General features: G+C 42.9%; 1 protein-coding gene and 1 long non-coding RNA gene across 2 annotated transcripts; one reads left to right on the forward strand and one right to left on the reverse strand.

The window, feature by feature from the left end:
* The first annotated feature begins 19,666 nt into the window (after nucleotides 1–19,666).
* On the forward strand, nucleotides 19,667–189,961 carry LOC143960229 (uncharacterized). Its single transcript, XR_013270287.1, has 4 exons — nucleotides 19,667–19,741; nucleotides 180,588–180,762; nucleotides 185,575–185,683; nucleotides 187,669–189,961. It is a non-coding gene; the product is annotated as an uncharacterized LOC143960229 (long non-coding RNA).
* On the reverse strand, nucleotides 166,128–169,305 carry LOC143960227 (shaker-related potassium channel tsha2-like). Its single transcript, XM_077468575.1, has one exon. It carries the CDS (start codon nucleotides 168,799–168,801, stop codon nucleotides 167,356–167,358), a length of 1,446 nt encoding a protein of 481 aa, XP_077324701.1. The 5' UTR covers nucleotides 168,802–169,305; the 3' UTR covers nucleotides 166,128–167,355.
* Nucleotides 189,962–288,358: the final 98,397 nt, after the last annotated feature.

A 288,358-nucleotide genomic window follows, 5' to 3' on the forward strand; every position in this document is an offset into this window, starting at 1 on the left:
CACAGGCAGTATGTGGTGAAGAGGAATATAGAGGAATAGGGGGGGTATGACAATGGGCAGTATGTGGAGAGAAGAAAGTAGGGAGAGTATGACAAAGGGCAGTATGTGGAGGAGAAAAGTAGGAAGGATATGACAACAGGCAGTATGTGGAGGAGAAAAGTAGGGAGGGTATGGCAACAGGCAGTAAACAGAGCAGAGAAGTAGGGAGGGTATGAAAACAGGCAGTATGCAGAGGAGAGAAGTAGGGAGGGTATGACAACAGGCAGTATGTGAAGGAAAAGAGTAGTGAAGGCAGGCAGAATGCAGAGGAGAAAAGTAGGAAGGGTGTTACAACAGGCAGTACTGTATATGGAGGAGAAAAGTAGGGAGGGGATGATAGTGATAATAGCGGGCAGTAAATGAAGGTGGAAAGCAGGGAGGGTATGACAAAAAGCAGTATGTGGAGCAGAGGAGTAAAAAGGGTATGACAACAGGCAGCATGTGGAGGAGATGAGCGGGGAGGATATGATAACAGGCAGTATGTGGAAGAGAAGAGTGGGGAGGATATGACAACAGGCAGTATGTGGAGGAGAGGAGTAGAGAGAGGGTATGACAACAGGTAGAATGTGGAGTAGAAGAGTGGGGAGGATATGACAACAGGTAGTATGTGGAGTAGAGAAGTAAGGAGGGTATGACAACAGGCAGTATGTGGAGGAGAGGAGTAGAGAGGGTATGACAACAGGCAGTATGTGGAGGAGAGGAGTAGAGAGGGTATGACAACAGGCAGTATGTGGAGGAGAGGAGTAGAGAGGGTATGACAACAGGCAGCAGTGGTGTATTTTGGTTTTGTGCTGCCCTAGGCAAGACTAAATTCCAGCACCTCATCTACATTTGCCTCACTCCTCTCTGTTTAAGATCCAACCCTTCATCTGGACACTCCACCCCTTCCTCTTTAGGCTCCACCTCTTCCTATTAGCGCTCCACCTGAAGAATTGGTCAGAGACTGCAGACAAGATACAAGAGATGGTCAGAGACTGCAGACAAGATACAGGAGAGGGTCAGAGAGTGCAGACAACATACAGGAGAGGGTCAGAGACTGCAGACAAGATACAGGAGAGGGTCAGAGACTGCAGACAAGATACAGGAGAGGGTCAGAGAGTGCAGACAACATACAGGAGAGGGTCAGAGACTACAGACATGACTCCCCATGGTCATCAGAGTGAAAAGAAAAGTCTCCAGCCATTCACTGTAATCACAGTGGGGAACAGCTTAAGTTCTAAAACACGACAAGCAAGATAAGTTACAGCATCTTCTGTGACATAATCATTGTGCTTCTTCTAATAGTAATAATAATGCCGGTTACCATTACATTACTGTGACCGCCCCTGCCAGAGCACATAGAGCCGAGCCAAGCTCACCCCCTCCCAAACACAGCCGAGGTGAGCCAAGCCCGCCCCTACCCAGTACGCGCCATTAGCCGCCGGGGACTGTTTTTGTGCAGGAGCCAGGACTTTGGAGGAGGTGGGGGGGCTTTTGTTTGTGTGGGGAGTGGCTTTTAGCCGCCACCCCCCCCCCAAAGTGCCGCCCTAGGCTGGGCCTTGTCGGCCTAGGCTAAGACACAGCACTGACAGGCAGCACGTGGAGGAGAGGAGTAGAGAGGGTATGACAACAGGCAGTATGTGGAGAAGAGAAGTAAGGAGGGTATGCTAACAGGCAGTATGTGGAGAAGAGAAGTAAGGAGGGTATGACAATAGGCAGTATGTGGAGAAGAGAAGTAAGGAGGGTATGACAACAGGGAGTATGCAGAGGAGAAAAGTAGGGCGGGTATGACAACAGGTAGTATGTGAAGGAGAAGAGAAGGTAGGGGATGATAGTGGGCAGTGTGTGAAGGTGAATATTAGGGATGCTAGAAAAGGCAGTGTAGAGTATAGGAGTAGGAAGAGTATCACTGCGGGCAGTATGCGAAAAAGAGGAGTAGGGTGGGTATGACAATGGGTAGTATGTGGAGGAGGGTAGTAGGGAGAGTATGATAGTAGGCAGTATGTGGAAGAGAGTAGTGTAAAGAGTATAACAGGCAGTATGATGTACAAGAGAGGAGTGCAGAGGATATGACAACAGGCAGTATGTCCAGGAAGCAGGGTGGATTTGATTTAAAACAAGTAAATTTAAATCACAATTGAAATCTTGATTTAAATCACAAGTAAAAAGGCTTGATTTAAATCAAAATTTTTAAAGAGCTACTGTCATCTCTGTCCCGCAGTGGCTCCATCTGACACTCTGTTGACTCATCGACAGTCCCATTCACTTTAATGGGACGGCTGGTGATGCGGCAGTGACACAACAAGGTGAGGGACGAGTTGGCAGCTGGTGAGTGGATGCCCGCTAACAGGCGCTGCCATGAAGGATCTGAAATGACAGGTGCTCTTTAAATGTAAGGACTCATTCTAAGTGGTGGTTAGAATCTTTATTATTTGCAAACAAAATGAGGGTTTCCTATTTAGAATAATAAGCTGTCAGGTTAGTAAAACAGCAATATCAGAACCAATTCAGTCAGTTTGTTGTGTACATAGATTTAGAAAACAATGGGATAAAGGACTATTCCCAAACTTTGTTTTATCTCATGGTTACTGTGAAATTGTGTGAATGCATCAATGCAGTGCATGTTATCTCATCTTGCAGAGCTTGGATTTATTGAATGAGTTTACCAAAAATGTAAATACTACAGAATATACAGCCTCACGCTACATAACTAAGTTTCATTTCATGCTGAATAAATGAAATTATTAATGTATCCTGAATAGAAAACCATCTTCAGATTAGATTTTTACTCCAAAAGCATTTTATTAAAATAAACTTGATAAAAATCTAGGGATCTAGGGAGGGAGATGATTGCAATGGCGACTATGAAGTAAAAGGGGGGCCTTGTAATTTCAAGGGGGACTGATGTGAGGCAGGGGGTCTGTGCCATTAGGGTGGGGGCTGTGATTGCAAAGGGTCAATGGTGTAAGGGAGTCTGTGATGTGGGGGTGTTATTGCAATGGGGACTGTGATGTAAGGGGGGGGGGGCTGTGAAGTGAGGGAGGGAGCTGTGATTTCAAGGGGGCTGTGATGTGAGGAGGGAGGTTGTAATTGCAAAGGGGGACTGTGATGTGAGGAAGGGAGCTGTGATGTGGGGGGATCTGTTATTGCAAGGAGGTATGTGATATAATGGGGGGGGGGGGGTCTGTGCATGTAAGGAGGCTGTGATGTGAGGATGGGGGGATCTGTTATTGCAAGGAGGTATGTGATATAAGGGGGGGTCTGTGATTGTAAGGAGGCTGTGATGTGCGGAGAGGGAGCTGTGATTGTAAGGGGGTTGTGATGTAAGGAGGGGTTTTGTAACTGAAAAGGGGGACTGTGATGTGAGGGGGATCTGTGATTGCAAGGGGGGCTGTGTTGTGAAGGGGCTTGTGATGTGAGGAGAGGGAGCTGTGATTGTAAAGGGGTTGTGATGTAAGGAGGGGTTTTGTAACTGAAAAGGGGGACTGTGATGTGGGGAAGGAGGGCTGTGATGTGAGTGGGATCTGTGATTGCAAGGGGGGCTGTGTTGTGAAGGGGCTTGTGATGTGAGGAGAGGGAGCTGTGATTGTAAGGGGGTGGTGATGTAAGGAGGGGGTTTGTAACTGAAAAGGGGGACTGTGATGTGGGGAAGGAGGGCTGCGATGTGAGGGGGATCTGTGATTGCAAGGGGGGCTGTGTTGTGAAGACGACTGTGGACACTGATGTAAAGGGGGCTGTAATGTAAAGGAGGGTGGGGCTATGGTGTTAATGATCTAAGTCAGGGATCCTCAAACTACGGCCCTCCAGCTGTTGCAAAACTACACATCCCATGAGGCATTGTAAAACTCTGACATTCACAGACATGACTAGGCATGATGGGAATTGTAGTTCCTGAACAACTGGAGGGCCATAGTTTGAAGACCCATGATCTAAGTCATAGAAAAAAAATGAGCTTCAGATCACTGGAGGCCTAGCAGTAATGGCTGGTGCTCCTTTTTTTTGAGGGGGGAGCAAACAAACTACCGTACCCCCCTGTTCGGCCGGTTGGTCAAACCCCCCACCCTGTCGCTTGGTCAATCAGCGAACTACCCCCCCCCCCCCCGGTGCTCGCCCACTAGTGGGCGAGCACCCATAAGGGTCGCGGGCAGCTTCCTCCTGCTTTTCCTCCTCGGTGGCTTCTCCTATGCTTCTGCTCTCGGCCGGCCAATACAATCTCTTCTCCTATCAGCCATTTAGTTCTTAAGACATGCTTTCTGATTGGCTGAGAAGCAGGAAGACAATAGTGAATATTAATTTGCAAGTGTGTGGGCTCAGGGCACAGCGCTCTGAAGGAACCTTTTTTGAAGCCAATTAGAGCCTGAAGCTCTAACAACAAAAAAAACATTGAAATGCATGCATCCGGCGCCCTGCATGTAGATTAGCAGCCGCCACTGAGGCCCTGTAAAACCCCCTTTTATGATCAATCATCTGTTTTAGAATAAAGGTAATATGTTGGCCACCGCCTGTAAAAGGTGGCCCGGCAGAAGAACCCGGAGAGGGGGACAAGACCCCCGAAGTCAGAAGAAGAGGGCGGCAGTGAGGAAGAAAGTCGGGCTCCTCCGCTAGTAAAAGAGCTAGCAGAAGATAGCGGAGGAGTCCAGCGAGAAGACCCCCGGAGCTGTGCAATAAACTATTTTTACCCTGTGTTGTGTTTTTTTTTGTACTTTTTTTCACAGGTGAATGGGTAGGGGTACATTGTACCCCATACGCATTCACATAGGGTGGGGGGCCGGTATCCGGGGGCTCCCAGATTCCGATAAGCCCCCCGCCCGCAGACCCGGACAGCCAATGGCCAGGGTTGTCGGGAAGAGGCCCTTGTCCTCAACAACACAGGGACAAGGTGCTTTGGGGTGGGGGGGCCGCCGGCCCCCCCCTTCCCTAAGGCACCCCCCATGTTGAGGGCACGCAGCCTGGTACGGCTCAGGATGGGGGGGCGCTCGCTCGTCCCCCCCCTTTCCTGGCCTGCCGGGTAGCGTGCTCGGACAAGGGTCTGATGTGGACCTGGGGGGGACCCCCACGCCGAATTTTTTCGGCGTTGGGGGTTTCCCTTTAAGTCCATACCAGGTGGCGAGGTCAGCGACGTCTCCTTCACGGGCCCTGTCTACCTGGAGACGCGCTCGAAATGAGCGGACTTTCCTCCGCGTGTGTGGGCGAGTCCGTTCTTTTCAAAAGTGCCGCGGATAGTACGGCGGACTTAGTACGCTGTATTAGTCCGCTGAAAAAGTGCCGTGTGTGGGCAAGTAGCCCGTTCGGAAAGTCAGACGGACAGTCCGGCAGGAAGTCCGCCAGACTAAGTCCGCCGGATAGTCCGCTACGTGTGTACGCGGCATAAGGGCACGCACGAGGCCGGAGGTGCGCCCTGCTCGCCCATGGAGCCGATGCGAAAGCCCGGCGGTCGCAATCACCGCTGGTCTACCGCAATCGCAAGGGACACACCGTGAACCAGGATCTGTGTGTGTAAAAACACATTTTCCGGTTCTCTGAGGGGAGAAGAGAAAGGTCGTCTGTTCATACAGAGTATGAACAGCGATCTATCTCTTCCCCTACACAATCCCCTCCCCCCTTCAGTTAGAACACACACACTAAGGAACGCCATTAACACCTTGATCGTCCCCTAGTGTTAACCTCTTCCCTGCCAGTGACATTTTTACAGTAATCAATGCATTTTTATAGCGCCATTACCAGTAAAAAAAAAAAAAGTGAATAATAAAAATGCCATAAAACTATCCCCTATTTTGTAGACGCTATAACTTTTGCGCAAACCAATCAATATACACTTATTGCGATTTTTTTTTACCAAAAATATGTAGAAGAATATATATCGGCCTAAACTGAGGAAAAAAATGTTTGTAATATATATTTTTGGGGGATATTTATTATAGCAAAAAGTAACAAATATTGCTTTTCTTTGTTTATAGCGCAAAAAATAAAAACCACCAAAAGAAAGCTCTATTTGTGGGAAAAAAAGGGTGTCAATTTTGTTTGGGTGCAACGTTGCAATTGTCAGTTATAGTGACGCAATGCCGAATCGCAAAAGATGCTCTGGTCAGGAAGGGGGGGGGTGTAAAATCTTCCGGGGATGAAACAGTTAACTGGAAAAGTCACTTTTTTTTTTTTTCTAAAGTCTCTTTTACCTTTTCTCTTATTCTCTATATCACAGTCATACTGTCTTTGACTTGTCAGAGATATTTAAATCTGACATTAAGTACCATTATGCGTTCCTGAAGTAACTGTCAAGCATGTCAGTATCTGTCAATAGTGCACTTATTCATTGACTGCTAAAGTGAAATTCTGTTGTTTTTTTTTTTTTTTTTGCAGAGGAAAAAAAATCCCTTTTTGTATAACAATACTGAAATTATGTGCTGTATTAACTGGTTAAGGACCAGCCGCCGCAGTTGTATTGTGGCAATGTGGCTGCTTCCCACGAAACGCCATCATTGTATGTCGGCTCGTTCACATCGATTTGTGGGCGCACCCACTGGCCAGCGGGGGAGCCAATCAGTGGGTGGGGTGGACTCGATATCCGCCAACCACCTGCGATCATTCCCCGCAGTGACAGAACGGGGATCTGCCTGTATAAACAAGGCAAATCTCAGTTTTGACAGGGGAGATCATACAGATCCTGTCTTTCTACTATGCAGGAAAATGGATCTGTGTGTTTCCCAAATCACACAGTCCCCCATACAGTTAGTAAACACAGTTAGGGAACATATTTAACCCCTTGATGGCCCCTGATGTTAACCCCTTCCCCGACAGTGTCATTAGTACAATAACAGTGCATATTTTTAGCACCGATCATTGTAATAATGTCACTGGTTCTATAAAAAATGTCAGGTGTCCAATCTGTCCACCACAATGCCGTAGTCCCGCTGATCACCGACATTACTATTAAAAAATAAACATGCCATAACTTCTGCGCACACCAATCAATATACACTTATTGCAATTTTTTTTAACCAAAAATATGTAGAAGAAAACACGTTGGCTTAAACTGATGAAGAAATTCGTTTTTTTTACATTTTGGGGGGGGGGGGGAATATTTATTATAGCAAAAAGTAAAAAATAGTTTTTTTTTCAAAATTGACGCTATTTTTTTATTTATAGCGCAAACAATAAAAACCGCAGAGGTGATCAAATACCACTAAAAGAAAGCTCTATTTGTGGGAAAAAAGGACATCAATTTTGTTTCAGTACAGCATCGTACAACCGCGCAATTGTCAGTTAAAGCGATGCAGTGCCGTAAAATGGCATGGTCATTAAGGGGAAAAATCTTCCGGTCCTTAAGTGGTTAAATCATGGTAAAACGAGCATTGCGTTAACACATGAAAGTTACTTTGTATAGCCCCCCACGCACAGTACAGTAGGTGCATTTGAAATAATTGATTTCTCTGTGCTTTTACCTGCATTTTTAAAAGTGTGTGATATTAGCTGAGTACTGAAATCCTGCGCTGGAAGCTTCTTAGATGCAGCAAACAGCTTTACTTTTATGGAGAATGGCAGAACATATCTTCCAGCTTGTCTTTATCATCATGAAAAAGGAAGCAGGAATATAAGAGAACACATACACTGAGAAAGATAACACTTCCTCAGATTACATCATATCATCAAATACATGCTATAACACTGCAGTGCCACCTGCTGGACACAAAGGTATAAAAAAAAAAAAAAATATATATATATATATATATATATAGTTCACAGTACAAAGCAACTTTACATTACTTGCTGATGTTCTATCAACACCCCTTCTCACCAGCATGTGCTTTATCAAATTTTATTCAGCTTCTTCCGGAAATAACTATGACGTTCCTTCAACAAAGTTTGGTGAGTGCATCCACAGTCATCTTCTCTGAGGAGCAATATTGAATATTCAATAACACCTTGCTTTTGATTGTCCCTCAGTAGGTGATACTTGACGTCGATGTGTTTTGTTCTAGGATTGATCCTTTCTGATTACGTAAGCTTTATACATCCCTGGTTGTCTTCAAAAATGGGAATTGGTTTTGACAGGTCTATCCCAAATGTCCACAAAAACGTGACAAATCCACATCGCTTCTTGATATACATGTGTTGCTGCAAAGTACTCTGCTTCAGTTGCAGCTAGAGTGATAGTTGCTTACTTTCAACTAGACCAACTTATGGTTCCTTCCCCATACTGGAAGACGAATCCAAGTGTGGATTGCGGTCTGTGCAGTCAGCATCCACATATCCGACCAGTTCTGGATATGATGTTGCTGGTAACCGTAACTTTATCTGAATTGTTCCTTTGAGGTATGGCATCACTCTTTTTACTGCATTCGTCATGCTGACAGGGAGTTGAAACTTTCCAGTATAGTATGCCCACTGCTGCGACTATGTCTGGTCTTGTCACAGTGACAACATATAGCAGCTTACCAATTTCTCTGCGATACGTGTCATTGTTGGGTAGAAAGTTTTCTGTTTCATTGCTCTTTTGATAGCCTGGAGCCATAGGAGTTTTCAATTCCTTTGCATCTTTGAATGTCAGTAAATATCTGTTCCCGCCTGATGTGGGAGTTTTCATTGGACCACATACAACACTGTGTATAAGCTTCTGCCCCAGTCGCCTGTTCCATAAGTGAATACATTTGTTCTGTAGGTCATTAGAGACTATATTGGCTTGCTGGTCTGTGGTGATGAGATTGTATTGGTAATCATCCAATTTTCCTTCTGCGAGGAATCGCTTATTATTGTGAATTGTGCATTTATCACCCTGGAACTTAACTGTGCGACCGTTGTTTGCAAAACTTTTCACTGATAGAAGGCTGCCTTCTAGTTCTGGAACATACAGCACTTTCTTTACAAGGATACTATGCTTGCCTTGTGGTGTAATGAAGTTCAGAAATCCCTGGCCTTTACCTTCTGAGGTGATGCTTTTCCCGTTTGCTAGGAAAACGTTGTTTTTTGCACTGTAATCAATATTTGTGAAGAAAGTCTAGCTAGTCATGTCGCTAGTCATGTGGCTTGTTGCTCCAGCCACATGGTTTACTGCTCTGTGTCACTTTAAAGGTGCCTCTCCATGACGTGTCTTCAGTTTCTTTTGTAGCTGCTTTCACTCTCTTTTGTGGATAGCTCTAGCTTACGCTGCTCAGCTTTCCAGATAGAACAGTCCTTTTTTAAGTGACTGGTTCTTTTACAGTAAAAACAGGCTCTGCTTTCTTTGTTGTGCTTTGTGCCTTACTTCTTAAGAGCTTTGTTATCATAGTGCGTATTTTCTTTCCTTCTGTCGTATTCATCGTTTCATTTTCCTTTGACATATTCCAGTGTCAGCTCCTGCTCAGGTCTGGTTTCTAAAGTGTTAATAAGAGTCTCTGGAAGGCTGCAAAGGAGCAGGACAACAATATGGTTATCTTTTTATGTCCTCTCCGATGGCACCTAGGTGCTCTATGAACTCAAGCATAGATTTTACTTGGACACACATTTGCTGGCCTTCTTCTAGTCTCATCTTATATAACTTTCTTAGTAAAAACAGCTTACTGTTGAGGCTTGAATCCTCATGCAGTTTCTGTAATGAAGTCATCATACCTTTGGCTGTTTTCTCTATTCTTATGGGGATAAGCTGGTCATCTTCCACTAGTAAGCTTATAGTTGCTTTTGCCTGTCTGTCTTTCCTATCCTAGTCCTCCATCCCTCCGTCTGTGGGTCTATCTGCATTAAGCATTTGTCACAAGTCATCGTTGATGAGAACCATTTTTAGCTTAAACTTCCACAGCTGGTAATTGGCATTGTTCAGCTTTGCGATTGCAAACTTCACATCTGAATCACTTGCCATCTTTCAGCTGCTTGTATACAGTACTCACTGGCTCAGTGTAGAATTCGTTTCAGTGCCTGCATACCTGGGTGCCTGCTGGGTACGCTGGCTGTGCTGAGGTCTCCTCTCCAATGCCTGCGTGGATGGACCCATAACCTATTAGCTGAGTATTAACATCATGCGCTGGAAGCTTCTTGGATGCAGCAAATGGCTTTACTTTTATAGCGAATGGCAGAACATATCTTACAGAATATGTCTTTATTATCATGGAACAGGAAGCAGGAATATAAGCAAACACATACACTGAGAAAGATAACACTGATTACATTATATCATAGAATACATGCTCTAACAATGCAGTGCCACCTGCTCAACAGACAGGTATAATGCATATATATATATATATATATATATATATATATATATATATATATATATATATATATATATATATATAGATTGCAACTTTACATTTCTTTGCTGTTGTTCTTTCAACATGTAACAGGATCTCTTTAATGTTTTGCTGGCTAGAACTTTGACAAAGTGGAAGTTTGACTAAGTGGTGAGTTAAAAACAGGAGTTGTGCTTTTGACTGCTGGTGATTGCTTATGGTTGCAAGTGTTTTATCTCCTTGTTTGGGAACTTTGCTAGCAGCTTTTAAAACACTATTTCTGTCACTGTGCTACTATACACCTTTCTGTAGAGCTCACATTTTGCTGGCTGGAACTAATGAGTGGAAGTTTAACTGAGTGACGAGTTTAAAACAGAATTTGAAATCAGGAGTCTTCTAAGCTATAAGTAGCATCATAAATTACCTGTAAGTAGTATTACTATTGTAATTGGGATAATGAGTGCTAGGCTGCTAGCAAGGTTGAATGTTTTGCACAGCGCATAGTGTGCTGAATGTATACTAAAATGGAGCGACAGCTCCAGGGTGAATACTGCTGCGACAGATATGAGCAGGTTGTCCTTTTGTTTTGTTGGTGGAGTTGATGTGGAGGGGTAAATCTGCATTATCTAATAGGAAAATGGGTTACTGTAGTTAGAGGATGAAGTAGGGGCTCACAGAAAAGCAAGGACAGTCCTGGGTTTGAGCATCCAAACAAAAGTTGGGTGAAGATATGGAGGTGGCAAACTCAGAGGTGGCAGCGCTAGATGTCACTGCTACCCCTAACAGCTGGGAGAGCAGCCCATCTAGTAGGAGTGGCAAGGGTAGTGCAGGAGCGCTTAGACAGTTGATGGTAATAGGGGATGCATGAAGACAGAAGGGGACAGGGTAGAGAGGGGAGGGGGGATTCCTCCAACAGCCCCCCTGCTCTGCTATTATTCAAATGTTGAATACCTGAGTGTGTTCCTTATTGGGATTGGACAGTTTACCCCGCCCTGAATCCAAGGGAGGGGGGGGCACCATCACCTGTCACCAGACGCAGCTTGACATATGCCACGTCACCTGCCATCAGATGTAGCTTGTCACTTGCCACGTTCCTTGCCACCAGATGTGGATTGTCACTTGCCACGTCGCCTGCCACAAAATGCAGCTTGTCACCTGACAAGTCTCCTGCCACCAGATGCGGATTGTCACTTGTCATGTCACCTGCCTTCAGATGCAGCTTGCCACTTGCCACATCACCTGCCTTCAGATGCAGTTTGTCACTTGCAACGTCACCTGCCTTCAGATGCAGCTTGTCACTTGCCACATCACCTGCCACTAGATATGAATTGTCATTTGCTACGTCATCTGCCACCAAATGCGGATTGTCACTTGCCACATCAACTGACACCAGAAATGGATTGTCACTTGTCATGTCACCTGCCACCAGATGCAGTTTGTCACTTGACACGCCACTTGCCACGTCACCTGCCACCAGATGAGGATTGTCATTTGCCACATCGCCTGCCACAAGATGTGGATTGTCACTTGCCACCAGATGCAGACTGTAACTTGACACGTCACTTGCCACATCGCCTGACACAAGATGGGGCTTGTCACTTGCCAGTGGCTGTGTCCCAGAGTGACAGACAATGTAATCTCAATGCTGCCTACGGCGGCATAGTGAGGGTGAAACTGCGGTATACAGGGCTGGCGGTGAGAGATAATGTCATATCTCTGCTCGCTCGCCCACTCACTGACCTGCCTGCACGCTCACCCGCCGGCTCGTTTATTGGCCTGCCAGCCTGCTCATCGGTCGGCCTGCTTGCTCAATATTTTCTTGGGAAGAGCAATTTCCCCATTAACATGGTCCATGTTGGAACCAATGGTAACATACATAGAAGATGGAGACTCCTTAAAGCGGAGGTTCACCCAAAAATTTAACCTCCGCTTTTCGGAACCCTCCCCTCCGGTGTCTCACATTTGGCACCTTTCAGGGGGGAGGGGGGTGAAGATACCTGTCTAAGACAGGTATTTGCACCCAGTTCCGGGCATAGACTCCCACGAAAGTCTATGCCTCTGCCTGTTCCGGTGCGCTGTCTGCTGGGATACACGCTGTCCCAGAGACAGCGTGGGCCATTCCCATTGCACTACGCGGCTTGCGCATGCGCAGTAGGGAACCGGGAAGTGAAGCCAAAATGCTTCACTTCCTGATTCCCTCACCAACAATGGCGCCAGCAGCAGCCGAGAGCCGAGCAATTGCTCGACCTCGGCTGCCAACATCGCTGGACTCCAGGAAAGGTGAGTGCCCATTTATTAAAAGTCAGCATCTGCAGTATTTGTAGCTTCTGACTTTAAAAAAAAAAATTTGGACTCCCTCTTTAACCACTTCAGCTCCGGACCAATAAACATCTTAAGGACCAGAGGTCTTTTTCCAATTTCGCACTGCGCTGCTTTAACTGGTAATTGCCCGGTCATGCAATATTGCACCCAAACGAAATTTGCGTCCTTTTCTTCCCACAAATAGAGCTTTCTTTTGATGGTATTTGATTGCCTCTGCGTTTTTGCCAAAAGTTGCGGTGAATATTACAAACTTTTTTTTTTTTGCACAAAGTTGTCACTAAATGATATATTGCTCACACATGCTATGGGCAGAAGTCAAATTACACCCCAAAATAAATTCTGCTGCTTCTCCCGAGTACGGGATACCACATGTGGGGGACTTTTTGGGAGCCTAGCCACGTACGGGACCCCGAAAACCAAGCACTGCCTTCCGGATTTAAATATAAAATGCTACCAAAAAAACTGTTAGCGATCGCAGGGATCAGGCCTGACTCTGCGATCGCTGCAGTTATGTGTTTAGTGTTTTGTAAGTGACAGTGATCGATCGATACTGCACTTGGGTGGGCTGGGCAGAGGGGCAAAACGCAGGTGCTAGCAGGTATCTGGGCTGATCCCGCTAACAATGCGTTTTTTTGGAACCCTGAACTGCTGGGGACGCTAGTATAGATCTAATCAGATCAGATATTGATCTGTTCAGATTCTATACCACTACGGGAGGTGTATGCTTTGCGCGTGGGTGTTAGCGGTACTGGCACTAACCTAGCGCTGCCTGGGGCGACGCAGACCCTGACCCTAAAACCTAATTGATATCACCCGCCAGGTGATCAGGGGGTTAAACCTTTATTGGGTAATAAATGGTGGGTGCCCTGATGCTATAAAAAGCAAACTAACCAGAGTCACCCGTAACACTTATACGGTGATCAGTGGTGAAAGGGTTAACTAGGGGCAATCAGGGGGTTCAAATTTTTATTAGGTAGTATATGGGGGTCCCTGGCGCTATATAAAAACCTGACGGGGAACCTAAATAACTAACTGGCTAACCAGCGTCACCAGTGACACTTATACTGTGATCGCTGGTGAAAGGGTTAACTAGGGGCAATCAGGGGGTTAAAACCATTATTGGGTAGTATATCGGGGTACCTAGCGCTATAAAAACCAGGCGGTGAACCTAAAAAAATAACTAGCTACCTAGCGACAGTAGCGACACTGATGCAGCGATCAGAAAAATGATCGCTTAGTGACACTGGCAAAAGGGGGTGAAAGGGTTAACTAGGGGCAATCAGGATGTTAAAACCATTATTAGGTAGTATATCGGGGTACCTAGCGCTATAAAAACCTGGCGGTGAACCTAAAAAAATAACTAGCTACCTAGCGACAGTAGCGACACTGATGCAGCGATCAGAAAAATGAGGGGGGTTTGTGTACCTGTGTGTACCTACATGTCAGTGTAGTGTTGGTGCACACTTACTATTAGTCTTCTCCTCGTAGTCCGGTCAAAAAGACTGCCCCGAGGAGAATGACATCACTTCCTCCTTCCTGTGTAAACAATACACAGTGGGAGGAAGTTCGTCATTGGCCAGGAGCGATCCAGAGGGGGTGGCCGAAAACCAACGGCCATCCCCTCATCACTGATCGCTGCTGGAGGGAAACAGACTGCCGTATCCAGCAGGAGGGGGTCCGATCGGACCCCCCACCCGCTGGAAGGCAGGCACGTAGATCTACGTGATTGTGCCTGCCTGTGCCATTCTGATCACGTATAATGGCAATACGGCGGTCCTTAAGTGGTTAAGAATCAATTTAAAGAACTAGGCTGCAGGTTGAAGGGCAGGATGTCTAAGGCGATATTCTCTGGAATTTAGCCTGTGCCATACGCAACACAGGAAAGACAGGGGAGATTAGAGAACTGAATTCATGGCTAAAGACCAGATACAAGGTGGAAGGATTTGGATTTCTAGAGCACTGGGCTGAGTTTTTATTGGGTTACAACCTATATGCTTATTTAAACTACGATTGAGTGAGGAGGGTGAATTAGAATATAATGGGCAAAGTGGTGAGACTCTAATGGTTGGTGTAATGGGCGAAGATGTTGGGAAGGCTATGCTAGGTGATAGAATTTTCTCATGTTACAAACAATCATTGGAAATGATTGTACTAATTGTACTACAAAAAAAAATAAAAAACACAAGTGCAAAATGCGACAATGAATTAAAGTGTTTGCTCACCAATGCCAAAAGTCTGCCAAGTAAAATAGTAAAGTTGGAAGCTTTAGTGCATAGAGAGAATTATGATTTAATTGGTATTGCTGAGTCTTGGCTTCATTCTTCACGACTGGGCTATTAATATTTCTGACTATGCTCTCTTTCGGAGAGACAAGATAAAACTTAAAAGTGGTGGTGTTTGTCTCTATGTAGAGAATTGATCTCAAAGCAAGTGTGAAAGAGGACCTTGTTGATGAAAAGTAGGATGGTGCTAAAGCATTATTGGTGGAACTGAAAATTGGTGTGCATACTTTAAATATAATAATTGGAGTTTGTTTTAAGGCCACCCAGTGTTAATGAGGAGGTGATGAGGAGACGGAGAGTCAGCTCCTTGCACACATAGAGAGGGCTGCAAGGGCTGGGACAGTAATGATGATGAGAGATTTTACCTACCCTGAAATTAGCTGGAGTAATGGCCCTTGTAGATGTTATAGGGCAGAAATTTATAAACTTATTACAAGATAAATTTATGGTACAGTTGATAGAAGCCCAAACTAGAAATGATGCTCTGCTGGACCTGTACATCTCAAACCATGCAGAGCTTATTACTAATATTCATATAAAAAAGCATCTTGGTAGCATTGACCATAGCATGATTTAATGTATTGTTAGCTGTAAGCAACAAGCATATACTAGAAAGATTGAAACACTTTTAGAGAGCACATTTTGCAGGACTGAGGGCTGTTCTTGAAGACTTAGACTGGGAGGGAATATTGTCATTGAAGAACACAGAACAGACATGGAAATACTTCAAAATGACTGTATGCGAACTCACTGCAAAATATATTCCCATGGGCAATAAATTTAAAAGGCTATTAATAAAACCTGTATGGTTTACAGACAAAGATAAAAAAAATGTAAATGATGAACATAAGATGATATGTAAAAAGGAAATTAAGACTGCAAAAATTCAAAATGAATGACAGGCTGAAAAAGAGAATAGGACAAACCCCAAAATTCTTCAAATATATTAACAGTAAAAAGGTCAGGTCTAAGCATGTAAGAGCTTTACAAAATAACTTAGAACTGGTGATTGGGGACAAAGATAAGGCTAATTTATTAAATACCTTCTTCAGCTTTGTGTACACAAAGGAGTATGAGGGAGCTCAAGTCCATAATGCGAATAGTGCTGATATAGCCCCAGATGAACCACTATGGTTCAAAATTGATATGGTCCAGAAATATTTAAACAAATAAAAGGTAAGTGAAGCACCTGGACCAGATGGCATATACCCACATGTCCTAAAAGAGTTGAGCTCTGCTATTTCAAATCAATTGTTTCTAATATTTAGGGATTCTTCAATGACTGGCATAGTACCACTGGATTGGTGTAAGGCTAATGTGATGCCTATATTTAAAAAGAGATCAAAGTTTTTACCAAGTAACTATATACCAGTTAGTTTAACTTTTATAGTTGGGGAGATACTGTAGAGTGGAGTAAAACACCATAATTTTTGCTAGAAGAAAACATTTTAGACAATATACCAGCATGGATTCACAAATGGCAGAAGTTGGCAAACAGATCTGATTTCTTTTTGAGAAAGTAAGCAAACAAATGAGTGGCTGTGGATAATACTTGGCTTTTGGAAAAGTGTTCGACACAGTTCCCCATACATGGGTAATGTATAGGTTAAAGTCTACAGGCTTGGAAAATCAGTTTGTAAATGGATAGAAAACCAAAGACCATATTTAGAGAGTAGGGATTAATGATCCATACTCAATATAGTGTAAAGGTATTAGTAGTGTACCCCAAGGTTCAGTGTTGGAACCCTTACTTTTTAGTACATTTATAAATCATATAGCATTTGGGATTAAAAGTACTATTTCAGTTATGGCAGGTGACACCAAGATATGCAGTGGAATAGCGTCCTTACAGGATGTCTCCAACATACAAATAGACCTCAATGCACTGTTTAATTCGGCAAATAAGATTTAATGTTGATCAATTTAAGGCTATTCACTTGGGGGGTAAAAAACATGCATGTGTAGCACCCTCTAGTGTGTGCTACAACTAGTGTAGCGTAGGACTCATACTGTAAATTTGTGAGTCTTAATTGGGTCAGGGTTATTAGAGTTCAAGGCTGGATGACTCATCCTGGCAGCTCTCTGGTGCCTCCCCGAAGTGTCTGTAAGGTTGGAGAATCTTCTAGAATTAGAGGGTGGGGATTAGGAGAAGATGCCATAAATATTTATGTAGCCAGTCTCCCTTGAAGACAGTGGTGGGCTTAAGTCTTCTACCTTTTCCCTGAGAAATCTCCAGAGAGAAAGCCATGTGGGCTAGTGAAGAGTCAGCCGGGTGGGCTGGTGAAGAGGCAGCTGCAGCCAGGTGGGCTAGCACTGCCTGAAGAAGTGGTGCTGGGATCAGTGGCCACAGAGGAACCAGAAGGAAAAAGGTTACACACTGTTACACTCCACTCCAGGAGTCTGTCAGTTTCATCGGGAGTGAATCAGCAGAGGTTGTGCAAGAAAGGAACAAAGTGTGTGCAGGAGGAAAGCTGAAGAGGAGTCTGTATATAGGAAAAAAGAGTATAATACCGCTCCAGCAAAAACAAACAGATAATAAATCCTTCTCTTGGTTCGGAAGTCATAGGTGCTGGCAATTGCTTGTGTCTGTATATAGAAAGTATATAGAAAGAGTGAGCATGTATATAGGAAGCTGTCCAAGAAGTTTGTTAAAGTCAAGTGGGCATCCCATACAATTCTCTATCCTCATCCAAATTGTTAACCCCTAATAAACAACAAAAACAAAGCTACGGACTGTTTTCTGACTATGGCTGCCTGTGAAGATTTGGTGTGCCTGGCTGTGAAGGAGTGGGGGACACTGCAACTCCTACATGAGGTGTGCTACACTTGCATCATACAGTACATACTTCTAGAGGGAGTACAACAAGGGGCAATCGACGATGGAGAAGGATATGGGTGTTCAGGTAGATGGTAGACTTAAAGTGATTGTAAAGATTTATTTTTTATTAAAATAATAAAGAAAAGTATACTTATCTGCTCTGTGCAATGGTTTTGCACAGAGTGGTCGGAACCTCCTCTTTTGGGGCTCCCCTCGCTGGCATTCTCGGCTCCTCCTCCCTTCCAAGTGCCCCTATAATAAGTCCCCTGTTATGGGAGCACTTGATTTTGTGCCTTCCTCAACTGTGGGTTTAGGATTTTGTATATGGTTTTCTATTTGTGTGTGTGTATTTGTTTTTATTGGATGGACTTGTGTCTTTTTTCAACATGACTAAGGCCCCCTTCACTCAGGCAGACCATTTAGTTTCTTAGGCAGACCTGAATGGACGCTTCAGGTCTGTCAGCCTGTCAGTTTTTTGGGCAGACCTGAACGGATGCTCCATACAGGCTGTCAGCAGTGACATGTCCGCTGACATCCTACCCGCTCCGATCCGCTAAAGCGTGATGGATGGAAACCCTATTTTTCGATCTGTCTGGCGGATTGGATCGGATAAAAACGGACTTTAAGGTCTGTCTTCATCCGATCCCCAAAGAGGAGAGCACAGTGTGCAGAGACCGACCCGACCTGTCATCTGCCTACTCAGCGGGGTTCGATGGAGCAATCCCTGCTCAGCAGGCGGAGCCCATACATGGACACGTCCGTGTGAAATGGCCCTAACTATGATATTGTGTAACATATGTACGTTAATGCACCACAATGGAATAGGCAGATGTGGATTGACCCTTAAAGTGGAGTTCCACCCCAAAGTGAAACTTCCGCTCATTGGAACTCTCCCCCCCTCTGGTGCCACAATTGGCAACTTTCAGGGAGGAGGGGGAGTCTATGTCTCTTCCTGTCCCTGTGCGCTGTCTGCTGGGATACACGCGGTCCCAGAGACAGCGCGGACCATTACCATTGCGCTGTGCGGCTCGCGCATGCACAGTAGGGAACCGGGAAGTGAAGCCACAACGCTTCACTTCCTGATTCCCTCACCGAGAATGGTGCCAGCAGCACCTGAGAGCCGAGCAATTGCTTGACCTCGGCTGCCAACATTTCTGGACTCAGAATCTGCGGGTATTTATGCCACTTCCTGCGGGGCCCCCGCTGTCTGCTGGGAAACACACGGATCCCAGAGACAGCAGGGACTGTCCTTATTGTGCAGCGCGCCTCGCGCATGCGCAATAGGGAACCGGGAAGTGAAGCCGCAAGGTTTCACTTCCTGATTCCCACACCGAAGATGGCAGCAGCAGCACCCGAGAGCCGATCGACAGATCGGCTTTGGGTGCTGACATTGCGGGTGCGCTGGAGTGGTAAGTGTCCCTATTTTAAAAGCCAGCAGCTGCAGCATTTGTAGCTGCTGACTTTAAAAATGGCGGAACTCCTGCTTTAAAGTGTATTTTCACCTTTGCATTTGAAAAAACCCACTCTTTCCTTATTCTGTGTTCCTTTAAACACAGCATAACCCAAAAGTTCCATTTTCTGCACTCATATTTTGCAAACAGCCCTCCTTATTTTTTTCCTTTGGGGCCCCTTTACACTTTTGCATCCTAAAATGAATGCATGACTATTCAGATGTGCTGCATTAAGGCAATCCATTTACTGTGATGCAAAAAAGTTTTTTTCTGCACCATTTTTGGCAACTCAGTAAAATGCACATTTTAGCAAACGTTACATCAACTCAAGTGACGTCAGCCTTAATTGCATCCTTTATATCGCAACATTCAGCCTTTCCTTAGTCAATAAATAAGGAGCCAAATTCTAGATTTCAGCAACAGCCTGGCCAAAGTGATCTACCTAAGGATCAGAGAAAAGCAGAAGAGAGTAAGTGAAATGTCCCATACATTCTGCATTTCTACACAGGCTTCAATGCTGCATTTAACTGCATCGTGTAAAACCCCACCCCCTAAATATTCTTCCTGCAATAAAACCTCATCCAGGATCCTGACACAGCACACTGCAACATACAGAGAATCCAGCCTGCAGCACAGGAATCTGAAAGCATGGTAGGTACAATCACAATATTACAGTATCTATATAATGCATGCCAGTATTAATGTCCAACCTATATGCTCATTTTGAAAGCCTATGCATTGCTGTAATAATATTCCAAACAATCCATGGTGCTGCGTGCAAACTGCAGTAACCCATAGCAACCAAACACTTGCAACAAATAAAAATGTAGAGTTACCACGAGTTAATGCACTTTGCCCTAATTATCAGGTCAATGTGGCATCTGTTCAAATTGCAAGGGTGAATTTGCTGTAAGTAGCTGGATTCACAGGTATGTTTTTGTTTATTTCTATATCAATATTTTATAGTAATGGTATATTTCTTCATTATGGTGAAATAGCAGGTTGCGTGCAAGAAAGGCTAATACTGGAGCATGCGCTATAATAAAAAACCCATATACTCTAATATGCCCGCTTAATTAGATTACTTTAAACGAATTTTCTGTTTTAATGAAAACGTATCTGCAGAGAGAGGCAAGATGCTGACGGCAGTAGCGTGCAAGACTTGTGCAAGTTTTTGAACCGTGTAATATTATTCCTAATTTTGTTAAAAGACTGTGGTGAAAATTTGCAGTGGCTTCATAATTGAAGGTCTCTGTTCAACGAATATATAGATAGAATGACGTGTGAAAGGAAAAAAATATATAATGCATAAAAATAAACAAAATCAAGTTTATTAAAAATCCAAAGCCGAATATGACTTATACCTTGGCAGTAGTATTTATTAACTATTTAGGTTACATTTGTTTAATAATCTACTCTTTTTTTATTTTTTTATTTAGAGGGTATATTTACAGTAGTTTATTTCATTTAGTGTATCTTGTATTTGTTTTCTTTTTTTTTTTTCATGTGTGTATCAATCATCATTAGTGTAATGCAGCTTTCAATTTTTTATTTTATGATAATTTTTCACTTTCTTTTTATTTCACATTTTTTTTACAAAAAAAGGCTAATGATGGGCCATTGTTTTAGCCACTGAAATAGTTACCGGTAGTTCAAACAAGCCTCTGTAATCCATAGGATATATTTAAAGCCCATTGCACCCTTATAAACCACCTAAATCCTTAAAGTGGGTGTAAAGGAAGAAGGTTTTTTTTTATCCTAATGCATTCTATGCATTAAGATAAAAAGCCTTCTGTGTGCAGCAGCCCCCTTAATACTTACCCAAAGGCCCTCCAGATCCAGCGATGTTGCAGCAGTGTCTCAGCTTCCCAGGACTCCCCTTCTCATTGGCTGAGACAGCAGCATGGCACCATGGGCTCCTGTTGCTGTTGATCAAAGTCAGTCAGCCAATAAGGAGAGAAAGGGGGTGGGGTCGGGCCACGGCTCTGTGTCTGAATGGACACCGGGAGCTGTGGCACAGCTCGGGTGCCCCCATAGCAAGCTGTTTGCTGTGGGGGCACACGACAGGAGGGAGGGGCCAGGAACACCAAAGAGGAACCTGAGAAGAGGGTCATCTGGGCTTCTCTGTGCAGTGGATTTGCAGGTAAGTATAACATATTTGTTATTTTTAGCTAAAAAAAAACAAAAAAACAAAAAAACAAGACTTTACAATCACTTTAATTTTGCTTTCCCCCGTTGGCACCAATGTATGAAGCCAAACTCTCCAAATTTTCACCAAAATTTCAAGGACATCAAAGTTTTGATCATTCATCATTGTCCTGCAGACAATTGAATATTTGTTTCTTTTATATATATATATATATATATATATATATATATATATAAAATATAGTTATCACAGGTATTGCATCCTTATGTTGCATCACAGTGCAGGTGATCAAGTTTTTTTCAGGCACTTCCTATCTACATGCACTCACTCCAGCAACAGTTGCACACAGGGGCGGACTGACAACTCATGGGGCCCCCGGGCAATAGGAGATTATGGGGCCCCCAGGCAATCAGAAATTATGAGGCCACACAGTATACACACACACACACAGTATACAATCACACAGGTTACACATACATGTACACACAGTATACACAGATAGACCAAAAGGTCATCGGTAAGGGACATTTCAGAGACAGATGTAAAAGAAAAACAGAGATTTTTACATACTGTCCCTGGTTTTAATGAGGCTGGCAACCCTGATGGGGCCCCTTAGTGGCCTGGGGCCCCCGGGCAGTGCCCAAGTAGCTGAATGGTCAGTCCACCCCTGGTTGCACATCATTCCTAATAGTGAAAACAGAGAAGCATGCCTGTGTGACATGTGTCGGCATAGCTGCTTGTAGTCTCTACCAGGGTGAGCACAAGCCCATGTGATAGGGTGACAATGCAGAAGCACAATTGGTAGATGGTTGTCACACCATAACAGGCAGTGTCTGAATCAGGACATTCATAGGAGGCTTGTTTCAACTTCTTCAGCCCTGGAAGGATTTACCCACTTCCTGACAAGGCCATTTTTTGCGATATGGAACTTTGCCGTTTTAACTGACAATTGTCGTGCGGCATTGTACCCAAACAAAACTGATGTACTTTTTTTCCCACAAATAGATCTTTCTTTTTCATAGGAGGAGAATGATCATTCTTCATGAGTTTAGGCCAATATGTATTCTTCTACATATTTTTGGTAAACAAAAATTGCAATAAACGCGATCGCAATATTGATTGGTTTGCGCAAAAGTTATGGTGTCTACAAAATAGGGGATATATTTATGGCATTTTTATTATACATTTTTTTTTTACTAGTAATGACGGTGATCAGCGATTTTTAGCGGGACCACGACATTGCGGGGGACAGATCGGACACCTTTGACACTTTTTAGGGACCATTGACATTTATACAGCGATCAGAGCTAAAAATAGCCACTGATTACTGTATAAATGTCACTGGCAGGGAAGGGGTGAACACTAGGGGGGGATCAAGAGGTTAAGTGTTCCCTAGGGAGGTGTTTCTAACTGTGGGGGGAGTAGATCGACTGGGAGTAGAGAGAGATCGCTGTTCCTGATCACTAGGAAAAGCTGATTTCTCTCTACCTCCCTGAAAGAACAGGGATCTGTCTGTTTACATTGACAGATCTCCGTTCTGGCTCTCTGAGGAACGATCGCAGGTTGCCAGTGGACATCGTGTCTGCCGGCCCCACACATCGGCTTTGGCGTTGTGCCCCCTATAGCTCTTAAAGCGGCCGATGTACACCTACGGCGGTTTGCACGGCCATGCCAACCTGCCGCAGTATAACCACAGAGGCTGGTCAGCAAGCGTTTAATCAAAAATTTTAACAAAAATTATTTTTCTTACCAGCACATCTATCAGCTAAACATTAGATGAAAAAAAAAACTAATTAAACTGCCAAACCATTTGCAATAAAAAACAGAAGTTTTAGTTACACAAAATTTGCAAATATATGTGAAAGCCATACTTCCCTCAAGATGCAGGAACACATTATAAGCCCAGCCAAAGCACAATGGCAGCTGAAGGCATTCAATTTTATTCCAGCAAGCTAAACAAAAATAGCAATGTCCCCAGTTTATGACTAGCTATTAAAGTAAGGTGCAGTAAGTTGTTCCTCCCTGTGCTAGGCTTCTGGTGTATCCCAATACCTTAAAAAAGTACTCCGAGCAATTCGTTAAGGCAGCCATGTTTATGGTTTTCTCATGGGAAACAATGGGGGGGCACAGTGCACATGTCCAATATGAAGAAGCTAAGACAAGGCTGCGTGACTCAGAACGGGGCTGCATATTGAAGATCAGTGAGCTGGGTCAGAAGCTAATCATAAGACGAGGTGAACCACACTGGACTCAGAGCCATAGGAGAAATTATTTCACACACACACACACAAAAAAAAAATCTTCATGTAGCAAAGTCTTTTACCTCTTTTGGTCTAATGAGAACCTCCAAGGCCAAAGATAGCTGGTACCCTTTAATATGTGGTGGGTTGTGAGGCATAGTGGGTGCAAAGATGGTGAAAGTCATTGGGCGCCAGACACTTCTTGGATGGTATCTCCCTTTTGCTTAACTATGTTCCTTTGACTAAATGTATTGAAGTCTTTGGGGTTGGCAAAATTAAGGAGGTGTTTGATGACAGTGGCTGTGCATATTTAGCTGTGGAATAGATTTTTTTCCTTTTACAGTTAGCTTGCCTTACATACAGCAGTAGTAGGCATACCTCCCAACATTTAGAGATGAGAATGAGGGACACCTACTAACAAATGTATGTAGGTGTAGGACACGCCCCCTGCCGCACCCCCTTAAAGGAGAATTAACCAAAAAAAGGTTACCGTAATTAAATCCACAAGGACTTTTTTTTACCACTACTATTCCTTTATATTGACTTTTAGAATTGACAAATACAGAAATTTTTGAAATCGGATGAAAGGTTTAGCACTGGGGAACACTTTTTGAAAGATAAAAAGTGCATTTTATATACAACTATATAGATCAAACCAAAATGAGGGACAAATGAGGTGGAATGAGGGACAGAGGGACATTGCTCCAAATCAGGGACAGTCCCTCCAAATCAGGGACAGTTGGGGGCTACGGCAGTAGGTGACCATACTATCCAGACAGATTAGGTCTAAGAGGTTAATCAATGCATAAAGCGGCATTTGAAACAGAACGTGTCACATGATAATACATCATTCATGTCTCCGCACAGCAGCACAGTGCATTGGTCTGCAGTGCAGCGACATGCTATCCAGTGTGCCATGTTTGTCTTTTTCTGTATTGTACTGCACCTCACATCACACCAGTGTTACTGTGTGAACAGGGCACATAAAAAACAACTGTTTTCTATGTGCACTAGCACTGACCTGCATTGATCCAGTGTTGAGAAATGAAGGTCACCACAAATGTCCTGCTGCTTTTACACTGTTTCATCATCTTCATCAATTACCTAAACCTAATACCACTTGATGAAAGAGATGAAAAAGTCGCTGCTTAAAGCTATCTTTAATCACTTGTGGACCACCCACCGTACATACACTGAGGCAGAGAGGCCGCTCTGTGCCAGATCACATACCTAGTACATGATATGATACTTCCAGGTCTGGGGTACGCTGGTCTGTAATCACAGCAGGAGCCCAGCAGCAGGAACCGCAAACTTGATGATACAGTGCACTGGCAGAACGACGATCTTCCTATGTAAACAAGGAAGATTGTCGTTCTGTCAGTAGGGAAGGTATTGATCTTGTGTTCCTGCTAATCAAAGCCCTCCCATATAGTGAGAAAGCACAGTTAACCCTTTGCATATTTTTTACCACTCTTCACTGTATTAGTGTCACAGGTCCCCAAAAAGTGTCAGTTAGTGTCCGATTTGTCCACCGCAATATTGCAGTCCCGTTAGAAGTTAATGATTGCCGCCATTACTAGTAAAAAAAATTGTTGGTCTTTTCTTGTTTACAGCGAAAAAAACAAAAAACGCAGAGGTGATCAAATACCACCAAAAGAAAGCTCTATTTGTGGGGAAAAAAGGGAAATACATTTTATTTGGTTACAGTGTCGCAGAACCGCACAATTGTCAGGTAAAATAATGCAGTGCCGTATCGCAAAAAGTGGTCTGATCATGTTAAATCTTCCAAAGGGCAAGTGGTTAAAGACATTTTCCAGTTCCATTTTTTGTAATTATTACACCCACCAAGAGACACCCACTGACTGCCTCTATATAAGTCAGGGGGGTTAAACTCAATTTCACCATGGGCCACATTAGCACTATGGTTGCCCTTAGATGGCTGGTATTATGGGGTGCAGGGTTCAGGAGTACTTTACGTACAGAGTGCTCCTTGTGTAGTAGAGATAAAGTCTGTGGAACCACCCCCCATTAATCTCCTGTGCATTTTGATGGGTCACACGCTCCATACACCCTAGGACTAGCACTGGGAGCTGCCATTTTGTAGTGGATAACCATTTGAAATGCAAGAAAAGCTAATTTTTTCAGTGTTAAAATATCTAATTTTTTTTAGTGCTGTTTAAAAATATCCAAAAATGTCCACAGCACCACCAGAAATGTTTCAAAGGGATCTCAGCTGGGTGGTTCCAAGGCTTTCACCATGATCCTTCCTTCACTACCTAGTGATTCACTGACCTGGAACAAGCAGAAAGACTGTGATGTCTAAATTCTCATCCTGTATGCTTATCAAAAGGTCAGTGACAGATTAAAAAAGATAAATTAGTGCAGCATTTAAGAGAAATTGTTCTCAGAAGTTTACTTCCAGAAACATTTATACACTACTCCATTCTAGACAGACTGAATCAATTAAGTGAGCGTCATTTTAACTGGTGAGAGTCAAGGCTTTGCTGGGCCTGCTAAAAGTTCTACTCATTTAGGATTTGTGACAAACATTCACTCTATTTTGGAGAAGCAGACATGCAGTCTGGAGTTAGGGATCACTGACTTCAAAGATAAATGATGGGACTGGTTCCAAGGTTTCAGATGGAACGAGAGCCATTAATAATTTGATAAGAGAGATGCGGGGATGAGCTCTGCAGAGATGAAACTAATAACCACGGGTGGCTCAACACAATTTTTTATGTTGGTACTTTCTTCATGCTGGGAGTTTAAGTGGGGGAACTAAGTCTCTGAGCGTTAAACCCTTATTATAATAAAAGCAAAGATACCATAATGAGAAATGCTTAGCCATAAAAAATACAATGTTATATAGACATATAGTAATAAGAACACACTGTAGCCACTTGGCTTGTAGTATGCCAACTTTTTACCTTTTCTTTGCTATTGTTGGCTAAAAAAGGGCTAGGGGGTACATTAAAGGGATAGTGGGAGTAAAGTAAACCCAATTGTTGGTGTCAGTGTCAGCATTATAAACCCCCAGCATGTGTCAAGGCTAGCAATAACCCCCAGCACTCGTGACAGTGCCAGCACTGATAACCTCCAGCAAGTGTCAGGACCAGCAATGAAAACCCCCAGCAAGTGTCAGAACAAGCAATGAACCCCAACAACCCTCAGCAACAAACCCCAGCAAGTGTCAGGGAAAGCAATAATACCCAGCAATTAACCCCAAAAATAACCCCCAATAATAAACCCCAGCAATATCCCCCAACATTGGTGTTCTGTAGTTTTACTTACCTGAGCACCCACTTCAGCAAAGCTGCCTCTCTCCCACACAAATGGCAGAACTAGAATTTACCTGTCTGGCAGGAGATTGCTCCACCACGCACAGCAATTGCAGGTAGTGTGCTGGACTGCATGGCGTTCCTGGCACTTTTTTTTTTGCTAAGGCAGAAGGGGAGCCTGATGGTGACTTCCGATGAGTCGTTTTGTAAGTACAATTTTAATAAAGCCTTGAACTTCTTTCTTCTTACTTCACCATGGGAGTTCTTTATTTGTTATTTTGGTGACCCCTAAGTCATTAAGAAGCTGTCATATAATTACCGTAGAAATGCCTGTTCGAATCTACATACACAGTCCATTGATGTTGGTTGCCTGCTTGATGCTCATTGCTGAGTCGTGGAATTCACATATGATACATGTTTATTTTGACCACCTTTCTGGTAAGCAGACTTGCTGGAAACACTGTGGTGATGTGTGTAGCTCCTATCGCACTGAAGCTGATGTGGGGCCTTTCATCTGTCCTTCTAATACTCATGTGACCCCCAGCATGTGTCAAGGCTAGCAATAACTACCAACACTGGTGACAGTGCCAGCACTGATAACCTCCAGCAAGTGTCAGGACCAGCTATGAAAACCCCCCAGCAAGTGTCAGGACAAGCAATGAAATCCCCCAGAAAGTGTCAGGAGGACAAGCAACGAACCCCAACAAGTGTCAGGGAAAGAAATAATCCCCAGCTATTAACCCCAGAAATAATCCACAGCTATTAACCCCAGAAATATCCCCCAACATTGTTGTTCTGTAGTTTTACTTACCTGAGCACCCACTCCAGCAAAGCTGCCTCTCTGCCATGCAAATGACAGAACTAGAATTTACCTGTCTGGCAGGAGATTGCTCCACCACACACAGCAAAGCAGAACAATTGCAGGCAGTGTGCTGGAATGCATGGCGTTCCTGCCACTTTTTTTTTTGTCCAGGCAGAAGGGGAGCCTGATGGTGGCTTCTGATTGTGATGCTAGATTACATTTTGTAGGTGCTACAGCACACTCAACCTCCCTTTGGCATGGCCATGGCTGATAACATGGATACAGTAGTGAGTATTACATTCAATTATTTCTGTAATCATTTCTTAACACTGCCTTAATTATGGGTCATCAACTTAATTCAAATCCTGCATTGTGTTAAGCCCCGTACAAATGGGTCGAATGTCAGAAGACATCAGACAGTTAAAAAAACACAGCCCACATACGGCCAGTGTGTATGCCCACTGGGTTGAAGGGAAAAAAAAACTCATAGTGTGTACCAGGCTTTAGTAGGGCTGCCCATGACCATTTTACTATTGGGGGATTACATCATCCTTGTAATGAGGGGTACATATGATTGATATAAAAGTCCAGAAATGCACCACTAGTTCCCAATCTAAAATGACATTCAAATAACGTATGATAGCAGTAAATGTCCATGACATGAGTATTACAAGGATAGATGAAAGGCCCCACATCAGCTTCAGTGCGATAGGAACCACACACGACATGACAGTGTTCCCAGCTAGACTGCTTACCAGAAAGGTGATCAAAATAAGCATGTATCATATGTGAATCCCAGCACCGAGCATCAAGCGGCAACCAACATCAATGGACTGTGCATGTAGATTTGAACAGGCAGCTCCACGAATGGTAAGGATATGCCAGCTTCTCAATGGCTTAGGACTCACCAAAATAACAAATAAAGAACTCCCATGGTGAAGTACGTAGAAAATAGTTCAAGGTTTTATTAAAATTGTACTTACAAAAGGACTGATCAAATTGGACATCAAAACAATCCAACAAAATAGGCGCTGCTAGTGGCGCGCTTGCATCGTAAGTCAGGTCCTGCTAACACGTTTAGTCATCAGCACACATCAAAGGCATGGCCTGCTGACACAAGCACGCTCATAAATACATAACCGCAAATTGAAAAACTAGAAGTGCACACCCCAGCAAAGCATCCTGATCCCCCGAGAGGCAATCAGATATTCCCTGGTTTAATTTTACCTATGAATGGGTGTGGCCTTGACAGGAAGGGGTGGGGCATATTTAAATTAGGGGGTGCATGGCATAAGGCAGCACAAAACCTAAATACACTACTGCCGATATCCTTTTTGAGAACTGGTGCCCAAAACTGAACTGCAAATTCCAGATGAGGTCTTACTAATGATTTGTACCGGGGCAAAATGATATCTCTCTCTGTAGTCCATACCTCTCTTAATACAAGAAAGGACTTTGCTCGCTTTGAAAACTGCAGCTTGGCATTGCATACTTTTATTGCGCTTATGATCTACCAAAACCCCCAGATCCTTCTCCACCATTAATTCCCCCAGTTGTACTCCCCTAATATGTATGGTACATGCGTATTCTTAGCCCCAAGTGCATAACTTTACATTTATCAACATTAAACCTCATTTGCCACTTAGTTGCCCAATTAGTGCATTGAGGTCAGCTTGTAAATTGGAGACATCCTGTAAGGACGTTATTACACTGCATAGCTTAGTGTCATCTGCAAAGACTGAAATTGTACTTTTAATCCCAGACCCTATATCATTTATAAAGATATTAAAAAGTAAGCGTCCCAGCACTGAACCTTGGGGTACACCACTGATGACCATTCAGAGTACGAGTCATTAACTACTACTCTCTGAATTCTGTCTTTTAGCCAGTTTTCTATCCATTTACAAATTGATCTTTCCAAGCCTGTAGACTTTATCTTACACATGAGCCATGTGTGGGGAACTGTGTCAAATGCTTTTGCAAAGTCCAGGTATACCACATCCACAGTCACTCCTCTGACCATGGCTTTACTTACCTCCTCATAAAAAGAAATCAAGTTTGTTTTACAACTTCTGCCTTTCATTAATCCATGCTGTCTGTTGCTGAAAATATTTTTTTCCAACAAGAACTCATCTATGTGGTCTTTTATTAAACTCTCCAGTATCTTCCCGACTATAGAGGTTAAACTAACAGGTCTATAATTACTTGGTAAAGACTTTGATCCCTTGTTAAATATAGGCACCACGTTGGCCCTGCGCCAATCCAGTGGTACCATTCCAGCTATTAATGAGTCCCTAAAAATGAGAAACAATTGCCTTGAAATGACAGAGCTCAATTCTTTTAGGATCTGTGGGTGGATGCCATCTTGTCCAGGTGCTTTATCCACCTTTATTCTGTCTAAATATTTCTGGGCCATATCCCTTTTAAGCCATTGTAGATAATTTGGGGCTGTGACAATACCACTCCCATTATGGACATGAGCTCCCCTATGATCCTTTGTATACACAGAGCTGTGAAAAGTATTTAATAAATTTGCCTTCTCTTTGTCTCCAGTCACCCACTCTAGATTATTTTGTAAAGGGCCTACATGCTCAGACACCCCATTATTATCACTGTCCCAGCCTTTGCAGCCCTTTCCATCTATTTACTATTAATATTTGAATCATTTTTGGGGGTTTGTCCTACTATCTTTTGCTATCTGTCATTCGTTTTGAATTTTTGCATCCTTGATTTCCTTTTTACTTATTCTGTTATATTCTTTGTAACATTTAAACTATGATAGCGTTCCTTCATTCTTATATTTTTTTAAAAGCTCTTTTTTTAATTGTTTATAGCCAATTTAACTTTGTCCGTGAGCCACATAGGTTTTATTTTTAGCCTTTTAAAAATATTGCCCATGGGAATATACATTGCAGTGACTTTACAAACAGTCAGTTTGAAGAATTCCCATTTCTGTTCTGTGTCCATTGATGCCAATATTCCCTCCCAGTCTAAGCCCTGGAGAGCAGCCCTCATTCTTGGAAAATTTGCTCTCTTAAAGTTAAGTGTTTTTATCTTACTTGCATGTGTTTGTTGCTTACAGCTTACATTAAGTGAAATCATGTTAAGGTTACTGCTACCCAGATGCTCTTTTATATGAATATTGGTAATAAGCTCTGCATGGTTTAAGATTATCAGCTCCAGCAGAGCGTTATTCCTAGTTAGGGCCTCAATAAACTGAACCATAAAATTGTCTTGTAATAGGTTTATACATTTTTGCCCTTTAGCTGTCCCAGCAGTGGTATTACTCCAGTCAATTTCCATGTAGTTACAATCCCCCATTATTATCACTGTCCCAGCCCTTGCAGCCCTTTCCATCTGTGCAGAGCTGAGTCTCTACCATCTCACTAACACTGGGAGATCTATAACAAACACCAATGATAACCCTTGGAGTACGCACACCCATGTACAGTTCCACCCATAATGCTTCAGACTCATCACACTTTACATCAACTAGGTCCTCTTTCACAATCGCTTTGAGATCACTTCTCATATAGGGACAGACACCACCACCAACATCTTACATGCCCCGAATAGGACCAAGTTTTTAAAGACCTTAAGGGTTATTTTCCGTGTCGCAAATGTGCGGTTTGTAGTTTGAATAAAATAGGAGATAGACTAATGTGTAAGTTTAGTTCTTCGGTCACTTCCAAAAGTTATGATATTAAAACCTTTATCACTTGTGCATCTCACAATGTGGTTTATTTAATCATCTGCCCTTGTGGCCTTCAATATGTGGGTCGCACCACTAGGGCCATGAATGTAAGGATAAAAGAACACAGCCATCATCAGAAAAGGGTTTCCAAGTCATAGTGTGTCCAAACTCTATTTTCAGTGTCATGATAAAAATACAGTTTTACCCCACATTGGAGGGGGAATTTTGTCAAATATCCAGACTAGAGACCTTCTGGATTTATGAAATACAGTCTTACGTCCCTTGCGGACTTAATGTCGATTGGGAAGTGAACTGTTTTATCAATAATAGCTGAAATATTTCTACAGGGGTTTCATAAATTTGTCCATGTTCATGTTTTGTTGGGCTTGTCTTATATATTCAGGCCCCGTTTTTTTTTTTTTTTAGTTTATGTTTTGCTGTGTGGACCTGCATAATGGGCCCATTCCATGAGGGTGTGGGTCACTGCTGTTTCCAGTGGGTTTGCTTTACATGGTTGGGCGCACTGTGGATTGGTCTTCATAGTAATGGAGTTATGGTTTTATCGTATATTTACACATGTGCTGTATCTTTTTTAGGCTCAGCATTTTTATGCTGCTACTAATATTTTATATGCATAACATGCTGCACGACATTATACTGTTTAACCTATCTCTTTTTTTAGGATCAACAACTTTATGCTGCTGTGTATGATTATTTGTCAAACATGCTGTATGATATTTTATATTAGTTTGTTTGCTTTCCTCTAGATGGTGCTGTTACCACTTGTGATGGAATATTACAAGTGGTGATTTTTTTTTTTGATTTTCCACTGGTGGGTTGTAGCAGACACACTAGTGGAGATTGATTTATACACTTGCAGTTCCTTTTATATAATAAACATCGGATGTTTGCATATATTACATTGAGACCATGGGGCAGTGGCAGAACTGCCAGGGTCACAAAGGTCGCACTTGCCATGGAGTTCTACCACTGTGGGGGGGGGGGGCAGCTGGGGGTCAGGGGGGCCTTTTATGGTTTCTGGCACCAGGGCCCTGAAGGTTCTTGTTACGACTCTGCCATGAGGTATTCACATGCGGGAGTTGGAGTGCATCTGAGGCGTGCGCATTGTGTTTACCAGCCTTTGGCTATTTTGTGTTGTTTGGAGCACACCCGAGAGTTTGGGACGTTTCGGGGTGCGCACTTCCGGTTTTTCAATTTTTGGCTGTTATGTATTTATGAGCGTGCTTACATCAGCAGGCCATGCCTCTGATAATGACTGCTGATGACAAAACACGTTAGTAGGACCTGATGCATGACGTCACCAACCGCAGCTATTTTGTTGGATTGTTCTGATGCTCAATTTGATAAGTCATTTTGTAAGTACAATTTTAATAAAGCCTTGAACTTCTTTCTTCTTACTTTACCATGGGAGTTCTTTATTTGTTATTTTGGTGACCCCTAAGCCATTAGGAAGCTGTCATATAATTACCGTAGAAATGCCTGTTCGAATCTACGTACACAGTCCATTGATGTTGGTTGCCTGCTTGATGCTCATTGCTGAGTCGTGGAATTCACATATGATACATGTTTATTTTGACCACCTTTCTGGTAAGCAGACTTGCTGGAAACACTGTGGTGTTGTGTGTAGCTCCTATCGCACTGAAGCTGATGTGGGGCCTTTTATCTGTCCTTCTAATACTCATGTGACCCCCAGCATGTGTCAGGCTAGCAATAACTACCAACACTGGTGACAGTGCCAGCACTGATAACCTCCAGCAAGTGTCAGGACCAGCTATGAAAACCCCCCAGCAAGTGTCAGGACAAGCAATGAAATCCCACAGAAAGTGTCAGGACAAGCAATGAACCCCAACAACCCTCAGCAACAAACCCCAGCAAGTGTCAGGGAAAGAAATAATCCCCAGCTATTAACCCCAGAAATAATCCCCAGCTATTAACCCCAGAAATATCCCCCAACATTGTTGTTCTGTAGTTTTACTTACCTGAGCACCCACTCCAGCAAAGCTGCCTCTCTGCCATGCAAATGACAGAACTAGAATTTACCTGTCTGGCAGGAGATTGCTCCACCACACACAGCAAAGCAGAACAATTGCAGGTAGTGTGCTGGAATGCATGGCGTTCCTGCCACTTTTTTTTTTGTCAAGGTAGAAGGGGAGCCTGATGGTGGCTTCTGATTGTGATGCTAGATTACATTTTGGAGGTGCTAAAGCACACCCAACCTCCCTTTGGCATGGCCACTGATGATAACATGGATACTGTAGTGAGTATTACATTCAATTATTTCTGCAATCGTATATTACTGCTACCTTAATTATGGGTCATCAACTTAATTCAAATCCTGCATTGTGTTAAGCCCTGTACACATGGGAAGAATGTTGGGAGACATCAGCCAGTTAAAAAAAAAATGGCCCACTTTCGGACAGTATGTATGCCCGCAGGGAAAAAAACTCTTATGTCCCGTAAACATGATTGGACATTGATCGGACATTCTGACAACAAAATCCATGAATTTTTTCAGACGGATGTTGGCTCAAACTTGTCTTGCATACACACGGTCACATGAAGTTGGTCGGAAATTCCGAATGTCAAGAACGCGAGGACATACAACACGTATGACGAGCCGAGGTCAATGAAGTTCAATAGCCAGCTCTTCTGCTTGATTTCGAACATGCATGGAACTTTGTGTGTCGGAATTGTGTACACATGACTGGAATTTCCGAAAATGGATTTTGTTGTCGGAAAATTTGAGATCCAGATCTCAAATTTTGTCTGACGGAAATACCTATGGAAAATGTGTGATGGAGCCTACACACGGTCGGAATTTCCTATCGAACATTTTCCATAGGAAAATCCTGTCGTGTGTACAGGGCAATAGTGTGTGCCAGGCTTTAGTAGGGCTGCCCACTACCACTTTACTATAGGGGGATCACATCATCCTTGTAATGAGAGGTAAATATGATTGATATAAAAGTCCAGTACTGCTATCATATGTGATTTGAATGTCATTTTATATTGAGAACTAGCACTGCATTTTTGGAATTGTATATTTTATATTTGTAATCAACAAACTGGCTGCTTTCTTATTGTTCTTTTTTTATTGGTGGGATTTTTTTGTGATATTTGTGGGATTTTTTGTGGGATTTTTTTTGTAGTATTTGTGGGATTTTTTTATGGGATTTTTCTGTAGTATTTTACATATGATTTATACAAGGGGGATCCGAACTGATTTATATATAAATACTGTTAGCATTTATTTGGAAAATTCCGGGCAGTGAATAGTTTACTTCTGAAAATAACTGCATGGTGTGTAATAGCTAATTTATTGTTCATGAAAACAGTACTTTAGAGATTATAAAGTGGTGGAAAATGTAGAAGTTAAATTTACCCCCTCATAAATCCTTTCAAAGGTCAGTCTGTTAACCACTTTCAGACCGGACCATTTTGCTGGTAAATGACCAGAGGTCTTTTTACACTTTGGCACTGCGCTGCTTTAACTGGTAATTGCGCGGTCATGCAATGTTGTACCCAAACAAAATTTGCGTCCTTTTCTTCCCACAAATAGAGCTTTCTTTTGATGGTATTTGATTGCCTCTGCGATTTTTATTTTTTGCGATATAAACGTAAAAAGACCGCAAATTTTGAAAAAAAATGATATTTTCTACTTTTTGTTATTAGAAAAATCCAATAAACTCAATTTTAGTCATACATTTAGGCCAAAATGTATTCAGCCACATGTCTTTGGTAAAAAAAAAGTCAATAATTGTATATTTATTGGTTTGCGCAAAAGTTGTCACATCTACAAACTAAGGTACGTTTTCTGGAATTTACGCAGCTTTTAGTTTACGACTGCCTATCTCATTTCTTGAGGTGCTAAAATGGCAGGGCAGTACAAAACCCCCCCAAATGACCCCATTTTGGAAAGTAGACCCCCTAAGGAAATTGATAAGAGGCATGTTGAGCCCATTGAATATTTTATTTTTTTGCCTCAAGCGATTGAATAATGACAAAAAAAAAAATTTTTTTTTTTTTTACACAAAGTTGTCACTAAATGATATATTGCTCACACATGCTATGGGCGTATGTGAAATGACACCCCAAAATAAATTCTGCTGCTTCTCCTGAGTACGGGGATACCACATATGTGGGACTTTTTGGGAGCCTAGCCGCGTACGGGGCCCCGAAAACCAAGCACCGCCTTCAGGCTTTCTAAGGGCGTAAATTTTTGAGTTCACTTCTCACTACCTATTACAGTTTTGAAGGCCATAAAATGCCAAGATGGCACAAAACCCCCACAAATGACCCCATTTTAGAAAGTAGACACCCCAAGCTATTTGCTGAGAGGCATGTTGAGTTCATGGAATATTTTATATTTTGCCACAAGTTGCGGGAAAATTACAAACTTTTTTTTTTTTTTTTTTTTTTTAACAAAGTTGTCACTAAATGATATATTGCTCATGCATGCCATGGGCATATGTGAAATGACACGCCAAAATAAATTCTGCTGCTTCTCCTGAGTACGGGGATACCACATATGTGGGACTTTTTGGGAGCCTAGCCGCGTACGGGGCCCCGAAAACCAAGCACCGCCTTCAGGCTTTCTAAGGGCGTAAATTTTTGAGTTCACTTCTCACTACCTATTACAGTTTTGAAGGCCATAAAATGCCAAGATGGCACAAAACCCCCACAAATGACCCCATTTTAGAAAGTAGACACCCCAAGCTATTTGCTGAGAGGCATGTTGAGTCCATGGAATATTTTATATTTTGCCACAAGTTGCGGGAAAATTACAAACTTTTTTTTTTTTTTTTTTTTTTTCACAAAGTTGTCACTAAATGATATATTGCTCACGCATGCCATGGGCATATGTGAAATGACACCCCAAAATAAATTCTGCTGCTTCTCCTGAGTACGGGGATACCACATATGTGGGACTTTTTGGGAGCCTAGCCGCGTACGGGGCCCCGAAAACCAAGCACCGCCTTCAGGCTTTCTAAGGGCGTTACAGTTTTGAAGGCCATAAAATGCCAAGATGGCACAAACCCCCCCCAAATGACCCCATTTTGGAAAGTAGACACCCCTAAATTTAGGGGTACACTAGTGAGACTAGGTAATAAATGGCGGGTGCCCTGAAACTATAAAAAAATAACTAACCAACCAGCGTCACCTGTAACAGTTATATGGTGATCACTGGTGAAAGGGTTAACTAGGGGGCAATTAGGGGGCTTTATGCGGTAGTATATGGGGGTCCCTGGCGCTATAAAAAGCTGCAGCGAACCTAAATACCTACCTGCCTAACTAGCGTCACCTGTGACACTAATACAGCGATCAGAAAAACGATCGCTTATTAGGCTGGGTTCACACTGGAGCGATGCGGGAACGCCACGAATGCGCGGCGGGTTCCCGCATCGCATGCCTCCCGGCGGCAGTTCACACTGCCCTATACGAACTGCTGGGAGTGTCAGTGAAATGTTACTGACACCCCCAGATCAGTTCGCATATCGCAGTGCGATCTGCAAACTCGGATCGCATGGTGTGAACACCCATGCGATCCGATTCTGCTGCGGGCCAAAAAAAGGGTCCCGTGCGAATTTGCGGCGGGTGCGGCGGGTGCGGCGGGTGCGGCGAATGGCTGAACTCGAATCGCACAGAGATCGGATGTGATTTGCACTGCAGTGCGGTGCGAATCACATCCGTTCTCATAAACCGCTGCAATGTGAACCCAGCCTTAGTGACACTGGCGACGGGGGGTGGTCACGGGGTTAAACCTTTATTGGGGGGGTTAGGGGGGTACCTTAGAACTAAAGGGGGCTAACCCTAACTGCCCTAACAGTTATTAGTCACAAATGACACCCGCCGGGTGATCAGGGGGTTAAACCTTTATTAGGTAATAAATGGCGGGTGCCCTGAAACTATAAAAAAATAACTAACCAACCAGCGTCACCTGTAACAGTTATATGGTGATCACTGGTGAAAGGGTTAACTAGGGGGCAATCAGGGGGCTTTATGCGGTAGTATATGGGGGTCCCTGGCGCTATAAAAAGCTGCGGCGAACCTAAATACCTACCTGCCTAACTAGCGTCACCTGTGACACTAATACGGCGATCAGAAAAATGATCGCTTATTAGGCTGGGTTCACACTGGAGCGATGCGGAAACGCCGCGAATGCGCGGCGGGTTCCCGCATCGCATGCCTCCCGGCGGCAGTTCACACTGCCCTATGCGAACTGCTGGGAGTGTCAGTGAAATGTTACTGACACCCCCAGATCAGTTCGCATATCGCAGTGCGATCTGCAAACTCGGATCGCATGGTGTGAACACCCATGCGATCCGATTCTGCTGCGGGCCAAAAGGGTCCCGTGCGAATTTGCGGCGGGTGCGGCGGGTGTGGCGGGTGCGGCGGGTGCGGCGAATGGCTGAACTCGAATCGCACAGAGATCGGATGTGATTTGCACTGCAGTGCGGTGCGAATCACATTCGTTCTCATAAACCGCTGCAATGTGAACCCAGCCTTAGTGACACTGGCGACGGGGGGTGATCACGGGGTTAAACCTTTATTGGGGGGGTTAGGGGGGTACATTAGAACTAAAGGGGGCTAACCCTAACTGCCCTAACAGTTATTACAGTCACAAATGACACCAATGCAAAAAAAAAAAAAAAAAAAAAATGACATTGGTGTCACTGTGACTGGGGGGCAGGGGTAATTGGGGGGGTGATCGGGGGGTAAAGGGGGGGTGTGAGTGTGCCTGGCATGTTCTACTGTGTGCGTAGAGTGTTGGTGCAACTCACCGATCCGCTCTCCTCCGTGTCGGAACGAAAAATACCGACACGGAGGAGAGAATACATCACTTCCTCTCCTGTGTTTACATTACAGGAGAGGAAGTGATGTCACCGGGGATTTCTATTCGTCGGGAGCGATCGCGAGGGGGTGGCCATGAATGAATGGCCGCCCCCTCGTCCCGGATCGCTCCCGGACGAAAACCGACCGCCGCAGGCACCGGGCGGGGGCCCGATCGGGCCCCCGACCCGCGGGAGGCAAGGGACGTACATGTATGTCCTTATGCCTGCCCGTGCCATTCTACCGACGTACATCGGCGTGCGGCGGTCGGCAACTGGTTAATATATGCAGTGCGGAGAGCTTATGGATGTGCTTTTAGTATTCTTAGATAACACTGTGCTCCGAGAGCATTTTTACTTATTCCTATAATTAATCCCATTGCAACTGTTAAAAAGTAACACTCCGGTAACTTTTATCCACTGAATCTGAAAAGATTATAAATTAGGAATCATGTCTTGCCTAAACAACTAGGATTTGTGCTGTGGGCTCCCTCTAGTGGCCTCAGTAGTAAATGACAACTTTATTTGCTGGTTTATTACAATCAGCATAGCAGAAGGTTGGATTAAATGATACCCAAATGCTGTGTACACACGGTCGGACTTTCCGGCAGAAAAAGTCAGACGGAATCATTTCATCGGATATTCCGATCGTGTGTGAGCTTCAGCAGACTTTTCTTTTTTTCGAAAATTCAGACAGACCTAGGAAAAGAACATGTTTTAAATCTTTCCGACAAAATCAATTCCTATTGGGAAAACCGTTCATCTGTATGCTGTTCCGACAGCTCAAAAACGACAAAAGGACAGCTATTGGCTACTAGCTATTTAACTTCCTTTTTCTAGTCCCGTCGTATATGTCTTGTATGTCACCACATTCTAAACGATCGGACTTTGGTGTGATTGTGTGTAGGCAAGTCCGTGTCAGCGGAACTCCGTCGGAAAAACCATCAGAGTTTATTCTGATGGGAAAACCGGTCGTTGTGTACGCGGCATTACTTGGCTAACTTAAAGTGACCCTCCAGTCATTTTAACCACTTTAATACAGGGCACTTTCGCACCTTGCTGCCTAGGCCAATTTTCATCTTTTAGTGCTGTCATTTTTTAAATGACAATTGCACGGTCATGCTACACTGTACCCAAACTAAATTTTTATCATTTTGTTACCACAAATAGAGCTTTCTTTTGGTGGTATTTGATCACCTCTGCGTTTTTTATTTTTTGCTAAACAAATAAAAAAGGACTTAAAATTTTGAAAAAAAAGTTTTTCTTTGTTTTTGTTATAAAATTTTGTAAATAAGTAAGTTTTCTTGGGCACTGATAAGGTGGCACCGATGAGGTGGCACCAATGAGGTGGCACTGATGAGGTGGCACCGGGGATGGGCACTGATAGGTGGCACTGATATGAGGCATTGATAGGTGGCACTGGTGGGCACTGATGGGCACTGATAGGCGACACTGATGGGCACTGAAAGGCTGCACTGATGGGTACTGATAGATTTCACTGATAGGAATCACTGTTGGCACTGGCAGGCATTTTTCATTGGCACTGATTGGCAGCTGCCTGGGCACTGATTGGCATTTCCCTGGTGGTCTAGGGTGGCATACCTGGTGGTCCAGTTTGGTGGCCATCCCTGGTGGTCCTGGCGGCATCCTGGTGGTCCTGGGCGGGCATCCGAGGGGGGGCTGCACTGATAAACAATCAGCACAGAACTCCCCTGTGAGGAGAGCAGCCGATCAGCTCTCTTCTACTCGCCAGTGAGGAAAAGCCGATCAAGGGCTCTTCCTGTTTACATCATGATCCGCCATGATTGGAAAGAGACTCTTTACCTAGATCGGAGTTGCGGAGTGTCAGACAGACATGCCATAACAACGATCGCCACAATGCGCGCCCCCAGGGGCGTGCAGAGGCTTGGTATCCTGACAACGTCATATGCCATCCGGTCAGGATATCGCAACCACTTTCCTGATGTCATATTGCTATATGGCGGGTGGCAAGTGGTTAAAGTCTGTATGAATACATTCCTGACATGTCACAGTATGCAGCAAGAGCATATCTTTCAGAACGTTTCTTCCTTTTATAAATCTAAATCTAAATCTAGAGCTCCACTCTAGTGACTTTACCTAGTCTGGGATAATGCCATTAGTCTGATGCAGGCAGGAGGAATCATTTTCTCAGTCTCCTTTCCCCAGTGATCAGACTGCGACACTAACCTTATTGCAAATCAGGCTGCAGTAGGGGCTGAGCTGTGTCAGATATTTGTAAAAATGGGCAAAAACTGCCCAGACACCAGGATATACATTGCAGTGTTATATCTGAACCAGCACCCCTGTCTTGGAACTATATGCTTACCCTGCATGATGCCTGAACAATGATGGCACTGTCCATTTGGAGAGAAAAATTAATCTCTGTGAAAGTTAATAAATACCTCTAACATGTAATATGTACATACATTTAGGCTGGGTTCACACTATTGCGAATTGGATGCAGGTTTCCCCACAACCAATTTGCATAGCAGGAGATTGTGACTGGCACACATCTCCGCAGCGAATTGCATAGGAGCCCTGTGCGTCTTTTGGTCCCTATCAGGTCCAAATTCAGCCCAAAATTCGGTCTGAAATCAGACCTGAAACGGTGAATGGAGATGCACCGGACTCCTTTAAGGCTGGTCTAGTGTGACCCCCAGCCTTAAAGTTTGAGTAAACTCTCATGTACGATTTTTACCTATAGGTAAGCCTACAGGTGCAGCTCAAAAAATTTCAATCTCATCAAAAAGTTAATTCATTCAGTAATTCAATAAAAAAAAACGAAACTCATAATTTATATATATTTTTTTTGTACTTTTTGCTATAGTACATACCAAAAAAATATAAATATAAAAAAAAAGTATTCATCAGTTAAGGCCAATATATATTCTTCTACATAATATTGGTAAAAAAGAAATCGCAATAGTCATATATTGATTGGTTTGCACAAAAGTTATCGTGTCTACCAACTACAGGATAGATTTAGGGACTTTTATTTATTTTTTATTGTTTCTACTGGTTATGGAGGGGATCTGCTATTTTTAGTGGGACTGCGACATTGCGCTGGACAAATCTGACTCCAAATTACACTTTTTGGGGCCCAGGTAAATGATTGCAGTGATCAGTGCAATAAAAATGCACTGATCAATGTAAAAATTACACTGGCAGGGAAGGGGTTAACACAATGGGGTTAACTATGTTCTCTGGGTGTGTTCTAACTGTAGGGGGGGGATGGGCTGCCTGAGACATGACAGAGATCACTGTTCTTGATCACTGGGAACAGTAGATCTCTGTTATGTCATCTGTCGGAATGGGGATCTGCCTTGTTTACAAAAGCAGATCCCCATTAAGATTCCCCGTTCGCGCAGGGGAGCCAACCTGGCAGTACTTAAGCATTTAATCCAGGTATTGGTACTTTTGGCACTGTGGGCGGGTGCCAAGTCATGCTGGAAAATGAAATCAGCAACTCTATTAGGGATGGGCTCAATGTAGAAAAAACTAACATATGGGTCGCTCGCAGAGTGTTACTACTGCAGTGCAGAGTATATAGTGCAGTGCATAATATATACTACAGTGCAGTGCACAGTATATACTACAGTGCAGTGCACAGTATATATTGCAGTGCAGTGCACAGTATATAGTTTAGTGCAGAATGTATAATACAGTGTACTGCGGTGTGAATAACACAGTATAGTGTAGTGTGAATAACAGTGTTGTGGTGCTACTGAAGTGGTGGTGTGTCACCACTAATCCTATTTTTTTTTTTCATTAATCTTTTTTTTTTTTTTTGCAGTATCAGGTTCTGTTGCTGCATTATTAGTACTCCTCCTTCTGTGTCGCGGGTGTTATTCCTTCTGCATCAGCAAAGCAGTGGTATACCTTGGAGTTTTTATTTTTATTTTTTCTCCGTAGCGCAGCAGCACTAACAATATTTAGGGCATAATTGCTGTTTCCCTTTTCACTTTTTTTTGACCCTTCCTTATTTTTCCCTCCCCGTCTTTCAGGGCAGCCACATTGAGAGACCTTGGCTTCTCCTCTTCCTTGGAAACACTGCGCCAGCCCCCATAAATTTTCACCTCCCCGTCAGCCTCAGCTATTTATGTTTCCCCTGGTGGGGAGACACTGCGCTAAGGAACCAGGCCTAAACTGTCAGGGAGACTGAGGGCTACAATTTTTAAAAGTCCGTACTTAAGAGACAGGGGTTCTCTAAGGCAGAGGCACTGTAATTACCAACTGCATTTGGTCTGCCTCCCTTACTTCACAGAGTGCCGGTGGAAGTCCTGGGGGGGCTCTCTTTTACAGCCACAGGCCTGCTTACAGGTCGCATTTAGCTCTCCCCCGTTCAGGCCGCTGTTGGAACCAGACGGGCTGGATGGCGGGTGACGTCATTTCTAGCGGGGGGGGCAGATGTGATACCTTTGACCCGCGACTTCCGGGTCGCGTGGCGCTGATAGAGAGCCAGGCACAAGCTGGAGAAGAGTCGATACACAGCAAAGCCGGTGAGAAGACTCCACAGGCCGCCCCACCAGCATGTCGAAAGCCGATGCTCCGACAGCGCTCAGCGATTCCTGCACCAGCCAACCTAAGGTAAGGGCTTATTGATTGGTGTGTTTTTTACATGTATTTCAGAAATTTTTTGAGAAAAAAAACCCATATAGCTCTAAAAGAAAGTGCGCTTCCTGTAGGGATACCCTAGGGGAGGCATGGAAAAAGGTCTTATATAAGGACTGTATTGACGCATTGGTTAACGAAAGTGCATCTGAGCAGGAGTCAGGGTTAGTTAAGGAGATGTCCTCAACATTTCAATCATTTAAAAGCCTGTTTGAAGGTTTACAGGTTCCCGTTAAACCCTTACCTGCATCACAGAGTACAAACCCACTTTTAGCACACAGGCCTCTGCATCTTTCCTACCTAGGGCCAGAAGAAGGGGCAGGAGCTTCCAGGGAGGAAGCTAGGGAGGAACCAGACAGTGCTACCTTTCCCACGTGGGACCTTTCCCTGGTCTTGCAGGTTCTGACTGAACCCCCCTTTGAGTCTTTAGAAGTTTGTGCTCTAAGGGACCTAACTTATAAGGCAGTTTTTTTTTTTGTGGCAGTGACCACTGCCAGGAGGGTCAGTGAAATAGAGGCACTTTCAGTTAGACCCCCCTTTTGTGTTGTTTTTTTCGGATTGAGTCGTTTTTAAGACTGACCCAACTTTTTTTCAAAGGTGGCTTCGAAATACCATAGAAGCCAGGAGGTAATTTTGCTAACTTTTTGCCCTAATCCCTCAAATGAAAGGGAATGTAGGTTCCATACTTTGGACATTAGGAGATGTATCCTATGATATTTAGAGCTGACAAAGAGTTTTAGGAAGTCAGACTCTCTCTTTATTTCATTTTGTGGTGCAAGAAAGGGACAAAAGGCATCTAGACACACTATTGCCAGATGGCTCAGGGTAACCATTAGCCAGGCCTACAATCTGGTGGGTAGAAAGGCACCCATGGGAATTAAAGCACACTCTACCAGAGCTATCGCAGCTTCTCTGGCGTAAAGGGCAGGCGCAACGACAGAGCAGATTTGCAAGGCAGCAGTATGGTCCAGTTTCACCACATTTGTGAAACACTACAGAGTGGATCTGGTATTGGCAAGTGAACAGGCCTTTGGCTGAAAGGTTTTGCAAGCCGTTGTCCCGCCCTAAGTGGTAAGTGCTTGTCTATCCTCTCAATGTGGCTGTCCTGAAAGACAGGGAAGGAAAATTTGAGTTAAGCTTACCATTAACGTCTTTTCCAGTAGTCTTTCAGGACAGCCCTAGTTACCCACCCAAATTTTTGGGGGGTCTTGAGGAAGACCTAAACGTAGGCACAATAGTAATTTGTGATAGTATGTTATTAACGTGTTCTTGTGTCTCCCCAGCTGACTGGAGGTTCTCTAGAAAAAAACTGAGGCTGGAAGGGGGAGATGAAAATTTATGGGGGCTGGCGCAGTTTTTCCAAGGAAGAGGAGGAGCCAAGGTCTCTCAACATGGCTGTCCTGAAAAACTACTGGAAAAGACGTTACCGGTAAGCGTAACTCAAATTTTTTTACATTTATTTTATTTTAGAGATATTTTTGCAGCAGCAGTGAAAAAAAATTCTCCACAGTTGCTGCATCGTTATTTTATTTAAAAAAAATAATAATAATAAAACTGTTTATAGTGCACCAAGCACAAAAGTATTGCACCCAAGCACCATATTTCCTTCCCACACTCTGTAATAAAAAGTTATTAAAATAACCCCCCAAAAAATAAAAAATAAATAATAAAACAATAATAAAACGGTTTATAGTGCACCAAGAAATAAACAAAAAAAAATAAAAAATCATGTCTGAAAGGCCAACAAGGAGAGGCAGACACTCACGGGCCACTAAAAGAAGGCAAGCAGCGGACATGGTGCATCCTCTGCAGGTGGGGCATGCTTGTCCTTTTTTCCGCTGCTGACCATGTTATTGAGCCACACCATGCAGAAGAGTTGGTGGAGTGGATAACTAAGCTGTCCTCATCCTCTGTCACCCAGGCTCATACTAGTCTGCCTTCCACCGCAGCTGCCAAAGCGGCCTATTCCACCGCCTCCTTGTCCACAGCTATCCTGCCTCTCTTCCAGTACTAGTATGGCGGTGGCGGGGGAGGGGGGCCTGGTTAATAGGTTAATATTCGGACCATAAGATGCAGAGACATTTTCCCTCATATTTTTTGGGGGGAAAAGTGTATCTTATGGAGCGAAAAATAGAGTGACTTGTTATTCTCACAATTTTGTGTAAAAAAAAATGCATTTCTTAATTTTCCCAAGAATTGTGGGAAAAAAATACAACCTCATAAAAATCACTATGCCTCTTACTAAATACCTTGGACTGTCTACTTTACAAAAAGGGGTAATTTTGGGGGTATTTGTACTGTCCTAACATTTTAGGGCCTCAAGAATTGACAAGCCTTCAGTATATCAGGTGTGATCAAATTTTTATGATTTGCACCATAGCTTGTAGACTCTATAACTTTCACACAGACTAAATATCCACTAATTTGGGTTATTTTTACCAAAGATATATAGCAGTATATATTTTGGCCCAAGTTTATGAACAAAAATTACTTATGTGCAAAATTTTATAGTAGAAAATAAAAAAGTGGGTTTTTTTTCATAATTTTTTTACCTATATTGCAAAAAAATATAAAACTCAGTGGTAACCACTAGCCGACCAGCCATTATACTGCGGCAGGTCAGCTCGTTCTCGCAAATTGCCGTAGCTATACGTCTCTTCGACTCTTTAAACAGCTATAGCAGGCACACACGCCCACTGCACAGCGGAGGACCCGATGAGCGTGGCCAGCGGCCGCGATGTCTTCCGGCCACGTGCGATCACGGGCACAACAGCCAGAACGGGGATGTGTGTGTGTGTAACATCCCCATTCTGACAGGAGAGGAGAGACAGATTGTCTGTTTCTAGTAACATCAATATGTCTCCTCCTCTAGTCAGTCCCATCCACATACAGTTAGAAACACACATAAGGGAACATTTAACCCCTTGATCGCCCCCTAGTGTTAACCCCTTCCCTACCAGTGACATTTACACAGTAATCAGTGCATTTTTATAGCACCGATCGCAGTATAAATGTCAATGGTCCCATAAATGTGGCAAAGATGTTCGTCTGCCGCAATATCGCAGTCCCACTAAAAATTGCAGATCGGCGCCATTACTAGTAAAAAGTAAAAAAATTGCCATAAATTTATTCCCTATTTTGTAGACGCTATAACTTTAAAGCAATCAATATATGCTTATTGCTAATTTTTTCCCCAAAAGTATGTAGAAGAATATATATCGCCCTAAACTGATGAAGAAATGTATTTATTTTTATTTTTTTTAATAATTATTATAGAAAAAAAGTTTAAAATATATATTTTTTATTGTCACTCTTTTTTTGTTTATAGCGCAAAAAATTTAAACCGCAGAGGTGATCAAATACCACCAAAAGAAAGCTCTATTTGTGGGGAAAAAAAGGACATAAATTTTGCTTGAGTAGTGTCGCACGGCCGTGTAATTGTCAGTTAAAGCGACGCAGTGCCGTATCACACAAAATGGCCTGGTCATTAAGGGGGGGAAATCTTCCGGTGCTGAAGTGGTTAAGTACGACCAAAAGAAAGCTCTATTTGTGTGAAAATATTTTTAAAAATGTTGTTTGGGTACAGTGTTGCATGACTGAGTAATTGTCATTCAAAATGTGAGAGCACTGAAAGATGAAAATTGGTCTGGGCAGGAAGGGCTGAATGTGCCCTGTATTGAAGCGCTTAAGGGGAACCCTATAACAGAACTAATTTTAAAAACGGTGTGGGGTCCCCCCCAAAATCCATGCCAGGCCCTTTGGGTCTGGTATAGATTTTAAGGGGAACTCCATGCCAAAATAAAAAAAAAAAAAACAGAATGGGGTCCCCCAAAAATCCATACCTTACCCTTTGGGCCTGGCATAGATTTTAAAGGGAACGCCACCACAATTTTTTTTTTTTAAATGACATGAGGTCCCCCCCCCCAAAATCCCTACCAGACCTTTATCTGAGCATGCAGCCTGGCAGGCCAGGAAAGGTGTCAAAATGTAAAAAACACAACAGACAGTTTTTGACAATTACTTTATTAAAAAAGAAAAAAAAAGTGTCCAGCCTTCAATCATCCTGTGACGTAACAGAGTGACCTCACCCCTTCTGATGTCATGGGGTGAGGTCATCTGGTTACATCAGCGGGTGGCTCCGTCCTTGCCTATATAAGAGCTATCAAAGCGAAAAGAAAGCAGTCACTGGAAGGCCTAGTTTTCTGTATTTTTCGGGTCCGTCGGGTGGCGTGATTGACAATGGATTTACACTTTTTTTTCTTCTTCTTCTTTTTAACAAAAAGGAATTGTCAAAAACTGTCTCTTGTGGTTTTTACTTTTTGACACTTCTTTTGACGAATTGGTAGGGGTACGATGTACCTGATACCTATTCACATGGGGGGGGGGGGATCTGGGGCTCCCCTGTTAAAGGGTTCTTCCAGATTCCGACAACCCCGATCCTGACAACCACTGGCCAGGGTTGTCAGGAAGAGGCCCTTGTCCCCAACATGGGGACAGGGTGCTTTGGGGTGGGGGGGTGCAGAGCCTCCCTGCCCCAAAGCACCCACCCCCCCATGTTGAGGGCATGTGACTTGATATAGTTCAGGAAAGGAGGTGCTCACTTACCCCCTCCCCCTGTATCCTGACCTTCATTCTGCATGCTCGGATAAGGGTCTGGTATGGCTTTTGGGGGAGACTCCACGCCATTTTTTTTCAATTTCATTTTAATTTTCCCTTACAATTCATACCAGATCCAAAGGGCTGGAGGGGATCCCACGCTGTTTTTTTCATTGATTTTTCATCTATATTGCAGGTAGCCAGCAATACATTGCCGCAAGAAAGTTGAAATTACATTTTTCCATTCGAAATCTCAATATTGCTGCGGCACGTTCTACACATCGCAACAAATGCACCACTTTACAGGGACGGAGACTCTTTACCACGTGATCAGCCATGTCCAATCACTGCTGATCACAGTGTAAATAGGAAGAGCTGGTGATCGGCTTTTCCTCACTCGCGTCTGTCAGACGTGGGTAGAGGAGAGCCGATCGGCTGCTCCTCTGACAGGGGGGGGGGGGTCTGTGCTGATTGATTATCAGCGCAGCCCCCCGAGGATGCCCACACTGGACCACCAGGGACGCCACCAGACCACCAGGGATGCCCAGGACAAGGTAGGCCAACCTAGACCACCAGGGATTCCAGTCAGTGCCACAATGGATGCCAATCAGTGCCCATAATGGATGCCAATCAGTGCCCACAATGGGCATCACTGATTGGCATGCATTATTGTTTGGCACTGATTGGCATCCATTAGTACAGTATAATATAATACAATGCCACCTATCAGTTCCCATCTGTGCCGCCTATCAGTGCCACCTATCAGTGCCCATCCATGCCCATCTGTGCCACCTATCCATGCCCATGTGTGCCGTCTATCCATGCCCATCTGTGCCGCCTATCCATGCCAATCCGTGCCACCTATCAGTGCCCATCCGTGTCGCCCATCAGTGCCGCCTATCAGTGCCACATATCAGTGTCCATCAATGCCACCTCATCAGTGCCACTTCATTGGTGCCACCTCATCGGTGCCCATCAGTGCCACCTTATCATTGCCCATCAGTGTAACCCCATCAGTGCCCATCAGTAAAGGAGAAAACTTACTTATTTACAAAGTTTTGAAACTGAAACAAAAAAAAAACATATTTTTTTTCAAAATGTTCGGTATTTTTTGTTTAGCAAAAATAAAAAAACGTAGAGGTGATCAAATACCACCAAAAGAAAGCTCTATTTGTGGGAAAAAAATGATAAAAATTTCATTTGGGTACAGTGTAGCATGACCGCGCAATTGTCATTCAAAGTGCGACAGCGCTGAAAGCTCAAAATTGGTCTGGGCAGGAAGGTGTTTAAGTGCCCTGTATTGAAGTGGTTAAAATCACTGCTCCTGAAAAAACTATTGTTTTAAAGAATTTTTTTGCATCGATACATGTCCCCTAAGCACCCAAGAGCCGAGCGACAGATCGGCATCGGGTGCCGACATTGCAGGTACGCTGGACGGATAAGTGTCCATATTTTAAAAGTCAGCAGCTGCAGTATTTGTAAAAAATGGCGGAACTCCGCTTTAACAATGTGGTTTAAAGTAGATATTAAGGCAAAAATCATATTTCTTATTTTATTTTGATATAGTAAGTAAGTAGCTCAGGGACAGGACTCAGTGACACTGAGAGCAGTGTGCAGCAGCACAGATGATGACACCTCACCGACACGACACGTACCCACCTTACAGCGACAGTCTTTCTCCACACCAGGTGGTCCCTTTAGTCCACTCCAATCTAAACAGCTCTGACAGTTCTGCTCCCGGCTTGCCTTGCTCCTATCCCACAGACCCACACAAGAAGCTCCAGTCGCTCCACTCAGCTTCCTTGTGCCATGACATAACACGACACACTTGTCCACCTGACCCGCTACCCAAACACACTGTAGCAGGCACTCAGATGGTCTCAGCCAGCTCCGACCCTGAGCATCACAGACATATTTTTTTTCTGGCAACCTTTTCCTGTCACTGCCATTTACTGCCATGAGAAAGGTGCCTGTTTTTTACTGCCTGGCAGAAAAAATACTGATGGTTGCCAACACTGGCCATTACTACATTCAAGATTTGGAATCCTTATTGTTCCTGGGATCTTTCTGGCACTGTAAGTGAAAGCAAGGTAAGTATATTGTCTAACTTTCCAATTTTTTTTTATATATACTCTATATACAAATATATACATATATATATATATATATATATATATACCTTACCATTAGGCACATTAGGCTGTGCCTATAAGTGTGAGAGGCAAAGAAGTGGCTTTTCCCACCCATAATCTGTGCCATTACAAGACGTTTTTCACAGTCTGCTTGTGTGGCAAAATTCTTTATATTCTAGATTAATTTTCAAGTTAACCACTTCCGGACCGCCGCACACCAATATACGCCCTTGCTTTGAAGAGAGATATTGTTGTTATGGCAGAAGATAGCTGCCATAACCCTGATATCCTCTTGTTCGGCTGGCAGGTTCGCCGCAAGATCACTTTTATCGGCAACAGGACAGGACTCCCCCCCTCGCCGTTCTCCTATGCCCTCCCCTGCTTACTGGAGCCGTCGGCAGCGACGGAGGCAATTGGATCCTTTCTGCTCTGCGGCATGGAACCGGGGACGATGAGGGGACAATGTCCCCCACCAGTCTCCATAGCAATGAAGGGGTGAAAGCGACGTAAAAACGTTACTTCCGCCCATAGCTCTTAAAGGGCTATTTTTTTTATTTTTTTTAAATGACAATTTTTACATTTTTTATTGCATTTTAGTGTAAACATGAGATCTGAGGTCTTTTTGACCCCGGATCTCATATTTAAGAGGTCTTGTCATGCTTTTTTTCTATTAAAAGGGATGTATAGGAATAAAAGTGACACAATTTTTTTTTTAAAAGAACAGTTTAAAAATAAAAGGTAAAATAAATAAGATTTTTTTTCCCCGCCGAGTTCATGTGCAGAAGTGAACATATACGTGAGTAGCGCCCGCATATCAAAACGGTGTTCAAACCATACATGTGAGGTATTGCCGCGATTGATAGAGCAAGAGCAATAATTCTATCTCTAGAGCTCCTTTGTAACTAAAAACTGCAACTTGTAGAATTTTTTAAACGTCGCCTATGGAGATTTTTAAGGGTAAAAGTTTGTCGCTATTCCACGAGCGGGCGCAATTTTGAAGCGTGACATGTTGAGTATCAATTTACTCAGCGTAAAATTATCATTCACAATATAAAAAAAATTGGGCTAACTTTACTGTTGTCTTATTTTTTAATTATTATTATTTTTTAATTTAAAAAAGTGTATTTTTAAAAAAAGAATTGCGCTTGTAAGATCACTGCGCAAATACAGTGCAACAGAAAGTATTGCAACGACCGCCATTTTATTCTCTATGGTGTTAGAAAAAAAATGTATAACATTTGGAGGTTTTATGTAATTTTCTAGCAAACAAAAACTGTTTTTAACTTGTAAACAACAAATCTCAAAAAAGAGGCTCGGTCCTTAAGTGGTCCTATTGGTTGCAGCATCATTTTAACCACTTGGGACCCGCGCTATTGCAAAATGACGGCAATAGCGCGGACCCACATTTACGAGCGGCCTGCGCGCCCCCTGAGGGGCGCGCGCGGCGCGCTCTGTGATCGGCGAGTCCGTGAGACTCGCCTGATCACCGATCCGTGTAAGGGGTCGATCCCGACCCCTTATCACGTGATCAGCTGTCAGCCAATGACAGCTGATCATGTGATAAAACGGAGCCGGTAATCGGCTAGTATTCCTCCTCGCGCTGACAGCGCGAGGAGAAAAAAAAAAAGCCGATCGCCGGCGGCCGTGTTCGGGACATCAGTCCCGATCACGGCCAGCAATTTAAAAGGACACCTGCCCCCTGCCAGTGCCCACCTGCCACCCGCAGTGCCATCCTGAATAAAGTAAGTGCCCCCCTGTCAGTGCCACCCAGCAGTGCCCATAGTGCCCACAGTGCCACCCAGCAGTGCCCACAGTGCCACCCAGCAGTGCCCACAGTGCCACCCACAGTGCCACCCAGCAGTGCCACCCACAGTGCCACCCAAAATCTGCCTCAGGTGCTGCACCCCAGTGCCGCCCATCAGTGCCCAGCAGTGCCGCCCATCAGTGCCCAGCAGTGCCGCCCATTAGTGCCCAGCAGTGCCACCTATCAGAGCCACCTATCAGTGCCACCTATCAGTGCCCATCAGTCCCATCTATCTGTGGTACCTATCAGTGCCCATCCGTGCCACCCATCCGTGCCACTTATCCGTGCCACCCATCCGTGCCATCTTATCTGTGCCCATCTTTGCCCATCAGTGCCGCCTTATCTGTGCCCATCGGTGCCGCCTTATCTGTGCCTATTAGTGCCGCCTTAACTATGCCTATCAGTGCCCACCAGTGCAGCCTATCAGTGCCCACCAATGCAGCCCATCAGTGCCCACCAATGCAGCCCATCAGTGCCCACCAATGCAGCCTATCAGTGCCGCCTAATCAGCGCACTTCAATGAAGGAGAAAAATGACCCGTTTGCAAAATTTTATAACAAACTATTAAAACATGATTTTTTTTTTTTTTTTTTTTGCATCTTTTTTTGTTTGTTTAGCAAAAAATAAAACTCCGAGCTGTAACTAAATACCACCAAAAGAAAGCTCTATTTGTAGGAAAAAAATGATAAAAATTTCATTTGGGTACAGTGTTGTATGACCGCGCAATTGTCACTCAAAGTGCATCAGCGCTGAAAGCTGAAAATTGGTCTGGGACTGAGGGGGGTTTAAGTGCCCAGTAAGCAAGTGGTTAAAGAGGATTGATCCATGGAGATATGAGAGGGCTGTCAATTTGGACCAACCTTTTGAAAAATACCAGCTACAGTACCTGCCTGTACAAAAGATTGAGTAAATTGTAAGTCACTAATCTGAAGCAAGTTTACAGATTGGAACTTCTGAACTCACTGGTTATAAATGTCAGTCCCACAAAAAGTAATGACGTCAGATTGACATTTTCAGAAAAAGGTATGTAATGGAAGCCTGCATATTTCTATACAGGTTTCCTTTTAAAGTGGTGTTCCACACAAAAAAATGAAAAAAATAAAAATTCATGAGTGTGCCCAAAAAAAATATAAAATAAAAATTTGGAAAAAGTATTTTTTTTTTACTCACCTCTAAATGCCTGTTGCTAGGGGGTCCCTCGTAGTCTGCCTCCTTCAGTGCCTGGGCTCTTGATGTCACTTCACCTTGGCACAGGAAGGGCTCAGCTCTGCCTCCTCCCTCTTGTCAATCATCTGGGACACGTGACAGGTCCCAGACAATTGCGCAGCCAATCACGGCGGGCATCGCCGCTCGTGCATGCGCAGTGGGTGCCCAGCTGTGAGGCCACAGCTGGGCACCCACAGTTACAATGCCGCCGCCGCCAAACGGAGGGGGAGACGAGCAGAGCTTCGATCCGCTCCATCACTGGACCCTGGGACAGGTAAGTGTCCGATTATGAAAAGTCAACAGCTGCAGTATTTGTAGCTGCTGACTTTTAATAAAAAATTTTTTTTTAAAGGTTGGGAGCACCACTTTAAGCAAGCTGTGAAGGGTGTGAAAGGTTCTGATATATGTTACCTGCCAAAAGGGACTATGTTTAAACTCTTTTCTAAAATCTTTTAGCTGAAAGTCTGCTCCACAGAGTTCACATTGTTCATTCCTCCTATAAAAGCTACAAAAAATATGAGGCTCGGGTCATCTTCCCTTTCCACATTGAACTGATCTTTGACAGTGTCACGACCTGGATGATTTTTTTTTCCCTCTCGCAGCCTCTGTGCAAATGAAATCCAGTGTATCTGGCTCATTCCTCCACAGCAGGAACTATTTGTGCCAAATTCCATGAAAAGCTGGAGCAGTGAAGAAAACATGTTAAAGAGGACTGCAGTCTGCTCACATAATCTGTAATAAAAATGTCTTTGCCATTCTGAAGCTTCCTTTCCAACCACTTTGCATATTATTTTATATATACAGTGGTACCTTGGAATACGAACATAATGAGTTCCAGAAGAATGCTTGTAATCCAAAGCACTTGTATATCAAATCGAGTTTCCCCATAGGAGTCAATGGAAACTCAGATAATTTGTTCCACAGTGACTGCTACTGTATGCAGTACCGCATGTGGCCAGAGGTTGGGAGGCATCGGAGACACTCAGAGAGGCTCGGAGTCACTCGTGAATGGAGTGTCTCTGAGCGGTTCCGAGTGTCACCGGTGCCCCCCGCACCTCTGGCCACATATGGTAGTGCACACACCAGAGGCTTGAATCTTGCACGTCTTGCAAGACAACTGTCAGGTCACCCTAAGGCTAGGTGACAGATGCACATCGTTGAGATCAGGAGTGCACCACAAGGTAGTGGACCCTACACTGACTGCTGCGAATGGGAGTCAAGGTGGTAAGGAAGGCAGAGCCGCTGGAACACCAAGACGGATCCCACTGGGGTTAGAGCGTAAGATTCCCTAGGGCGCGGAGTCTTAGCCCTTGTGCACACGGTCGGAGATTCCGACAACCAAATCCGACGGATTCTGTCCGTCGGATTTTGTCCGACGGATCTTGTCCGAAACTGTTGCATACACACGGTCAGACGAAGTTGTCGGAAAATCCAATCGTTCAGAACGTGATGACGTTATTTCGTTACGATGGGACTACGTTCAGGCTAGTAGCCAATAGCTTTGGTGTAGGAATTTGATCTGGGCATGCGTGGCACTTTGTCCGATCGGAATTCTCTACACATGATCGGAGTATGTCTGATCGGACCAGTTTGTCGGAAAATATTTCCAGCAAGTTGGAAAATTTGGTCCGACGGATATTCCGACGGAAACAGTCCGATGCATACCACACACAGTCGGATTATCCGACAAAACGGTCCGATAGGACACATTCCGACGGATTCTCCGACCGTGTGTACAAGGGCTAAGAGCCAGCAGGTGTTCACCAGAGCCTCTAGTGGTGAGGATGGACTGGGCTGCAACTGGCTCCAGGTTGCGACCCACAGGGTCCTCCAGCTCACACCCACAGTAGGCAACAGGAGGATAGGGATAGTAAGGGAATAAGCCAAGGTCGGGGCCACAAGCAGACAAGGACAACAGAGTTCACGCCAAACTTTCAGGGTCACAGGCAAACAGGGATAGTCGGGGACACGTCAAAAGGTCAGGGTCACCAGCAGACAAGAATAGTAGAGAACACCAATAATACCTCACTTTGTGAAACACTCGTAAACCACGTTACTCTACATTACTGTACTGTGATTCTGTACTTGCCATAAATTCTGCAGGAATCTCCCTCCACTAAGTCTGGCTGCATCCATTATGACTGTGGGCAGCTGAAGCTGCTGCCTGTTCACTTCCTGGATTTACACAGACAGACAGAGGCACACCTCCAGTTCTGCAGCTCTCATTGGCCCTCTTATGACTCACCCCCCCCCTCCCTTCCTGGCAAACTCTCACGAGAGTGAGAGAGAAAGAGCTGTGCATGATGTCATAAGCCTAGGCTTTTTACAAGACAAGAAACAGGAAGTGGGCTGTATAGAGTATTTACTGGCAGAAAAAAAATGTTTTACTTTAAAGCTGGACTGTACTGGGGAAAAAAATATTAAAAGCCAGCAGCTATAAATACTACAGCTGCTGACTTTTAATAAATGGACACTCACCTGTCCCGGGGTCCAGCGATGCCGGCAGCCGAGGCCGATCGATCGCTCGGCTCTCGGCTGCTGCCGCCACCATTCCAGGTGAGGGAATCAGGAAGTGAAGTGAATCGGCTTCACTTCCCGGTTCCCTACTGCGCATGCGCGAGTCGCGTAGCGCAATAGGAATTGTCCGCGCTGTCTCTGGGACCCGTGTGTGTCCCAGCAGACAGCGCGGCAGGACAGGAAGAGGCATAGACTCCCACGGGAGTCTATGCCTGGAAGTGGGTGTAAATACCTGTCTTTGACAGGTATCTCCACCCCCCTCCCCCCTGAAAGGTGCCAATTGTGACACCGGAGGGGGGGGGGGGGTTCGGATCAGCGGAAGTTCCACTTTAGGGTGGAACCCCGCTTTAAGTTAAGGGCATGTTAAGGGCAGAAGATTTAATAGATGGAAAGATGAAAAAATGACTAAAGGTCCGCTTTAATAATGCTCAGATTTTAACTCCAACCTGCTGGAGAGATGTGATGCAATAAATAAAGTTCACCCTCTGCTCCAATAGATATGTCGGCTAATTACTAAAAACATACTAATCCTGACAAATGCACTATTTTTCTCTTAGAGGACACATTGTATTTTATATATTGTTATAGACAATTTTTAACAAGTTTGTATAACAGGCCATAATTATACATCATTAAACCTGGAAACCTTTAAAAATCAGCAAGAATCTTCCGGGTACGGGGCATGCATGTGGGAGCCGATCAGGGGGTACAGCAGGTGTCCGCCGCCACCCGCCAATCTGTCGTTACACTGGCAAAATGGCAGTCTGCCTATGTAAACAAGCCAGATTGCCGTCCTGTTAGTAGGAAAGGCATTGATTCTTTGTTCATGCAAAGCAGGGACTTGGATCCATGCCTTCCCCTGGTAAAAGCGCCTACCATAGTACACAGAAACACTTGCTAAGCACATAGTTAACCCTTTGATCGCTCCTGATGTTAACCCCTTCTCAGCCAGTGTCTTTAGTACAGTGACAGTGCATATTTTTAGTACTGATCACTGTATTTTTGTCACTGGACCCCAAAAAGTGGCAAACATGTTAATTAGCTGCCATTACTAGTAAAAGAATTGAAATTTTAAAAATAAATAAAATTATGCCATAGTTTGTAGGTGCTATAACTTTTGTGCAAGCCAATCAATATACTCTTATTGGGATTTTTTTTTTTACCAAAAATATGTAGCAGAATAGATATTGACCTAAACTATGAAGAAATTAGAATTTTTTTAAAAAATAATTTATTGGATATGTTTTATAGCAGAAAGTAAAAAATATTGTTTTTTTTTTAATTGCTGGACTTTTTTCGTTTATAGCGCAAAAAATAAAAACCACAGAGGTGATCAAATACAACCAGAATAAAGCTCTATTTGTGGGGGGAAAAATGGACAAAAAAATAATTTGGGTACAGTGTCGCATGACCACGCAATTGTCAGTTAAAATAATGCCGTGCCGTATCATAAAAAATGGTCTGGTTCAGAAGGAGATAAAACCTTCTGTAGGTTAAGTGGTTAAAGACACAGTGTTTCTAAAGGTACTGCAGACCCTTAAGGCCCCTTTCACACTGAGGCGGTTTTCAGACGCTACAGCACTAAAAATAGCGCCTGTGTAGCACCTGAAAAAACCCGGCCCCTTCCACTCCAGTGTGAAAGCCGGAGGGCTTTCACACTGGAGCGGTGCGCTGGCAGGACGGTGAAAAAAGTCCTGCTAGCCGCATCTTTGGAGCGGTGAAGGAGCGGTGTATTCACTGCTCCTAAACCACTCCTACCCATTAAAATCGATGGGGCAGTGCGGCTATACCGCCGGCAAAACGCTTTTAACCCTTTTTCGGGCGCTAGCAGGGGTTAAAACTTCCCTATTAGCAGCCGAATACCACCGCTAAAACGAAGATAAAGTGGCGTTAAAAATACCCCCACCTACCGCCGAAGCCCGCACCACCCCAGAGTAAAAGGGCCCTAACTGTATACTGCATTTTATTACCAAGATGAACTGTTTTTTTTTATACTGTAGCTTGCATTGTTAGTTGTGAATTTGGTTTTCCCTAAGCTCATTGTATTGTTTTCTTAAGCCTGTTGCAAGGTAGTGTTCCTCAGCAGAGAATGTAATAAAAAACAATATTGCTGACATATGAATTTGTCTCCCTGGCCAACCACTAAGGAGGGTTATTGCCAGTGGTGCATACTGGGGAAGAACATAACTATTTGGGGTGACCTTCCAGAAAGGTCTTTGCCTCCTGGGCTCTTGCCAGGAATGAAGGGTGCATGAAAATAAACAAAAGGAGGCCAAACACATTATCAGTGCTTCCAAAGCACAGAAAGAGTAGGAATGACTAAATCTATTAAATTTATTAAGAAATAAAATTTATTAAGAATGGAGACAAAACCTTTTTTAGGTCATCAGTAATAAACGGACAAAATACAATAGGATCACTGAAATGAAAACTGGATACAACTCTTCTTATACCTCCCAACTTTTTGAGATGGGAGTGAGGCCCACCTATTAGCAAAAGTATGAAGAACTAGGACACACACCCCTGCCACTCCCCTTTAAAGGAGCATTTTTTACCACTATTCATTTTTTACTGTCTTTTGAAATTCACAAATTCAGCTCCTCATTCCAGCATCCAGGTGTTGGTTGTTGCATTCTCCCTGCCTGTGTTTACCTGCAAGGTGATTGATATGGTCAGTCACCTGTTATAGGAAAACCGAACACTCTATCCCTTACTTGTGCTAGACACAGTATACTTGCATTGTTCCTATTCAAGCCTCTCGTTAGTCTGCCCTGCTTTGCTAGACTGTATTTCCCTGTGTATGACTTGGATCGGATATTGGACTATTTCTTGAACTCTGCCTGCTTTTTACCTGGACTGTCATAGAACCACTTTACCTGTCTGCTAACTGCAAGTAGTCTGTTTGTTTGCTCTGTTCGCATCTGCCCTGGTGTGGTGGTCAGGCACTATAGCACTGTATATAAGTCCTGGGGGCAACTAAGTACCGGTAGGTCTGCTTGTAAGCTTAAGGGAAAGTGGGCTGCTATAGGTGAAGCACACAGTAGCTAGTTATAGTGTCTGACCACCTGACCACCTGCGTTGGGGTAGACGTGACATTTGTGACACTGGCTCAGTTAAAGCTTGATAGTATTCATCCCAGAGTTTTTGGAGAATGTTGAGTTATAGTTGTTGGACCATTTTTTAATCAATCTCTTCTAAGAGCTGGTTCACACGGGGCAGCACGACTTGCAGCTCGACTGCCTCAGGCGACCTGCACGCAACTTCAGCGGTGGCTTGCAAAATGACTTCTGTATAGAAGTCCATGCAAGGTGCCTGAAGTCGCCCCAAAAGTAGTACAGAAACCTTTTTTCTAAGTCGGAGCAACTGGAGTTGCTCCTATTAGAACGGTTCCATAGTACAGAACGGGACGCAACATGTCAGACGGCTACGTGGCCTGACAAGTCGCCCCTGTGTGAACCCGGCTCTTACAGGAGAAGTTTCCAATGACTGGTGGACAGCTAATAATGTAACTAACCACAAGAAGGGTAGCAATAGTGACCAGTGGGGGTTTGGGGTAAACATTGGAGTAAGTAGAAAAAAATCTTACCTTGCACTGATGAAGTTTTTCCCCATGTTGTTGCTCTCTTCCTCCTCCTACTGTAACTTTTACCACTGAACTGGGAATGGACAAGACAGAGAGCTCCAAAGCTAGCTGAAAAACACACACAACTGTAGCTCTACCCTCTAAAATAAAATACGCTGAATAGAGCAAAGTCCCTGTGTAGCAAAAGGAATTTAGTGTCCCCTTTAGCTTACACCCAGTATGCTGGTTTCTAGCAGCAAGTGGAGGATTTTAGCAACAACAGTCTCTAGGATCCATTGAGGGGGTCTGTACTCACAAGGCCATGGCCGCAGGTCACCTTCCTCCGTGATACCAGACAGGATCTGTGGACATCCTCCCTCAGTCAGCTTGCAAGAGAACCATGGGTTTTAGCTTCAGTGTTTCAGGCCCTCAGGTCACTCACCTGAGGCCGCATGGCAGCCTGCACCTGAGGAGAGGCCGCAATCCCCTCCTCACCTGGACTCCTCTCTCTAGAGGAAAGACCCAGAGCCCATGTGCTCTTAAGATATAAATACAGTCACCCAGCATGCGTTGGGGCACCCCCTTCCCTCCCCCCTTTCTAATTGTCCAGTGCTGTATAGACATCCATGCTCTCATCTGCCAGGTGTCCTCCCACTGTCCGGTATACTTTATAGCAGGGTTTCTCAACCAGGGTTCCATGGAACTGTAGGGTTCCTCCAGAGGTTGCTAGGGGTTCCTTGAGCAATGAACAATTTCTGCCTTTCAGATAAGTTCCCACTGACGTCATTGATCTTTTTAGCTATCCGTAAGGGGCTAAATCTTCCCAATGACCACAAGTGTAATGAGAATTCTACTCAATGACCATCACACTAATGTATCATGAGTTGAAGATATAGCACTTTTTAATAGGGGTTCCTGGAGACTGAAAAGTTATTTCAAGGGTTCCTCTGTTTTGAAAAGGTTTACAAAGGTTGCTCTATAGCCACTGGATCAGTGTGAAACTTTCAAGACAGCATAAGCAGCACCAGAACACTGAGCAGACTCTCTGTTAAGCAGACAGCACATAAATTTGCCTAGCTGTTTCCCTGTTAAGCAGAGAAACAAAAACGATATACACTCTCTAGCACCTACCTAGGAGGGTGCTTCACAACTCTGCCCAGTGCAGTGAGGGGAAAATACAGGTAAGGGACCTGCTGCTGTGATTAGACAGCAAAGGACAGCGATGCCCTATGCATGGACTATGGAACTAAGATGGAAATGAGTGACGGTCCAGCACAAGTCAGGTACTGTTGGAAGGTATGATTAAAGGGAAATCTTGTCTATATGCTCCTGAAGGTATTATACTGCCTAAAGCTGTTCAGCAGTCTGAAAAGTAGTTTGCTGGTCCCAGCTCAAAGGATTAGTTCACCTTCCCCAAAAAATTGCCTATGCAGGAAAGGGGCGCCTGTAGATGAAAAACAACTGTGCAGCTTTGATTAAAGTTGAGTATTGCCCCTGTTGTAGGTGTAATGCCGCGTACACACGATCAGACTTTCCGAACGAGCGGACCTGCCCACACACATGACTTTTCCGGCGGATTATCCACCATACTTGTAAATGGACGGACTTGGCCACACACACGGAGGAAAGTCCGTTCATTTTGAGCGCAGCTCCAGGTAGCCGGGACCATCGAAGGAGGCGTCGCTGGCCCCGTCACCTGGTATGGAGTTAAAGGGGAAGCCCTACGCCGAAAAAACGTGAGTGAACTAACTCTTCAACCGGTTCCTGACTGGCCGCCGCAGTTGTACTGCGGCAGAATGGCTCCCCTGAGCGAGCCGTCATAGCTGTATGTCAGACCTTTAAGACGCTGTGGGAAGCACGCATGCCTGCAGCATGTGCCCGGAGCCTATGCGAGTGCCCGGGAGTGCGCAATGACCGCCGGGCAACTACGATCCCTTGTGACAGAGCGAGAACAGGGATCTGTGTGTGTAAACACACAAATCCCGGTTCTCTCAGCGGAGAGGAGACAGATCGTGTCTTCATACTAAGTATGAACAATGAGCTCTCTCTTCCCCTAGTCAGTCCCATCCCCCACAGTTATAACACACCTAGGGAACACAGTTAACCCCTTGATTGCCCCTAGTGTTAACCACTTCCCTGCCAGTGACATTTATACAGTAATCAGTGCATTTTTATAGCACTGATCGCTGTATAATTGTCAATGGTCCCAAAAATGTGTCAGAAGTGTCCAATTTGTCCACCGCAATATCTCAGTCAGGATAAAAACGGAAGATCACCACCATTACTAGTAAAAAGAAAAAAATTATAATAAAAATGCCATAAATCTATCCCCTATTTTGTAGACGCTATAACTTTTATGCAAACCAATCAATATATTATTCATTATTGTGATTTTTTTTTTTACCAAAAATATGTAGAAGAATACATATCACCTAAACTGAGTGGAAAAAAAATTTTGGGGAAAAATTGGGATATTTGTTATAGCAAAAAGTAAAAGATATTGTGCGTTTTTTTTTCAAAATTGTCACTCTTCTTTTGTTTATAGTGCAAAAAATAAAAACCACAGATCAAAGCCCTCCTCCTCTCTTGAAGACTCCTGGGATCTATGACCTCATTTGCCTAGGCAAGAAACCAGATAGTAATTAAAGAAATTAACAAAAAAAAAAGGTGAAACAAGTAAATATAATATGTTTTCCTATCTATTTACTAATGCTAGCAGCATAGGGTTTAAAAAATAGTCAATGTTGATAGAGAGAGTGAAGTTCCACTTTAAGAAAGTACCTTTTAACTGCCTATGATCTTGTTTACAGCGTATTTTATTTCCGTTTTATTTTCTGTCCCTGATTTACTGCAGGTGGTAGACAAGCAGTTAAAATTAAACTCTAGCGCGTTTCCGTTCTCTTTCTTGGCTCTTTCCGAAATTACAAGCTGACATTTCACCTGTCAAGCAAAATATATTGGGAATAAAAGTTACATTTAGAAAGTGAGAAGTGGAAAAAATATTAAATGACACATACAGCTGGAACGAGGGAATCCAAGAGGCCGAGCTGGTACCATCTGTTCATACAAGTCCTGATGAGGTACGAACCTGTACTTCTTTCTTTTTAACAGGGTGAAGTCATTAGTAGCATTGATGTTAAACAGCCTTTATAAAAAAGAATAAGAGAAGAGTGAATGGTTTATATCCAGCTTTCGGGAAATGATTTTCAGGGAATGATTATACCAGATGTTCTCATGCTCATACTGTGTACCGTAACTACTGCGATAGCAATGAGTAATCTGTCTCCATTTCACTGCAATTCTCGTCTCCACCTTGCTTGGTCTCACTACTGCTTCCCCAGCAGGCCAAAAGCCATTCTATTTTCTAATAAGGTGACCCGATTTTTAAAAGGAAATCTGGGGACACCATGCTGACCATGCTCAGTCTTAACCACGCCCATAAAAACATACCCCAAAAGTAGCCACATAACCAAAAATCACCCATTTTTACCCCCCCTCAAAACAATTGGTCAGAAGCTTTTGGAACAAGAGGTAAACGTTGAAAGGTATGAAGATAAAATAAATAGGTTTGAAATAAGAGGCACCAAGATATGCATGCATAGTTAGAAGGGATGCGTTGAAGGCATCAAGAAGAAAAACCTGACCCGTGTAGCGGTGGTTGTAAACCTCAGACATGAAATATGAGTAAAGTATATCCCTCTATAGTGTGTACTATTTAAAAGCACTAATGCCCCGTACACACGAGCGGACTTAAGTCCGACAGACTTCCAAAGGAGTTCCGTCGGAGTTCTGCTGGAATTCCGACGGAGTTCTGACAGACTTTTCGGCCGAACGGACTTGGCCACACACAATCACACTAAACTCCGACGGATTCGAACGTGATGACGTACGACCCGACTCGAATAAGGAAGTTCATAGCCAGTAGCCAATAGCTGCCCTAGCGTCGGTTTTAGTCCGTCGGAGTAGCATACACACGAGCGGAGTTTTCGAAGGGGACCGGGTCCGGCGGAGTTCCTTCGGGAAAATTTGAAGCATGTTCCATATTCTAAAGTCCGTCAGACTTTGGTGAATCAAAAGTCCGTTGCAGCCCACACACGATCGGATAGTCTGACGGACTCGGTCCTTCGGACTTTGGATGTTGAAAAGTCCGCTCGTGTGTACGCGGCATAAGTGTGATTTCTATCTGCTGCTTTGTTTCTCTGCTGTCATCATGAATCAGGCTGACAATTTTTCCTGACACCAAAAGCAAAATGGTGATAGGAGAAGGAGCTCCAGCAGATTGATAGCCTCAGCTCTGTTCCTGTGTTCCTGTGTCCTTTTCCCTCCAATCAGCTCTCTGAGCTCTCATTAGAGCTCTGCAGAGTGTGACTTCAACACTCCACCCCCTTTTTTCTGAACTCTCAGGCAAGCTTATAAATTCAGCACTTTGAACAGATGTAGAGAAGACTGTAGAGGTACAACTTATGTAGAAGGATTTGTTTAATCTCTGTGTACAGGCATACCCCACTTTTAAGTACACATTGGGCTTTATTTACTAAAGCTGGAAAGTACAAAATCAGGCTCCCTTCTGCATAGAAACCAATGAGCTTCTAACCCCAGCTTGTTCAATTAAGCTTTGGTAATAAAACCGGGAAGCTCATTGGTTTCTGTGCAGAAGTGAGCCTGCTTTTGCACTTTCCAGCTTTAGTAAATAAACCCCATTGTGTACTTAAAAGTGGGGTATGCCTGTATTATCTGAGGATAGTCACTTTACCGGGTATATGTAAGGGTTTACAACCACTTTAATCTATTTTCAAGGCCCCATATCAGCCTTTCTTCAGACTTAAGATCAGTTCCCTCCACCCTACTAACCCCTTTAGTCCTCAAACCTTTGCATCACCCCAGAAGAAAGGACATCTATCCCAGATTTAACTTGTGGCCCAGAGTCATGTGACGTTATCATCACTTGACCAGAAACAGAAAGTGGGGATAGGCTGTCCTCATTTTCCTGTACTTGCGCCGATAGATACCAGCACAGGGTGCTGAAACAACCATTGCAGTGCCCAGCGCCAGGGTATTGGCTGGGTCCTCAGGTATATGACCTGGGACAGTCCTGTGAAAATTGGGAAAGTTGGGAGATGTACAACACAGCTCCCGGGATGCAGGATGGGGATGGTGGCTCCATTCATGAAATGGGGACACATCCAGGAAAAAATGTTTCCTAAAAACAGTGTCTAGAAATTGGACACTGTCCTGGAAAATCAGGGATATCTGGTAAGATAAACGTGCTTCTCAACAGAAGCTAGTTGTCTGCAGTAAAGCAGTTAAAGGAAACTAGACATCCCTTTGCATTTTAACCACTAGCAGACCGGCAGATTTTCCCCTTTAATGACCAAGTCATTCTTTGCGATACGGCACTGTGTTGCTTTAACTGACAATTGCGTCGTGCGATGTTGTTCGCAAACAAAATTGACGTCCTTTTTTTCCCACAAATAGAGCTTTGTTTTGGTGATATTTAATCACCTCTGCTATAATAAATATCCCCCAAAAAAATGTAAAAAACTAATTTCTTCCTCAGTTTAGGTCAATATATATTCTTCTACATATTTTTGTTAAAAAAAAAAAAAAAATCGCAATAAGCATAAATTGATTGGTTTGTGCAAAAGTTATAGTGTCTACAAAATATAGGATAGATTTATGGCATTTTTATTATTATTATTATTTTTTTTTACTAGTAATGGTAGCGAGCTGCGATTTTTAGCAGGACTGCGACATTGCGGCGGACGGATTGGACACTTTTTTGGGACCATTGACATTTATACAGAGATCAATGCTATAAAAATGCACTGATTACTGTGTAAATGTCACTGGCAGGGAAGGGGTTAACACTACTAGGGGGTGATCAAGAGGTTATAGTGTTCCCTCATGTGTGTTTCTAACTGTGTGGGGATAGGACTGACTGGAGGAGGAGACATATCGCTGTTCCTAATCACTAGGAACAGGAGTTCTGTCTCTCCTCCCCTGTCAGAACGGAGATCTGTCTGTTTACATTGACACTCATAGAACTCTATGTCCCCGAGAAGCATATATGTGTGGATGAGTCCCTGGTACCATTTTCAGGCCGGCTAGGAATAAAACAATATGGATAAGAAAGAACGGGAAATTGGGACTTTGGATGAAGCAATTGAATAGTGGAGGTTCTACATATAATACCGCTATCCCAACTTCCATTTGATGCTTCTGGAAAACCATCTACTATTCATTTATTGATGTTTCATTGATCTGCGGTTTGAGTTGAGAGGGAGGGCTACCAATAACCATCGTGCCGGGTTTTGCAGATAAGCCTGTTAGACTTGGGGGGCATAAACCCAGCTAAGTCCAAGTCCTCTGCTAAGCCTCCTCCATTTTCATGGTGGTGGTGGTGTTGCCAGGGCCGTCTTTAAGGCAGGGCAAAAGGGGCAGCTGCCCTGGGCCCTGTCATTGTTGTGGGGCCCAAAGCAGCTGCCTCATACTTGCCAACTATCCCAGTGTAAATTCCCTTGCCCCTTGAAGTTTTAGTCCTGTGTTGTGTCCCGATATCTCAGTGTGAAATGATGGTACTAATGCTGCCCACCTCTGCCCTATTGTTGTGTACAGATGACTCACCTGCAGATCCTGTGTTTACATGTAAATAACCTGCATTCATATGTAAATAGTGGTGGCATTACTAAGTAAATAGATGCGGCCAGCAGCATTGATATGTAAATAAAGGTGGCATTCATATGTGTATCATGTTCCCCTGCAGTGAGGAGATTATGTGCTGTAACCTCTAGCAACCAATCAGTGAGCAGTATTACTTTACAGTAATCTCTAGCAACCAACTAATAAGCAGAAATCATTTGCTGTAACCTCTAGCAACTAATCAGTGAGCCATAATGTGTGATGTAACCTCTATCAACCAGTCATTAAGCAGTAATGATATGCTGTAACCACTGGCAACCAATCTCAATTGCTGCCTGATCTGATACAGTAAACAGATTTTAAGTCTAGCTTCTATTTATTGTATGTCTCAGAGCAGGTGGAGAGCAAAATTGCATGGGGGGGGGGCAAGAAGATTTTTGCCCAGGGTCCAATCAATATTAAAGACGGCCCTGGGTGTTGCACTTCTGAAGAGTACACTTTTGAAGAGTTTACCTGAATTGGGCACCGGAATTTTCTTTCTTTGGTGACTGTAGTGGCACTTGCACTTTAAAAAAGTGGTTTTGGACTACTTGTTTTTAACAATATTCTTCACTGAATTATGTTTCTGATCACTGTCTTTGGGTTTATATATCATATATGAGTCAAATCCAGATTTTGCAACTTTTGATATATGTATGTTTTCACGCATATTTATGGTCTAATACTATAGAATAGCGCTACACATATTTTCCTTGTTGTTTCTTCACGCTTTTTGTCTATAGCTGTGTTGGCCGCTTAACTATAGAATTTTTGGTTCACAGCGCAGTATATATACACAGATATTTCCTATTTCACACTGACCACTTTAGGAATGAGAGCATATCCATTCTAGTGTTGTCAGTTTTCTGGCTGTCCTCCAACAACCAGACTTGTGCTGACATTACCCCCTCCCCGCTCTGGGAAGATCAGTGTGCTGCTGCTTCTGCTCCCCCAGCTCTCTGAGCTTCTTGTGCAGCTGAGAACAGGTTTTTTACATTTCTGCAGTTACTTCCTGGTTTCCATGCCTAGGCAAATGATATAATACATCCCAGGAGTCTTTAGTAGGGGAGGAGGGGCTTTCTCAGCTAAGCACACAATCTCCTGCTTGCATGCTTGAGCTAAGGGCAGGTTGTTTCCAGGAAGTAAATGCTACATAAATAATATGCCCTTATTCAAGATGGCTACTGCCAGAAATGCTAGGGAGGGTGTTTTTCAAAGTGACCTCTCAACAAATAAAGCATGGAGACATGGATGGATGGGGGAGTTTGCTTTGAATATTAGATATGAATGAAATAGTGTTACTGGTTTGTGGCGCTTAGATGAATTGTAGTTCCACTTTATGTACAGTCGATCCCCATTTTGGTGGATGTGTTTCATTCACTGGGCACAAATGCCAGGGACAGTTCATCCCACGGTATTATCCCTGTCAGGCTGCCAAGCCTTGGCTGGCTGTAGAGAAGAGTATCCTTCATCAATAAGAGACAGTACGCAGGGCTTAGGGCTCTCTATTTTCGCTGTGCCACAAGTGTAATCCATTTGTAAAGTGGTATCCACAACAAAACAACAAGCTGTTGTCTTTTGCGCTGATTAATAAATCTTCACTGCTCATTTGTGCTCGAGCAGCTGTGTTTACAGCAATATTTTCACTACGAGTTTTGTGACAGTAACAGCCTGTGTATGCTCAGAATTCTCAAGTTGTCAGTATTATTATGAGAGTTAATAAAAAAAGAAAAAATATTCTAGGAACTTTCGTCAGATGCATTCCTAGCTGTGGAATTTAAAGTGGAACTCCGGCCAAAAATGTATTTCTAGTTTAGGAAAGAGTGAGGAAGGGTTGGGAACTCTGTTGGGTTTTTACTGCAGTTTGTGTTCCCATTGGGGAGATCTACCCTTGCTTTCTCTCCCAGTGTCCATTCTGTCACCATTGTCCTTTTTCAGACCAAGTCCTTCCGTCCTTCTTTCTAGTTTACTGCTACAGTGGTAGATGGGACTTATAGTCAACATTGGTAAACAATTGTCAGCCTGAATGGATCTGCCTGCTAAATTCAAAGGAAAACAGAATGCTGAACCCAAAAAGCACCCAGCGATTCAGGTGGGAGGTGAGGGGTGCGAGTTTTGGGGATGACATAAGCAACCATGTTTCATGTTACACGCTAAATATGGGTTTTACGGGAAACATGAAACCAAAACTAGAAAGCTAAATTTTGGGACTTTTAAGGTACAAATTGTGTATACAAATTATTTTGCTGCTAAAAATATTCTACTTTATTATTAGCCATTAAAATGATAATAAAACATTCTTATTGTACAGTATTCATCCACACCTTTGCCTACGACCTAGCAACAATATCTTTTTTCTATATATTTAAAGGGATAGTTCACCCTTTACCACAAAACTGCCTTTGCAGATAAGTGGCCTCTGTAGATAAAAAACAAACTGTTCAGCTCTGACTAAAGTTGAATATTGTCCTTCCTATAGGTGTAGGCCATTTACATACCCTATAAAGCTTGACTAGAATATATATAAGATAGAGACAAAAGGTTTCAATGCATATCTCTCTATACTGTATCTCCCCCTCTGTCTGTATATATTGTATCCCCCCCTCTCTCTCTCTCTGTATATATTGTATCCCCCCCTCTCTCTCTCTCTGTATATATTGTATCTCCCCCTCTCTGTATATATTGTATCCCCCCCTCTCTCTCTCTCTGTATATATTGTATCCCCCCCTCTCTCTCTCTCTCTGTATATATTGTATCTCCCCCTCTCTCTCTATATATATATTGTATCTCCCCCTCTCTCTCTCTGTATATACTGCATCTCCCCCTCTCTCTCTGTATATACTATGTCTCCCCCTCTTTCTCTCTCTGTATATATTGTATATCCCCCTCTCTCTCTGTATATATTGTATCTCCCCCTCTCTCTCTCTATATATATATATATATATATATATATTGTATCTCCCCCTCTCTCTCTCTGTATATACTGTATCTCCCCCTCTCTCTCTGTATATACTATGTATCCCCCTCTTTCTCTCTGTATATATTGTATATCCCCCTCTCTCTCTGTATATACTGTATCTCCTCTTTCCCCTTTCTCTTTATATACTGTATCTCCTCTTTCCCCTTTATCTGTATATACTGTATCTCCCCACTCTTTCGCTCTGTATATACTATATCTCCCCCTCTCTCTGTATATATTGTATCTCTCCCCCTCTCTCTGTATATACTTTATCTCCCCTTACTGTATACATATTGTATCTTCTCCTCCCTCTCTCTCTCTCTCTGTATGTGTTGTATCTCTCTCTCTCTCTCTCTCTCTCTCTCTCTCTCTGTATATACTGTATCTCCCCCCTCTCTTTCTGTATGAATTGTATCTCACCCTCTCTCTCTCTGTATATACTATGTCTCCCCCTCTTTCTCTCTCTGTATATATTGTATATCCCCCTCTCTCTCTGTATATATTGTATCTCCCCCTCTCTCTCTATATATATATATATATATATATATATATATATATTGTATCTCCCCCTCTCTCTCTCTGTATATACTGTATCTCCCCCTCTCTCTCTGTATATACTATGTATCCCCCTCTTTCTCTCTGTATATATTGTATATCCCCCTCTCTCTCTGTATATACTGTATCTCCTCTTTCCCCTTTCTCTTTATATACTGTATCTCCTCTTTCCCCTTTATCTGTATATACTGTATCTCCCCACTCTTTCGCTCTGTATATACTATATCTCCCCCTCTCTCTGTATATATTGTATCTCTCCCCCTCTCTCTGTATATACTTTATCTCCCCTTACTGTATACATATTGTATCTTCTCCTCCCTCTCTCTCTCTCTCTGTATGTGTTGTATCTCTCTCTCTCTCTCTCTCTCTCTCTCTCTCTCTGTATATACTGTATCTCCCCCCTCTCTTTCTGTATGAATTGTATCTCACCCTCTCTCTCTCTGTATATACTATGTCTCCCCCTCTTTCTCTCTCTGTATATATTGTATATCCCCCTCTCTCTCTGTATATATTGTATCTCCCCCTCTCTCTCTCTATATATATATATATATATATATATATATATATTGTATCTCCCCCTCTCTCTCTCTGTATATACTGTATCTCCCCCTCTCTCTCTGTATATACTATGTATCCCCCTCTTTCTCTCTGTATATATTGTATATCCCCCTCTCTCTCTGTATATACTGTATCTCCTCTTTCCCCTTTCTCTTTATATACTGTATCTCCTCTTTCCCCTTTATCTGTATATACTGTATCTCCCCACTCTTTCGCTCTGTATATACTATATCTCCCCCTCTCTCTGTATATATTGTATCTCTCCCCCTCTCTCTGTATATACTTTATCTCCCCTTACTGTATACATATTGTATCTTCTCCTCCCTCTCTCTCTCTCTCTCTGTATGTGTTGTATCTCTCTCTCTCTCTCTCTCTCTCTCTCTCTCTCTCTGTATATACTGTATCTCTCTCTCTCTGTATATACTGTATCTCCCCCCTCTCTTTCTGTATGAATTGTATCTCACCCTCTCTCTCTCTGTATATATTGCATCTCCCCTTCTCTCTCTCTGTATATATTGTATCTCCCTCCCTCTCTCTCTCTGTATATACTGTATTTCCCCCCTCTCTCTCTCTCTGTATATATTGTATCTCCCCCTCTCTCTCTCTGTATATACAGTATCTCCCCCTCTCTCTCTCTCTCTGTATATACTGTATCTCCCCCTCTCTCTCTATATATATACTGTATCTCCCCCTCTCTCTGTATATACTGTATCTCCCCCTCTCTCTCTGTAGATATTGTATCTCTCCTCTGTCTATATATACTGTATCTCCCCCTCTCTCTCTGTATATACTGTATCTCCCCCTCTCTCTGTATATACTGTATCTCCCCCTCTCTCTCTGTATATACTGTATCTCCCCCTCTCTCTCTGTATATACTGTATGCCTCACTCTCTCTCTGTATATACTGTATCTCCTTCTCTCTCTGTATAGTGTATCACCCTCTCTCTGTATATAGTATCACCCTCTCTTTCTGTATACTGTATCTACCTCTATCTCTGTATACTGTATCTACCTCTATATACTGTATCCCTCCTTTGTATACTGTATTCCCCCCTGTATACTGTACCCCCTCAATATACTGTATACCCCCTCTATACTGTATCCCCTCTCTGTATACTATACCCCCTCTGTATACTCTATCCCTCTCTGTATACTGTACTTCCCTCTCTGTATACTCTATTCCCCCATCTGTATACTGTACCCCCCTCTCTGTATACTCAAGCCCCTCTCTGTATACTCTATCCCTCACTGTATACTCTGTACCCCCTCCATGTATACTCTGTACCCCTCTTTCTGTTTACTCTGTACCCCCTCTCTGTATACTCTGTGTCCCCTCTCTGTATACTCTGTACCCCCTCTCTGTATACTCTGTATCCCCTCTTTGTATATTCTGTCCGATCTCTCTGTATACACTGTACCCCCCTCCCTGTGTACTCTGTACCCCATCTCTGTATACTCTGTACCCCCTTCTTTGTATACTCTGTACTCCCTCTCTGTATACTCTGTACCCCCTTCTTTGTATACTCTGTACTCCCTCTCTGTATACTCTGTACCCCTTCACTGTATACTCTGTACCCCCCTTCATCATAAATAAGTAAAATAAATTAATAATATGTAATAATACATTAATAAATAATAATTAACCTCTAACCTAAAATTTAATACATTATTATTATTATTATTATTAATAATAATAATAATAATAATAATAAAATAACAAAACTCTAACAAAAAATACATTATTATTAATAATAATAATAATAATAATAATAATTGTTATTATTATTATTTTTGTGTTAGGATGTTTAGTTATTTATTATTTTATCTTTTAAGGGGTAAGGGTTAAAGATAAGGGTTAATTATTTATTTATTGTTACTTAGTATTAATTTACTGAATTTATTTATTTTTTATTTATGATTTTTATTTATTTTTGTATTATTTTACATTTATTTATTCATTTATTATTATCCGAATAATAAATGAAATAAAATAAAAAAATAAATAAAATAATAACAAATGACCCTAACCCCAACTCCTAATCCTAACCCTAACCTAAACTGAACTTGAACCCTTTATCCTAACGGAAAATCATTACAATAAATTAATAATAATAAAAGAAGAAATAAAGGGTAAAAAGCTGAAATGCCTTGCAACAAATGATGCAACAGATAATAATTTATTTCTATTGGCTAATAAAAGAACACCAAAGCCCAAAAATGCTGCATACAAACACGCAAAAATGCGCCAAAAACGCCAGGGAAAAAAATGGAAAAGTGCTCAAAGATGCTGCGCTCAGGTGTGAATGCAGCCTAAGGAATATTTGCGATACCCACATCAATGCATACTTGGAAAAACAGATTTAATTCTCAACTCCGGCCTTCTCTTCAGTCTTGCATAGTAGTACAGGCTGATTTCACTGCACACTCTAATGCTGCGTACACATGATCAGAGTTTTCGTCTGAAAAATCTTGGTTTTTCAGACAGAATTCTGCTCAAGCTTGGCTTCCATACACACAGTCACACAAAAGTTCTCTGGACTTTTGACCATCAACACTACGACAAGCCAAGAAAATGAAGTTCAATGCTTCCGAGAATACGTCAAATTTTTTCTGAGCATGCGTAGGAATTTTGCACATCGGAATTGGTACAGATGAACGGAAATTCCCGACCGGAACTTTTTCCGTTGGAAGAATAGAGAACCTGCTCTCAATCTTTTGCTGGCAGAAATTCCGCCAGCTAAAGTCTGATGGAGCATACACAGGCTCGCAATTTCCAACCAAAATCTCACATTGGACTTTTGCTGGTGGAATTTCCAAATGTGTGCATGAGGCATTAGAACAGTGATTCTAAACCAGGGTTCCTCCAGAGGTTGCTAGGGGTTCCTTCAGCATTGAGCAATTTCTGCCTCTCAGATAAGTTCCCACTGACACCAATGATCTTTTTAGCTATCTGTAAGGAGGTAATTCTTCCCAATGACCACAAGTGTAAGGACCATTCTTCCCACTGACCATCACACTAATATATCATGAGTTGTAGATTTCTAATTTTTAGTAGGGGTTCCTCAAGACCGGAGAACTATTTCAAGGGTTCCTCTGTGTTGAAAAGGTTGAGAAAGGCTGCATTAGACGCTTCCACAAGCCAGATACAGCCTGTCTTGTTTCCTGACTGGAGGACGTCCAGCATCATCTAGCCATTTCCCAAGCATCACATGTGGTCATTACTTAGGGGGCTGTGCGTGAAAATACAGCCTACTTGGAAACATTCGCTCATCCAGACTGACATCAACTCATCAAGCCATTTTGATATTTGCCATAATCCTCCCAAGAGCCAGCCCACTGCTTGCATCAAGGTTGGGTGCTCTTGAGAGGAGTATTGAGACAGGGCGCTATGCTGTTTTCAGGAATCTACGGCCCCTCACACCAGACATGATCTGCCCACACTGCATAGCGCAGCACAGAGACCCCACATTTATATATTTGTCATAGAGGTAAAGATATTTTATAAAAAGTGTTTCTGTTGCCCATAGCAACCAGTATCTCCTTTTCCTCATTCTAGAGCAGTGTGAACCTGCGATGTGCTAAGCAAACTTTAATCAGAGTCTTCTCCATAGTGAAAGGCAGCGACAACCGTTTTTATTTTGATGTGTAGAAAACGGAAACACATTCACTCCATGCTGTAAAAATAATGCAATAAATATAATGAGCTTGTTACCTCAGCTATTTCTTTACTGCAGCCATAGTCCTTGGAATGATACATTTTTAATGAGTTTAGCACAGCTTTGACTGTGATTTGTTATCAAACTGCTTGGCGCTAATTATATTTGTTTTTCTATTATTATATTTTGCATTATTTTCTTGCCGTTTGGCACACAGTTGAATCTGCTTCCTCTCGGAGCTAAGAGACAATTACAGGCTAGATGACTGCTTGAGAAAATACTGAAGGCCTTATTCATCAACGTGTCAGAAGGAGTTCCTGTCCGCGTTGCTCGGTAACTATATCCGCATCCTTGGTTTAGGAGCTAAAAAGATATCCCACCATTTGTTTTCAAATAATAAAAAAATTATTACTGTGTATGGATGTTAAAGAGATACTAGGGGTTATTTACTATAGGCAAATCTACTTTGCACTACAAGTGCAAAATGCACTTGAAATTGCACTGAAAGTGCACTTGGAAGTGCAGTCACTGTAGATCCGAGGGGGACATGCAAGGAAAATAAAAAACAGCATTTTAGCTTGCACATGATTGGATAATAAAATCAGCAGAGCTTCCCCTCATTTCAGATCTACCTCTCAGATTTACAACGACTGCACTTCCAAGTGCACTTTGCACTTGTAGTTTGCACTTGTAGTTTGCACTTGTAGTGCAAAGTGGATACACTATTTCGTAAATAACCCCCACTGTCCCTTGTCTCATTCAGGGCTGAGTGACAGTGCTTAGTATAGCTCAACTTCCATTAGCAAGTAAGAAGTTATAACTTGCCATCCGCATTCTCTTGCCATCTCTCCGCTTCATTAGAGCCCCACCTCTAACACCGTAAGGCCCCTTTCACACTGGTGCGTTTTTGCCTGTTTAAGTCCTATGTAACTGCACACATTGCTACACATTGTGCTGCGTTTTGAAAAGTCCTACATTCTCCTGATGATGACATAGTGTCAAAACACGTAGGGAGGAGCTTGTTTGGAGTGACGTCAGCCTGCAAAGCTTGTCCACTCATAGCTAAGTTACACGGTTGGAGTCGACAGAGCTCTCGATGTACTTGTTTATGATGTGATGTGAGTGTCAGGTTAGACACTACCAAATGTAATGTTACATTTGATTTGGCAATAAATATATTTACACTATTTTGGCACTCTCTCTGTTTCTCATGTATGGTTGTTGACGGAGATAAAAGTGCACTGGCATGACCCCTTGTTTGCTAGAGATGCTTAACCCTTTTGACTACTGGAGAAAATACTCATGTTGCAGTGGTTTTGGCTGGAATGTTGGGGACTGGATACATGGCAGTAGTTTAGCTGCACACTAAATGCCAAGAATGATTTATTTATGACCTGTTGGTGAGTAACCAGTTTTTTCAAGGCGGTGGACACTAAGGCTTAATGTACACTGAACGTCTTAAAACCTCTCCTGAACGATTTACAGTAACTTGACAGATAGTAACCGACATTTAAAAATTGCAGTTTTGCTGCGTTTATATGCCACGTTTAGCCACGTTTGCATTTAGAAGCATTTTTTTTATTTTATTTAAAAAAATGAAAAACGCCTGTAACCGAAATGTGGCTTAATGTGAGTTACCTTGTTTACACACGTTTACAAGCTGTTACAGGCATTTGGTGCTTCAAATGCCTCTGAACATCCGTCCTGAATGCATTTATGCATTTATGATAGGATAACATAGAGGAGATTTCAGGGGCAGCTGAAAAAAGCACAAAACTGCTCCTAAACATCCGTTTACCAGCAGCAGTGCACATGAGGCCTAAGTGTGGAATGTGCACCATGAAGATCATATCTCTATTTTTGCACAGAACACTTTGGAACTTTATTGGTGGACTGGACTTTTGGATTTATTTATACACTGAGCAAAACTATAAACGCAACACTTTTGTGTTTGCCTCTATTTATCATGAGTAGGGATGAGCTGAGCACCCCTCAGTTCTATTCGCATCAGAACATGTGAACAGGCAATAAATTCATTCGAACATCCAAACACCGTTAAAGTCTATGGGACTCGAACATGAAAAATCAAAAGTGATAATTTTAAAGGATTATATGCAAGTTATTGTCATAAAAAGTGTTTGGGGGCCCGGGTCCTGCCCCAGGGGACATGTATCAATGCAATTATTTTTTTTTTTTAAATGGCAGTTTTTTCGGGAGCAGTGATTTTAATAATGCTTAAAGTGGAAAAATAAAAGTGAAATATTCCTTTAAATTTTGTACAGGGGTGTCCAAACTTTTTTCAAAGAGGGCCAGATTTGATGAAGTGAACATGCATGAGGGCCGAGCATTTTGCCTGACATTCTTTGAACCATTAAAATTCGGTCTGTGTGTTCGTTCGAGTACTAATACACGGCCCAACGAGAATTCTCTTGCCATTGTCGCGCTCGTTCCCGACACACAGACGAATGCTCTGCTCTTTAGGAGTACCGCTAATTCTTAATGGTACCCCACACATTGGAAAACGTGGGGTGGTTTTGGTGCTGTGCAATTTAAAAAAAAAATAATCTTGGGGACTTCTTTCTCTGCATTTTTGTGGGTAGGGAACCCATTGAAATGAATGGGCTGCCCTACACGCAGCACGCAGCCACACAGATGTGAACCAAAGGCTTGTTCACATGTCAGGTTGGAGGGGCAGTAAAACCACATGGTTAAGCTGTTTTTTACCACCCCCAACCTCTCCAAACTTTAGCTGCAGAGGGAGTAGCTGGGGTTGTACACATGCTGTGGCTGCAGCTGGAGGTATACCTAGGGTGAATAGGCCTGCACTTCAACTAACCCACAACTGTGTGGATTGCACAGTAGCGGTATAGTGATGCTGCATTTATGGGCTTAAAACAGGTGGTGAGGAGGCAACATAATTAGGGTTGAGCGAACCCGAACTGTAAAGTTTGGGTTTGTACCGGACTTTTGGGTTTTTGGGTCCCAGACCCGAACCCGAACAATTTACTGTATGTTCGGGTTTGTGTTCCGTGTTCGGTAATATAATGGCACTTTTTTAACAGCTGCAGGGCAGCCAATTAACATTCATTTTACTTGTGTGCCCTTAGAAGCCATCACAGCCATGCCTACTAATGGCATGGCTGTGATTGGCCAGTGCAGCATGTGACCCAGCCTCTATATAAGCTAGAGGCACATAGCACAGCATGTCACTCTGCTTTAGATAGTGTAGGGAAAGGTTGCTGCTGCTGTTTTGAGGGAGAGAATTAGATAGTCCTGATTCAGAAATCGAATTACTCAGCGATCTACCTTGATTTTCTTGTGTGGGTGCAGTGCACAATCTTTTCACACTGCCCTGAGCCCAGTGCCAGAGAAAATATAACTTTTATCCGTCTGTTAGTTAGGTTGGCGTCGGTGGGAATTTTATGCAAGCTCAGTGCACCAGGACTACATATGTTACTGTAAGATACACCCTTTAGATACTGTTGCTCTATTCTGCTATTCTAAAAAAAGACGTTTAGGGCAAAAAAATTATTTTACAGTGTTTTCTGCATATCTGTACGTGTGAGATACACACTTTAGATACTGTTCTTCTATTGTGCTATTCAAAAAAATAATAATTTAGGGGAAAAACATTTTTTTTGAATAGCATTTCCTGCATATCTGTACGTGTGAGATACACCGTTTAGATACTGTTGCTCTATTCTGCTATTCTAAAAACACCCATTTAGGGCAAAAACAGATATTTTGCAGTGTACATAATAATGTGTACATAATAATAATTTAGGGCAAAAACATTTTTTTTTAATAGCATTTCCTACATATCTGTACATGCGAGATACACACTTTAGATACTGTTGTTTTATTCTGCTATTCCAAAAAAAATAATTTAGGGCAAAGATATATTTTTTTAATAGCATTTACTTCATATCTGTACGTGTGAGGGACACCGTTTAGATACTGTTGCTCTATTCTGCTATTCTAAAAAAAAGCATTTTGGGGAAAAAAAATATTTTAGTGTTTTCTGCATATCTGTACGTGTGAGATACACACTTTAGATACTGTTCTTCTATTGTGCTATTCAAAAAACACCCATTTAGGGCAAAAACTGATATTTTGCAGTGTTTCCTGCATATCTGTAGGTGTCAGATACACACTTTAGATACTGTTGTTTTATTCTGCTATTCCCTGAAAAATTATTTAGGGCAAAAATATTTTTTTTTGAATAGCATTTACTTCACACCTGTACGTGTGAGGTACGCCGCTTAGATACTGTTGCTCTATTCTGCTACAGTGCCTTGCGAAAGTATTCGGCCCCCTTGAACTTTTCAACCTTTTGCCACATTTCAGGCTTCAAACATAAAGATATAAAATTTTTATTTTTTGTGAAGAATCACCAACAAGTGGGACACAATTGTGAAGTGGAACAAAATCTATTGGATTTTTGAAACTTTTTTAACTAATAAAAAAATGAAAAGTGGGGCGTGCAAAATTATTGGGCCCCCTTGCGTTAATACTTTGTAGAGCCACCTTTTGCTGCGATTACAACTTCAAGTCGCTTGGGGTATGTCTCTATCAGTTTTGCACATCGAGAGACTGAAATTCTTGCCCATTCTTCCTTGCAAAACAGCTCGAGCTCAGTGAGGTTGGATGGAGAGCATTTGTGAACAGCAGTTTTCAGCTCTTTCCACAGATTCTCGATTGGATTCAGGTCTGGACTTTGACTTGGCCATTCTAACACCTGGATACGTTTATTTGTGAACCATTCCTTTGTAGATTTTGCTGTATGTTTTGGATCATTGTCTTGTTGGAAGATAAATCTCCGTCACAGTTTCAGGTCTTTTGCAGACTCCAACAGGTTTTCATCCAGAATGGTCCTGAATTTGGCTGCATCCATCTTCCCCTCAATTTTAACCATCTTCCCTGTCCCTGCTGAAGAAAAGCAGGCCCAAACCATGATGCCGCCACCACCATGTTTGACAGTGGGGATGGTGTGTTGAGGGTGATGAGCTGTGTTGCTTTTACGCCAAACATATCGTTTTGCATTGTGGGCAAAACATTTGATTTTGGTTTCATCTGACCAGAGCACCTTCTTCCACATGTTTGGTGTGTCTCCCAGGTGGCTTGTGGCAAACTTTAGACGAGACTTTTTATGGATATCTTTGAGAAATGGCTTTCTTCTTGCCACTCTTCCATAAAGGCCAGATTTGTGCAGTGTACGACTGATTGTTGTCCTATGGACAGACTCTCCCACCTCAGCTGTAGTTCTCTGCAGTTCATCCAGAGTGATCATGGGCCTCTTGGCTGCATCTCTGATCAGTCTTCTCCTTGTCTGAGCTGAAAGTTTAGAGGGACGGCCAGGTCTTGGTAGATTTGCAGTGGTCTGACACTCCTTTCATTTCAAAATGATCGCTTGCACAGTGCTCCTTGGGATGTTTAAAGCTTGGGAAATATTTTTGTATCCAAATCCAGCTTTAAACTTCTCCACAACAGTATTACGGACCTGCCTGGTGTGTTCCTTGGTCTTCATGATGCTCTCTGCGCTTTCAACAGAACCCTGAGACTATTACAGAGCAGGTGCATTTATACAGAGACTTGATTACACACAGGTGGATTCTATTTATCACCAGCAGTCATTTAGGACAACATTGGATCATTCAGAGATCCTCGCTGAACTTCTGGAGTGAGTTTGCTGCACTGAAAGTAAAGGGGCCGAATAATTTTGCACGCACCACTTTTCAGTTTGTTATTTGCTAAAAAAGTTTAAATTATCCAATAGATTTCGTTCCATTTCAGAATTGTGTCCCACTTGTTGGTGATTCTTCACAAAAAATTACAATTTTATATCTTTATATCTTCGTTAGAAGCCTGAAATGTGGCAAAAGGTTGAAAAGTTCAAGGGGGCTGAATACTTTCGCAAGGAACTGTATTCTAAAAACACCAATTTAGGGCAAAAACAAATATTTTGCAGTGTTTCCTGCATATCTGTATGTGTGAGATACACGGTTTAGATACTGTTCTTCTATTCTGTTATTCCCAAAAATAATAATTTAGGGCAAAATTATTTTTTTGGGTGCGTTTTCGCTGGTAGACGCGCTGCTGGTGGCATTCCCACCTGACAGCGGGGGCACAGTGGAAGCACAAGGCGAAGGCAGAGGAGGAGAAAGAGGTCGCTAACGCAGCCGGGGCACCGCCAGCACCTCAGAAGGCAGGGTTAGCATGGCTGAAATGTGGAAAAGCTTTGTCAGCACGCCACAAGAACCAGCACCACCAGCTGATATGGAACATGTTAGCAGGAGGCAGCATTTCACCAACATGGTGGAGCAGTATGTGTGCACACGCCTAAACGTACTGAATGACGGATCTGCCCCCTTCAACTTCTGGGTCTCCAAATTGGGCACATGGCCTGAGCTTGCCCTTTACGCCTTGGGGGTGCTGGCCTGCCCTGCAGCAAGTGTATTATCTGAACGGGTATTTAGCACGGCAGGGGGCATTACACAGACAAGCGCAGCCGCCTGTCCAGAGCCAATGTGGACAAGCTCACGTTCCTTAAAATGAACCAGGCATGGATCCCACAGGACTTGCTGTACCTTGTGCAGAATAGAAATGTATACCGGCCTTACCCAGCCATTGTTGTGTTTTTGATCTTTCTCACTCTTTAGGGGTGTACCCTAATTTAAAAAAAATAAAAATAAAAACTAAAACCAGTGTTGGCTACCTCGTCCTCCTCTACCACCTACACCGCCACATCCACCGCCATCTCAACCTCCTACACCATATGGACCTTGTCTCCCTAGGTCAAGATTATTTTATTTTTTATTTCAAAGTATTTTATTTTGTATCACAACAAGAATAATACATTTGAAAGTGACATTCAGAATATGGATTCAGTCAAAACATAGAAAGGTTACAGGCAGCGCAACAAGATGAATCGAGTGTAACACGTCAGAGATATAAAATGTAAAATCATTTTAGACAGACATGGTAGTGTTAGAGTGAAGGGTTGGTATTCCTGTTAATGGTCGGAGGTATACCTCCTCCCTGGACACCCCCAATGGGAGCTAGCTGTGCTCGAGAGGAGGAACTTACCCACCGACCCCTAGGAGTGAATGTAAGGAGAGTGACGGAAATGACCATGTGTCTTTTTCCCTAAGATAGGAATCCGTGACTAGGCATCAGTGTTTGTCGTCTGAAAACAGGCCACGTTTGGGAACCTGAGAGCCCATTGAACTCCTTGTATGTTGGGGTCCCGGCGAAGGGAGATGGTGAGTGTTAAGGTCCAGGTGTGGAAGCCCGACTTGTAGGAGGAGACCTCTCTTACAACGCTGGTTCAGGAGCCGCTGGAATGGAGACAGCGGTCTCGAGAGCACAGTGGGTAGGAGTGCCTGCTGGATAGGACCGCTGGAGCTGATGGTAGAGCAGAGGATCCTCTGGAAAGGCTGAGCGACTGGAGGTTTGCTGGAAGGCTGAGAAATGCAGACAGTAGCTTCGGGAGCCGATCACTGAACAGGCAGAAGGCTGGAGCAGAGTCAGACGGTCCGGGTCAAGGTAAGTAGGCAGGTGGCAACAGGAGGCAAGAAGTGTCGGTAAAACTGGCAGAGGTCGGCAACGGAATCGTAGGCAGGAGAGGTAGCGAGGTCAGGCAAGCCGGGTCGGGTTCGGAGAAGGCAGAGAAGTCAAACAGGCCGGGTCGGTAACGGTAGCAGGTAATCAGGTTCAGAATCAGGTATTCAGGCACTCAGGAGCTGAGACGAAACAGCGCCGCACCAGCGCGCTTGAGGAACCTTTAAACGTTCAGTGGCGGGAAGTAGCGCACGAACGCCACTCATGACCACGCGAACGAGCGCGCGCACGAACGGCACACACGACGATACATATTAACGTGTAAACGAACGTGCACGCGAACGCGTACGCGAACGCGCAGGGAACACGCGTCGACACCTGTGTGAACGCAGCTGTGCCTGTCTATTGCTGGTAAGTTCCTGACATTGCCCCCTCCCAAGGGGCAGCCTCCGGATGCCCAACAGGTTCCTCTTTTCTGGATGGGCAGACAGGTATGCACGAATTAATCGCTTGGCATGGATATTGCTATCCGGCTCCCAGGAATTGTTCTCCGGCCCAAACCCCTTCCATTTGATCAAAAACTGAATGCGTCCCTGTCTTCTTCTGCAGTCGAGGATGGCCTCCACCTCATATTCCTCATTTCCATCCACTAGGATGGGCTCTGGAGGTCTAGTTCCTCTATCAGGAAAAGGATCAGGGACGGCAGACTTCAGCAGTGACACGTGAAACACAGGGTGAATTTTAAGCGACTCGGGCAGGGTTAACTCATAGGAGACTTCATTAATTTTCCTCTTAACCGGGAAAGGTCCCATAAACTTAGGTGCAAGCTTCCTGGAAGGACAAGCCATTTTAATGTTACTGGTAGAAAGCCATACCTGGTCGCCCGGTTGTAGGGTCAGTTCCCCTCTTCTTTTCCGGTCAAAGGCTCTCTTACCGTCTGCCTGGGCCTTGGCCACTGCCTCCTGCAACACCCGGTTATTGTGGCTGAGGAAGTCCACTGTCTCCTGGACCGCTGGAACTGAGGTTTCTGAAAGAAAATCAGGCAAAAAGGTTAAATGAAAGCCATAATTGGCGAAAAAAGGGGATTGACCGGTGGCCGAATGACAAGCATTGTTATAGGCAAATTCTGCCAACGGCAGCAGGGGCACCCAATCATTCTGCACGAATGATGTGAAGCACCTAATATACTGCTCAAGAGTCTGGTTGGTCCTTTCTGTCTGCCCATTAGTTTGGGGATGATAGGCCGAGGACAGGGCCAGCTCAATTTTCAGGATTTCACACAGGGCCCTCCAGAAACGTGAGGTGAACTGCACTCCTCTGTCGGAGACTATATTTGCAGGAACTCCGTGTAGCCTCACAATCTCCTTAATGAATACGTGGGCAGTCTCCACGGCAGATGGGGTCCCTTTTAGGGGTAAGAAATGGGCCATTTTGGATAGCCAGTCTACCACCACAAAGATAGTCGAGCACCCCTCAGAACATGGGAGCTCGACAATGAAGTCCATGCTAATCATTTTCCAGGGTCTGTCGGGCACGGGTAAGGGTTTTAGCAGTCCCCAAGCCTGATTCCTTGGTGTCTTGTTCTGAATGCAAACGGGACAGGAGCTGACGTACTTTTCGCAAAAGTCCTTCAGATTGGGCCACCAGAACGTGCGTCGTACGAGCTCAAGGGTCTTACGGACCCCAAAGTGGCCTGCCAGCGGGTGGTCATGAAGAAGGGACAACACTTTGACTCGGACATCTTTGGGGACGAAAACTTGACTTCCCCTCCAGAACAGGCCGTCTCTGGACACTAGGGTGATTCCGGGGGGTTTTGAGGAGTCAGAGGATGCTTCCTTGATCAGGGAAAGTAGGTCTGACTGTAAAAGTAAAAAATTTCCGGCAGGCAGGATTGTATCAGGGACAGATGAGTCTTTGGGGTTGTCATACATTCGTGACAGCGCATCTGGTTTCACGTTCTTCGATCCGGGCCGGTACGTGATATGAAAGGAGAAACGTGAGAAGAACAAGGCCCAGCGGGCTTGTCGGGGTCTTAGACGCTTGGCAGACCTTAGGTACTCTAAGTTCTTGTGATCTGTATATATTAGTACCGGGTGAGCAGCGCCCTCCAACAGATATCTCCATTCCTCCAAGGCAGCTTTAATAGCAAGCAATTCTCGGTCGCCCACGTCGTAATTTCTCTCTGCGGAAGAGAGTTTCCTGGAGAAGAACCCCACAGGGTGCATTAGGTCCTTGTTGCCTCGACGTTGGGAAATGACCGCTCCTATAGCACTTCAGAAGCGTCTACTTCAAGGATGAAGGGTAGAGACGGGTCCGGGTGACTGAGAATTGGGGCAGACGTGAAAAGTCCTTTAAGTTCTTCAAAGGCACTCTGGGCCTCCTGAGTCCAGCAGAAGCGAGAGTTCTGTTTGGTCAGTTGCGTGATGGGCGCAATTATAGCTGAAAAGCCTCTTATGAATTTTCTATAGAAATTCGCGAAGCCGATGAAGCGTTGTACGCCCTTCTTATCCGGAGGCGCTGGCCAGTCTAGCACAGCAGATACTTTCTGGGGATCCATCCTGATGCCCGTTGGGGAGATCACTAGTCCCAGGAATCGGATGCTCTGTAACTCGAATTCGCATTTCTCAGCCTTTGCGTAGAGTCGATGTTGGCGAAGACGGTTTAGGACCTTGCGGACATGTTCCTGATGCTGATCGAGGGAGCTGGAAAATATTAAGATGTCGTCCAGGTAGACAATCACAAATACATCAAGGAAATCCCTGAATACGTCATTGATTAGGTGTTGGAATGTGGCCGGGGCATTGCAGAGCCCGAAGGGCATTACTAGGTATTCATAATGCCCAAATCGGGTCCGGAAGGCTGTCTTCCATTCGTGCCCGGCCTGAATGCGAACTAGGTTATAGGCTCCTCTTAGATCAAGCTTGGTGAATATGATAGCGGACCTCAGTCTCTGAAAGAGTTCGGGTATCAAGGGTAAGGGGTAGCGGTTCTTAACCGTAATTTTGTTTAACTCCCTATAGTCCACACATGGTCGGAGGGTCTGATCCTTCTTGGTGACGAAAAAGATTCCAGCTCCTGCTGGGGAAGTTGAAGGGCGAATGAACCCCTTCTCTAGGTTCTCGTCCAAGTAGGTCTTAAGTGCCCCCTGCTCCTTTTCTGATAGAGGGAAAATGCGTCCGAAAGGGATCTCGGCCCCAGGGAGTAGTTCAATCGGACAATCATAGGGGCGGTGAGGAGGTAGAGTGTCTGCTCCCTTCTTACTGAAAACATCAATAAAGTCGTGGTAATGCTTGGGTACAGTCCGAAGTATATCTTGGTCAGAGTCTACACATAAAAGGGTGGCAGAAGGTTTGGTGGAGTCTGTTAGACAGTGCTTAAAACAATAGGAAGAAGGAAACGTGACTTCTCTAGTGACCCAATTGATGTAGGGGTTATGGGCTTGGAGCCAAGGTATGCCCAGAATGATCGGGAACATTGGAGAAGAGATCACATCAAGGGTCAGGAATTCCTTGTGCAGAGAGGAGATGGTGACAGGCAGGGGAAGAGTCTCTTGGATTACCTTCCCAGAACTGATGCTGGACCCATCGGCCAGGAAAACTGAGAGTTCATGAGCCTTGCCTCGTAACGGGATGCCCTGCTGGCCAGCAAAGGTGGAATCAATAAAGCAGCTGCACGCCCCGGAGTCAATGATAGCGTTGACTGTCACCGTCCTTCCTTGGAGCTGTAGTAGAAGAGGAACAGCAAGGTGGGTTGAGTTGGCAGACAATGCAGAGAGACTGGCAGAAGCAGGAGATAGACACTTACTTGTCTTGACAGGGCAGTTGAAGACATAGTGGCCCGAACCACCACAGTAGAGGCAGAGGTTCAGCTGCCGACGACGTGCGCGTTCCTCCGGGAGTAAAGCAGGGCGCATTAGTCCCAATTGCATGGGCTCAGAGGTGTCAGGAGTCGTACAAGGCGGAATGGAGCTGGTCGGAGGCACATAACGGGAAGCAGGCATTGGGGCCTTTGCTGTCATCCAAACTGGGCGGCCTTGCTAAACGGAGCGCTCTGATCTTCGCTCCCGGAGGCGACGGTCAATCTGGATTGCCAAGGAGATCAGGGCCTCCAGAGTTTCTGGTATGCCAACTCGAGCAAGTTCGTCTTTAAGCCCCTCGGATAACCCCATGCGAAATTGATGTCTCAAAGCTGCATCATTCCATTCCGTGTCTGCGCTCCAGCGTCGAAAGTCCATAACGTAATCCTCGGCCGGTCTGCGGCCTTGCTGGAGCGCAAACAGGGCAGACTCAGCCGTGGCAGTCCTTTGGGGATCCTCGTAAAGCTGGGCCATGGCCTCAAAAAAGGACTGCAGAGAGAAGGTCGAGACTGAATCTCCTTCAAGTAAGCGGTGGGCCCAGGTCTGGGGTTCTCCTTGCAGGAGGGAGATTACAAACCCTACTTTAGTAATTTCTAGGGAAAAAGTCTGTGGTTGTAGGGCGAAATACAGTTGACAAGCGTTCCGAAAGGCCCGAAATTTGATTAGATCCCCAGAGAACCTCTCTGGGATGGGTACCCTTGGTTCAGGTGGAAGCATGACAACAGATGGTGAGGCGGCAGGCTGTACTGGTGGGGAGGAAGGAGCAGGAGCCGCGTGACCGGTATCAGTAAGGTTCTGGACCTGTCCTTCAAGTCTGGTGTAGCCATCCTGCAGTGATTTTACAGCTTGGGTAAGGGCCGACAGATGCGTGCAGATCTCCTTCATGGGAGAGGTCTCTCCTGCGGGCTCAGTCATGGCTGTTTCGTACTGTTAAGGTCCAGGTGTGGAAGCCCGACTTGTAGGAGGAGACCTCTCTTACAACGCTGGTTCAGGAGCCGCTGGAATGGAGACAGCGGTCTCGAGAGCACAGTGGGTAGGAGTGCCTGCTGGATAGGACCGCTGGAGCTGATGGTAGAGCAGAGGATCCTCTGGAAAGGCTGAGCGACTGGAGGTTTGCTGGAAGGCTGAGAAATGCAGACAGTAGCTTCGGGAGCCGATCACTGAACAGGCAGAAGGCTGGAGCAGAGTCAGACGGTCCGGGTCAAGGTAAGTAGGCAGGTGGCAACAGGAGGCAAGAAGTGTCGGTAAAACTGGCAGAGGTCGGCAACGGAATCGTAGGCAGGAGAGGTAGCGAGGTCAGGCAAGCCGGGTCGGGTTCGGAGAAGGCAGAGAAGTCAAACAGGCCGGGTCGGTAACGGTAGCAGGTAATCAGGTTCAGAATCAGGTATTCAGGCACTCAGGAGCTGAGACGAAAAAGCGCCGCACCAGCGCGCTTGAGGAACCTTTAAACGTTCAGTGGCGGGAAGTAGCGCACGAACGCCACTCACGACCACGCGAACGAGCGCGTGCACGAACGGCACACACGACGATACATATACGATACATATAACGTGTAAACGAACGCGCACGCGAACGCGTACGCGAACGCGCAGGGAACACGCGTCGACGCCTGTGTGAACGCAGCTGTGCCTGTCTATTGCTGGTAAGTTCCTGACAGTGAGTGTCTCAATTGCTATTGCAAAAATTAGCGGAGATAAAGGTTAGCCTTGTCTGGTGCCTTTAGCTATATGTATTGGTTTGGAGTAGTGGCCTTGAAGCCTAATATAGGCTTTAGGATTTTAATAAAGAGCTGGGATCAGGCCCATAAACTTGTCGCCAAAGCCCCAACATTCAAGGATTGTAAAGATGTATGGCCAGGAGACGGAATCTAAGGCCTTTTGAAGGTCCAGTGATAAAAGCATGCCTGATTGTTTTGGACCTCCTGGCCAGTTTGTCTGCAGGATGGAGACTATGTCTATGGCTCTTCTGATCTGATCAGGGCCCTGTCTGCCTGGGATGAACCCCACTTGATCCTTATGAACATATCAATTAATGAAGGAAGCTAGACGATTTGCAAGGTGTTTGGTAAGGGCCGGTTCACACTGCAGGTGAGGCGAGGCGACACCGACTTGCCTCGCTGCGACCTGCCGCGACCTCAGCGGCAACTTGCAGATGACTTCTGTATAGAAGTCAATGCAAGTCGCCCCGAGGTCGCCCAGAAGTAGTACAGGAACCTTTTTTCTGAGTCGGAGCGACTCGAGTCGCTCCTCTCAGAACGGTTCCATTGTACAGAACGTGGGCGACTTGCCAGAGCGCGGCGAGGCGAGTCGTGTCGCCTCGCATCGCCCGCTGTGTGAACCGGCTCTAAGGATTTTTAAGTCGCTATTGATGAGGGAGATGGGTCTATAATTACTGACTTCTTCCGGGTTATTATCCGGTTTCGGTATTAGTGCAATGTAGGCTGTGTTTAGGTGAGGATCAAGTGGGGTTCCCTGTGTCTTTGTGTTAAAAAAGTATGTCAAATGTGGAGTCAGGGTGGTGGTAAATGTTTTGTAATAGGGATTAGGGAGACCATCGGGGCCTGGAGCAGAACCTGATTTGAGGTTCTTAATGACTTCCTGTACCTCTTCTTCTGAGAAGGGGGCCTCCAGCATATCATTTTTTATTTTTATGTATTTTATGTTATTCTTATGTTATTATTTATTTTTATGTACTATCTGTCATTTAAGTTATTTCCCTATCCACATTTGTTTGCAGGGCACTTGCCATGCTCTTAACAATATTTTGCTGTCGTTTGCAGCCCTCTAGTCCTTTCCATTACTTTTTTAGAGCCATTTTAGTCCTCAAAAGTTCGGGATCCATTGACATCAGGGTCAAGTACGGGTCAAGTTCGGGTCCCGAACTCGAACTTTTTTGCGAAGTTCGGCCGAACCAGTCGAACCTGAACATCCAGGTGTCCACTCAAACCTAAACATAATGCCTCTTTACCGCCTCATATACAGACAAATGCACGCGCACACATACAGACACATGCATACACATACATACAGACATACATACAGACACATGCACACACACATACAGACACATACATACAGACATACATACAGACGCATGCACACACATACATACAGACACATGCACACACATACAGACATACATACAGACACATGTACACACGTACAGACATACATACAGACACATGCACACACATACAGACACATGCATACGCATACATACAGACATACATACAGACACATGCGCGCACACACACATACATACAGACACATGCATACACATACATGAACACACATACATACACATGCATACAGACATACATACACATACATACAGACACATGCATGCACATACATACATGCACACACATACATACACATACATACAGACACACATGCACACACATACATACATATACATACAGACATACATGCACACACAGACATACATGCATACATATACATACAGACACATGCATACACACGCAGACACACATACAGACACACATGCACACACACACATACAGACACACATGCACAGACACATGAATAAAGCCCTTTTTAACAATAATCTAGCTTGTAGCACAGTATTGTACCTTTCCAGCTTCCTTATCCAGCCGGGTACTGCACTGTAGGGGGAAGCAGAGAGCACAGCACACATCTGACAGCCCTCTGACAGCTCTGATCCCGCGGCACACTGATTGAGATAACCAGGCTGTTCAAAACCGGAACACAGGTCGCGATTGGCCCGCGGGCTGGGCTTTGGACATGCCTGACCTAGGGGGTGTGTATAGTATGCCTGTAAAGTAGCGCTTGTTTCCTGTGCTTAGAACTGTCCCTGCACAAAGTGTAATTTCTGAAGGAAAAAAGTCATTTAAAAGCACTCGCGGCTATAATGAATTGTCGACTCCCGGTAATACAGAGAACAGTCATTGAAAGTCATTGATAAAAAATTTAAAGAATGCATGGAGGACCCCCAAATTCAATTACCAGGCCCTTCAGGTCTGGTATGGATATTAAGGGGAACCCCACGCCAAATAAAAAAAAAATGGCGTGGAGTTCCCCCCAAAAATCCATACCAGACCCTTTATCCGAGTACGCAACCTGGCAGGCTGCAGGAAAAGAGGGGGGACAAGAGAGCGCCCCCCCTCCTGAACCGTACCAGGCCACATGCCCTCAACATTGGGAGGGTGCTTTGTGGGGTAGCCCCCAAAGCACCTTGTCCCAATGTTGGTGGGGACAAGGGCCTCAGCCTTACAACCCTTGTCCAGTGGTTGTGGGGGTCTTATCGGAATCTGGAAGCCCCCTTTAACAAAAGGACCCCCAGATCCCGGCCCTCCCTGTTTGAAATGGTAACGGGTACATTGTACCCCTACCATTTCACAAAGAAAGTGTAAAAAATTGTAAAAAAACACACAGACACTGTTGGGATAAGTCCTTTATTAAAAATAAAAAAAATGTTAAAAAGATTCCAGCGGTGGTAATCCACTCTTGGCATCCTGCGATGGGTGATCACCTCTCTGGGGTCCAGCGATGGATGATCCTCTTCGGGTCCAGGGTCCAATGATGATGTCCAGCGCAGCGCATCCTGTCTCCACCGGAGACACCGCGGGAATCCCGGCAGCCTGACAGGTCTCTTGGCTGAGGATGGGGGCCACCCGTCATGTGACCCCACCCCCCTCTGACGCAAGGGGAAATCCGGGCTTCCCCAGTGATGTAGCGGGTGACCCCACCCCCCTCTGATGTAACGGAAACCTGCGTTAAATCAGAGGGGCGTGGGGTCACTCGCACATCACTGGGGAAGCCCAGATTTCCCCTTGCGTCAGAGGGGGACGGGGGTTACGTGACGGGTGGCCCCGGTCTCGGCTAAGAGACCTGTCAGGCTGCCGGGATTCCCTCGGTGTCTCCGGTGGAGACAGGATGCGCTGCGCTGGACATCATTGCTGGACCCTGAACCTGGAGAGGAGAGCTCATCCATCGCTGGACCCCGGAGAGATGATCACCCATCACAGGATTCCACCTCTGGAATCTTTTTCAAAAAAATATATATTTTTAATAAAGGACTTATCCCAACGGTGTCTTTTTGTTTTTTTACAATTTTTTTACACTTTCTTTGTGAAATGGTAAGGGTACAATGTACCCTTTACCATTTCAAATGAGGGGGGGCGGGATCTGGGGGTCCCCTTGTTAAAGGGGGCTTCCAGATTCCGATAAGCCCCCCCGCCTGCAGACCCCTACAACCACCGGGCAAGGGTTGTGGGGATGGGGACAAGGTGTTTTGGGGGGCTACCCACAAAGCACCCTCCCAATGTTGAGGGCATGTGGCCTGGTACGGTTCAGGATGGGGGGCACTCTCTCTTTTCCTGCGGCCTGCTAGGTTGCGTGCTCGGATAAAGGGTCTGATATGAATTTTTGGGGGGAACTCCGCATCATTTTTTTTTTATTTGGCATAGAGTTCCCCTTAAAATCCATTATAGACCTGAAGGGTCTGGTAATTGAATTTGGGGGGATCCCCACACATTTTTTTTCATCAATGACTTTCAATGACTGTTCTCTGTATTACCGGGAGCCGACAATTCATTATAGCCGCGAGTGCTTTTAAATGAGTTTTTTTCCTTCAGCAATGACACTTTGTGCAGGGACATTTCTAAGCATGGGAAACAAGCGCTACTTTACAGTTATACTATACACTCCCCCTAGGTACGAAATTTAAAGGAATATTTCACTTTTACGATGCAAACCGAACTGGGGGGAGTTCGGCTCATCCCTAGTAGAGACACCTTTTCCCTATAATACCTCTTATTCCGTGTACACATGAGCGGAATATCCGACAGAAAAAGTCTGACTGGAGCTTTACATCGTATATTCCGATCATGTGTATGCCCTATGGGACTTTTTAAGACGAAAATTCTGACGGACCTAGAAAGAGAACATGTTCTAAATTTTTCCTACGGAACCAATTGCTATCGGACCAAAAATGACGCATGCTCTGAAGCAAGTACGAGATGGAAGCTATTGGCTACTGTCTATTGAACTTCCCTTTTCTAGTCCCATCATACGTGTTGTACGTCACCGCATTCTTGGCAGTCGGACTTTGGTGTGATCGTGTATACGCAAGACAGTTTCAGTGGAATTTCGTCGGAAAAACCTTCAGAGTTTATTCCGACAGGAAAACTGGTCGTGTGTACATGGCATTACACGAGTGAATTTCCCTTCCTAGGGGAAGATTTCCTCTCACTTCCTGTTTCCGCCCTCCGCTTGTAAGTAGGAGTCATTTGTAAGTCGGATGTTTGTAACTAGGAGACCGCCTGTACAGGAAATATTTATTTATCATTTCTATACATTGTTATTTATGTATTTTTGGTAGAGTTTTTTTACCGTTATTTATTTGCGAGCACAGTCACATTTTGTAACGTGTATTAACTTATGGTTTTAGCGATTCCAGCTGCTAAACTAGTGTGGTAGTATACCTGGTGCAGCTTTTTTTAGTAATTAGTCATCACAGCAATAAACCATCCTGATAGCAGATGGATAAATCTGAGGTTTAAGGGCCAGTTCACAGCACATGCAGTTCTGTGCATTTTTATTCTGTATAAAAAATACATGGAAAGTAGGTCATATGATTTTCAATGGCATAGTTCACACCAGGGCCTGAGCTCTCCCTCTGACGTCTGCCGGGCAGTCACATGACCTCCCTCTGTAATACAAACATCAGAGGAAGACAGCGCCGAGCGGTCACAGACTTTTTAGAAAATGCCATATAGTATATACATCATATAATCCTAGCAGAGGGGCTGGCGGCGATTGGAAGCAGTAATGTGTGAGCTGCTCAGAACAGTGAAAGAAGGGGAGTGGCAGCTCACACAGAGAGCTGACAGGCAGAGAGGGGAAGGAGGAGGAGGACACAGGAGCAGAGAGGAGAGCTGCAGATATCAGGCTGCGGATGACAAAGGCGCATAAACTGACCACTGTGTCAGGGTTTAGCAGCCATGATACAACGTGGTCAGTTTACATAGGGAAGGGCAGAAACTGTCAGGATCAACTAGGTATTACAAGTGTTACAGGGGGCCAGATTACACAGCACATGTACTGTGCTGTATAACATGCTTTAAATAAACAGGATATATATTTTGGGGGGGTTAACAAACAATATAAGGTAATTAAAAAGAATTTAGCTAGGGATTTTTTTCAAACCGATAAGATAGAAGGAGGTGGGTAGGGGAGATGATTACCCTGGAGTAGAGAGCTTTAATGTGTACCACAAGGGAGGTTAGCATTTTTTTGGCTAAAATAGGGCTTCATAAACTAATCAAGTTCTTGCTTTCTTTCACTAAAGCTAATGTATGAGAATGAAATGGAGAATTTGACTGGGCACAAGAAAAAATAAGAACATTTCTTCCTTCAGATACATAAGGCTTTGGGAATGACACAGGCATTGTTGCATCTGCTAGGAATATTCTATACACACATACTTACATTCTGGGTATATTACACTCTCCAGATCCAGAGGAAAGACATTTTAACAGCTGGACCTGTCACTGCACAGCTACTTTACTACTTTATGTTAGCAGGCATTTAGGCATTATCATCATTATTACTTTTGTGCCTATTGCAAAACAGCACAGTATTATTTTATATCTAGAATAGGTTGTGAATTGTGAAGTGGAAGGAAAATTATAAATAGTTTTAATTTTTTTTTTTTACAAATAAATATCTGAAGTGTGGAGTGCATTTGTATTCAGGCCCCCTCAGTTAATACTTTGTAGAACCACCTTTAGCTGCAATTACCGCTGTAAGTCTTTTTGGGTATGTCTCTACCAGCTTTGCACATCTAGAAAGTAAAATTTTTGCCCATTCTTCTTTGTAAAATAGTTAAACTTCTGTCTGATTGGACTGAATGGATGCTTCTATGAACAGCAATTTTCAATTCTTGCCTCAGATTTTCAATTGGATTTAGGTCTGGACTTTGACTGGGCCATTCTAACACATGAATATGCTTTGTTCTAAACCATTCCATTGTAGCTCTGGCTGTATGCTTAGAGCAGTTGTCCTGCAGGAAGGTGAACCGCTGCCCAAGTCTCAAGTCTTCTGCAGAATCTAACAGGTTTTCTTCTAAGATTGCCCTGTATTGGGCTCCATTCATCTTCCCATCAACACTGACCAGCTTCCCTGTCCCTGCTGAAGAAAAGCATCCCCGCAACAGGATGCTTCCACCACCATGTTTCATGGTGGGGATGGTATGTTCAGGGTGATGTGCAGTATTCGTTTTCCGGCACACATAGCATTTTACTTTTAGGGCAAAAAGTTCAATTTTGGTCTCATCTGATCAGAGCCCCTTCTTCCACATGTTTGCTGTGTCCGCTACATGGCTTCTTGCAAACTGTAAACAGGACTTCTCATGGCTTTCTTCTTGCCACTTTTCCATAAAGGCCAGACTTGTAGAGTGCACAACTAATAGTTGTCCTGTGGACAGATTCTCCCTCCTGAGCTGTGGATCTCTGCAGCTCCTCCAGAGTTACCATTGCCCTCTCTGATTAATGCTCTCCTTGCCCGTCAATTTAGGTGGATGGCTATGTCTTGGTAGATTTGCAGTTGAGACATACTTTTTCCATTTTTCGATGATGGCTAGTGCTCTATGATATGTTCAAAGCTTGGGATATTTTTTTATAACCTAACCTTGTTTTAAACTTTTCCACAACGGAGGCCTTTCAATTGATTCAGGAGTTTGGGGATTACTCTGGATTTTCGAATTAATTGGAATAAATCCTCCCTCTTCCCTATTGATGAAGCTGTGGCAGTCCCATCGGATAGCCCCATTCCTCTGTCCACCTCTTTTAGGTACTTGGGGGTGGAGGTACAACTCCCCATATCTAAATTCCTGGAAACAAACCTGGCACCAGTAATGGCAAACTTTAGAGAGAAGGTGCAGAAGTGGCAGAATTTGCCAATTACATTGATGGGACGGATAAATCTATTTAAGATGATTTTTCTTCCTAAGTTCCTGTACATTCTCTCGAACTCGCCAGTCTTTGTAACGCTAAAATTTTTTAAGCTAATTGACTCCATCATTGTTGCTTTTCTGTTGGGCTCCAGGGCGCCCAGGGTATCATTGGCAGTCCTAAAGCTGCCAGTTAGGATGGGTGGAATGGCCCTTCCTGATTTGAGGTCCTACTTTATGGCCTCTAAGCTTATTTTTTTGCATTGGCGACTTTATCCACAAACACCCAAAGCTACTACCCTGTTGGAGGCAGCAGTTGCCACCTCACAGGAAACCCTACAAAACATGCTATATAGGAGGGGGATCCTGGGGAGGAAGATGGGTACGGTCGTGACACTTCCTGGGAAGGTGTTCCACATATGCTCTCAATGGAGGAAAGAGGAACCTTTGTGGTTGTCCCCTAATAGTCCCCTGTGGTATAATAAAACCCTAGAGGAATTTCTTAAGCTGTTTGATGGGCATAGCACCTGGGCTAAACATGTTATAAAGTATCTGCACCAGATCTACCAAGACAACCATCTCTGTACCTTTGATCAATTAAGAAAACAATTTGGAGTGCCCAGGACCTGGGTCTTTTGCTATGCACAGATGAAGCATGCAGCTACTACACAATTTGGGAAGGGGGACATTTTGGTACAGAATACAGAGCTGGAGAAGGTTCTAATTGATCTGGATCCAGCCAAGTGAATTTCCAGGTACTATGCGGCAGTGGGCCCAGGAGTGACGGTTACAATTTCTAGACCAGTGTTTCTCAACTCCAGTCCTCAAGGCGCACCAACAGGTCATGTTTTCAGGATTTCCACGATTTTGCACAGTTGATTTGATCAGTTTTCACTGTCTTAGTAATTACCACAGCCATTTCATCTGAAGGGAAATCCTGAAAACATGACCTGTTGGTGCGCCTTGAGGACTGGAGTTGAGAAACACTGTTCTAGACCCATGGAGCGGTGGGTGAAGATTGTCCCCGAGCTCTCGGGAGAAATGTGGCAGGAGGTACTTGACACGTATTTGGGATCCGTTGTTTCTTCCACTGACAAAACGATCCAGTTCCACTACTTGCATCAGCAATATTATACACCAGCTAGACTTTATCGAATGCAGAGAAGGGACCCAGCTAACTGCCGTATATGCAAGGGGTGGAGGGTACTTTCCTACATATGGTATGGGAATGTGAAAAACTGCTGCCATTATGGTCCCAGGTGACTGAGTTTATTTCGGATCATTTTGATCTCCCCAACATCTGTTCTCCTCTGAGATTTCTCCTGGGAATCTTCAAGGAAGAAGAGATGAAGGCTCACACAAAGCTATTTCTTAGGATCCGATTTTTTGGGGTAAAGAAACTCATTGCCAGGAGATGGATACACAATAAGCAGTTGACATTGGGGATGTGGATAAAAATAATAAATGCAGATGTGTTGATGTATAGAATGAATTATGAGGCTAGGGGTGCCCTCAAGAAGTTTAAGAAAGTATATGAAAGTATACATCCTCCGATACATTGGAGGAAGAGAGAGAATAGGGCGTTTTATTGCGTAGATTTAATCCTTCTTGAACTTAGACAGAGGGAAGAAGGTCTCTTTCCAGTAGGAGCAGAGGTGGGCTATTTTCATTCTACCTAAAATGGCACTGAAGGTGGACATCCCTTGGGATGGGAGTTTTTTTTCTTAGGGGTATTCAATTTGTTTTAGGTTTAAAAAAAAAGGAAAGCGCATACTTGGGAAAATGGCTGGGTTGGAAACAGATTTGGTTTAGATATGCCATGGTTGATATGTACAATGTTACTATTCTTAATGCATCTTGCAGCTGAAATCTACCAGTAATTACAAAGCAATCCTGCCCCTTGTCAGAGCAAATGAATATCTCAGGTGTCTCATTACCAAGGTGTCACACAAGAAACATCAAATTATGGGTAAAAGCAAAGAGCTCTCTTAAGACATTCACAACCTTATTGTTGTAAAACATACTGATGACATTGGTTATAGAAGGATTTCTAAACTTCTGAATGTTCCAGTGAGCACTTTTGGGACTATAGTCTGGAAATGGAAAGGACATAATTTCACCATAAACTGGCCACACCTAGGCCACAACTAGGTGCTCCTCTAGGTGCTCCTCTAGTAATGAAAATAATTATCAGAAGAGTTGTCAAAAAGCCAAGGACCACTTGTGGAGAGCTTCAGAAAGACCTGACATTAGCAGGTACAATTGTTTCAAAGAAAACAATAAGTAATGCACTCAACTGCCATGGTCTGTATGAACGCTCCCCACGCAAGTCTCCATTGCTAAAGAAAAAGCATGTTGAAGCTTGTTTAAAGTTTGCTGCTCAACATTTAGATAAGCCTGTGAAATACTGGGAGAAAATAGTCTGGTCAAATGAGACCAAAATGTAACTCTTTGGATACCATAATAGACACCACGTTTGGAGGTCAAATGACATTGCACATCACCCCAAAAACACCAAACCAATTTATAAATTCTTGATAAAAATCTGCTGCCATCTACCAAGATGATGAAGATGAAATGAGGGTGGACATTTCAGCAAGAAGATGATCCCAAATACAAAGCCAAGGGAACTCTCAATTGGTTTTAAAGAAAGAAAATAAGACTGAAGGAAATGCCCAGCCAATCACCTGACTTGAATTAAATAGAAAATCTATGGAAAGAACTAAAGATCAGAGTTCATAGAAGAGGTCCACGGTGTTAGATATTCTCTAAGACCCCTTTCACACTGGGGTGCTTTGCCAGGCACTACAGCGCTGAAAATAGCGCCTGCAAAGCGTACTGAAAGAGCCACTCCTCACACTTCAGTGTAAAAGCCTGTTTTTTCGGCGTAGGGGGATCTACTTAAAATCCATACCAGACCTAAGGGCCTGGTATGCTCATGGAGGGGAACCCATGCCGGTTTTTTTATTTAAAATTTGGCGTGGAGTTCCCCCTTGAGAGCTGATTATTCTGTGATTGGCCATAGCCCCAAGTCGCGCTGTGATTCATACTCAAGTCGTGTCCAAGTTGTCTCCCAAAGTCACATTGGAAGTCGTGTTGCCCCTGGTGAACCGGCTCTAACTGACATGTTGTGAAAAGTTCATGTCAATAGCACCTTTAGAAATATATTTACCTATAAAAATGGTGATGGGTTCAATACTTATTTTACCCGCTGTATATACCATAGTTTGTTGACTCCATATTTTTCCTACAGACTAAATAATATACTCTGATTTGGGTTATTTTCACCAAAGAAATGTAGCAGAATACATTTTGGCCTAAATTTATGAAGAACGATTATTTATTTGCAAATTTTATAACAAACAAAGAAAAACGCACCTTTTTCAAACGTTTTGGTCTTTTTTCTTTTATTTAGCAAAAAATATGTGGTTGTAAACCTTAGACATGAAATAAGAACAAAACATATCCCTCTATATTGTGTACTTGCTTTAATTAAGAGCACTAAGTGCAATTTCTGTCTGCTGCTTCGTTCTTCTGCTATCAGCATGAATCACTGCTGACAAGTTTTCCTGACAATAAGAGAAAAATGGTGACGGGGAGGGATCTCCAGCTGATTGACAGACTTAGCTCTGTTCCTATGTGCTGTGTGAAGGGGAGAGAGTGCCTCTTTCCTCCAATTAGCTCTCAGAACTCTCCTCACTGAGCTCTGCAGTGTGTATTGTCAGCTCCCGCCCCTTTTTTTTCTGAACTCTCAGACGAGCGTTATCATTTCTGTACTTTGAATGGATGCAGAGAGGAGAAGACTGTAAATAGACAGGTACAACTTATGTAGAAGGATTTGTTACATACATCTCTGTGTATCACCTGAGGTTAATCACTTCATTGGTTATATGTGAAGGTTTATAACCACTTTAAAAGCAATCCTTGAGCCACAGTCTCTCAGACCTCAGAATTGTAGCATACCACAATGCACATAATCTGTCTTTAATAATAAAAAAAAAGTAGAGATATGGTTTTCTGTACATTGCTGAGTATTCTAAATTATTGAGCTGCAAATTAATTATAAATTATTAATTATAATTATAAACTAATAAATTATACACTTTAGGAGTGGTTGTGAAGTCAAAGAGTTGGATTACTGCCATCCCCCTATGTTCTAATAAGGTATACTACACCGTGTAAATGTTTTTTTTTAAATGATGCCGCTAAATACCATATTTAAGAACGCCTTGTGTGGACCTCCCGCCGCTCTCCTTCCCGATCTAAGGGCTACAGCAGGAGGGCCTAAGATATCCCTCTGAGGTCAGATGGGAGGTCGCGTGACTGCTGTGCTGTCCGCTCATCCCCCTTGCTGTAGTGCTTAGATCGGGGGAGGAGATTGGCGAGAGGTCACATGACTGCACAGAGGCGATCTGAATTAAGTTATTTAGTGGCATCATTTTTTTAAAATTGAAAAAGCTCCTATGTCAGTCAGTTTGTCTCTGTTGGGCCTGATGGAGGAGGTTGTAACTTCCAGGGAGCACAGAACTTTACTAAATATATTACTATTTTAGGGGAGGAAGGCAATACTTTTACATTGGAAAAAGCCGGGTGCCCCTAGCATGTCCTTTTGGAAGATTTTGGGGAATTCAGTGATTCCCTACTACAAGGCGACCTATGTATCCAGAGGATGTGGGAAAAAATGTATAAGGTGTGGCAAGCCTGGTATAATTCTGATGTCACTGTAGGCTAATGTGATTGATTGGTTCCTAATTGCATCAATAGCCTACTCAATACACAGGCATTAGTTACTTTTCAAGAGTATATAGTAATGACAGACAAGGTGTTTCCAACCATCCTGTTTATATTGTTTATAATATTTATTGAATGAAGTCTTTTGGAACAGTCATTGTTGATTTCCATGTTAACATCTGGTGCATATTCTTTCCTAGAGTGGACAATATACAGGTACTGGACTGAGCTGGTGTTTGGGGTTGTTTAGGGTGAGAGGGGATGGTAGATTGGGGTGTTTATCGGGGTTATAGTCAGTCATGCTATGTTAGTTAGGTGTAATATGTAATATGTTGTATATTGCTTTTGGGCCCTGTGTGGTCTCAGAAGTGGGCTGGTGTTGTGCTAGTGCACCTTCAAGTGTTGTATGAGATTTATAAAACGTAATAAAAAGAATTTTCGAAAAAAAGAAAAACCATTTACACTAATAGCGGAAGGAGGGGATGGGAGGGCAGGGAGGAGAAAGCTCACACACTAGGAGCTGACAGGCAGGGAGGAATTGGGAAAGGGGGGAGAGAGGAGAGACTCTAAAGCCCCATACACACAATCAGTTTTTCTGCTGAGTTTTTCCTTCAGGTTTACCAAAACCATGTAGTGCAAGGGCCTGCCTGATTGCATAAAAATTGAAACTCCTAAGTTTTGACCTCATATTATATGGTTTTGGTAAATCTGAAGGAAAAACTCAGCAGAAAAACTGATAGTGTGTATGGGGCATAACACAGCGGGATGGCATAGGCATGTAAACTGACCACGATATCATGGATCAGCAGTCATGATTCCCATGGTCATTTTATCTAGGGGGACACAGGAACAGTCAGGATCAACCAGGTTTTTTTACAGATTAGAAAGGGACAGATTAGACAGCACATGCACTATGCCATTTAACCTGATTTAAAAGAACAACATTCCTTAGGGTTACAACCTCTTTAACACACAGCATTTGATTTAAAAAAAGGACAGTCCTTCTAAATGAGGGACATTTGGGAGCTATAGGCGTAGTGGTAAAAAAAAACCTGCCCTAACTCCCTTATAAAAAATGACAACTACCTCCCCAATTACGTCAAATAAAAAATAAACTGTAGTTTTACTCGTATTTTCCCCTCAGTCTTCCAGTAAAGACCTTCCCTGAAAAGCCATATGGTCCTCACTTGCTTATCTACCAACACCATCTCTTTCAGTCTCCATCAGTGGGAAACAAAAAGGGTTTTTTATTTATCGCTTCCACTCTCAGCTGTGGCGTTTTCTCAAATGAATGTTTCAGTGCGGCTGTAATGAAGCGTGATAATCCACAGCTGTAACATTCTTGGTCAAATGAATCAAGCAGGCTCCAAGCAGAAAGTGTTCCTTTGTTTTGTAGGTCAGGTTCAGAATTGGACCTCATTCAGTTTAAATTGTGTGGAAACATTCTTAGGCAATCCACTGTATCTTTTCCATTTCAGTGAGGCGGGCTGACCTATGATCTTTTCTGATGGATCAGTCCTGCTTAAAACGCTACTGAGCTGGTGATTAGATTTTTTATTTTCTAATTTTTAGGTGTGTTTTAATGACTGTAAAATAGACCATGAAGTTTAAAGCAGCTCCATTCAAAAGTTTTATTTGTTTTTTGGATAACGTGATAAAGGGTCATTGCTCTGTCATTATGTATTGTTATCTTTCTACCCAGTAGGGAGATTTCCCTCATATGCTGTCAGGACAGGAAGTAAATTGAAATCCCTACAATGTAAATAGACATAAAAGGCTTAGAATGTTTGAAAATGTTTAGATGTCCACCTTTTTTGTCCTGGTGACGACAGCTTCCCCAGATCCTTGTATGGGTGTTACAGTAACAGGAAATTAGATATTTCCTCTGTGGGAAGTAAAAACCCGGCAGAAATTGTTATTCTTTTACACACAATCTAATGATAAAAAAAAACACCCGTTGGGATTGTAAAATTGCCACCAACTACCAACTGTTGGTCTGTGGTAACTGGCGGATTTCATAGCTATGCAATCTGGTTCCTAGATATGACAGTCAGTGAGTTTTGAAGGTCACCTAAGATATGGGACATGGGCTCACCTAAGTGTGGCCAAAATCAAAAACTGTAAGTTATGTCCCTTGTTCTAATTTTTCTATCAGTAGGATACGTCCCTTCGGATGATTAGTAAAAATCTTTCTCCGCCCTGCCCAACTGTTATACGGTGACAGCGCTGTTTTCCTGTTCTACAATTGTGCTTCCACATTGCCACCCTGCCACTAGGTGCTTCCGATAGTCACTGCAATTGGCTGTCTCAACAAATGTTATGCAGGCATAGACCACTGTTGCCACCATCATGAACCCTGCCTTTAGAAATGCCTTGCAGCCATTGCTAGGGCATACGTATACAGGAGAAGGCTGCAGGAGATCAGCAACAATGAGGTGCAACAAAAATTCAACATTAGTTGAAAACAAGTATTTTTTGCTTATAACACACAGCACTTTAGCCAATTACATGTCAGCTAGTTAGGGTTTACATCTACTTAAAATATGAGCACCCTGTGTAACTAGCAATGCATAGTCCGCATTCCAAAACAAGAGCGCTCTATATTTTCCAGGCGTCTGGCACATATCTTTGAAAAAGGTTCCTGGGAACTTTGTTCAATTCCTATTATAATCCGTATCAGCATTCCCATCATTATTTGCTAAGATCAAGATTTCTCTTTCTAGGAAAAAGGGACTGAGAATGTACAGAAGCTTGAGTGCTGCAGTTCTATGACAGTACAGAAAAACGGAAAGGTAAATCCACCTGTCTCCTGACAGTATGGATTGTTTCACTTTCATTTCAAATGAACCAGTCTTGGATTACCAATAACTAAAAAAAACCCTGCTGCTATCGCTACAAACTAAAGTGCCATCTGCTCCCACTCAAAAAAAAAAATGATACCTGTCAACATTACCAGTTTCTGCCATCTCTCTTGATCTATTACAGTGCTCCAACATTATATAGGTGCCACACAATATTTCTGCAATTCAGCCTTAGATACAAGATTTTTGTTTGCTGCAGGGTAGATCCTAAGTTGTGTCCCACCTGTGTCCAGTGGCACTGCAGAGAAGCCCCATAATGTTTCCACAGCTCACCTTCAGCTGCAAAATGTCTGTCTGCTGCAAGGCAAATCCTGCTTTGCATCTCAGAGTTTGCAATTGTAGCACCCTCTAGGTTGCTAGATGTGTACAGATAGGATTTTGGTCAGGCTAGGAAAATTTAAGATGACTTGGCAGGTAGCCTGATCTGGGTTGGGAGTGACTCAGACAGGGCTGGGTGACTCACAAGCAAGATCACTGAAACCTCCCCTCTTTTTCCAGAATGTGCTGGACGTTCCTGCAACGGAAGGACGAGAGGAGAGGTGGAGCTGCCTGGAGTATTCTGAGGGGCCCTGACCAATCCCCAACCTGGATTGGCAGGGGGCAGGCCTCCTCAAATACTCAGAGTCAGCCTAGATGGGGGAGGAGTTGTTTGGGTGGAAGCTGGAGATAGAGTGCTAGGTTGTTGTGGACTTGGAGAGGGCTCCCCAGTCTGGGGAGGGGGGGTGACCTTGGGCCTGGGCTTGGGTGTGGACAGGATCTTCCTACAACACACAAAGGTGTCCTGCATAAGAGGCATGGGTGCAAGGAGAAGACGGCAGGAGAGCACTGCCAGGCAAGTCTCCAGGGAGGAACAACAAGTCGCAGCCAGGAGGGCTGGTGAGTGACACACAGTCAGGAGAACTGGGGAGGCACACCTGAGAGGACTGGGAGATTGCAGTGTGGGATGGGTGCAGAGCCAGTGGAGTGGACTGTGGTGTCACAGGCAGTGGAGAAAGGCAGCTTCAGTCAGGAGGGCTGGCAGGGCCTGAAGATGTGAAGTTGGGATCAGTAGCCATGTGGACAGCTAGCACTAGGACTATCTATATTTTTGCTTCACCAAATGGGCCCGTGGTCCCGGCCTGCAAAGGGCATTTGCTTTGGGCCTGGCTGTGCCAGTGTCAGGCCTAAATCACAGTGTTAGCTGGTCCTGGAAGTAGAGATCAAGAGTTATGCTGGAGTTGGAAGTAAGGAAGTGTAGCCAAGTGATGTGTTGGAGCTGGAAGTAAGGAAGATGTATATACCGGAGGTGTATAAAGTTTAGTCCCGTATACCTTTTCTGTGGTCAAGTGGGCATCCCATAACTACCCTATTCCCATCCAAGTTAAATCCCCTCAATAAAAATATAAAACAAAGTTCAAGGACTGGTTTTCTGCCTGAGGGTGAATGAGAACTGTGTGCCTAGCTGTGCAGGGTGAGAGACGGACCACAACACTTAGCAGCCCCTATGGTGGTACAGCTACACAACCTATTCTGGTGCTTTGGCACTGTAAAGAAATCACACAATGTTTCAGATGTTCGACTTTTACTGTAAATCCAGCATTGTGCCTTAGTTTGTGCCCTATTCTGGTGCTCTGGCACAGCAAAGGTGCAACACAATGCTCGATTATAGCTGCAAAATTGTAAAAGTTTGCTACAGGGCAAATCAGCATTCTGCTTCAAAGTTTCTGGGCTATTCTGGTGCTCCAGCACTCAAAATATTTATGGCTATTGTCTCTTAGATAATGCTGTCATAGCTATCTCAAGATAAAATCGGCATTGTTTCTCCCTCTTATATTGTGGTCTAACCAAATTGCTTACATACTGTCCAGCCACTGTACAATATTTGTAAGTATTGTCTCCCAGGTGCAATTTTGTGTTTATTTCAAGATAAAACCTGCCCTGTCTCTTCCTGTTATATTGTCCTCACCACATTGCTTACAAACTGCCCAACCCCTATTAATTATTTGTAGTTATTGTCTCTCAGATAATACACCCCAATGTTTTTTCAAGCTAAATGTTCTTGTTTCTCAATATTATATTGCAGCCTAACCAAGCTGCTTACATACTGTCCAGTAACTATACAATATTTTTGACTATCTTCTCACAGGTAATGCAATCTAATATTATATCTAATATTTCAAGAGAAAATTTGCCGTGTCTTGTCCTCTTGATTGTGGCCTAACCAAGCTGCATATAAACTATCCAGCTTCTAAAAATATTTGTGGTTATTGTCTCTCAAATAATGCACTCTAATTTTTATTTCAAGATAAAATCTGCCTTGTCTCTATATTTGCTGCATATTTAAGTGCTCACATACTACCCCAATTGCCCAAATAGTCACATAACTCAAGTCTAGATTTTGAATATTTTGGAAATAATTGGGGGCACAGGAATAACAGATACAGAGACATGAGCTTATCCTTTTTTCTTTTTTAATCTGACTTTTTTCCCTATAATTGACTGAAATTGTACTTTAATTATGTTTCCTTATACATGACTAGAGCTTTGATGGTTTACTTTACTTAAAGTGGTAGTAAACTCTTTTTTCAAAATTGCCTTATTATAAACTTACCTGTAGGTACAGTGAATATCTCCTAAACTTGTGATGTTCGGGAGATATTCCCACTGGATGAAGCTGGTAACATGACCAGCACATGCTCTCTGAAGGTCAGCATACCATGCCAGATCTTCAGAGCTCCGTGCTGGAGCCCAGGGCTCCCGCACGCATGCGCAGGAGTGACGTCATCGCAGTTACATAGCCAGAGCTCGCGAACCTGGAAGGGAGACTAGGGGAAGATGGTAGCCCTGTCAGCAGTGACAGCGCGCCACTGGAGGACTTTGTTCTAAGGTAAGTATTTCATAATGATACAAGCATACTAGCGATGCATACTAGCTCATTATGCCTTTACCTAGCAGGGGTTTTTTTTTTTTTTACATGGCACGGTTTACTACCACTTTAACTTTACCCTTTAGTAAATCCAGTCCTTGAGTTTGGCCAAAAGCCCAGAGATTGATAAAAGCTTTAGTGTTGTGAGGTAACCACCATTATGACAGGTTTACTTTTTAGGCATATTTTATCTTATACTCTGTGGTTTGATGACAAAAAAAAAAGCCCAACCTGTCACTTTATAATGTGTATGCTTTAGCTGTATGGAGATGTAAGGTGGGTAGTATATAGGTAGGAATTTGTTATTGTTGTTTTAAGCTTTAATTCCATCCAGTGCTATGCAGCACGAAAGGTTTCAAATTTCCATAAAGTAAAATTAAACTCTGAAAACCAACATTAAGGCCCCTTTTACACGATCGGCCTGCAAAGATCTGACTGTCCGTTTTTCAAGTGGATCTGAGAAAGCCACCCATTGACTTGTATGGGGAGGTAGATGTCAGCGGAGATGTGTTTACTGACACCCACCTGCCAACCGATCTGACAAGATCTGCTGAAAACAGACGGATGGTGATACGTTTGCCATCCGTCCAGCAGATCAGATGAAAACAGATATGCCGTCCGTTTTCATCCGATCTTCCCATAGAGAACAGCGGGGCTGTGACACATCCATCCCTGCACAGTGAGCAGAGATGGACCTGTCATCCGCCTGCTCAGCAGGGGATCAACGAAGCGATCCCCTCGCTGAGCTGGAGGAGTCCGCTGAATGGATCTGTCCCGCGTGAAAGTATTTTTATTTATTATGCTGCTAACATTAGTAAATAGAAAGGAAGGTATATTATATCTTCTTGTTTTAAACTTTTTTTTATTTTTTTACATTTCTTTAGTTGTTTCCTGATTTGTGGCCTAGGCCAAAACATCATGCATCCCAGGTGCCTTCATTGACATTATCTTTCTTTTATCTGGAGGAGGTTTATCTGTTAAGCACATGCTACTGCCTGCATGCCTGAGCTAAGAGCAGATGGATTTCAAGAAGTAAATGCTACATGAATCATCTGTTCTTACTCAAGATGGCTGTGGCTAGAAATGTTAGACCTGGATTGATGGGTGATTTTGCTTTAAACATTAAAAATTATATTAAAACTTAACTAATTAGTGTTTTCAGTTTGTTTTCAGATACAGTTTATTTCAGTTTTAAAGGTGCAAATAAAAAAAATTTAAAAACGGGCAGTCAGGTTTTTCATTGTAGATGAGAAATAATATACCGTATATACTCGAGTATAGGCCGACCCGAGTATAAGCCGAGGCCCCCAATTTACCCCCAAAAAACTGGGAAACCTATTGACTCGTGTATAAGCCGAGGGTGAGATATGCCTGTCCATCCCTGTGTGTGTGTCCATCCATCCATCCATCCCTGTGTGTGTGTCCATCCATCCATCCATCCATCCCTGTGTGTGTGTGTCCATCCATCCATCCATCCCTGTGTGTGTGTCCGTCCATCCATCCATCCATCCATCCCTGTGTGTGTGTCCGTCCATCCATCCATCCCTGTGTGTGTGTCCATCCATGTGTGTGTGTCCATCCATGTGTGTGTGTGTGTGTGTGTGTGTGTGTGTGTGTGTGTGTGTGTGTGTGTGAGGCCTTGTGTGTCCAGCCTACCTGTGTCCCCAGCCTCCGTCCGGTCCCGAGCCTCCGTCCGGTCCCGTCCCGTCCCGAGCCGAGCCTCCGTCCGGTCCGGTCCGGTCCCGTCCCGAGACTCCGTCTGGTCCCGTCCCGTCCCGTCCCGAGCCGAGCCGAGCCGAGCCTCCGTCCGGTCCCGTCCCAGGATCACCGCTCTTCGTCGGCGCCCATTTTCCTGTTCAAATGCCGCGCCTCCCTGTCTGTGATAGGCGGAACACAATTTCCCAGCAGTCTGTGTTCCGCCTATCACGGCCATCCTTTCATCCTCGTCCGTAGTACGAGGATGAGCGGATGTCCGTGATAGGCGGAACACAGGCTGCTGGGAAATTCAGTGTTCCGCCTATCACAGGCGAAGGCGGAGCCGGAGGCGCGGCTTTTGAATTAGAATAGAATGGCCGCTGTCTGTCTGCTCGACACGCTGATCGAGCAGGCAGACAGCGATGACTCGAGTATAAGCCGAGGGGGGCACTTTCAGCCTCAAAAAAGAGGCTGAAAATCTCGGCTTATACTCGAGTATATACGGTAACCACTTATTGACAATGGTACAGTGAGCTGCACATGTGCAATAAAATTGCAGAATCTTCCAGGATAAAGTCCCATGCTGGAGTTATTCAATTCTGGTAATGATTGTAAACCTGGTAGAAGGCCAGGCAAAAATGTAGGCACCATTGGGGAGTTTGCAGATTCCGCTGGGGGGGGGGGGGGGATATAGACCCGCTTTAAAGTGGTTTTAAAAGGCTTAAGGTTTTTTTGTCTTAATGTATTCTTTGGATTAAGGTAAAAAAACCTTCTGGTTACAGCTCGCTCCCCAGCCCCCCTTATACTTACCTGAGCTTCATCTCGTGCCAGTGATGTGCAAGAGAGCAGCGACTCTCCCGGAAAAAAGGAAAAGGTCTGGTGTCACCCACAAACCATCTCCATCCCAATATATGCAACAAAATACAGGAAATCGCCCGGGACTTTAAATAAGGTGAATGCGGTAAGCCAACAATTGACAGTAAATGCAGTCTTAAAATTTATTAAAAACATAAACAACATGAATCATAGCCAAGCCACTGAGATGATACATACAGTCATTACACGTATCATGGTATACATTGTAAATTGCACAGGCATGAAAAGTATTCCGACGCGCTTCACAAGACCATGTTCGCTTCATCAGAGGTAGATGCGTGTGTAGTCTGTAGGGGGTATAATGAACCAAATAAGTATCAGCACAGAGATGCTATCATGACAATAAGTCAAGAGGGTCCAAAATGCATGGTCCTATACTCACCAAAGGCTGGATCAGACTACCGAATGCTGAATACCCAGATGCGGCAGTAATGAGTGTCCAGCTCGGGAGCTGAGGAGCCAGAGGAAAAACCAACCCAACAGAGCACAAACGGGGGGCAGACATGGCCGGGATGGGGGTGGGTGTCACCAAAGATCTCCCAGTAACCATTAATAAAGTCAACTGAAACAAAACTGCAGCCCTCAAATTTTCCACTTGCCTACTTGCATTTTGCGAGTGGAAAACGAGGGCTTGCGAGCTGGGCTGCCTGGGAGTTGGGGGGCAAGAACCGCTGGCGGGTGGGGTTGATATGGAGCTGTTCTCCCAGTGATCGCCCCGGTGGATGGGAGCATGGAGGAAGAAGAGAGCTACAGGGTCACCAAGCGGTATAGCACGCTGTTACAGCTTACATTGAAATTGGGGCACAGTGAGGCTGCAATGGGGCCATGGTGAGGCTGCAATGGGGGCACGGTGAGGCTGCAATTGGGGCACAGTGAGGCTGCAATGGGGGCACAGTGAGGCTGCAATGGGGGCACAGTGAGGTTGTAATGTTGGCACGGTGAGGTTGTAATGTTGGCACAGTGAGGCTGCAATGTGGGAACGGTGAGGCTGCAATGGGGGCACGGTGAGGCTGCAATGGTGGGCACGGTGAGGCTGAAATGATGGACACAGTGAGGCTGCAATGATGGGCACAGGTCACGCTGCAATGATGGGCACAGGTCACGCTGCATTGATGGGCACAGGTGAACCTGCATTGATGGGCACTGCTGAGGCTGTGCTGAGGGGAACTGATAAAGTTGTTGTTAATATTTATTTTTGTAACTTAATTCTGCATAAAACCTTTAAGAGTCATTTCATGAGATAATTTACGAGGGAGTGATTAGGGGCAGAATTAGGGGCGGGGCAGGGTAGGGGTTGGGTGGGGCAACTGGTGGCGAGTAACCCTTGAGGCCTGGCTAGTAGCTCAGGATTTGAAATTTTGAGCCCTGATAATTGCATATGTATCAATAGATGCTGTCATACCAGCATAAAAGTAAAGCAGTATATGATATGTGTATAGTATATGCATGAACCAATCTGGTTTAATAATGGTATGGGCTTAGAATCTGGGGCACAAAAAAAATAAATAAATAAATAAATAAAATAAAATGTGTACATAAAAAAAAAAATGTCAAAAACAGGTTTCTCTCTCTCTCTTTATTGGCTCCCACAGCAGCTGGAGCCATCCTGCTTTTTTCAATCACAGCCAGTGAGAGAGAGCGGGGTTGGGGGCCCTCGGCAGGGGGAGGAGCTAAGACTGCCAGCGAGGGACCCAAAATAAAGAGGAGTAGGGCTGCTCTGTGCAAAGCCAGGGCTGGTAGGCCTGGCATGTTTGTTGTTATTCTAATTGTATTTTATTTTATTTCTTTTACTTCTTTGCATCCATTGGGCTTTCAATGTTGCTCAATGATCAAGGAGGTGTTTCTGCAGCAGAAGCACACTTGTACTGCCCTGCTCATGCTGCCTGCCTACCAACATGCAGCAAGAAAGGAAGAAATTAAAATAATGTATTCTTCAAGAATGTTACCTTCTCTTTACAAAGAGGTGCAAGAGTGTTATTTAGAACCTACTGGCAAAGCCCCCATTCAATATGACTATAATGTAATGTTTTGCAATCAGCTAGATTGAGTTTGGATTTTATAACAATGCCAATATTATCTACTTTTTTTGCTTGGGATTGGGAGCGGGGGTGTACAAATGAACACATGCATAATACAGCATTACATTTTATTGAATTACAAAAGTATTTATCCTGAAGCAGAGGGTGTTAAAAAGCAAAGACAATTATTAGCACAGCCATAACCGGAAACATTAGCGCCAAGTGGGTTAAAAAAGCAATTGCAGTAAGTAGGCTGTATCTAAGGATATTTTGCATTAGACTATTTACTTGTAGCCAATGTCAGGAGGCAGAGTGAGCTGTCTGGATGGGTTGCTATGGAAACAGCCATCTCCAGAGAGCAAGGCCTCGCTTTCACCGGATGCCTCAGAAAGGCTCGCGTAAGACTTAAAATGGAAAATACACTTTACTAGAGCCGTCGCTTAAATCAATTATTATTTTGCGTGTGTAACATTCATAATTTAGATCACACTGAGAACACACCCAAAGCTACACATCTCCCTTTTTTTTTTTTTTTTTTTTCGCTCAAAGAAACGGACGCCCTTGCATGATTTTCTCAAGCAGTGAAGCATAGAACATCTGGTGACCATCAGGGGCTGAGGCACTACAAATCTCAGCATGCACCGATATCAGGAGTACTTCCATTTTTGCCTTTTGCTTCTCCAGTTTATATTTCAGGTATATGGATTTCTAATAGACCTTGCTGTAAAAGAGGTTAAAGTGGAACTCTGTGCAAAAGGAAATATGCCATCTATGATGCAGTCTGTCAGTAGCATTAAAACAGCAGTTTTTGTTTGTCTGGGTCACTAGCTTATTAGCTTTCTGTGGAACACATTTAGGTTTCTTCCTGTTTATCTGTGCATGTATATACATCTTTACAATAAATCTTAAGCAAATATAAGCAAGGCAAATAAGAGGATTAAAGTATACAGTATGTAAACCCTCACCTTGTAAAACAACCCATTTAATTTAAAATAGAAATGAAAGGCAAAACATTTGTGTATAGATATAAAAAAATATATAAATACCCCCCCCCCCCCCTTTTTTTTTATAAGTGATCATATTCTCTCTGTTTGTAAGCTGCATAAGGAGCTCAGACAGCTGGGGGAGGAGAAACGTCAGCACACTAATCTTCCCAGTGAATTGCTGTTCATGTCAAAACAAGTCTGATCATTGAAGGAGAGTCGTTTCCAGCATAGCTAGAAAGCTGACCACACTATACTCTCATGCCCAGTGTGGTCGGTTTTTAATAGGGACTGGCAGGAACACCAGGTATTTCACACACAAAGCAATACAAAGAGAATAGGATACCTTTTTTTCATAACAGTACATGGTACAGCAGCCACCTATCAGGAATACGAAATGCTGAGTTTACGTATTCTTTAACCACTTTAATACCAGGCACTTTTCACCCCCTTCCTGCCCAAGCCAACACTGTACCCAGATTGCATTTTTATAATTTTTTTGAGACAGACTGAGCTGTCAATGGATGATTGAGCTGATCAGTGACCTGATTATCAATGTAAACAATGTACTCACTGTGAAAAGTGTGTATTAATAACCTTGCACCAAATTAATAAAAAATAAATAATTAATCGAAAAAATTAATTAAAAAACGATATACAGTGCCTTGCAAAAGTATTCTCCCCCTTAGCTTTTTACCTATTTTGTTACATTACAGCCTTTAATTACATTTTTTAAAATCTGAATTATATGTGTAGTGGCAGGCTCCTGAAGAGCATGCGATATACGTTTTTTCAAAGTTAAACTTTACCCAAACTACAGTTTGGTGTGGGTCTATTTGCCTAAATTGGACTTTTGTGTCAGTCTGACTGGGCTGTGAGATGTTCAGCCTAGCCACAGGGGGCACTGTCTCTTGTGGCGGGTGTGGAACTATGGTCTGGTCAGGCGCTTAAGTTACTCTCCTTCGGAGCCAGGTCAGTGGGAAAGTGTAATTAAGATATGGACGTCACGTGGTTCGGGGTTCCGGTTCAGTATGATGTGCTGACTACTTGATCCTGGTCCTCCTGACCAGCCCCCAGGAAGGCTATGGTCTGGGGTGCAGATCCACCCGACTTTGATGCCTCGGGGCTGGCTAGCCCAAGGCAAGGAAACTGAAAGAGGATTCTGAGATGGTTGGGTGCCGTCTCCGGTTCAGGAGAGACCCATTGTACTTCAAGCATTCCAGGGGAGAATTCTTTAGAAGAACACCACTTACGGGTTGTTTTTTTTCTCAAGAGCCTGGAAGGGCTGAAGTTACTGAAAAAATCCGGTCTTGTGCATATCGCCAAGCAGGCTAAGAGATCCAGGTATCATACAAGTGTTATACAGCTTTGTTTCACAAAGGGTTCTGCAACAACGTCTGTAACAAAGACTTTGTTTCTGAGTAAGCACCTTGTTGGCTGCTAGGCCTTATGAGAGAGGGACTGTCCAACCTGAGTGTTAATCCAGCTGCGAATGGCTATTCTCTGGATGCATTCAAAGTAAGCAAGTTCTTTAACGTTTTCTGGACTTTGACATTGAGAGTACCTGAACTACCTTTTCCAACCCTCTGATCCCAAGTTGAAAGACTGTTCAATGGTTTGAGTTTTTCAAATAAAATCCATTCAAGTGGATTTATTGTCAGTCTCAAGTTACTGGGTCATCTACCACGGGACATCCCCTAGATGTGTCACAAAGAGAACGGAAGGTAACAGTAAGTCCAAAAATAACCAGCAGCTCCTTCGGGGGTTAGTGCTACATGTGGGTGCTTGTAGTCCGGGATTTTACCATTACCTCGCAAAGGAACTGTACACGTGTTAAAGCAAGGACAGAGGGTTGTGTTTTGTAACTGCGCCATCTTTACTCGGACTCGCCATCTCCTTTGGGGGTTAGTGCTACATATCTGATGGTATGATAATTGGCATATGCGTATGTATTCACCCCATTTGGGGTGAATTTTTTTTAGCCCATAAAAAGCTCTGGTGCAACCAATTACCTTCATATGTCACATAATTAGTGAAATGATGTCCACTTATGTGCAATCTAAGTGTCACATGATCTGTCATTACACATACACACCTTTTTGAAAGGCCCCAGAGGCTGCAATACCTAAGCAAGAGGCACCACTAACCAAACACTGCCATGAAGACCAAGGAACTCTCCAAACAAGTAAGGGACAATGTTGTTGAGGAGAACAAGTCAAGGTTAGCTTATTGTCAGGGAAATTTTAAGCCTCTCTCTATAAGCATATAATTTCTTTGCGCTTAAAAGCACAAATACAGCTCTCTCATATAATTCCGGGAAAGCGCGCTTTTATTTCTCCAAGTAACACAGACAGATGGTGGTATCACCTTGAGCTTAGCAGAATCCTTGAGAGAATAGCCAGCTCCTTTTATTTATACTATAAACATGAATAACAAAGGAAGGCGGTGGCTTCAGAATCAGCCAATCAGACACTTGTATTCTTTCAAAAGAACCAATCACACACATATGTATATATTCAAATAGAAATACAGTAGTGATGTGTGCAGGCGGTCATGTTCAGGGCCATGTGGCAAGTCCTTTGTGAGACACAAATCACTCACACACAATTTGAACATTACTTACATGGCTCTGAACACGATCGTGTGCACATTCCCACTGCTACCAATCACGCAAGCCATACTCTACCATGGCTCAGTGGGCCATAATTTTGTATTTTTTATGCTATGGTTCCCATGTACGCAGATCTGCTTACTTAGGAGTTAGATGTTGTCACCATGGAGTGGCCAGTCCCTTGGTGAGGCATAAACAATTGATAGAAAGGATGAACCACCGCTCCAAAGTAATCCTTGAGGACTGAAGCTCTGTCTCCTATTGATGAGACCCAGGTGCTGACCATTACACACACCATGAGCAAACAAGCAGGACAAAACTCTGGAAAAAGACTTGAAATCCCATCTTTAATTAAAACAACGTGGGTCACATCAAAACAGAATCAAAAAATCCACAGCAAAAGAATAACAGGGTACAGGAAAACTGACGTGTTTCCCACTGGAATCAGTGCTTACGCATTTGGGAGACTCACAAAATGTATGGAGGAATGTGGGTGCTCTGGTCTGATGAGACTAAAATTTTACTTTTTGGCCATCAAAGAAAATGCCTGGCGCAAACCCAACACATCACATCACCCAAAGAACACCATCCGCACAGTGAAACATGGCGGTGGCAGCATCATGCTGTGGGGATGTTTTTCACCAGTCGGGACTGGGAAACTGGTCAGAGTTGAGGGAAAGATGGATGGTGCTAAATACAGGCATATTCTTGAGTAAAACCTGTACCACTCTGTGTGTGATTTGAGGCTAGGATGGAGGTTCACCTTCCAGCAGGACAATGACCCCAAACACACTTGAGTGGTTTAAGGGGAAACATGTAAATGGGTTGGAATGGCCTAGTCAAAGCCCAGACCTCAATCCAATAGAAAATCGGTGGTCAGACTTAAAGATTGCTGTTCACAAGTGCAAACCATCCAACTTGAAGGAGCTGGAGAAGTTTTGCAAGGAGGAATGGGCAAAAATCCCAGTGGTAAAATGTGGCAAGCTCATAGAGACTTAAACAAAGCGACTTAGAGCTGTGATAGCCACAAAAACTGGCTCTACAATGTATTGACGTTTTCTGGACTTTGACATTGAGAGTACCTGAACCTCCTTTTCCAACCCTCTGATCCCAAGTTGAAAGACTGTTCAATGATTTGAGTTTTTCAAATAAAATCCATTCAAGTGGATTTATTGCCAGTCTCAAGTTACTGGGTCATCTACCACGGGACATCCCCTAGATGTGTCACAAGGAGAACGGAAGGTAACGGTAAGTCCAAAAATAACCAGCAGCTCCTTCGGGGGTTAGTGCTACATGTGGGTGCTCGTAGTCCGGGATTTTACCATTACCTCGCAAAGGTAACACATCACACATCACTGGCTCTACAATGTATTGACTTTAGGGGGGTGAATAGTTATGCACATTGACTTTTTATTTTATTTTGTGCTATTTGTTGTTTGCGTCACAATAAAAAAAAAAAAACTTCAATGTTGTGGACATGTTCTGTAAATTAAATGATGCAAATCCTCAACAATCCATGTTAATTCCAGGTTGTGATACAACAAAACACGAAAAACGCCAAGGGGGTGAATACATTTGCAAGGCACTGTAGCTGCTCCCCAAATAGTGGACGTACCACTGTGCAGGTTGAATAGTGATGGTAGGGGGGCGCTAAATATGTCTACATAAATTCAACGTTTAAAAATGTAGTGACCCCCTACCATCACTATTCAAAATGTACTCACTGTGCCCCGTCAGCAGTGCCAGTTTTCGACTCTCCTTTCCTCACCCAGAGACAGTTTGTGAGAAATGAAATACCGATAAATCACAAGTCTGTTTGCATGTGACCAGCTGTGATTGGATTCAGTTGATCCCATGGCAAAGGGCCACTGTGATTGGCCATTTACTGCAATCTGTAATCAGCTGTGTCCAAAGGTACGAGGTACCCCGGTTTGAATGAAGTGATCGGCTACAAACTCTTTTTGTAACTGGAATTGCCTGTCGTTTTTATTCTCTCCATGCTCTAGATCTTGGTGTTAACACTCCAATAGGCACGACATTAGAACAGCAAGCCTTTCTAGATATTATGTACCAGATAACATGGGTGAAATTTGAATAATTATGTATAAACTTTTTATCTTTTGTTCAAGTTGAACAATGCCTGTGTATATATGGATGCATCAATCTGCCCGACAAGGTTTAATTTTGTCACTTATCATATTGACTTTTTTCAGTAATTCCCTTCTGCCCCCTTTTATTTTCAGCTATGGAGTCTGCCGATTTGGCAGGATGGGCCCTGCTGGTCAGGAATGCCCACTCGGCCTATGGATCCCCATACGGATGCCTGAGGGCATTCGTGGGGACGTGCGGGTAATATGGAGCCTTTACCCCAGCTTCTGGTCAGCTGGGGCCGGGTGTCCGCAAGGGGTATGGTCCTAGGGAGCCCCAAGCCAGTGAATACAGAGAGCAGGTATGCAGCACACCACTGAGATCCCCATTGAGTTTCTATTGATAGCTAAAGTATATTCTTTGGGAATCTGTGGCATATTTAGTTGGTACTTATTGTTTTGTAGGTTGGGGTGGCCATACCTCTTTGGGTCCTTTTGTTTTGCCCTTTTCGTCCCCTTTGTAGTAATACCATTTTTGGACTATGGACTATTGAGGAGGATAAGCTTTCTATGAGCACTGAGCAGGTATACTTAAAGACATGTTTCTTGAAGTTGAGTACATGAACATGGATATGTGCACTTAGGCCACGTACACACGGGCGGACTGTTCGCCCAACTTTGTCCGTCCAACAGTTTCGGCAAACAGTCCGCTCAAAATTAGCATGGACGGACATGGCCACACACGACGAACGAACAGTTTGCTGAAACCGTGCGCGATGACGTGAACGGCACGTACGACGGGACGCAAAATACGACGTCCTATACACTGCATTATAGCTTTCGGCGTGAAAATCCTTTCTGAGCATGCGCGCAACTTTGTTTGATGAACAAGCCTACACACGAGCGGGCTGTTCGCTGAAACAAGGTTTCAGCGGACAGTTTTTCGGAAATTCCGAAAAACCTTGTCCGTCCAACTGTCCGCTGAAACTGTCCGCTGAAAGCCCACACACGAGCGGACTGTCCGCCCAAACACTGTTCAGCGGACAAAGTTGGGCGAACAGTCCGCCCGTGTGTACGCGGCCTGAGTGTATATTTTCAAATCCTTTCTTTGTCTGTTTTAGTTTTTGTTTCACTTTTTCTTCTCAGCTCTAGCTATTGACCATTGGGGTAACCGGCACCATCTAGTGAATAATCAGGCTCCATGCATTCTTTGTTTGGGTTTATTAAATTAAGTAACATTAAGGGCCAATATTTATTTGTTTGATTAACATAAAGGCAAAATGCCTAAATGATTATAACATGTCTTATCGAACCTTAGGTTTCACCTTCACTTTTTACATTATAACCTTTGGTCATATACACTTCCCTGCGGGTGATCCCGCATGTGGGTGATTCAGGTGTAGCCACTTGGACAGACTCCTTTCTTACCTTGTATAATATGTGGGTCTCGCCCTCATCCATTTGAGGTAGGAATCCATTTGGGGAACTTTTGCCAGGAACTGGAGGGATGCTTCTGTGTGCATTTTTTGTATTCAATGCAATGATTTATAGAATGTTTACCCTGTATATAGTGTCACAATATATTTTTTTACAGTCTCACACTGGTATGTTTGTTAACTCATGCAGTGACTATGATACTACACCTGTTCCGGAGGAAGCCTCATGGCGAAACATGTTGAAACTGTAGTGTGGAAACAGCAATATAATCCATCTAATCATGTCCTTTATACTAAATGGACACTCATGTACTGTATGAAAAGTTTTTTAATATATTTTTCTGTGTGATTTAAATAAATATTAAATGTTTTAATCAAATGTGTTACAAGCATTGGTATTACTGCCCCCATAAAGTTCCAAATCTCCTATTCCATGTTTTCGCTTTTACAATGGGGATGTTGATATTTAATTCTGGACTTGACCACATATCACACCAGACTAAAGGTGAATATACTGAATAATATAATTATAGGCAATAACCCCTATACAGTAACCAGAATACAACCTATTTGTAATGGGCCTTTATAAAGTGGACTTTACATTTTAAAGATCATATACAAAAGTGTTTTCCATGCAACAGAAGATTTTGTGTGTGAAGTATAAAGCATATAGTGTTGGTATTTATTATTATTGACAGAATATAAGGACAGAAAGATCAAATTTCAATAATTATACCAATTAATAACATTGGCAAGAAGGGGAAAAAACTACTCTCAAACCTCAGCTCTTTTCTGATTGATAATTGATTCCATCTTGAATGACTCAGCACTGCCCGATCAATGATATCCTCAATGCTGAGAAATACAGGTAGATACTTATCCATCATGCCATACCATTAGGGAGGTGTGTGATTGGCTCCACATTTATTCTGTAGCAGAACAATCAAACATACAGCCAATGTCATTAAGAACTATCTTCAGCGTAAAGAAGAACAAGGAGTCCTGGAAGTGATAATTTGGCCTCCACAGAGCCCTGATCTCAACATCATTGTGTCTGTCTGGAATTACATGAAAAAACAGGCAGCCTACATCCACAGAAGATCTGTGGTTAGTTCTCCAAGATGTTTGGAACAGCTTGCCTGCCGAGTTCTCTCAAAAGCTGTGTGCAAGTGTACCTAGAAAGAATTGATGGTGTTTTGAAGGCAAGGGGTATTGATTTGATTTAGATTTCTCTTCTGTTCATTTAATTTCCATTTTGTTAATTGATATACTGTAAATAGACTATTAACACTTCTATTTCTGAAAGCAATCTTGCCTTGAAAAAATAGTCATACCCCTTGAAAGTTTCCACATTTTGTCATGTTACAACCAAAAACTTAAATGTATTTTATTGGGATTTTATGTGATAGATCAACACAAAGTGGCACAGTGGAAGGAAAATCGTAAATGGTTTCCAACGTTTTTTACAAATTAATTTGAAAAGTGCAGAGTGCATCTGTATTCAGCCCCCCTTAATCAATACGTTGTAGAACCATCTTTCACTGCAAATACAACTGCAAGTCTTTTTGGAATGTCTCTACCAGCTTTGCACATAGAGAGAGTGACATTTTTTGCCAATTCTTCTTTGTAAAATAGCTCAAGCTCTGTTAAATTGTATGGAGAGCGTCTGTGAACAGCAATTTTCAAGTCTTGCCTCAGATTCTCAATTGGATTTAGGTCTGTACTTTGACTGGGCCATTCTAACGCATGAATATGCTTTGATCTAAGCCATTCCATTGTTGCTCTGGTTGTATGTTTAGGGCTGTTGTCCTGCAGGAAGGAAAACCTCTGCCCCAGTCTCAAGTCCTTTGGAGACGCTAATGGACATTTTGAAGATTGCCCTGCATTTGGCTCCATCCACCTTCCCATCGACTCTGGCCAGCTTCCCTGTCCCTACTGACAAAAAGCATCCCCACAACATGATTCTGTACACCGCCATGTTTCACGGTGGGAACGGTGTATTTAGGGTGATGTGCAGTGTTAGTTTTCTGCCACACATAGCATTTTGCTTTTAGGCCAAAAAGTTCAATTTTGGTCTCATCTGACCTGAGCACCTTCTTCCACATATTTGCTGTGTCCCCCACAAGGCTTCTCGCAAACTGCAAATGGGACTTCTTATGGCTTTCTTTCAACAATGGCTTTCTTTTTGCCTACTCTTCCACAAAGGCCAGATTTGTGGAGTAGATGACTAAAAGCTGTCCTGTGGACAGATTCTCTCACATGAGCTGTGGATCTCCTCCAGAGTTACCATGGGCCTCTTGGCTGCTTCTCTGATGAATGCTCTTCTTGCCCGGCTTGTCAGTTTAGGTGGATGGCCATGTCTTGGTAGGTTTGCATTTGTACCATATGCTTTCCATTTTCAGATGATGGATTGAACAGTGCTCTCTGTGAGATGTTCAAAGCTTGGGATATTTTTTTAACCTAACCCTGCTTTAAACTTCTCCAGAACTTTATCCCTGACCTGTCTGGTGTGTTCCTTGGCCTTCATGATGTTGTTTGTTTGCTACAGTTCTCTAACAAACCTAAGAGGGCTTTACAGAACAGCTGTATTTATACTGAGTTTAAATTAAACACAGGTGGACTCTACTTACTAATCAGGTGACCTCTGAAGGCAATTGGTTCCACTGGATTTTAGTTAAGGGTATCAGAGTCAAGGGGGCTGAATACAAATGTACACCACACTTTTCACATATTTACTTGTAAAATAAATTGAAAAAATTTATAATTTTCCTTCCACTTCACAATTATGTGCCACTTTGTGTTGGTTTATCATATAAATTCCCAATAAAATAAATTTACGTTTTTGGTTGTAACATGACAAAATGTGGAAAATTTCAAGGGGTGTGAATAATTTTTCCTGGTGTCAAATCCCCCCATCCCCATGTCTCCTTTCTGGGCTCTGTGGTTCCTCCCACTAGCCACTACTTTGCTACTATACACAGCAGTGGTATAGAGATCGGCAGATAGAACCACAGTGTGCAGTGGAGGATGTAAATTTGACAGGTAGACAGCTCACTCATATGTATTTTATCTGTGTATTTAGCTTTAGTCTAGCCTTAAAGCTGAACTCCAGGATAAGCAAATATTTTCTAATAACAAGAGGCATGCATATTCATACTGGAATCTTAAGGGGAAAACTGGAGCATTCAGAATCTGGTGCAGCGGTGCATAGTAACTAGGGATGAGCCAAACCCTCCCCCCCCCCCCCGGTTCAGTTCGCACCAGAACATGCGAACAGACAAAAAATTTGCGCGAACATGCATATACTGTTAAAGTTTATGGGACACGAACATGAAAAATCAAAAGTGTTAATTTTACTGCCCCAGGGGACATGTATCAATGCAAAAAAAGTTTTTAAAACAAATGTTTTTTCAAGAGCAGTGATTTTAATAATGCTTAAAGTGAAACAATAAAAATGCCCCGGGACTGTAATGTCATAAGGGGCGGGGTCACCGGGTGATGTCACGCCCCATGCCTATATAAGTCGTTACGCACCTCGCATACAGCATTACAGTGGGAGAGAGCGTTGTGTCAACATCGGAAGAAGAGGGAAGAAGACGACGGAGGAGACTGGGCCAACGCTAGCAAAAGAGCGTCAAAAGAGTAGAAGATAGTGGAGACCGGGAGAAGAACTGGAGACCGGGAGAAAACACCGGAGAGTGGGAGAAGAGAGCAGAGAAGTGGGAAGAGACCCCTGAAGTCGAAAGAAGACCCCCGGAGCTGCCTAATAAATTACTTTAAAAACCGGTGTAGTGTGTTTTTTTTATTGACACTTTTTTCCCCCCCAGGTGAATGGGTAGGGGTACCCCATACTCATTCACATAGGGTGGGGGGCCGGGATCTGGGGGCCCCTTTTAGGGGGCTCCCATATTCCGATAAGCCCACCGCCCGCAGGCCCCGATAACCAATGCCCAGGGTTCCTCGTCCTCATCAACATGGGGACAAGGTGCTTTGGGGTGAGGGGGCCGCAGGGCACCCCCTTTCCCAAAGCACCCTCCACCCATGTTGAGGGCATGCGGCCTGGTACAGTTCAGGAGGGGGGCGCTCACTCGTCCCCACCCCCTTTCCTGACTGGCCGGGCTGCGTGCTCGGATAAGGGTCTGGTATGGATTTTGTGGGGACCCCCATGCCATTTTTTCGTGTAGGGGGTTCCCCTTAAAATCCATGCCGGACCTAAGGGCCTGGTATGTTCCTGGAGGGGAACCCATGCCATTTTTTTTATTAGAGAGGCGACATTGTCGCTTCTTTCTCGCGCTCGCTGCAGTAGGAAAATGTGTTTTTCCTATTGCAGCCAGCGCCAGACGTACAGTACCCTGTCGCCGAGAACTAGCATGATGGGATCGAGCTGGAAACACATTCTCGCGGGCAGGTACTGTAATTTATTTTCCTGTAAAGATGCCTCAATATAGATGGAGAGGCAACTTCCATTGAATTCTCTGGATACAAGTCGCCTAGTGTACATTAAGACGGCTCTCATTGACTATAATGGAATTTCTGATGTCAAGCGACTTGGGGCAACTTGAGGTCTGATAAGTCAGATCCCAAGTCGGGGTAATGTGAACCGAGCCTTAGGCTTAAAGGGTAACTTCAAAAAATAGTAGGGCTGTTACTGATTAAAAATTTCGTGTTCGATTAATTGATTTTTTTTATCGATTAATTGACTAATTTCGATTAATTATAACGCACATACCGATCCGACTACTTTTAGCTGATCTCCTTGCATTGCAACTCTGCATAAGTCAGTAGTAAATGTGGTATACGCTATATACAATCACCTGACACTAGTTAGTTTCCACAATCCATGACTTAACTTCACAGTTCACACAAACGTTTTAAATTCAAACTGTAGCACTGACGTAAGTAATTTTTTTTTCCACAGTAGCGTGACAATCCCTTCACCTCCGGTCTAACTTATCACTCTCACCTTATGGCATGGACCCCTGTGCAAACAGGTGGTCATGCATGCGGGTATCAAAGGGTTAACACGGACCATAAACTTCTCTCACAATCTCAGGTCATGGGTAGAAAGAAAAGATCAAAGTGCTCACCGCTTAAGTATAAGATTTAATTTTTGTGTTCAAACACAAACTACTCACATAAAGATGATAAAAACACAGCATGTAAAGCCGACAATCGTGTTAGTTCCGTAGGGCAGCAGCAGGTGGCGTCATGCGTAGCTCCTCCCCCGTACAGGTTACGTTCAATCAGAAACTTCAACGTCACCGGACTCCTCCCCCCCTTCCCTTTGTTAACAGACGGAGGCACTTGGGGAAGGGGGGAGGAGTCCGGTGACGTCACTGGATCTCCGGCGGAACTCCCCGAAGACCCGGGAAGTTGGCGGAGAGGTGAGTACCGGTCAAAAGAATTTTGATCGATCAAAAAAATTTTGATAGATCAAAAAAATTTACGTTTAATAGAGGAATTAATCTTTCATTTTCACTGCCCTAAAAAATAGCAAAAGAATAATAATGATAAAGCATATACAATTGCTACACAAGCTGGTTCAATGTAATATGGCAACCTAGAGGCATTCACTGTTGGTGTACAGAATTCCCTCAAGAATGCTTGTGTGATTGGCTCACTGATTTTCCCACACTACACTCTGTACACTATGATAGAAGTCAAACTTTAGGCATCCTCTGCAATAGAAAGGGTACAGACAGTCCATAGATCACAACTGTCCCTGATTTTGAGGGGCTGTCCCTCATCCTGAACAAAGTCCCTCTATCCCACTTTCCTCCTCACTTGTCCCTCATTTTGGTCTGATCTATATAATTGTAAATAAAATGCACCGCATATCTATCAAAAAGTGCTTTACGGTGTTAAACCTTGCATCCAAATTGTAACGTTTAAAGGCCAAGGTAAAGGAATAGTAGTGCTAAAAAGCACTTGTGGGTTTAAACAATCATTTTATTTTATACAATTTTTCTTTAACCACTTGACCTTCGGAAGATTTACCCCCCTTCATGTCAAAGCCATTTTTTGAGAAACAGCACTGCATTATTTTAACTCAAAATTGCATAGTCGTGCGATTCTGTACCCAAATAAAATGTATGTATTTTTTTTCCCACAAAAAGAACTTTCTTTTTATGGTATTTAATCTTTTATTTAATTTTTTTTGTGCTATGAACAAAAAAAGACTGACAATTTTGAAAAAAAAATATTTACTACTTTCTGCTATAAAACACATTCAATAAAAAAATTGAAAAAATCAAAATTTTTCATCAATTTAGGCCAATATGTATTCTGCTACATATTTTTGGTTAAAAAAATACCAATAAGCGTATATTTTTTAGTTTGCGCAAAAGTTATCAAGTCTACAAACTATGGGATATTTTTATTTATTTACTTTTTATTTTTTACAAGTAATGGTGGCGATCGGCGACTTATAGACAGTCGGACACTAACTGACACTTTTTGGTGACCAGTCACACTAAGACAGTGATCAATGCTAAAAATATCCACTGTCACTGTACTAATGACACGGGCTGGGAAGGGGTTAACATCAGGGGTGATCAAAGGGTTAACTGTGTGCCTAGATAGTAATTTTGTGTACTGTAGGCGATACTTTTACTAGGGGAAGGCATGGATCTGTGTCCCTGCTTTGCAGGAACACAAGATCCATGCCTTCCCTACTGACACAACGGCGATCTGCCTTATTTACATAGGCAGACCAGCATTCTCCCTCAGTACTGAAGGATCGGCGGGTGCCAGCAGACATCGAGTCCGCGGTACCCACCGATCAGCTCCTGCTGTGGGCCACTGGCAGCGCACATGTGCGCCCCCTACCTGGAAGTGCAGGATCACATACTAGGTACGTGATCCTGCACAGCAGTGCCACTTTGCCACCATTTATATAAGTAATACAGTCGACAAGGGGTTATAACTAAGGGCAAACTGTTTTATTTTAGTCTTGGATAGAGTGGAGAAGGATTAGAACATCTGCCAAGTTTTTATTGCAGTCTGCGCCCCCTTTAAGGAGATTTACCCTCTGTTTGTGCTGTTTACCATAATCATCAAAAGTGAAAGTAAAAGAAAATCCCAAATGTTGGGTTGTCCCCAGGAAAGTAATATAAGTGAAATCCTCCAATGGGGACTCTAGTTCTGGTGATCTAGAGGTGTCAAAGGATTTCCCTTAAGTTGCAGGGATTTTCCCTCACTTCCTGTTTGGTTTTGGGACAGGAAATGAAGGGAAATTGCCACAATGGGACACAGATGGTGGGAAAAAATCTGGCAGGTGTTTTAACCCTCCCTTGCTCTATCGAAAATTAAAAATAAAGGTTTTTCCCTAAACTCTACTTTAAGAGTCAGGTCACTGAAATCCAATGTCTGGCTGTTTAGAGGTGTTCTTTTACTTTACATGAGTTGTGAAATGCCTTGATCAGTTGACTCGAACAAGAATATATCAGCAAATGCACAAAAATGCAACAAACAGGCCTATTTTTCTCACGCATCTCAAAGTGATACATTAAGGTTAATAAAACCTACTAGAAACAATGGAATGGGTGAACTATTGCTCTAAAGAATTCACCTAGAATTGCTGCATTTTTGTTACTTGCTGTTACAGATCTGTCATATTTTATATTCCTTCTCCATCCCGAGACAAGTAAGAGAGTCATACACTAGCCAACAGACTGGTTTTTCCACTCTTCACATTCACCCTCTAATGCCGCGTACATTCCCGTCAGATTAAACTCCAAAGGATTTTCCGACGGAGTTCCGCTGAAACTGTGTTGCGTACACACGATCACACCAAAGTCTGATCACCAAGAACGCGGTGACGTACAACACGTACGACGGGACTAGAAAAAGGAAGTTCAATAGCCAGTAGCCAATAGCTTCCGTCTCATATTTGCTTCAGAGCATGCATTGTTTTTTGGTCCGTCAGAACAGCATATTGACGAGCGGTTTACCCGATAGGAATGGGTTCCGTTGGAAATATTTAAAACATGTTCTATTTCTAGGTCCGTCAGAATTTTCATTAAAAAAAGTCTGATGAGTCCCACACCCGATCGGAATATACGATGAAAAGCTTCCGTCTGACTTTTTCTGTCGGACATTCTGCTCATGTGTACGCGGCATAAGATCGCTGAATTTCCTGAACGATCTGTCTTCTGTATCAAAATGTCCGAGAGAGGAAATGTCTCAGACAGTCTCTGCTGCCCACAGCAAGCAATCACATTCTTTCATTCACAAGTTGAGGAAGGAAGGGGGGATTTGCTGTTGGTAAAAAGGCAAAAGGCTGAGATATACTGTATATAAGCAGTTATCAGGTGTTCTGACATTTTGTGGCTTAAAGCTAAACTCTGGGAAATACACAAAAAGCCCCCTTGCATCAGGGCCCCCCACCTTCCACTGCTAGCGTCAAATGCTCATTAAAGCTTCACTCGAGGATAAAACTACATTTTTACTACCCCTCCCATCCAACCTCCTCTAACCTACATTCACTCTCTTTTTTGCCCCCAACTTTTGAAACGAGCAATACTTACTTAACCACTTCAATACCGGGCACTTAAACACCTTCCTGCCTAGACCAATTTTGAGCTTTCAGCGCTGTCGCATTTTGAATGACAATTGCGCGATCATGCTACACTGTACCCAAATGAAATTTTTATCATTTTTTTTCCCACAAAGAGAGCTTTCTTTTGGTGGTATTTGATCACCTCTGCGGTTTTTATTTTTTGCTAAACAAATAAAAAAATACCGAAAATTTTTAAAAAAATAATGTTTTTTTTTTGTTTCAGTTTCAAAACTTTGCAAATAAGTAAGTTTTCTCCTTCACTGATGGGCACTGATGGGGTTACACTGATGGGCAATGATAAGGCGGCACTGATGGGCACCGATGAGGTGGCACCAATGAAGTGGCACTGATGAGGTGGCATTGATGGACACCGATATGTGGCACTGATAGGCGGCACTGATGGGTGGCACTGATGGGCGACACGGATGGGCACTGATAGGTGGCACAAATTGGCACGGATTGGCATGGATGGCCATGGATAGGTGGCACAGGTGGGCATGGGTTAGGCGGCACAGGTGGGCATGGGTAGGTGGCACAGGTGGGCATGGGTAGGCGGCACAGGTGGGCATGGGTAGGCACTGCTAGGCGGCACAGATGGGAACTGATAGGCGGCATTGTATTATAATATATTGTACTAATGGATGCCAATCAGTGCCAATCAATAATGCATGCCAATCAGTGATGCCCATTGTGGGCACTGATTGGCATCCATTATGGGCACTGATTGTCATCCATTGTGGCACTGACTGGAATCCCTGGTGGTCTAGGGTGGCATACCTTGTCCTTGGCATCCCTGGTGGTCTGGTGGCGTCCCTGGTGGTCCAGTGTGGGCATCCTTGGGGGGGCTGTGCTGATAATCGATCAGCACAGACCCCCCCTGTCAGAGGAGCAGCCGATCGGCTCTCCTCTACTCGCGTCTGACAGACGCGAGTGAGGAAAAGCCGATCACCGGCTTTTCCTATTTACACTGTGATCAGCCGTGATTGGACACGGCTGATCACGTGGTAAAGAGTCTCCGTCGGAGACTCTTTACCGAGATCGTAGTTGCCGGGTGTCAGACTGACACCCCGCAACAACGATCGCCGCGATGCGCGCCCCCGGGGGCGCGCAGCGGCTCATAATCCTGATCACGTCATATGACGTCCGGTCAGGATTATGCAACCACTTTGCCGCCGTCTATTTGCTATTTGGCGGGCGGCAAGTGGTTAAAGCAGAACTTTACCCATAACAACTTCATAAAAAAATAATGTACTTTAGCAAGGAACATACATTCCACATTATGCTGCCAAAATCCAAAATTAGTGTGTGCTGTAAATTGCCTCCAGCATTGCTCCTGTTTCTTTTTGCTGGAGGCTGCCATTTTTATGAAGCCCAGAGCCCCTGAGCTTCAGCAAATCTTTAGGCTGTCAGCAGATCAGCCTCTAGTGGCTCTGATTGTCAACACAGTGCCTAAAATAGACAGCAACTGAGCATGTGCAAAACAAGATGAGACAGTCTAATACTGGATTTTAACCAATGCCATACTGGGCATTTTGACCCCCTTCCTGCCCAGGCCAATTTTCAGCTTTTAGCGCTGTCACATTTTGAATAAGAATTGTGCGGTCATGCGACGTTGTACCCAAATTAATTTTGATAATTTTTTCTCCCACAAATAGAGCTTTCTTTTGGTGGTATTTGATCACCTCTGCGGTTTTTATTTTTTGCGCTATAAACAAAAAAAAGCGTAAATTTAGAAAAAAATTTTGCTATAATAAATATCCCAATTTAAAAAAAATATAAATTTTTCTTCAGTTTAGGCCGATATGTATTCTTCTACATATTTTTGGTTAAAATAAGCATATATTGATTGAATTGTGCAAAAGTTATAGCGTCTACAAAATAGGGGCTAGAATTATGGCATTTTTATTATTATTATTTTTTTTACTAGTAATGGCAGTGATCTGCGATTTTTATTGTGACTGCGATGTTGCGGCAGACAAATTGGACACTTTTGACACTATTTTTGGACCATTGACATTTATACAGCAATCAGTGCTATAAAATGCATTGATTACTGTATAAATGTGACTGGCAGGGAAGTGGTTAACACTAGGGAGTGATCAAAGGGTTAACTGTGTGTCCTAGGGAGTGATTCTAACTGTAGAGGGATGGGACTGACAAGGGGAGGAGACTGATCGGTGTTCCTCTATAATGGGAACACACGGATTGGTCTCCTCTCACCTGACAGGACGTGGATCTGTGTGTTTACACACACAGATCCACATCTCTGCTCTGTGATGAGCAATCGCGGGTGCCCTGCAGACATCGCAGCCGCTGGGCATGCACATTGGGTCCCAAGTGATGTGGCGGGCATGCGCGTGCTCTCCACAATGCAGGGAATTCCAGGACATCATATGACGCCACACCCTAATCACCCTGTGCTGGGCACATTTCCCCTGCTGCTTGGCTTCAGAGAAGGGGACTGGGGAATATCTGTCCTTAGTCCCTTTCTCTGTCTCAAAAGTGAGACATCAGGGGTCTGTTTAGACCCATGATATTTTACCAAAGCACCCCAATGGAGCTCCTAAAAAAAATGAAAAAAAGTAATAAAAAATTTAAAAATTTCCTCGGGCGTCATATGACTATACAGCGGAAGGGAAGTGGTTAAACAATATAGGCACTTATTTTTAATGTTTTACATAACTATGCTTGCAAAAGAGGCCAGCCTGAAGTGATCTAGTAGGCACACCTGGCACACCCTGTGCACACGCCTATGAGCGGGGAAGATACCTACCTTCGTATCACTTGTGTGGATGTAGGAATCTGAGAGTTTTTTTTTTTTCAACCAGTGGGCTGAACAAAAAAACGAACAAAAAAAAAAAAAAAAAACAATGTGTACTCAGCTTTAGTCAATTTACCCCTTGTGATTGGACAGTGGTGGAGCAGCAGGTGATGAGGTCTGCTCACTCTGCTCTCTCTTCTTATCAGCATTTTCCTTGTCATCGCATGTGCAGGCAGGAGAGTTTGATATCTATGCAACTAATTTGATTACTTTTAATCATAATCATTATTTTATAATTGAATTATTATAGTTATTATTTTGTTTAACAAGCACATAACTGCATTTACTTGTGTTTTTTATATCTGCCTGGAGTTCAGCACAAGTGGCATTTAGCCTTGGCATTCAACACACTCATACTGATATCAAAAGGATTTAACTTGCACGCGCGTTTAAGTGAATACATTGCTTTAGAACATGTAGGTTGCCATGGTAACTAGCAAGCATAGAATTAAATGGAAAAACACCAGCAGAGAAGATGGAATGTACACCGCTTGGGGCATGTTCTGCAATATGGCTGACACAAGGTTACAATCCCACATTCAGTTATAAATCAATTGTATGGTTCTGTAGAATTTCTTTAAAATCGTGGTTAGATTTTTACAGCAGCACCGTAGATCCCAACGGTCATTTTGTTGGCATAGTCAACATACTGTATACAATATGTCTGTTCTTCATACAAAAAACTATTTTTCATTTTTTTTTGCATAAAAAAAAAGCAACTAAAAGCAGACTTAAAATATCAACCCTGTCAGTTAAAGTGAATGTTATGCCGCGTACACACGATCGGACTTTCCGCCAACAAAACCATGGATTTTTGTCCGAAAGGGCATTGGCCCAAACTTGTCTTGCATACACACGGTCACACAATTGTTGGCCAACAATCACGAATGTAGTGACGTTCTACGATGTTTTTCAGCTCTTTTGCACCACCCTTTGGGTTCCTTCTGCTAGTTTCGAGTTAGTAGAAGTTTGGCGAGTGTTGATTCGCGTTTTTCATTCCGCACTTTTCATTTCACACTTTTCATTTTGCGCTTTTCAGTTCGTTTCTGAACGGCCGTCGTCAACCAAACATGTTGAGGAAACGGAGGAGATAACGTGTTATTTATTATTGGTCTTGGAGTTATTGCTTTGACATTATTTTTTGGGTTGAATAATGATTTGGTATATTTTCTATATTTTTGGATGCATAGAATGCACTTTTTGGTTAAGTTCTATTGGCAGATAGCATGTCTAATTTTATTGTTTTTCTTTTTTTTTAAAGCACAATAAAAAAAAAATTGTGGAGAATAATACTTGGCTATGTGTTTTACTTCAAATGACAGTTTGGGAGTAGGCAGTTACATTTTAAAAAATACAATGTAAAATTAACAAGGGACACCAACATAGTTGTATCGTTGAGCTTAAAAACTATGGGATAATGGTGTTGTGGTAACTTGGAAAGTACAAAATCAGGCTCACTTCTGCAGAGAAACCAATGAGCTTCCAGGTTTTTATTACCAAACAAGCTGGGGTTAGAAGCTCATTGGCTTCTATGCAGAAGTGAGCTTGATTTTGCACTGTCCAGCTTTAGTAAATAAACCCCATTGTGTACTTAAAAGGGGGGTATGCCTGTACTACCTTACTAAAGAAGCTGAGGGTAAAGGTGATGGACTGGCCAAGCATGTCTCCAGACCTGAATCTTATTGAGCATTTGTGGAGCATCCTCAAATGGAAGGTGGAGGAGAGCATGGTCTCTAACATTCACCACCTCCGTGATGTCGTCATGGAGGAGTGGAAGAGGACTCCAGTGGCAACCGGTGAAGCTCTGGTGAATTCCATGCCCAAAGAGGGTTAAGGCAGTGCTGGAAAATAATGGTGGCCACACAAAATATTGACATTTTGGACCCAATTTGGACATTTTCACTTAACCACTTTCAGACCGGACCATTTTGCTGGTCAAAGACCAGACCACTTTTTGCGATTCGGCACTGCGTAGTTTTAACTGACAATTGCGCGGTCGTGCGACGTGGCTTCCAAACAAAATTGACGTCCTTTTTTTCCCACAAATAGAGCTTTCTTTTGGTGGTATTTGATCACCCCTGCGGTTTTTATTTTTTGCGCTATAAACAAAAATAGAGCGACAATTTTGAAAAAAACGCATTATTTTTTACTTTTTGTTATAATAAATATCCCCCAAAAATATATAAAAAAACATTTTTTTCCCTCAGTTTAGGCCAATACGTATTCTTCTACATATTTTTGGTAAAGAAAATTGCAATAAGCGATTATTGATTGGTTTGCGCAAAAGTTATAGCGTTTACAAAATAGGGATAGTTTTATAGCATTTCTATTAATAATTTTTTATTATTTTTTTTTTACTAGTAATGGCGGCGATCAGCGATTTTTATTGTGACTGCGACATTGTGGGGGACCCATCGGACATTTTTGACACATTTTTGGGACCATTGACATTTATACAGTAATCACTGCTATATAAATGCAGTGATTCCTGTGTAAATTACACTGGCAGTGAAAGGGTTAACCAGTGGGTGGCAGTGTAGGGGTTAAGTGTTCCTAGGGGTGTGTTACTAACTGTGGGGGGGGGTTGGGCTTTCATTTAGTGAACACTGATCTCTGCTCCAATCACATGGAGCAGAGATCAGCGTCACTAGTTGCTAGGTAGAATGGAGAAATGCTGTTTACACGGCATTTCCTCCATTCAGCCGTCCCGTGAGACGATCGCGGGTATGCCCGCGGCGATCAAGTCCGCGGGTCCCGCGACCGGACTCACGGGGTCCCGACCAGCGCGGGAGCGTGCCGCCGGCGGCGCGCTCCCGATGGCAGGGCGGCATTGAAGATTGGACGTACATGTACGCCAATATGCCTGCCCATGCCATTCTGTCGACGTACATCGTCGTGCGCTGGTCGGGAAGTGGTTAAGGGTGTACTCACTTTTGTTACCAGTGGTTTAGAAATGAATGGCTGTGTGTTGAGTTATTTTGAGGGGACAGCAAATTGACACTGTTATACAAGCTGTACACTCACTACTTTACATTGTAGCAAAGTGTCATTTCTTCAGTGTTGTCACATGAAAAGATATAATAAAATATTTACAAAATTGTGAGGGGTGTACTCACTTTTGTGACATACTAGAGTTACATAGTTGGTTAGGTTGAATAAAGACAATAGTCCATCCAGTTGAACCTGTGTAATGTAATGGCTAGGTTCACACCTTAGCGTTTCCAAATGCATTTTTCAATGTGTTATCAGTATATATGTAAAAAAAAGCTATTTCAACTAAAGTGAGTGCGCTGTCCCTTTAAAATTCTAAAGTGCTACTGTGCATACAATAACGTTATATTATATACTATTACTATACCATGAGAAGGTATGAATAGTGTAAGCTTAGTGCATATAATCTACATGATAAAATAAATAAATTAAAAAAATAAAAATAAAGATGCAATAGTGCCGTTGAATTTTATTTTAAAAGTACCAAATTACACTCTAGTCTTAAAGCATATGTATTATAATATGATAATTATGATAATTCACCCTCAACCTAAAATATACATTTTCATTATTTTTATTTTGATTCAGGGTGAATTATAATGTAATACTGTATGCTTTAGGGCTTGAGTGTCTTTTGTCACTTCGAAAATAATACGTAAATGAGAAGTACAGCCAAAGCTCATTTGTGTGGATCACAGGATTGCAATTCGTTCTGCACTCCTGTGACCCATTTTCAACAGACAGCGGGCTGAAGTCCACTGTCTGCTGACATCACAGAGACGGTCCAGGCTTGGGCAAGATCACAACAATGGAGTTGGCATCTGCCCACATGCCTTGTACCAGCACCCGGCTCAGCCTCTCAACAAGCCAATGAGAGCCTGAGCCAGCTGCTTCTGCCCCCTCCACAGCCCAGTGCTCCAGTGAGCATGAGGGAGGGCAGAGCAGAGAGCTGCTGACTGACAGCCACCATCTCTCTGCTCGGGGAGCTCTGAAAACCGAGGGATCAGTAGTGTTAGATTGCTCTGTTCTCAGTCTAAGCCCTTGTACACACGGTCGGACATTCCGATGGACAATGTCCGATAGGACTGTGTTGTCGGATAATCCGACAGTGTGTGGGCTCCATCAGACTGTTTCCGCTGGAGTATCCGAAGGACCAAGTTTTTCAGCTGGGCTATAAAATTTTCCGACAACATGATCCGATCGGACTTTGTCCGATCATGTGTAGAGAATTCCGATCGGACAAAGTGCCACGCATGCTCAGATCAAATTCCTAGACCAAAGATATTGGCTACTAGCCTGAAAGTACTCCCGTCCTAACGAAATAACGTTATCACGTTAAGTACGATCAGATTTTCTGACAACTTTGTCCGACTGTGTGTATGCAACAGTTTCGGACAAAATCCGACGGATTTGGTTGTCGGAATGTCCGACCATGTGTACAAGGGCTTAGAGGTGAGCTGGAACAGATGCAGCTTCGGGCCGAGGCTGCATCCATCTAGCTAAGTATGATTACTACATTTTAAAAAACCCAATACTTCGCTTGTATCTTTTTTGAATTTTGTATTTTATATTTTTTTTAATGTAGATTGTATGCACTAAGATTACACTATTGGTACCTACTCATGGTATAGTCATACTACATAGCTCCCTAACTGTCCCTGATTTGGAGGGACTGTCCCTGATTTGGAGCAATGTCCCTCTGAACCCTCATTCCTCCTCATTTGTCCCTCATTTTGGTCTGATCTATAGAGATGTATCTAAAATGCACTTTTTATCTATCAAAAAGTGTTATCCAGCACTAAACCTTTCATCTGATTTCTAAATTGCTGCATTTGTAAATTCCAAAAGCCAATATCAAGGAATAGTAGTGGTAAGAAAAGCACTTGTGGGTTTAACCAATCTTTTTTTTTGTACAATTCTCCATTAAGGGGGCGTGGCAAGGGGTGTGTCCTGTGCCTGCATACTTTTGCTGATAGGTGTCCCTCATTCCCAGCTGAAAAGGTTGGGCGGTATGATAGTATATGATATCATTTTATTATATGCACAGTAGCACTTTTGAATTTTAAAGGGACAGCACGCCCACTTTCGTTGAAATAGCTCTTTTACATCTAGTATCTAGATTGTGTAGTGGATGCAGAAGTCCTTATTTATTTTTTATTTGCTAGTGCAAGGAATTTATTTGGTTTGTATTTACAGTATATAGCACTGGCAATGTATGCAGTGCATTACACGCTGTACATTCACATCCATTCTTGCCAATTAGGTAGCTTACAATCTGTAGTTCCTATTTGACATGCATACATACACAGACACACTAGGGCCAATTTAAAGAGGAGCCAATTAACCTGCCTTTGGAATGTGGGAGGAAACTAGAGTACCTGGAGAAAGCCCAGGGAAGCACACAGAGAACATGCAAACTCCATGCAGATGGCATCCCTTGTTCAGATTTGAACCAAGGACTCCAGTGCTGCAAGACAGAAGTGATAACAAGTAAGCTTGTCTTCTTCCCCATTGTGCATTGAAGTGAATTTTGCGCATAACTTTACATTTTCATACACTATGCATTTTTCTTGTTGACCAATAATAGAAAAAAAACTATTAGGGGCTGAAAACATATGAGAATGCATGCAAAACTCATCATACATGCATTTTTTTATGCGTTAAAATTGATTTCTATGGGCCTCAAAATGAAAGGAGACAAAAAAATGGACCAGGCTATTTTCAAAAATGCCCTGCAGCACAAATATGTGAACAGACTCTATCTATAACTTTGCCTTTGATGACACGCGACATTACAATGTAAATGTGTTTACTGGGCCTAAGGGAAAGAAGAAGCTTGTGCCCATGTTTCAATGGTGACAGCAAAGAGACCAAGACGTGTAATGACGCTATAGCAGACATGTACGCAAGGAGATTAGCAATATAATGGTATCTGTGGGTACACCTAATGCTTACACTTTGCAAGATTTCCTTTGCAGCTGAGGGCCCCCCCTAGAGGTTGATGGTGGTACTGCTGTAAGGCTGAAGAGGTATTATCCCCTAGGCTAAAACTAACATGCTGGGGGTTATTTACTAAAGCAAAATCCACTTTGCACTACAAGTGCAAACTACAAGTGCAAAGTGCACTTGTTAGTAAAGTCACTGTAGATCCGAGGGGGACATGCAAGGAAAATAAAAAACAGCATTTTAGCTTGCACATGATTGGATGATAAAATCAGCAGAGCTTCCCCTCATTTCAGATCTACCCCTTAGATTGAGAGTGACTGCACTTCCAAGGGCACTTGCAGTGCAAAGTGAATTTGCCTTTCGTAAATAACCCCGACTGCATAGTAAAATAACATTTAGTTTGCTAAAACACTGTGTTTGATAAACAGTTTTCATTGCTTAAATGAAATCCTTGTTTTTACTTTTTTTTAATCCTTTGTTGCTGTTGGTCTCCTGCAGCTTCTTTGGAGCCACTTCTTGTCTTCATGCACTCCACTGAAGCCTGCATGGCCTTTCTCAGGATGGGTTTCCTGATGATTACAACAGTGGACAATGCCTTCATAATGTGTGCGGAAGTCGCCACTAGTAGTTTCCATCAGAAGCTTTTTTGACAAAGTAATAATGCATTAGCAAAATTTGAAGACAGGGACAAAGCGTTGTCACCCTATAACAGGAAGTGCCCGAGCAAGGGCCTTTGTTGCAGGATTATAAGTATTCTTTAATGGAAGCTGTAGATTGGAAAATGTTTTGCATTAATATGTTAAGGCTTATATGACAGTTTAAAGTGGAACTTCAGTCATTTTTTTCCCCTTTCCATCTATTAAATCTTCTACCCTTGTTGTTTTAACTTCGGATAGTAAAACATTTTTTTTCTGCCAGTAAATACCTTATATAGCCCATTTCCACTTTCTTGTCTGGTTATTAACCTAGGCATATAACATCATGCACAGCTCTCTCTCACTCTCATGAGAGTTTGCCAGGAAAGGGGGAGGGGGAGTCATAAGAGGGCCAATAAGAGTTCCAGAGCTAGTGGTGTGTCTCTGTGTGTCTGTGTAAATCCAGGAAGTGAACAGGCAACAGCTTCAGCTGCCCACAGTTAAAATGGCTGCAGCCAGACTCAGTGGAGGGAGATTTCGGTAGCATATTGGCAAGTACAGAATCACAGTACCTGAAGCATTGCTCTGCGGAAAACCATGGTTGTCCAAGAGTGGAATGTGGTGGGGTGGAGGAGACAATGGACCACTTCTTCCTTCAGTGCCCCTTCAATATAGAAGTCTCCAAGCGGGTGGGTTGGGCTCTGGGTATCCCTTTCCTTTCCCACTTGAGTTATGCGGAGTGGTCGTAGGGGGCCTTTGAGACACATCGAGATTTTGATTTTGAGACACTTTTTCTAGTTAGCTTAGTAGTCAGTTTCTTCGCATGGAATGCACAGTGTCAGGTCTCCATTCGGAAAAAAGTCTTTGCTGTTGAGGTGGGGGTGCATGACATTCTGGGTAAGGTTGGGAAGATTCGGGGTCTTGAGAAGGACAGATGGCGGCCGGGAGGTCTGGACAAAGGCGTGGGGGAATCTTAGGTCTCCGTAGTGTGCGGCTTTCTTTCTGTCCTTTCACACCCCCTAGATTTTTATATAAGATTGTATTTTTGGAAAAAGACCGCATGCATGGGCTAAATGTGTAATGGTTTCTTAGTCTGAGGGTGTTTTAGGTGGAGGTTATGGCTTTGTTTAGGTTGGTATATTTAGTTTTCTTTATGTTTTTGCTATGCTGATGTAAGCTATTTTTGTTTATATATATTCTCATTTAATTTGTATATATATAAATATGTTTTTTAAAGTGGTTGGAGGGAAGCTTCGGAATGGCAAAGATGTTTTTATTACAAATGATGTGAGAAGACTGCAGTTCCTCTTTAATGACTGGTTCAACATATACTCAAAGTTCTGGGCAGGTCCCAGGGGAAAGGTATCTAAACTTTATATGTACTGTTCAAAGGTATTTAAAATAAAATGCTGCGATGATGGAATGAAGAGCAGTAAATTATTATTAGACAGATCCACATTTACAGTAAGTGTATGTGAACCCTCACCCTGTAAAACGATCCATTTAGTTTAAAACAGAAATGAAAGAAAAAACATTCATGCATACATATAAAATACATTGTGAAAAACATTTTTCTCCTTTTTTTATAAGAAATCACATAATCTCTGTTCTCAGCTGCATAAGGAGCTCAGAGAGCAGGGGAGGAGAAACAACAGAACACTGGTCTTCCCAGTGACCGGCTGTGCACATATGATCATTGGAGGAGAGCAGGCAGAGTTCTGAGCACAACCAGAAAACTAACCACGCAGCACTCTCATGCCTAGTGTGGCCAGTTTTTAATAGGAAAACAGAAGCACTGGCAGCAACACCAGGGATTTCAAACAAAGGAAGCAATAGAAAGAGAACATGGTACAGCGGATACATATCCGGAATGTGAAAAGACACTTTTTGACAAATGCAATATACAGTATATGGGCAGCAATATTCATGATTTTTATTTTATTTTTATTTTTTTTGATTGTCAAAGGGAAACTGCTGTTACATGGAATAATGTGTGAGAAAGAGTGAATGTGAATTCTATAGTCAACAGACTGTGGACAGCTGCAGTCAGACCGCCATGTCATAGGGAAAACCCCAAAGCTGGGCACACACTGTAAGAAACAGGCGAACGATCGTCCGGCTTTCCTCGATGTTTCACAGCAAATCCAAACAGATGATGGTACTAATTATAGAAAAATTCTCAAATGATCAAGGTTTTTTCTTTTTTTCCTTAAACGATTGCAGACCGCCCTCCGTACATATACTGCGGCAGGGCTGCCACTCTGTGCCAGATCACGTACCTAGTACGTGATCTGACACTTCCAGGTCTAGGGTGGGCATGGACGAGCGCGCTGCTGGCGACCCGCTTCCACTGTGATTGGACACAGCGGGAGCCAATCAACGGGTCCGGCAGACACAATGTGAACAAGGCAGACCGCCGTTCTGTGAGAGGGGAATGTACTGATCCTGTGTTTATGCTAAGCAGGAACACAGATCCTTACCTTCCCCCAGTCAAAGCACCCCACCCCCACAGTTGGCAAGCACTCCCAGGGAACACATTTAACCCTTTGATCATCCCTGATGTTAACCCCTTCCATGCCAGTGTCATTTGTACAGTCACAGTGCATATTTTTTCGCTGACTGAGCGGAGAGGAGCGAGATCAGCGGGAGATCGGAGTATAACATGCACCCACAATTTTCCCCTGATTTTAAGGGGGAAAAGGTGCGTGTTATGTGCTGATAAATACGGTATATAGTGCAGGAAATAAAAACCGCAGAGGTGATCAAATACTACCAAAAGAAAGCTCTATTTGTGGGGAAAAAAAGGGCATATGTTTTTTTTGGGAACAGCATTGCAGGAATGCGCAATTGTCCGTTAAAATAACGCAGTGCCGCATTGCAAAAAATGGCCTGGTCATGCAGGGGGGTAAACCTTCTGGAGCTGAAGTGGTTCAACTAAAATCGTTAGTTTTGTTCACATACAATAAAACTTTTGCGGTTTGTCCCTTCGAAAATTTTAATTTGGAAAGTCTGAATTGGATGTTGAAAGTTGTGTACACACTATACGAAATACGAAATTTTTCTTGTGATTTTCTCATAGTGTGTACCCCACTTAACCCCGATACTTTAAAAGCTTGCATACAGGAAGGGAAATAACCTAAATTACAAATGGTTACTTCTACAACCTGTAGTTGTAAAATCATATTTGACAGATATAATGATCAAGTCTTTTTTTTTTTTTTTTTTACAGAAAAAGATCATTTTTAACTGCTTGAGCTCTGGAAGATTTTACCCCCTTCACGATATTTTTTGCTATTCGCCACTGCAATAATTTAACTGGCATATGCGCAATCCTGCAACACTGTACCCAAACAAAATGTATATAATTTTTTTTCACACAAATAGACCTTTTATTTGGTGGTATCTGATCACCACTAGGTTTTTCCTTTATATAAACAAAAAAAGACAGAAAAAAACAAAAGCAAAACTTTTTTTTACTTTCTGCTAAAAAACATATCCAATAAAAAAAAATCGAATTTCTTCATAAACGTTCGTGTTTTTTGTTGCATGCTAGTCTCATGTCGAAAGTGAAGAGGTTACTCACTATACATATTGCACCAGAACATACGAACAGGCAAAAACTTTGTGCGAACCCTATTAACCACTTGCTTACTGGGCATTTAAACCCCCCTCCTGCCCAGACCAATTTTCAGCTTTCAGCGCTGATGCACTTTGAATGACAATTGCGCGGTCATACAACACTGTATCCAAATGAAATTTTTATCATTTTTTTCCCACAAATAGAGCTTTCTTTTGGTGGTATTTAGTTACAGCTGGGAGTTTTATTTTTTGCTAAACAAACAAAAAAAGATGCAAAAAAAAAAAAAATCATGTTTAATAGTTTGTTATAAAATTTTGCAAACAGGTAATTTTTCTCCTTCATTGAAATGCGCTGATGAGGCGGCACTGGTGGGCACTGATAGGCTGCACTGGTGGGCACTGATAGGCTGCACTGGTGGGCACTGATAGGCACGGTTAAGGTGGCACCGATAGGCACAGATAAGGCGGCACTGATGGGCACAGATAAGGCAGCACTGATGGGCACAGATAAGGCGGCACTGATGGGAAAAGATGGGCACAGATAAGATGGCACGGATGGGTGGCACGGATGGGTGGCATGGGTGGGCACAGATAGGTACCACGGACTGATGGGCACTGATAGGTGGCTCTGATAGGTGGCACTGCTGGGCACTGATGGGCGGCACTGATGGGCACTGATGGGCACTGGTAGATGACACTGATGGGCATGGATATGTGGCATATGAGGTGCAGCACTGTTGTTGAGGCAGATTGTGGGCACTGATAGGTGGCACTGTGGGCACTGATGGGTGGCACTAAGCGTTGGTACTGATGGGTGGCACTTTTACTTTATTTAGGTGGCACTGGCAGGGGGCAGGTGGGCACTGATGACTTGGCCGTGATCGGACTGAAGTCCCTCTCACGGCCGCCGGTGATCGGCTTTTTTTTTTCTCCTCGTGCTGACAGCATGAGGAGGAACATAGCCGATTACCGGCTCTGTTGTGATCACGCGGTAAGGGGTCGGGATCGACCCCTTGCTTCGATTCGTGATCAGGCGAGTCTCATAGACTCGCTGATCACAGAGCGCGCCGCGCGCGATCCTCAGGGGGCGCGCAGGTCGCTCGTGCATGGGACGACGTCAATAGACATAGTCCCGGCAAAGCAGGTCCGCTCTGTAGCCGTCATTCGGCTATAGCGTGGATCCCTAGTGGTTAAAGTCTATGGGACACGAACATAAAAAATCTAAAGTGCTCATTTTAAGGGCTTATATGCAAGTTATTGCCATAAAAAGTATATGGGGACCAGGGTACTGCCCTAGGGGACATGTATCAATGCAAAAAAAGTTTTTAAAACTTTTTAATCATTTAAAATTTTAATAATGCTTAAAGTGAAACAATAAAAATGTAATAGTTCTTTACATGTCGTGCCTGTGGAGTCCCTTTAGTCTGCCTGTAAAGTGGCGCATCTGTGTGATGAGTTTTACAGTACCGCAGCAAAATGATATTTCTAAAGGGAAAATAGTCATTTAAAATTGCTTGCGCCAGTAATATATTGCCGGCTCCCCTCAATATAGATAAAAATCAAGAAAAAAATCAACGTGGGTCCCCCCAGCCCATACCAGGCCCTTCAGGTCTGGTATGGATTTTAAGGAGAACTCCACTGCAAAAAAATTTAAATTGTCGTGGGGGCCCCCCTCAAAATCTATACCAGACCCTTATCCAAGAATGCAGCCTGGAGGACAGGATGGGGGGGTGAGTGAGCGCCCACCCTCCTGAACCATACCAGGCCACATGCCCTCAACAAGGGCCTCGTCCCCACAACACTAGCCATTGGTTTTCAGGGTCTGTGGACAGGGGGCTTATCAGAATCTGGAAGCTAGACATGTGCAAAAGGAAAAAATTCGTTTAGTTTCGTTTCGTTTTAATTCGTTAATTCATTAATTTCGTTTAGTTATATTCGTTAACTTCCTTAAATTCATTTTCGGATTTCGTTTAGTTTTCTACCGAATTCGAAAAATCGGCCACATTCGAAAATATTTCAACCAAATTCGAAAATATTTCTACCGGATTCGAAATGATTTCAACATGATTCGACATTATTTCAACCGCATTCGAAAATATTTTGTGACCCGACTTTAGGGCCATGTATCTCGGGGTCACTTGGTGCTAAAAACTCCAAATTTAGATATGTTGTAGTGCTAGTACTATTGTGTTTGCATACCAAATTTGGGGTTTCTAGCTATAAGTGACCCCGAGATATGTTGCCCCAAAATCGGGTTGCAAAATGTCATTCTCTGCTCTAATAACTAATAACATTTTGCGACCCGATTTTGGGGCCACATATCTCGGGGTCACTTATAGCTAGAAACCCCAAATTTGGTATGCAAACACAATAATACACTACAACATATCCAAATTTGAAGTGTCTAGCACCAAGTGACCCCGAGATACATGACCCTAAAGTCGGGTCACAAAATATTTTCAAATGCGGTTGAAATAATGCCGAATCATGTTGAAATCATTTCGAATGCAGTTGAAATAATGTCGAATCATGTTGAAATAATTTCGAATGTGGTTGAAATAATTTCGAATCATGTCGAATTCATTCGAATTCATTCGTTATATTTCTTTCGTATTCGTTGTAATTTTTTTTTTTATTTCGATTCGTTACGAAACGAATTGCACATGCCTACTGGAAGCCCCCTTTAATAGGGGGACCCCCAGATCCCAACCCCCCTTATGTGAATGGGTATCGGGTACATTGTACCCCTACCCATTCACAAAAATAAGTGTCAAAACGTAAAAACCACAAAAGACAGTTTTTAACAATTCCTTTATTGAAATTAAAAAAAATAAAGTATCCTGTGATGTACATCCATTGTCAATCATTGCCGCCCAAAGCGCCCGAAAAATGGAAAAAAAAACGAAAATGCTCTGCCTCCATGGGAGGCGTCCTGCCGACTGCTGTCTCTTGTGACAGCTGTTATATAGGCAAGGGTGGGACCACCCGCTGACTTAATGGATGACCCCGCCCCTCTGATGGCAAATGATGTCAGAAGGGCGTGGTCACTCGGTTATGTCATCAGGTGGCCCCACCCTTGCTTATATAACAGCTGTCTCAGCTAAGAGGCAGCAGTCGGCGGGATGCCTCCCATTGAGGCAGAGCTTCTTTTTTTTTCTATTTTCCTGGGTCTGTTGGGCGGTGTGTGGTTGAAGAGGGATGGACATTGCGGGACCCTTTTTGTTTTCTATTTTGATATAGGAATTGTCAAAAATTGTCTTTTGTGGCTTTTATTTTTTGACACTTTTTTTAGTGAATGGGTAGGGGTACAATGTACCTGATACCCATTAACATAGGGGGGGACGTGTTAAAGGGGGCTTGCAGATTCTGATAAGCCCACAGCCCCCGACAACCACAGCCCAGCCCTTGTCCCCATCAACATACCCCAAAGCACCCCCCTTCCCATGTTGAGGGCATGCTCGTTTGTCTCCTCCCTTTCCTGATCTGCTGGGCTGCATGCTGAGATAAGGCTCCCCATGTTTTTTTTTCTTAATTCTGTCATAGGGTTCCCATTAACCAATGCACTTTATTATATACTGTACACTGACTGCACTATATATATATATATATATGCACAAACACACACACTGCAATGCATGCACTGCATATATATTCTACACTGAATGCAGAGTATATAGATTTGTATATATATCTATATACTACACTGTGTATGTGTGTATATATATATATATATATATATATATATTTATTTATATATATATATATATATATATATATATATATATATATATATACACACACCGCCTGCACTGTATATATAGTCTACACTACACTGACTACACTGTATATATATTAGTCCCGATGCCGATACTAGTATCGGTATTGGTACCGATACCGAGCATTTGAACTTATTTGATGCTTGATCCGATACCTGGGCAGTCAGGGGTGATCGGTGCGGCGGTGGGTGGAGTTTACAAGCACCATTCCCCTATATAGATTTCAATAAGTTATCTGACAGACACTTGTCCTCCTCTCTCTCCCACAACTGTCAGATGCGGTGCTTGTAAATCCGCCCACCACCAATCATGGCTCTCACAGCAGAGCGCACTGTGATTGGCCAAACTATGCAGGTCAGGTGCATGCTTTGGCCACTCAGCAGCTGCCAATGCACTATTGCACTGCTATTATTTATATACTGTATATAAGAACACATTTTGTATATTGCACATTATTTATATATTGTTTATTGAATGCACTATATATCCCTCACGGGACACTTTGTATTTAGCGTTGCACTTATTTTGATTTTAGTCAGATGTAAAAGGGGAACTCTGTGGACTCTGATGTAAAGGGGGACTCTTGTGAATAACTTCATATGATTAGAAATGTTATGTAATTGCTCAATATATGTATAGTTTATACTATAAAAAATAAAAAAAATGGATGTGCGCTGCTAAAGTGTTTGGGTTTGACTTGAAGAAAAAGTGGCGACCCTACACTGAAGGCATGTGCTATATGAAGAGCTGTATGAACATTGTAATCTTTAGGGCTGCTAGGTTTAAAGGAGAAAAAATGTATTGACGAGTAAAAATTAAAAAAGAAGCTTTACTTACCTGCTCTCCAGCGCCGTATCGAATAGACTAAATGCTCTCAGTCCAGATTGGCACTCCTCTTCCCAGCTCAACGATGGTCAGCGTCATTTTACCCACTTTCTGTAAGTCGCCCTAGGATGTACATGACCCACCCCCTGGTGGTGTGCCTGTGCGTTGGCCTGATAGACTGCCCAGCGACCCCAGAAAAGGAGGATCGGGGCCATTCTGTTCTGTGAGAGGAAAATGGACTGATCCTGTGCTTTTGTTCAAGAGGAACACGGATACTTACCTTCCCCCAATCAAAGCACCCCCCACAGTTAGCAAGCACTCCTAGGGAACATAATTGTTAGGGTTAGCATTCTAACACCAACAATTACCACTAACCCTAACTCTATCCCTAACTTTATCTCTAACCCAAACCCCAACATTTATCCCTAACTCTAGCCCTTAACCCTAATCCTAACATTTAACCCTAGCCCTTAACCCTTACTCTACCATTTAACCCTAGCCCTTAACCCTAACCCTAACATGCAATAACTTCTCCGCAGGATGTGGAAACTTTGCAAAAAGATCTGAATTAATGGGGTGGGCAAATGAGGTTCAATGTAGAAAAATGTAAAATAATGCATTTGGGTGGCAAAAATATGAATGCAGTCTATACACTGGGGGGGAGATCCTCTGGGGGAATCTAGGATAGAAAAGGACCTAGGGATCCTAGTAGATGATAGGTTCAGCAATGACATGCAATGCCAAGCTGCTGCTAGCAAAGCAAACAGAATATTGGCATGCATTAAAAAGGGGATTCATTTCAGAGAGAAAGCAATAATTCTCCCACTCAACAAGACTCTGGTCTGGCTGCACCTAGAGTATGCTGTCCAGTTCTGGGCACCAGTCCTCAGGAAGGATGTACTGGAAATGGAGCGAAAACAAAGAAGGGCAACAAAGCTAATAAAGGCTCTGGAGGATATTAGTTATGAGGAAAGGTTGCGAGCACTGAACTTATTCTCTCTAGAGAAGAGACGCTTGAGAGGGGATATGATTTCAATATACAAATAACATACTGGTGACCCCACAATAGGGATAAAACTTTTTCGCAGAAGGGAGTTTAACAAGACACATGGCCACTCATTAAAATTAGAAGAAAAGAGGTTTAACCTTAAACTACGTAGAGGGTTCTTTACTGTAAGAGCGGCAAGGATGTGATATTCTCTTCCACAGGCGGTGGTCTCAGCGGGTAGCATTGATAGTTTCAAGAAACTATTAGATAAGCACCTGAACGACCGCAACATACAGGGATTTACAATGTAATACTGACATATAATCACACACATAGGCTGGACTTGATGGACTTGTGTCTTTTTTCAACCTCACCTACTATGTAACTATGTAAAGGTTTCTGTACTACTTTAATGCGACTTTGATGGACTTGAGTGCCAGAGAATGTAAAGTCACATCAAAGTCACGCTACATGAACAGAACTGTCCAAAAAGTTGCTGACCCTTTCCAAAAAATGCACCGTCTCAAAACACATAGATGTGAACTAGGTCCATAGGAAACCATGTTAAATGGACTCTAGTGCAAAATGCACTAAAAAATGAATAGGTGTGAACCAAGGGTCAGACCTGTTTGCCTTTTTTTGCCATTTTATGAATCCCATTAAAAACAAATAAGTTCCCCAGCCAAGTTGTGCTGTAAAAATGTCCAGCGGCAGTAACCCCACAACTGATTAATGAAGCGTATCATGCAGCTGATTGGTGTTGGTCAAAGCATCTCAGCACATGCCATTCATCAACCAGCGGGTTTAAGACTCTCTGAAAGCAAATGCGAAAAGCCTGGTTAATGCACGTTCTGTATATAATCCAAATATGTAAGAAGCTGAAAGACAATACATTCTATACTTATATTTAGTTCCATAACATAAGACAATAGGATGTTTGACTATAACTGCCCAGATATCGAAAGAAGGAAGTCAGGGAAAGGAGCAGATATGTATAATGAGGGCACAATCCTTATCTTCATTATCATAAAAAAGCGACAAATAGTAAATTTGCCAATCCGGTTCTCTTTCAATGAACTATTGAAACTAAGGCTCCATGTACACTGGAGCTCAAAACTGCACACTGGAGCTTCTGGACGCCAGATTGCTGGCAGAAAATGCTGGTTGAAAAACACTCTTTTAACAGCGTTTATGCGCGTATTATGAGTGTTTTTTAACGTTAGCATTTATGGGTGTTTTTAATAACAATACACAGAGGACACTCCAAAAATCTCACAATGCATTGGAAAATAAAATGCTGAAAGCTAATTAACACACGTTTATGAGCATTTATCTGCGTTTAGCGTTTTTTAGCTTTTTTTGTGGTCCAGATGCCCAAACTCCAAAAAACTGCCTTTTATGAGCTCCAGTGTGCATGGAGCCTAACACTATATGTTGTTTGCATTCAGCCAGTTGGAGAACATTTGCCAACATCAGCCAGTCATTAATGATATACCAGTCACAACAGGTAAAAGACTTGCTTCACAGAAGGAAATTATCAATAAAACAAATCAATCAGCAGCCACCAGAAAAATCCTGTATAACAAGTGTGAATGCAACCACATCTCTTGATGGCAATTCTAACATTTGCAGTTTTATGGATACAGCAAATTTCAGTGTGAGCTGAATTTTTCATTGAAAATCTTATCAAATGTTGCTTGAATCCAGCCTGTGAATGTGTTCCAAGAATGCAGCAAATTAAAAGATGGCAAGCAGCCAACGAAAAAAGATGAATTGTGTCCCTTTGCTAATTTCAAGACTATAACCTTTGAGTTTATCTAAGGCTGCACAAAATGCAAACCCATTTCATTTTACTGACTAAGGGCTTTTTTACATGGAACCGCTCCGCTCCGTTCAGCAGGGGATCCGTGATAAGATCCCCGCTGAATGGAAGCTGAACGGGATGAATGACATTTTTTTTTTTTTTTACATCAATGCCGGTTCAGTTTGTGTCCGCATTTACCCAGCGGACGGGTCAGAGGACCCATGATAGCTCTATGGATGGCCAGGTGTAAACCGACCACTTCCAATCTGTCACGTTTAGGTCCAGAAAAACAAAAAAGGATGCAAAAAATTTTTTATTTTTTTTTATCTAGATGGACTCAGAGGTAGGCAGGTATAAACAGACACAAGTCTGTTTACATCAGCCTGACCAAAGAGCTGTATTGAGCTTCCGATCTGGTCCGCCTAAATAACTGCTCATGTGAAAGGGCTCTTATGCCGCGTACACACGACCGGACTTAGGTCCGACAGACTTTCGACGGAGTTCTGACAGAGTTCTGACAGACTTTCCGAATGAACAGTCTTGGCCACACACAATCACACCAAAGTCCGATGGATTTGAACGTGATGACGTACGACTGGACTAGAATAAGGAAGTTCATAGCCAGTAGCCAATAGCTGCCCTCGCGTCGGTTTTTGTCCGTCGGACTAGCATACACACGAGCGGATTTCTCGGTAGGAACTGGGTCCAGCGGAGTTCTGGCGGAAAAATTTGAAACATGAAAACCGCACTCATCAAAGGCTAACGCTGACTGCCCGCTCCTCCGTCTGACAGTTCTTAAATAGGTAAGGGGCGAGGCCCTGTCCCCCGGTGATGCCACCGCCCCAGCATGCAGTGGGCGGTGATGTCACAAGGGGGTGGGGCCACCAGGTGACATCACTGGGTTGCCCAGCCCTTTACCTATTTAAGAACTGTCAGACAGAGGAGTAGGCAATCAGTGGTTAGCTTTCGACAAGTGCTGAGTTTTTTTGTTTTTTAGGGTCTGGTGGTCTGGGGGCGGCGTGATTGACAATCTACATGGTGGGACATTATGTTTTTTTTTTGTATTTTTAACAATGGAATTTTCAAAAACTGTGTTTGTGTTTTTTTTCTATGTGACACTTTTTTGGGGGAATAAGTAGGGGTACAATGTACTCCATGCTCATTCGCATGGGGGGCCAGGATCTGGGGACCCCCTTGTCAAAGGGAGCTTCCAGCTTCTGATAAGCATCACAAAACCAGACCAAAGGTATGTATACATAAATGTAAAAAAGAACTTGGGGGGGGGGGGGCTGCTTAAAAAAAGGAAGGGCAGGAAATAGGGAGATCAACCTAAAGCTGGGCTTTAACTGTTTAGCTGCCACAAACCAGCTCATTTTTCTCACTCCACATCACTTTTTTGGAAATTTCCATTTTCCTGAATGAAGCATACATTCAAAACTTGAAAATATACCCATATATTTTCTGAAAGCAGAGCACTCATGCAATTAAGATCATATCATTCGTTGACACTTAAATTGTCATTAATGTGTGTTAACGTGCACAAACACAGAATCATTGCCAGCAATTCTATTAAATATAAAAACTTAAGATGAGTTTGTCAACAAATCACAAAAATTTCCTTAGAGAACAGAAACATTAAAGCGGAGGTCCACCCTAAAATGGACCTTCCGCTCATCGGATTCCTCCCCCCCTCCGGCGCCACAATTGGCACCTTTCAGGGGGGAGGGGGGTGCAGTTACCTGGATAATCCAGGTAACTGCACCCACTTCCGGGCTAGCTCTCTGCGAAAAGGGGCGTACATTACGCCCCTTTCCGCAAGTGCCCGCCCCCTTCCGCAAGTGCCCCGCTGCCTGCTGGGAAACACACAGATCCCAGAGGCAGCGGGGACCGTCCTCATTGCGCAGCGCGGCTCGCGCATGCGCAGTAGGGAACCTGTAAAAATGAAGCCGAAAGGCTCCATTACCTGATTCCCATACCCAAGATGGCGGCGGCAGCACTCGAGTGTCGATCTAGAGATTGGCTTCGGGTGCCGACATCGCGGGCGCGCTGGACAGGTAAGTGTCACTATTTTAAAAGTCAGCAGCTGCTGACTTAAAAAAAAAAAAAAAAACGCGGAGTCCCAGCGGACTCCCGCTTTAAGAAAGGTTCCGCTTTCTGTCATAAGTGCTATGGAATGTGCTATGGAATATACTGTTGCTATGTGAATATGGTAGTTTGGTTTTGTTATTATTTAAATACATTTTTTTATTCTAATGAAATGTTTTCAGTGCATTGCTTTAAAAATAGTAGTTTAGGCTGGATCTAGATCAGGCTTATCGGATTCAGGTAATAAGTTCATTTTAACCACTAATGCCGTGTACACACGGCCGGTCTTTTAGACAGCAAATGTCCAACGGAACAAATCCATCAGACAATTCGACCATGTGTGGGCTTCAGGACCTTTGCTGTCGAAAAATCTGAGGGATTTTAGATTTAGAACATGTTTCAAATCTTTCCGACAGACTCGAGTCCGGTCAAAAAATCAGTTTGTCTGTATGCTAGTCCAACGGGCGAAAACAGACGCTAGGGCAGCTATTGGGTACTGGCTATGGACTTCCTTATTCTAGTCCGGTCGTACATCATCACGGTCAAATCCGTCGGACTTTGGTGTGATTGTGTGTGTCCAAGTCCGTTCATTCGGAAAGTCTGTTGGAACTCCGCCGAAAGTCAGTCGGGAAGACCATCGGACCTAGCCTGCTGGAAAGTCCGGTCGTGTGTACATGGCATTAGCGACCGCCGCCTGTAGATTTACTGCTACAAGGCGCCCGATGTGCACAGAATCATGTACAGTATATATACAGTACGTGCTTCTGCATTTCAGGGTATGGGGCATGCCAGCTGTGCTGTGATTAGACACAGCACAAGCCGATCAGCAGGTGCCAGCCAATGGATGACCGTCAGTACCTACTGATCAGCAGGGAGGAAGACAGGACAAAGCCCTGCCTATGTAAACAAGGCAGAGCTCTGTCCTGTCCGTGAGGATGTGGCAGTTTTTGTTTCCCTGCAAAGCAAGGAATAAAAATTGGCACAACCATTAGTAAAAGCAGCTCTAAGTACACACATAAACACATTTAACCCTTTGATTGCCCTAGATGTCAAGTCAGTGTCATTAGTATAGCAGTGACAGAGCATATTTTTCGCACTGATCTCTGTATTAGTGTCACGGGTTCCCACAAAGTGTCAGCTAGTGTCAGACTGCCTGCCATACTAATACAGTCTCGCTATAAGTTGCTGATCGTTGCCATTACTATTAAAAAAAAAAAAACAAATTCCAGTATATAAACCATAGTTTGTAGAAACTATAATGTTTTCATAAACCAATAAATATATGATTATCGGGATTTTTTTAATTTTTTTTTTACCAAAGACATGTAGCAGAATACATATTGGCATAAATTTATGAAAGAAAATTAGATTTTTTTTTTCTTTGGTTATGTTTTATGTTTTTTTTCCAAATTTTCAATCTTTTTTGCTCAAATGTGATCAAATACTACCAAAGGAAAGCTCTTATGTAAAAAAAATGACATACATTTCATTTGAGTACAGCATTGCATGATCATGCAATTGTAAAAGTAATGCAGTGGTAAAAATAAAAAAATGGTTGAGTCATAGGGGGGAGGGGAGGTATACAGGGCCGTCTTTAATATTGATTGGACCCTGGGCAAAAACTTTCTTAAGACATAAAATAAATAGAAGGCAGACTCAAAATCTGTTTACTGTATCAGATCAGGCAGCAGTTGGTTGCCAGAGGTTACAGCATATCATTGCCGCTTACTGACTGGTTGCTAGAGGTTACAGCACACATTATGGCTCACTGATTAATTCCTAGAGGTTACAGCACATGATTCTCACTGCTGGGGGGCATGATATACATAGGAATGTCGCCTTCATTTACATATCAATGCTGCTGGCCTCAGCTATTTACATATGAATGCAGATGCTATTTACGTATGATTAATGGTTATTTACATGTAAAGCCTCATGCACACGAGACGCAGTTAAACGCGCGTTCAGATGCAGTTGGACAGTTTTTTCAACTGCACCTGAACTCATTCAATGTTATCCTATGTGTCCATGCACACAGTCTCGTTTTTTTCCGTTTATATGCAGTTGCATTTAATCTCGTTTTTCCAGAAGCAAAAAAATGCGTTCAGAAACAAAAATTTCTGCGTTTCAGACGCAAAACGCGGCAAAACGCGGTAAAACACGGCAAAACACCGCTACCGCGTTTAGCCGCGTTTGCGTTTATATGCGTTTTTAAAGGTGACCTTTTTTTTTACATTAAAAATCTCAAAAATGATTGCAAATGATGAAAAACCATTAGAAAAATATTTTAAACAATTGCAATTGCAAGTGGACAATCCACAACTTGTGGCAAGTGACGTGGCAAGTGGACAATCCACAACTTGTGGCAAGTGACATGGCAGGTGGCAAGTGATGTGGCAAGTGGACAATCCACAACTTGTGGCAAGTGACGTGGCAGGTGAAGTGGCAAGTGACGTGGAAAGTGGACAATAGACAACTTGTGGCAGGTGACGTGGCAAGTGACCTGGCAGGTGACGCGGCAAGTGACTTGGCAGGTGACGTGGCAAGTGGAAAATCAACAACTTGTGGCAGGTGACTGGCATGTGACGTGGCAAGTGGACAATAGACAACTTGTGGCAGGTGACGTGGCAAGTGACCTGGCAGGTGACGCGGAAAGTGACTTGGCAGGTGACGTGGCAAGTGGAAAATCAACAACTTGTGGCAGGTGACTGGCATGTGACGTGGCAAGTGGACAATCCATAACTTGTGGCAGGTGACGTGGCAAGTGACGTGGCAAGTGGACAATCCACTTGTGGCAGGGGACGTGGCAAGTGACGTGGCAAGTGGACAATCCACTTGTGGAAGGTGATGTGGCAAGTGACGTGGCGAGTGGACAATCCACAACTTGTGTCAGGTGACGTGGCAAGTGGACAATCCACAACTTGTGGCAGGTGATGGGGCAAGTGATGTGGCAAGTGGACAATCCACTTGTGGCAGGGGATGTGGCAAGTGACGTGGCGAGTGGACAATCCACAACTTGTGTCAGGTGACGTGGCAAGTGGACAATCCACAACTTGTGGCAGGTGATGTGGCAAGTGATGTGGGAAGTGGACAATCCACTTGTGGCAGGTGACGTGGCAGGGGACGTGGCAAGTGGACAATCCACAACTTGTGGCAGGTGATGTGGCTGGTGACGTGGCAAGTGGACAATCCATATCTTGTGGCAGGTGACGTGGCAGGTGACGTGGAAAGTGGTGTGGCAAGTGGACAATCCACAACTTGTGGCAGGTGATGTGGCTGGTGACGTGGTAAGTGGACAATCCACAACTTGTGGCAGATGGCATGGCAGGTGACGTGGAAAGTGGACAATCCACATCTTGTGGCAAGTGACGTGGCAGGTGATGTGGCAAGTGACGTGGCAAGTGGACAATCCACAACTTGTGGCAGGTGATGTGGCAAGTGATGTGGCAGGTGATGTGACAAGTGGACAATCCACATCTTGTGGCAAGTGACGTGGCAGCTGACGTGGCAAGTGACGTGGCAGGTGACGTGGCAAGTGGACAATCCACATCTCGTGGCAAGTGACGTGGCAGGTGATGTGGCAAGTGACGTGGCAAGTGACGTGGCAAGTGGACAATCCACAACTTGTGGCAGGTGACGTGGCAGGTGATGTGGCAAGTGACGTGGCAGCTGACGTGGCAAGTGGACAATCCAAAACTTGTGGCAGGTGACGTGGCAAGTGACGTGGCAGGTGACGTGGCAAGTGATGTGGCAAGTGGACAATCCACAGCTTGTGGCAAGTGACGTGGCAAGTGGACAATCCACAACTTGTGGCAGGTGACGTGGCAGGTGACGTGGCAAGTGAACAATCCACAACTTGTGGCAGGTGACGTGGCAAGTGACGTGGCAGGTGAAGTGGCAAGTGACGCGGCAAGTAGACAATCCACAACTTGTGGCAGGTGATGTGGCAAGTGACGTGGCAGGTGATGTGGCAAGTCACGTGGCAAGTGGACAATCCACAACTTGTGGCAGGTGATGTGGCTGGTGACGTGTCAAGTGGACAATCCACAGCTTGTGGCAGGTGGCATGGCAGATGACGTGGAAAGTGGACAATCCACATCTCGTGGCAAGTGACGTGGCAGCTGACGTGGCAAGTGACGTGGCAAGTGGACAATCCAAAACTTGTGGCAGGTGACGTGGCAAGTGATGTGGCAGGTGACGTGGCAAGTGATGTGGCAAGTGGACAATCCACAGCTTGTGGCAAGTGACGTGGCAAGTGGACAATCCACAACTTGTGGCAGGTGACGTGGCAGGTGACGTGGCAAGTGAACAATCCACAACTTGTGGCAGGTGACGTGGCAAGTGACGTGGCAGGTGATGTGGCAAGTGACGCGGCAAGTAGACAATCCACAACTTGTGGCAGGTGATGTGGCTGGTGACGTGGCAAGTGGACAATCCACAGCTTGTGGCAGGTGGCATGGCAGATGACGTGGAAAGTGGACAATCCACATCTCGTGGCAAGTGACGTGGCAAGTGGACAATCCACAATTTGTGGCAGGTGACGTGGCAGGTGATGTGGCAAGTGGACAATCCCCAACTTGTGGCAAGTGACGTGGCAAGTGGACAATCCACAACTTGTGGCAGGTGCCGTGGCAAGTGACACGGCAAATGCAAGTGTACAACTGCTCTCTATGCTGCTGCTGCTCACTCTGATCAAAATAGCAGAAATAGTTAAAAAAAATGCTTTGAGAGCTTGGGGAGGGTCTACATGATGTTATCTTTATAAACGCGTCTAAACGCAAACGCGTCTAAACGCGTCTAAACGCGTCTAAACGCGTCTAAACGCGACATGCAAACGCGGCAAAACGCGCGTTTCTAAACGCGCGTTTCAGCTTTTTTTTAACAGAGGTTTCATCTGCGTCTCGTGTGCATGAGGCCTAAGTCATCTGTACACAACAATAGGGCAGAACTGGGCAGCATTAATAGCAGCACTTCAAACTGAGATATAGACACAGGGACACAGCACAGGACTAAAACTTCAAGGGACAAGGGAATTTAAACTGGGATAGTTAGCAAGTATGAGGCAGCTGCTTTGGACCCCACAACAATGACAGGGCCCAGTGCAGCTGCCCCTTTTTCCCTGCCTTAAAGATGGCCCTGGGGGTATATCTTCTGGAGGCCAAGTGGATAATAGTGTCCTCCACAGTGACCTGTGTGTATAAGTTCCTAGTCATGGCTTTGCGCACAAGGCTAAGGACTCTTCCCCTGCCCCATGTGATAAGGTTGTATATTTAAACAGCCCCCTGCTATGCAGCAGTGGTGTCTTGTGAGGAAAAGAGGGGAGAATCATATGCTCCCTTAATTTGTCACTAAACCCACATCATAAAAAACTATCAATAAATGGTGTATTACATGCTGTTCACACTAACTCAGTCACTATGAGATTCATTTTCTGTATTCTGCAAAAAAAAAAAAAAAACTGGACGATCCTGCTGCTCTCTGTCTCCACCTTCTGTTCAAATCCCAAATTCAGCTACGGATTTTGTAGCTGTGGTGGCAACTCTGCACATGCTCAGTTTTAAAAAAGTTTCTATGCTGAGCATTTCCTCCCTATCGCATCTGAGCAGCCCATGTAACTATAGAGTCACACATGTGGGTTTATACACAATGGTAAATGACAGCCCACTCCCTCCCTCCTCCTCTATGCCCACTAACCAGCTAAACACAAGCTGTATATCGATTAGGAAAAAGGTACTTAGATTTTTTTATTTTTTTAAATAAAATAATACAGTGCCATCATCCACATACAGAAATAGAAGTTTGTTTGTGTGTTTAGTAACACTTTAAGTCTCATTCCCTTGAATGGACATCAATGAGAATCATTGATTCTTGCCAGCAGAAAATTGTTATATACACACAGCAGTGGCCAGCAATGAGCACTCAGATGTGTACCCTGTACAAATCATTGGCGTGCGATGCCACTGTTTGCATGTAACAGCTTTTCCAGCGGGCAAGCGCTTAGCCCCATCTGAACACATGCATCAATCCACCCTCATTTACCCATCTGAAGAAGACCTTACACCTTGAATACCAGGTATATTACTAAACACTCCCGGACAAACAGAGCGGTGTTTCACTTAAAGCAAACCTTTACAAACCTGGGCAATTCAAACGGAGCACATAATGAACGACTGCACAAGCAGAAGATATTTTCATTGAAAACTGCATCAGATCAGATCTAAAAATGGAAGTATTATAGGGCCCTACCCGCGCAGTTGGAAGATTTATTTATACATTATAAATTAGCTGCCCCTTCCAAAGTTGTGAAACCAGAAAAAGTAAAAAATGTGTGTGTAGTGAACCGCACTTCCTATAAATGAATACCTTATAATAAAGTGCAAACAGTACAAATAAACTATATAACCACTGGATTCACTCCGATGGAAAATTATTTAAAAAAAATCAAAAATGTGCATAATAACTGTGATCAAACATATAATATCATCAACTTAGTGAAAATCACAAATTATTAGTGTCCAATGGCCAAAGCAATGTGATGCAAGTCCAAAAAAGCTCATGCAATATTTTCCGGCAAGAAAGTGATTAATCCAATAATTAGGTGACTGTAGGGATCCTCCACCAACAACAAGCAAACAGCCTACTCACCAGATGGAGATGATCCTTATTACGGAGATCATAACAGCTTTTGGAGTATATCTGGAGATACGTCTCGGCAGGTCCGGTAGTGTCTCTGATCAAAGCATTCAAAAAAGGGGATGGCCTCACGCATCCGGGTCAGACATAAAACAAGGAACAATCTCGCATGGTGAAGTATGTCATAAAAAACATGGTTTATTTAATAAAAAGTAGCTCCAACAAGCCATTCAGCATAAAGCAAAGTTAAAAACATACACATAGATGCAGGGATGCCGTGTGCACTCCACCTCAATTCCACTATGCGTGGAAGTGACGTATCACGCTCGACCTCACCCTACATGTTTCGTCAGTACATTGTTGAGTTAACTCACCCACTGGCTTTGTATCTCAGGGACTATGCACCTCAGTAGCTTCAGTACATAATATTATGTTGCTCAAGGCTCTGTTCACACTTGAGCAAAAATGTAAGCAGCTGAATTTATATACAATTCTTGAACTTTCCCGTCAAGCCTAATCCTACCACTAAACCCTCCTACTGGTTGTGGCTTCCCATATCATTACTGTGATTCTAAATGCTGCTTGCTATGGGAGCACTCATCCACCCCACTCCCTGCCCCCTCATCACTGGCTGCGATTGAGAGCAGTGGGAGCCAATGGCTCCTGCTGCTGTCGCTCAGCCAATGAGGAGGGGGAGAACAGACAGACCCTCTGCTTATGTGCAGTATTGAGATTGGGATCAGGTAGGTATTTTAGGGAAGGCTGGGGGGGAAACTGCATGCAAAACCTTGTACCTTAGAACCACTTTCTGAATATCTAAAACCAAAGCTTTTCTTTTTCGTTTTTGGATAGGGAATGGTTAAATAGGAGAATGATAAAAATTCATCCTTTTTCTGTGTCCAATTGAGCAGACCCAACCACATTTCCTGTCCTATAGGCACAAAAGGAAAGAAAATAACTAAGAGAAAATATCTGCAAAGTGAAGAAAATCCCCTCTTAGGGACCATTCTCACCAGCAGCCTTGTGCAATGCAAGAATAATGCAATTTACCTTATTACTTCAGTTCATACCAATGTATTGAGTTTGTCAAGCAGGGCATGTTGAAGTTTAATGCCATTTACACACAGTCGGACTTTCTGGCAGAAAAAGTCAGACAGAATAATTTCATCGGATATTCCGATTGTGTGTGGACTTCAGCAGACTTTTTTTTCCTGAAAATTCTGACGAACCTAGAAATAGAACATGTTTTAAATCTTTCCGACAGAATCAATTTCTATCGGGAAAACCGTTCGTCTGTATGCTGTTTCAACGGACCAAAAATTATGCAGCTATTGGCCACTGGCTTCACTGAACTTCCTTTTTCTAGTCCCGTCGTACGTATTGTAAGTCACCGCGTTCTAAATGATCGGACTTTGGTGTGATCGTGTGTGGGCAAGTCCGTTTCAGTGGAACTCCGTCGGAAAAACCGTCTGAGTTTATTCAGACAAATAAAGCGGTCGTGTGTATGCCGCATTAGGCTCGGTCCACATATACAAGAATTTAATGCTTTTTTAACCGCATTCCATTTGCATAACATGTGAATAAGACCGTCTTTCAATGTGTGGGGTGACCGTGGTGCGGTTTTAAAAAGGGTCCTGTGCGATTTTGGGTTCCGGTTCAGGTGCGATTTCAGGTAAAAATTTGCAACTGAATTGCACCTGAACCAGTGAACAGAACCGCACCGGACTCCCGCACTGAAAACGTGGCTGCATATGTGTGAATCCAGCCTAAAACGGCACATTCCAATGTATTTTAACATAACTCAACATACATCAGTGCATAACAACACTTAAAAGATTTAATAAAAAATCGAAACTTTAATAAAAACTATTGATTAAAAAAAAGTTTTACTAAAATAAGGAAATAAAGCACTACGATCTGTTAAAAATGCACTACAGCACGAGTTAAAAGGCATACAAACATACATGCATGCATTTTATGAATGAAAGCGCATACACTGTGGTTTGAATTGGTCCTTAGATAGTCGTCAACGGAAAAAAAAAAAACCTTTCTACTGCTGTTCTGGTGATAATTTAAAATATATAGAAATATATAGAGAAAGTGAATCTCTCCAGCAGGGACACAAAAAGCAATCAAAGCATGACCGGGGTTCTAACCTCTCATCAAATTTTTTTTAAAGCTGTTTCCCATTGGGGAGATTTTCCTTCAAGTCCTGTCCCAGAGATGCAACAGAAAATAAGAGGAAATCTCTACAAATTGAGGGATTTTTTTTTCTCTGTCCCCATTGGAATAATACTCTTATCTTGTATTCTGATGTCAGCTTACTTTCTGTCTCTGTGATATCGGTCACCAACAGACGGAGTGAATCTACAGACAGCAGTAAGAGCCCTTTCACACTGCTAGCATGGCTGCGTTAGCGATAAAGTGCTGCTAGTTTTACTAGCGCTGTGCGGGCGGGAGCGGGGCGCTTTTAATCCTAAAGAAGGGGTTAACAAGGGGTTAAAAGCCCTTGCAAAGCCCTGCTGCCACTGCCGAAGCGATTTGCAGGCCCTTCAGCAGCGCTGCCCATTGATTTCAAATGCAGGACTTTTTTTTCGGTCCTGCAAGCGCACCGCTCCAGTGTGAAAGCACTCGGGCTTTCACACTGGAGAGGCTTGAGAGGCGTTTTTCAGGCACTTTACAGGCGCTATTTTTTGAGCTAAAATGCCTGAAAAGTGTCATCAGTGTGAAAGGCATGTCCAGATTAACGTAGCAGCTCCAAGCCCCTACCTTTAATATAGGCCCAGCAGGGTTGGACTGACCATTTGGGCACTGCCATTGCCCTACTGATGCTGTCCACCGCCAAAAACCCAGCCCCAAATGCATTTTGAAAAAATAAAAAATAAATAAAAAATTGTAAAAAATAATAAATTATAAAAAAAAAACTGCTGACACCATCCACTGCACTACTTACATCATCCACTGATAATAAATGAATGAATGAATAATAAAAAAAAATTGTAAAAAAACAAAAAAAGACATAAAAAAAAAACAAAAATAAGAATGTAAACAATAAAAGATTGCAACAAATAATAAAAAAAAATAAAAAATTAAAAAATAAATATACAGAAATGTTTTGCTCATTCACACAGGTTCTCTTGCACATAGTGTGAATGAGCAGTTTGTTTAAAATACCTAATTTGTTTTAATAAAAATATGTTTACGTTTTAATTTTATTTATTAACCATAAAAACGGCCCTCCAAAATCCTCAGCACCAGGCCCATGATGCTTTTAATCCGGCCCTGGTGAAAGGTATCTTAAAACTTGCAAGGAGTTCTAATCCATTCCTATTCTATATAAAAAAAAAAGTTTGGCCACATACATACAAAATAGAAAAAGGCAAAAAGTCTGGAGTTAATTTAATTAAAACAGAGAAAGACCTATACATGACACTTCCAAAAAATTCCATGATGTTAATTTATGGAACAAGTAATTAGGTTCAAACTTCACTACTCTAATTTCATGGAATTATTAGGTATTTTCGATTGTTGAGGCTTGAGCCTTTTTTTTAAATTATTTTAAGACAATGAAAAGTAAGTTACTGGGGGAAAAAGTGACATACGTGTGTTTTGCCCTGTTTTAGGCACTCCCATTGAAGTCTATTGGGGCCAAAAATGCTTGCAGTTTGCAGCTTAAAAGAAGCTTGTGTACTTTTTCGAGCTACACGCTTCAAGTGACACTACGCTCAGGTGTGAACAGGCACAAATGAAAACTATAGGATTTTGGTTCCCCATGATTAAGCTCTGCTGTGGGTGAAACATGTTGGAGGCATAGCTTTGGGTGGGTGTGAGTGGTGTGCTGTCATTTTAGTAAATCGTGGTTGGAGTTAAACCTCTTCAGTCTGAAGCCCGTTATTTGGGTGGTGGACTACAGTGGAGAAGAGTGGCCTTCACACCCGGGAGATTGCAGAGAATCAAGGGAGGATACAGACTGGTCTGTGAACAGTGAAAAGGGTCGGGTTCATCCAATGGGATTTTGGATGTTGAGCATTTTGGAGCTTCAAGCTCCAAAATGCTCAAGTGTGAACAGAGCTTTGAGTAACATAATATTATGTACTGAAGCTACTGAGGTGCATAATACCTGAGACACAAAGCCAGTGGGTGAGTCAACCCAACAACATACTGACGAAACCTGTAGGGTACGGTCGAGTGTGATACGTCACTTCCACTCATAGTGGAACGCAGGTACCATACCTCCCAACATTTTGAGATGGGAATGAGGGACACCTATTAGCAAAAGTATGTAAGCATAGGACACACCCCTTACCACGCCTACTTAAAGGACAATTATACAAAAAAATGATTAGTTAAACCCTAAAGTGCTTTTGTTACCACTACTATTCCTTTATACTGGCTTTGGAAATTTACATTTGCAGCAATTTAAAATTTGGATGAAAGGTTTAGCTCTGGGAAACACTTTTTGAAAGATAAAAAGTGCATTTTATATACAACTATATAGATCAAACCAAAATGAGGGACAAATGTGGAGGAAAGAGGAGCATTGCTCCAAATCAGGGACAGTCCCTCAAAATCTGGGACAGTTAGGAGCTATGACATCCTAAACAGATATTTGAGCTTTGAAAGAGCAACAGAGTGTTAAATTAGCTTCCAGCTTCTAAGCCATGGGAGTCATCCTCCCACATCTCAGCAACCAATTAATCCAAAAAACGCGTTTTTTGATGCATTTTGCAGAAATGCAGGGAAATTTTTTAACATAGGTTCCTATGGAACATGTTCACATCAATGCATTTTTGTGCCTCTGTGTTTTTGGAAAGGGTCGGGGACTTTTTTTCATGCAAAATGCAGCGTTTTGCATGTAATAAAAGTCAATGGACCTGCATCAAAAACGCAAGTACCGCATTTTTACCATGTTTTTACCGCGTTTTACCGCGATTTTGCAGCGATTTTCGTTTTGTGTTTTTTTTCATTTTTTTCACTGTATATATCTGGTTTCTAAGCAACCACAGTGTAAAAAAAAAGGGAAAAAAAAAACACAAAACGTGGCAAAATCACAGAAAAATCGTGGTAAAAACGCGTGTCCAAAAACATGACAAGCACCGCAAAATGCGCTGCAAAAACGCTCAAAAGCAACATGCATAGATGTGAATTGAGCCTTAGTGGACCCTGTCAGCTGGCTGCTGCAGGTATTGCTCCGATCAGAAGGATTGATTACCTGGCTGAATGCAATGGTTCCCCTCGCTGGTCCTGTAGTGATTCAGGAGCCAATGGGAGAGACCACAGCATGCGATTGGGAAAACTGGTACTCTACACACCCAGAAGTATGGAATATTTGAAGTGGATGGAAAAAACTGAAGAGGCACCATTTCAATAAAAGGGCTGCTGAAAAGGTAAGTAAAGAGCCTCTTTTATTACAGATATCTAACTCTTTACAAATGACACTGGCAGGGTTACTTGAAGAATTAAATCTCTCAGTGCCTCATTTATCCTTAAACGCTCCTCTTTTAGATCCGATGCATAGACGTGTACAATTTAACTGCCAAAAGCACTTTTACTGCATTTATGTTTTCATCCAACCTGCAAAGCCTCAATTTTTATTACTGTGATGTAGTCAAACTGTATAAACAGTAATAGGTGTGGGCTTTTTTCTTATATGTTAACCACTTGAATCCCAGTCGCTCTTTGAAAAAAGTGCTGGGATATCAGCTATTCGTCCCAGCGTGGTTTTAAAATGCGGCCTGTCTCGGCAGCTCATGGAAGGCCCCTGCCAGCACTAGTGCTGGAGCCGCCAACTGACGGTGACAGCCAGGGTCCAGCTCCAAGCCCGGGACCTGAAACGATCAGCTACTGGGCTTCTGATACTTCTACAGGGAAGGTAGACATAATGGTCCCAACAGTGACATTGGATGATCTGGATGACATTTGTACTCACTGTGCAAGATTAAAATTCTCATGTATGTAAACACAATGTGGTTTGATTTATTAGCGATCGCAAACTGGTGAAAAAATTGCAGTCATGCTACTTTGTGCCCTGTCAACCCAACGTAAAGCAGCATTAAACCCAAAACCAAAAATTTAGTATATAGCAATTTAACAATCCTTAGCTGTGGTTGCTGCATTTGTTTTTTCTCTTCTTTTGTCCTTTATTTCACCAGGTGATCCAGCCAGTAACACACTACCTGTCTTAAGCTGGCAATAGAAGGATCAAAATTAAGCTGGTTCAACAGGGACCAGCTGAATTTCGATCCATTTATGGCTGTTCCCTTTCGAGAGCAGTCGATCTAAAAAACTGACTACTCTCGAACGGGCTTGTTGGAAAATATTCCTTCACTCAGTGCCACAGCCAATCATCTGCAACATATTCTGATAGTGGAGTCCCAGAGTACAATAACACGGGAAGTAGTCCTCTATCCACCTCGAATGTGTGGATGGGGGAATCTGTGTATGGCCAGCTTTAGGGTGTCTGCATTCTGGATGAAGTAGTAAATCAGACACCTTTTGGACAGCAGCGTTATCAGTCTTAGGCTTGATTCACACTAACGTGTTTTTTGATGCATTTTGCAGAAATGCAGGGAATTTTTTTTAACATGGGTTCCTATGGAACATGTTCACATCAATGCATTTTTGTGCCTCTGCGTTTTTGGAAAGGGTCAGGACTTTTTTTCAAAACGCTGCATTTTGCATGTAATAGAAGTCAATGGACCTGCATCAAAAACGCAAATACCGTGTTTTTACCGCGATTTGCAGGGGGTTTTTTTCTTTTTTTTTCACTGTATATATCTGGTTGCTAAGCAACCACAGTGTAAAAAAACGCAAAACGCGTAAAAATCCCGGTTAAAAACGGGTGTCCAAAAATGCGACAAGCACCGCAAAAAGCACTGCAAAAACGCTTAAAAGCAACATGCATAGATGTGAATCGAGCCTAATGCCGCGTACACACGAGCGGATTGTATGGCATACTTAGTCCGTCATACAATCCGACGGACAGTCCGTCGTACTTTCCACTGAACGGACTTGACCACACACGGATGCACAAACAGTCCGTCGAAAGCTTGCGCGATGACGTGTACAGCACGTACGACGGGACTAGAAATAGGAAGTCCAAGACACAGCAAAGCACCCTTCCGCCCTGTAAATCCTTTCTGGCCATGCGTCATTCTTAGTCCGTGCGACTAGCATACGACAGTATTGTCCGCTGAAACCAAAGTACGACGGACAGAATTTCGAAAAAACCGAAATACTTAGTACTCCGGACTGCACGCTGAAAAAGTCCGCTGAAGCCCACACACGAGCGGATTGTCCACTGAAATGTGTTTCGACGGACTAAGTACGCCATACAATCCGCCCGTGTGTACGCGGCATAAGGCTGGATTTTGCAGATTTTCTCTACAGAACATGTTCCATAGGAAAACCATGTTAAATGGGCTGTAGTGCAAATCTGCAAAATGTAAAAAGCACTAACACTGCACAGGTGTGAATCCAGCCTAAAGGGAGGGTAGTTTTAGGAAACCCATAGATTATTATTTTTTTTTATTCGTTCAACCAACAGGTTGAACAAAGAAAATTACTTGGTTCTCCTAACCACACACTCAATGTGGATGAGAGAATCCTCCCCACTTTACCTTTGTATGTTGACAGGGGGGAGACTTCCCTGCCGTCCGAGCACACTGATACACACACTATAGCTGGCGGCACTGATCGAATGGAGATCAACTACTATACAACCACCCTGCCCATACATTGATGAAAATTTGGCTGGTCCCTGCTGATCCTGCACGAATTTTGACTATCAGATTTAGGTGGACTTGACTAACAAGCTCCAGCTAACACTTTATACGCAGTTACAGCAAACAGTTTGTTCCTTTTGGGATAAAGGTTTTACATAAATGAATACAAGCTGACCATTGTAAGCACCACCGTCAGCTTTAAATGGTTTGTCTTAGCCCTCTGACAGCTACTTTGTCTGGATAGCTTGGTCTGTTAACCTCTTCACGACCACGCTATAACTAAATGACAGCCACAGCGTGGTCGCAAATTGCTGGGAGGGCGTCATATGACATCCTTCCATGGTCGCACTGCTCGTGCGCCCCTTGTGGCGCGTATCAACAGGCATCTGTGATCACTGCGTCCTTAAGACACAGCTGATCACAGATTGTAGTAAAGAGCCAAGCACAGTGGCTCTTTACCACATGATCAGCTTTGTCCAACCACAGCTGATTGCAGTGTAAAAGGGATTTGCTAGTAATCCAAATTCCTCCTCATGCTGAGAGCATGTGAGGAGAGGAGAGCCGATAACCGGCAAATCCACACAGGGGACATCTACACTGATAATCAGGGCACTGATCATTAGTGTCCTGATGATCAGTGCAGCCCCAACAGTGCCCACCAGTTCTGCCAATCAGTGCCCACAAGTGATGCCAACCAGTGCTGCCTGTCAATGCCTATCAGTGATGCCTATCATTGCCACCTATCATTACAGCCTATCAGTGCTCATCAGTGCCCGCCTGTCCACCTATCAGTGCCGTCAGTGACGCCTATCAGTGCCCATCAGTGTTGCTTGTCAGTGCAGCATCATCAGTATCGCCTAATCAGTGCAGCCTATCAGTGCCTGCCTGTGCCGCCTATCAGTGCCCGTCAGTGCCGCCTATCAGTGCCCATCATTGCCCCCTCAGTGTCGCCTATCAGTGCAGCATCATCAGTGCTTCCTCATCAATGTCGCCTAATCAGTGCAGCCTATGAGTGCCCATCAGTGCTGTCTCATCAGTGCACATCAGTGAAGGAGGAGAATAACTTATTTACAACATTTTATAACAGAAACCAAGAAAAACACTTTTTTTTTTTTATGTAGGTCATTTTCCGTTGTTTAGCAAAAAATAAAAAAGCCCAGTGGTGAGTAAAAAGAGAACTCTATCTGTCTCAAAAAATAATAAAAATCTAATTTGGGGACAGTGTTGCGTGCTTTAAATTGTCATTCAAGGTACGACAGCACTGAAAGCTGAAAATTGCCTAGGTAGGAAGGGGTTAAACGTGGTCAGTAGGCAAGTGGTTAAAGTAAATTGAAAAGCAACAGACCAAGACCTCTTTCATATTGGGCATACTTTGCCATAGACCCGTGCAGAGTCGTGTTTACCCACACAGGAATGTACAGGTTTCCCGTGCTTCCCGGGCAGACAGTTCATTGATGTCTCCGAATACAGACAGGGTTTAGGAACCCGCACCGGCACCCACACAGAAGTCACATTGCTCAAATCACCCTTGCATCCCCCTGTGGTTAAACACAGCACTGCACGGGTACACAGTAGAATTTACCCTTTGTGAACAAGTATATACTGTCTGGATCACCAGGAGAAAATAAAAGAAATAAGCCTTAAAAAAGAAAACAAATACTGTCACCATAGCTAAGAATTGGTAAACTGAAATTTAATAAATTTTTATTTTTGGGTTTATTATTATTTTATATATTTAAAAAAATTCCCTCTCCGGAATAATCCTAGGTCACAACAATGACATTCGAAGATCTGGATGACATTTATATTCACTGCACACGCATCAAATGCTCACATACGTGAATGCAATGCCATTAAAATTTTTTGCAACTGCAAACCCGTGAAAAAGACGCTTTTTTGCTGCCCTTGTCAACCCATAGATTCACCGTCACTACTGATCCTGGTGACTGCTGTCTTTGGTAGAGAAAATGATAGGAAGTCCAAAATGTTTAAGTTGTCACCAGAACAGGAGATGAGGGAAACTCTTCCAATGGAGACACCTGTTTTGGTGAGAGCTGTCCAAGAGGGGTATACTTTTACGTGGGAAAGATCTCACCTTCCTGTTGTGCCTCTGAGACAGGAAATGAAAGGAAATCTACTTGATGGTCCACAGAGAATAACAAAAAATCCTGACAAGAGTCGTAACTATTCCTTACTCAACCAAAAAAAATAAAAGTTTTGTCTTTAAAACACTTTTTAATGGTATGCATGATCCTTTTGTCTTTTTTTGTCCTTTACCTATATATATTGCACTAAGAGGTGTCCTTTCCTTTCTCAAAGAGTTAGGAAGCAAATTGGACAAAACTGGGTATTTTGAAGAGGAGGTCTCACCTTTGAGATCACTGAGAGCTGTCAGATCCTAAGCCCCTGTACACACGGTCGGAGATTTCCACAACCAAATCCGTCGGATTTTGTCCATCAGATTTAGTCTGATGGATTGTGTCCGAAACTGTTGTATACACACGGTCGGACAAAGTTGTCGAAAAATCCGATCTTTCAGAACGTGATGACGTCATTTCGTTACGATGGGACTAGATTCAGGCTAGTAGCCAATAGCTTTGATGTAGGAATTTGATCTGAGCATGCGTGGCACTTGGTCCGATCAAAATTCTCTACACATGATCGGATTACGTCTTACCGGCCCAGTTGGTCGGGAAATATTTCCAACATGTTGTAAAATTGGGTCCGACGGAGATTCGGACGGAATCAGTCCGATGCATACCACACACAGTCAGATTATCTGACGACACGGTCCGATAAGACGCATTCCGACTTATTCTCCGACCATGTGTACGCGGCATAACATGTTTTTTTTAACTAGCTAACAACCATGTAGACCTAACATATTAGTTCTGGGTGGAGCATGGTTTCTCAACCAGGGTTCCCTGGAACCCCAGAGTTCCTCCAGAGGTTGCTAGAGGTTCCTTGAGCAATGAGCCATTTCTGCCTCTTAGATAAGTTCCCACTGACACTACTGATCTTTTTAGCTACCTGTTAGGGGGTAATTATTCCCAATGACCACAAATGTAAGCAGCATTCTTCTCACGGATCATCACGCTAATGTATCAAGAGTTGTAGATATAGTAATTATTTGCAGGAGTTCCTTGAGACCGGAAAGTTAATTCAAGAGTTCCCTTTTGTTAAAAAGGTTGAGAAAGGCAGGTCTAGAGGGAGGGTAGTCTTAGATGACCTGGCAAATTTAAATACATTAACTAATTAAAGCCAAACTCCATCTAATATTTCACAAGCAGTTACAGTAAATATTTTTTTTTCCTTTTTGGAATAAAGGTTTTACATAAATAAATAAAGGCTGGTCATTGTAAGCAGTGTTGAATGGTTTGTCTCAACCCTCAGACTGATAAATCTGAAAGAGAGCTTGTTCTTTTGAAATACAACAGACTTACTGACCAGATCACCAGGTGAAAATATGGGAAAGAAAGACAGGAAAAGGAAAAATTGGCAAGGTTCAATATAATAATAGGAAAAATTAGGAAAGGGAAAATTGACAAGGTGCAATGTAGTAATAGGGAAAATTGGCAAGGTACAATGTAGTAATAGGGGAAATTGGCAAGGTGCAATGTAGTAATAGGGGAAATTGGCAAGGTGCAATGTAGTAATAGGGGAAATTGGCAAGGTACAATGTAGTAATAGGGGAAATTGGCAAGGTGCAATGTAGTAATAGGGGAAATTGGCAAGGTGCAATGTCGTAATAGGGGAAATTGGCAAGGTGAAATGTAGTAATAGGGAAATTTGCAAGGTGCAATGTAGTAATAGGGGAAATTGGCAAGGCACAATATAGTAATAGGGAAAATTGGCAATGTGCAATGTAGTAATGGGAAAAAAAGACAGGAAAAGGAAAAATTGGCAAGGTTCAATATAATAATAGGAAAAATTAGGAAAGGGAAAATTGGCAAGGTGCAATGTAGTAATAGGGAAAATTGGCAAGGTGAAATTTAGTAATTTTTAAATACATTCTGACTTGATATACAAGCGATGTCCTGATATACATGTAGCATCATGTCACAACTGAGTATAAAAGAGAAGAAAGGCGCCTCTAAGTGTAGCAATAGGGTTTCATTTAATGAAGGTACAACATTTTGCAACATATTGCTACACTTAGAGGCGCCTCTATTCTCTTTTATACTCTGTAGCTCCTGCTGGATTTTTGCCTCTAATCCCCTTGTGGAGGCTTCCATTTGTGAATGGATATTTTATGGTTACACAACCTGGACACATTGCTATAATCTTTTTATATGGACTATAAACTGAAAGACCTATGAATAAATGGTTGTGGAAGGAATCATTTGAGTTTCCATTATTTCTTATGGGGAAATTTGCTTTGATATACATACAAGTGCTTTGGATTAAAAGCACGTTTCTGGAATGCATTATGCTCACAATTCAAGGTTTTACTGCAGTTTATAAAACACTGTGTATCATAAAAAATGCAATTAAATAAATAATAAATATTTTTTTTTCCCCACTTTTTTTTAAATCTTTTTCTACATCTCAGTGCTGCTGATCTTTTGCAGCCGCTTTGCAGCAATTTTTCAAGGCAGGTTTCCTAATGTTGACAACAGTGGACTATTGCCTGCATATTTTATGTTGAAACAGACACTTGAATTCTCCATTGGAAACCTGGGCGACAGGGTGACAATGCAGGAGCACAACTGGGAAACAAGGAAAGAGGGTTGTCAACCTTTAACAGGAAATGCCTGAACCTGGACCTCTATAGCAGGATCACCAGATATTATTTTAATGAAAGCTGCAGATTTAAAAACACTAAGAATGACTTTTGAAATTGCAGGAACATCACAAGGCATTTGAGATTTTGGTGACGGGGCTTGCATATTCTTTTAACAAAGCTTTGACGGCAAGGTCACACAAGAGCAATTTATGCTGGTGATCGTACAATGAAAATAACAGCATGAAAATGATTCATTGAAGCAGATGATGGAACTCAATGTGAAATGTAGATGATTGAACTAAATTGGATAGGCTGTGCTGCTGTCAGACCGGTAGTATTTTTGGGAGAAGATAATCAGATCTTATAACCCCTGAGAAGCTTTTTGTGTGACTGTAGTGCTGTGCAATGTCAGCTAGTACAAAACATCACAACACTTATTGACAAGTTAACCTGCACGCCACTGAAATTCAAGCAATGACTCAATATAGGACAACCAAATAATCGAAGCCTATAGACAGCCAATAATGAAAAATAATATATTTAAGTGCATGTATGGCTACTATAACATTCATGCAACATAATCCACTGAGAGCACAGTATGATTTCATTTCCAGCCTGATAACCTCTGACCCCTTGATTAAGGTTCATCTTTACCACGGATATATTTTTTAATAATCTGGTCAAAAGTGTCAATGCAAAATAAAATATATATACAACCCAAAATTTTGACCCTACACATGAAGGCACTTACAGATAAGGAAAATATTTGGTTAAATAATAATAATAATAATAAAAAAAGGCTAAACAAAATGAACCCTTTTTTTCCAAGAAGATGATTTTGCAGGAATCCCTAGCAGCCAAAGGGTTAAAAAAAAATGCCACGCATGGCAATGATGTAAACAAATTAAGAGAATGTGCAAAAACTGCAGATGTTTATACACAGAGGTGACAAAATAAGAACCAGTTGCTCAGTCAAAATTGTGGAATCTTCAGTTTCCCCTTATATTGGCTTTGTTATGATAACCTTAGATCTTTCCATCTCAGAGACGATCGGAATTTTTATTTCCATTGTTTGTGCAAATAAGAATAAATAGCAGATCAAAAGATGGGCTAAGCCAAAAAAAAAAAAAAAATTAAAATTAAAATAGGAAATGAGTTCTTAACTTTTTGTCACCGCTCCACAACAGCTGGTCTTCTGCAGCCCTTGTGTCTCCTCTAAGTCCCCAAAGAACACTGTGTTATAGAGTTCTTGTCATTGAATGGCACTGTTGCAAAAATCTATCCGTAGCAGCTTATGCCATGTTAATAATGTGCTAGTGTGTGATTCCTACAGGATGGCATTTCCCAGCTACTGCGTAGTGTAATAATCCTTGGGAAACACTGATGGAAACACATTGTCGAATAAATAGTCCTCACAAGAAGCCAGTTACAGACGACGCAAAGGGGGCATTTGCTTGGAGGTAATTATTTGAACTAGGTTGCAAAGTCACCTTCACCATGTGCAGAGCCATAGATGATGTACCAACTTTTTTTTTTTTTCCAACGCAGCGATCTTCACAGTTGGTTAAACACTAGCAATATAGTAATTCTAAGACAACCTTACACCTAGGATTTTCTTTCTCTACTGTATATGCTTAACTATCCACAGTGCATTGATGACCCCCTTCTACTTGGCCAGCACTATTAATGCGGTCGTTAACATCAAGACCCCTTAGCTTTTACAGACAGTCTGAGGAACTTACCAAAGAGGTCATACCTCAGTTAACTTTTTTTGTTCGGCATAGTGTTGGTTGGTGGTTAAGTGAGAAAACCTGCCATCTTCTAGGTCTTCTGACTCCATGTACTCAGATTTATTAAAGGACTGTTTGCTGTCAGTCTTTTTTAGGTCTCCAAAAGAAGAGGGTTGCTGTCCACAGGTGACATGAGTGTACTGGGAATGCTCTTCATGGTCAGTCTCCCTGTGGTAGAAGTAGTTAAAATTGGAGACAATGACAGGGACTGGGAGGGCAATGGTTAGCACACCAGCTATGGCACACAGAGAACCTACTATCTTGCCACCAATGGTCAGTGGATACATGTCACCATAGCCCACTGTGGTCATGGAGACCACAGCCCACCAGAAGGCATCCGGGATGCTGGTGAAGAGAGAATCTGGGTCATCAGTCTCTGCAAAGTATACAGCACTAGAGAACAAAATGACTCCAATGAAGAGGAAGAATATGAGAAGACCCAATTCTCTCATACTGGCCTGCAGGGTTTTGCCCAAGATTTGGAGCCCTTTGGAATGTCTTGATAGTTTGAAAATCCTGAAGACCCTCACCAAGCGGATTACCCTCAATATAGCCAAGGACATGGCTTGTTGCCCATTGTTACCTTGCTGTTCTGCCAGCTCTGTGCCCAAGGTAATGAAATAGGGGATAATGGCCACAATATCAATGACATTCATCATGTTCTTGAAGAAAGCAGGCTTGCTGGGGCAGGCAACAAACCTGACCAAGAGCTCAAAGGAAAACCAAATAATGCAAAGAGTCTCAATAAGGAAGAAAGGGTCAGTGAAGGGGCTGTCTTTTGCGGACTGGGTTCCATTGGCCATCAGGTGCTCACCTGTATGTTTGCCATCCTCCCTGAACTCAGGAAGTGTCTCCAAGCAAAATATAACTATGGAAATCAGAATGATCAATACAGAAACAATAGCAATTCCTCTGGCAGGTCCCGAACTTTCAGGATACTCAAACAGCAGCCAAACCTGTTTCTGAAAATCATTTTCCGGCAAGGGTTTCTCTTCCTCTTTAATGAACCCTTCATCATCTCTAAAAATCTCAATGATCTCCTCACCCAGTTCATAGAACTTGATCTCCTCCAGGAATATGTCCACGGGGACATTAACAGGTCTGCGGAGCCGGCCCCCAGACTGGTAATAATATAATATGGCGTCAAAGCATGGGCGGTTGCGATCGAAGAAGTACTCGTTCCGCAGGGGGTCGAAGAAGCGCATCCTCTTCCTGGGGTCCCCCAACAGGGTTTGGGGGAACTGAGCAAGAGTCCTGAGCTGGGTCTCAAAGCGGAGCCCTGAGATATTGATGACCACCCTCTCGCAGCAGTCCTGAGTGGCCCTCTCTGGTTCATAGCCCTCTTGCCCCAGGGCACTGAGAGACACCAGTGTCTCATCTATGTTCTCTCCCGAGACCACAGTCATCTCTCCAGCTTTTGGTAATGGAGTCCTCACCCCTTCTTGGACCCCCACCTCTGCCTTTTATCAAGGTGATCACACCCTTAGCCACTGGGCACCCACCTCTGCTGCTGGATGGGTGAAGATGAGTCCCCTGAGCAGCCGCACCCCAGTGATCAGATGAGCCCTGCGTGGTGGTTCTCTGGGTCTAGGCACCTCTTCTTAGATGATTGACAGCTCCTCTGCTGCTCTGCATCCTTCTTAGCTTTACCGCGATGGTGTGCCTACCACATCTGCCTCGGATGGGCATTGCTGCGCTGGTAGTGACCCTGTTGCTGCCACCCTGTCCTTGGCTGCACCCGGATCTGCTCCTCACTGATGGCTTCCAGGCAATGTCATCGCAATCTGTTGATTGTTAGTCTGTGGGAGCTTGTTGAGTCGCCGTGCGCTTCCAGCGAGCTGGCTGTCACTGAGCTCGGAGCAGATCCAGTCTCTCGCCCTCCCCAGGAGCACTCTGACGTCCAGGCACCCAATAACACAGGGGGTGTGTCACACCACAAGAAGCCACCTCTGATTGAGCTGCTTGCCAAGCCTTTCTTCCCTTGTCACTCTCTTCCCCACCTCCCTCCCTGCCTCTTTATCCCTTCCCGTTTTGTTTTTTGAGTGATTATGTGTTCGGTGTGATAATCAGAGGGTCTCTAGATGCCAGGGTACCCCAAACATAGGGGTAAGCTGGCAATCAGAATCAGCAATGCTGCAGATCCTCTTCAGCTGCTGCACAACCTCTTGTCTACTGTTGGCCAGATACAGAAAAATAATAATAATTATTATGCTCATAGCTAGGTGTGCCGGGCACACCCTAATAACCCTGTTTGGCACAGATTGCCCTTTTTAAACCCCTGATATTTCACCTAAGCCCCCTTTTAACGGGGCTCCTAAAAAAATATGTAAAAACAAAAAAAAGTTTATTTTTTTTAAATAATGCAAAGAAAAAATAGTGACACCATCCACTTCCCTGCCCTGCACCAATCTCTGCCCTACTGACACCTTCAGTGTGTGTGTATATGTGTATATGTGTGTATATATATATATATATATATATCTATTCTGCTACATTTTTTTTACATAATTTTTATTGTTTTCTGGATGATTTGTATAAACGAAAAATGATCATACAGAATGTGTCAAACAATAATCATATTGGAAGAATGGTAAATACAATATGTGCGGTTCATCTGATACGAATAATTTGTACTCTTAACGTAATAGTAATTGTTAAGCATTGATAAACAGTTGGACCATTTGAATGGTTTGCGCAAAAGTTATCGCGTCTACAAACTATGGGATATTTTTATGCCATTTCTATTTTTGCTAGTAATGGCGGCGATTAGCGGGATTGCGGCGGACAAATCAGACACTAAGTCACACTTTTTGGGGACCAGTGACACTGCACTGTATTAATGCACTGTATTAATGACACTGGCAGGGAAGGGGTTAACATCAGGGGCGATCAGAGGGTTAAGTGTGCTCCTAGGGAGTGCTTTCTAATTGTGTGGGGGATGGCTTAACTGGAGGGAGAGAGAGATCTGTGTCCCCGATTGGCAGGAACACAAGATCTCCATCTTCCTCTCTGAAAGAACAGTGGTCTGCCTTGTGTACCTAGCCTCTCCTGTCAACGATCTGCTGGTCCCGGCAGGCATCGTGCACGTACGCCCCAGATCCAGGAAGAGACAACAACATACAGGTACGTTGTTTCGTGCAGCCGGACCGCCCTGCCACAATAAATGTGCGGTGGGCGGTCCGGAAGCGGTTAAATTAAATTTGTAGGATCGATCTCTTCTATATACAGCCATATGCATAGCTCTCAACTGTCCCTGATTTTGAGGGACTGTCCCTGATTTGGAACAAAGTTCCTCTGTCCCTCCTTCTTCCTCATTTGTCCCTCATTTTGGTCTGATCTATATAGTTGTATATAAAATGCACTTTTTATCTTTCAAAAAGTGTTTCCCATCGCTAAACCTTTCATTCAATTTCTAAATTGCTGCATTTGTAAATTTCGAAAGCCAATATAAAGGAATAATAGTGGTAAAAAAGCACTTGTGGGTTTAACTAACACAGTTTACTATGTTTCCGTGTGTTTGAGCTTAAGATTAAAGCATTTTTTTACCCCAACACTTCATAGTCCTGATATGTGGCTTCTGTACCATATACTTGTATGAGAAAGTATCCTGTTCTCTTTGTTTTGCTTCCTTTATGTGAAATCCCTGGTGTTCCTGCCAGTCCAATTGCTTTCCTATTAAAAACTGACCACACTAAGCAGGAGAGCATACAGTAGTCAGTTCTCTAGCTATGCTGGGAACTCAGTGTGCTCTCCTCCAATGGTCAGACTTGTCCTGACACGCCCCTGCTGCACAGCCATTCAATGGACAAGCTCCATGTACTGCTGCTTCCCCTCCCCCAGCTCTTATGCAGCTGAGAACAGAGGGAATGCAATCACTTATAAAAAAAAAAGGTATTTATAATTTTTTTTATATCTATACAAAAATGTTTTGACTTTCATTTCTATTTGAACTGGAATGGGTTATTTTACAAGGCGATCATTTACAATCACTTTAAGGCTTGGTTCACACCCACCCATGGGTGCGGGCCACATTTGCTCAGGTACTCTAGACATGGACTCAACCAGTATTGGACTTTTGCTTCAACAGGTATGCTCGGGCAGCCACAAGCCTGTAGTTAGGACTAGGGACATTAGAAAATGTTGGCACTTTAGCTTGGACAGTCGATTGTCTCTGTCATTATGTTAACTTAATCTTCAAGTAAATTGTTTGAAACTTTGCCCTTGCCTGGTCTGAAGTTACTAAAGGGGTGTAATGCAAGTTACCAGCACACATAGTCTGCAGCTTGGGTCACTAAAACGAACTGGGGTATGAAGACAGAGGAAAAACGATGTGAAGACACAAGTAGTTATCAAAGGCAACAAAGGTTTCTCTAGCAGACTGTCATTAAAATAGAAGTATGGTATTTTTTAAAATTGTAGAATCATACTTACCTAGATGGATGCTGCATCTGTCTCCCTCCGGCTCTAAGGCTGAGAACCGAGCGATTAAACACCGCAGATCGCTCGGTTCTCAGAGCTTCCTAAACAGAGAGCTATGACAGTCAGTCACCGCTGTCTGCTCTGCCCCTCCAGCGCTCACTGGAGCACTAGGCTATGGAGGGGGTGAAGTGGCCAGCTCAGGCTCACAGCGGCTCACTGAGAGGCTGAGCCAGGTGTCGGTCCAGGCATGTTGGTCGATCGCGAACATTTTGTTGCAATCTTTTTCTGAGCCTGGACCGGCTCTGTGACATCTATCAACATCATGCTTCAGCCCGCTGTCTGCTGAAAACATGTCACAGGAGTGCAGTTCATCCACAGAAGTACAGCCATATATCTCCTCACTGTTTGCATACCATGGACTGGGTAGGTGAGGAGACCCATCAATAGACAGAAAACTCTGCTTGTGGAGAAGGATGTGATCAGTGGTAATTCTGGGGGTTGATGGGATCAGTGGCAGTGATAAATTCTGAATCATGTAGAGCAAAACTGGAAATAATCTTTGGCAAGTACAGTATAGACTGTAGTGGGGAATTTTACACTGACCACCAATGTAATGGGGAATTTTCAATGACAACCAATGTGAGGGGGGATTTACACTGACCACCAATGTGAGGGGGATTTACACTGATCACCAATGTGAGGGGGAATTTGCACTGACCACCATGTAACAGAGGATTTTTACGATAACAATAAAGGGGGATTTCTACACTGGCCACCAATGTAAGGGGGGGGGGGGGTTTACACTCACCACCAATTTAAAGGGGGCTTCTACATGGACCACCAATGTAAGGGAGGATTTGAAACTGACCACAAATGTAAGTTTGGATTGTTTTTACCGATTACCAATATAAAGTGGAGTTTCTACACTGACCACTAATGTAATGGGGATTTACATTGACCACTAATGTAATGGGGATTTTCACTGACCACTAATGTAATAGGAGCATTCACAGTAGTCACCAATGTAAAGAAAGATTTACACTGACCACCAATGTAATGGGGACTTTCACACTGGCCAATAGTGTGAATGAAAATATTGCACACCAAGCCCCAATGTAATCAGAAGAGTTACACTGACCACCAATGTAACTGAGACATTTAGCCTTTTGAAAAAGTGTTCCACCTCCAATTTGCTTACCTTTGCAGAACAGGCTGATGTTAATCTTAATAACCACAGTTGTAGACAAGACTTTCCAGCATGCCCCCTTACCTCCTCAGTGGGCGGCATTCAGCAGAAGTGATGGTGAATATGACATTGGGGGCATAATATACATATGAATGTCGCCTCTATTTACATATCAATGCTGCTGGTCCATGGCTATTTATATATTAATGTCACCTCTATTTACATATTAATGCAGGTTATTTACATGTAAACACTGGATCTGAAGGTGAGTCACCTGTACACGGCAATAGGACAGAGCTGAGCAGCATTAGTTACAGAACTTCACACTGAGATATCGGGACACAGCACAGGACTAAAACTTCAAGAGACAAGGGAATTTAATCACTTAAGGACCAGGCCTCTTTTTCAGATTTGGTGTTTACATGTTTAAAACTGTTTTTTTTGCTAGAAAATTACTTAGAACCTCCAAACATTTTATATTGTTTTTTTTTCTAACACCCTAGAAAATAAAATGGCGGTCATTGAAATACTTTTTTTCACACAGTATTTGCGCAGCGGTCCTACAAGCGCACTTCTTTTGGAAAAAATAAACTTTTTTGAATAAAAAAATAAGACAACAGTAAAATTAGCCCACTTTATTTTTATATTGCGAAAGATAATGGTACGCCGAGTAAATTGATACCCAACATGTCACGCTTCAAAATTGCGCCCGCTCGTGGAATGACGTCAAACTTTTAGCCTCAAAAATCTCCATAAGCGACATTTAAAAAATTCTACAGGTTGCATTTTTTGCGTTACAGAGGAGATCTAGGGCTAGAATTATTGCTCTCGCTCTACCGATCGCGGCGATACCTCACATGTGTGGTTTGACCACCGTTTTTATATGCGGGCACTACTCACATATGCGCTTGCTTCTGTGTGCAAGCTCGTCGTGACGGGGTGTTTTTAAAAAACCTTTTTTTTTCTTATTTATTTTAATTGATTTTATTTATTTTTACACTGTTTTAAAAAAAAAATGGATCACTTTTATTCCTAGTACAAGGATGTAAATATCCCTTTTAATAGAAAAAAGCATGACAGGTCCTCTTAAATATGAGATCTGGGGTCAAAAAGTCCTCAGATCTCATATTTGGACTAAAATGCAAAAAAAAAAAAAAGAAAGAAAGAAAAAATTACATTTAAAAAAATATATACCTTTAAGAGGTATGGGCGGAAGTGACGTTTTGATGTCGCTTCCGCCCTCCTATGGTATAGAGACGAGTGGGGGCCATCTTAGCCTCACTCGTCTCCATACCCAGCTAGCGAAAGGACCCGATTGCCTCCGCTGCTACCGACGGCTCCAGTAAGCGGCAGAAAGGTGCGGGAGGGCGGCGAGAGGGGGGGCTGGCACCTCTCCCACCGCTGATAGCGGTGATCTCGCGGCGAATCTGCCGCGGAGACCACCGTTATCGTACAGACAACCGGCGCCTGAAGAGATGGATATCTCGGTTGTGGCAGCAGCTGCTGCCGTTACCGAGATATCCCTCTTCAAAAATAGGACGTACATCGTCGTGCGGCGGTCGTTAAGTGGTTAAACAGGAATAACTGACAAGTATGAGGCAACTGCTTTGGGCCCTACAACAATGATGGGGCCTAGGGCAGCTACCCCTTTTGAACTGCTATGATTACACATCTATAATGATGTGAAACGCGTTAGCCTGTCTGTACCTTTCATCAACATGTTGTAAGAGATTTTGGATCTTCTACAATGTTTTTCCACAAATAAAATGTGTTATTCGGAGTGCGGCTGTTCAGCTGTTTTCTTCAATTTTCTACACGATTGCAGAGCCTGCACCTGAAGTTCTGAGTGGGGAGGGCAGCTGTAAGAGACACCAACACTCTTGGAGCGGCATCGCTACCTCATACTAGATGGCCCAGGAGATGTATCCATGTATATTATAACTAGATCCCTATGGGGGAAACATAGGTCTGCTGGGGGGTGGGTTGCAAGATATAGGACCTGCCCTGGGTGCCAAATGCTCAAGGTATGCCCCTGTAACTATGTAACACCTAATTTGAATATTTAACTCAATCCTCCCACTCACTTTATCCTTGAGAATAATATTAACCCCTAAAAACAAATTCTATACTCAATACAAGGTTACTTACAGTTGAACTCCATTCAGACATAAAATACACAAATTAATGCACCAATACAGTAGAGCTGGAGTGTCACAGGAAGAAGCAGTACAATGAGCCAATCAGTTCATGTGCTGACTAGGAGCATGTTGATAGGAGGAGAAAGAGTGGCAAAGAGATGAGCTAATCACTGTGTGGCTTCTCCTTTCACTGTCCTATCGCAGGCTGGGTTTAGGATGGCCGAGTAAAAGGGTTGAATGGTGTTGGCCATAAGACTGAGGACACCTAGTGACAGAAATAAAGTACTGCAGAGGAAATAGCTGAATTTAAGGCAAATGGAGCTGCATTTTTTTTACTTAAAAAATGTATCATGTTATTTTTTTTCTACTTTAAAGTGTATCTAAAACCAAAACTTTTTTTTTCACTTTGAATGCAGTAGGTATAAGTTGAAACCCCTGTCAAGTTAATTTTTTTAATGTCTGTATTTGCATTGGGCATATTCATCCTCTCTATTAGTCCTGGTGACCAGGGTAAAATTTGGGATTTCACATCCCTTTCTGTCCTGGTGCCAATGGTCACCAGGACAAATACAGAGGGAATCTGCCCAGAAGGACTCAGCAAAAAAAAAGTACAAATAGGTTCTTTCTAAAACTACCCCATATATATATATGCTTTAAGTCAGGGCAGTAGATAATTTTTTTTTTCCTGGGGGGGGGGTTCAGGTCTTTCAAACGTAAAGGCATCATTTACACTTTTATGTTGGGGGAGGTACAGTAAAAAAATGTGATAGCAGTGTGGGGCCATGAGACTTTGCCAGACAGCACAGCAAATATTATCCCCATTCAACTGAATAGAACGCAATGCACGCAGTTGTGGTGCGGTAGTGTACTCATTAGTACTTCCTCCTTCCTAAAATAGAAAATTGATGCCTCCCCACTTACCAGACCTCAGATTCAGCATGGCACAGAAGTAGGAAAACGTATGCATCCCCAGTCTCCTTTCGGCTGTGTCATATGATACCTCGAGTAGGAGTCAAGGCGTTCCCTCAACTGTGCACTGTCAATTACTGGCATCTGAGACCTTGCAGTAATTTCATGCTTTTCAGGGGGACCCCTTATTAAACTCAGGGGATGGGGCACAATAAAAGGGGGGCTGGCTGCTGCACACCGACACTTTGATTGCTTCTACTGTGCTGATGCTGAGGCTAAACAGCAGGGACACTGCCTGGGCATTTTTCCAGGATGCTCTGGGGGTGTTTGAACACCCCTGACTCCCCCCTTATCTGCGCCCCTGCTTTAAGTAAATCTGAACTTCAGCCTTCAGTGAACCATGCAAAAGCTGGATATTGGGATCACTTGAGGAAAATAATTCCAGAAATGTTGCTGCTGTAGAGCATCCGTTTATCTCAACATTTTCCTCACAAGACCTGGAGTTGCAGTGTCCTTTATAAGAAATCCACGCAGTATTATTTTCCTTTGCTGTATTTTACAAATATTCAGGGGTCAGTTCTTGAGCGATGAGAAAGAGTTTGACTTTGTAGACTGCATGCATTCCGAGACAAATGATGAATTACTCTCAGTGTAGCTGCTAAACTGCTGTCTGGTGACATTGAAGGTTTGATGCTAAACTCCCCTCCTCTGGGAGAATTGCAGTCAGGTCACAAATGTGAGCATCCTCCTTCGAAGCCTCATGCCTTTTACAATGTTCTTGTTACCTCCAATCAGCTGATCTGGACACCGGCTTTACATATTTGTGACAATTCAACCTATAGTATCAGTTTGTATGGAATATAAAAAATATAAATATGACTATGACCATTTTTTTTTGCATTTTCTTATCTATTTCCTGTTTTTAAAGTGGATTGGTTTGACTACCCAAGTGTGTCTTGCTGTACTGAACTATATGTTGTATACTGTAGGAAATCTGAAAATATGTATTTTTGCTCTATACAGCAGTGATGTATTGCTGCAGGACTCTCGCTTCATTGTATTTTCTTTTATTGTTTTCTTGTTTTTATTCAGTTTGGTATGCTGTGTGCCTGCATTTGTTTGTACAAAAAAACTTCATAAAGTCAACAAAAAATTACCTTTAAAAGTGGAAATCCATTAATTTTTTTTTTTAACATCACCCTTCTCACCTTCTATGTTAAAAATAAAATAAAAATCAAGGTTCTGCTTATTTTCTCCACACCCTCCCTGGCTTCCTCCTCCACCTACTGCCAGCAGTCCTGTTCAAGCAAGGTGACAGTCATGTCTTGTGAGACGTTCATTTACATGTCCCATGTCATTATGTGCGCACCACTTAGTCCTGGAGGCTGGTTGCCTGTAGGCAGGCAAAGGCTGCTTCCTCCACCATAGGACCAGAGCAGCATCGGAGGCTGGAGGGGAAGTCAGGAGAAACTCAGTTTCTCAGTGGTTTCCTGGTTCCTGGAGACAGTGTTCCAATTGGCTACTCTGCGTCCAGGTGACCCTTGGCGGCTGTCTTGGGTCATCAGTGTATTTTTAAGTCCTTGCCCCCCAGATTGTGGTGTACATTTGCTAGTTGGTAGTGTAGGGACAGTTTATCTGTCTGTCAGGGACAGTACTAGCAGCTGGGAAAGGTTCCAGACAAGAAGGAAAAGCATAGGGTTCACAAATTTCATAGACAAAATCCCCCCCCCCCCCCCCAAAAGTGTGTGACTTCAAGGGCAACATCATAGAGAAATCAGAATATATATTGAAAAGATTTTGACAAAAATGTATTAAAGTATTGTATAAACTTAATAGGTGCATACATCACCATATGAGACCTAAAGATAAAAACAGTACAGTTGATATTATTCAAAAATGTACATTTCCTTTGTGTTTCACCCGTGTTTCAAGATCCTAGTGTTGATCAAACTAAATTAATGTTTGTGCCCAATTAAGTAGACACCGCTGACATATTCACATATATATCTTTATCTCCTTAGAACCTTTTGGTATTTTAACATACATGATGACCTCTTGACTCCAATGGCATTTGGATCATCCTTAGGCTGCTTATCAACTACTCAGCTACAGTTTATATGGTGGAGATCCTTCTCAGATCATAATTGTATACCCATTTAAGTTCTTAAATCTGGCTTCTGGAGGCATCTAAGATTGACCTATATATTCAGGTACAACATGTTGGTGTAGAATATATCTGCAAAAAACATATGGATTTTGGTAGCACATGAGTACAATTCAGTTGATTGGTGAATGATTCCCTCTTTTGTCCTCAACGATGCTCATTTCCTGTTCATGGTTTCATATACTCAAACATGTTTTGTGTTCTGTTATAGATTGTCATGTATATTTACCGCTCCTTAAAGAAATGTCCCTGATGAAGGGATCAACACTAGGATCTTGAAATGCGTTGGGCTAAATACAAAGGAGATTTTACATTTTTTTTAAATATATACTGTATTTTTTTATCTTTAGGTCTCATATGGTGATGTATGCATCTATTAAGTTTTATACAATACTTTGATAATTTTTTGTCAAAATCTTTTCAATATATATTCTGATTTCTCTATGAAGTTTCCACACTTTTGGGGGGTATTTTGTTTTCGTATAATTTACTTTCGACAACTTGGTCTCTTTGGTTGAAACCCCTTTACAAAGCAAATCCTCTAGACATCTTACCATTTGGGCACAAGATGGCCAAGCCGCATTCTGCCATCCAAACAGAGGCTATCAGTTCGGCTGAGACCTGCTTCACTACACATTATTGGAATTTGTGAGTGCTCCTGAATAGGACTTCTCCCACTGGGTTTGTTGCAGACAGTTTTTATGCTTTACTTCAATATAAGTTCTTTACATTGCACCCAGACTGTGTGTGTTATTGCCGCTGCACCACACTGCACCCCACCTACAGGCCACCAGAAAAAAAAAAAAAGAGGAAGCTGCCTTGCTGTTACCATACCGGCTAAAAGAATGAAGGAAAAATGTATCTATAGGGTTTTTGTTAAATAAAAAAAGTCTTTAAGAGGTCGAAGGAAGTAATAGAGGATTAAATAGCCAAGGTTCTGCTTAAAAATGGTATCACTGTACATTCATGTTTTAAAAACCTTGTTGCTATGCATATTCAAATGCAAAAAAAAAAAAAAACGCGAACAGCTGAATTTCCTGTTTGGTAGGGCTGCACAATGTTTGCACTTTACAGTTTATTTTCATTCCATACAAGTTTACTATGGCTTATGTACATGGGTGTTGCTGTTTAATGCTGGCTTATACATGGTTGCTTTCCAGTGCAAATCCCAATTAATGGCCTACAGGAGAAAGTAATGACATGGGGATCTGCAAGAAAAAACTGTGAGAGCTGCAGGTGAGCAAGGAGATTGACGATCCCGGAAGTGTTGGTTTCCCTAAGGACTTTAGCACAAGATTTTTTTAGGATAGGGACAATGTACGGCAGTGCAGGCATATGAGAAGAAGAATATTTACAGTCTTCTTTTACTGGTATGCCTTGTTTGAGTTTTTGCACAGTGACAGGGCCCCTTTAAAGTGGACCTCTTGCCTCTCCTTGCATGGGCAAAGTACATGTTCTCTTTACGCATAGTTATACAGCAGATGAACAAAAAATGTCCTTGACAGAAAACAGGGAAGGATGACATTTACTGTATGTCCATCGCTAGGTCTTCTAAAAGTTCCCCTTGGAACTTTTTTAAGATATCAGCTGTGAACTTTGCAAAACAACTGGACAAAGGACACTAGACCTTCAACCTGGTAACGTGATCTATGGAAAAAGGGTCCTGTATGAACCCAGGACACTGCATAACACTATTACAATGTGACTGTCACCTCTGTGGCCTTTGCCCTTTGACTTTGCCATCATTGGCTCAAAGCCACGTCACTAAAGCATTTCGCCTGTTAGGGTAAGAAAGAACTGGCATACACAGGCAGAGTCACATTCAAGTTTGCATCTCAAAATACCCATAGGAATCCATGTATACATGTTGTGTTTTGTATACACCCTAAAATTTGTAATAAAAGCAGTACACGTAATTAAAATGTTACAATTTAGCTTTTTCCATAATATGCATTGCATGAGGTATCTGTTATGGTAACACAGACTGTACTTTCAGTTTGTTTGTCTAGGCAATATTTGTGCTGTGACAAGCTTTGATCCCATATTTTAACAGTTGCATGCACATGGGTGGAACAGCACATTATTTTATCAAAAGCGACGAAAAAAAATTGCTGTAATCTGTTGATCTTTCACAAACATAGCTGTGTGCCATTTTACACGTACCCCACCTGACCTCTATAAAAGCATTTTATAAAACCCATGCCTACAATGTAAAGGCACACTCCAGTGAAAACCAAGAACTCTTGAAATGCATATATAGTACATAGCCTATCTGCTTAGGGCTTCAGTCTGCTACACAGTTATTGGCAGGGCTGGAAAATTTATGGAATTGGCACAGAGAACCTGGAAAATCAATGTCATTATTTTGTTTTACAGCTGCCGAGAGTTCCCACCATCTATCCGCCATTTCGTTGCCTAGACTAGAATCCAGGGATGCTGTAGACTGGAGGAAAGCGCTAATCTAGCAGGAGAGGAATGAATCAGAAAGAAGACCAGACTGTTCACTTGCCCTCCAACATCTCCCTCTGGCCAGTCTTCTACCCAAGTACTGGCAAGTACTGTAACTGCCCATTTCTTGATCTTGCACATTCACAACTGCATGTTTGTTGTCCACAAATATTGAAAGCTGAATGTTTGGTCCACCAGGCCTAACTCTGATTGAGGAATTGCTCTCCTGAATGTCTGACAAAGCTTTGCAAAAAGCCTTATTTGCCCAAATTTTGTTCCTGACCACCAGTCGGGTGCTAGAGTCTGGCCAATGATATTTTGCAGCTAGGTTGCAGCCCATGCACTATTAAAGGCTGCTTGTGCCACTGTAGCGACCCAGCACCACTTCTTTTTAGGATTACTATTTTTTCTTTTACTTTTTCTATTACTTTTTTTTCAATGTGTCAGTAGCAGTCTTGCTGTGTTGCTGTTGCCCACCCCCCCCCCCCCCCTTTTTTCTTCTGGGGGTGTTTGCTTGATTTTTTTTTTCCTACATAGTATTTGCTTCATTTTCTTTTCTTCAGTTTAAAAAAAGAGATTTATTTTGCTTGTGTTATTTTAGCATTGAATTTTATTTTCCTTTTTTTCACCTTGAGCTTTATTTTTTTTGTGTGTTTAACTTTGTTAGGTTCTTTTCTTTATTTATTTGTTTTGATTGGATCAGCAGCAGCAACAGCAGCATGAGATTGTTGTTAACAATACAAAAACTGTCCTTTGTTTGCAGCAGAGCACTGAATATTGTGGTGTAGCTTAATCCACAAAAGCAACAGTGAATCCAAGCGCCACATACCTTATTTCTGCATAAAGTTCTTGCTATAGTTTATTAAAAATGTCTGGGAGGCCCAAAATGAGAAGCAGAAGTGGTTCTGGTACAGCTATGAGGTGGAAGTGCTATACAGCCAGAGCATGCAGGGGAGGTGGTGGAGTGACTATCCAAGCTTTCACCTCCCTCTCTGTCTCCCAGACACAGAGTCCTTAGCAAGTGCAAAAACACCCTGTTCTGCATTCTCATCCTCAGCTACTCCTGCCATTGCCCCTCCAACTGGCACAAAGGAGTCGGTTGATGTGAGCACAGTATTAGCCATTTTCTGCAAGAGAATGTGCAGCACTTAATTGCATCTAGGAATTAAAGCAATGGGGGTGTAGATGGAGTTGTCAATAGGCAGGAAGAACCATGTGGCCCAAATGTTCCTGTACCTGCAGCCTACTTCCAAGTTGGTTTTAGCGATGAGCAGGGGGGAGGATTAGTGATGCCTCTGACCATATTTTGGTACCATATGAAGAAATTTATAGAAATCAGCAGACCAATCTGCTAACATTCTACGAGGAAGTGAGCTGCCATCTAAATAGGGAAAGGCCTGTGGATGTGGTGTATCTGGATTTTGCAAAGGCATTCCATACAGTTCCCCATAAACGCTTAATCTACAAGCTGAGGTCTGCAGGCATGGACCATAAGGTTTGTTCTTTAACCAGGAAACTGCTTACAGGGACATGTCCAAAGGGTGGTGGTAAATAACGTGTGCTCAGACTGGTCTAGAGTGGTAAGTGGAGTACCCCAAGGCTCTGTCTTGGGACCAATTCTGTTTAATTTATTGATAAATGATATAGAGGATGGGATAAATAGCTCAATCTCAGTTTTTGCTGACGACACAAAAATATGCAGGGCAATAACTTCACTTCAGGCTATAGAAAGTTTACAGAAAGACATGAACGAAATAATGTAGTGGGCAACTACATGGCAAATGAGGTTCAATGTGGAGAAATGTAGGGTAATGCACTTGGGGGCTAAAACATAAACGCAAACAACTCACTAGGGGGAGAACCTCTGGGGGAATCAAGGATGAAGAAAGATCCGGGGGTCCTAGTAGATGACAGACTGAGCAATAGCATTCAATGTCAAGCTGCAGCTACCAAGGACGGCTGAATTTTAGCATGAATAAAAAAGGGATATACTCTTGAAATAAAACTATGATCCTGCCACTTTATAACACTCTGGTCAGGCCACAAGTGTAGTAATATGTTGCAAAATGTTGTACCTTCATTAAATGTAACCATATTGCTACACTTAGAGGCGCCTCTCTTCTCTTTTATACTCAGTTGTGACTTGACGCTACTTGTATATCAAGACATTGCTTGTATATAAAGTCAAAATTGATTTAAAAATGTTGCTTGTTTTGCAAAACACTCTCAAACCAAGTTACTCTCAAACTGAGGTTTTACTGTATGTAACTAGCCACCTCCAGGCTTCAGGATTAGTCTTCCTGCCCCATGCAATCTCACACATTTGCAGTGGAATGACAGCTGTGATTCCCCAGGTAGTCACAGCAAGCACCCAAATCCAAGGTGGTGGTGCCAGGGATCCAGCAGCAATGAGAAGAATCAACTGCAGGATAACAGCACTGGACTCCATTGGCTGGAAAATACATGTTTTATTTTTAATCACCAGCTACAATATTTGTAGCTGCTGGCTTTTAAAATACTGCCAAAGGCTGCCAGTATATTGCCTGATTGGCAATGTAGCTTGGAGCCTCCTGTGAGTGAAAGGAGGAACAGCAGTGGGGCGACTGTCTGCCTAAGTGAGGCATCCAGAAACGTTTTCAATGCCCAAGGTTGTCTGCTGCCAGCAGAACCTTTGGCTCCTATATATTTCGAAGGTGTTCGTATTCAGGATCTGAACTTCGCTAACATTTGCCAAACCAAACCCAGCTATGCTCAGCTCATTCCTACCAACAAATTATTGTTTTTTGCCCACATATTGTCACAGTTCTGATTGTTTCCCATGTATTGCCACTATCACCTGTTTGTTGCCATAAATGATCATGGTTGCCCATTTGGTGCCCACATGTTGTCACAATTGCCTAACTGATGTTCACCCATTGACACATTTGCCCATCTTTTGTCCTGTAATTTTACAATTGTCATTGGGCGTTCCCTGTTTATTAGCCACCTACCGATAGGACTGCCAGTGTGCTGCCCATGTTTATTGTGCCCATATTGCCTGAACTGCCAGTATATTGGTCATGTTGAGTTGCCACAATTCATTATGCATTGCTCAAGCTACAGTGTACAAAAATGGCAACTACTCAAATGAATAACTAAGCTAGGTGTGAATTTGGTTGTTGTCCATTTTTGTGTAGCTTGCTTAATGCTGGAACCTAGTGGGTGCCTGATTTTCACATACAGGGAGTCTGATATGTCAATTAGACTGATTTGTTAAGTGAGTTTAGAAAAAAACACAAAAAATTGCATTAATATTCGCTTCAGTTAATCAGATAAAATACATAAAAAGGGGTTTTCTTTTCTTCTGGAATTGTGCAGTTTCTCTCACTCTCCCTCCTTTTTCTCTTTCTTTCCTCTTTAATTTTTTGCTGTATGTGTCTATTGGGGGGATTATTATTCACATCCTGTCCTTGAGATTGCCCAGAAAATGTGATGAAATATTCCCAAAGCATGGAGAATCCACTCTTAGCCCTTGTACACACAGTCGGACATTCTGACAACCAAATCCTTTGGATTTTGTCCGACGGATTTTGTCTGACGGATTTTGTCCGAAACTGTTGCATACACACGGTCGGACAAAGTTGTCGGAAAATCCGATTGTACATAACGTGATGACGTTATTTCGTTACGACAGACTATGTTCAGGCTAGTAGCCAATAGATTTGGTCTAGGAATTTGATCTGAGCATGCGTGGCACTTTGTCCGTCGGAGTAGGCTACACATGATCGGAGTATGTCCGATCGGAGCAGTTTGTCGGAAAATATTTCCAGCAAGTTGGAAAATTTGGTCCGACGGATATTCCGACGGAAACAGTCCGATGCATACCACACACAGTCGGATTATCTGACAAAACGGTCCGATAGGACACATTCCGACGGATTCTCTGACCGTGTGTACAAGGGCTTAGACAGTTATCCTCATTCGATTATTTAACCTCTTGCTCGGTTGACAACTCTAAAATTTTGGAATTTCCCTCTTTTTTTGTCTTTGTGGCAATGGCCACCAGGTTAAATAGAAAAGGTGAATCTTCCCAGTGGGAACATGGGTTGCAAAAAAAAAAAATAAATTGTCAGGTTAAATATACACTCTTCAACACAAAAAAAAAGTTTGCTTTTAATTAACTTTACATAATCACATTTCAGTTAACTGAAGTCAGGTCATTCAAAAGCCTATTCTGACTATATCTATCTACCTATTGATAAAATATTACAGTGAAGGTAATAAGAGATTTCATTTCAGTTGATTAAACTGTAACATGAACTACTGAAATGCATTAATGTGCGTGGCTGTGTGCTCAATGTTGTACAGAATTAAATAGAATAACATATCTGAAGAATGCCTTGCAAACATCTGCTGTACTTTTCCAAGAACCATATGGACATTGGACAATGGACAGCGTTAGTATGCCAAGGATGTTAGTTGCAGTGGATAAAACATACAAAATGAAATACTGTATGTGTATATAAGGAGTTTACATTTTTGTCACAGCAAAGAAGATAGATTTATGTAACCTTGGCAATTCCAAATTTGGGATGAAGCACACTCAGACATATGTGCATCCTGCTCGCTGACCGATCACTAATTACTTAGATGCGCACTGTGCTCAGGATGTACACCATACATAGCTACAAAAACAATATCTCAGCTTGAACTAGGGTTGTCACCTAATACCTTTAAACCTGAAAACATATGACTTACACAGGTTCGGAGGCTAGTTTAATGCAGATACGGCACCAAGTGAGTTTAATTACCACCTTAATTAGCCTCAGAACCTGTGTAATTGATATGTCTTTGGGTTTAAAGGGATGAGGTGGCAACCCTAGCTGGAACATGTAATGAAACACACATATTAATACTCAGATATCTTCAATAACAGCATCAGTACATTTACCTGACTGGCTACAGAAGCTCCATCAACAATGAAGAAGTTGGATGGAGGCAAATGAAGAGAACCCAAAGAACATAACTGCAACAATGGTTGTAAGGTTACGTATGATTTTTCTTGTTTTCTGCATCTGTTTCATTGTATGAACTTGTAGCGCCCTCCTAGGTAGGTGCTAGGATAGTTAGATAGCTGTTAAGTTGTGTTTTTGATTTGAAATTTAGTTGCCACATGGTAAGTAGTGTGGTTGTGGTTGTAATTGTGTGACAGGCAAAAGCATATTCTGCAAACTGTAATCAGTGAATCTGCAATATGCTATTCAGGTCTGCTCAGTGTTGTCAGCTGCTTCTAGTTCTGCCTATGGCGTCCTCTGTATCCTAGAGATGGTAGAAGTTTCTGGATAGTAGGTGTAAGATTATGCAGATGGAAGCATGAATATGCATGCAGCTCTAGCCTATCCCAGAGAGATAGGCTCTGAACGCATGCTGGGTGACTGTGCTTATTCTTTGGGCACATTGGGTTCTGGGTTTTGTCCCAGAATGGAGAAGTTCAGTCTTGGGAGGGCATGCTTCTCTCCCCAGGCACAAGCTGCTGATGGAGGCCTCAGGTGGGCAACCTGAGAGAAGGAATGCAGAGACCCAGGTGCTTAGAAGCTGACTGAGGGGAGCCGTCTGCCAGAGATTTTTCTGGTATCACTGGAGGGCATTGCTTGGAAGATTGTGGTGGGAGATCTGGGAAATGGGAGTCTGCAGGTTCCTTAGGTGATGAGGGGTCAGGGATCATTGATGTGGCATCTACAGGTCTATTGAATAGGGGATAGCAGACTGGGGGTCAGTGGCCAGCACAGAGTGGAAGTGTGAGGCCAAGAAGGAAAGGAGGCCAGACCTATACCCACCCCGTGCAGCGGCTCAGGCACAAAATAAGGCCATCTAATCGAAAAGGCAAAAAGTCTGTATGTTTCACCAAGGAGAAAAGGTTTCTATTATGAGGACTTGTCCAATTAAGATATCCGGAACTACAACCTGAAGGGGATAAACCTCTTGTTCATTATGGACCCTTTGCGAAGATCTGTGCTGCATGAACAATTTGCGAGTACTTGTCCTCTGTAAAGGGCTGAGCTGTTGCCAGGTATATGGGGTGCCCATTCTTTCCTGCCAAATGGAAACGGATACCCTGGTTAGTTGTTTCATGCTGGGTTCATGGACTTTGGCTAGCAGAGCCTGAACTCAATTACTTAGCTCTCCTCTGTTCTGTACTCCTCTCTCCCCCCCCCCCCCCCCAGCCTGTCAGCTTGTGACAGTGCCGCTCTGCTCCCTGCCCCTTCCCTTCCTGCTGCTATCATAATTCTATTATGATCATACCATCCCATCTGTTAAATAACGATATGTGCTCCAGTGTCTGTGCTGTATAAAAAATATAAATTTTTCCACCATATTTCAGAGTGTCTCCGGGTGCTCATTTGATTGCTCGCTATTCACCTTTGCCAGGCTGACAACTGCAGGGGAGGGGCGGAGAACTCCCACTGATGTCAGCCAGGAGGAAATAAGAAATAAGCGCCAGAAATAAGGTAGAAATCTGCATATTTTTTATACAGCACAGACACTGGGACACATATTGTTATTTAACAGATGGGATGGTATGGCCATAATATAGCAATGAAATGAAAGCAGCAGGAAGGGAAGGGGCGGAGAGCAGAGCGGCACTGTCACAAGCTGACAGGCGGGGGGAGGAGGACATAGGAGAGCTGCAGATGAGAGAGGCACATAAACTGACCACGGTATCAGGGCTCAGCAGCCATAATACACCATGGTCAGTTTACAGGGAGGGCAGGATCAGCCAGGTATTTCAGGGGATACAGGGGGCCAAATTACACAGCACAAGCACTGTGCTGTATCACATGATTTAAGGGAACAGTATGCTTTTCTTTTTTTTTTTTTTTACGGTTACAAACACTTTAAAAGACTTTGCTATTGCTATGTGTTTCTGAAGTGTCCCTGGCTAGGGAGGTTGCATCATAGCAGGTCATGTTTAAACTTGTCTAGATAGTTTAGAATAGACAGGATGTTTGATTATGTATCTGTCTTCCAGGGCTCTGAATGGATCTCCGTGGCAAGATAAAGAGATAAAGCCAAGTTTATATATGTTCATACATGCGTAAATCTCTAAAGTATTGTTGTATAGTCTCTTTTACGCTTTAACACATCTGGTAAATAGGATGTACCTTTTCAGATTGTGCAATTATTTTTCCTTTTCAGGTGAAGACTGCTGAAAGTGACTACAGCGTTTGTCTGTTGTGATGTATATACATATGTGTATGTATAGTTAGCTATGGGTTAGTTAGGATAACTTAGCATCGCACCTCTCCATTTATTTTTCGGTGGGGGGAGCCTTGTATGTGTTTATACAGTCCTTTGTACAGAGGACTTTATTTTTTCACTGCTAATTTATTGTACATATATCCCAATACGTGGAATGCCACATGGCACTGTTAATTTGTCCAATTTCGTAGGATACCCTGCCTAGGTTATTGTGAAATGTTTTGTAGGGGCTGATGGCCAAGGCCAGTGAGGACATGGCCATTTTTGATGGGGGTGGATGTAGCACCCTCCTAGGTAGTGTGGGAGGTTAGCTTCAAGTGAAGATTTTTCAGAAAGGTAATCCAGTCGCTACTTGCCCGTGTTTATTTGGCGAGCAAATAAAGCAAACAGAAAAGGCTTCCTGCGCAGGGGTAGAAAACATAGTCCCAAAGCAAAAGTTCATCAAATGAATATAAGCCTCCTGGCTAATGGATAGTAGATCTCACGTGTTTGCTTCAGTCCTGCACAGCCTGCTTCTCCTCTCTCAGCACCACCACTGATTAAAGCGGAGTTCCACCTAAAAACTTCCATTCATTTGTCTCCTCTCCCCCTCTTATACCACAATTGGCACCTTTCTGGGGGGGGAGGATACCTGTTCCCACTTCCAGAAGTCAATGCCACGTCCCATAACGTCACTGTGGGGCTCTTTCCTCCTCCCCCTGTCACTGGGCCAGTAGGAGAGAGGAGCGGGGCCTCACGCATGCGCATTAGGGTTCCCAGCGTGAAGCCGTAAGGCTATACTGCTGGGTTGCCTTACCTGCAATGGCGGCGGCAGCACCCAACAGCTGATGGAAACATCAGCTGTGGTGCCGACATTGCTGGACTGCAGGACAGGTAAGTATACTATTATTAAAAGCCAGCAGCTGCAGTATGTGTAGCTGCTGGCTTTTAATTTCTTTTTAACTTGGGTAAGGCAAAATTATACCACAGGTGGGGAGCAAAGTTTGCCCAGTGCTTACCCCCTTGCTACCTACAGACCTTTCACTGCCACTCATTTACCTTAAGAACCTCAAGATTCTGTATGGCATATACACACCATCTATCACTCACAGGAGCTAGCTGTCACAGTAGGTGCTAGCATAGTAAGATGGCTTTTAAGTTGTGTTTTTCACGGTAGGTAGTGTGGCTGTAATTGTTTAACAGGCAAAAGCATGAAAAGGCTGCAACTATCTGTCCTTGGGCCTTGTGAGTACAGACATTGCTGGATCTTGGGGACCTTGTGCCCTAGCTACCCCTCTGGTGCCTAGTACAATGAGCTGTGGGTCTATTTAAAGAGAACACTGGTTGGTGGTCCTGAAGAGCTCTGTCCAAATGTTGTCCACTAAGAGAAGGGACTTTGCTCTACTAAGTTTTACTACTGCCATAAGCAAGCAAGGAAGATTAAGTCCCAGTGTACATAGTTATTTTGGAGAATCCCACCACTACCCTTATCCCTATATAAATTCTCCCCCATTAAAAAAACAATATACTGTTCTACTTTTCATAAACTGTCACTATTACACTTAAAGTGAATGACTCTCTCAATACCATTTCCCTTTTCTGAGCATTTCTGCAGTTTATCTTTTATAATTGATGTAATGTTAAAAATAACAACTTTTTGCCTTGATAATGAACCTTCCTATTGGTGTCTCTTACACATGTTGTCACTTGCTAGTAAATGATGGACGTTTCAGGCCTCCCGCTGCTTGGTTATTTTTGTTAAATAAATCCCAGCGGAGAATCAGATGCTCACACAAGGGCAAGACGCCTTCAGCCGCGAACGTCCTTGAAGCGACTGCGTCTTCCACTCGGGGTTGCGAGACTCGTATTGCTCTAATGCCCTGCAGAATTGATGAGGTCATTTATTAAGTGAGTCCAACAACTCACAAGACCTTAATTACCAGAGGTCAAAAATGATTTATGTAAATATAAGGAAGAAAGCACAACGCACTGCAACACGTGCTATTTCACTTCTGTTGGATAAATATCATGCAACAATCTTTAAAAAAAACATCCATCCAATAAAATAATTACGTTGTTCTTTACATTATCTGATATCGCCTTTTTTATACGTTTCCTTGCCTGTGTCATGCTATACAGTATAGTGATGCATTGATACCTGTGTAAATCCCGCTGCTTTTGGTTTATTTGTGCCTAAAGTATAAATAAACCTGATCACTAAAATACTGTTACAGTAAATCTAAAAGTAAATTTACATATGTTTACATCTGCAAATTTAAATAATATAACTCCTTGTGATCCTGCCATTAAGATTCTTGTTCAGGCACTTCTTGAGCATTACAATGCTCTGTTCCTGTCTATCAATTGTTGTTCTTGTTCTGTGTTGTCACCTTGTCATACTCTCTCCCACTTGAGAGACCACAAGCAGCACAAGTAGCTGCAATGTAGATAGAAAATGACTGCAAGGAGGCTGCAGATGATCAGCAACATAAGCATGCAACAAAGGATGAAATAATTATGGTAAAAATTATTTTTATAAAAAAAAAAAAATCTAAATTGTTTATGATACACAATGCATGAGCAAACAAAATGTCAATAATTTAGGGTTTACGTATACAAGGACTTTGTGATTAGCACTCCTGCCTTGCAGCACTTTTTTCCACAGTTTGAAGGCCAGGGGCGGCCCATGCTATCCATGCATCCGGCCCCTTTCAGGACACCGGCGTTTTTTTTTTTGAAGCATCGAATAGAGCCAGAAGCTCTAATAGGCTTCAATTTAGGGTGGACTCAGGTCACAGAGGGTGCTCTCCGAGCCCACCCAGGTGTGTTACAACAGTGAATCAATATTTGCTATTGTTAGGCTGATCCTCCTCCTGGCCAATCAGGAAGCTGGTTTTGACACCAGTCATACGATTGGCTGAAAGGACAGGCGATCTTTTTGGATGTCTAGGAGGAAGAGGGAGGAGCTGCACAGCAGAAGCCGCTGTGATGTAGAGAGGACACAGGTGCCCGCTACCCACCGCCCGTAGGACCCCGCAAACCCGCCCATAGGTGTCCGCAACTCAGTCACCGCAGGAGCCTGCCCACCTGCAATTGATGGGGTAAGTGCCGGGGTGGGGGGTTCCGCCAACCGACTGACCAACAGGGGGCCTGTTTGCTGCCCCCCAAAACAAAAACACCAGCTGCCACTGACCAAGTGCCTAGCTGTATGAGGTCTGCATGTTCTCCCTGTGTTTGTGTGGGTTTCCTCCAAACTCCATAGACAAATTTGGTTAATTGATTCCTGTCTTAACCTCCCTGGCGGTATTCCCGAGTGTGGCTCGGGGTGGATTTTCAGTAGCAAAAGTGGTAACCCCGAGCCACACTCGGGATTACATCGCAGGATTCAGGTACAGCTTACTTACATTGTCCCCAGGATCCTGCGATGTCTCCCCGCAGTGTGCGGAAAGTGGGGGAAAAGACTGCGCTAAACCTAAACAGCTGCTAACACTCAAACAAACAAAGTCCAAACAAAATACAAAAAATTAGTGTAGCGCTACAATCTGTGCACTCTATGGTCGTGTATAACCAAAAAAGTAATAATCACAGAAAAATTATAAAAGTAAAAACATATATCACTCTTAAAAGTGTATGCTCATAGTATTTGAATGTGCATAAATAAACACACAAATAAAGTGATTGAAACAAAGTGACATTATCCTATAACAAGATAATATTAAAATCTTAATATTGAAATAATATAACAGTGTCCAATTAGAAATCAAATCATAGAGTCCAATGAATATCTGGGGTTGCTTGTATGACATCCACAAGATCTCAGTGGGTTTAAAAGCTTCACAGGTGATATTCAAATGAAGAGATCAAACTCTTACCAGATTTGTTGGACACATCAACCATACGGCGGTGTGTCATACGAGCTTACAGCGCTTGACCTTCTGCACTTAGGAGGAACCAATCAAGCCAGATCCAGGAAAAGCAGCTAGGAAGGGATCCTGTAATGGACCCAGTAGTGCGATAAGCTTACAAACAAGCACCATCCATCCCGATTGTACTCGCGGTGAAATGGCCCAGCAGGAATCCAATAGATAAACACAAATTTTGTGCAAAAAGGAAAAGGAAAAAACACTCCAATGGTGCAGGTCAAAAATTATTTCGGAATTTATTCACATCTTGTATGAAAAAAAACAAATGCGACATTATAATGTGATCACTCGACAATATAAAAAACAGCAATGTGACAGGCACAGGATAAGTAATCCCTACACGTTTCGACTCAATGGCACTTCAACTGGGGCATATCTCAATATGTTGAAAACAGCGATTAATAAATTAGAATCACTCGCAGAATTGATAGCGATTTGTGGGGAAATTCGTCATCAAACACTGAAAGCAATGACAGCGACAATTCTGCAACTGAGCAAATTTCAGTTTTTTTTTATTTGATTATATTATTGAATATTTTTTATTATTATTATCTGTTATAATTATTTATAGCTATTTATTATATTATAATTTATGATTTTGTGTTTAAAACTTTATCATACCCAGAATGTCTACTAGACTCTGGTTTTTTATCTTCAGATTTAAAGTGGAAGTAAACCCATCGATTTAAGCAGCTAAAAAAAAAAGGTATGCCGGGAATGCTAACTGCACATTGGTTGTGCTCTCAGCCAAACTATCAAACCATCCAATGGCTGGTGTCATAACGAATCACATGTGCAGCACCATAGCAATTGAAGATTAAACAGAGGCAAAGATGGCAACTTCCTTGGCTGAAAACGATAGGGGAGTTTACTTCCACTTTAAGTGTGTTATTCCTAAGAATTACAGGCCTACAATATAAAACGCCAAATTTCCATGCAAAACATTGTACCGCTTTGAGTATCAAAGATCTGAAATAATCATACCGCCAGGGAGGTTAATTGGCCCTAGTATGTTTATGCATGTGAGGTTTAGGGACCTTAAATTGTAAACTTCTTGATGTAATTGTACAAGATGTTAACGGCTGCATAAATTTCCAGGGCTATATAAATACCTGTAAAAAAAAGAAAAAATACTTGAAAAGCATACAGTGTGTCATCTCTCAGCTCTCGCAGCTTTGCGGTCTGCATGTCTAGTTCTAGGACACATTTTATTTGCTTTTTTTAATAGCTGTTGATAGGACGTTGCAGACAGGGGTCAGTCGCGGACACCATCTTTCTTTTCTGAGTGTTTCTTTAATGACTGTTGTAGCAGTTTCAACACCGCAGGATAACTAAAGCAGTATGAAGATACAACAAGAACTCTGCCCCATGCTGAAAAGAAGGCAAGCAAACCAACATTTGATATTTCATTTCTTATGAAGTCTGATTCCCACTCTGTTCCCACTGATATGCTCACTCTACACTTACTTCTAACAAGAGTGTTCGCTGTCCACAAATTGCCCTTTCTTTCTACCCCACAGCTTATACATATCAACCTCAATCCCTCTCCCTATTACTGCATTGATCTGTGTTCTCCAATTTCCCTGAGAGTCGCAGTGATTTATTGGCCTCCTGGGGGGTCTTTTTTTTTTTTTAATCAAATTATTTTTTTATTTTTATTATTAGACATATAAACAAAATATGTCAAATTAGTCCTTGAAGTATCAGAAGTAGAAAACATGTAAAAAAAACACACATTAAACAAACCTTGCACCTCTCGGACTAAAATAATAATATATAATAACCAAAACTTAATGGGATCATGAATACATTTTACACATCAAATTAAGCTCCCCTGTTATCTGTCGTCAGACTTATGGCAACTTCCACCATGTAGTGTCAAAATATCTAGAGGTCATTTTTGATTATTTCTCTGCCTGGCTACCCTGCTATATCTCCTCTGAAATACCCACTATCAGTCTTGGTGACTTTAACATCCCTGTTAATGTTAACAGCATGGCTACAGCTCAACTTAACCTCATCTTTTGACCTAACACAATGGACACACACTTCCACTCACTCTGATGGTAATACCCTTGTATTCCCCCATCTCCCATCTCTGCACTCCTGCCAACTTCACCAATACCCCCTCTTCTCATTCTGATTACAACCTCCATCAGTTGGCTTCTTCCCTTGTTATGGACTACATACATTCTATTAAATCCCTGCGTCTCTAAGCTGAGGTGAGATAACAATTTGTTCTTATACCGATGCATGCTCACCCCCCCCCCTTCCCCCAGCTTCTTTCCTCCCCCTTTTTTCCTCCTCCTCCCTCTCCCTTGCTCCCTTGCTCCTCATTTCACTATCCTTGCCTTCAGCCCCTTGTTTCCCCTCCCCCTTCCTGTTTTTCTCCCACCCTCCCCTTCATTCCCACTCTGCATGGTAATTTACATCACCTAATTTTTATTGCACTCCTCATTATACTTACACTTCAAGCTTACTGGAATTTGTTATTTCAATATATAGACTTTCATATTAGATAACCCTCTTGGGTAAAGGGCTAAAATTGAAGGATTTAGTCTTGTGCCACGCAGGCCTGGCAGACTAAGTGCTATCAGCGCTCCATGTAATCTTTATACAGGTAATTATATCAAGTTGATGGAGTGTGGGTCAATATGACCAATTTGAATATTTATATCTAGTTAGTAACTATAGTATGAAATCACTGATCCATGCCTTCTATTTTCAAATCCATGGTGGATACAATACATATGTATGTACTGGTTGCTAAGTTAAGCAAGTAATTGTGAAATATTTAATGATACAATGTCAGAAATGTATAATTCTCTCACATAACTTCATGTATAATTGCAGTACAATTTTTCAGGGTATCTATGGCCCCGATGAAGCGGGTCGGCCTGCGAAACACATTGGAAAAACAGCTGGAGCCCAAGGCCAAAACAGACATCTATGCGACTGCCTTCTTTGTGAATATGTTTTTAATATGTGTTTTTTAACCAATATGTTGTTGAATAAAATGTATTATACATTTATACTTCATGAATCGGTGTAGAATATACCCCAGAATGTACATTTAAAGTCCCATCTATATGTTTTTGGTTTTGAATACTGAAGAGGCTACCAAACTTTTCTCAGATGCCCACCTAACAAATTGTCCCCTGAATCCTGTTCCCTCTCAGCTACTACGGCCACCCTCTTATTCTATCCTGTGCTTCCCCACTCACATCTTTTATCTCTCACTATCCACTGGCACCTTTCCTTCCCCTTTAAACCATGCATAGGTCACTCCCATACTTACAAAGCGCTCGCTTAAAAAGTCCCCACCAAGTGAACAACTTAAAACATATCTCGTTGCTCCCATTCCCCTTTAAACTTCTAGAACGCTTAGGCTACAACTTTCTTAGCTCCTACCCCACTGAAAAAATACTTCTTGACCCCTTATAGTCTACCCGCAGCACTCCACAGAAACTTCTCTTCTCTATCTACTTCTCCTCTCTTGGTCACTTGATAGCCTTTCCATGGCTTCCAATACCACATTGTCTTCTACACCGATGACACCCAATTATATCTCTATTCTATCAATTCTATTTCTCTACTCCTCACCTCTTCAGTCTCCTCATGCATTACTGGACATATCAGCATGGATGTCGCATCACTTCAGTTCCTCCCCTCATGCCAGGGTACTTAGGTGTAATCCTAGACCAGGGGTGCTCAACCTGTGGCTCTCCAGCTGTTGTGAAACTACAAGTCCCATCATGCCTCTGCTTTTGGGAGTCATGCTTGTACTTTCAGCCTTGCCATGCCTCATGGGACTTGTAGTTCCGCAACAGCTGGAGAGCCACAGGTTGAGCACCCCTGTCCTAGACTCTGACCTGTCCTTTCAGCCCCAAATCCAATCACTGTCAAAAGCTTGAAGACTTCACATCCGTAACATCTCGAGAATTTGCCCCTTTTTAACCAATAAAACCACTAAGCTATTCATTCACTTGGCTACTCATTCACTCTCTCGCCTTGACTATTGCAACTCCCTTCTCATAGGCCTACCTCTTCATAGGCTATACCCTTTTCGGTCTATCATGAATTCTGCTGCCAGACTCATCTACCTTACTAACTGCTCAGTTTCTGCCACCCCTCTCTGCCAATCCCTTCACTGGCTTCCGATTGCCCAGCAAATTAAATTCAAAATATTAACAACAACATACAAAGTCATTCACAACTCTACTCCAAGCTGCATCACCAATCTTGTCCCCAAATATCACCCAAACAGATCATCTCCAAGACTTCTCCAGAGCCTCTCCCATTCTTTGAAATTCTCTGCCTCAGTCTGTCTGGCTACCTCCTACACTGGCTGCCTTTAGGCGATCCCTGAAAACGCATTTCTTCAGGGAAGCCTATCATACCTCCAACTAACTGAATTTCTATCACTTCCATCAGCTCATCCCCCACAGTTATAACCTTTTGCACCACTTGTCCCTCCCTATAAGATTGTAAACTCTTATGAGCAGAGCCCTTTTAACCCTCTTGTATTTTATTGTATTGTAACTGTACTGTCTCCATTTATATTGTAAAGTGCAAAAACTGTTGCCGCTACATAAATCCTGTATAATAATAATACCTGTACCATAAATTTACTCAGACCAGTGCATGTGGCTCAGTGTACATAAATGCTGATAAATAGAGAGAAGGGTTTATGACAGAAGTGACCAATAGGTTCTCCTCTTCCATAAAAATCCTACCTGTCAGCCTTTTTAGGCAATGCAGCTTGGTCACCCCACCCTGAAAACTAAGCCTAAGCATATACAGTGCCTTGCGGAAGTATTCGACCCCCTTGAACTTTTCAACCTTTTGCCACATTTCAGGCTTCAAACATAAAGATATAAAATTTTTATTTTTTGTGAAGAATCACCAACAAGTGGGACACAATTGTGAAGTGGAACGAAATCTATTGGATTTTTTAAACTTTTTTAACTAATAAAAAAATGAAAAGTGGGGTGTGCAAAATTATTCGGCCCCCTTGCGTTAATACTTTGTAGAGCCACCTTTTCTTGCGATTACAGCTGCAAGTCGCTTGGGGTATGTCTCTATCAGTTTTGCACATCAAGAGACTGAAATTCTTGCCCATTCTTCCTTGCAAAACAGCTCGAGCTCAGTGAGGTTGGATGGAGAGCGTTTGTGAACAGCAGTTTTCAGCTCTTTCCACAGATTCTCGATTGGATTCAGGTCTGGACTTTGACTTGGCCATTCTAACACCTGGATACGTTTATTTGTGAACCATTCCTTTGTAGATTTTGCTGTATGTTTGGGATCATTGTCTTGTTGGAAGATAAATCTCCGTCCCAGTTTCTGGTCTTTTGCAGACTCCAACAGGTTTTCATCCAGAATGGTCCTGTATTTGGCTGCATCCATCTTCCCCTCAATTTTAACCATCTTCCCTGTCCCTGCTGAAGAAAAGCAGGCCCAAACCATGTTTGACAGTGGGGATGGTGTGTTGAGGGTGATGAGCTGTGTTGCTTTTACGCCAAACATATCGTTTTGCATTGTGGGCAAAAAGTTTGATTTTGGTTTCATCTGACCAGAGCACCTTCTTCCACATGTTTGGTGTGTCTCCCAGGTGGCTTGTGGCAAACTTTAGACGAGACTTTTTATGGATATCTTTGAGAAATGGCTTTCTTCTTGCCACTCTTCCATAAAGGCCAGATTTGTGCAGTGTACGACTGATTGTTGTCCTATGGACAGACTCTCCCACCTCAGCTGTAGTTCTCTGCAGTTCATCCAGAGTGATCATGGGCCTCTTGGCTGCATCTCTGATCAGTCTTCTCCTTGTCTGAGCTGAAAGTTTAGAGGGACGGCCCGGTCTTGGTAGATTTGCAGTGGTCTGATACTCCTTCCATTTCAAAATGATCGCTTGCACAGTGCTCCTTGGGATGTTTAAAGCTTGGGAAATCTTTTAGTATCCAAATCCGGCTTTAAACTTCTCCACAACAGTATTACGGACCTGCCTGGTGTGTTCCTTGGTCTTCATGATGCTCTCTGCACTTTCAACAGAACCCTGAGACTATCACAGAGCAGGTGCATTTATACAGAGACTTGATTACACACAGGTGGATTCTATTTATCACCATCAGTCATTTAGGACAACATTGGATCATTCAGAGATCCTCGCTTAACTTCTGGAGTGAGTTTGCTGCACTGAAAGTAAAGGGGCCAAATAATTTTGCACGCACCACTTTTCAGTTTTTTATTTGCTAAAAAAGTTTAAAATATCCAATAGATTTCGTTCCACTTCACAATTGTGTCCCACTTGTTGGTGATTCTTCACATAAAATTAAAATTTTATATCTTTATGTTTGAAGCCTGAAATGTGGCAAAAGGTTGAAAAGTTCAAGGGGGCCGAATACTTTCGCAAAGGCACTGTATATATATATATATATATATATATTGTGGCAGCACGCAGGTAAAATCACCTGGTTGTATTCAGGATGGGAAATATGTGTGTCCTAGATTCAGGCTGTATGCAGACTTTTACAATTAGAGGGGAAGAGTTAATGAGCCCAGCTGTAGTAAGTGGGCTCATTAAGACCTCTACAAAAACCCCAGCATGCATAGGGAGATGCTCCATCCTGGAACCAGTTTTGTGTGTATAGACTGGGGAGTCTGAGATCTGTTCTGTGCGGTGAGTTAACGCCTGTGTGGCAAACCCCTACAATAGAGACAGGGACTGGGGCAGCACAAGGCTGCACCCAGTTGTTAGACAGGGAGTCTACGTGTGTAGTTAGAGGTCAAGCTGACCAGGATTTATTTTCCTGTTTTATTTTGTTTGGCTGTTTATGTATCACTGCATGTAGCAGAAATAAACCGGATCTTTTGTTTTTTGAACCTACACCGCTGTCTGCTGTGCCTGACTTTGTGTTGTGAACCCATCCAGGGGGTCACACACACACCCGCTACCGAGCTAACCCCTCACAATATATATATATATATATATATATATATATATATATATATATATCAGTAAATGTGACTTTTTACTGAACATCCACTGGTGCGGAATCTATCACTATCAATTAAAACACATATGACAATTCTCATACGACAGAAGAAAAGTTTTAAAGTGATGTAATGTATTGTATTGTATTTTCGGATGAAAACTGTACCGATTAAATGAAAATCGTACGATTTGGTATTGTACAAGAAAAATGTTCATCTTTGTCAGATGAACACAGTTAGATTATCGTACAATTAATTAGAAAGCTGTATTTTTTGTACGATTTTCTGATAATTTGTACGGGCCTTAACCCATCGCCACATTATCAGTACAAAGATCTAACCCCTCAACACATTGTCACCACAGAGGACCACCCCCTCACAACACTTTGACCATAAAGGCTTAACACACCTCAACACACTATCACCACAAAGGTCTAAACCCTCACCACACTACCCTCGCAAAGGTCTATCTTCTCATCACACTATCATTACGAAGATCTAAAACCCCCCACCAAACTATCACCAAAAAGGTCTAAACCCTCATCACACTAACCCCACAAAGGTCTAACCTCTCAACCCATTATTACATCAAAGGTCTAACCCGTCACTACACTATCACTACAAAGGTGCAACCTCTTCCCACACTATCACCACAAAGGTCTAACCTCTCACCACACTATCATTACAATGATCTAACCCCTCACACAAAGGTCTAGCCCCTCAGCATACTATCACCACAAAGGTCCACCCTGTCATCACACTTTCACCAAAAGGCTTAACTCCTCACCACACTGTCATCATAAAGATCTAAACCCTCACTACAGTATCACTAAAATGATCTAACCCATCACCACACTATCACCACAAAGGTCTAACCCTTCAGCACACTATCACCAAAAGGCTTAACCCCTCAGCACACTATCACCAAAAGGCTTAACCCCTCACCACACTATCACCAAAAGGCTTAACCCCTCACCACACTACCACCACAAAGGTCTATAGCCTCACACCACAAAGGTCTATCATTACAAAGATCTAATCTTTCGCCACACTGTTAATACAAAGATCTAACCACTCACCACAGTATCACTACAAAGGTGTAACCCCTCACCACACTATCACCACAAAGGTCTAACCACTCATGTCACTATCTCTGCAAAGGTTAATGTCACTATCACTAACCCCTTACTACAAAACTAAAAAATAATGCTTTGGATACACGTTAAAGCTGAACTCTAGGCAGAATTTTTTTTTTTTAAATACAGCTGTGTAATAATTATTACACCACTAAATATGTTTTTGTAATACAAGCACAGTAAGTACCTGATTCTAACCTACTATCAGCCTCTTGAATTCTCTGTACAGCAGGGCTTGAATGTGAGAGAAAGAAGCAGTAAAAAGAGCCAATATGTTCATGTGCTGAAAAGAAGTATCCTGATAGGGCGAGAAAAAATAATGACAGAAAGTGAGCTCATCACTATGCTCCTTCTCCGTTCACTGTCCAGTCACAGACTAGAGCAGGTCCAGAATGACTTGGGCTCAGAGGAAATTAAATGATTGATGCTGCCCATCAGACCAGCCTCTCTAGCAAAAAAAGTACTGCAGGGAAAATCTCTGAATTTCTCAGAGAGCTCCTAGTTCCTGCAGAAAGCAAGAGGCAATCACCAAAACCAACTGAATGTTGGGGCCGTTAAGAAAAACTAGGAACGTAGTCCCATGGGATTTTCACCACTGTCACCCGTTTGATTTAATTCAATTATATTCTTAATAAAGGGCTATGGTAGTTGTAGGTAAATGCCTCTCTAGGGCTGCTTTGTTTGTTCTTTCTGATTTTTTTTTTAAGGTTGTCTGCTGTCCCTGGGAAGATTTACCTTATTTGCTGGGCAGACTCACCAGTGTGGTGTGGCTTTTGCTAGGCTGATCTTCAGCCAGCTAAGTGCTAGCTTGGTGACAAATCTTTTGGCGGGAAAATAACTAGCCAGTAAGTGTAACCTTTCACTATTATATTCACCTCTGTCATTAGGTGGTGTCAACATTTACTTCAGGACTATCACCTAGACTCAGCACCGGATTATCTACATCCTTCCTTTGGATCTTTTGACCTGTTCCATCACCCGCGCTCCCTTTTAATTGGTTCTTCCTTGTCGCGGTCAATCTTTCTGCTTCAATAAGTTTTTATTTTTACAATGTAATGAATACAGTATTAAATGTTACATCAATATATGCACGTAGAGTAATTGCCATTGAAAAGGTACGGAGCATAAGAATGTCACAGGTAATCTTTATTGGGTAATGGGGTTAACTTTGTGAGTGGATAGTGGTTGAAAGTGGTTCTGTTTGGTAATCAAAGTTAAAATTATTTAATGGTTAAAATGTATTTAAATGGGTCACAGCCTAAAGTTTTCCTACATCCTTTGCTGTGCATTTTCTTAATTATTTAGGTATGTTTTTTTATGGATTGCAGAGTGTTAACGGGGAGTACAATTCCAGGACAGTTTTCGTTCTCCAGCTTATCAAACCAATGCAAGCCACATCTCAACTGAGTCAGATCAATTTGTTTATCTTTATAAAGGATTACTAACTTTCCAGGAATCACTTCGCTTCTGTGGATCTAATGTTTCTGGTAAAATTCCAATTATTAACTCAGATAATGCATCCCACAGGTAATAATCAGGAATGACGACACTACCAGCCACCATTATAGTGTGTGAGGACAGGCAATTTTCCTGAGGAAAAGAGGGAAACATGTATGTGACAGGAATACGTATGAGCCCTGGGAACATTAATGAATACATTCTACACTACATTACTGCCATACAAAGAGGGCATGTTTTCCTGGCAGGCTCTCTTGTATGATGGTAAACACCTTATATAGGTCTCATAACAGTAATTAGAGGAGAACATAAAATTATTCCCCAGAAATGTCCTTTTTACAAGCTAGTAATTATTAATAGGAGATGCTACTTTGGTTCACGGCAGACTGTTGTGAAGGGTGGGTGATATTATATATAAAGTAACGTCACAAGGAGAATCGTGTTTGGAATCCTCAAGAGGATTTGGGTTTTATCTTAAGTATGTTTCATGGTATGAATCAGTAAAATGGATGAAACTAGTCACACTACACATATGAAAAAATACATCGGTAGAAGTCACCTATGTTAATAACAGCATGTCAAAATAATTAATGGATGCTGAGATATAGGCAGGTAACGTTATATAAATTATTTAACTTTTCCTATAAAAGCTGAACTTTGCTCCATCCCCTTAGCTTCATGGCAACCATGGCTTACTTATGCCTTCCCATCTTTGAACTCAAAGCCTGAACTACCTATAGCCTACTCGTGGGTTATACTCCTATGCACCCCCCCCCCCCCCCCAACCCACCCTCCTGAAGATCTATGCCCCTCTACCTCCTCTCCAGCCCCTGATCTCCTACCTAAAGCTGGGCACAGACGGTTATTTTCTTTTTTTATTTAGCCAGAATTCCTCTATTCATATATAGTGCTACCCCCGTAGGTGCTGCTGGGAACTTTGGGTTCTCTGATTTCTCCAGCTCAAGGTCAAGCCTCACCTTCGCTGACACCACCTGAATACCTTAGCTGGGAACTCCCAGCAGACATACAAAGATATCACACACTGCCCTTTAAGAAGATAAACAGACTGTATGGGCAGATAAAAATTTAAAATACAACAAAGCAGTTTGGTACATCAATATCAATGCACATAAACACAACAAAAGCAGATACAATGCTTCCAACAGAGGTACTAGGAAATCAAAGCCAGCATATAACGTAGTTCCCGGGCCGTAAACAGTACCTCTCCATATGAGAGATTACACTTTAAGTGGTCAAGGAGGGTTATAAAGAGAGGTAGCAGGCTAAGTAACTTGAGAGCTCTCAAACAAAGAGGTCAGACTTCTTTTAGAATCTGAACTCAATAACAGCAACCCAGTTCAGCCCGGAGGGGTGTAGAAATTTGGACAGTCTTTATGGTGAGCTTCCATCAGCAACATTGGAGCCATTTAAACAGCGGCGCTCAAAACAGATGAAGACTCGGAAGGGGCGGCGGGATGACATTAAAGCAGTCGGGCTTGAAGTCAGGCTCAGTGGGGATAAAGACCCTTTAGTGCAGCAAATCAGAGGTGAGGCCAGTTCAAAGGGCAGTTGGGGGGGGGGGGGGGTGTAAACAGATTGAGATATTATGCAACAAGGAGGAGCAGATGGAAAGCAGAGTCAGAATTCTGGCATAGGAATGGCTATAGGCTTTGTATTTAGGACTGCAGCTTACTTATGGATGTAACAGTGAGTGTGATCGAACATTTGTAGCAAAAAAGGGGCAATGGAGATGTGGCTCTCTGTCAAGTCTAGACTGAAGAAAGGGGTAACAGGTTGGAGACCCTCTCGCTAAACTCCTCTGCGGTAATCTTTCTTAACAAGGCAACAAGTGGTTTGTGTGGTGGGGGAACTCCTTAAGCAGCAGCACAGCAGATGGCAGCAGATGTAATGGTGACCTGCACAGTGATAGCAGATACCCACATCCAACTCTCTGGCACTGCCCGGCTTGGCACAGTTCAGCTTAGCACAACACAGTTTAACACACCATGCTCTCTCACTCCTATCCGTTTGGCCCACTTCCCCAACTGCCCAGCTCCATCCCAGGCTTTTACTTTTATATGGGCCCTCCTGCTCCCAGGTGATTATGGGCCTTGTAGTTGTGGCCCCAGGTTGTATTAAAGCCACAGTTAAGCAAAACTAGTTTGCACTGCCATCTTGTGGAAAAATAAAATTCTGCAGCTCAGTAACATTGCCCAGTGTTACATGTTGTATTCTGACCGTTGGCAGCCACTTCATTAGGGGCGCCACCCCCAATCCATGCGCCTGGCCCCTAATCTATATGCGGGGTGCCGAACGCATGAATTCAATGTTTTTTTTTTTGAAGCACGTGATTAGAGCCTGAGGCTTTAAACTTGAAAAAAGGGTGGGCTCGGGGCAGCACTGCGCCCTGAGCCCATCCAGTTGTGTGACAATAGCAAATTAATATTCGCTATTGTCTTCCTGCTTCTCCTCCTGACCAGGAAGCAGGTCTTAAGACTCGATTGGCTAGATGTTTTAGTCAATGCATGGGCATACATGTTGTTATGTTCTTCTCCTCCAGATTCTGTCTGCTCCCCCCATTGTGTGTATTTCTACTATTGGTTTGCTTGCCTTGACTTCAGCTTTAACTCCAGGCAAGCAGACAAAGCCCTATTTTTATAAATCCAAGAAGAATTGGTGGTGGGGCACTGGACATGGATTTTCACAGGTCATCAAAAGGTGAAAGAAATTTTTACTTGAGCCTTATGGTTTATGGTTATGGTCTCCAGAGAGGTGTGATCGGAAAAGAAAGAAAGCACAGCATAGCATAAAATCCTTTTAAAAATGTTCTTGTTTTTTAAACCACATAGCACTCACACTCACACTCTCCCAACACTGGTAAAACCGGGATAGATATGTGTCTTTTTGGATCTCACGATCCCACGAGTAGACATAAAATGATACGTTAGACATCAAATGTAACGTGGTAACGATGCCTCCAGCAGCTTACCCTACAGACGTTTCGTCCTGCCCCTTAAGGAAGTCTATCGACGAAACATACATAGGGTGAGGTGCTGGAGGGATTGTTACGACATTGCATTTGATGTCTACCCGTGGGATCATGAGATACAAATAGATAGGTCTTGTCTTTTTCTTTCTCTGTTTCTTTTCTTCCATAACATTCTTACATGCATGAAGCTTTTCAGACAAGCTTGAGTAAAAAATGTACTTCCAAATATTTCCAATCCTGATTTTTTAAGGGGATTCTTTCCTGTACACCCTGTCTCTTTATATGTTTTTATAACTTGTATATTGCATCTTGCTTATCACGAAGCGTGATAGGTCTGTTTCATATGAGTAACTGACATATTTACAATATTATTTGTATTTAAACAGATGGTTTCAACCTTGCAGCACTTGTTTTTCTCCATATTAGGAAACCATAACTTATCCTAATACCTGTTTATAATAACCTATATAACCTCATTTTTATTCCACCTTCTTTGAATAAATTTCTGGATGTGTATGATGTTTTCTGCACTTTTTGGAAACGAATAAAAAAAGAGAATAAACCTAAAATAAGAGTAGGAAGTTGCAGCCTGCTGCGCCGGGCAGTGAGCAAAGTCCGGATTCAGCAAACATATTTTTATATATTGAAGAGGGTTCATAAAAAGACAACCAACACAGAGGCAACCAAGCCGAGCCACTTACAGAGAGTACCAGCGAGGCGACAGTTGTCCGGATACTTGTAGATGTAAAAAAAACAAACAGTGGAACTAACACTGGCACTTAACCACTTCCTGCCCGTAGGCCATATATATATATGTATATATATATATATATATATATATATATATATATATATGGCCGTGGGTTGAAGTGGTTATACCAGGACCATGGCTGCAGTGACAGCCATGATCCTGGTACTGTTCTATCTGCCGATGATTTTCTTCAAAGTAAACATGATCAGAGTGGCTGTACAGTCTCTTGATCAGTTTTACAGGTGGCTAAAGAGAACTTGCCACAGCCCATGCTATCACAAGGGATGTTGTTCATCCTTTGTGATAGCAATACATTTTATACAAAAATAAAGGTACAGTGTAAGGATTAATACTTTTAAATAAAATAAATAATAAAATAATGCTAAAAAAAATTCAAGGACCCCTGTACTCCTGTGCTCTTGTGCAAATGTAAACGTGCATGTAGGTCAGAGTGAGAGCAATAATTCTAGCACTAGACCCCATGTGTTAATTCTAAACTGGTAACCTGTAGAGGCTTTTAAAGCGCCGCCTATGGATAAATTATTTAATCAGGTATTATATTGTGTTTGTGTTCATTAAAATTCATTAAAGTGTATTTTTTCACCAAAAATTGCATTGGAAAATACACTGAGCAAATATTGTGTGACACAAAGAATTGCAACACGCACCATTGTATTCTCTAGGGCCTCTGCTTAAAAGAAATGTGTAATGTTTGGAAGTGCTAAATAAAGCAAAAATAAAAAATATGCAGATTTTTACATGTATGGTAGAAATGTCAGAACTGAGCTAGGGGTCACGTGGTTAAATAAAAGGGACAACATTAACAGCTTAACTTGTACATTTTTACAAAGCAAAAAATGCATGAGAACTGTCAATTACATTGAGACCAATATTTCTGTGCAAATTCACTGCCCTCACGGAGGAGGTGATTGACATCCTCCGTAGCCGCAGGGATTCTGGCTACAGAAGCTAAATGAATTTTTAGATTCTTTCATGAGTACTTGACTTTGTGGTTCTTTTCAGTGAATATTTGACATAAGGGTAGAATTAGCATAGAAAAGAGAATTACATTTTTTTTCAATGAGAATATTTTCTGCCTGTTAAAAAACAGGAACAACCAGTTAAGCAGGTGATTTCAGCAAGGAATTGTACTTTAAAGCTTGAACTGAAATTCTGGAGTTCAAGATCTCAGGCAAATGTGCATGGGGGCCAAAGGCACCACTAAATGACACTGGGGGAGATTTTGTGAAACAGAAGCATGCAAAATCTGGCGCTGCTCTATATAGAAATCAGCTTCCAGGTTTTATTGCCAAAGCTTGAAGCTTGAAAAAAAAAAACGTAATTACATTTTTTTTGCAGGTAAAATGTGCATTTACAATTTTTTTTGTAGGAGGCTAAAATGCATTACACCCATGATCAGCATACCGCTGGTGCAATGCAGGTCTCCAGCAGACTGTAAAGCCGCGTACACACGGGCGGACTGTCTGTCCAACTTAGTCCGCTGAAACATATTTCAGCGGACAGTCCGCTCGTGTGTGGGCTTCAGCGGACTTTTTCAGCGGACAGTCTGGCGGACTAAGTCTTTCGGAATTTCCATAATACAGTCCGTCCAACTTTGGTTTCAGCGGACAGTCCGCTCGTGAGTCGGCTAGTTGGACGGACTAAGTATGGCGCATGCTCAGAAAGGATTTACACGGCGGAAGGTTGCATTGCTGAGTATTGGACGTCCTATTTCTAGTCCCGTCGTACGTGCTGTACACATCATCGCGCAAGCTTTCAACGGACTGTCTGTTCATCGTGTGTGGTCAAGTCCGTTCATTCAAAAGTAGGACGGACTGTCCGTCGGATTGTCTGACGGACTTAGTTGGCCAGACAGTCCGCCCGTGTGTACGCGGCTTTAGTGTGAGCTGTCTACCCATACGTCTTACAGGTAGGCAGTTTCAAAACCAACAGGAAGAATCAATGAACTACCACAGCACTCACTGAGAACTACAAGCCGACAGCCGGCTAGGCCTCAAAGGATGTCAGTACTTGTAGTTCAATCATTCACAGAACTCTGTGCCCGCACTTTCTGCCCGCATTGGCCACGCTCTTTCAAAATGTGACAACTGGTACAGGGAACTTCTCTCTGTAGTGCTGTCACACAATATCCCCCACTGAGTCATCCAAAAGAATCTTAATGGGCTGCGTATACCCATGTAAAAAAAGAATAAATTAACCCACATGGATTTAAAAAAACAAAAAAACAAAAAACACTACAAAAAAGATTCATTAAATCATTTAAAATTTAATTTTCATTGGAGCCTGCAAACATTATAACCACGATCAGTGGATAGTGGGTGCAATTATAAGGCTCCTGCAGACTATTTTTTCAGCCCAGGTCTGTCCCAGGTCATAAGTTTGGATACAGAGCTGGAAGAAGTATTGGTTAAATACAAGCGTGGTTGTAGGGTAGGCAGGTGGCACACTCCTCCATATTCCCCTCCTCGTTGGGTGCCAAGTGTGGGTCACATAGGAGGCCTGCCCAGGGGTGGGTTCTTCTGCACCACGCTAGGCACCTTGGATAGGGTCACTGCCTTACACATGGGGTATCTGTACTTAAACAGATGACTGAATTCTAGTTAAGTCCCCGTGTTAATGTACACTTCATTGTCACAGTTGCATTTAGGAGGGTGTTGGAATCAGACAGGAATTATTATTATACATCTACACAGCTGTTTGTACAGCCGAACTCAGCCATAGTGATGCCAGGCAGTTTCATATGTGTGAAAGCAAGGAATGTGACACAATTTGAATAGCAGAATGAGTTTCTATTCAGCCCACCTGGAATGTACTGAACTTCAAAGATGATATGGCGCCGGCTTGTCTGCAAGAACAGGGGGGACAGCTGGTGGGGCGTCCGAGATCAAGCCACGAGATAGCAATCCAGTCGGAGCAGTTGCAATTCATGGGCAAACACTGCCCCCAGAGGCCAAGTATGGCAGGACTGTTAGCCTGGGGGAGGAGACGCCCCAGAGACGCTGATTGGTCTACGGGAAAGAGTAGGATGGGCTATGGGGTGTGGTATGGCTGAGGTATGTTTAACAAAAAGGTTTCGCAACCATGAGGTCTTCCTCTGTCCCTCTTTATTCCATCATGAGGTGTGGCTGCGAAGGTCAGATAAGTATGGCGTATATTATACTTTGATTGTATGCTATGTATTATTGTAACTCCTATTAATACCTTATGCACGCTGTATTATTTCCTTGGGAAATAAATGAGATTTAATTGACCTTAAACGTGTATTGATTTCATATCCAAGGGTGATAGCATTGTGGTATTAACAATAACATGTGCTCAGAGTAATAGATTGATAGATTAGCTAAACTATAGGGACTAACAAAGGAATACATAACTGATAATAATAAGAATAGAGTGAATTGATCAGTTACTTCAGAGGGACATGCTGAGCCTATGCCCACTCCACCTGTCCAGCGCATTTCCGCTACCTCTCTACCAGTAACGGAATGGAGCCCCACTGAGCACATAATGCAGACTCCATATGTGCCCTGCATTAACTCTCTCTCTTCCGTACCTGTGCACAGACTGGGGACCTTTGTGGTGGGAGTCAGTCCGCTCACAAAGAGTGTGCCAACAACTCCCTTCTGCAAGAGGCTGTCCCACCTATCACAGGTACACACTTACCACAGGCTGCATGTGAAACCTTCGTTACCCTTGGTGACCATTTTCACACTTTATACTTTTGTACTGCTGTCTTCATACCGCAGTGTATTTAGCTGAACCGATTGTGAACTACGTGCCAGTTACTTGCATTAAATCTCTATAGTAACTTTGGACCAGGCAAAGACAAAGTCTCAACAATTTAACTGGAAATTCGCAGCATTCAGAACAAGGTGCACAGTCTCTTTCTAACATCCATAATCCCTAACTCAGGCATGGTACAGTTGTGCTCATAAGTTTACATACACTGGCAGAATTTTGATTTCTTGACCATTTTTCTGAGAATAAAAACTTTTCTTTCACTCATGGTTAGTGTTTGGCTGAAGCCATTTATTATCAATCAAGGGTCTTCAGAGGAAATGCAAGTGCAAAACCAACAGTCAATCATGAACTTAAACATTATAAATTGTTAATGAAACAAAGTGAATGTCGTGCCCATTGTTGTAGAGTTCAGAAATCTAAGGCCCCTTACATACGATCAGAAAATCGTACGAAAAATGCCGCTTTCGAATTGACCGTACGATAATCGGATCGTTAGTACAGAGCTTTCGAGAGCTGATCATGACAGTTCATCCAATATTATCCGATCGGACATGCACGAAAAAAATTTGGTTTGATGCCAGATCGTACGATTTTCATGTAATCAGTATAGCTGTCGTTCTAAAATGCAATACAAATGTATTACAACACATTACATAACTTCCGAATTCTTATTTTGTCATATGAGTATTTTCTTGACTTTAGTAAACCCTTCAGGTTCGATCTGAGATACCAGGCATTCGTTTATTATCCCTTATTTAAGATGACACAAGATGTCAAATCCAATGCATTTCCATGATTACTAATGCCGCGTATACACGGGCGGACTGTATGGCGTACTTAGTTCGTCATACAATCCGACGGACAGTCCGTCGTACTTTCGACTGAACGGACTTGACCACACACGGATGCCCAAACAGTCCGTCGAAAGCTTGCGCGATGACGTGTACAGCACGTACGACGGGACTAGAAATAGGAAGTCCAATACACAGCAAAGCACCCTTCCGCCGTGTAAATCCTTTCTGGGCATGCGCCATTCTTAGTCCGTCGAACTAGCATACTGACGAGCGGATTGTCCGCTGAAACCAAAGTATGACGGACAGAATTTCGAAAAATCCGAAATTCTTAGTACGCCGGACTGCACGCTGAAAAAGTCCGCTGAAGCCCACACACGAGCGGACTGTCCGCTGAAATGTGTTTCGACGGACTAAGTACGCCATACAGTCCGCCCGTGTGTATGCGGCATAAGGTTCCACTTCATGAGGGCATTGAGAGCTGTTTAAGATCGGGAAGAACAACTCTAAAAGGGTTCAGGAACCTGTCTTTGTGATATAGAGGCAATCAAGCAGTGTTATCAAACTCTGGGCACCCCTACCATCCAACCATGTTTATAGAGTCTTGACTATTTTCTGCAGCTGGCATGACTGTGTCTCTCTCTGTAAATTTCAGTAATTCAAAACAGCTAGGGTGCAACAGAGCAAACCTGAGAGCACTTATACTTATTAGAAATACTGTGATTTATGTCTCGGGCCTCATCCTTGCTTCTAGGAAATAAAATGTCAAAAGAATGTGGATTCTGCTTCATCAGCATCTGTACAGATTACATTCCAGTAATTTTTTTTAGGGTCCTCTGTCTGTTCTTTTCCCTCTGGGCTAAGAACGTGAGACGCGCCACCAGCTTTATCATACAATAGTTAAAATATAAACTTGTGCACTGTGGTGGTGATGATAAAGTAAAATTCCAACTGTGAAATACTCTAAATTAAACTAATAAGAGAACAGCTGCTACCATTCAGTAAGTGAACTCACACTCTAGGAAATAGTTAAAAAAGCAATTAATGGTGCGCTTATTCAAAACTATCAAACTCCACATCTAAATAATAAAAAAATAAAGGTTGAAAATAAAGTCTGTTTAAAAAACTCAAAAAGATTAAACAAAAGTGCAAAAAATTGTGATAATTCTGAAGAAAAAGAAATGTCCCAGTTTCTTGTAAATAAGTGATGCAATGCGTGCCTTAAAAACAATGGCTGTGCAATCACCTCCACCAATCACCGCTGGCTGAAATGGCCGCTCACTTCAAAAAAAGACCCACTGGGGTCTATTCAAGCCTTGAGTAATTATTATTATTATTCAGGATTTATATAGCGTCAACAGTTTGCGCAGCGCTTAAGTAATAAAAGAAGATCTTCGGTCATCAGGAACATCAGCTTCAATAATAAAGGGCACACTCTTATTGTACAAAACCTCAATGTCGCTCAAAATATATAGAAAGAGTTCATTGAGCAATACCGTTAAAAATAGATACACTTTCCTCATCTTGTATTAAATGCAGTTAACATCTCCAAGATACAAGCTCCTCGCCTCCTCACCAGTAATTCCGATGTACGAGACAGCAGAACAATAACCTAAAACACACAGCCAATGTGATTAATAATTACAATAGACTAAAAGATACTGGGTTTAATTCACCAAATTAGTCACAGGCTCCTCGGAGGGCTCCCCGCCCCTCATTGCCCCTCTCCCCATCTTAACTTCTTCCTCTCTTTCTTTCCTATTTCTTTTTCTATTTCTTCACTAAACCTCAAGGTATCATCTGTAGCTCACGCAAAACCAGCACACTATCTTCTTGTCCCCTCTAGGCTTATTTCTGCCTACCATTACATGCTCTATTCTCAGATGGGCTTCGCACCAGCCACCGACTAGGATGAGTGTTTTAATAGCTCTCTCTTGTTATAGCCTGGCCTTTTGGCCTGTAATATGGATACACATTAACATCAAGTGCTGCTCTGTACACCACCCAAGCCTTTGAAGCACACATTATTTAAGTATCTGAATGTTGTATGGTGCATCTTTCCCCTCCTATTAAGCAGAACTATATGTCATAATGGCACCTACAGTGCCTTGAAAAAAGTATACGTGCCCCTTGACATTTTCCACATTTTGTCATGTTACAACCAAAAAAAGTATATTTATTTTATTGGGATTTTATGTGATAGTCTAACACAAAGTGGCACATAATTGTGTAGTGGAAGAAAAATAATAAATGGTTTTCCAATTTTTTTACAAACAGATATCTAAAAATGTTTGGTGTGCATTTTGTATTCAACCCCCTTTGCGCTGATACCCCTAACTAAAATCTAGTGGAACCAATTGCCTTCAGAAATCACCTAATTAGTAAATAGAGTCCACCTGTGTGTAATTTAATCTCAATATAGCGTGCCTTGAAAAAGTATTCATACCTCTTGACATTTTCCACATTTTGTCATGTTACATCCAAAAATGTAAATGTATTTTATTGGGATTTTATGTGATAGACCAATGCTAAGTGGCACTTAATTGTGAAGTAGAAGGAAAATGATAAATGGTTTTAAATTTTTTTTACAAATAATTATCTCCAGTGCTTGCTCCTTCCTCAGGCCTGAAGCCACCTCTTCTCACCCATCACCGTCATTTCCGATCGCCCCTGTGTTCCTGCTGTTCTCATAGGCTGTGAATGCTGGAATCTACCTGCACAAGCTGTCAGCTGCACATCAGAGAAATGGACGGTTAGGAGAAAACCACCCCCAGATTTTGCTGCAGGATTACTATCATACTTATGTTTATGCTCGCTTTGTGAGTAGTTTCACTTTTGACTTATTTAATGGTTTACCAATACTGCACTTAGAGGCGCTGTGTTTCTTTTCCTTTGTTGCATTGCAGAGACTGCTTCTAGCTCTTCACACTGGCTGTCCTTAGCCCTTGTACACACGGTCGGAGAATCCGTCGGAATGTGTCTTATCGGACCATGTTGTCGGATAATCCGACTGTGTGTGGTATGCATCGGACTGATTCCGTTGGAATATCCGTCGGACCCAATTTTACAACTTGTTGGAAATATTTCCCGACCAACTGGTTCGATCGGACATACTCCGATCATGTGTAGAGAATTTTGATCGGACCAAGTGCCACGCATGCTCAGATCAAATTCCTACATCAAAGCTATTGGCTACTAGCCTGAACGTAGTCCCATCGTAACGAAATTACGTCATCACGTTCTGAATGATCGGATTTTTCGACAACTTAGTCCGACCGTGTGTATGCAACAGTTTCGGACAAGATCCGACTGACAAAATCCGACGGATTTGGTTGTCGAAATCTCCGACCGTGTGTACAGGGGCTTAGTGCTGATACATGGATTCCTATCCCTCTTCATCTTAGAGACTGTTGCTATGGACGTTGTCCCTCCTATTGAGAGACTCTTTATAACACATTTATTTGATCTGTGTACACCTCCAGGGTCTCTCCTCAAATGAGCACTGAGTTTATTTTTTTGTTTCTTTGCAAAAAAGCTCCAGCTCTCTCAGACTGAATGGAGAGCTTCTGTGAACAGCAATTTTTAAGTCTTGCCACAGATTCTCAATTGGATTTAGGTCTGGATATGCTTTGATCTAAACCATTTCATTGTAATTCTGGCTGTATGTTTAGGGTCATTGTCCTGCTGGAAGGTGAACCTCCACCCCAGTTTCAAGTCTTTTGCAGACTCCAATGCCCCGTACACACGATCAGATTTTCCGACAACAAATGTTGCATGTGAGCTTGTTGGCAGAATGTCCGACCGTGTGTATGCTCCATCGAAAATTTGTTGTCAGACTTTCCGCCAAGAAATGTTGGCTAGCAGGTTTCCAAATTTTCCGCCAACAAATTTTTGTTGTCGGACTTTCCGATCACATGTACACAAATCTGTCATACAAAAGTCCACGCATGCTCAGAAGCAGAAGCGGTCGGTCTTGTAAACTAGCTTTCGTAATGGAAAATTAACATTTGTGACATGGCAAATTAGGAAATCTCCAAATGCAGCGCACAATTCTCTTCTTTTTTAATGGGATAATAATTAAGCTGCTTTGCTGGTGATACTGATGGAGTTATTGCAAATGGATTTTCAAAGGCTTTTGTTTTCAAGTGATATTAAGAATAATAATAATAGCGCAAAAAACTCAAAAAGATAAGGGGAAATCAACACTCACAAAACTTCTACTAACACAAAATTAGCAGAAGGAGCCCAAAGGGTGGCGCTAAAGAGCTGAAAAACCATGTAGTACATCTAGTACTTCACTACGTTCGTAACTGTTGGCCAACATATGTGTGACCTTGTATATGCAAGACAAGTTGGAGCCAACAACCTTCCACAGTTTTGTTGTCGGAAAGTCTGATCGTGTGTATGGGGCATAACAGGTTTTCCTCTACGATTGCCCTGTATACAGGTCTTATATAACGGAGGGCGGGGCCACCCGTTGACCCCGCCCCTCTGACGCACTGTTCAGTTATATAAGACCTGTTAGAAGAAGAGAAGTGTCACACAGTGGGAGCCTCCCATTGCGTGGAGTGGCCCGAGAACGAAGTAGAGACGCCGTGGAGGAAGATGCCAGACGAGAACACCGGAGCAAGAAGAAGGGGATCGGAGGAAGAAGAAGATGGAGGAAGAAGAAGATGGAGGAAGAAACTGAAGGATGAAGAAAGGAAGAAGACCAGAAGAAAGAAGATGAAAGAAGACTTTATTAAAGGAATTGTCAAAAACTGTCTCTTGTCATTTTTAACACTTTTGTCACTTTTTTGGTGAAATGGTAGGTACCCCCTTACCATTTCACACAGGGGGAAGGCCAGGATCTGGGGGTTCCCTTGTAAAAGGGGGCTTCCAGATTCCGATAAGTCCCCCGCCTGCAGACCCCCACAACCACCGGTCAGGGTTGTGGGGATCAGGCCCTTGTCCTCATCAACATGGGGACAAGGTGCTTTGGGGGGACCGCAAAGCATCCTCCCAATGTTGAGGACATGATGCCTGGTACGGTTCAGGAGCGGGGGCACTCTCTCTTCCCCCCTCTTTTCCTGCGGCCTGCCAGGTTGCGTGCTCGGATAAGGGTCTGGTATGGATTTTGAGGGGGATCACCACGCCATTTTTTTTTTGGCATGGGGTTCCCCTTAAAATCCATGCCAGACCTGAAGGGTCTGGTTTGGATTTTGAGGGGGACCCCCATGCCATTTTTTTTTGGTGCGGGGTTCCCCTTAAAATCCATGCCAGGCCTGAAGGGCCTGGTATGCTCTTAAAGGGGAACACATGCCGTTTTTTTTTTTTATTAAAGTCGCCTGGCCTGGGGGCGACTTAAAGTCATGTTGTAAGTCGCCCCAAGTCGCGCTGTGATTCACACTCAAGTCGTGTCCAAGTTGCCTCCCAAAGTCGCGCTGGAAGTCGTGTTTGCCCCTGTGTGAATGGACTGTTAATGATACGGTGTGCGCTATTATCAATTGCGCCGGCATATTATGTGTTGCGCTTATGTGTGCGCTGGTTCATACGCTCACTTGATAATTTATCTGGCGCACAAATGGAAGTATGAACCAGCGCAGCACATTCAGTAAATCGGCAAAAAGTTCAATTTTGGTCTCATTTGACCAGAGCATCTTCCTTCACATGTTTGCTACATGTGGCCTAAAAGCAAAATTCTTCCACATGTTTGAACATTTTGGCCTAAAAATGCTACGTGTGGCAGAAAACTAACACTGCACATCACCCTGAACACACCATCCCCACCGTGAAACATGGTGATGGCAGGATCTTGTTGCGGGGATGTTTTTCTTCTGCAGGGACAGGGATGCTGGTCAGAGTTGATGGGAAGATGGATGGAGCCAAATAAAGGGCAATCTTAAGCCGCGTACACACGGGCGGACTGTCTGGCCAACTAAGTCCGTCAGACAATCCGACGGACAGTCCGTCCTACTTTTGAATGAACGGACTTGACCACACACGATGAACAGACAGTCCGTTGAAAGCTTGCGCGATGATGTGTACAGCACGTACGACGGGACTAGAAATAGGACGTCCAATACTCAGCAATGCAACCTTCCGCCGTGTAAATCCTTTCTGAGCATGCGCCATACTTAGTCCGTCCAACTAGCCTACTCACGAGCGGACTGTCCGCTGAAACCAAAGTTGGACGGACAATATTACGGAAATTCCGAAAGACTTAGTCCGCCAGACTGTCCGCTGAAAAAGTCCGCTGAAGCCCACACACGAGCGGACTGTCCGCTGAAATGTGTTTCAGCGGACTAAGTTGGACAGACAGTCCGCCCGTGTGTACGCGGCTTTAGAAGAAAACCTATTAGAGTCTGCAAAAGACTTGAGACTGGGGCAGAGGTTCATCTTCCAGCAGGACAAAGACCCATAACATACAGCCGGAGCTACAATGGAATGGTTTCGATCAAAGCATATCCATGTGTTAGAATGGCCCAGTCAAAGTCCAGAGCTAAATCCAATTGAGGATCTGTGGCAAGACTTGAAAATTGCTGTTCACAGACACTCTCCATTCAATCTGACAGAACTTGAGCTATTTTGCAAAGAAGAATGGGCAAAAACTTCACTCTCTAGATGAGCAAAGTTGGTAGAGACATCCTCAAAAAGACCTGCAGCTGTAATTGCAGTGAAAGGTGGTTCTACAAAGTATTGACTCAGGGGGGCTGATTACAAATGCACTCCACAGTTTTCACATATTTATTTGTAAAAAAAATTAGAAAACCATTTATCATTTCCCTTCCACTTCACAATTACCGTATTTATCGGCGTATAACACACACTTTTTCCCCCTTAAAATCAGGGGAAAATTGTGGGTGCATGTTAAACGCCTATCCCAGCTGATCCCCTCTGATTGTGAGGAAAGGAGCGAGCAGAGCCGAGATATAAAAAAGCCGAAGTACACTCGGCTTTACTCGGCTCCTCTCGCAGTCACGCCCACCTCCACGGGTTACGAGAGGAGCGAACTCCACTAACATAGAGAAAGCCGAGTGTACTTTGGCTAGGCTCGGCTCCTCTTGCAGTCCTGCCCCTGACTGTGAGCAGAGCCGAGTCTAGCTGAAGTACACTCGGCTTTGTGTATCTCGGCTCCGCTCGCTCCTCTCCGCTCACAGTCAGCGGAGATCGGCGCCAAATTTAAATCAGGGCAATGCTGCAAAGAGACTGGCAATGTTGCAAAGAGACTGGCAAGGCTGCAAAGGCACTGGGCAATGCTACAAAGGCCCTGGGCAATGCTGTAAAGGCACTGGGCAAGGCTGCAAAGGCACTGGACAAGGCTGCAGATGGACACTGATAAGGCTGCATTGATGGGCATTTAAATGTAAGTTTTTTTTTCCTTAAAATTCCCTCCTAAAAGTTTTTTTCCTTAAAATTCCCTCCTAAACTTGGGGTGCGTGTTATACGCCGGCACGTGTTATACACCAATAAATATGGTATGTGTCACTCTGTGTTAGTCTATCACATAAAATCCCAATAAAATACAGTTAGGTTTTTGGTTGAAACATGACAAAATGTGGAAAAGTCAAGGGGTATGAATACACTATCAAGGCACTGTACATGGTGTAGCAGTTCTTCCTCCGAAATCACAAGTGGAAGGGAGAGAGCTCTGAGCCCTCCCTGGTATCTATGTGGCTTACAGCAGGGGTCAGGACTCAGAAAGCCTGGGAAAAGTGTCTAGACATAGTTAACCCTTTCCTATCCTGGGCAGCCTGTAACTGTCTGTGTAACCACATATACATACAATAACACATACAATACATTCAATGACACTCCACAAGCACCATCTTACAGACATGTATACGTGCATGCAAGAACACATGGACAGCCACAAAATATTGTGGTTAAATAACGCACCTGAGCTTGTTTGTCGCATTTGTCTTCTCGTTGAAGTGAATGTGCTGAAATAAACGCCTGATGTCATGCTACAGTAGTTTGAATGTGGGGGTTAGGGCTCCCCCACCTTCCCTTTTGTTTTCTTTTTTTTTATGTTTCTTGAGGTCCAGTTATTTTGCTACCCTGAGAACAATGTCTTACATCAAGATCACATAAGTTAGGGTTTTGTTTATAAGGGCAACACTACAGAGAGCTCAGAGCAGTTCTCCACTAAGTTATTTTGGTTGTTCTAATACCCTCTAGCCATCCCAGCTAGTCTCTTGACATTTCATTATAACATATGTGCAATAGTCCTGTTTAATCCCCTAACCTGCACTAGTAATTCGCTTGGTTATTATGGGTAATATTCCCTTTTGTTGTGGACTTAGGAGCCCCCAGTCCCTCTGGTCTGCACAGACTCCAGCGTTGGTCCCAGGGTTCACACAAGTAGACCGCGAGTAGAGCTATAATTGGCCACTTACAAAGGCAGATTGTGAATAAACGGATGACAATAACAGGTTGTGCTGTGTGAATAGTAAGGTCACGCACTATTTATAAACTGACAGACACAGCCCAGGGGCACGTAGTAGAGACCGCTTAGTATATTCAGGTGTTCACATCATTTATTACAGATCGGAAGTACTGAATACTATCCTGCTACTCTGTGCCAGAAACAGACATTGGTAGTAAAGAATAAAACTGACTACACATGGGATCTAATCATTCAGAAACAAATCACAAGACCCTCTGATTCTTGTCCTCCTCATTTATTCAAGTCTCGGCAACGAATCTCCTCACTACATCCTTCTTTAGGATTTGTCAACAAGTATGCAGAGAGGGCCTGCTCTATAGCATAGCTCCCAACTGTCCCTGATTTTGAGGGACTGTCTTGGATTTCGAGGGACTGTCTCTGATTTGGAACAATGTCCCTCTGTCCCTCTTTCCTCCTCATTTGTCCCTCATTATGGTCTGATCTATATAGTTGTATATAAAATCAAAAAGTGTTTTATAGTGCTAAACCTTTCATCCAGTTTCTAAATTGCTACATTTCTAAATTCCAACGCATTCCAAAGACCAGTATAAAGGAATGGTAGTGGTAAAAAAAAGCACTTGTGGGTTTAACCAATCATTTTTTTTGTACAATTCTCCTTTAAATAGGTGGAAGATAATGATTGGGAATACCTACAATTAAAACACTTGGTAAACACACTACCACAACCAATTAGACATGGAAAGAATGTAGAGCCATTGGAAAAACTCTGTGGAGTATAAGCCCAATTGAAACAAGGAATATCCAAAGTATATGGAATATTGACACAACTGGAAGGAGCTGGGATACCTCCCTATATAAGGAAAAGGGAAAAAGAAATAGGTATGAAATTAGAAGACCAACAAGTGGAGAGCATGATAGGATCAGTATATAGCTACGCAACAGATACAAACACAATAGAAATTAACTATAAATTGCTAGCAAGATGGTATCTGACCCCAAATAAAATCCATACATATCAACAAGACAAATCCCCACAGTGCTGGAGGGAATGTGGACAGAGGGCCACGATGACACATATTTGGTGGGAATGCCCGAAAATCAAGCAATACTGGCAGGAAATCCTGGAATATATAAAATAGATAACTGGAGAACTTGCAGATGTGTCTATTTCATGTATCAAAAACCCCAAATAAACAAAATAAAAAAACATTGACCCCAATGCTGCTAAATTCTGCAAAAGGTTTAATTCCAAAGAAGTGGTTAAGTATAGAAAAGCCGGATGTAAAGGAATAGAATATTACAGCAGAATGGATAGGAGGGAAGCAGGCAGGAGGATGGCTTAAATGGGTAGTGAAAGAAGGACATTTTTTGAAAACTAGAAATAAAGAACTGCCAGTGAATAATATTTTGATATTTAAATTTTGGAAAACTTGACTATAGAAGAAAGTAAAAATAAACAAACTCCGGCAAAAATACCACAATGATGCGAAACCGAGAAGGAGACAGTTAATTGAACGCAAAGTTGAATAAGTCTCTCGATTATTGTATCGTCTTATCAGTATTAGCTGATGTGGTAAAAAAAAAAAGAAGGGGGCGTGGCAGGTGGTGTGTCCTATGCCTACATACTTTTACTAATAGGTGTCCCTCATTCCCATCTCAGGTTGTTGGGAGCATAGGTGTGCGCACTGGGTATGCCGGATGTGCCTAGGCACACCCTATTTATTTAGTGTGCATTAGCATTAACACTCTGTGTAGCAGTGGAGAGATGGGAAAGATCTCCCTCGTACAGGCTCTGCCATAAGAGAAGTGTTTATGCACTCCTCTTTCACTGTGCCAGCAGGGAGATAAATGTGCCAGGGCCATATATAGACACAAACACACATGCATATGTGTTTGAGCTTTGGGGTGCACACCCTAATGCAATAAGTTGCGCACACCTATGATTGGGAGGTATGCTATAGTGGTCACACATGTAACGATCTGGCTGAAAAATTCTTCAACAAAACCGGATAATATGATTAGATCATATTATCAATAGATCATTAGATGAATTATCAAAAAGATGCATACTATGGGGTGGATTTATTAAAGGCAAATAGACTGTGCACTTTCCAAGTACACTTGCACTCATTTCCCAGAGCTTAGTAAACGTGGTAGAGCTTCACTTTGTAAAGCAGTGGTCCCCAAACCCCAGGCTGTGGACTGGTGCAGGTCTACAGCCTGTTGCTGACCGGGCCACACAGCGGGAGATGGGCAGCAACCGCAGTCTGCGCGGTGCTATCACAGACTGCGGTTGCTGCTCACCTGTGCGGCCATGCCCATGTGTCCTCTACCAGATTCACCTCCTACCCGAAAAACAATGTCATCCTATCAGCAGGGCAGGGGGTGGGGGGAGATGCAGATCAGAATAGAGAGCTCCTTGCCCCTTACCCTGCTGATAGGATGACATTGTCGGCTTGGCTTGCAAATGGAGGAGCTGGGCACTGTTACAGTGCCCCTTTACAGTGCAGTCCTCTTTATATCACAGCCCCCCTTTACATTACAGTGCCCCCTTTACAGTGTTGTCCCCTTTACATCACAGCCCCCCTTTTCATTACAGTGCCCCCTATACAGAGCAGTCCCCTTAAAATTAATGTAAAGTGGACTGCACTGTAATGAAAAAGGGGTGCTGTGATGTGACGGGGAACTGAGACCATTGTGAGACTGCTTTAAAAGGGTAAATGTGATGTAAAGGGGGGACTGTGGACACTGATATAAAGGGGGGACTGTGCTGTAAAGAGGGGTTGTGGTGTAAATAGGGCTGAGGACAGATTTTGTGAATATGTTATCCCCCTGACCCCTCCACCAAAACCATATATATTCACATAGTGGGGGAGATTGACTAAAGCAGGTGCACACAGAATCTGGTGCAGCTGTGCATAGTAATAACCAATCCGTTTACAGGTTTTATTGTTAAAGCTTAATTAATTAGCTGAAATTAGAAGCGGATTGGCTACCATGCACAGCTGCATCAGATTCTATGTGCACCAGTTTTTGTAATTCTACTCCACAGTCTATTTGCCTCTAGTAAATCCACCCCTATGATGTTTCTGTAGATAATTGCTTTGATGATGCTGCCACCTTGTGACTATTGTTTTCACTTGCCTGGGGTATTGCCCAAGTATCGGCTGTTATACCACACTTACCCAAATACCACCTTACCTTAGTTAAATAATTAAAGTCAGACAATTTCTTTGGGTTTAAATGGCCATAGCAGCCCTTTATTACAATAAACCCACCATAAAAAAAACACTTTATTACATAATAAACGGTAATAAACAGAAAAACATGTGCCTGAGCTCCTGGCCTATACTGCAAGTTATTTTCTGCATTTCCTCCCGTTTGTGTGATGTCATTTCCTTTTGCGTGAGCTACTCTACCCTTCCTACAGAGCACATATTAACCTCCCTGGCGGTATGATTATTTCAGATTTTTGATGCTCAAAGCGGTACATTGTTTTGCATGGAAATTTAGCATTTTATATTGTAGGCTTGTAATTTTTAGAAATAACTTACTTAAATCTTTTCAAACAAGAGTCTAGTAGACATCCCGGGTATGATAAAGTTTGAAACACAAAATCATAAATTCTAATATAATAAATAAATATAAATAATTATAACAAATAATTATATAATAATAATAAAATGTATTTAATAATGTAATCAAATCAAAAACACAGAAATTTGCTCAGTTGCAGAATTGTCACTGTTGTTACTTTCAGTATTTGATGACAAATCTCCCTATAAATCGCTATCGCTCAGTTCTGCAAGTGATTCTAATTTATTATCGCTGTTTTCTAGCTGGTCTAAAACCACTATTGATGTAAAGGGACGGTTTTGGTTGCTATGGACAATCTCCAGTTTCCAGACATAAAGAACAGTTTTTATAATATAAAACTGCATGCAGGGCACTGGGCAGACCACTAGGGACAAAGGGGATGTGAAATTATTTGATACAGTAATGTAATCTGTAAGATTACAGTGTACTGCATGTGTTCTGTGTTTTTAACTTTTTGAATTTGGCGCCGATCTCCGTCCCCGTGCTTCCCAATGCTCGCAGGGAACGGAGCTCAGCACTGTGATAGATCGAGCGGAGACACGGCTCACACACACAGCTGGGGGACACTGCAGGATCCTGGGGACAAGGTAAGTAACTTTGCCTGGGTTCTGCAATGTGATCCCCAGTGTGGTTTGGGGTTACCACTTTTGGTACTGAAAAGTCAACCCAAGCCACACTAGGGAATATCGCCAGGGAGGTTAAAGCAGACTGTCAGTCATTTTTTCTTCTTTCCTTCAATTAAATCTTCTGCCCTTGTTGTTTTAACTTTGGATAGTAAAATATTTTTTTTCTGCCAGTAAATACCTTATACAGCCCACTTCCACTTTCTTGTCTAGTCATTAGCCTAGGCTTAGGACATCATGCACAGCTCTCTCTCTCACTCTCATGAGAGTTTGACAGGAAGGCAAGGGGGATGAGTCATAAGAGGACCATTGAGAGCTGCAGGACTGCAGAGCTAGAGGTGTGCCTCTGTGTGTCTGTGTAAATCCAGGAAGTGGACAGGCAGCAGCTTCAGCTGCCCACAGTTAAAATGGCTGCAGCCAGACTCGGTAAAGGGAGATTTCTGCAGCATATTTGGCAAGTACAGAATCATGGTATATATAAAATAAAATGCAGTGGCTGGAGGAAGCTTCAGAATGGCAAAGATGTTTTTATTACACATTATGTGAGCAGACTGCAGTGCCTCTTTAAGGATAGGAAAAGCCAATATAAATTCTTGACCCTTAAACACGTGAATCTACAGTATCGCATCGTGTTGTTTGCTTTAGTGTTGTGCATGCAATATAGATATTTGTGGGTATCAAGTGTATGGAGACGAGTTTAGCTATCTGATGCAGTTTCTTTGCTACATTCAGGCCAGGCATAGATATCTCAGAAAGGGGGAATTCACTATTATAACAATTGGATCCTGAATACTTGCCTTTATTTCGATTTTTCTCCTCATTTACATGAGGAGTACAGTAATCTCAACTATCAAGCAAAAGTGACAGTTACAGGGATTGAGGCAAATCATGTTCTGCCCCACATTCATGTATTTTTAATGTCTGTATGTATGTATGTATTTTTATTTATTGTATTGAACAATGTGGCTATCATTTTCTGCAGTATGCTGACATCTAGAGGTGGTTTTGGATCTCCCCTCCTGTTAAGTGCCAGTTAGTTTGGTCCTAGCTAGACCCGCCTAACGTCTTCCATGTTACCTCAATCAGTGTTAGTACTTGGCAGACACAGCTCAGGAAAGTCATTGTCTTCTTACACGTCTAAAGACTGGAAAAACATCCTCTATACTGCTGAATTAAAATTGAATTGGATTCAACTTTTTTGTATTATTGAAGAGTTAAGCTGTCTGTGGATGGTGCCAAGTCTGGTGATGACCACACTGGCCGAAGGTATGTCAATGCAATGCATAATGCAGCTTTTGAACAAAAACATATAACACCGCAAGGGGGAAAAGGGGGGGGGGGGGTGCTTACAGTGGTCAACTTGGTCAACTATTTTTTATATGATAAATATTTCTCCCCACTCCGCACTGGGGTAATAATACCAAACCATAAAGTGTACAATGAAAACATTTAAATAACAAAATAAAAAAAATGATGAAAATAAAAATAAGTGCCTGCTTCTGTGCTAATTAACCCCCAATTTAAACTTCTATACTGGGCACTTTCACCCCCTTCCTGCCCAGGCCGATTTTCAGCTTTCAGCTCTGTCACACTTTATTTATTTTTTTTATTTTTTTTATAATCTTTATTTATTTTTCCAACAGTATAACAATTATTATCCAACGGTACAATCCGTCCATTTATGTACATTTCTTACAACTTTCTTAGTTTATTCCTATACCGTCAAACCCTTTAATCCCAAACCTACTTCACACCCCCCCCCCCTTCCCCCCCCCTCCCCTCCCCTAACTGGCCTGTTTCTCTAGGGGTTCATAATTTTTTCGTTTCAATCAGAGGTTTCTAATTTTTCATGCTATTGAGTTATTTCTTCCATATACCGCCATGATTTTTTGAATTTTTCCCAGGATTCCCATTTCCCCAGTCCCTCCTCTTTGGCTGTCATATCCTCTCCCTCTTCCTATAAACATTCCAACTGTTGTATTTGATTTACTCGGGCGATCCATTCCTGTACTTTGGGACTCTCCTTCTCTCGCCATTTTTTTGGGATTAGGCTTTTTGCGGTATCGAGTAATATGGGGATTATCGTGGCACTATATTGTTTTATTGATTCCTCTGTCCCATGAAACAAGATGATCCACGGATCTTCTCTCACTTCTTTTTTTGTTACTACTTTTATTATATCAATAATCTTCCTCCAGAAATCTTTAATAATGGGACAGTCCCACCATATATGACCCATATTCCCAATCTTCCTGCAGCCCCGCCAACACTCCGAGGATTGATCAGTTCCGAACTTGCCCAATCTATCAGGGGTGATATACCATCTTGCCAGACACTTATAATTCGTCTCGATCAATTTATTCCCCCCCCCCCCCCCCCCCCCAGTGTACTAGTCTAAAAATTTTCTTTCTAATTTGAGTGTTACATTGTGACCCCAAGTCGTTTTCCCATTTATTGATAAATGCGGGGTCCTCCAGCTCGTCTCCCTCTGAAAGTATTTTATAGATTTTACCAATGTTGTTTTTTGATTTTACTCTCTGACAGAGACGTTCAAAAGGCCTCAATGCTTCTTCGTCTCGTAAGGGTTGAGGCAATCTTGCTACAAACTGACGGAGTTGGAGGAACCGCCAAGCATCAATCCTCATCAATTCGTTGTCCTCCCTTAGTGCTTGAAAAGTGTTTAATTTATCTTTTACCAATATGTCTTTTAATTGTGCATTATTATTTTTTTATCCAATTCCCCCCTATTTCTAACTTTCCCGGTGGAAAAAATTCGTTTTCTTTTAAGTAAATCATGGGTGAATTATACTCCCATTTATTTTGTGTGTGTGTTCGATCCCAAATTTTTAAAACGTGCCGTGTTATTTCATGTGTGTTAGGTCCTACTGTCCTATATTGTGGCGGGTTCCATATTACTCTCCCTAATTGTGTTTGAGATAATATATTTTCTAAGCTAACCCATCTTTTCTCGTTTAATTCTTTTACCCACTCTACCACCCGTGAGAGAACCACTGCGTTATAGTATCTTTTCAAGTCCGGAACCGCAAGTCCCCCTTGGTTTTTCCCCCTCCTTAATGTCACAAATGCAATCCTCGGCTTTTTATATTGCCAAATAAATTTCGAGATTAATTTCCTTAATATTTCAAAAAAGGCCGCAGGGAGTGGGATAGGCATCATTTGGAACTTATATATGATCTTCGGTACTAGGATCATTTTCACTGTCACACTTTAAATGACAATTGCACGGTCATGCAACACTGTACCCATATGACATTTTTATCATTTTTTTGAGACAGATAAGGCTTTCTTTTGTTGGTGTTTAATCACAACTGGATTTTTGTTTCTTGCTGAACAAATGGAAAAAGACAGAACATTTTGAAAAAAAAAAACTTTTTGTTAGTTTCTGTTATAACATTTTGCAAACAAGTAATTTTTCTCCTTTGCTGATGTATGCTGATGAGGCTGCACTTATGGGCACTGATAGGTGGCATTAATGAGCACTGATAGGCGGCACTGATAGGCAGCACTGATGGGCACTGATAGGTGGCATTAATGGGCACTGATAGGCAGCACTGATGAGAAGACACTGATGGGCACTTATGAGGCAGCGCTGAATGGCACTGATGAGGAGACACTGATGAGGCTGCACTGACGGGCACTGATGAGAAGACACTGATAGGCGCCGATGAGGGGGTACTGATGGGTACTTATTGGCACTGATGGGGCTGTGCTCATAATCAGGGCACTGATTAACAGTGCCTTGATTATCTGTGTAAATGTCCCCTGTCACACTTGCCAGTTACCGTCTCCTCTCCTCATGCTGTGACAGCCTGTGAGGAAAGTATTGGCGATAACCGACAATTTGTTTACATGTAATCAGCTGTGATTGGACACAGCTGATCACATGGTAAAGGGCTGCTGTGATTGGCCCTTTACCATGATCACAGAGCGTGCCAGATGCGCACCCCTGGGGGTGTGCGGGATGTGTGGTTCTGGCAGGACGTCCACGGACACCCTCCCCAAACGAGTAGGCAGCACTGTAGTCAATCAGCTTCTAACTTTAGCTTGTTCAATTAAGCTTTGACAATAAAACCTGGAAGCTGATTGGTTTCTATGCAGAGCTGCACCAGATTTTGCACTCTCCAGTTTTAGTAAATCAACCTTACAGTGCTTCTCCACTTCCTAAAATGAGACCCACTTGTGCCTCCCTTCCACCTCACCAGATATTTCAAAATATAAAAAAAAATTGGGCTACATTACTGTTGTCTTATTTTTTTATTTAAAAAAGTACATTTTTTTCCAAATTTTTAATTTAAAAAAGTCGCGGTTGTAAGACCGCTGCGCAAATACGGTGTGACAGAAAGTATTGCAACAACTGCCATTTTATTCTATAGGGTGTTAGAAAAAATGTATAATGTTTGGGGGGTTCTAAGTAATTTTCTAGCAAAGAAATCTGTTTTTAACTTGTAAACAACAAATCTCAGAAAGAGGCTTGGTCCTTAAGTGGTTAATAAAGAACTTGTCCCAAATTGTCTCCTGTCATGTACAATGTACCCGATACCTATTCACATGGGAGGGGCAGGATATGGGGGTCCACTTGTTAAAGGGGGCTTCCAGATTCCGATAGGCCCCCGTGCCCACAGACCCCCACAACCACTGGGCCAGGGTTGTGGGGAAGAGGCCCTTGTCCCCATCAACATGGGAACAAGGTGTTTTGGGGGGACCAACGCATCCTCCCCATGTTGAGGGAATGTGGCCTGGTACGGTTCAGGAGGGGTCTCTCATCCCCCCTTTTCCTGCGGCCTGCCAGGTTGCGTGTTCGGATAAGAGTCTGGTTTGGATTTTGGGGGGGGCATATGCCATTTTTTAATTTCGGCTCTGGGTTCCCTTTAAAATCCATACAAGACCTGAAGGGCCTGGTATGGATTTTGGATGGATACCTACGCAATTTTTTTAAAAAAATTGGTCTGGGGCTCCCCTTAATATCCATACCAGACCTGAAGAGCCTGGTATAGATTTTGGGGGAACCCCGACGCAATTTGTTGTTATTTTGGTACGGGATACCCCTTTATATCCATACCAGACCCAAAGGGCCTGGTAATGGACTGGGGGGGGGCATGCTGTTTTTTTCAATGATTTTTATCTATATTGCTGGGATCCCGCAATCAATTACAGCTGCGAGCAGTTTTAAATTGCATATTTTTCTTTACAAATGTAATTTTGCTGCCGGTGGCTGTGTGTGTCTGCTCTCCTCCCTCCCCTCTACCTGCCGGTAGCCCGCCATGTCAGTGCCAGACCTGCAGATGAGCAAGCGGAGCCCGGAATACATGGCGGGTATGGGGGGCAGGGGGTGTGTGGAATCAGTTGGGTGGCAGCTCAGCCACCCAAATGCCTTTACTTGCCAGGCAGGGCTCTGCTTGTTAGTTTTACACACAATCCTGGTGGCTGCATCGGATTTTGCGTGAACTCCCCCCCCCCCCCCCCCGTTAGTTCTGTACAATATATGGACCTGCCAGCGAAGGGTAAATGCTAGTGACAGACTGCATCATATATGCCATTCATGATTTTGCCTAAAGCTCTACTTTAATGTCAGTTAAGCGTATTCTAAACATTGCATATGTATAAAATTATCCTGCTGTGGATTTTGTTGTCTGTGGCTACTATGCGTTATATAATAATATCCCTAGTTTGACATGTCACCACTGCCCCTCTTCCCTAAATAAACATTCCAGTTTCACGTAGGCTATTCCCACAGCTCACATTCACTGCATTCCATCCACAACCCTGACTTTTTTTATTTCCTTTGACGTAATCACTTTAAGAACATAAGTTGCGCGCCTCTTGTCCCAACCTAACATTAGCCGGTTAAAGGAGATCTGTAGTGAGGGAAAATTTATTGCTGCCATTACTGACCTGCTCCTTCTGAAAATGCTAGTTACCTGGCTGTCACACTGATCCTTTGGCTTGTGCATGTAGCACGTTACATCGATTGGATCCATTGCCGCATTGTGCAGTAAAAGCTCATCTTATGTCTGTCTGATGGCTATCAGCTTCACCCCAGGCTGAAGCCCAATTTATGGGCGCTCCTATGGGGGAGCTACAGCACCCATCTACGGGCCAATCTCTTTTAGATTCTTAATTAGCAAAGTATAACATTAAAACAGAGAATCAGATTACTCATTGTGTGGCAAGACACGTGCACTGTCTACCCTGGTTTATCTCCTGCTATGTCATGGGTTGTGATTGAACTGACCTCTCCCTCTGCTGAAAAACCCTGGTCATCTCCAGCGTGCACTTGCTGCCAGAGATGAACACTGTCAATCAGATCTCATTCAATTTTCAGGGTGGTCAGATAGCTATAGGGGATGGCTGCAGATGGCTGCACCCTGCCTTTAGCCAATCATGGCTCTCACAGCAGACCACGCTGTGATTGGCCAAAGCATGCAGGTCAGGTACATGCTTTGGCCAATCAGCAACCGTCAATGCACTGCAATATCGCAGTGCATTGACGGCCTTGCCATTCATTATGACGCGTTCTACGGGCGCGCTAATTTCCCGCAAACTCCCCATAAATTCCCTGCAAACTCTTACTTAGCAAAGTATAACATTAAAACAGAGAATCAGATTACTCATTGTGTGGCAAGACACGTGCACTGTGGTTTATCTCCTGCTATGTCATGGGTTGCAATTGTTAGGTGTGACCTCAACAAGTCACCTATTTGTCAGGTTATGTTACCGTTTCCCAATTGTTAGTTAGAGTTCTTATCCAAGCAAAGAGACACAGAGATATTATTCAGTATTTCTGCTCAGAAGTCCGTCGTTAACTCTGACTGTCTCTGACTGACTGTGGCTCTGAGGCTTCTTTATTACATCTTTTATAGACAGAAAAGGGCAAACATCAGCAAATGTAAAAAAAACAACATTTTCAAAGTAAAGACAATTCTCCGGGTGTTATCAGCTGATAAGACAATCTTCTGGGCGTAGACTGCTTTTTAGGGCTGATGCGGCCTCTTCTTGATGAGTACGTGACAATAGATGACGAATCCTTATTTTACAAAGAAGGATAGAAAAATACAAGTATTTAGTAAGACATAAGGTCAACCATTTTGTTTAGACACCCCTTAATCCTTACATTTCCCCCTTTGACATCACCCCTCCCTCTTGCCCTGGGTCCACCTGAACAAGTTCTAGTCGGCCTATATCCAGAGTACTCTCCCTGACCGCGAGTTGTCAGAGGGGTATACACCCATCCCCCTGGACAGTACCAACATCTAAAATTCAGGAAGAGTGGCTTTTCTGACAGATGGGTGATGTCAAGAAACTAAATCTACCTATCTTCACAAAAGTTCCATCTTTTCCGCATCATTTACCTTGGCTTTCTTGCAAAAGCACATAAACAACTTAAAGCATGCATAAAAGAAAAATACGAATAAGAGCACCACTATAATCGTCATTGCTGCCTTCTTAACCCAAGAGAATAACCCTGAGAAACTAAAAGTTCCACCAAACGGATCCCAGTCGCGACCAATATTTCGGGCCTTCTCTTGTAAATTCTTTACTTCCGTACGGTGTTGTGCAATGATGTCATAATAGTCAGGTACCTCAATGCTGGTGTTATGTATCCAAGTACAGCACTCATAGTCCTCAGTAGTTTCACAGAGTCCTGTCAGTGCTGCACTCATACTTTCAATTGCTAATTCATGTAATTCTAATTGTTGTCTGATGGCTCTGGTCTCCAGATTTAACTTAGTAATGTCATCAGAGTTTTTCTCCAAAACATCATTAATAATTCCTGTATAGTTATTTAGTCTTTTCATTAAGTCTATACCCCATCCTGTCCAGGACGGGAACCAAGCCCATGCCATGTCCTTCTTCAGGAATATTTCTCTTTTACTACGATACCTGAGGGGATATCTAGGATGCATGCTACCTTCTAATAGGTGATCACCTCGTTCATCACCTACTACTCCCATTACTGGTACTAAACTTGCGAGGTAGCACCATCCCTGAGCTCTTCTAGGTATCCAAGTATAACATTTATCCTCACAACAGATATATATATTATTTCCCAGTGCTACTGATCTTGAACTGATATCATTCTATAACGAGAGGTGTATCCATAGAGGGATAAGTTGGATACTAACCACCTAACATTATTATCCACAATGTTAGTGAGGAAGTCAGATAATGTCTGGTGTGTGCTGGAATTACTGGGATAGAAGCTTCCATTTAATACGACAATGGACAAATTAAACTTGCTGTCTTGGCATTCTCCATTTCCTCCCGTTGTGTTCCCTAAGCTGAAACACCAATCAGGGGAAAAGGCGATACCATTTGACTTAAACATTACTGTCTCACTGGTATTTGTTCTAATTATGTTAATGCTACTGTTAGCAAGATCAGTATAGTTTATAGGAACTGCCATCAGTGGTATACTTGCTGTGCTGGGGTGTAATTTGCTACAAATCCAACATTTCTCATATCCTGACTTCTGGGCATAAGCATATTTAAACTTCAGTAATAACATTTTTTTAGAAAATCCTTCATCCTTGTATATTTTATTCTGTGAGGTAACCAAACTATTAGCCAGAATTACTGAAACAATAAAAAGATACATGTTGTCATTTGCCAACTGGCTCCTTTTTACAATGAGAAGCGTGGATCCAGGTAGGTTTCCCTTCCAATTTCACTGAGGTTGCTGTAATCAATAGCACCTGGAAAGGACCTTCAAACCTTGGTTCCAGTGTCTTTCTGGTATGTTTCTTTACATACACATAGTCTCCTGGTTGTAGATCGTGTGTACCTGTGACAGAATTAGGGTCTGGAAGAGAAGAATACACACTCTTGTGGATTTTAGTCAGACGCTGTTGCAACTGTATTACATACGTAGTTAAACTATCACATTGTAATTGCATACTTTGAGGAAAATATAAACCTAATCTAGGTGCACTTCCAAACAGTATTTCATATGGGGATAACCCTGTTTTTCCTGTTGGGGTGTACCTAATAGAGAACAAAGCTAAGGGTAGGCACTCAGGCCATGGTTTGTTCAACTCCTGCATAGCTTTTTGTATTTTCAGCTTGATTGTACCATTTACTCTTTCTACTGATCCTGAACTCTGTGGGTGGTAAGGAGTATGAAAACTTTGTTGAACCCCTAACATTGCCATCACATTTTGCATTATTTCTCCCGTGAAATGTGTCCCCCTATCTGATTCTATTGTTTCTGGGAGACCAAACCTAGGTATCAGCTCAGTAATCAGTTTCTTGGCGGTGGCTTTTGCCGTAGCTGATTTCACAGGATAACTTTCGGGCCAGCCTGAAAATAGGCAGATGCACACGAGAACAAATTCAAAGGGGCCGCTCTTAGGCATTTGTATGTAGTCAATCTGCAGTCTCTGAAAGGGATATTGGGCCCGGACCTGATGTTTACGTGGGGTTTTCACTCTCTGTCCTGGGTTATTAATCAGACAGATTTGGCATGCAGCACAGTAGTTCCTTGCAGTACTACTGAATCCAGGGGCTAGCCATCCTTGGCTTACAATCCTATACATAGAATTGGAGCTGACATGAGTGGGTAAGTGAACAGCCGCTGCCATTGCTGGGTATAGAGAACCGGGTAGACATATTTTGTCTCCTTCTCTCCATACATTGTCAAGGCCTGGTGCAGCTCCCTCCTTAACCCAACGGTCCTTCTCAATAGCCCCTGCTTGTTCCTGTAGTTCCATTAGCTGCTGCCATGTGGTTTCGGGCATACTCACCTGTACCGTGGCTAAGGTCTCAGGGCTTACTTCCCCTAGAGCTGCCTTCTTTGCAGTTAAATCTGCAAATGCGTTTCCTTTTGCCTCAGTTGTTTTTGCGCTCGTGTGTGCCGCTATCTTCATGATGGCTACTCTTATAACCTTTTGAAGATTGTTCAGGACTCTTTTGATTCCTTCACCATGTTTAACAGGTGTGCCTGCTGCTGTAAGGTAACCTCTAGCTTTCCATATGTGGCCATAATCATGTGCCACACCGTAGGCGTATGCGGAATCAGTGTAAATGTTCCCTTCTTGTCCCTCCAAGTGTTCTAGGGCTTTCTCTAGAGCGGTTAGTTCCGCTTCTTGTGCCGACATGTGTGCTGGTAGTGACTTTGCCTCAATTACCTGTGTGTCCGTTACCACAGCATAACCTGTGTGATATTTACCTTTGTCATCGGCAAATCTACTACCATCTATGTACAGTGTGTGTTCTGCATTTGTAATGGGTATGTCTGTGACATGTGGGAACCCCGTGGTTTCTTGTTCCATAAGTTGAAAACAATCGTGTTCATCAGATGTTATGTCATGAAATGAAAGTGTGTCAGAATCCTGAGTATCTTGTGCTGTATCTACACCATTATCATCATTACTCCCCCCTGTCAAATCTGTCTGTAATGGTAAAAGCTGTGCTAAGTTAAAAGAAGTGCATCGCTGAAAGGTAACATTGGGGGGTAGGAGCAAAGTGCATTGTAGACGCAGCTGCCTTGCCATTGATATGTGTTTTGGTTGGACCTGTGACAAGATGGCGTGTATGTCATGTGTGGTATGTACCACTACAGGATTGTCTAAGACAATTTCTGAGGATTTGTCAATGATAATTGACACTGCTGCAACTGCTCGTACACAGGACGGTGATCCTCTAGAGACAGGATCGAGAGCCGCCGAGAAGTATGCTACCGGCCTTTGTTTGATGTGTTGTTGTGTCAACACCCCTGTTGCGTGTCCCGTGATTTCAGCAATGTACAAATGAAATGTTTTGGTATAATCAGGGATCCCGATCGCAGGTGCCGAAATTAGTAACCTTTTTAAGGTGCTAAAAGATTCATGACCTGCTTCTGTGAGTACATAGGGTACTATTTTCAAGCAATCATATAATGGCTGCATCAGAGAACTGGCATGTGGTATCCATTGTCTACAATATGATACCATTCCCAGAAACATACGAAGTTGCTTAAAGTTGCGTGGGATATTCATTTGTCTTATGGCCTGGACTCGGTCTTCAGTGAGATGTCGAGTACCCTGGGATATACAGTGGCCCAAAAAGACAACCTTTTTCTGGCATACCTGTAACTTAGTTCTATTCACCTTGCACCCTTTTTCAGCCAGGAATTGTAACAATGATAGAGTGGCTTTTAAACAAGTATCGTTATCCGGACAACATAACAATAGGTCATCTACATATTGCAACAATACACAAGTGTCAGGCGGTTGCCATTCCCCCTATTTTTACTTTTTAAGGTTTAGTCAGTGGGGCATCAGTCAGGAGTCCGTCATAACCACTTATGGGTATGGTGTCACGGGACGTCATGTGTGGAGGGACTACTGAATCAGACAACAGACTGCGTGACGCTCCTGTGTCAACCAAACAAGGAATATGTTTACCTTCCACCTTCATCAACATGTGGAGCATTTTGTTCTCTGATTCAGCTAGGACTGGGGCAAGTCATGCGGTCGGATCGTCCCTATCATTGGTACGCCTCTGTCTGTAGTCCCTCGTGTCTCTGTCCGTGTTTCCTTCCTGTTCGTCTTTTATCCTTTTCCTACAGTCTCTTTTTATATGTCCCACCTTGTTGCAGTAATAACAGGTAAGAGGTTTACGGGAGGAATTCCCTCCTTCATTGACCCGGGCAACAGTGTTAACTCCCGGTGTCCTTCTGGGTTTAGTTTCTGCTAAATCAGCCTCTATGCCTTGTGCTTTCTGCAACAATGTTCCTCTGTCCCGTATGGCTCTCCATTCGGGAGTACATGCCTTCAGTTTGTCACCTATTTGGGGTACTAGTCCTTCCATAAACTGTCGATTGAAAGCCCTAATGGTGACGGGTAAGGCTAAATCTAGACCTTCGTCAGCCATCATGCTTTCCATGTTGAGGTAAAATTCTGTAACAGTCTGACCTGGGGCCTGTTTTATGGGCGCTGTCGAACCCCTTTCCTGCTGTTTCCCTTGGCAAAATTCTCGTAACTGAGCAATAAACAGGGGTCTAGAGTCTATATGACGAGGGTGTACTCCTGGTGGATCTGCCGCTGGATCCCCTTGTGGTCTATGTGGAGCAATTTCATTCATAAATTGATTAAACATCGTTAGTGTCATTTTATGTCTACATATATCTTCCCCATCTTGCCAAGTTGCTTCATGTGTGTCTAGTAATTGTGTCACGAATCTACAGAATGCGGCAGGTTTTGCTACGGGATCAGGAGCATTCTGTATTAATGCCATAAGAGTGTCAGCCGACCAAGGTGTCCATGTCCTCAGAACGACTTGTCGGGTCACTGTAGGTGGCTGTCCTGCTTGACCCGCATTTGGATTATTTACTTGTATTACCCTAGTCCGACTATGGACTGGAGCTACGGGCTCTGGTCTTTGAGCGCCGCAATGCACACATTCCTGTGCCCAGTCTGGGTTCTGGGTACCGCATACTCGGCATACCCATCCTCTTCCTCTTAAGGAAGGATAAAGTTTTGGTCTTTCATTACCTGGTGTGGTGATGTTATAAGGAGGTGGAGTATCTCCCGTATTTACCCTATCGCCGGGAGCAGAAGGAAGACTTTTGTGTCGGACCTTCATATCCCATCCACCCTTTTCCTGACAATACTCCCATCCCTCCTCTTCAGCCCTGTTGGAAACCTTAATTAAACATTGTATTTGTGATACCCATCTGTTCTGCAATATCTCTCCCTGTCTGTCTCTCTTTATATTCTCCCAACCTTCTACACTTAGCCCATTTTCTCCATCCATCCCCAATTTCTTGAGAATCCTATTTGTGCCCTGTGCCTTATCCTTCCCATACAACATTGTAATTATGTCTTTAACAGCATAACATTTCTGAGATTCCTCCTGGGGTTTACCATGTGTCTGGCCCATTTTGACAGTCCTGCCTAGGTGGCGTTTGGATCACTTACTAAGTGTCTCGTTGCCTTCTCCTCCTAGGGTGCCAAAATACTAAAAACCTCTCCTGGATGAGATTTCTGAAATCGAATTACCTTATATGCTAGCCAACTGACAAATATTATGACCAGACTGACGGCTACAACATATACAAGCATTCCCTTTTGGTGGCCAAACACATATGACTAGGTCTCCGGGACTTGTGGAGACCTTATTTCCCTTCCCATTACCATGGAATCTCTCAGCATTCGTTTCTTATTCCTGCTTTATCGAGGCAGTCAGGACTTATACTTTCAACCCGTTTTTAGGCTCATGAATCAAAAAGCGTATATCAAACTTAAGTGTCGGACCCCCAAAGTACTCTTACGAGTTAAGGGCGCATTCCGTTACCCATTGGGATGATATATGTTTCAATTCACACCATACAAACAGGGCTTATTTCATTCACAACAGACAGATGACAAGTAGACAGACAAGAAACAACGGTAACATAAGCCAAAATATTAAGTTCAAGACCCACTTACTACAGAGGTTGGTGTTTACCTGAAGAACAATTCAGACAGATCAGGTGGGCACAGATCTAAGAAGCACAGAGTTTATAAGAAAATAAAGCTTTTCTTACCTGCGCAGGATTTGTCTGTGGTTCTTTGATGTGCCCAGCCTCTTTGTTCCGTCCTTATGTTCGTTCGCCTCTTGTAGTTTCTTCAGCGAGTCCGTGTTCGCGGCGCCAGAAATGTTAGGTGTGACCTCAACAAGTCACCTATTTGTCAGGTTATGTTACCGTTTCCCAATTGTTAGTTAGAGTTCTTATCCAAGCAAAGAGACACAGAGGTATTCAGTATTTCTGCTCAGAAGTCCGTCGTTAACTCTGACTGTCTCTGACTGACTGTGGCTCTGAGGCTTCTTTATTACATCTTTTATAGACAGAAAAGGGCAAACATCAGCAAATGTAAAAAAAACAACATTTTCAAAGTAAAGACAATTCTCCGGGTGTTATCAGCTGATAAGACAATCTTCTGGGCGTAGACTGCTTTTTAGGGCTGATGCGGCCTCTTCTTGATGAGTACGTGACAATAGATGACGAATCCTTATTTTACAAAGAAGGATAGAAAAATACAAGTATTTAGTAAGACATAAGGTCAACCATTTTGTTTAGACACCCCTTAATCCTTACACAATTGAGCTGACCTCTCCCTCTGCTGTGCTGAAAAACCCTGCTCATCTCCAGCGTGCACTTGCTGCCAGAGATGAGCACTGTCAATCAGACCTCATTTAATTTTCAGGGTGGTCAGATAGCTATGGGGGAAGGCTGCAGACTGTTGAGCATGCTAGATCAGAACCCCCCACCTTTCTGATAGTACCATTGTCAGCAAAACAGGAAGTGAGGGTAAATCTCTCTAACAAAGCTCATGATAGCGGTAAAAACCCAAGAGGAGTTTCACTTCTTACCAACTCTATCCATAAGTAAAGAAAAAAAACTAAGAAGGCCACAATGACTAGTCTGTTAAAAGATAAAATTATAGAACCAGCTTTTGCTGCACTATTTACCTTCTATCCAGAGATTTCCCCTGCAATACTTTTTTATGCCTCTAGATGTTCTAATAGTCAGCATCATTCAATCCACTTCCTCTGAGTCCAGAATGTCCTGGATCCCCCCCCCCCCCCCCAGCCTGTGACTGGACAGTGAAAAGAAAAGCGGTACAGTGTTAGCTCATTTCTTTGTCACTCTACTGTCTCCTCCTATCAGCATGCTTCTTGTCAGCATTGAATCGACTGGCACCTTGTACTGCTTTTTCCTGTCATGCTCCCGCCTCGCTGTGCAGGAACTGCAAGAGGCTGATATCAGGTCAAATTTAAGTACTTACAGTGCTTGCATTTTAAAAAATATATTCTTAATGATATATTAATGATTACAGAGCTGTGTTCATTTGTGTCTTTTATATCTGCCAGAGTTCAGTTTTCAGTTCACCTGGGAGATGAAATATAAGCTACACGGTGCTCCATCCACACTGCAGAGACATTGGAGCTAATTCTCCCATTTTTACTTTTTTTACTGTGAAATTCACAGTGCCTCATACACTCCATGTTTTGTAAATCAGCAAAGGGTCTTTATCTAAGGCCTCATGCACACGAGACGCAGATGAAACCTCTGTCAAAAAAAAGCTGAAACGCGCGTTTAGAAACGCGCGTTTTGCCGCGTTTGCATGTCGCGTTTAGACGCGTTTAGACGCGTTTAGACGCGTTTGCGTTTAGACGCGTTTATAAAGATAACATCATGTAGACCCTCCCCAAGCTCTCAAAGCATTTTTTTTAACTATTTCTGCTATTTTGATCAGAGTGAGCAGCAGCAGCATAGAGAGCAGTTGTACACTTGCATTTGCCGTGTCACTTGCCACGGCACCTGCCACAAGTTGTGGATTGTCCACTTGCCACGTCACTTGCCACAAGTTGGGGATTGTCCACTTGCCACATCACCTGCCACGTCACCTGCCACAAATTGTGGATTGTCCACTTGCCACGTCACTTGCCACATCACCTGCCACGAGATGTGGATTGTCCACTTTCCACGTCATCTGCCATGCCACCTGCCACAAGCTGTGGATTGTCCACTTGCCACGTCACCAGCCACATCACCTGCCACAAGTTGTGGATTGTCTACTTGCCGCGTCACTTGCCACATCACCTGCCACGTCACTTGCCACATCACCTGCCACAAGTTGTGGATTGTTCACTTGCCACGTCACCTGCCACGTCACCTGCCACAAGTTGTGGATTGTCCACTTGCCACGTCACTTGCCACGTCACCTGCCACGTCACTTGCCACGTCACCTGCCACAAGTTTTGGATTGTCCACTTGCCATGTCACTTGCCACGTCAGCTGCCACGTCACTTGCCACGAGATGTGGATTGTCCACTTTCCACGTCATCTGCCATGCCACCTGCCACAAGCTGTGGATTGTCCACTTGACACGTCACCAGCCACATCACCTGCCACAAGTTGTGGATTGTCCACTTGCCACGTGACTTGCCACATCACCTGCCACGTCACTTGCCACATCACCTGCCACAAGTTGTGGATTGTCTACTTGCCGCGTCACTTGCCACTTCACCTGTCACGTCACTTGCCACGTCACCTGCCACAAGTTGTGGATTGTTCACTTGCCACGTCACCTGCCACATCACCTGCCACAAGTTGTGGATTGTCCACTTGCCACGTCACTTGCCACAAGCTGTGGATTGTCCACTTGCCACATCACTTGCCACGTCACCTGCCACGTCACTTGCCACGTCACCTGCCACAAGTTTTGGATTGTCCACTTGCCACGTCAGCTGCCACGTCACTTGCCACATCACCTGCCACGTCACCTGCCACAAGTTGTGGATTGTCCACTTGCCACATCACCTGCCACGTCACTTGCCACAAGATGTGGATTGTCCACTTGTCACATCACCTGCCACATCACTTGCCACATAACCTGCCACAAGTTGTGGATTGTCCACTTGCCACGTCACTTGCCACAAGATGTGGATTGTCCACTTTCCACGTCACCTGCCATGCCATCTGCCACAAGTTGTGGATTGTCCACTTACCACGTCACCAGCCACATCACCTGCCACAAGTTGTGGATTGTCCACTTGCCACACCACTTTCCACGTCACCTGCCACGTCACCTGACACAAGATGTGGATTGTCCACTTGCCACGTCACCAGCCACATCACCTGCCACAAGTTGTGGATCGTCCACTTGCCACGTCCCTTGCCACGTCCCCTGCCACGTCACCTGCCACAAGTGGATTGTCCACTTGCCACGTCACTTGCCACGTCACCTGCCACAAGTTATGGATTGTCCACTTGCCACGTCACATGCCAGTCACCTGCCACAAGTTGTTGATTTTCCACTTGCCACGTCACCTGCCAAGTCACTTGCCGCGTCACCTGCCAGGTCACTTGCCACGTCACCTGCCACAAGTTGTCTATTGTCCACTTTCCACGTCACTTGCCACTTCACCTGCCACGTCACTTGCCACAAGTTGTGGATTGTCCACTTGCCACATCACTTGCCACCTGCCATGTCACTTGCCACAAGTTGTGGATTGTCCACTTGCCACGTCACTTGCCACAAGTTGTGGATTGTCCACTTGCAATTGCAATTGTTTAAAATATTTTTCTAATGGTTTTTCATCATTTGCAATCATTTTTGAGATTTTTAATGTAAAAAAAAAGGTCACCTTTAAAAACGCATATAAACGCAAACGCGGCTAAACGCGGTTGCCGCGTTCAGCCGCGTTTAGCCGCGTTTAGCCCCGTTTTGCGTCTGAAACGCAGAAATTTTTGTCTCTGAACGCATTTTTTTGCTTCTGGAAAAACGTGATTAAACGCAACTGCATATAAACGCAAAAAAACGAGACTGTGTGCATGGACACATAGGATAACATTGAATGAGTTCAGGTGCAGTTGAAAAAACTGTCCAACTGCATCTGAACGCGCGTTTAACTGCGTCTCGTGTGCATGAGGCCTTATGAGTCAGCTCTGCAATATGAGTCACAGTGCCAGCGTACATTGTCTCCATTTGTTAGTGTGTTTTGTATGTTTGTACCTCGGCCCACTACTTCCTTTGTCTCTCTGCAGTCACCATTGTCACAGTCTTATGTAATACACATTGGAAGACCTTGCAGGTACATATATATATAACAAACTATTTCCTGTAAAGAAGGCCACAGCTAAGCACATTTAGTATTTAAAGTGACCAACACAGTTTCAGAAAACGATGACCCTGAAAAAAAGCACTTTACAAAAGAGGCCTGTGCCTGGAGAGACACCTAGACTATCACTACTGATCTTTCCTTTTAGTAGTTGTTTGGTCATCATGCAAATTATACAGTTCACTGGACCAGAAAAGGTATGCAAATCCGAATTTCTAAATGAAAGTTTATGTAAGTAACAGTCCTTTGTGTAAGGAAGATGAGGCCAGGGAAGGTGGTTAAAGTCCAAATCAGGATAGCAACCTAAGGTTTCAAACAGTGGCGGCCGCTCATGCAAGGCGTAGTGGCGCCACCCCCCTAATCCATGCCCCTGACACCTAGTCTACATGCAGGGTGCCAGACGCATGGATTCCAATGGGTTTTTTTTTTCGAAGCACATGATTAGAGCCGGAGGCTCTAGTTGGCTTCAAAAAGGGTGGGTTCGGGGCGCAGAGCACTGTGCCCGGAGCCCACCCAGTTGTGTGACATTAGTGAATTAATATTCACTAAGGTTTTCCGGTTTCTCCTCCCGGGCAATCAGGAAGCAGGTCCTGAGACCCGATTGGCCAGGAGTCCTAAGACCCGGTTGGCCACGTGTCCTAACTGCCGATAGGCTGGGAGGATAAGTGACCACGAGACTCGGGAGGAGGGGGGGAGCTGCCGAAGCCACAACCTGGATAGGGTAAGTACGTTGCTGGCGGGCGAGCGATTGAATGACGGGGAGCGAAAATCGATTGAGTGAGAACCGAAGGGGGGGTTATTTTGTTGGTTAGCTGGCTGGGGTGGGGGATTGGCTGGCTAAGGGGCCATGGGCCACCCCCCAAGAAAATTGAGCACCAGCCGCCACTGGTTTCAATCCTCGAAAGATACATTTTAATTTTCCACATATTTGCTCTAGGTGTGTGACCCCCCAAAAACAAAAACAAAAAACTTTTGAATATAAGGACACTTACTCCAGGGATCCAGCGATGACCTCACCTGAACGGATTCTTCAGTCGGCTTCGGGTGCAGGCACGGGCATAGCAAGTAAGAAAAACAGGTTTCCTACTGTACATGCACATTGTGAATGGTCCTGTAGCCTTCTGGGAGCTGTGATGTGTCCCAGAAGACTGCAAGGGAAGGAGGGGGGAGGAGCGAACTTTCAGCTCAGATAGCCGTGGTACATCTAAGCCAGAAGTGGAGTGGGTACCTTTCAAAACCTGGTACCTACTCCCCCCCCAAAAAAAGTGCCAAGTGGCAATGGAGGGAAGTGGAAAATCCCCTTTTGTGTGGACTTCCACTTTAACAAAGGCATTTCAATTTCATATCACAGCTAGGCAAATCTGAACCAGGAAAAGCAGTATAATCCCCATAATGCAATTAAAGGAATTCCGTGCTTTAATTAGGGTCCTGAAAAAAATTTGGGGTTTCGGTGTTCAGGCTAATGATGTCTTTCGCTCATACTTGAATGCAGAAATTAAAGAGATGAAGAGCTGGATAATTAAAGGGGGGTTTGGGACACATATTTATTGAACAATTATGTACATAACATGGTAGATCAAAATATAAATATGACAGTGGAAATTTTATTCTGGTGAAATTACCATGAGTAGTGCATAACATCTAGTGTAACAAGGTGAAACATAACACTATAGGTGTGTGATATCATGTATCAATGTTGCTCCCTATACAGAATCATATAAAAACCAAAACACTTTTGGAAAAAATAAATTCTATCATAGATCAAGCCATGTTGGTGTGTATCTTGAAAAGCTTGACGCGTTTCGTGGGGTTAAACCGCCTCATCAGGAGCAGATGCATAGGACAATTCTGTAGAATCGTATATTAACTCCAATTGCTGGGGGAGTAAAAAAGGAGCAACAAAGGAGCGTAGGAGGTAGATGTCCATCCCCCTACTTGCATACTGATTCAAACTGTCAGAGCAGGATACTGGACAGCTGGAAGGCACCTCAAATGTCTGCACCAGGAGCTGAGGTGGAAAGGGCCCCCAGGATGGAGATAGCCCACAATTCTCCACAAGGATAAGGAAGTCCATGCTGTCGTGGCTGGTGTTGCCTAGTAATAGCTCCAAAGTGTCTGTGAAAAATGTATAACTGGAGTGGGATAAATGGTAAATAACCATATTGGAATAATACATATTGAATAGTGACAGCCACTTGGGAGCCATTGTGAGGAGAAGATGGTGGGTGGGTGATAGGCATAGTGTGAACAGCCCAACTAGGTGCAGAGAGAAAGGAAAAATAGGGAAATGAATGTGCCTAGGCTTCTTAGCAGCAGCAAATCTGGGGGAGAGGTATATAATGTGAAACAAGAAAAACAACAGTGCCTGAAAACACCACATACTGAAGGCAGAAAGCCACAAGGAATGTACCTGTGTGATTCCAAAGGGAAATAGAAAGGAGTTGAAACTGCAGCAACCAACGAACAGCTGAACCAACTGATCCAAACGGGGATTTTTGTAGGCAATCAAACCCACCTGGGAGTCCATCAGATGAAGAACTGGTGACCCAAAATCATCCAAATGCGAAAATGTTTGTTTGCTTCAGGGTGTGTACATCATGGATACACTTACGCATTTCGGCCATAAGGCCTTAGTCATTGCATTTTTACTGTGAACAAACATGTTTGTCCACAGTAAAAATGCTATGACTAAGGCCTTATGGCCTAAAGGCATATGCTTGTCTGTGTTGTGCTCAACCTTTTTCTATTCTTAACAAATGTTTATTTAAAGTGTATATACATTCAGCACTTTTTTAGTTTTATACAGATTGGGAAAATATCAGAACCCTTGTATTACTGCTATCTGGGGCTCCGTTAATAAAATTTTCTCTCATTTATTGTCCCAGTGAAAATGGTTTCATCAGACAGGAAGTGGGTAAAAAAACAGCAACAGGGACACAAAAAAGCTTTATTTAGTAGGTTACAGAAACGAGTTGATTAGTGCTCCTGATAATAATAGCTGCTTATATTTATTTGCAACATAATACATCATAATACATAATACAGCATAATGCAACATAATGACATCATAATGGCACCATTCCCTTGATTTCTTACAGGGAGTGGATTGAATGACATTAGGCAATCTGGATAAGTAGGGGAACTGGATCCTATAGCCATAAGTCTGTGGGGAACAGAATCAGAGAATAAGTGTTAGTATTGCAGTGAGAGCTGCTTTTTTGTTTTAATAAAGGTTAAAGGACCCAAATAAAAAAAATAAAAAACAGTTCATACAACTGGGTTTTAAGAAACATGGGTGAGAAAAGAAGTAGGCTATGGAATAGCTAAATGAGCTAGTTCTAGAAAATTATAACTATATAAGTTGCTCCCCTCAAAGTGCAATAGTGCTAGCCTTGTCTGATTTGGGGTGTATAATAATAGGGGTTGCTTTTTTTTTTTTTTTTAACTGCACCAGAATTAGATTCGATTCTTGAACTCGCCCTGCGTTATATGATCTGTTTTGGGGAGTCATTAATTTAACATTCACACCAGTGTGGTGCTGGAAACGCTCAGGATTCGCTGCATTTCCCGCACTGCATATACAGTGAATATAAAAAGTCTACACACCCCTGTTCAATTGTCAGGTTTCTGTGATGTAAAAAAATGAGACAAAGATAAATCATTTCAGATTTTTTTCCACCTTTCATTTGACATATAAACTGTACAACTCAACAAACTTAAATCTTTAAGGCTGCTTTCACACTGGGGCGGGAGCGGCGTCGGCGGTAAAGTGCCGCTATTTTTAGCGGCGCTTTACCGTCGTTTTAGCGGCGGTCTGCGGGCGCTAGCGGGGTGGTTTTAACCCCCGCTAGCGGCCGAAAAAGGGTTAAATCCGCCCGCCCGCGGTATTGCCGCGGTGTCCCATTGACTTCAATGGGTAGGAGCGGTATAGGAGCGGTGAATACACCGCTCCTTCACCGCTCCAAAGATGCGGCTAGCAGGACTTTTTTCACCGTCCTGCCAGCGCATCGCTCCAGTGTGAAAGCCCTCCGGCTTTCACACTGGAGGGAAAGGGGCCGGTTTTTTTCAGGCGCTACACAGGCGCTATTTTTAGCACTGTAACGCCTGAATACCGCCCCAGTGTGAAAGCAGCCTTAGGTAGAGGGAAGTAAATAAAATAATATGGTTGCATAAGTGTGCACACCCTTACACTAATACTTTGTTGAAGCACCTTTTGATTTTATTACAGCACTCAGTCTTTTTGGGTATGAGTCTATCAGCATGGCACATCTTGACTTGGCAATATTTTCCCACTCTTCTTTGCAAAAACACTCCAAATCTGTCAGATTGTGAGGACATCTCCTGTGCACAGCCCTCTTCAGATCAACCCACAGATTTTCAATCAGATTCAGGTCTGGGCTCTGGCTGGACCAATCCTTTGTTGATTTGGATGTATGTTTTGAGTCGTTCAAATGCTGAAAAGTAAAGTTCCCCTTCATGTTCAGCTTTCTAGCAGAAGCCTGAAGGTTTTGTGCCAATATTGACTGGTATTTGGAACTATTCATAATTCCCTCTACCTTGACTAAGGCCCCTGTTCCAGTTGAAGAAAAACAGCCCCAAAGCATGATGCTGCCACCACCATGCTTCACTGTGGGTATGGGGTTCTTTTGGTGATGTGTCGTGTTGTTTTTGCTCCAAACCTATCTTTTAGCATTATAGTCAACAAGTTCAACCTTGGTTTCATTAGACCATAACTAATTTCCCCACATGCTTTTAGGAGACTTCAGATTTGTTTTTGCAAAATTTAGCTGGGCTTGGATGTTTTTCTTCATGAGAAAAGGCTTCAGTCTTGCCGCTCTACCCCATAGCCCAGACATATGAAGAATACGGGAGATTGTTGTCACATGTACCACACAGCCAGTACTTGCCAGATATCCCTGCAGTTCCTTTAATGTTGCTGTAGGTCTATTGGCAGCCTCCCTGACCAGTTTTCTTCTCGTATTTTCATCAATCTTGGAGGGATGTCCAGTTCTTGGTAATGACAGTGTTGTGCCATATTTTCTCCACTTGATGATGACTGTCTTTGCTGTGTTCCATGGTATATCTAATGCCTTGGAAATTCTTTTGTACCCTTCTCCTGATTGATACCTTTTAACAATGAGATCCCTCTGATGCTTTGGAAGCTCTCTGCAGACCATGGCTTTTGCTGTAGGGTGTGACCAAGAAAATGTCAGGAAAGACCTACTAGAACAGCTGAACATTATTTAGGGTTAATCAGAGGCAAGTTAAATGATGGCAGGTGTGTACTGACTCCTATTTAATTTTATGTGCACACTTTTGCACCACATTATTTTATTTTTTTATTTTTACTTTCCCCTCCTAAAAGTTTTCAGTTTGTTTTTCAACTGAGTTGTACAGTTTATAGGTCACATTAAAGGTGAAAAAGTTCTGAAATTATTCATCTTTGTCTTATTTTTTTACATCACAGAAACCTGACATTATAACAGGGGTGTGTAGAATTTTTATATCCACTGTATGTGAACCGAGCCTCGGACTAAAGAGTAGGATTACAAGTGAAACACAGGCAATGTGACAGTTGTAACAGTGGTGTAAACTTGATCAAAGTTCTAGAAAAATACCGAAGTGTTATACGCTATGTGATCCAAAAACCAAGGTCAATCAAAGAACTTTTTCAGCGTGTTGGAAATTCCCATGTGATGGATTTTCATTCATTCTTATATCTGCAGACACCGTCCCTTTTTCAGTTTTCTTTTTTATAGATGAACCAGTTCTGTGTCTTGTCTGTCCTTCAGGTGCCTATAAGCCAAGTCTGAGAGATAACACCAGGGATCAATACACTGCAGGATAAATAAAAAGAAAGGGGACACAGGCACCATGTGGCATGACATATTTATTTTATTAATGCGTCAGTGTCATATTTCATGCTGGAACGCACAGTTTCTGCGCCCAAAGAGCTGACAGTCTAATGTCCTTTTAATGAGGTGACCGTTTTGGGTGGGAAGCAAGTAATTTGCCAGTATGCTTTTGGGTTGAACAAGTACACTGAAGCACCCTGAGGGTCCCACACGAACATTGGGGGAATATGAGAATTGCAATAGTGTCCTTGGTAGTAAGGCCCTGGTGGTAATTGAACCCAGCCCCACAAGTCTCTAGTAGGGAAAAAGGGAAGTGATTTCAGCAAAATGTTGCCACAAAATTACAAATTCTCACCAAAGGGAAACTTGAATTTAGCTAACTGAGTTGCTCTAGGCAGAACTAGCTTGAAAAACAAAAAATGATTTTAGTTTAGTTTTTTTGGTTTATTTAGGCCCCTTTCACACTGAGGCGTTTTTCAGGCGCTACAGCGCTAAAAATAGTGCCTGTATAGCGCCTGCGAAAAGCGGCTCCTTTCACTCCAGTGTGAAAGCCGGAGGGCTTTCACACTGGAGCGGTGCGCTGGCAGGACGGTAAAAAAAGTCCTGCTAGCCACATCTTTAGAGCGGTGAAGGAACAGTGTATTTGCGAGCGGTATTAAACCTTTTTCAGCCGCTAGCAGGGGTAAAACAGCCCCGCTAGCAGCCGAATACCGCTGCTAAAACGTCGGTAAAGCGCCGCTAAAAATAGAGGCGCTTTACCGCCGACGCCCACACCACCCCTGTGTCAAAGGGGCCTTAGGATAGTATCGTTTTTGTCATTTTGTGTTTTTTTGTATTTTTGCCTTTTTCCCTTTTTGTATATTTTATCATTATTTTTCCTTTTTTTTTTCACTATCTGTTATTTCTCTTCCTGTAAAAAAATAAAACAACAAGGCTAGCGAACAGCCGTTTGAAAGCCATTTAAAGCTCATTGCACTCTTAAAATAGTTGTAAAGGTAAAAGTTTTATTTTACTGTAACACATTTTCTGCATTAGGGTAAAAAAAAAAACCTTCATGTACTACTACCTCCCCAGACCCCCAGACCCCTTAAAAACTTAATTTTGTAAACTGCTGAGCAAACTGTTGGCGCTATATAAATCCTGAATAATAATAATAATACTTACCTGAGCCTGATCTCGATCCAGTGTGCTCATGATCAGTGGCTCCCTCCTCTCTCTCTCTCTCTTCTCACTGGACATGGAGCAGCAGAGGGAGCTATTGGCTTCTGCTGCTGTCATAGACAGCCTGTGGGGAGTGATTGGGAGGAGGAATCGGAGGGGGGGGGCTGAGCCGCACTGTGTGTGTCAATAGACGCACATAACTTGGCTCAGGATCGAGCCTGCACGACTGCTACAAGTGGCTTGCAATGGGGGAACTTTGGAGGGAGAAGGAGCCAGGAGTACCACCAGGGGACCCTAGAAGAGGAGGATCAGGGTTGCCCTGTGCAAAGCCAATGTACAGAACAGGTAATTATAACATGCTTATTATAAAAAAGAAAAAACCTTTACAACCACTTTAAACATAATTTTCCCTTCCTCTTGGGTATCAGTGAAGTTCCCCAAACATAATGAATCACCTGATTTTGGCAGAAATTTCGGGGGGAAATTAAAAACTCTCAATTTCGCTCATACTAATCTCCAATACTAACATCTGAGCCATCTTACCACTAGATGTCGAATGACGTGAGTTCTCAGTAGTTGCTGAAATGAGAGAGAAGGCACAGAGAGAAGTAAGTGACCTTATTTTTTCTGCAGCTCCCCCATTTTAGATAATGGAATTTTTCTTGTGCTGCTGGGGGTTAGGTCAGACATTTAGATAGCAAGGTCAAGAAATACTCAGGTGTGTGAGGCTTCTAGACTAATAATTATAGGTTCAGAAAATGTGCTCTTTCTGTCAAGTTCTTATTTCTAAATGTGTCCCCGTTGGCAGATTTAACTTGCTGTCACATTGGAAGTAATGGAAAATTTCTCCAATAGGGATAAAGTTAGGAATCTAAAATATATTTGTAGCATGATAAGGAAGGGTAAGAACATATGAAAATATCTTTTTGCTGTCTGTGTAACTGATTGTCTTAGGGGATCAGTAAGGATTGTTTCCACATAGGTTCACATTGAAGGGATTTGTCATGCGATTTGAGAGATTAAATGGCACTGTTCCAATTTGTGCAACAACAATTTTGCAGCGCCGCACCAATTTGCAAAAGTAGTTCCTGCACTACTTTTGCCGATTTCAGGTGCGACTTCAATAGATATTTGTGCATGAAGCCACACACATGTCTATCAAGTAGCACGTGAAATCAAGCTGACCTTGCTACTTTGAAATCACACTACTTCAAGTGAAGTAGCGCTATTTCAAAGTAGCATCAATGTGAACCAGGGCAGAAGCATATTGAACCACACTTTATGAGAGTTTTTATTTGTCTTCCTCCAGTTCAACTGCATGTTTAGCGTTCTGAGGATGCAAATCTGTAATTTATTTATTTTTTCTATAGGTTGTACAATATAGGTATAGGTTTTCAACCTGGCATACTATTTAACTATATTCTGTTGCTGATTAAATGTAGCGGCAGATGCAAGAATGCAACTTTTCCCTGTATGGTCATTGTCCCCACATTATTTTCTCTATATCAGTAGAAATACATTTATTTCATTTAATTCATACATTGCCACACTATTGTTGGTAAGGTGAGGACCAGTATAAAAAAATTGAATGTTCTGTGTAGCTGAGGGGATCCTAGCAATGGGGTGTTGCTTTGAGCACCAAAGATTGTATACAGGATCCAGTGATGATAATCAGCTTTGACTGGAAGCCCTTGTACACACGGTCGGAGATTCCGACAGAATGTGTCCTATCGGACCGTTTTGTCGGATAATCCGACTGTGTGTGGTCTCCATCGGACTGTTTCTGTCTGAGTATCCGACGGACCAAGTTTTCCAACTTGTCCGTAAAATTTTCAGACAAAATGCTACGATCGGACATACTCCGATCATGTGTAGCCTACTCTGACGGACAAGGTGCCACGCATGCTCAGATCAAATTCCTAGACCAAAGCTATTGGCTACTAACCTGAACGTAGTCCCGTCGTAACGAAATAACGTCATCACGTTATGTACAATCGGATTTTCCGACAACTTTGTCCGACCGTGTGTATGCGTAATGTGTAACAGTTTCGGACAAAATCCGTCGGACAAAATCCGTCGGACAAAATCCGTCGGAACAAAATCCAACGGATTTGGTTGTCAGAATGTCCGACCGTGTGTACAAGGGCGAAGAGACCGTCTTGCCATAGTCCTACAGTAACAGCAAAATCTAGAGATTCATTGTATGGCCAGAAGTTTGTTGACACCTGACCAATACAAGTATAAGAGCTTGCTGGACATCCCATTCCAAAATCATGGGTTTTAATAGATGTGTTGCTATGACCATATGTATAGTGACTTTATTGCAATAATATGGAGTTAGGTATATTATTAAAGAGCATATGTTTACAGAGGCTCTTCCCCTTCATTGATTGATATGCAGGAAGTTGGTGGGAAGGGCTTGGGGACTTTTTGAAAGAAACGTATATGGACAAGAGAAGAGTTTGGAAGGACAAAGGAAGACATGGATGCGAGGAGCTCGAGAACTTTGGAGATGTTTTCAGTTGGAATGAGCAAAGAACCATGAAGGACATTACATACTAAACCCTGTTTATATTACTTAATGCATACATATTGACAGTATTGGGGTGCTGGGAGGTAATGGGGCACTGTGGGGGGATGCTGAGGACAGTAATGGGGTCACTGAGGATATTAATGGGGGGACTGAGGACAGTAATTGGGTGACCAAGTACAGTAATGGGGTCACTGAGGACATTAATGGAGGGGGGGGACTGAGGACAGTAATGGGGGCCTGAGGACAGTAATTGAGTCACTGAGAATAGTAATTGGGTTGCTGAGGATATTAATTGGGGGGACTGAAGACAGTAATTGGGTCGCTAAGGACAATATTGGGGGGGAATAAGGACAGTAGTAATAGGATAGGAATTGGATCACTGAGGACAATAATGGGGAGAGAGCATTGCAGATATGCTAGCCTGCTCAGTACTCTACGGGGGGGGGGGGGTGTCACCATGTTTTACCGCACCGAGTGACACCAACCCTAGTGACACCACTGTTTGCAGTTATAATAGCCCCCATTCTTCTAAGCCCTTGTACACACAGTCAGACATTCCGACAACAAAATTCGTCTGATTTTTTGCGACGGATTTTGTCCAAAACTGGTGTTGCATACACACGGTAGGTCAAAGTTGTCGGAAAATCTGATCGTTCAGAACGTGATGACATTTGTTCGTTATGACAGGACTACGTTCAGGCTAGTAGCCAATAGCTTTGGTCTCCTAATTTGATCTGAGCATGCGTGGCACTTTGTCCGACCGGAATTCTCTACAAAGGATCGGACAAAGTCTGATCGGATCATGTTGTCAGAAAATTTAATATCCAGCTCTCAGCCCTTGTACACATGGTTGGAGATTCCGACGGAATGTGTCCTATCAGACCGTTTTGTTGGATAATCCGACTGTGTGTGGTCTCCATCGGACTGTTTCCGTCGGAGTATCCAACGGACCAAGTTTTCCAACTTGTCCGTAAAATTTTCCGACAAAATGCTCCGATCGGACATACTCCAATCAAGTGTAGCCTACTCCAACGGACAAAGTGACACGCATGCTCAGATCAAATTCCTAGACAAAGCTATTGGTTACTAGCCTAAACGTAGTCTCGTCGTAACGAAATAACATCATCACGGCTATGTACAATCGGATTTTCCGACAACTTTGTCCAACCGTGTGTATGCAACAGTTTCGGACAAAATCCGTCGGACAAAATCCAACGGATTTGGTTGTCAGAATGTCTGACCATGTTGGTCGGACATTCCGATGGAAAAAGTCCGATGGAGCCAACACACGGTCGGATTATCCGACAACACGGTCCGATCGGACATTTTCCGTCGGAATTTCCTACAATGTGTACAAGGGCTAAGAAGGCCTTTCACAAGATTTTGGATTGTGTATGATAAGAAATTGTGTCCATTCATCCACAAGAGTATGTTGTTGGACGAGAAGATCTAGCTCGCTATCTGCATTCTAGTGCATCCCAAAGGTGTTCAACAAGGTTGCAGGCCACTTGACCAAACTGGTCAAAAAATGTCTTTGTAGAGCTGGCTTTATACACAGGTGCACAGTCATACTGGAAAAGAAAAGGCCCTTTACTAAACTGTTACTACAAGATTGGAAACATGTGATTCTCTAATATGCCTTTGTATGGATAAAAGTACCCTTCACTGTAAACGCCTGAATGCAGTAATTATAGGGGTGTCCAAATAAAGTCCTTTTGGCCACATAATGCCATAATTGAACAAAGATGAGCATTGCACGTGGAATCCAAGGCTGTACATAACTAGACATTTTTTTATTGCTGTGACTTTAGCCTCCATCACGATTGTTTCACTTGCTCACAATTTTCATGGGAATTATTCTCTTCAAGGACATGCGAATGACAGAAGATCATCCCTTCAGATAAGAGACAAGCTTTCACCTTCAGAGAATGAAAGTGTTCTGTGTCTTCTTGGCAAAGATGGCAAGATTATCGAATTACTTATTAAGTGCTCTTTGTGTCTTTGCAATAACAATAGATAACACACATCACCGTTTTCACGTCTATTGACTGTGTAACACTGCTATGTTTGAGCAGCAAAGCAGGCCTACCATGAGAGGCTGCCATCGCTGACTTCTTTAATGTCTAGTACACATGATGAGAAAATCAGACAAAACAAATACCACTTTTGAAGCAATCGTCTGATAATCTGATCGTCAGCTTTTGAGAGCCAATAATTACAGTTCATGCAAAATTATCCAAAGAGACAAGCGTAAAAAAAGTTTCTTGTACGATAACAGAACTAATTTAGTTTAATTAGTACAGTTTTCGTCTTTAAAAAATTGACTAACCAAGACCGTGCATGCTCAGAAACGAGAGAATACATTACAATACAATACATTACGTCATCGTGGGAAAATGCATTGTGTCTCTAGTAACCTATTCGTTTTCGATATGAGACTAGCATGCAAAACAAAACAAACAATCATTCGTCTGATATTCTCATCATGTGTGCCAGGATTAAAGCAGAACTTTGTGCTGAGGTGCTAACAAAATTGGAATAAAGCTGCCTCCAGTCCTTGCAATGGTGATATTAATCGCAAGTAATCATATACCATAAAAAGCAGTGCTAAATTCCCAAGTAAAGTGAATCTCAACTTGATATAAATACATAAATATGTGTAACCAACACAACAATGTATAACACTGCAATAAAGCAAATATACTAATAAGAGCTTATTATGCATACAGTGTCTTGAAAAAGTTTTCATGCCCCTTGACATTTTCCAGATTTTGTCGTGTTACAACCAATAACATAAATGTATTTTATTGGGATATTATGTGATAGACCTAAACAAAATGGCACATAATAGTAAAGTGGAAGGGAAATAATAGTTTTCAAATTTTCTTACAAATAAATGTCTGAAAGGTGTGGCGTACATTTGTATTCAATACTTTGCAGAACCACTTTTCGCTGTAATTACAGCTGCAAGTCTTTTTGGGTGTATCTCTAAAAGCTTTGCACATCTAGAGAGTGATATTTTTACCCATTCTTCTTTGCAAAATAGCTCAAGCTCTGTCAGATTGGATGGAGAGCATTTGTGAACAGCAATTTTCAAGTCTTGCCACAGATTCTCAATTGGATTTAGGTCTGGACATTGATTGGGCCATTCAAACACATAAATATGCTTTGATCTAAGCCAGGGGTCTTAAAACTTTCTAAACAAAGGGCCAGTTTACTGTCCTTCAGACTTGGGGGGGGGGGGGGCAGATTGTGGCTATCAGGAGTAGAAAAGGTCCTGGCATCAGTGGGCATAAACAATGCCCCCTCTTTGGTGTCATTGGGAGAAATTGTGCCCCATCGTTGTTATCAGTGGATGAATTTGGTGTCATTGGGCCTCTTTGTTGGTGCCATTAGGAATTGTGCCCCATCACTGGTGTAATTGGGAGGAATTGTGCCCCTTCGTTGTTATCAGTGGATGAATTTGGTGTCATTGGGCCTCTTTGTTGGTGCCATTAGGAATTGTGCCCCATCACTGGTGTTATTGGGAGGAATTGTGCCCCTTCTTTGTTATCAGTGTATGAAATTGGTGTCATTGGGCCTCATTCTTGATGTCATTAGGAAGAAGTATGTGGTGTCATTGGGCCCCATCATGGTTTCATTCGGCTCTATCGTTGATGTCATTGGGAGGAATTGTGCCCCATAGTTGGTGTCAGTGCACGAAATGGTGCCCCAAGGGCCAGATAAAAGCAAGAAAAGGGCACCCAGTTTGGAGACCACTGATCTAAACCATTCTATTGTAGCTCTGGCTTTATGTTTAGGGTCATTGTCCTGCTGGAAGGTGAACCTCTGCCCCAGTCTCACATCTTTTGTACACTCTAACAGGCTTTCTTCTAAGATTGCCCTGTATTTGGCTCCATCCATCTTCCCATCAACTCTGACCAGTTTCCCTGTCCCCGCTGAAGAAAAACATCCTCACAACATGATGCTGCCATCACCATGTTTCATGGTTGGGATGGTGTGTTCAGGTTGATGTGCAGTGTTAGTTTTCCGTCACACATAGCGTTTTGCCTTTAGGCCAAAAAGTTAAATTTTGGTGTCAACTGATCAGAGCACCTTCTTCCACATATTTGCTGTGTCCCCCACATGTCTTCTTGCAAACTACAAATGGGACTTCTTATGGTTTTATTTCAACCATGGCTTTCTTCTTGCCACTTTTCCATAAAGGCCAGATTTGTGGGGTGCATGACTAATAGTTATCCTGTGGACAGATTCTCCCACCTGAGCCATGGATCTCTGCAGCCTTACAATGGACCTACTTGGCTGCTTCTCTGATTAATGCTCTTCTTGCCTGTCAGTTTAAGAGTTTTGCAGTGCCTCTTTCCATTTTTGGCTAATGGATTGGATAGTGCTCTGTGAGGTGTTCAAAGCTTGGGATATTTTTTATAACCTAACCCTGCTTTAGACTTCTCTGCAACTTTATCCCTGACCTGTCTGGTGTGTTCCCGGGTCTTCATGATGTTGTTTGTTCACTAAGGTTCTTTAACAAACCTCTGAGGGCTTCACAGAAAAGCTGTATTTATACTGAAATTAAATTATACACAGGTGGACTCTATTTACTAATTAGGTGACTTCTCAAGGCAATTGGTTTCACTAGATTTTAGTTAGGGGTATCAGAGTAAAGGGGGCTGAATACAAATGCACGCCACACGTTTCACATATTTATTTGTAAAAAAAAATTGAAAACAATTTATAATTCTCCCTCTGCTTCACAAATATTTGCCACTTTGTGTTGGTCTATCACATAAAATCCCAATAAAATACATTTACGTTTTTGGTTGTAACATGACAAAATGTAGAAAATTTCAAGGAGTATGAATACTATTTCAGGGCACTGCAAATAATCAACTATTATTCCAAATGAGTGCAGATTAAAAAGGAAAAATTTTACCCAAACTACAGTTTGGTTTGGGTCTATTTGCCTAAATTAGACTTCTGTATCAGTCTGACTGGGCTGTGAGATGTTCAGCCTGGCCACAGGGGGCACTGTCTCTTGAGGCAGGCATGGATCTATGGTCTGGTCAGGCGCTTAAGTTACTCTCTTTCGGAGCCAGGTCAGGGGGGAGTGGCCTTCTCGCTGAGTTCCGGTCCAGTATGATGTGCTGATTATATGGTCCTGGTCCTCCTGAACAGCCCCCAGGAAGGCTATGGCCTGGGGTGCGGATTCACCCGACTTTAGTGCCTCGGGGCTGGCTAGCCCAAGGCAGGGAAACTGAAGGAGAATTCTGAGGTGGTTGGGTGCCGTCTCCGGTTCGGGAGATACCCATTGTACTTCTAGCATTCTAGAGGAGGACTCTTTAGAAGAACACCACGTACGGGTTGGTTTTCTTAACAAGAACCTGGAAGGGCTGAAGTAACCTAGAGAATCCGGTCTGGTGGATATCGCCAAGCAGGCTGAAAGATCCAGGTGTCCTACAAGTGTTCTAAAGCTTAGTTTCCCTACGTGTTCTGCAACAACATCTGTGACATGGTACACATGCAAAGCAGGAGTAAGTTGGGAAAAGGAAAGCTTTTAATGTTTTATAGTAACTGCACATTTGGAATAGGAAATATATATATATATATATATATATATATATATATATATATAAACACACAGTACTTTATAAGAGACTTTATTTTTTCTACATAAATTGCAGTTTACTTTCTTCAAAGACATTTCTTCATAAAGTTTACTGTAGAAAGTATGACACTATATTTCATAAGGCTTCAGAAAATTTGGACTATTCTGTTGTAAACCAGTGACAGGGCCCATTCATGTGCTGCAATAACGCACTCACCAAAATATAATGTATTACGCTGTGCAGAAGGCTGTGTTGCGGCAGTGTGAGTGTTCATCCAGCTGCAAATGGCTATTGTCTGAAAGCAGTCAAAGTAAGCAAGTTCTTTAACGTTTTTGAACTTTGACATTGAGAGTACCTGAACTACCTTTCCCAACCCTCTGATCCCAAGTTGAAAGACTGTTTAATGGTTTGAGTTTTGCAAATAAAATCCATTAAAGTGGATCTATTGTCAGTCTCAAGTTACTGGGTCATCTACCACGGGGCATCCCCTAGACGTGAAACAGGGAGAACGGAAGGTAACGGTAAGCCCAAAAATAACCAACAGCTCCTTCGAGGGTTAGTGCTACATAAAGAAATCACACAACCAAAATAAAAATTGGAAATGTGTATGAAACAGCTGTTGTGCCACTAACAGTTTCCTCACACTTATCCTTCCTGCTGGAAAAGACGCGTATCTAGCATCATGTGTCACCATTGAAGGAGCCCCTTACCAGATAGAGTGGATCCATAGATTATAAATGGTCAAACGGCACTCTATATCATCCAAATCCCAGGAAGACTTTCAGCTCAGGGTGGACTCTCTTTCTGGATCACTCCACAGCAATTAGAAGTATTCTATAGGAAAATAAATTTGGTATAATCCCATGGTGAAGTATGTAAACATTTTGTTTATTAAAACATTTGCTCAAAAACAGAGAGTGAAACAGATGTAAATAAATAAAAGACTGATAACAGAGAATTTCCATAATATGGCTAGGCAGCTGCAAATACAAAATAGCAATACTGGAAATTAAAATTCCAATGTAGCAGGCCGAATCAGCTGTGCAGGGCTCCAGGGGAGAGCAAGCACTGTTCAACCATTTAAAATCCATATGGTCCACTCCATCTGGTAAGAAGCTCCTTTTTTGGTGACACATGGTGGTGGATAAATGTATTTTCCGGCAAAGAGAAGTGCCACCATTAGAATTTTTATCTTTTATCAGAGAACAGAGGCCGAGTTGCAATAAAGGACTATTTGAAAGGGATAGAGATCCCCAGGGCTAAACAAATAGAAATGGAAGCAGTAGAAGCCCCGATATCAAAGCTGGAAGTTGAATGGGCTATCAAAAATACAGCTAAGGGAGGATGCCCCGGGCCAGATGGTTTCCCGATCTCATACTACAAGGAATTCCAAAAACAGCTAGTTCCAAAATTATGCGAGTATTTCAACGCAGTGGGGAGAGATGAAAAATTTCGAGAAGAGACATTACTGGCACATGTGGTCTTGATCTTGAAAGAGGCAAAGGACCCACTTGCAGTGGAAAGCTACAGACCAATCTCCTTGCTAAACTCAGATATTAAACTTTTTGCAAAAATTATCTCTGAACGATTAAGACCTTACGTGCCAGAGTGGGTACAGCAGGATCAGGTTGGATTTATCCAAGGGAGAGAAGGGCGGGATAACGCATTAAAGACTATCATGCTAAGCCAGGAATCCATAAGACAGAAGACCCCCACGATACTCATGTCTATAGATGCTGAAAAGGCATTTGACAGGGTTAGCTGGGGGTTCTTATTCGAAGTGCTGGAGCGATATGGATTAGGAGTGAGGATGAGAGGGTGGATTGAAGCTTTGTATACCAAGCCTAAAGCTAAAATAAGAATAAACGGGGCCCTGTCCTGCCCCCTTGAACTGTGCAACGGGACAAGACAGGGTTGCCCGCTCTCCCCAATATTATTTGTTCTGGCTCTAGAACCTCTCCTGACGGCTATTAGAAAGAACCAAAACATCCACGGAATATGGGCCGAAGGGAGGGAGTATCGGGTTGCTGCTTTTGCAGATGATCTTTTGCTCTATGTCTCTAGCCCGGGGACCTCTATACCGGCGATTATGGAAGAAATAAAAAAATACGGAAAAGTCTCCAACTTCAGGGTTAATGCAACTAAATCTGAAATTCTAAACTTAAATATACCAGTAGAAGAACAAAGAACCCTGCAAATCAAATACCCCTTTAGATGGTGTGGGAGGGAGTTGACCTATTTGGGTATAAAGCTTACGGCAGGGAGAGAAGACTTGTTTGAGGCTAACTATATCCCCCTACTTAACAAAATCAAACAGTATTTAGATAAGACCCAATATAAAGCTTTATCTTGGATAGGGAGAATAAACACAGTAAAAATGTTCATTCTACCAATGTTTACTTACATTTGTCAAATGGTCCCCATTCTATTACCACAGGGATATTTAAATAAATTAAATATGATGATCAAAAGATCTATATGGAAAAAAAAAATGGCGAGGGTGGCCCTTAACACTTTGACAAGAACTAAAGACAGAGGAGGATTAGCAATGCCCGATTTTAAAAGGTATCACGAGGCTATAGTAATTTCACGAATCACAGACTGGACACACAACAAAAAAGGGAAGGATTGGGTGGAATTAGAAATTAAGTTAAGTAGAAGGGAGCTAGGGGAGATAATATGGATACCTGCAAAACATAGAGAATTAGGGATTAACACAAGTTTATTGACAAAAGGGGTACTACGAATATGGGATATAATAAATAAGAGATATAAGTGGGAGCACAATTCACCATTTAGGCCACTATTAGACACTAAAACTTTTCCACCAGGTCAAGAGGAATATATATACTATAGTAGATGGGCTAAGAAAGATAAAATTAAATTACAAGAGGTTATGGAAGGGAATAGGGTATGCACATATGAGGAAATTATAGGAAAGTGGGGCCACAAGCCCTTAGATAGGTGGAGATACATACAACTATATCATTTTACTCAGTCTTTACCACAACCACTACGAGGACAGGAGCAACTTAGACCTCTGGAGAAGTGGATAGGGAATCCCCAATGCTTGGTAAAAAGGATCTCAAAAATATATGAAATCTTAGGGGAAGTAGAAGAACAAAAATTCCCCCCCTATATAGAAAAGTGGGAAAGTGAATTGGGACCGCTGGATAACGACCTGCATAGAAACAGGATAATTAGACGAACGTACTCGGTTGCCAAAGACCTTCAAACTAGAGAGATGTCATATAAACTTTTAACAAGATGGTATATAACCCCACAGCAAGGAAATAAAATCTGCAGAGAGACCTCCCCATTATGCTGGAGAGGCTGTTCAGTAGTGGGCTCCTTCGCCCACATATGGTGGGAGTGCCCTAAGATACAGTTATTTTGGGAGAAGATTATAAAAGCTATCCTTGAAATAACTGGGGAAGAGATTAGAAGAGACCCATGGGTTTGCTTATTCCATGACTCTGAAAAAAGTGAGAGAGAGTATGGGCAATCCCTGGTCCCGGGCTTATTGAACTCTGCTAAGGCACTGATCCCGCGAAGCTGGAGGAAATCCGACCCCCCCTCGATGAAGGAGTGGGTAGAAAGATTAGAAAGGATACGAAACATTGAGGAGACAATGTATAAACTGGATAACTCAGAAGGGAGATATCAGTATAAATGGCGACTTTGGATACAATTCGGAAAAACTGAAGGTTATCTAAAGCTGTTTGAGTGCTAGCAAAGGGGGGGACCGAGTGAGGGGGGAGGGGAGGGAGGGATAAGGTAGATTATCTTTAAAGAAATGGTGTTGTATTTATTATTATGTGGAATGGTCTATGCTTGTACATTTGGAAAAACCTGAAAATAAAGAATATAAAAAAAAAGAATTTTTATCTAGGTTGTGTGATTTGTTTATATGGACTTTTTCACTGGACTTTTCCTTTTTAATCTGCACTACTTATTTTCTGGGTATAGAAAATAATCACCCCGTTATAAAATAATCATATTGTCTTGCTTTGTGTTGAAATGAATACAGAAACAGATTTTGTTTTATCCAGCTGTATTTACTAGTGCAACTTATAACATCCAAGTGAAAGCTTTAACACCAACATGTCAGAACATTTTTTTTGGTGTTGAGGCCAAATAATTACATTTTAGTCTCCTCCAATAACCTAAAGTGTACCTTGAAAATTCTGAGGCCACATGGAAAAAGGTGTGTTATGGTCAAATGAGAATAAAATTGAATTATTTGGCATCAACAACAAACAATATGTCTGGTAGAAATCCAATACAGCTCACCAAATAACACCATGTCCTCAGTAAAGCATGGAGGCTGTTATATACTGTTTTTGGGGGAGTTTCTCTGCAGCAGTGACTGGAGCACTTGTCAGGATAGAAGGAACAATGGATGGGGCAAAATACCATCAAATTCTTGAGGAAAATCTGCTGCCATCTTCCAGAAAGTTGTCAATAGGAAGAAGGTTTACCTTTGAACATGATAATGACCCAAAGCACACAGCAAAAATGACCACACAGTGGTTGAAGGGGGGAAAAGGTGAGTGTCTTTGCATGGCCTAGTATGAGCCCAGACTTAAACCACATTGAAAATCTGTGGAATGACTTGAAGACTGCAGTCCAAAAACAGTCACCATCAAATTTAACAGGGCATGGGCAGTTCTGCCAAGAATAGTGGGCAAATATTGCAAAGTCAAGATGTGTAAAGTTAGTAGAGACATATCCCAACAGACTAAAGGCTGTAATTAAAGTAAAATGTGGTCCAACAAAATACTGACACAAGGGGTGGGGGGTGATCCTTTTTCTAACTGGGTGATTCTGTTTTTGAATGTCTTGATTCTTTATGCCATGTTCAGGGCCGTCTTTAATATTGATTGGACCCTGGGCAAAACTTTTCTTAAGCCCCCCCATGCAGCTTTGCTCTCCACCTGCTCTGAGACATACAATAAATAGCAGCTAGACTCAAAATCAGTTTACTGAATCAGATCAGGCAGCTATTGTGATTGGTTGCCAGAGGTTACAGTGTATCATTACCACTCACTGACTGGTTGCTAGAGGTTACACCACACATTACGGCTCACTGGTTACACTGGTTGGTGAGACATCTGTACAGAACAATGGGGCAGAGCTGGGCAGTATTAGTAGCAGCACTTCACACTGAGATATTGGGACACAGCACAGGACTAAAACCTCAAGGGACGAGGGAATTTAAACCAGGATAGTTGGCAAGTATGAGGCAGCTTCTTTGGGCCCCACAACAATGACAGGGCCCAGGGCAGCTGCCCCTTTTGCTCTGCCCTAAAAATGGCCCTGGCCATGTTGGTGTTGTATCTTTCACTTGGATGTTATTATTTGCACTAGTAAATACAGCTGGATAAAACAAAAGCTGTGTCTGTCTTCATTTCAGGCTGTAAAGCTAAAAAATTTGATTATTTTAAAGGGGGGGGGGGTGATTCTTCTTATACCCACTGTATTTGCTTTACTGCACATTGTTATACATTGTTGTATTGGTTCCACATATTTATGTCAAGCTGAGATTAAATTTACTTGAGAATTTAGCACTACTTTTTAAGGTATATTAAAGCAGGATTGAGCTGCCCAGGGTTTCCAGGGGCATTCGCCATAATATGAGATCCCACCACCCCCACCGCTGACCCCATCCACACCACCTCAAATGCTGCCCTCTTACAAAAAATGCCAGAGTAGAGAAACCCTTTACATATGCATTGGAAACCTTTCACAGTAATTTATAGGAAAGACTATGATTATAATGCTGTAAAATACACTTGATGTATATTCGTTATCTAGACATGCTCATCTTCAAACCTTAAAGTCTCAGCACACTTACAATGTGCAATGAATGACCAAAATAATTATCCCTTGATTGGGGTTGATTTACTAATGCCGGCTATACATGGATCGAATTCTGAACGTATTTTCTTTCAAAAATTTGAAATTTTGTGTGTTTTGTAATCCGATGGTGCCACCATTGATTTCAATCAACCAGGCTTTAAATTTCACCTCATGTTGCTACAGAAAATATTTTTTTATGGCCGGGAATCTTATTTTCTTTCCAGGTCACAGCTCATTTGCATTTCTTTTTTGATTATATTTAAAATTGGCCGTTGCTGTGGCTCACTAATAGTGCAAAATTTGAATGAAAATTCTTTGTTCCGACTTTCAAAAGAAAATTCCTTAGGAATTTGACCCATGTATGGCTGACTTAAGACTGGAGAGTGCAAAAATAGGGTTTTATAACAACTTACATGTAAAATCCTTTTCTTTGAAGTACATCACGGGACACAGAGCCATTATAGTTACTATGTGGGTTATAGGCCACCTTCAGGTGATGGACACTGGCACGCCCTAAATTAAAAAGTGCACTCCCTATATAATCCCTCCCACTGGTGGGAGTACCTCAGTTTTGTAGCAAAGCATTACACGTGTATACTAAAGAGTGGAGGGACCTCTGTGTCCTGTGATGCACTTCAAAGAAAAGGATTTTACAGGTAAGCTGTTATAAAAATCCTATTTTCTTATCGTACATCACGGGACACAGAGCCATAGTAGTTACTATGTGCAATGTCATATAGCAATGCCAACTGAAGGGTGGAAGACACAATAAAAGTGTGGCACCAAGAGACTAGAGGACTCACACTGCAGCCTGCAGTACAGAGGCAATATCCTCATGATCTTTTACATGTACTTGATAGAATCCGGTAAATGTATGGACTGAAGACCAAGTTGTGGCCTTGCAGATCTGAGCCATGGAGGCTTAATGATGCACTGCCAAAGAAGCACTAACAGCCCTGGAGAAGTGTGCTTTAATATGAACAATCACTTGACGAATCCATTTAGAAATAGTAGGTTTCCACGCTGCCTGTCCTCTTTTACGACCATCTGGCAACACAAACAAAACACCTGTTTTATGAATCTGAGCAGACATTTTTAATAGGCTTTGACCACTCTCACCACATCAAGAGAATGTAGTGATCTTTCTTCCACAGAATGAGGTTCTGGAAAAAAATTCAGGCAGAACAATATCCTGGTTTAAATGAAAAACCGATACTACCTTCTGTAGGAATTCAGGATGAGGCCGCAATACAACCTCATCCTTATGAATAAACCAATTTGGCTCTTTACAAGAAAGAGCAGGAAACTCTGATACTCTTCCTGCAGAAGATGTGGTAACCAAGAAAATTATTTTTCCTTGTCAAGAGGACCAAGGGAATATCTTGTATTGGCTCCAAAGGCTGCTTCTGTAAAGCCGTCAGGACTAAATTTAAATCAGGGGTGACCTGACTGGAGGATTAATCCGCTTTACTCCCTGAATAAAGTTATGAACCAGAGCGTGTGAAGCAAGTGGTCGTTGAAAAAAAAAACACAGATAAAGCCAACATCTGGCCTTGATAGTACTCAAGGCCAGCTTAATTTCTAATCCTATCTGTAGGAATCCAAGGATCCTACCTTTGACATATTTCCTGGGGTGCCAACCCCTGGATTTACACCAGGAGACGTATGCCTCCCAGATTCTATAGTGTATGACTCCGGAGGCCAGCTTCCTAGTATTAACCAAGTAGAAACTACTGAAGCTAACAGCCCACAATCTTTTAAAATGTGGGTCTCAATAGCCAAACCGCTAAATTTAGTGTTTGTAAGGTAGGATGGAATACCGGACCTTGCGAGAGAAGGTCTAGCCATAGCGGTGGGTCCAAGGGTCCCCTACCATCATTTTTATGATCTCAGCAAACCAAGTTCTCCTGGGCCATGCTGGGACCACAAGAATCACCACCTTCCCTTCTTGCTTGAAGCCGCGGAAGCAGCAGAACAGGAGGGAACGCATAGATCAGTGAAAAACTGATCCCACGGAAAAACCAAGGCATCTGTTCCGTATGCCATCGGATCCCTTGTCCTTGACACAAAGTTGTCAATATTGTTGTTGAACCTGGATCCACATCCAGAACTCCCCATTTTTGGCATAATGACAGAAAGATGTCGAGGTGAAGGGACCATTCTCCTGGGAACAATTGTTGGCGACTCAAGTAGTTCACCTGCCAATTCCCTATCCCTGGAATGAAATTTGCTGATAGGCAAGGAATGTTGTTTTCCCAAGATAGAATATGATTCACCTCTCTCTGGGCTGCAGGACTTCTCGTGCCCCCTTGGTGGTTGATATAGGCCACAGCTGTGGCATTGTCAGATTGGATCCTGAAAGGACAATTCCGTAGTCTGAGCGTCTAGGCCTCCAGGGCCAGGCATACTGCCTAAATCGCTAGAATATTGATGGGTAAGGTCATCTCTGATTTGGACCATTTCCCTTGGACAGATGCTTCTTCCAAGAATGCTCCCCAGCCCAGAAAGCTGGCATCTGCTGTTACTACCTTCCAAGTAACTATTAGAAAGAATTTTCCTTTTTGAAGATTCTTGGATATCAACCACCAATTGAGGCTCGGATGCACTTTGGGGGATAAACGCATTGGACCTTCTTGTTCCAAGTTGACAGGATACTGTTTTGCAGCAATCCTGAATGAAACTGCGCATAAGAAACAGCCTCGAAAGCTCAAAAGAAGCCACCATCTTTCCCAACAATTTCATGCAAGGTCGAATAGAAGGATTCTTCTTTGTTTTGATCAACTGAATCAGTTCCTTTTTGGAACTGATCCTTTTCTTGGGGAAAAAAACACCCTCTTCTGAACTGTAATTATGATTATGCCCAAGAACTGCAATCTCCTTGATGGTTTTAAGGAGAATTTTTCTAGGTTGAAAATCCAACCTAGGTATTCCAGGTAGCTGACTGTGATGACCAAACTTTGGTTTTAAGCGGGCTACCGATTGATCTCTCAAGAATAGATTGTCTAAGTAGGCTAGTATCGTTATACATTGAACCCCTAACCTAGTTAAAGGAGGAGCCAGGACCTTTGCAAACACTCGAGTGTAGCTAGACCGAAGGCAGAGTTCCAAACTGGAAATGAAGATTTTCTACCTCGAATCGTAAAAATTTCTGGTGAGCGGGGAAATTCGGCACATGGAGAAAAGCATCCTTTATGTCGATTGAAGCCATAAGTTCTCCCCCTTGTAGGATGGAGACTACTGATTGGCTTGACCCCATGGGAAAAGAATGGTATTCAAACACCGGTTTAGATCTTTGAGATCTAAAATGGGTCTGACATCCCCGTTTTGGAATCGTGAAAAGGTGTGAATAAAAACCCTAATCTTTGCGCTTCCAAGGGGACTACCGATATCACTCTTTGAGACAAGGGATGATCCAAAGCTAGAAAGAGAAACTTCTTTTTCACTGGATCTCTGGGAACGTTTGATCTGAGAAAATGAGAAGACTGGAACCCTCGGAACTCTAGTTTGTTATCTAGAGAAATTGAGGAAGCCACCCATCTGTCTTGACTTGTTCCTGTCAGACCCTTGAAAACTGTAGAAGCCTTCCCCCCACTCGTGCGAGCGGGGGTGCCCCTCCATAAAGAGGCTTTAGTATTTTGTTTTGTGGGTTTCCTCCCCCCTCTTTTGGCCTGGGACTAACCCTGAGGTTTACCTCTTGAACCTGATGGTGGAGGCCTTCTGTCACGACCGTCCTGGCATCCCGGTCGCACACGGGAGATTTACCCGCAAAAGCCTGTTGTCGAGAACCTGTCGTTCCCCTTTGGCGCGTGTTAGCACGAACGGACGCACGCGGGTGCGCGTCGGCACGAACGAGCGCACGCGTGTGCGCGGGGTCACGAACGGGCGCACGGCCACTCGCGGGTGCACGCTGACTCGTCGTGCGACCGTTTTGGCGCCCTAAAGGCTTCTTAAGGACTCTGCTCCGTTCCCTTCTTGCTGTCCAGTCTACAGCGTATTCGGAGATTCTGCTACCTGCTATCTGTTACCTGTTGCCTAGATTCCTGTGACCCGGCTTGTTCTTGACCACGATTTGTTGCTGCCTGCCACCGACTACCTGCCTGTCTGACCACGTCTCTGCCTCGTCCCTTGTACTGTGTTGACCGCCTGCTGCCGACCCGGCCTGTACCCGACTCTGCTGTTCCTGCCAATCCGTTCGGATCTCCTGTGCCTGCTGTCTCCGCTGACGATCGTCTGCTTGCCAGTCCATCCACTTGTGCCTGCTGCCACCTGCCGATTGTCATCAGCCTTATCTACCTGCTGCCTGTGTTGCTGCTGACTATCCGGACCTGCCTCTACCTGCCAGGCACTGGTGCCCTCTGAACTTTTGAATCCCTGTTACCACCTCCAGGGGTTCTTGAGCCAGGGGATACGAGGGGCCGCTCCCTGCATTCCGGGCTCGCCTACTAGGTACGTGACACCGTCTTGAATGCTTGGAGGCTGATGCCCCTGGCACCAGAGAAGATGATAGTTTTAAAAGAAAAAATGTTTAAACTTCTTTTTAACCGGTAAAAGTGAACTTTTCCCATTAGAAATTCTTTCGATGTACCTATCCAGATTGTCTCCAAATAACCGTTCCCCATCAAATGGGAAACTGGCCAAGAGCTTTTGCATGGTGCTTTGGCTGACCAATTTTTCAATCATAGGAATCTATGCACATGTACCAGCCCTAGCATGAGCCGTGAGGCCTGGAGAATAGAATCTTTCATAGCATCTACAGTAAAACACAAGGCTTCTGATATCCCAGCCAAATCTGGGGCCTGCTGATCAGGATCGCTGCCAGCGCAGGCTGAACCTGCGAGCGAAATATAGCTTTTAAAAAGGAATTCCAACTTCTTATCTGTTGGATCCTTTAGCATATGAGCATTGTCTACTGGACAAGTCAGGTACAGAGGATATATCAGCATCAACTGCTGGAGATCCCCATTTCTTATAGAACTTTCCTCCATAGGATAAAGTTTTGAAAACTTTTTTGGAGGAAAAAACTGTTTATCTGGGTGCTCCCACTCAGAATACATAAGCTTTTTTAGCCATGAATGGATAGGAAAACATGAACAGATTAAGGAGGCTTTAGTAAACCCAAACCAGAAGTGGGCTCATCGATTGACTGTGCTTATTGGCAGTAAAAATGTGGAGCGGACCAATTCAGCGAGAGACTCTACCACCACCTTTCCTGCGAACCTGATCCTTTCGTATTAGGTTCTTCGGACATCAGCTTCTTCCTGGCCCCTTGAGAGAAATTTGTAATTTCTCACCCCTTGTTCCTCAGCATGAGGGTCCTGAGCAATGGAGAGGGACCTGTTATGCTTAGTGCCACTCTGGGATGCGATTAAAGCAACAATTTTTTTTCTCCAAACTTAGAATGGTTAGAGAAAAAGCTCCTTAGTCATATATACAGGGGCTATAATGATAAAAGCAGCTGCAACCCTTGCCCCTCCTGATGGCTCTTTCTGACCAGCCATATTACTCTTTTTTGATATGGGTGTAGGCTCCCTAGTGACTATAGTCTTTCTAGAGCCCTTTTTGAGGTGATTTTAACCTCCCTTCTGACCATAGCCCGATGCGCAAAGCAGAGGTACTGCCAGAAGGAATGCATGCATTGTTTAAGCAATAGTCCAGCTCTGCTGCTGTTATTAATGCCCAGCCTGATGCAGTAGCAAATGTGTCAAGAAAATGCCTGTGTCACCAAACCTCATATATACCTTCGCTCTTGTGTCCCTCCACATCTTGAAACAGCAAAAATGGTGCCTTTAAAACACACATTCCCCACGCTGGAGCGTTGGAGGACGCCAACGCCATGCTAAGCAATGCCGCCCCGCCCCCCTCCCGTTGCTACGGCCCTACCTCTCTCCCTTCAAAAGAAAGCTTTTTCCACACGAGTGTGGGCTCTGATCCCATGGGATCAATAGAGAGAAATGGCCGAGGGGGGGCCTGGAAGCCGCCGAGCTGTTCGCGCTTCTTTTGTTTTAGCGCTCTTTCCCTATAGAAAAACAGCACTGGGGGGCGTCTGGTGGACAGGTAAACCCCCCCCCCCAGACTTACCGAAGGTCTGCTGTCGGCCGGGGGGAAAGAGAAAACTGCTGTTTCCTGGACACATCGTGGGCTCTCTGAGAAGCATGAGACGTAAGTGTTCTATACAGCCCCCAGTGGTGACACATGGGCATGACAACATTTACTAATTAAAGGAGACATTCATAAGAAAATTTAGAAAATTTCTTAGAAAAATTCCACTTATCTTTCCCGCCGCAGGGTTTTCTGTGGTAAACCAACAGACACAATCTTCACCCTTCACGGCGGGTTCCGTTAAAACTTCAGGAGCTGGGGATCCTTGAGGAAACCCACAATCCTGGACCTGCAATAGCACCTTCGCCAGTAAAACTTTATGGCCTTAATACCAAAAAGTACTGGATCCCGGGGTATCCCTCCTCTCTAAAAAGAGAAGCGTTACAGGCAAGACCTTGTTTTTTCAGATATGAGGACTGGGTACCATTCAATTTGGCCAAAAAGACACTTTGAATGGATCCGACTGCATGGCTAGCCCCAGCAAGGATTGCTCCAGTGGAGCTCAGCACAGCACATCTTTAATCGTGATCAGTGGTGGTGCATCCATAGAGGGCGCAGGAGCGCAGCCCCCTCTCTCCTGCACCGCTCTATCACCAATATATAGATTCATGCATTGCATGAATCTATCTATTGTCGACGATACCGCCCCCTATTCAGGTGTCCGGCCCCTTGTCGGGCACCGGGCATCTGAATTACAACAGCGGGGTTTCTTTGGAAGCACCTGATTAGAGCCGTCGGCTCTAATAGGCGTCATGATTAGAGCCGTGGGCTCTAATAGGCTTCCAAAAAGGTAAACAGCAGGCGCAATACTGTGCGTTCGCTGTTTACACAGTGTTGTGTTAGAGAAGAGAATACATCGCTTCCCTAACACTGACCCGCCTCTCAGCCAATCAGGTTGCCGGGTCTGTGTTACCTGTCACCTGATTGGCTGAAATCACAGGTGATGTGATTGGACGCCTACCAGGCATCCAATCATTGCAGAAGACAAGAGGAGGAGCGGGTGGGAGAAGACATCGGGGTTGGGATGAAATGGAGGACACAGGACACCGCTCGTTGCCTGCCGCCATCAGTGTGCACACTAGAGGCAAGGTAAGTGCCGGGCAGACGGTGGGAGGCACAGTGGCCCAGCACTTGGGGCACCGTGGTAGCACTTGGGGCACAATGGCAGCATTTAATGGGCACAGTGGCAGCATTTGGGGCTCAGTGGCAGCGTTCGATGGGAATGGTGACAGCATTTGGAGCACAGTGGCAGCATTTGGGGCACAGTGGCAGCGTTTGCTGGGCAAAGTGGCTGCGTTTGATGGCACAGTGGCTGCGTTTGATGGCACAGTGAGGCTGCGATTGATGCATTTTTTTTTTTTTTTCAGTTTGTTTGCACCCCCCCCAGAAATTGTGAGCACCAGCCGCCACTGCTCGCGACCAACACCTTAGACACTGACGAAAACACGGAGGTACTCCAAGCAGTGGGAAGGGTTATATAGGGAGTGCACTTTTTAATTCAGGGCATGCCAGTGTCCATCACCCGAAGGTGGCCTATAACCCACATAGTAACTACTATTGCTCTGTGTCCCGTGATGTACGATACCAGGTTTTATGGTCAAAGCTTAATTGAACAAGCTAAAGTTAGAAGCTGATTGGCTACCATGCACAGCTGCACCATATTTTGCACTCTGGTTTTAGTAAATCAACCCCCTGTGTCCAGAGATCAAGATTTGCTGAAAAACCTGTAATTTATGCCAAACACATGTAGCGACGGGCTCCTGAAGAGCACACGCTATATTTTTGTAAATTTAGTTTTTCCTAATACCATAGTTGGGTCTTATGGTTAATTTCCGTAAATTGTGGTCTTGGCATCAGTTTGACTGGGCTGTACTATGTTCTGCCTGGTCATAGGTGTAGGTATCATCTTTGACAGGCATTGGAACGCAGTCCGGTTGGACGCATTGGTTTCCAATCTCTCTCTCTGAGCCTATCAGTGGGTGCGTTGTCTCGCTGTGTATTCCGGGAGAGGGTACTTAAGGTGCTGAGGTCACATGGTTCTGGTTTCCGGTCCAGAAGCAGGTTCTGACTCCGTGGTCCTGGTCCTCCTGACCAGCCCCAAGAGGCCCTCATGGCCTGGGGCGCGGATCAATCCGTTTCCAAGTCTCTGGACTGGCTAGTCCAAGGCACAGTAACTGGAAGGAGGATTTCAAGGTTTTGGAGAGGCCCAGCAACTCAAAATGCAACCGACTCTTCAGAAGAGGGCCACGTACAAGGCTGGCTGATCGGTAAGAGCCTGGAAGCTAAGCTGAAAGGACACCAAGTAAATCCGCATTCTTACGGTATCACCAGACCGGCTGTAAGTTACTGGTACTGTAAGAAAGTTTCTAATTTCATCCTTCAGTTACACCTAAGGTTCTGTGGTCATTTAAAGTTCTACAACCAAGTCTGTCGCAGAGACTTTGCTAAGCTTAAATCACCTGTCGGCTGCTAAATCCACAAACAGGGATTTATCCAGTAGTTGAAATATCCAGTTGCGAATGGCTATTCCCTGGATCAGCTAGAGAGAGACATTTTCAAGTGTCAGCAGTTCCAAAAGTACCTAAACTTTACTACCCATACCCTCTATTCCCAACTGAGAGACTGTATTCTGTTCAACGTTTTATGCAAATGAAAAATTCCTAAAAGGGATTCAAGTGTCGGTCTCTGCAGTTTATTGGGCCATCAACCTCGGGAACCCTTAGACAAGAACGAGGTGGAGAAGGTAAACGGTAAGCCCAGCAAAACCAGTCGCTCCTTCGGGGGTCAGTGCTACACACACTTGCAAGGCACATGGTATTACACCTAAAATAATGCCATATCTTGGAGAGCGGTGCTGGAGAATGGGTGCAAAAGCAGAAAATTTGGAAGCTGCAGCACAATGGCGACAGGTACACTTTGGTGGTAACTTCTGTTTTCTCTCCTTTGAGTCCCATGATAGCATAGAAGACATACAGCTAATAGCAGGCCCAGATGCCATTGCCATTACATCACTTTTTGATATGTAATGCAGAACTCTGCACTCAGGGGGCATCAGGAGACAGATCCAGTGCTTCAGCAGCAGCCAAGAAGCAAATGGAATATAAAATTGATCATAAAACAAATTGTACAGAGCACGAGGAAGAGTAATGGATTTGTTTGATCCAGCTGACAGCGGCAGAGCTCTTCACATAACCCAGCAGACATGTGATAAGAAAATTACAGCTTAAATGCAAGAAAATAGCAAGCCATCATCTTTTTTGTCTTCTCTTTTCAGGGAATCTGTCGGGAGAAATGTAAACTATGTTCCTGCCATAGAAGTGTGAGAGGGCGGTAGTTGTATTTCAGAAGATGACGATGGCAAATGACACACAGTAAAAGAGATGGAATTCCTTCACATAGTTGGGCTGACTATAGACAAGTTAAAATAGCAGCTGCTCTGACCACTCAAATGGGTGTTATTCTGGAGTGGCACCCAGATTTGGAAGGGACAATGCACTGAGAAGCTGCCGAGTCATTAGCTTGCACAGCATATAAGCAGCTTCACTGTAGTGATTGTTGGGGTGCTAACTATTGGACAATCAAACTCTGAAGCCGGCGTTGGTCTGTCCTGGGACATACACTATATTGCCAAAAGTACTGGAACGCCTGCCTTAACACGCACGTGAACTTTAATGGCATCCCAGTCTTAGTATTTAGGGTTCAATATTGAGTTAGGCCGCCCTTTTCAGCTATAACAGCTTCAAATCGTCTGGGAAAGCTGTCCACTAGGTTTAGGAGTGTGTCTATGGGAATTTTGACCATTCTTTCAGAAGTGCATTTGTGAGGTCAGAAGAGAAGACCTGGCTCACAGTCTCCAATCAAATTCATCCGAAATGTGTTCTATCAGGTTAAAGGTCAGCCAAGTTCCTCCACCCCAAACTTGCTCATCCATGTCTTTATGGACCTTGCTTTGTGCACTGGTGCATAGTCATGTTGGAACAGGAAGGGGCCATCCCCAAACTGTTCCCACAAAGTTGGGAGCATGAAATTGTCCAAAATGTCTTGGTATTCTGACATCTTAATAGTTCCCTTAACTGGAACTAAGGGGTCAAGCCCAACCCCTGAAAAACAAAGTATTGGGGTGGCCCAATACTTTTGGCAATATAGTGTGGATGAGCGAGTTTGGGGTGGAGGGGTGGTAGACTGCGATTCCATTAAAGTTCATGTGTGTGTAAGGACAGGCGCCCAATACTTTTGGCAATATAGTGAATATAGCAATTAATAAATTGAGATCAGGTATGCCTTGGAGGTAGCCTATACCTCCTAAAGATGCAGGCACACACCTGAAGCCCAGCACAGTTCAAATGTAAAGCTGACCATACACCTCTAGATTATCTGCAGATTTTCTATGGTTAGATGAAAAAAGTGGGAGATTCCTCCATCCACACAGTTTAGCGAACATGGAGAAATCTGTTGAACTTTTTCCATCTAACCATAGAAAATCTGCAGATAATCTATAGGTGTATGGTCAGTTTAAGCTAAAAACATCTGGTGTCAATCAATAGGAACACAAGCAAAAAGAAAATGGAAACCACCCAGGTCAATTTATAGCTGGTATAAGGTATAAGGTGCACATGGGGCAGTTTACAAAATATTATGTCCCAAGATGGAAGCTCAGTTACACTGGAATGAGTGAACACACTATCAAAGGTGCCTTGATTCAATAGTGTGACACTCACATATACATTGTATTTGCAAATGTATGCAACAAAAACCTCTGTTTTTCTATGCAAATTGATAAAGCAGTGTATATGTTTTTTTTTTGCTGACTAATAGGGAATCGTGCTTACGTGCTTTTTGTATCATTTTGTTCAGTAAACTGCTTTGTCCAAGTACCCCTTACTTATGCTTGGTATAAACTGACTTGGGCGATTGCCTGTGAGAGTTAAAGGAAAGTTTAGTGTTAGGGTTTGTGTTACAGGGTGGTTCAGTGTTAGATTTATTGTTGGGGGGTCACAGGAAGGTTTAGAATTAAGCTGGCCATACACGATTTGAATTCTGTCTGATTCATGCTAAATCATCCAAACTTTGAACCATAGGTGGTCCTGACAACACCACCTGGTTGCACATAAGTTGACTAAAAAAAATCTAAGGAGCTTAGTGGAAATCTGTCAGCTGAACAGTGACTACATCTTATTGAATGCATTCACCGTTCATCGCGTTTGGAAGTTCAGTCAGCCATGGTTGCTGCGGCTGTCTAAATACATTAGCCTACAATGGTGATTCCTCCCTCTGGCCTTTTTAACGTGGATGGTGGAGATTTAATTTACTTCTCTGGTTCAGCCCACAGGGAGTGGACACCAATCAATGAAACGTGTAGGGAAGTTGACAAGTCCCCCTAATTCTCCCTCATAATATATTGCATTGGAGCATTAAAATTGAAAATCAACACACCTAATCATACAGTGATCGTTGTTAATATTGACTGTATATGACCCCAAGCAGAAAGACTCTTGGTGGGAGTTGGAAGGTTGATTAGTTTTTCTGTATTTTTAACAATATTTATTGTGTTGTGGTCCTCACTGATGCAATATCAATTCTAATAACAAAAAAATTATGTAAAAGAATACAATGCTTTGTACCTTGAAAGTCCATCTTTTTTATTTTATTTTAGATGATGGTACTGAGCTTGAGCTGATTATTGTGGGATTTCCCATAAACGTATTCATTGTTTGTATGTTTTTGTAAGAAATCTAAACGTATGTGGTTAGCTTTTATCCCCATTCATACCTGTGCATTTTATGTTAATTTTTGGTGTAGTGTGCTAAAAAAAAGTCCTGCTGTATCTTTGATGCGCTTTCATCAAACTCTATGAAGTTCAATGGTAGTGCATCTAAAATGCGTGTATAACATGCCAAAAAAGCACAACAGAGATGTGAATCAGCCCTTATGCCACGTACACACGACCGGACCTTTTGAGAGCAAAGGTCCGATGGAACGAGTCCGTCAGACAATTCGATCGTGTGTGGGCTCCATCGGACCTTTGCTTGCCAAAAATCCGGCGGATTTTAAATAGGACATGTTTTAAATTTTCCCACCGGAACTCCGCCGGACCGAGAAATCTGTTCGTGTGTATGCTAGTCCTACGGACAAAAACCAACGCTAGGGCAGCTATTGGCTACAAACTTCCTTATTCTAGTTCGGTCGTACGTCATCACATTCAAATCCGTCAGACTTTGGTGTGATTGTGTGTGTCCAAGTCCATTCATTCAGAAAGTCCGCCGGAACTCCAGCGAAAGTCCGTCGTAAGACCGTGGGACCTAGTCCGTCAAAGTCCGGTCGTGTGTACGCGGCATTAGGGTTAGTGTGAGGTTTACAGGAAAGGATTGTAAAAGGGGATCTAAAGCTGGCCAAACCATAGTGCCCAGAAAATTAGAAGGAGAAGGAGAAAAAAATGTTCTTGAACAAACAAAATTCTAACAGTGAATGTGATTTTCATTTATGAATGTCCATTCATTAAAAAATCAAACGTTTAAAGCTAATTTTTTAAGTACTTTCAAACTACATTCATCAAGACTGTCAGCATGATCGTATGTATTGACAAGATTTTTTGTATGCACCTTCATATGAAAAGCTAACAGTGCATGACCAGCTTTAGGGCATTGCTGTCTGCACTGAAAACTGACGATTCACATCTCGGCTGGTGCTGAGCTCTGAAAGCTAATTGAAAATCCCTTGACCATATGCAGATGTGTGTGCAGCCTATTGCATTATATATATATATATATATATATATATATATATATATATATATATACACAGTATCTCACAAAAGTGAGTACACCCCTCACATTTTTGTAAATATTTTATTATATCTTTTCATGTGAAAACACTGAAGAAATTACACTTTGCTACAATGTAAAGCCATTAATGTCTAAACTGCTGGCAACACTGAAGAAATTACACTTTGCTACAATGTAAAGTAGTGAGTATACAGCTTGTATAACAGTGTAAATTTGCTGTCCCCTCAAATAACTCAACACACAGCCATTAATGTCTAAACTGCTGGAAACAAAAGTGAGTACACCCCTAAGTGAAAATGTCCCTCTTGGGCATGGGGTTCACCAGAGCTTCACAGGTTGTCACTGGAATCCTATCCCACTCCTCCATGACGACATCACGGAGCTGGTGGATGTTAGAGACCTTGCACTCCTCCACCTTCCGTTTGAGGATGCCCCACAGATGCTCAATAGAGTTTAGGTCTGGAGACATGCTTGGCCAGTCCATCACCTTTACCCTCCGCTTCTTTAGCAAGTGAGTACACCCCTAAGTGAAAATGTCCAAATTGTGCTCAATTAGCCATTTTCCCTCCTCTGTGTCATGTGACTCATTAGTGTTACAAGGTCTCAGGTGAGAATAGAAAGCAGGTGTGTTAAAGTTGGTGCTATCACTCTCACTTTCTCATAATGGTCACTGGAAGTTCAACATGGCACCTCATGGCAAAGAACTCTCTGAGGATCTGAAAAAAAGAATTGTTGCACTACATAAAGATGGCCTAGGCCAGTGATGACGAATCTTGGCACTCCAGATGTTTTGGAACTACTACTACCATGATGCTCATGCACTCTGCAGTGTAGTTGACCATCATGGAAAATGTAGTTCCAAAACATCTGGGGTGCCAAGGTTTGTCATTACTGGCCTAGGCTATAAGAAGATTGGAGAAGCGCAAGGTCTCTAACATCCACCAGTTCCATGATGTCATCATGGAGGAGTGGAATAGGACTCCAGTGACAACATGTGAAGCTCTGGTGAACCCCATGCCCAAGAGGGACATTTTCACTTAGGACTGTGCTCACTTTTGTTGCCAGCAGTTTAGACATTAATGGCTTTACATTGTAGCAAAGTGTAATTTCTTCAGTGTTTTCACATGAAAAGATATAATAAAATATTTACAAAAATGTGAGGGGTGTACTCACTTTTGTGAGATACAGGCATACCCCACTTTTAAGTACACATTGAGGTTTATTTACTAAAGCTGGAAAGTACAAAATCAGGCTCTCTTCTGCATAGAAACCAATGAGCTTCCAGGTTTTATTACCAAAGCTTAATTGAACAAGCTGGGGTTAGAAGCTCATTGGTTTCTATGCAGCAGTGAACCTGATTTTGCACTTTCCAGATTTAGTAAATAAACCCCATTGCGTACTTAAAAGTGAGGTATGCCTGTACTTTGTGTATATATATATATATATATATATATATATATATATATATATATATATATACTGTAAATATACAGTAAAACCTTGGTTTGAGAGTAACTTGGTTTGAGAATGTTTTGCAAGACAAGCAAAAAATGTTAATACATTTTGACTTAATATAAAAGCAATGTCTTGAAATACAAGTAGCGTCATGTCACAACTGAGTATAAAACAGAACAGAGGCATCTCTAAGTGTAGCAATATGGTTACATTTAATGAAGGTACAATATTTAGCAACTCACATGGTTGATGATTAAAACAGGCACATCTAAGTATGCAGGCATCAGGGGTAAAGCTGTCCACATAGACCATCCTCCGCATCGCCATCAATGTCATCCTTTCCACGCTGCACGCCTCGCTTTCAAATCGGCAGGGTAGTCTTCCTGATCACGATTGCAGACTGACAGCTGTGAGAGCCGGCAGTGCTGAGGATGGTCCATGTGGACAGCTTTACCCCAGATGCTTGCATACATAGGCCCCTTTCACACTGAGGCGGTGGGTGCGTTGGTGGTAAATCCGACAAAGGGTTAAAAACCGAAAAGGTTAAAAACACAGCAAAGCATTAGCCGCACTGCCCCATTGATTTCAATGGGCAGGAGAGGTGTATGCACCGCTCCTTCACCGCTCCAAAGATGGTGCTAGCAGGACTTTTTTTAGAGTCCTGCCAGCGCACAACTCCAGTGTGAAAGCCCAAGGGGAGAGACAGCAGCAGCTCTTTAGGGCGCTTTGTAGGCACTATTTTTAGCGCTGTAGCGCCTGCAAAGAGCCCCAGTGTGAAAGGGGTCTTAGATGTGCCTCTGTTAATCATCACCATGTGAGTTGCTAAATGTTGTACCTACATTAAATGTAACCATATTACTGTACTCAGAGGCACCTCTCTTCTGCTGGATTTTGATTCTACTCCCCTTGTGGAGGCTGCCATTTGTGGATGGACATTTTATGGTTACACAACCTATCACATCAGTTTGCCCTGCAGATGAAGCCACATGGATGGTAGCATAACGTGTAGAGGTAGAGCCTGGCGGTGACACGCGTGAGACCGTTTGGATTTTCATAATGTGTGTAATATATGAAGCTGGGTTGGTGAGGTTCATTACATTTAACACTTGGTACTGCACTATTGGAAGCAGTTTATATTTTTTCATGTCAGTTTGGAGTTGCTGGTGATCACCATGGGGGCAACTTTTAAAGGAGAACCATACGAGGTGCAAATCATGTTTGATCCCTGCAGGACCTTGGTGGGAACCAAACATTCCATATGGCAGCACGGTGGTGTAGTGGTTAGCACTCTCACCTAGCAGCTATAGGGTCAGTGGTTCAAATCCCGAACCACAATACCATCTGCCTGGAGTTTACATGTTCTGTCTGTGTGAGTTACCTAAGGGGTATTCTGGTTTCCTCCCATAACCCAAAGACATGCTGGTAGGTTAATCAGATCCTGCCTATAAATTGCCCCTAGTATGTGCTTGTAAGTGTGTTGGAACCCTTTGTGGTAAAGGACTGTGCTATATCAAGATGTGACTCAATTCATATTTATGAACACATTGCTATAATCTTTTTATATGGAATATTAACTGAAGGACTTATGAATAAATGGTTGTGTGAATTATCTGAGTCTCATTTATTTCTTATGGGGAAATTCACTTTGATATACAAGTGCTTTGGATTACAAGCATGTTTCTGGAACGAATTATGCTAGTAATTCAAGGTTTTACTATATACTGTGCATATTAATACCACTTGACATCCAGCAACATACTGGTTTGTCTTTGGACTTTCAGTGATTATACTGGGATTAACTCTGTATAGAGGCATCATCCTGGTATTTTTTTTTTCAGCCGTCGGTCGGCTTTCTTGTAAAAGCAATCCTAGCAGCTGATTAGTCTTTGGATTGCTTTCACCTACTGTGGCTCTCTTGGGCTCTCCTATTTCACTGGAGAATCCGAGAATGCAGCCAGTAGTTTTGCTGGCTGACCATAGAGCTGATTGGAGACTGGAATGGCCTTGATCATCTTTATGGTCTAAGAAACCGGAAGCGATGAGCATTTCATTGCTTCTGGTTTCTCGGCTGTAAACAAGCTTTAGTGCAGGCATGTCCAAAGTCCGGCCCGCGGGCCAATCGCGGCCCGCAGTCCGGTTTTGAACGGCCCGCCTGGTGTGCTGCGGGATCAGGGCTGTCAAATGAGCCGATCCCCGGCACTGTGTGAAGCTCCGTCGGCTTCAAAAGTGAAAGTAAAGTGCAGAGGAGTGTGCTGTGCTCTCTGCTTCCCCCTACAGTGCAGTACCCGGCTGAATGAGGAAATGGAATGGAAAGGTACTGTACTACAAGCTAGATTCGTTTTAAAAAGGCTTTATTTATGTGTATGTGTGTGTGTGTGTGTGTGCATGTGTGTCTGTATGTATGTATGTGTGTACATGTGTGTCTGTATGTGTGCATGTGTGTCTGTATGTATATGTGTGCATGTCTGTCTGTATGTATGTGCATGTGTGTCTGTATGTGTGTGTGTGTGCATGTCTGTCTGTATGTGTGTGTGTGTGCATGTCTGTATGTATGTATGTGTGTGCATGTCTGTATGTATGTATGTGTGTGCATGTCTGTCTGTATGCATGTGTGTGCATGTGTGTCTGTATGTATGTATGTATGTATGTATGTATGTGTGTATGTGTGTGTGTGCATGTGTGTCTGTATGTATGTGTGTCTGTGCATGTGTGTGCATGTCTGTATGTATGTGTGTGCATGTGTGTCTATATGTGTGTGTGTGTGCATGTCTGTCTGTATGTATGTATGTGTGTGTGTGTGTATGTGTGTCTGTATGTGCATGTGTGTGTGTGTCTGTGCATGTATGATTGCATGTGTGTGTGTGTCCATGTATGTCTGTATGTATGCGTATGTGCATGTGTGTCTGTATGTATGTGCGTGTATGTCTGTCTGTATGTGTGTGCATGTATGTGTGTTTGTATGTGTGTGCAGCATGTGTGTCTGTATGTATCTGTGTGCATGTATGTGTGTGTGTGTGTGTGTGTGTGTATGTATGTCTGTATGTGCGTGTATGTGCGTGTATGTCTGTATGTATGTATGTGTGTGCATGTGTCTGTATGTGTGTGTGTGCATGTGTCTGTATGTATGTAAGTATATGCATGTGTCTGTATGTGTATGCATGTGTCTGTATGTGTGTATGTCTGTGTGTATGTGTATGCATGTGTGTTACTTTTAATCCAGACCCCCCCCCCCCATTCTTGTACCATCAGAACTGCTTTTGTGGTGCTTGTGTGTGTGATAGCAGCCAGGATTGCTGCTCCTCTGAAAAGCAATCCATATACAGATCGCTTTTCAGAGGCATTTGAAAGGTGGTAAAGAGGCATTATGTTGCCTCCTCACCACCTGTTTTAAGCCCGTAAATGTAGCATCACTATACCGCAACTGTGCAGTCTACACAGTTGCGGGGTAGTTGCAGTGCAGGCCCATTCACCCTGAGCATACCTCCAGCTGCAGCCACAGCATGTGTACACCCCCAGCTGCTCCCTCTGCAGCTAAAGGGGGAGAAGTTGGGGGTGGTAAAAACAGCTTAACCATGTAGTTTTACTGCCCCTCCAATAAGCCCTTGGTTCACATCTGCATGGCTGCATGCTGTGTGTAGGGCAGCCCATGCATTTCAATGGGCTTCCATACCCACAAAAATGCAGGGAAAGAAGTCCCAGAGCTTTTTTTTTTTTTTTATTGCGCTGCACCAAAAGCACCCCATGTTTCCAATGTGTGGGGTACCATTAAGACTTAACGGTACCCCCAAAGAACAGAGCATTCGTCTGTGTGTCAGGCAAACAAGCGCGACAAAGGCACGAGAATTTTTGTTGGGCCAGGTATGAGTGCTCGAATGACCGAATTTTAATGGTTCAAAGAATGTCAGGCAAAATGGTCGGCCCTCACACATGTTCACTTCATCGAATCTGGCCCTCTTTGAAAAAAGTTTGGACACCCCTGCTTTAGTGGTTTGAAAAAAGCATTGGATCACAGAGCATGCGCGACAGCCTGAGGCGGCAGTAATGTCTCCTTAGAGCTCCACTCCTGAAGAGTACACACTGAAGGACTACAGGTCCCAGCAGTGCCGTTTCTGACACAAAAGTGTAAGAAACTCTGCCTAGCACAGCCTACTATATGAATAATGGTGCTGAAGGGCCAAAAAACAAAATTTAAATCAGCTATACCGAGAGGAGCAGCTCACAGACTGACAGCTGAGATGGCAGCAGCATCCTCCCCCTCACAGCGCTGCAGCCCACACAGTAAGTGTACTATGCCTCACAGACAGCTCACACAGGACATTAATGGTGAGCCTGTAATTTACATTAATGTCTCACAAAATATAGAAAAAACAGATATATTCACAAAATTTGAATATATGCTACAGAAAGCACTCAAGCAGACTTCAGACCATATTACTGAGAAGTTAACAAAAGAGATAAGAGAACTTGGTCAGAGAACCGCAGAATTGGAACTAAGGGTCGATACAATTGATAACCACACACAGAATAACTTACTTGAGCTTATGACTTTTATGGAGGAAAATCTCTCACTACAGTCACGTTTGGAAGATCAGGAAAATAGAGACCCTCGATCGAATTTGCGGATCAGGGGAATGCCAGAATCAGTTCTAGACTTACAGGCAACTGTCACAGCGCTTTTTCAGGAATTAATACCTGGTACCCCTATTGACAGACTTGAAATGGACAGAGTACATAGAGCCTTAGCTCCTCGCAAAACTAATGGCCCTCCAAGAGACATAACAACCAAATTACACTATTATAAAACAAAAGAACAGCTGCTTGCAGCCACCATGGGCAGAGAAACCCTCAACTTTCAGGGTCATGACTATCAACTTTTCACTGATTTATCTCCACTTATAGTGGCTAAAAGACATGCGCTGAAACCTCAATTACAGATACTCCAGCGCAATCAAATAACATACCGTTGGCGTTTCCCTTTCTGCCTTCGGTTCACACATCTGGAAACAAAATATGTTTCTTGCTCTTCAGAGGACCTACAGTCAGCCCTAATTGAAATGGGCCTGACCAAAGCAATCTCGACCAAAGAACAATCCCGCAGACGTCCAACTCCTCGATCTTCACAGCAAATTAAAGCTGCAGGACCCAGCTCTTCATCATCTTCATACCAAAATCTTAGTAAACGTGGTCATTTTGAACAATCACCACCCAATACTGTGGACTCAATGGACTGACTTTTCAGCTGTATATAATTCCTCTCACTTAAAACATGCTGGTTAAACATAATTAAATTTTTTTTTAATTTGCTACGATCATGAATGAAATGAACTTTGGCTACATGGTTTTGTTATAAATATTTAAATTTTTTGAACAGTTTTTTATTATATTTTTTTCTCTATTTAACTATCAGTTAATTATTACCATGATAGCACTCAAACAGTTCCTGTGGTTCTCCGGTGTTGTACATTCCTTGGGAACTCCTTGCTGCCCTTTTTACCACCTGTAGACTCCCACTAATTTTTTTTAATTTTTTTTATGTGGGTCTCTCCTTGTGGTCCCGGACCCTATTTCTTAACCTTTACCTAATGATACATTGTATTCATAATGGGTTTGATCACTTATTTTATCTTTTTCTTTCTCTTTCTATCTTTTACTATTCCCTTTTGGTTCTCCGGTCGGTAGTCCTGGCTCTTGGCAAGTACTTTGCTTATTATTGTATAATGTTCACCCTAGTTGGTTTATGGCTCCTATAAATATACTGTCATTAAATGTACAAGGGTTTAATATTCCCCACAAAAGAACCAAGGCATTACACTCTTTTGCAATGAAGAAAGCCAACATAATTTATTTGCAGGAAACTCATTTCACTGATAAGATTTACCCCAAGTATCTCTCAGCTTCTTATCCACAATTCTATAGGGCCTCTGCTACAGTTAAACAGCGTGGAACCCTTATTGGTTTTCATCGTTCCACTCCGTTTAATTTAGTATCACAATTATTTTGGGTAGAGAATAAGATGGGCTGAGAACCGACGAACGCTTGTATGTAACTATGAAGATGTTTGTAATTTGATTCTGTGACCTCCTTGAAGTTTAAATAAAGAATATATAAAAAAAAAAAAAAAAAAAACAATTAGCGGACCCCGAGGGGAGATATATACTTCTAACAGGTTATATTTCTGATAATCCTATTACAGTTGTATCTTACTATGCCCCCAATAAACACCCAACTGCTTTTTTATCCCATCTTTTTCAAGTTATTGATGTTCATAGGTTTGGTACAGTTGTTATTTGTGGGGATTCGAATGCAACTATTTTCCCGTTTCTAGATAAATCCCCTCCCAGACCTACTACGGATACAAATAACCTTACCTTTCAACATTTACTAAATACACATGGTTTAGTGGATACTTGGCGAGAGATGAACCCTGCCAGCAAACGATTCACTCACTATTCATATCCACACAGCACCTTTTCATGAATAGATCATATTCTCACTCCATCCAGTATGTTACCAGAAATCATTTCATCCAAAATTATTCCTCTTCCATGGACAGATCACTGTGCAGTTTTTACTACTCTTGCTTCCACAATTCCTAGGTCTCATGACACAACTTGGTGTATAAATGACTCTATGTTGACTCATCCATCTCATCGTCTTGAAATTGAGAGAACACTCTGATTATATACGGTCTAATGATACGGGGGATGTCTCTGCTCTTACATCGTGGGAAGCACACAAACCTGTCATTAGAGGTAGATTGATACAACAAGCAACTGTACTTAAAAGAGACTGTAAACTCTTGTTTGCAAAACTCGAATCAGCCTTTAGTGACTGTTATCAGACTTTTCAATCCTTCCCGAATGCCATTAATAACACTAAACTTGAAAAAGCCTGTCTTAATTTGGATCTCTTTCTGATTGATTCAGCAGACAAACTCATACGTAAGCGCCAACATATTCAATACCTTAGGGCAAACAAGCCCGATAAGCCCATGGCTAGACTCTTGAAAAATTCACAAAATAATTAGACACCTAATAGACTAGAAATATCTAGAGAAGCATATACTAGTAACCCAGTAAATATTCTAGAGATCTTTCGTTCCAATCTGGCTAAACTATATTCCTCATCTCTGAATTTTGATAAAACCAAAGCTGATAATTTGTTTTCCACTATCACGCTCCCTTATCTTGATCAAAAGTAGCGTGATCACCTTGAAAGCCCAATCACTGATTCTGAAGTTTTAATGAAATAAAATCCTTAAAATTGCGTAAAAGACCAGGCCCGGATGGATTCTCGGCAGCCTATTTTAACTGCGCATATTTTAACACCTATTTTAACCAAGGCCTTCAACTCAATTCTTAAGGGACAATTGTTTAGAACAAAGACACTCACCTCCATTATAGCAATGATCCCCAAGTCACACCCTGACTCTACTTCCTGGTCTAATTACCGTCCGATATCCCTCCTCAATCTAGATATAAAATTAATAGCTAAAATCATGGCCACTAGATTGAATAATACCATAGGCTATCTAGTTCATAAAGACCAAACAGGCTTTATTCCAAAACGCCGGGCTGGGGATAACATTAGACGAACACTCCTACTTATCCATGCAGCCAAAACCAGACGAATCTCAGCTTGCCTTGTATCCTTGGATACATGGAAAGCATTTGACTCTGTTACATGTCCATATATGGAATATATCCTTCAAAAATGGTGATTCGGTAATCATTTCTTGACTTGGGTTTCCTCCTTATACAATAATCCTAGAGCATATATTAAATATGCTGGCTATAAATCCACAATGTTCGACATCAAAAGGGGCACTAGACAAGGTTGTCCCCTTTCCCCATTACTCTTTGCCCTATTAATTGAACCTCTGGCACAACTAATTAGAAATAATCCTGATATTAAAGGTATTGAATTAGGTGGGCCTCACCACAAGCTTTGTCTCTTTGCAGACAATATCCTCATATTCTTGTCACACCCCATATATCGACCCCCAATCTACTAGCTACACTAGAAAACTTCACCCTAATCTCTGGTCTACACGTCAGTGCAACAAAATCAAATGCATGAAATATTTCCTTATCACAATCTGAACTTCATCAGGCGAAAAACCTCCTTACCTTTTACTTGGGTTCCAAAACAACTCCCATACTTAGGAATACAAATTACGATCTCTCTTAAGGATCTTTTTGTGGCTAATTACTTACCCCTTTTGAAACAAATCACTGGCCTCATGAAGCAATGGCCCTCTCTACCTTTGTCATGGTTAGGAAGGATTAATGCTACAAAGATGTATATATTACCAAAATTATTGTACTTATTTAGAGTACTTCCTATACCATTACCATCTTATTTTCTAAGACTTACTCAATGTAGAGTTATGTCCTTTATTTGGGGTACTACCAAACCTTGTATACTTAAATCTATGCTACATCTCAATAAATTGAGTGGAGGTTTGGAATTACCCAATTTCTCTTCTTATTACAATGCTGCACAGATTGCACTCCTCCCCAAGTATCACGCTACGGTTGAAGTTCCCTTATGGGTAGCTATCAAATCAATTGATAGTGATCCTATCTCAGTAGAAAATATGTTATGGCTTCGTCCCGCTGATAGAGTTAATCTTTCTAATCCCATAACGAAACTCAAATGTTTGCATAATCTACAATCATCACGTAATCCCCTGCTTTCATTCCTCAATAACCCAGCCTTTTATCCTGCTTGGAAATTTCCAAGATCATTCTCTGCATGGTCCACTATTAACCTTACTCACCTATATAATATATCCTCTTCAACCAATATCCATACTTTTCCTATACTATGTGAAACCTTTGGGTTACCTAAAAGGGAAATATTTTGTTATCTACAAATTAAAAATTTCTATGTATCTGTGTAAGTGACCCACGTGTTAGAGGACTTATCTCATTATTATATCATCAACTAAATGACATCTCTAATGGATCTTTACCCTCATACGCCACTAAATGGGCACAGGACATGAATTGAGTAATAGGTAACAAGGATTGGTCTAATATATGGTTAGCCACCAAATCTTCTTCTTCAAATTGTTTTGCAGTAGAAACAAATTACAAAGTTTTAGCACAATGGTACCTAGTACCAGCTAGAATAGCCAAATTTAGTTCCACATATTCACCCAATTGCTTCAGAGGATATGACACTCCTGGTACGCATTTCCACATATGGTGGCAATGTCCAGTTGTCAAAGAATTCTGGGAGAACATATTTCTTATGGCCTCCAAAGCTCTGGAAACTAATATTTCTCCAGATCCTGCTATGGCACTTCTGAACCTTAAAGTGGAGGGCCACCCTGAAAAAAAAATACATTAAAAATTAGAAAAAAAACAGAAAAAAAAAAATTTAAATTTTTTTTTTTTTAATTTACCAGAAATGCCTGTTGCTAGGCACATCATCCTAATCTGCCTCTTCCTCCTCCGTGGAGATCTTCTATCTTCTCTCCTCCGTGCGGCGTGTTCTGGGTAATGGGGCGCGCTGTGTTCTGGGAACTGTGTGTCCCAGAACACAGCGCGCCCCATTCACAAAGCGCTGCGCGACTCGCGCATGCGCAGTAGGAAACGGGCAGTGAAGCCGCAAGGCTCCACTGCCTGTTTCCCTTGGCCAAAATGGCGGCGCCGGGACACGAGAGCCGAGGGACGGGTCAGCCTCGGGCGGCCGACATCGCGGTGCCCTGGACAGGTAAGTGTGCTTATTAAGTCAGCAGCTACAGTGTTTGCAGCTGCTGACTTTTAATTTTTTTTTTTAAACCGGCCCTCCTCTTTAAACACACTACTCTTCCCCATACACACTATCAATTGTTTATTCAACTAAGCACTGCAGCCAAACAAACGATTGCTAAGGCATGGAAGTCTCAAACCCTTATTGTGGCTGAAGCTAAGCACAGAATGAACAAAGCACTCATATACGCTAAGATGGCGGCTATTGAAGAAAACAAAATCAATAAATTCCGTAGAATTTGGCAACCATGGATTAAACACTTCTTCCCCGCCGATTTTGACCAATCCTTGTTACTACCACACTAGGTTTATACTGTATATCCTTCAATTAATTATACATAACTGTTACGAGCCAGGATGCCTCCCCCGAGCAACTCCCTCCTTCTATCTTTCCTATCTGTTCTTTCTCCCCCTTTTTGTAATTTTCTTTTATAAATACATTGTAGGTAATGAGGATACTTACTCTTTTTTCTTTTTTTTATTATGTTTGCCTTACATCTAGGCCAGGCATGTCCAAAGTCCGGCCCGCGGGCCAATCGCGGCCCGCAGTCCGGTTTTGAACGGCCCGCCTGGTGTGCTGCGGGATCAGGGCTGTCAAATGAGCCGATCCCCGGCACTGTGTGAAGCTCCGTCGGCTTCAAAAGTGAAAGTAAAGTGCAGAGGAGTGTGCTGTGCTCTCTGCTTCCCCCTACAGTGCAGTACCCGGCTGAATGAGGAAATGGAATGGAAAGGTACTGTACTACAAGCTAGATTCGTTTTAAAAAGGCTTTATTTATGTGTATGTGTGTGTGTGTGTGTGTGCATGTGTGTCTGTATGTATGTATGTGTGTACATGTGTGTCTGTATGTGTGCATGTGTGTCTGTATGTATATGTGTGCATGTCTGTCTGTATGTATGTGCATGTGTGTCTGTATGTGTGTGTGTGTGCATGTCTGTCTGTATGTGTGTGTGTGTGCATGTCTGTATGTATGTATGTGTGTGCATGTCTGTATGTATGTATGTGTGTGCATGTCTGTCTGTATGCATGTGTGTGCATGTGTGTCTGTATGTATGTATGTATGTATGTATGTGTGTATGTGTGTGTGTGCATGTGTGTCTGTATGTATGTGTGTCTGTGCATGTGTGTGCATGTCTGTATGTATGTGTGTGCATGTGTGTCTATATGTGTGTGTGTGTGCATGTCTGTCTGTATGTATGTATGTGTGTGTGTGTGTATGTGTGTCTGTATGTGCATGTGTGTGTGTGTCTGTGCATGTATGATTGCATGTGTGTGTGTGTCCATGTATGTCTGTATGTATGCGTATGTGCATGTGTGTCTGTATGTATGTGCGTGTATGTCTGTCTGTATGTGTGTGCATGTATGTGTGTTTGTATGTGTGTGCAGCATGTGTGTCTGTATGTATCTGTGTGCATGTATGTGTGTGTGTGTGTGTGTGTGTGTGTATGTATGTCTGTATGTGCGTGTATGTGCGTGTATGTCTGTATGTATGTATGTGTGTGCATGTGTCTGTATGTGTGTGTGTGCATGTGTCTGTATGTATGTAAGTATATGCATGTGTCTGTATGTGTATGCATGTGTCTGTATGTGTGTATGTCTGTGTGTATGTGTATGCATGTGTGTTACTTTTAATCCAGACCCCCCCCCCATTCTTGTACCATCAGAACTGCTTTTGTGGTGCTTGTGTGTGTGATAGCAGCCAGGATTGCTGCTCCTCTGAAAAGCAATCCATATACAGATCGCTTTTCAGAGGCATTTGAAAGGTGGTAAAGAGGCATTATGTTGCCTCCTCACCACCTGTTTTAAGCCCGTAAATGTAGCATCACTATACCGCAACTGTGCAGTCTACACAGTTGCGGGGTAGTTGCAGTGCAGGCCCATTCACCCTGAGCATACCTCCAGCTGCAGCCACAGCATGTGTACACCCCCAGCTGCTCCCTCTGCAGCTAAAGGGGGAGAAGTTGGGGGTGGTAAAAACAGCTTAACCATGTAGTTTTACTGCCCCTCCAATAAGCCCTTGGTTCACATCTGCATGGCTGCATGCTGTGTGTAGGGCAGCCCATGCATTTCAATGGGCTTCCATACCCACAAAAATGCAGGGAAAGAAGTCCCAGAGCTTTTTTTTTTTTTTAATTGCGCTGCACCAAAAGCACCCCATGTTTCCAATGTGTGGGGTACCATTAAGACTTAACGGTACCCCCAAAGAACAGAGCATTCGTCTGTGTGTCAGGCAAACGAGCGCGACAAAGGCACGAGAATTTTTGTTGGGCCAGGTATGAGTGCTCGAATGACCGAATTTTAATGGTTCAAAGAATGTCAGGCAAAATGGTCGGCCCTCACACATGTTCACTTCATCGAATCTGGCCCTCTTTGAAAAAAGTTTGGACACCCCTGATCTAGGCAATTATATTCAGTTTGACTATTTTATTATTGTCTTTATTCATACACCTATTAATTATTAAGCATATTATGTAAACATAGCTATAAGATGTTTAGACCATACTATTATATTGTACTACATTCTGATTTATGCTATGTATCCATGCATTATACCTCTTTGTTTTTTTTTCGTTTTTTTTTCCTTTTGTGAAAACTCAATAAATATATTGAACAAGAAAAAAGCATTGTATCATGCCATGATCCGAAGTATCGGCAGAGGAGAGATCTGGCGTTAGATATAATAGACCCCAGATCTCACAGTAAAGAGTACCTGTCACTGCCTTTTGCTATTACAAGGGATATTTAAAACATTTTCAAGAGACAGTGTAAAAAAAAAGTAATAAAAAAAAATGTAAAGCGCAAACACGCGCATCAATTCAGCACGGGCGCAAACAGTAATCGCACCACACAAATCAACAAGCTGGTTGTACCCAAGTCAATCGTAGGTACAATCAGCCCATCCATACGTGGATCGAATCTCAGTTGACCCTTGCTGAACCAGATAAATTTCAATCCAGGATGATGCCTGTATGACCAGCTTAAAGTGGTAAACCCTTACAGACCACTTTGACAAGCAGGTAAGCCTAGATTAAGGCTTACCTGTAGAACCAAGAAATATCTCCTAAACCTACACAGTTTAGGAGATATTTGCAAAAAGACAGGCACCACTGTCTACGGCGCATGCGCCATAGACAGCGGCGCACAGGCGCACTGGGCATGCCACTCCTAACGGTGATATGCTGTTAGTGGCAGCTCCCTTGCGCATGCATAGGATTGACGTCATAGCGACTCCGGCCAATCACAGCGCCGGAGCCATGATACCCGGAAAGAAGATGGACGCTCCGTGGAAGAGGAGACTGCAGTGACATCGCTGGCTCCCGTGTCAGGTAAGTGGCACATAATGGGCTACTATGCAATGT

Source organism: Lithobates pipiens, unplaced genomic scaffold (genome assembly GCF_037356315.1).
Source record: "Lithobates pipiens isolate NorthernLeopardFrog02 unplaced genomic scaffold, aLitPip1_a1.2 Scaffold_8, whole genome shotgun sequence".
In the NCBI taxonomy this organism is placed as follows: domain Eukaryota; kingdom Metazoa; phylum Chordata; class Amphibia; order Anura; family Ranidae; genus Lithobates; species Lithobates pipiens.

Excerpts from the sequence above, each read along its gene's own strand:
- LOC143960227 (XM_077468575.1), bottom strand. The coding sequence starts at position 168,801 with ATGACTGTGGTCTCGGGAGAGAACATAGATGAGACACTGGTGTCTCTC.